A 286176-nucleotide genomic window follows, 5' to 3' on the forward strand; every position below is an offset into this window, starting at 1 on the left:
TTGTATCACTACATGGTTTTACTCAATATACCCTGGAAGAGGCAATTTTCCTTCCATGCTGTTTGTGCAGCCCAGGGTACAACACATTCCTGATCTATGACTAGGTTTCCAAACTGCATAGTAAAATGAATAATAATGATAGTAAAAGTTGTACAACTTTTTTTTTTTTTTTTTTTTAATACAGCAACCTCTATTACTTTAGTGCTGGATTTTCCAGTTATTGTACATGGAGGGGAGGGGGGAATGTCTTTTTGTCAAAACCACCACGCCAAATCAAAACAAAAGCAAAACCCCACCAAATTCAAGGTTTGAAAGAAAATTTTTAGAGCAATCCTGGGTGCAACTAAAGAAAATTTTTAGAGCAATCCTGGGTGCAACTAAAGAAAATTTTTACAGCAATCCTGGGTGCAGAAAGAGTCGAGCTAGATAGAATTAAACATCTCAGCTGGAGCATGGACAGGGCACCAGACAGCTTGCTAAAAATAGATTAATCCCAATTACAGCCACACTTCTGCTTTTTCAAGGTTTCCTGTTTCCCGTGGGGACGCAGAGGCTGCGAATGGAGAGGGGGATCGGTGCCCACCGCGGGGCTGGGGGGCACACGCCGCCCGTTATTGCGTCACCCCGGGAACACGTCGTCCTCCGCCGAGTGACGGCAGCTCCCGCCTCGCCGGCCTTCAGCTGCCCGTCCGCACCCGGCCCTGCAAATCTGCTCTCCCCGGGTCGCAAAACCAGACTGAACCGCTGGAAAAGGGGGTTTCGGGTAACGTGTGTTTTGCTGGTTAAAGATTGTAACGTCACCACCCTCCCGCTGGCTCCCGCGCCGCCGGCAGCCCCGGGGGAGCTCGGTGCTGTGCCAGAGCTGCCCGGAGTGCTGCGTAGGAACGACCATAAATCCCTTTTTTGCTTTTATTTCCTCCTGGACAGCATTCACACAGAGAGATGACTTGCTATCTCGTAAGCAGGATTACGGAATGGTTACTATGAAATGAACAGATTCAAGCCTCTGCTTTCCAAACTACGGTAGTTTATTTCTCCCATAAAACCTATGAAACTATGGGAAACCATGATATTCCCATCCTTAAAGGATGTATATTAATTACCAATTTAAATATTTAGCCGAAAAATGTATCCCTTCAGCCATAATAACTTAGTTTTGATTTCTCAGAAACCAGGAGTTAACGCTATGGGTTTTTTATTTTTGTTTCTGCAGCCGTAATCAGGGGGTAAGCACGAGGCTCCCTCTGCTTGAGATGGATCTCGGTCTGAGACCCAAACCAGCCAACAGCCTTCTGATGGGTAACCAAAGGAAAAATTCATCAAACACTCCTTCGGTGGCTTGGATTTACGCAACTGAGGAACAACTCTCCTGTAAGTACAGGGGGAACAGCGAGAATTTCATTTAACGTGTCTGACTGAGCCTGTGGAGATGTTTTAGCAAAAAAAACCCAAGTCCTGAGGAACATTAGGGCACAACCATCACAGAGGGGAGGATGTGAAACGCCGGCAGCATCGTGTCCAGGGCTGTGGGCCTGGCAGGTAGCGCTGTGTCGCGGGGAGGTTTTGGACGCGCTGGGTGACACGGTGCCGGCTCGCGGAGGAAAGGAGAGTCCAGAAAACTCCAGAAAATACCTTGTTAGCTTCGAGAAGGACTGTCACTTCAACAATAAATAGTATTTCTACTCACAGCTCATCAGAAAAGATGTCACTGTGGTTTTGAGATTCATTTGCCCTCTGCGCTGAAACGCAGATCCAGGATTCGGGGTTTGCTGTTTGTGTTTTTAATTAAATGAAAAAGATGCACTGCAGAACAGCTGGTACCTCTGGGCTGATGGGCGCTCACCTGGGCTGACAGAAATTCTCCTGCGCATCCCTGCTTTGATCTCCGCAGATGACAGACTTGCAGCTCCAGTCTCCTGTATCCCAGCTCAGCTTGTAGCAGGGTTTTGGCTGTCCCACAGTCCCGGTTGTCAGTCCCGCTGTCACCTCAACTCCCCACAGTTACACCCCGGGTACAGGACAATCTCCCATTAAGTTTCACCAACTTTATTATGACAAAGCAGTATTTTCTGTTTGGGAAATGAATAAAAATTTTGTTTAGATATTTTTAAACAGCTTTCTTCGCATTCCTGTGCCCCCAGCGGACTGTGTCTGGGAGCAGACCCCCTCCCTCTACCCACTGCAGGGGATGCACCTACAGCAGGGAGATGCTGCTGGTGTGTGCAGAGCCTTGGCCGTTGTCCTGGTTTCGGCTGGGATAGAGTTAATTTTCTTCCCAGTAGCTGGTACAGTGCTGTGCTTCGGATGCAGTGTGAGAATAACATTGATAACACACTGATGTTTTAGTTGTTGCTAAGTAGCGCTTCTCCTAAGTTAAGGATTTTTCAGTTCCCCGTGCTCTGCCAGCGAGCAGGTGCACAGAAAGCTGGGAGGCAGCGTGGCCGGGAGACCTGACCCCAACTAGCCAAAGGGCTATTCCATGCCATGGGACATCATGCCCAGTATAGAAACTGGGGGGGAGGTTTGGCCAGGAGGGGCTGATCACTGCTCAGGCATCGGTCAGCGGGTGACGAGCAATTGCATTGTGCGTCACTTCTCTTTTCTGGGGTTTTAGTTCTCTTTTTTTTTTTTAATTATAACCCGTTTTGTTACAATTATTCATATCATTTCTTATTGTTATTATTATATTTTATATTCTTTATTAAACTGTTCTTATCACAACCCGTGAGTTTTACTTTTTTCCAGTTCTCCTCCTCGTCTGCGAGCGGGGGGAGCAGCCCGGGGGGTGCTTAGCTGCTGCCTGGGGCCATCCCCCCCCCCAGCCATGACACAGACACACCTCTGGACACGAGGGCCCAGCTCGCTGAACGCCTGTGCCTGCCAGCCCCTGCCTGGAGTGGCAGCTTTTGTAAGCACAGCGAGAGATTGGGAAATCTGCTGTGATTCAGAGGAATCGCTTCAGTCCCCACTCCCACCCGCAGCACCCACGAGTGCCCGGGAGCTGCCAGACACCCAGAGCGAGCTCCACGCCCGCCTGCAGCTCCTCGCTCAGCTTCGGCTGCCAAGACACTCCCAGAGTATTTAAAACTCGACGCCACCAATTATTTGTTCTTATCTGAAAAAAATTCCTGAAATTCTCTTTATTTTTATTACGGAAAATTATCGTATTCGGAGCGGTTGCATCAGCTCAGCTGAATAAAGCGACGCCGTCACGAACCGTGGAGCTTTGCTGGTCCTGCTGGGTTTGGGGCTGGCAGGTACTGGTGGAGGTTTAGCTCTGCCTCTTGTCTCAGCCTTGAAACTGGGACTGTAAATTATTTTGGCCCGGGATAAACTGCCTTTGCTTGCACAGCCCTGAGCCACACTGGCCTCTGGGTCTCAGCTGAGCCTTCTAGATGCTTCTAAAAATAAGTAATTACAAGCTATTATCTTTTTAAAAGGCTTGTAAAAAAAAAAAAATGGAGCAAGAAGAAACTCCTTTCCCATCTGTTTTCTCCTCAAACTGCCAAGATATATATATATTTTTTAAAAATTGTATCTTTTTGGTCAGTTCTGTTCTGCAGCCTTTCATAAAACAAGGGCACACAACAGTTTAAAAGTTAGGACAGGTATTTTAGCAATAGCAATAATCATTTGAAAAACCACTAGGAAGTCCTAAAATCCAAGCTGCCATTAACAAAATAAGAATTAATCTCAAAAAATATTTTTATGCACAAGTTGATTATTCTTCCCAGCCTGGAATTATTTTGCAAACAAATCTCAATTAGAGGGTGAACTTTTCTGTATTTTTTTTTTTTTCCCAAGAAAAAATAGATATTGTCATTTTTCAAGATATTTGGGTTTTTTTTCTTACTTGGCCAATTATCATTAGTCACATTAGTCCCACTGTACTTTTTTTTTTTTCTCTTTCCCAAATGGGAGACCTTTGTTTTGAGTGATTTCTTTGTATAATTCGTAAAGTAGAAAACAAAACATTCGACATTACAAAACAAAACAGATGAAAATACTTTCAGCTTTGCTCATGTTCCTGCCAACTATTTTCCTTTTTTTTTTTTAAAAAAAAAAAAAAAAAAACCAAACCACACAAAACAGCTCCTTCTCAGCCTGTACATGACTGTATCGTTTTACTCCTTTAAAGGGGAAAGGAGAGCTGAGGATTAGCTCTCGGCCTGCCCAAAGGGCCAGCACCTCAGCAATGGCAAGGACTGGTTTTAAGCCTCTAAACCAGCCTTTGATACTATTCCTCCCCCTAAAAAACAAGACAATAAGAACACATCGTGATGAAGGCACAAGCTTTTAAGACATCTTTAAATATATATTTTGAACAGCACACTAAGGATCAGCCACCTTAGTGGCAAATTAATAGCCGAGCACAATTTATTTGCTGATTGACTGCACCGGACACAAGTCTCTGCTCTTTAGACCCGTTCCCACGCTGTGGCTGTTCGTTCCTTAGGGCCGGAGTGTCAGGATGAGGGCTGCAGCACTTCAAACCCCGAGTGCTCCTTCCAGCAGGCCCTTTACCTCCTCTCCGTCGATACCTGTGCACGTGCAGCATCTCTCTTTGGGAGACAGTAACGGCAGAAAGTTTTTCTTTTAGTGCCGCCGTCCAGCGCTGTGGGTTCCTCTGACAGAGAGACAGCAGCAGCCCGGAGGGATTCCAGGGAGCTTCCAAAACTACCTGCGAGTAACAGCCCTGCTCGGAGTAGAAACTTTTTATTTTCTTATTTTTTTGTCTTCGTTTTTCACTCCAGGCTTCATTTGTCCCTTTGTCTGCCTGGAAGGTTTTCACTAAATCCTGAAGACAATCCTGTTCTGGGGACACTCAGAACTGCTGGAAGTGTTGCCTTGCTGCCTGGGCCATCAGAGCCTGTACGGTCCAGTGAAGCCTTCAGATTGCACCCACAGCTGAGAGGTGAGGTGTGTGTCTGACTCTGAGAATCCCTCTTAAATATTCAGAGCCTGAAAGCTCAGAAAAATCAGAGCTTACATAAGGCCTTAAAATCTGGGGCACACCAATAAGTAATAAATAACAGGTCACAGGGCGGAGAGAGGCTCCTCTGCCAGAGTCTTGCAGGAGGCTGCTTCACCCCGAGCCCAGCCCTGTCCCTGTCACACACAATGATTGGAAAATTTGGGAAGTTTTGGGCAGTTTAACTACAATCTCGGGGCTGTATGAGGGCTGCTGCTCCGGCTTTCACTGTCTCAGGTGTGAGCAAAGTGACTGTGGGGTGTTGTGCTCCACGCCACGCTGGCCCCAGTTAACCCGTAGCCCTATTTTCCACCTGTAACCATGGCAACACGAGTTATCTTGCAGAGGTGCCTGTCACCCCCTGGTAGTAACACCTTGCTTGTCACAACTGAACCTACAGTCCCACCGCTGGGATGGTCCCTGCGCACATCCCGGTTGCTTGAAACTGCAAAAAAACCCCAAAGCGAGGTGGTGGTTGCAGCATCGCCGTTTCCAATGCAGTTCTGGTGGAGGCCGAGGGGGAGATGGGGAGAAGGCAGAGGAAGAGCAGGAATGTCTGAGCGGTTCCAGTACAGTCCTGGCTGTCAGCTCCTTGGCAACAGGAGGATGGTGTCAGGGCGGATGGACACGAACACCCGGGCTCCTACCACAGCTCCAGGAGAGAGGAGCATCCGCGCTAACACGGCTCAGCTAATCCTGCTATGGAGCACTTGAGAGAATAAAGGAACAGCTGGAAACAGCCTCCCCCCCAAGGGCGTTACACCGCAGCATGAGGTCCTTTGCTGTCCGTGTTTGTAAAGTATTTTTCATACAACAGTGTTTAGTTTAGTTGTATTCAAGAGAAAGAAAGTTGCCTATGCTGACCCTCTGCCTCCATGGGAATTTTCTCCTATGGAGAGGGACGAGGGCTGGTACCATGAAAGGAGAGAACAGATGCCTCGGCCATTGAGGAAATCTTGCAGGATTTCATGGCTGCCACTCTTCAGGAGGTACTGTGGCTCCACAAGTTGATCGTAGCAACAAAATTGTTAAGAAATTAGAAAAAGAAAGAAGAAAGAGGAATAGGCCTTCAAATTTTCTGAAACCATTAGAAAAGGTTTTGCAAGACTTCGGACTTCGGTTCTGCCCAGCGTCAACACCAAACCCGCCCCTCTGGGGATGAAATCTGGGTTATATAAACCCATTCCTGCCTCGAAGCAGGGAGGTTAAAAAGATGCTCAAGACAAGAGCTGCTTTGGGAGGACGATTCACCGCCTGCACCAGACTTTGAGTACAGGTGAAAACTGAAACACTCGGTGCTCAGATACACATAAACGCACAGGCCAGGATGCTGGGAGTTTCTTGAGCATTCAACGTGCTTGCAAACGTTCAGGAAAATGAGTACATAGTCAGCTGCCAATGTTCGGAGATGATACAAAATCAGTGAGGCACATCCATGGTAAAACAGCGAGGAGTAAAGGGAGGATCTCATGCTGTGCAGTGGCTGGGGAAAAAAAAAAAATAAAATCTGATTAAATTCAGAATCTGTACGTTCAAAGTGATAGGTTAAAAAACCAAGCCAACGAACCCTAACTGAACATCCTCTCGTGATGGATGTGGTGTTACTCAGGTTCACAGAGAGCAGGATGTGGGCAGGATCGTCGCTACCTGCCGTGCCTGAATGCTCCTTCCCTGGGTGCTCCCTCCCAGGCACGGCGAAAGGCAGGCTCCTGGCGTGATGGATTTGTTCAGTCCCAGCAGGGCAGGACTAATTTTTATATTTGCATCATTCCAGTTACGTGACGAACTGTACTGAGCAGGCAGCGTGACGGTCCACGGTCACAGAGCACTGTGGGAGGGTAGGATGCCAGGTAAAACACACCAGAGAGAAGTTTTATACTGTACCGAAACACGGTGCCTCATTTCACAGCCTGGTATAGCCAGTACTGACAAGTGCACCGTTAAAACGTGTTTAAAGGGTGCAAAGTCTACGTTATTCCTTCTATCAGTGCTTTATGAAGACAGCCAGCTGGCTGGTGAGCTGTGGAAGGGCCACCACGTGAAAGAGGACCCATGTAAGAAAGTTCTGTAACAGAAAGGCCAAATCAGTTTAATGACAGATGTTTCTTTCCTGAAAGACTCATGTAATTCCTAAAGCACAAAGGACAAAAGCTTCCTTCTGTACATCCATTTCAGAGAGACCATGAGATGAGGAAACCCATCACGCCTGGGTAACTGGCACTGGCCACTCGGAGTGGCCCAGGGTTGATGCATCAGTGAGCTTCAGTGCTGGAGATGGTCACTCGATGACTGGGGAGAGCAGCAGTGATGGGAGCCACTAAAGCCAACACGCAGATGCCGTCTGACTTCGGGCCATCACAAAGAAAGAAGAGGGACAGAAGTCATGTTATCAAGACCACAAAAGTTTGTTTGAGAAGGACCTACTGCCTTCTACCAGTCTGCGAAAAACCCACCTGGCTTTCCATCTCCATGGTAACTCCTTCCTCCAAAGCACCTTTAACACAATTAATTTCCTGTTCCTCTTAACTTCTCTGATGGTTTTAGAACAGACCAGTTAAGGCTAAAGTGCTGGTAACACACCTACAGCAGGACCGTAGACGAGGAGCCACGTCTTTGCCTTTGACAGCAAGGGATGAGTAGAGCTTCTGTCCCCCCCCAGGTTTCTGTCCCCTCCCAGGGGTGTGTTACCATCACTAAACTGAGTACGTGCGGGATGACCACTGACTTCAGCAAGAGAGGCTCCACACTGCGCCAGCATCTCCTTGCAGGAGTTGGTGCACGAGTTACACAAATCACTTCTAGTAGAGGTCCCAGTTCAGGCTGGATCCCTGTGTCTCGGCTCAGAAGGGGGATGTGATTCCAGGCACTGCTGGTCTTTGCTGCTCTTCCATCAACACACCCTTGTGCCCCCGGTCTTCCCTGGTCATCTGCGAGGACAAGCCAGGGTGACACCTCAGAAGGGCCGGCCAGGGCCGTGCCGGCTTATAAAACCCTGCTCCAGTCTGACAGAGCGATACTAAGAGAGGGAAGAACCCCGAGTACAGACGCTCGGACGGACCGTGAACACAGCTGCAGGGTACTTGGTTAGCAACTGCTAACGTGGGTAAGAAGTGTTTTGTCAAACGGACAGCTTGTGAGAACGTGTCTGAGCGGAAGAAACTTCAGCCTGCTGGATATTAAAGTTCCAACATTCAACCCTTGTTTATGTGACGCCTGGGTCACTGCTGCCGAACACGGGAGCTTGCAGCATCGCACCAAAAAAAGGCCCCACGAAACACAGACCCTTCCCAGAGGACACCGAGCCTCCCGCAGCAGCAGCCTGCAGGGTGCTGCCGCTTCCCGGGGGGGCTTTCTGCTCGTCTCTGTCTCTCCCAGGCCACCCCCAACCCCGATCCACCCCCTCGGCCGGCACCAACCGTCTCATGAAACAATCCATGCCCTCCCACCCATCGGCTGGGCTCTGCGCAGGCCGGGGGGTGGCCCCGGGGACCCCCACGCAGAGAAGATGCTCAGGGAGGGGGATCCTGGTACCTTCTCAGCTGCTTTGGGGCTTAACCCCGCAACACAGCTCCTCATCTTGCTGCTTGTTAAAACCTCCACGGGGGCGGACGGGGGGGCGAAAAGCGGGAGCGTTGGCGCTGGCTCCTGGCTGAGTGTGTTAAATGAAGGCCAGCCTCAGCAGCTTTCCCAGATCTGTCCTTTCGCACTGTCCTCTTACCCCAAACACAGTCCATTCGCAGGCCACCAGCCGGATTTGGTGGATTTAAACAACGATGCAAACTGTGGGTTGGTTTGTTTTGTTTTTTGTTTTTTTCTTTTCAGAATAAGGAATGAAACTGGTAACGAAGACAAGAGGTCTGCAGTCACTACAGAAAACAGTCTCCTATCCTTGCCGCTTTCGCTTGGCTAATTACAAATAACAACACAGCAATCTCCAAGTGAGAAAATTTAAATGCAAAATATAAAAAATAGCTTTATGGAGCTTCCCTAGTGCAGAGTATCTTTAAAAAGCCTTCTAGAAAGCCTTTTATCACATTACTAAGCACACCTTTATTTATTATTTTTTAAGAAAAGAGCATAAAAGAACTTAATCCAAACTAAATATTTAACCAAATGGCAATTAACTAACAATGATGAATAGTAAACAGTCCTAGTCCCACGCTAAACCGGGACATTAAAGCCCATTTATCTAAGCTAAAGCTGCTCAAGGGGAAAAGCAAGTTTATTGAGTAAACTTTGTCTCAGCCGCCTCGCTATTAAACCAGTCTACAAACAGAAACTACATCATATATTGAGGGAGGAAAAAAAAAAAAAAAAGGAGCGAGAACATAACAATCCACCAGACGGAAGTTACAATGCTATATGGAGCAATTATCCCTAAATATAAAAGCAGAGGAAACACGAAGCTGTAAAGCAACAACTTCCAAGCCCCGTGGCCTTGTGTTAAAATCGAAATAAGTGAGACACCCCTTAAATCCCGCCCGACGTTCCCATTTGGCCTGGGACAGACGTTCCCAGTCTCCCAGTTGGAAGGTCTGAGCCTGGGCAGCCTTGCCCAAGGTTTTACCCGTGTGAACCCGTTTGCTGAAGTGTAACCCAATTAGCTGCTGCTTATCATCATTTTAATTATTATTACTATTATATAGAACGTATAGAAAATGATAATATTATATATCTTAAATATATAGATAGATGTGATATAATAATAACGGTAATTATGATAATGGTAATAATGATGATGGTGATAATAATTAATAATATTTTTTTCCCCAATCATGCTCATCACCCTGGGGGGGCAGCCCATCCCGGGGAGGGGGGGGTGCCGTGCCAAAGCCCTCAGCCGCCCCCCCCGCGTGTCCCCCCCCCCCCCGCACAGGGTGCCCGTGGCGGGGGGTGACCCCAGCGCTGCCCTGCTGCGGGGGGGGGGACACACAAAAGGGGGCCCGGCGGGCAGGAGCTGGCAGCACCCCAAGGTGAGGACACCCCCACCCCCCCGCGGAGAGGGCAGGGGAGGGGGGTGCGGGCAGGGCCGTGAGCGGGGGATGCGCGGGGGATGCGCGGGGGATGCGCGGAGCATCCCCGCGGGTCCCGGCCCGGGGGGGGGGGGGGGGGGGCAGCGGCTGCCGGAGCCGCCATCGACCAGGACGGAGCGGGGGAGGAGGCGGGGCCCCCCCCGCGACCCCCGGACCCCCCCTCGGGCCCCCCCCGGCCCCCCCCATCCGCGCAGCGCCGCGGAGCCGAGGTGACCCCGCGGTGACTACAACTCCCAGGAGGCAGCGTGTGTCCTCGGAGATGGGGGGGGCCGGGGGGGGGCCGGGGCTCCAGCTCCCCCGAGATGCCTTTTCCCGGCACGTCGCGGCTTTTCCCTCTTCCCTCCCATCGGATCTGGGTTGTCCCGACCCAGGGAATGGCAGAGAAATCTGTTCAAATCCTGCACGGGAGAGACAAACCGATCTCGGGATTTTCTTCCCCAAAAAAAAAAAAAAAAAAAAAAAAAAAAGGCAGCAGCGGGAGGAGAAACGAATTTATAAGGAATTTGTAAAGGTTGTCGTTAAAGCGCTACGCGTCCCCTCCAGGTCAGCAGCCCCTCCGCGTGTCACTGCGCATCTCCGTGGCCGCCTTCCCGCACCCGCGGTCACGAGTGGGTGTCAGCCCCTGTCCCCTCGGGGAGCGGGGGGGTACCCCCTCCCCATGTAACGGGTGCGAAACTCGCCCCAGCACAGACGAAGTGATTTCCTGACAGGTGCGTAGGAAAATTGCGCTAGTCGAGCGTTCTCTCAATTCTGCCATCCTCGGAACTGCATCATTCCCCCGGGTGATTCCAAACACGGCTCCTACGCCCTGGGCAGGGGTTCGTCTCGGCGGAGCACCCACGGCAGGGTGGGTCACGCCGGCGTGTGGCCTCGGCGTGGGGGGGCCACGGGGTGCAGGCCCACAGCTCCGCTCCCGGGGCACCCACAGATCCCGGCGGGCAGGAGCCCTGGACGTGCAGGTATGAACTGGGGGGACACGGGGGGTCTCGGGGTGGGGTGGGGGGGCTGAGGTTTGCTCAGCTACACGGAGAGGGGGGCTGCAGAGACCCCCCCGCTGCAGCAGGCACCGCTTCGCAGAGACCAGCATCTCCTCCCGCAGCCCAGTGGAAATTCCCCAGTGCCGCCAGCGCTGGGGCCTCCAGAGACCAGTCAAACCTCCCCTGGGCCCAGCCAGGAGTTGGGGTGCTGGAGTCGGGGTGCTGCCATCTCGGTGCAGCGTTCCGGCTGCAGGCAGCTGCCCCCTCCCACCGCCCCGGCATCCAGGGAAGGATAACGGGGAGCAGAGAGGCCGGTGGGAGCCGAGCTGAGGCTACACTTGCCCCCTCGCCACCCCCTGCCCTCGCCTCGCCGCCTGCGTCATCCCTCGCGTGTTTTTCCAGGCTCCCCTGCCCTGGTTTGAATGGGCCCTGCCTGCCCGGCCTCGTAATCTGCCACTAAGTGGGACTGCTGATGAACGCTGTGATAAATTTAGAAAGAAATCTTTGTGTGGGTCAGAGGAAAAACACGGCGGCCTGGGGAATCCGAGCTGCAGCGAAGCGGCGCAGCGCGGTTTGATTTCCCTCAGCTCTCCGCCGGCGCAGCGGGGCTTAACGCTGAGTTTCTGACTGGTAAAAGCAAGAGGGATCCAGAGGGTTTATAGGTCTTTGCTCTGCTGGAGTTTATAAGCCAAGGATGCCTTCATATAAAAATAATCAGTTGTAACAAATATTAGTGAAAAAGGAGTGGGGAGGATCGCAGCCTGCGAGCGGCTGAGCTGCCCCAGCTCGGAGCACGACCTGACATTTCAGCCAGAGCCTCTTAAAGAGCAAGTTTACCTTCCCCCAGGACTTGTTTATCTGCAGAAGTAGGGAAGGCAGTTTTACTTAATTCTGCTTTCAGGCTCATCACGCTCCCGCCTGCCACCCCACAGCAACATTGCTCCTTCGCAACTGCTTCTGTTAATCTGTTTAAATTGTTTTTAAACAACAGAAAAAAAAAAAAAAAAAAAGAATAGTATTAGTGGTGCAAAAATCCTCCGTGAAATCATGAACCCAGCACCACTTTCTTGACTAAAAGTCTGAATGCCGTTCAAAACTGTTTTATCATTTCCTCGTAAATTATATTGTACCAGCGCAAGAAAAGGAAAATAATTTTCTGAATGTATTTCCTTTAATAAGCCATTAAGACCTTGTACTACTAATTAAACTATTAATTAGGTGTCTTATCGTTCCTAAACACGTTAGCATGTTGCCAAAGCAGCAATAAGCCTCTGGGGCAGGCAGAAGATAAGAGAAGAAGGAAGATGCAAACACAAAGATTTAAAAAATGAAGAAAAAAACCTCACAAGAACCAGAAATAGCAAATAAATAACCAAGGGTCAGTAATGTATTGTTTAATTTATAGGAATAAAAAAAAGATGTAACTTGAAAATAAATTTCCTAGGCAGATGCCCTTGGGACATTTTCTATGTCTTGTGTCAGACAGAAAGCAGTATTGACTGTTTTCAGACCTTTTTTTCCTACAGTTCGAGTGAGAAACTGGAACTAGTCTCCTTCTCCCCCAATAAAATAACTTTCCTTGAGAAAACTAACCAAAAAAACTGTTCAAAATTGTTTGGTTTTCTTCTCCAGAAGAACACAAAGAATTTTTGATAGGAAAAATCTTAACCCAATGCAATTCCCCCACCTGACTCCACAGCCGTCCCCTCCGAACCAACCCTCTTCCCCAGAAACAGCATCCCGGGCTTACCTGTTCTTGTCTCACCTGGTTTTTTAAGGTTAAAAAAGAAAAACTTGAAGCCTCACAGCTCTTAGCATGCTTTCTTTGCACACGGGGAAGATGCCTCCTCGTGCCCTTGTGGGTCCTTAAGAAATGAGGAGAAGAACCTGCAAACAGGGGAACAGCTCCGTGCATCAGCCCAAAGGTGCTTCTCGCGCAGCGTGTTGTGCTTGAGACCCGAGCCCTGGCTCACGCTAATCTCTTGTTCATCTCTGGCTCCATCTCAGGGTTTCCAACAGGAGCATATTAAAATGTTTTTAGAGCTCAATTCTTCAGTGTTTGCCTTTGACGGTTTATCTCAGGGGATAAATAATCTCATTTACGTCTGATACTACAAATCAAAACACCAGCAAATTAAATGGATCTGAAGGCTAAGATTAAAGATGTAGAATTAAAACACCTGTGAAGTGCCTGTAAGGCAAATAGCTGTAAATACAATATTTTCTGGGGGATGGAAAAGCCCTACACGGGTGCTGTTCCCTTTACCTTGAAAGCAAAGGCAGGAATATCCCATTGGTGCAGAGAGATTATCTACACGGGCATAGTGGGACGCCCATTTCCATGGTTGGGAAAGGAGAGAAAAAGCGATGAGCTGGAACATCATCCTTTACCAACGCTGGGAAATGCCATCACGGCCACCTAATCGTCACCGAGCTTCTGGCTGACTCAAAACTGGTACAACACTGGAATGCACTGGGCTGGCGGGAGGAAGCCGAGGGCACGGGCAGGGCCCAGCCTGCGGCCGCAGGGACGTGCCCTGGCTCCGCCGGTGCCGCTTCGGCAGCTTCTTCCCCATCAGCCACCTGAAGTGTCACACAGGATGTTTCCAGAGCCTGCCTGCGTGTCTGCGTTCCCTGCGCTTGGATGGAAAAACCTGCGTGGCCTCGCAGCAGATGGTGCAGCAAATATTGTAGAACTCCCACACGAGTTTTGCAGGATCAGGCGTCGAACAAGCAGATGGGAAGTGGATTGATGGGAAATTCATTTTAGAAATTTCATTTTAGATGTTCCCTGTTCCTAGAACACGAGCTTCAAAGCCCACTGTATGTATTACTTCTCCCATAATTTTACAATGTGAATATTTTAGCCTCTGGTTGGTGTTACCAGCACCCGGGGCGCAGCAGGGGACTGCGGTGGAGCCGGACTCTTCTTCAGGTGCTGCCTCTGAGCGGGGACCGTTCCCCGAGTACCAGCTGCCCTCCAGAGCAAAAGCAATAACTGTTTTAGCAGAGCACAGCCAGCAGATAGCAGCATTGTTATATATAATATACCCCAGACTATTTCTGCTGCTGTTTCAAAGTCATGCAGAAACCTTGGTGCTGTAAATCTGAGGCCGTGACCCCTCTCCATTTCCGTGCAGCGGCCGGTGGCACCAAGCTCCCGCGTAGCTGGGCCACAGCTGGGGCTGCAGAGATGAACACTTATCTGCTATAATTGAAAAGAAATAGTCTTTCTGTAGCCTCTAAGCTAAATAAAATTTCATAGGGGGTAAATATTTCACAGCGCGACAAGGCACGCAAGGTATCTACCCTTAAACCAAAATGTTAGCACAATGCTCCAGTAAATCTCTCCTGGCAGATCTGGAGCTTGGAGAGCACCAGGGGGGCTCATCTTTTTCTGGGGGTCTCAAGCAAAATGCTGGGAGCTTTGGAGGGCCACAACTTAGAACTGGGTGTTTTGCTGCTTGTGCCAGACTGGTCCTGCTGCTGAGGGGTCTCAAGGCATCGGGGTCGCTTTTCCCAGCGCTAAATCAACGAAAAAGAAATTAGCAACCGGCAAACAGAGAAAGGAGCTACTTTTCTCTGACCTGGGACGTGCTGTTTTGCTGTGAGGGGCTTGTGAGAACAGGACAGGACAGGAGTTTTCTCACCTGGAAAGGCTGTGCTGATTTTATTATGAGAGGGATGGAAAATCCACCGAGGGACATAGTTAATAAAACAATTTAAACTAGTTTGCTCTGATAAATTTGATTGGTTTCAACAATGCACAGAGCAAGCCACCTTCCCAGTAGCATTTGATGGCAGTTCAGATAGGAAGATATTCCTTCATTTCTGAAAAAGTCTGTGATGTCAACCTGCAGAAGGATTCAGGGGCTGCCTGGATGGGTGTCAGAGCTCCTGCTTCTGTTTCAGGCTGGGCCACCGACGTGTCATTAATGGCTGTGTCAAATTTATATTCATCCTTGCATATGTATTTATTACCATTCTTCCCCAGAGGATGCTTTCATGCTGATTATTTTCATCAGGGCAAGCCATGCTGATATACGGGTCCCCACGAGCTAAACAGACTATATATAAACTATATATGGGCAGGGCATGAGATCACGAATCAGACAAGAGCACTTGCATCAACCTTGAACTATGTTTATGGGAAAGCAGGTCACTATTGGAAGCCGAAATGGATTTAGCCCCCCAAAAGTGGCCCAAAAGCAGTCGTGAGCAGCACGGGATGGCGAGAGGAGGAGGCTGCCTGGCCGACGATGGGGCCGGCAAGGAAGGAATGCAAGGAGTTTGATAAGGAAGGAATGATAATAATAACCTTTTCAGCTGGGCCAGAGCTGAGCCTGCCTGTGTTTACACACAGGCAAAAAACTTCCTGAGCTGGACGAGCAGCCTTTTCCGCTGGCTCGGCACCGTCCCCGCTCGGCCACCGCCGCTCTCAGCATTTCCCTCAATCTGGATGTTTTAGAGAAAGCTTTTGTTTTGCCAAAGCATTTGACTGTAACATTATTGTTTCTCCTTGGCTGTAGGACATACCCCGAGCTGTGAAAAATGCACCTGACGTTTGATTAGATCTCTTGATACAGCGAGTAGTGCTGATTAGATGAACAATTGGCAAAAAAAAAAAAAAAAAAAAAGCGCCAACCCCGGCTTCCTCTCCTAACCCGTGGCGCAAATGAAGCCTTTGGGAGAGCTTCCCTTGCACTCTGGAGCAGCTCTCTTGGGAGAGAAAGTACTTTCGTTTTCCTGCATCTGTTCCCCCTCCAGCCCGTCTTTCCAAGGTCAGATTACCCCAAACCACGACAGAACTGGCAGCTGGTTTCCAGACGTTTTCAGGACCCCCCAAGAAACACCCAGTTGTTGGGAGACAAGTGCTAAGAAGGGTCAAGCATCCCAGAGAGGAGGGGGCCAGGTCAGTGAAGATCCCCAGCCCCAAAGCTCCCGATTTCTGTGGAGCTCCGGCACCTCCACGAGAACAGGCACTAAAGGACCACCAGGCATCGCCCTGCAAGTTCTTTGAGGCAGGAGCCGTTGCTGGTTATTGCGCAGTGCACAGAGTGATGAAGCCTTCATCCTCTTCATCTTCACGCACACACACGTGTGCGTGCACACCCTCCCCGCTCTGAGGTCAGACCCCAGCCCTGCAGATCACTCCCTGAGCCTGGAGTCTCATTTATTTACCCAGGAATTAGCTGGGCCTCTTAGACATCAGCAAACCAAACAAACGGGGTTTAACCGTGTGCTGTACGTCGCTCGTCCTGCGGACGCGTTTGTTGAAAGACAAAGAAAACGTGCACAGAACAAGCCACGGCCTTTAGTCACAGAATTTCTGCTGGGAAGCAACCTCTGCGCGAGGCGTTGTCCTCTCCTCACGCTGGCACACGGCGCAGCCAGAGCCGTGCATCCCGGCGGGATAAACACGCTCTTGTTCCAAGGACACGACGGAGAAACTGATTTTTAATACTCTTTTTTTTTTTTTTTTTTTTTTTTCCAACTGGGATTATTTACAATGAGATTTGGGAGAAGCGATTCACACCAAAACAAACAAAACCTGCAATATTTTAAACTGTGGTTAAATGGCTCTTGCACCCGTGAAAACAGCCCCAGATGATGACGGATGTTGCTGTCATTCCTTTAAGCACTGTACCAAAAAAACCCCAAAAAAGCCTTCCCCTCAGGTGTTCAGCACTGACAAAAGGTTGCAGTAAATTCACCAGTGAGAGGGTACATCAGCTTCAAGGGCCATTTTTGCCCTTATTTCGGGTGTGAAGGTCGCTGCTGGTGCCAGCAGAGGTTGTGGTCTGACCAGTGTCTGTCTCGTGGTCTCGCACCACCAACACCGGCCTTGCACAACAAGAGCTTTGGCTCCCAAAACGTGAGCTGCACTTGCTCGGGACGGAGCACAAACCTGCCCCTGGGCCCTGGCTCTCACCGAGCTGCCTGTGGCTTGCCCTCAGCGATGTGGCTTGTGGCACCACTTGCCTCAGGAGCAGGATCAGTGCAGAGCTAGGTGGGACCTGCTCCTGCTGTTGGGATTTTGGTGCTGACCAAAGCCAAAAAATACTTATTTTGTTCATGCAGAGGGAGAAACACCTGTAGCAGAGCCAGGTTTCTGTCCAGCACTCATCCCACTGGGAGCCCTTTGACATCTTTTACCCCCACAGTCCTACCCTAGGCACTAGCCCCAACGTGTCGGGAGGAGGGGGGGGCACTGCTAACCCCAGGCCCCTGCAAAGCCATCTCCAACCACATCAAACATTTTCCATCTCAGGTGATTGATTGCTGGCTCTGCCTTGTCAAACGCCATGTCCAGTCCCTGACGTGAAGAGACTGGGGAAGATTTTTACTCTAAAACGACTACCTGTGTACTAGTAGGACTGAAAAAGAAACAAGTTTGAGGTCTGTTCACATTTCAATCTGTGTGGAAAAATTTTACACAGAGCTTCAGCAAATTCTGCTGGAGTAAGGAAATACTAAAGACCTAAAGCACAAGAAGGAGGATTAAATGCCTGGTGATCTTAAAAGAGGAAGAGATCCTGCACTTAAACATTAAGGTGAGATAAAAAACAACTCTTTTAACCAAAATTATCTGAAACCTGAGAGGTTTTTGTCACTGAAATCCCAATTTAACTATTTCAATCAGCCTAACACACTGCCACCAGTAATTCTGGCTGTTTGGAGTCTGGCTCAGGGCTTCTGTAGCTTCAGTCTGCCTCTGCTTAAAAGCTGTTCAGGGCTAAGGGCACTTGCGGTTCTCATTATGTTCTTCTAACAACAAAAGCAGAGAACAGCTGCGAAAAAGTGTCTTGTGTGGTCAGTGGGAGAAGCAGGAGGAGGCAGAGAAGCAGGTCTTTGTCAGATCTGGTGCTTAATGTGCTTTAGGCTGATTTTTGAAGTTCATCACAAAAATAATAATAATAATAAAAAAAAAGGTCTGCAATTCCCTTAGCTGTCCATAGAAAACTCTTGCCCTCCCTCGTCTCTCTGCTCCCCGTAGTTCACGCTAAGGAAGCCCTTCTCTGCTGGTTCACATCTCGGTGTCGGCGGGGCTGTGCTGCCTGGCTGAGTGGCTGGTTTTGGAGGATGCTTGGCCAGTCCCGTTCTCCTGAGTCCCACCGTTGAGGTTTGGCTTCTCCTGCAGCTCAGGTTGCTCTTGGGGGGGCATCATCAACATCGTGTTTCTCTGGCTGCCATTTTCCGTGTAATATGGATCTTCAGCCTAAACAGGTACATAAATAACAAAGGCAGAGTTAGGGCAGGGAAAGGGCTGACAGCAGCCGGCTTTGATCGCAGGCAGAGGCTTGGCTGCCGGCGCTTCCTGGGCAGCAGGCACAAACAACTGCAGGCATGGGAACCTGCTCTCGCTGACGAGAAGGGGGACAGGCCCTGAACCATGCCGTGGCAAGACGAAGCAAGAAAACCATCCAGGAACTGTTTTGGTTTTGTTGTTTGGTTTGTTTTTTGGTTTTGTTTTTTTTTTTTTTCCTCCTGGACCTGAAAAGAGAAGCCGTCAGGTTTTGTTGTTTTCTTATAATCACGTTTTGGAGTTGACCCAGCCTTGGGTTTGCAAAGCTACCCCATGACAGACCACCTCTGCTTTCCACTTTGGCCAAGAAGAAGCACCACTGAACGAAAGCTCTGGAGACTGCCTCTTTTTCTGTCCCTGTCCTTCTTTCTTTCAGCCTGTAAATATCTATACAGCTCGCAGCAAGGTGCCAGCAGAAGTGCAGGACTGCACTCCAGCAAGAGCAAAGACACGCTGCGGGGCTTGTCAGGGCCATTGCTGGGGGACCCAGAGCAATATCAGAGCTGCCTCTGTCCCCCCTCATAACTCCCCAACGTGTGGCAGGTCTGACAGCAAGGCAACGGGTGCTGAGGGTCCTGGGCCACAAGTGGCAATTGCCAGCTGGTAGCAGGTAGCCCCGCTCCTCGTTGGCTCAGCAGCACCCAGCACACCCAGCAGGCTGCCGGGCGTCCCGCCCGCCCCAGGTCTCCCTCAGCCCCTTTGCTGACACCGTGACCGTGGCAGCGAGGTGGGGGTGCTGGATACGTCTCACCCAGAAACTGGACTGACACCACCACACATTTACATGGGCAGGTCCCAGCCGCATTTTTCCATTGCCCTTTCCCTTGCTGCCAGCAGCCAGGAGATGGTATCTGGAGGCAGCAGGCTCGAGAGCCCAAGCTGCGATGTCCCTGCCTCTGACACATGCACTTGCCTTCCCAGTGGCACGTTTCGAGAGGATCCTTTTGGCAAGGAAATAACCTAATGGCTTCCTGGGACACAACTGTTCACTTGCCCACGAGTGCTGATGGGGGAAAAGCGTGGCCTGTCCTCACTTTACAGAGGGCTCATGTCCCTGAAAGTCACTGGCAGGGAAGAGTCCTCAATGTTCAGCCTGCCTGGAAAGGGGAAAATGGAAATAGGAAATTTTCTTTCTTGATATATTTTATTACCATCACTTGATAAGTGAGGGGAGAAATCGCCTTTATTACAGCAACGGTACAAGACAGACATATAACTCAAACGCAGCAAATGGAAAGTTAAAGTGTGTCATTTTAATGACAAATTCATAAGGTTTTGGTGTCTCTGGAGGGATCTTGCTGGATGAGTTCTTACTGCTGAGCAAAAGTAAGTATTAGACCTAGAAGTACAAGTGACAAGGGGGCGGATTTCCCACACGAGCGATCAGCTAAGGGTTAATTTTAGAAGGCGAGAGAGGTTTCCCTTCGCCCTGTACGATGTGACCTCCCTGCTCCTGCCCTTCGCCTTGCTCAGGCTGGCCCAGTCCCGGGTCTCAACGCCTCGTGGGCCAGCTGCGCTGTGCCATCGACCTGGGGACACGGTCGGGCTGAGGGTACGGAGCACAGGGCACGGAGCAGCCCCCTCCTCTCCCGCCCTGGGCACCCCCCGGCTCCTCTCTACCTGCTCTTCTGCCATCGATAAGCACTAACCAGCCTCTCTCCCGCCGGGCTCCAGCTCCGCCGCTTCATCAGGAAGTAGCCAGCCAAGCCCAGGAACGCCAGCATGAGTCCAGATGTGACCAAGGCGATCAGGGTCTTCTGAGAAAAGTCCTGGTGGCTCCTCACGCTCCCCCGTTTAACGGATTTTATTCCAAACTGGAAAAAAACACCAAAGAGAGCCGGGAGTCTGACAAACAGGAAACATGTGCATCTGCTGAACAGGCACCAGGCTTAAAACAATGCTGCTCTTCATCTCCTTGTTAAACTGCACGTAAACAAAGCTGGGCTTTGCTACCCAAGCTCCTGAGCTTTGCGCTTGCCCTGGGAGCTCTCACGTCCTCATGGTCTCAGTCCCATCCTAGGTAGGATTCTGTGGCACAGAGAAATGTTCTCCCTTGGAGCAGAGAGCTCAGACCGTGAGATTTAGAGCGTGCACCTGCATGGCTGGAAGGTCTCTGTGTGCTGCTGCTGCAGCCCTGGGTACGGGCACCTACAAGCTGGTGGCAGCCTTGCTGGAGTCTTGAGAGGAGAAATTAATTAAAGTCAGCGTGGTACTTTGAAGAAGCAGAGTGCCAATTACATCCTAAGAGTTATGGTTGGGATCTAGGCCTTTTTAAAGAAAATACTACAGAATTTTACAGTGACTATTCCAAGCATTTCTGCCTTCCATGGTTGTTAGTTCTCTTACTGGGCACCGCCGCCTCGCTGCACGACTGGCGGTTGGCTCCAACCATCTCATGTGCCAACACCCAACAGGCACCTCCGAGATGGAGGCAGGTCCAGTCTGCCCCAGCCCCAACTGACTGTCTAAAATCTCCTTTCTCCAGCCGCTCAGGCCATCCATTATTCCAGCTGAATTTTCTTAAGGAATTTACCTTTTCCCAGTGAGACTCCTGGAGCATGTCTGCAGCAGGATCTGCAGGGTTTAAAACAGGAGAGGCACGTTACATAGACGGTCACACTGCAGCTAATGTCAGCATGAAAGAGCCTGGCCACTGCTGAAGGAGGAGGAGCTGCGAGCCCCCTCGCTGCTCTGGAAGCAATGCCATGGATCTAGCAAGACCCCAGCAGAAAGAGCAGGAGTTGCAGAGAGAAGTCTCCTCACAGGCTGTAACTGAGGCTTTGTGTCCCACAGACAGTCCTCTCTCCCATAGCCCACATCAAGGTCATTATCAATGACAGCCAAAGGAATTAGCTCAACTGACCTCTCTCACCGACGAGGATGAGGAGCATACAGTCGCGGTCCACCTCAGACTTGGCCAGTTTAATCTGGCAGGGGGAGGGAACACGGTGGGTGCTGTTTTCACATATCGCGCTCCATAAGTCTGATCCCTTCATCTCTAAAAAATGTTTCTGCAAAATTAAAAAAAAAAAAAACAAAAAACAACAAAACCAGGTATTGAATCAACCAAACCAAGTAATTCTCTGTCTCAGCTATACCGATGATGCTGCTGGTAGCGTTGTGCGTTCACCCTTTGTGTGCTGGTGGCTTATCTGTGCTGTGCAAAGTGAGCAGAAGCAACAAGAAGTGACAAAAAGCTCTGGGCTGGTGTCAGACCTCCACCTCCCACTTCACCACTGCTTCGAGCCCCACTACCAGCACCTAGAAAATGGAGAGGCTTATTTCCTAATGAGAATAAATTAAATGAAGAAGTTATTAACAACTCTTGCAAATGGCATTTAAACGAAGCTAAATTTAGGATCTGACTTGTATGGCAAGTCTCTCTAACTTTTGGACTGAAACAGCTGCCTGAAGAACCCTATTGTTTCAGAGTCCCAGGCAGGGGCTGGGAAAGGAGGGAAATAACAAAGAAGCATTGAGCCTTCCTGTTTAGGAAATGTCTTCAATGTTTTTGCTAGGTTGCTGATCAAAGGCTAGGTAAAAAAATACAAATTTCTCACATTTTAGAGCTGAAGCAACTCTTGGGTGGAAGAGGAAGAGGAGTGAGGAGCTGCAGCCTTTCCCTTCGGCGGGCCAATTTCTGTATCAGACAGGATAGGCTTTCTCCTCAGGTCTATTTTCAGCCACGATCAGACTTGAAGACAGAACCCACAGTTGCTAAAAGACGTTGTCAGCTTCCCTAACATCCTCCCAGCTGGGGACATCATCTGAGCTGTGGCTGTGCCCACCCGCTCGAGACAGAGACCAGCTCGAGCTGAATCCCCCATCCTGCCCCTACCCTCTGCTTGCTCCCTGGGAGGTGCCCACCAATGTGGGGCTGTGAAAGAGGAGAAAACCCTCTTGTCCTGCAGCGCTGTGCAGAGCTGGGCAGCTCAGTCCCTTCCTCTCTTTGCCCTAGAATTGCCTCAGTATTGTGCTCGGATCGCCACATACTCTTAGCATACAAAAATGCAGAAACTTATCCATGGGAGAATAACAAACAAATCATTTTCAGCTGTTTCTATAGAGCTTGGCTTGGGGTGAGAAAGGCCAAGATGGAACAAGAGACCCAAGTGTGTATTTTCCTTTCTCTGCTGTGGAAAGAACTCATCGGAGTGTCAGAGTTTCCCTTTGCAATTAGCAGCGCTGGGTGCCAGCTTATTGCTCATTTGCTTTGGGAAAGGCCAGCAGGAAAGAGAGACACGGCACGGTCCCTCCTATCTGCTCTCCTCGCAGACGCTCTTATCTGGTTCCCAGGTTCAGCAGCTGCTGAGCCTGAGCTGGATTTTCCCTCTCGATGATTGCCGAGGTGAAGGGTCTGCTGTGGGGCGAGAGCTCCCAGAAAAGCACGGCTGGAAGCGGGGCAGTTTGACTCGTTTCACATGGAGGGAGGGTTAAGAGTTTGTGCAACGAGCCATGACCCCGTAGGATGTTCTGTGTGGTGTAGATGTGTCCGTTCATGCATATGCAGGTATGTAATGCACGCTTAATGTGCATAAGCCCCGTGCCCGGGCAGTGCCGTTGCCCACTAGCTGGCATCTGGGATCAAGATGCCTCACTCCCGCAGGAGCTTCCAGGTGAAGTTCTTGCTAAAGGGCAGCCCCCGTAACGAGGAGCAAGTCTAAGTGCCATTTAATCACCGATTTGCAGAGAAAAGCCAAGTAAGAATTCCCTCATCCTAAGCGGCTGGCTGACCAGCAGAAGTAAAATGAATCGCTGTCCTTTTATACCCAGGGCACTGCCAAGCCTGCTGTCCCACAGGATCCAGCACCATCTGCCCTCTGTTGCAGGTCGTGCCTGCAGTGTGAAAGGATTCTTTCCTCCCACCCACAGCAGTGTCTCAGCCAGACCCTCTTGGGCTTCTATAAATTCTTCATTTTTGGGGCACAAGGCCAAGGGCAGTTACAGAGAGCCTGGGATTCCCTCAGGAGTCGGTGCAGGTGGGGACACTGATCAACCACCCGTGCTCCTTCAGATGCCCTGATTTCTTTCCTAGGGCAGTTGGCAAGACAAAAAAAGTCATTCGCATTCCCAACAGGGAAGAGGAAGAAGAAGAACAAAGGCAATTTCCCGTTAAACATGGTGGGAGATCCTTTAGAAGCTAATCTGACCCCAGAGCTTAATCATGAAAATGGAGGTTTTATGCAACCAGGAGGTTGCATTTCCCCTGGGACTGCTGTGATCATCCCTCTGGGATCCTCCTGGGACCGCCGTGATCATCCCTTGGGATTCTCCTGCCACTGCTATGATCAACCCCATCTCCATCTGTTTGCACAGCTCAGATGCTCTGCCCTAGGGATAACGGGGTGTGCTCCCCGCCCCAAACCAGCCCCCCAGGTATGGTGGGTGACCCCATCCCTGCAAGCCTGAGAGCACTGCAGGAACCTGCCCTGGGCTCTTTTCTTGCAGCACCCCCCTCCTCCTGCACGTCCCCCCATTGGAGACGTGTGGCCACCCAGGGCTGCAACTCACGCAAGTGTAGGACTCGTTGAGCTGCAAGCAGATGGCTCCGGTGTCACTCACTTCTTTGACATTGTGGCATGTGATGTTCTGGAAAGGAAAAAACAGGGTGGTGGTATCAGTGAACTGTCGGGGCGTTGAGAGACAGGCCCAGCCTCCCGGTGGTCCCACAGCCCACGGTGCCCAGCTGCATCCTCACCTTCGGGCTGTCCGTGACTCTCTGCAGTGGCGTGGTGGCAGCTGCGATGGGAGAATGCCCCGAGGTGGCAGGAGAGCTCGTCAGAGCTGGCGTGGACCCCAGGGTTTCTGCCATCGTGCTGGGTTGTGTTGCCGGGCTCTCGGTTTTGGGGACTCCTTGGCTCGTCTGATTTGGTTCCGAGGGGGTGCCCAGTGGCTGCGTGGGGGCTTGGCTGGGATGCAGACTCATCTGCTCACTGCTGAACCCCTGGGAGGTGGGGTCGGTTGCCAGGGACCCGGCTGCATCTTCGGTTTTGAAGAAATGTAGTGAAAAGGATACATGAGAAAGCTTATGTCCCCTAAAATCAGTGCGTGGCATTGCAGTGACTGAAGTACAATATTGATTTGTCATAGCCAGCCGTACCAGAACGTGTTAGTGGCTCTATGAGAAACGCCCATTAGACTTGCTTCAGTTACCTAATTGTTACATGCGCTTCATAATCTGTTTACAATGGGCTAATTTCCTGGGCATACGCCGCACCGCAGCAAGGATGCCATTGCCCGACCTCCCTTGCATCACCCTCATCTCCCCCTTGACCCAGCGCCTTCAAAAAGATGTATTGATTTCAAACAGCATAAGAGAAAGTCACCGTACATCTGTGCAAGGGTCCCTGATTCAAAGCCTTTCAGAGCCTCGGCCTCTCACTGGAAAGACTGGCAGATCTCTTAGGGCTGCCATTTGCTGAGCAAAGAATAGGTATGTTGAGATAAAAGATTAATGAGCATTTTGTCCCTTCATCTCTTGGCTGTTTTGAAAAGGATGGGTCTAAGCTGCCCGTCCTGAAGAGAACAGCGTTAGTTTTCCCTCGGTGGAGTTTTTTTGACAGGATTAAAGCTTTTGACCATGCTATCAGGCTCTTTTTTGAGAGCACAACCATGCACCAACTGTGCAGTTTCTCAGGGCGAGCCTAATAAAACTGATTATTAATGAAAATGCTACCAGGAATCACCGGGGGATCGAGGGGAGCAATTACCAGTCATCTCTGGTGTCAGCTTGGTGGTGCTGGGGGTTCCGGGGGTTCCGAGGGCTCCCGTGCTGCTGGTGTCGTTTGTTCCCGTAGCCATGGCTTTCATTGTGGGGGTGTCTGTTGGGCTCCCAGAAGTGTTGCCTGGGGGCAGAGGAAGGTGTTAGGGGCTACTGTCCCCCCATCCCAGCCCTGAGGCCCTGCCTGCCCCTGAGGGTCTCTGTGGGCAGGGCAGGGAAGCGTCATCTGCTTTCACAAATTCACTTTCTTGCCCCAAAATGGCAGGCTGCCTTAGAGCTCACAGGGGAGAAGCTCAGAGATGAACCATTTCGGCTGGGCAAGCATCACTTTTTGGTGCAGGCCCTGCAGAAGCTCCGGGGCTCCTGGAGCAGCGCCGGAGGACGTCAGGCTCCTTTCTGCCCTCACCCTGCCCCATCCTTGGCCTTACCGAGAGATGCACAAAGCTCTGCACAAAGCTGGATTTCATAGTAGTTTGGGTTTATAATCCTTGGAGGAAAGACTCAGGCCTTGGAAGAGATCACTTGTGGGCCTCAGGAAAAATAAGTTGGATTTGCAGTTGCAGGCACAATTTCAAAGTAAATAGAAACATCCCCACTGGCTTGGGATCAGCTCTGACTCATGAGCAAAAACATCTTTGGAGGTAAAACTGAATGTTTGGAGAATGGTTCGCTGTTCTAACTTAAAGTTTATATATTGCTTCCTGGTATGTTATAAAGATGACACTTCCAGCTTTTCCTTCTGAAATGAACTATATGAGTCAGTGAAAATGCATTTCTTCCCATTTCTTAACCTTTTCTATTCTTGAGATGTATTTTCACTTTTAACAGCTTCGGTCTCTATTCCAGGGCTGTTGCTGTTTAAGATTCTTATTGATACTAAAGAGAAAAATCTTACAAAATACGTTCTTTCATTTGTATTTTTGCCCGGGGGAGCCTGAGCTCCAAGAAAAGTTACTTCATCCTTCCAAACAACCTGTGGAGAAGGAGCAGCACGGACAGGTCCTGATCAGCCGCCCGGCGCTGGCACCAGGGCAGCGCCCGCTGCCAGTCAAACGTGGGTTTATGTATGTGCACAGTAGTATTGTGCACTTCAGCATTGCCCTGGCAGGAATTTCTCTGTGTTGGAATAGTGCTTTGCTGGATCAGGTCCAGAGAACCTGGATGGTTTATGAAAAGCAAAGCCCGAGAGCACTGACGTTTATTTTGGCGGTGGGTGGCAGCAGGCAGAGCTGCTCGGCTGTTCCTGCAGCCGGTGGGTGGTTGTGTCGGAGGGTGCTGAGGGGGGAGTGCACCCCAGCCCGGCCCTGTGGGGCTGACAGTGCTGGTCATCCCATCCCATCCCATCCCAATGCATCCCATCCCATCCCATCCCATCCCAATGCATCCCATCGCATCGCATCGCATCCCATCCCATCCCATCCCATCCCATCCCAATGCATCCCATCGCATCCCATCCCATCCCATCCCATCCCATCCCATCCCATCCCATCCCAATGCATCCCATCGCATCCCATCCCATCCCATCCCATCCCATCCCATCCCAATGCATCCCATCACATCGCATCGCATCCCATCCCATCCCATCCCAATGCATCCCATTGCATCGCATCCCATCCCATCCCTTCCCAACCTATCCCATCCCATCCCATCCCATCCCATCCCATCCCAATGCATCCCATTGCATCGCATCCCATCCCATCCCTTCCCAACCTATCCCATCCCATCCCTGCTGGGCTGCAGCTGCTCTGGGCGCGGGAGCACCGGGGGAGGTGGGGGCTCTGCCGAGGGCTCAGCGCAGGTGTCTGGAGCTGGGATTTAAGTTCTGGCACGGCTTTTATTTAAGGGAGAAATTTCTTCTCTCCAAGACAGTTCAGTTCCAACTGGTTAAATCACCGCGTTTTTCTGATGAATTTTAACAAATCAAAAGCAGGAGGCATGACTGCATGCCCAGAATAAGGAGTAGCGCAAAGTTAAATCCACACTTTGCATACAGCTTTGTGTTTGCATGAACACTAGCAGGAAACTTCACATCACTAGAACAATGTAGAGCCTGGACTTGACCTCCCCAAGTGAAACAGCCACCCAAGCACCTTTGAACTATTCCAGATGTCTGTAAAGCACCAGCGGTGTTACTAATCAAAGTCTTTTCACCACCGAATATCATAAATTGAAATCTGGATTATTGCTCAGTGTAATTTGTGAGAAGACCTGTCACATAGTATTTCTTTTTCTTCCCTTTATCGTAGCATTTTCAGGCACTTCTGTAGAACACATGGTTTTTTGAAACCTTAGGACTCATGAGATAAATAATGATCCAGATGTGGGCTGGATAATCCACATGGTGTTCAGCTAAAGTGGGTCATTTATTGCACCATACGTTTTTACTAGCTTTGCTAAACTTTGTCACTTTGTTAGTATTAAGGGTTTGAGAGTTTAAGCCAAGCTATTTATTAACCTCACAGAAATCTTCACCTAGTAGTGCTGGCACATGCAGGAGCAAAATCATGGAGATATGTGAAAGAAAACCGTACGTCACAGTGCCTATTGTATTTACCTATTGACCTTTTAAAAAGGAAATGCCTTGGATTTTTAAAGATATTTTAATAATGGGGTTTAGGAAGTATCAAATCAAGTACAAAACCACAACGATATAAATGTTGAAGTAGTTGACTTGGTCCAACAGTCATCCAGCACTAAACCAGGATCATAGGAGGCAAAACTAAGCGCTAAACCGGGACCATAGAAGGCAAAACTCCGAAGTGGCAAAGGCTCAGGAAACCAGCGGAAAGTTTCCATAATTTGTGCCCTACTCTGCACCCGCAGGAAGTTAGAGACGGGGGGTTCTGCCCTGTGCACCCCCCGCAAGGTGGAAGGAGCAGCCTGTGGGCGACTCCCGGCCAGGGACTGCACCTCCCGTGCCGGTACGCAAATCCCTTGGTAAATATTTCGGTAAACCTTTTGCTAACTGGGTGCCTGCTTCAGTGCTCCGACACAGACACCCCGTGCCCGGGCAGTCTGTGTTTAACAAAACCAGTGGGTGCTCTAGGAGCTGCCAAGGGCTGCGGCTGAGCTTTGGCAAAGGGCCGCAGGTGAGCGGGTACCGGCGGCTGCGGGAGAGGAGGGTGAGGAGGGTGAGGAGGGTGAGGAGCCATGGGACAGTGGGCTCTGGAGCTGCAGCCAGCCCAAGCTTCCCGCAGCAGCTCCTCTGAGGCTCCAGCCCGAATTACTCATCCCTTTCCACTTTTACTGCTCTCAGCCATGTGGCAGGAGTTCAAGCGGGTGGAGCCCTCTTCCCTCTGGAAATATCTGATAAAAATCCCTTCCCTCCCCCTTTTTCCTTCTCCCAGACAGGATATGGGTGTGGGGCCGCAGTCACGCAGGGCGCGCAGGGCAGGGGGCTGCGGGGAGCCCCCCGAGACAAACCCCAGCTGCTGGACCAAGGGTTTCCTTGGGCTTGGGGCCTCTTCGGCAGCTGGGTGCTGCTCGGGGGCTCGACACCTTCCCGGGGACTGAGGTTGCTGCTGGCTGGAGCAGTTAGGATGTGCAGCCCTCTGAAGGGCCTTAAACTCAAGTGGCTGTGAGTTTTAAAGCTCCTTTTTCCTTCCCTGAATTTTAGAACTTTTCTAGGTCTTGCAAAGGAAATGAAGGAAAGGAAGAGTGCTTTAAAATGACAAGAAAAGAGTTTGGGTTTTTTTTTAAATAATTTGGCAGAGGTGAATAAAAAAGATATAAAAACGAAAGATAAAAGATCTTTTAAAAAACAATTGTATTAGGTACAAATAGAATATATACTCGTGTTCCGAGACGAGCACAGGACAGCGCTCCACCTGGCTTATCAACACCCAATTTTGCCATCACGAAGCACTCGCAGCATCGTGGGCAGAGGGTCCTGGAGCAGCCCCAGAGCATCAGCCCGTGCTGCGCACCACTGACGGATATAAACTTCTCCCACCCCCGTTGCAACTCATGGGTTGCCCAGAGGATCAGGCAAAGCCCAGAACTGAGCGTTTCACCCGCGACTCGCTCCCCCTGAGCTTGGACAAGGCAGCTCTGGGGTCAGACTGCAGCTACCTGGTACCCAGCCTCCATCCTCCACACGCCGCCTCCACGCGTTGCATTTGCACCTGCACAAGGCCCAGAGTGACATGGGGTTGTTTTATGGGTTTTTTTTGTTTGTTTTTTTGGTTGGTTTTGTTTTTTTTTTTTTCCCCCTGTAAAACATGTGGCTTTAGGTGAGGGTGTCCTCGGGGCAGGTGGAAGCCGGTCGTCCCACCCTTGGCTGAGCACAACCCCCCAGAACTGGGATTTCCATTGAGAGCTGCGCAGCTGAACCCTTGGCTTAATTCACTCGGACTCCCCAAAGAAGCGATGAGCACGCAGAGCCCCGGGGGTGAGCTCCCTGGTCCTTCTCTGCTCTGCACAGCAGCTACGTTGGGCAGAAATAAACCTCCACTACTTTCCAGCCAGTGCTAGTAAAGCCCTGTAATATCCTGCAGAAACGAGGAGCATTGGCTCTGCTGCCAAAAGGAGTGACATTTTGCAGCATTAGACCCCTCATTGCTGGGTGGTTTTGTCTTTACAAAGGCATAGCTTTTTATCACTTCTTGTATTTATCACACACTTTGTACTACAAGGAACTCAAGCTTCGCATTTCAGGTAAACACTTTTGTCTTACACCCTCGCTCACTGCTCGCTTCAGCCCAACCAGACAGTCCGGAATTTTATTTCTTTCAAATAAAATTGGTTTGTTTGGGTTTGTTTTTTTTTTCCTTCCTGTAAAATTAACATAGACTGGAGGGTCAGGCACAACCGCTCAGGTGAGCAATATACCTTGGCAGCAAAGGGAACATGAAAGGAGCCCCGTGAAACAGAAGAACAAAATACAGCAAATTCTTTCAATAGATCTAGTCGCTCACATTCATGTGAGTAAGGAGAAATTACTTTTGAGGAGACGCTCACAGGCTCCTGGCTCCCGTCCCAGCACACTATGCAGCACTCAGAGTGCTGCTTCACTTTTTTTTTTTTTTTTTTTTAAGTCTCTTTTTATTACTTTAGGGTTGTTGGGTTTGGGACAAAAATGATAATATTTCCCTAAAACATAACCGTTTAAAAAACACTACCTAGATAAAATCTCTATATTATTATTCACTTTTTCATAGGATGAATATTTGAAGCGCTGGAATAGGAGATTTTAATCTTTATGCAGAGTCATTTGATTTTTCAGAAAATGTTTAGTTCCTGCCACAAAACAAAAGTGAGGCTAATTTACACCAACGCAGGCTGAGAAACACCTTGAACTGTGGCTGCACTCTACAGCTTTGCACGCTGCATTTGCATCCCCTTGTAATATTACAGGGAGCTCTTATAGCCCGAGTCCTCTCCTTTTCAAACCAGCAGCGTTTTCTGTTTGCAGCCCATCGCTGGGAATGTGTTGGCCACGGTGCCTGATGCTGTTCTGCAAAATGTCACTGCGGGGTTCGCTGTGTGACGCTGCAACCGTCCCCGCTAACCACTCCTGAAAACGCTTTCCCCCGAGCTGCTCTTTCAGAAGTTACAAAGAAGTTGCCCCATGCACTAGTCTCACGCTGTTGTTACTCGGTGCTTGTAACCCTGCGCTTTGCTGCAGGCAATACTCACCAGACAACTCCACAACACAGAACGCAATCCAGAAAAGCTGCCTCCACTTCATTATTTTTAAACTTCCCCAGAACAGCATTCCTGCTCGCAGCTCCCGCTAAAGCTGGATGTAGTTGTGACAGCTCTTGGGTTTTCAGTCCTGCAGCAGCTCTGAGCTCATGTAGCTTGGTTTTAGTTCAAGCCTTTGAGATCACTCGGTTGTGGGGTGGGTTTCTCTTCAGGGGTTGTGCTTATGGTTCAAGGCTGCGAGGTGGAGTTTCTCCGATTTGATTCCACTGTTTTATATAGTTCATGGCAACCTCACTATCACTTAGGTAATTTTCTCCTCCCCACTTTCCTGACAGCGCTTCAAAACAAACAAAAGAGCAGCCCTCTCCCCAGCAAAGGATCCCAAAGCCTCGCTGGGCTTAACTCTTTCCTGAGAGCTGCTTGCTTTCCCCTTAAAGTGAAGGCTCTAGCTGGAAGGAAGGATTAGAGTCGAGCCTGCTGCTAAACTTCCCTCAAAGGAAAGTAAACACAATGTGATAAGAGCAGAGAAGTGGAGAAACCCCAGGTCCAGCCACCGCCGGTGAGTCCCGTGCACGGTCCCAGGGCTGTGCTGTTGGAAAGGGGGGAACTGAAAACTGAGTTCAGAATTGGAAATTTTCACAGCAAATTAAGCAAGGAACTCGAGGATGTGAAATCATCACTGACCTGAAGAGAAGTAACTCCATTAGCTTCACTAAATTGACTTTGGTCAAACAGAGAGCACAAATGAAATGGTCTAGAGAATGTCTGGGGGAGGAAAAAACCCACGGGCAAAAACTTCTGCATAAAACCTGGAGCAGAAGAGGGACTCGAGACTAATAAATAACTTCCTGGAGCTCGTTTCCATTAATAACGCATTATAGAAACATTAAAAACAGTATAGAAATACTCGCTTCAGTTTTATTACCAGGCTGAACTTTACCAAGTGGAAATGGTTGGCCCTGGCTCTCCAGTTCTCCAGTGGCTGCCCCACAGGGAACTGGGATCAGCTCTGGAACCAGCAGGACGAGGGGTGCTCTGCAGCAGGCAGCAAATGGGGCTCAGCCAATGCATCCTACCATGACCTTAAAAAAATATGAGTATCTCCAAAGGTATGGATTAAAAAAAAAATTATTTTTCATTTTTGATTTTTTTTTTTAAATTAAAAATATTTCAGCGTTTCCATTTCTTGATTTTTATGTCTGGGGACACCAAAGACAACAGAAATGTCTTAGCGATAATTCTGGCCTTTGGGGATAAAAATAAAAGATACGATCGCTAACAAAATCTAAACTCTAGTTAAGTCTGAATTCTCCCTTTTCTTTCACAGCTAAATGATGTGGTCACCAAAGGAGTCATCGCTAACAGGAAATCAAAAATGAGGTGGCCAGAAAAATAGCTATGGAAGGAAGGCCAATGAAGCACTTTGCCAATGTAGTATCTTTTTGTGGATGCCCCCGTTACAATTCTACAGTCACGTGGCTATAGTCAGCAAAAGACAGGAAAAAAGATAGTGTTATGTACAAAGAAATCCCTAAATAGAATTTCCAGTATACACATTTACTGGTATGACAAAATTCCAGTAGCTTTTGTTTTTAGCATAGGACAGGAGTTGGACAAGATGATGTTTAAAGGTCCCTTCCAACCCAAACCCTTCTGTGATTTTCCTGTTATAGGATAGGAAAATGTCTCTTGGAAGGAAACATCTGTAGCTAAGAAATGTGCTCTAACATCTATATAAAGATTTCTGTTAGGTTCGGTGATCTATTACTGAACGACAGAGCTATACAGCTCTAATAAAGACCAGAATATCCCCGTAAAATATGGGCTACAACGCAGTATAAAACCTGAGCGTGGACAGAGCCCGGCTGTCTCCAGCAGCTCCCAACCAAGCAGTTTCTCTTTTTTCCTCTCTCAAACACACACACACGCTGTGGGAAACGCGTGACTCAGTACATGACACAGGTTTGCATGCCTATCAGTTTAGAAAATATATTCAAAAGATGAAATGAGAAAAGTAGAGTGAGACAAAGGTCCTATTTAAATAACAGATTTTTTTTTTTTTCTTCTATTAAAGTGAGAATCTGGGTTGAATAACACAACTAAAAATAAAAAGTTGAGATTTCAAAGTATCAGCCACTAGAAGACAGAGAACCATCTGGCGAGGACCAACACGCCATCATGCTGAGCAGCATCATGAAAAGCTGCTGAGCTGCCTCTGGTGGGACAGGGCTCGGCACCACTCTTGTACACTGAAGGCAAAAAGTCTGAGAAATGCTTGGAAATTTTATTTTGGTACTAAAAGTAAGTGAACCGTAGGGAAAGAATAAAACAAACCAGCTCATGCCGAGCCCCTTGTTTATACAGGAGCTGCAGGGGAGCTCTGGGCCGTGAGCTGGTGCAGCCCCACGGTGGGTCCCCGCCGGTGGCCGGTCCCCCTGTGCCCCCCCAGCCTTCACACGGTCTCTCCCCTCCGCCCTGCCGAGCTTCCTGCCATTCTCCTCCGGCGCGGCTACGGGCTCCTGAATGAAAGAAACCAACGGAATCATCCGGGGTTGGCTGATGGTTTTGTTTCACCTTTCAAAAACAGAGTAATAATAGCAAGCTGGACTAAAAATAGATGATGAGCGGGTCTGCCAGACAGCGAGCATGGGAAGCTCGTGGGTTTGGCTTCCAGTGGAAGTTGGGCTGCGTTTAAATGACATGCCCCGTGGCAAAGATGTAGGTTTTCATTAATACTCGTGCCCACTGTGTGCACTCTCGGAGTATGTCAGACCATGCCTTAGGACTCACTTTAGGATAGTGACTCAGCTAAGCACGGCACAACAGGTAAACCTGACATATCCTCAGATGAAGAACCAAAAAAACCTAAATCAGTTACTTACTAAGATTGTTCTTTAACTGAAAGCACTGTCTACACGGGATTTTAGACGAGAGACTTGGAGATGCTTCCACCCACCCAACCACTCTGCTTTTTGAGCCGCAGCCGATCGTCCGGCGTAGGCAGCGCCGTGCTCCCTGCTGGGGACACGGGGCAGCAGGGTGGTGGCAGTGGGACCCTGCACAGCACCGCCAGCACAGCACCGCCAACAGCTGGGCTTGGGCAAGGCTGATCCAGCCTAACCAGGATCAGGTCGGGCTTTGCTGTCTGATGTCTGTTCACAATCATGTTTCAGAGGTGCTGTGAAGAGGGGAAGCTCTTTGACTCCGTGTGTGTGTGTGTGTGTGTGTGTACACACCTCCAAGCATATTCCAAATATTCAGAATATCCAGCTGTAACCAGGCTTTTCAGTTATTTCCGTCTGTTTATTCAATGAGTGGAAGATAACGCCTTTTCTCATTGATAGGACTTTCCATTTAAACCTCTGTTTAAAGTGACCTGAGCACCTTGTAAATGAATACTGCAGAATTATTTCCTCCTTTCAGACCCCGAACAAATTTTTACAGCTAAAAATTTAAAGACTAAAATAGGAAACATGCACTTGAATTATCTCGAAGCCGTCAGGATCAGCTGTATACGGTTAACAACGGCTGAGACAATTTCAACTAAACATTTACAGGATCAAGTGTCCAAATTTCAAACAGCACAGTGATGAAGGCTTGTTCACATAGATTGGGAATTTGTCCAAGTATTTAAGGGTGATTTAATTTAATTGTGAACGATGCAATAGACATATGGCTAGGAAGTTATATGCCAGGAAACATGTTTTCTATAAGTATTTTAGCAGGCAGATGGCATACAATAGTTTTGGTGTAGTCATTTCCTCACCTCTTAAAAGTTGCTATTTTGGACAGATGAAATAATTAGATTCCCACCATCCTCCCAAGACACCAGCACTGCTGACCCAGAGGATGTGCAACATTAGAGGACTGTTTCTGTACAAAATCCCATCAAAATCAAAATTTACACTCACCTATCTATTGCCATTCAAGTTTCAAAGCATTTTAATAACTTTCCCACTTGAGTTGAAAGCGACTGTCAATGCCTTACAGCACTCCCACCGCCACGGGCCAGCCCAGAGGCACGCGGAAGCGTTTGGAGCAACGCCACACCACAACTAAACCCCAAAAAGTTTTGCATCTCAATCTTCAGCCTTAGCAACCAAACCACGCTGCTTCCCAGGCAGACCAACGCTTTCTGGAAATCACAACCGATCTCGCACACCCACCACGCTCTCTGGCCTCCGAAGAACTGCCGCGGGAGGTCCGGCTTTCTGGAGCGGTACGAGCATCCCTACACCTCTACGGGGTGGGACGGCCAGAGCAGAGTGTGAAGCTGCAAATAAAATGGTATTTGAGGGAAGCTTGGGTTATTTCTCCTAGTAAAGCTTCTAAGATGTTGTTGGGATGTTGTTGGGATGACATCTCCTTTGTGTTAACAGGAGGCACGGGACCAAATCTTGAGCGGGGCTGAGCAAGGGGAACTCCTGTCCACCACTAACACAGTGCTCTCTGCTCTGAGCAGACGGCTCCTGAGGAATGAACTGATTGTGATTCATCTAAGCAAGGGCAAAGAGCTCAAAAGCTTCCCTAATATTATCATCCTCATTGAGATTTCCGTAAGAACTTGTCATCTATTTGTTTTATTGTGTCTGGTTTTGCACATTATTACATTTATGCTGTAACTCTCGGGGCAGGAAATGCTTCCTTTATGAGTGTCTCAGAAACGACATCCTGAGGCTCCTCTCGAGGCATCCTTTGTGCGAAGGCTGTTCTGGAGAGATTACCGCCTCGATTTCTACGTCAGGGCTTCTCCAAAGTCATCTGCTCCTGCCAGCTCTGGAAGAGCCGCTCACCCCTGAAGAAACACCCTGCGTGGGCCGTGGGCGCGCTGCCCTCCGTCACAGGAGGATGCTGGACGAGACCTCTCTCGCCCCTTCACCTCACCTTTACCTACAACTTTCAGTGAAGGTTCCCCCTCTCCTCCCTTCTTTGTAGTCTCACAGGAAAACCTGCTTCAGCAAGAAGTACGCAACTTGCCTGGGCTCTTAAATTTACCTCCAGACTGAGTGCACAGAGCCTTTAATACGCATCACGTATGAAAGAACGCTGCCTTCCTACAGCACTATTTATCTGGGTGTTTGTTTTCTTTTTCTAAGTCTTATTATATACAATTCTCAGAATTAAAGACCAAATATATATATATATATATCTATTTTAACTTGGGCAAAGTCTTGCCTCTTCATAATCCTTGCAACTGCATTTAACAGGCACCTTGCTATTTATTACCCCCTTGCACAGCTACTGCTTTTTCATTTAACACTCAGCAGTCATTCCTCAGAGAGAGACAGCTGAAAAAAAACCCAGGAATATCACACTTTTGATCTGTAGATCATATATTTTATTTTAAAAAGCTTTTGGAAATCTTAAAAAAAAAAAAAAAAGATACATGGTTGTTGCCACTGTAAGACACTATTTGTTATATTAAAACAAATTGCTTAGTATGATTATTCCACTAAAATCAATATCTTCAAATAATAAAGCTAATATGAAGCATACACATGACTACATTCAACCCAACCATATGGTGGATAGATTGCTGAACAGTTTTATGTCTTAAACTTTTACTTCAAGATTGTTGGTTCAAATCTAATCAAGGCTATGCTCATTTACTTCCTTCTGTCTGTTCAGCGCTTTGTAGGATATTACTAGGTCTTTAATCTAGTTTTAAGGGGCAGGCTACAATGTAAATCAAGTCACTTAAGCATTTTTCCATGAAACTGTTCCCCAGATGCATATTTTCCGCAGCAATACCAGAGGTTGAACGAGTCAGGAGGATTTGCCTTGAAAAACAAGGCAAGAATCAGCAAGACCAGAAGCCTACGAAAAGCAGTAGCTTTTCTAAGTTGCAAGAACGAGCCTAAAGAAAGAAACTGTAGTGCAGGGTGGGCAAAGAGCCCGAAGATGCTCAGCCAGAGCTGCTGGTGTGACCTGGAAACAGTTTGCAGCCCATTGAACACCACCGGTAGGAAACGACTCCAACTGCCCCAGCACAAGTGCTAAATAAAACCCTCTGATGTCTTTGAAAGTAATTCCTCCTGGCTTCGTGACGGGAAGAACAAGCTCCATGGAGGTATCTCACCACCGGCCGGGCAGAGCCGGCAGTGGCAGAGCTCTGCAGCACCAGCACCTGGGGAGAGGCAATGCAAACAAAGCCACAACAGCAATGAAACGTAGCTGAAAACGCTGTCCAAGGGTCCTTTGGTCAGTGTGAGAGGATCAGCTCTCACTAAAGTCACGCTGACGCCTCAGAAAGAGCAACCAACCTCTGTAGGACGCGGCTGTGTCACTTCTGTCTGCGCTGGGCACAGTCGAGCACACAGAAGTGTGATTTGGGGTGACTGGGGTGTTGAAGTGATGTAATATCCTCAAGATCTGGTTGTTGGGTTTTTTTTTGTTTTGCTGGAGATTTGCACATTTGTTTGAAGGTACAAAGAATGACGAGTAGCTGCAGCAATATAAGAAAACGAGCAGAAGTCATATTTCTGTTGCTATCCATCACTACTTTCGGACTGCATCGGAGTCTCATTAACCTGCCTGATTTCATTGACTGCTTTTCATTGCTGCACCGTCCAAAGTACTTAACTGTAATAAACAGCAGCACCACAAAACACCAATAAAAATCATTAAAGCATAAGTCTCGTAATTTAGCACAAAGATTAGCTTCTCCATCCAGATCTGCAGACTGCTGATTGCAATTTATTTCTCCCATTTCTGGATGTCATATGAACATGCAAGCGGGATTCATTGCGCGGGCTTTCCATCCATCACCAGGACTGCAGCAAGTCCATCTTGTTGTCACACCGAGCGAGCAGCACCTGAGATATACGAGATGCTTAATTTAACTTTAATTCCAAATAAATGCTATTTGCAATATTGCTCATTTTAAATGTGAGGAAATTAGAGAATCATAGAAGTGTTTAGGTTGGAAAAAACCTTTAAGATCATTGAGTCCAACTTGATGCCAAGTCCACCACTAAACCGTATCCCCAGGTGCCACATCTTCACATCTTTTAAATACCTCCAGGGGTGGTGACTCAGCCACTTCCCTGGGCAGCCTGTTCCAGGGCTTGACAACCCTTTCAGTGAGGACATTTTTTCCTATTGGCTGCTTTTATATTTTAATTTGTTGCATTTGCAAATATACTTCAAATACAGCCACCTAATGGTTTGCCTCGTTTATTCCACGTTTATACGGTGTGTGCTGTGTAAGTGGTTGCTGGAAGCATGACCAGCTCCTGCCGAGCATCACCTCTGCTCAGCTGAGCGCGGGCACCAGCCCCTCCGCACGGTGCCCCTCGACGGCACCACTCCCCCCGCAGACCCAGGGCTGAACAAAAAAGCATCCCTAAAGCTGAGCAGCTGCGGGTGGTAGTAGCTGCTCTCAGTAGGTGCAAGAGGTCATTGGTGATGCCACACTGACCAAGATTAGGGGGAAAAAAAAAAGAAAAAAAGGAAAAGGAAAGGGAAAAGGAGAAGGAAAAGGAAAAGGAAAAGGAAAAGGAAAAGGAAAAGGAAAAGGAGAAGGAGAAGGAAAGAAGAAAAAGGAGAAGAAAAAGAAGAAAAAGAAGAAAAAGGAAAAGAAAAAGGAAAATAAAAATAAAAATAAAAAAGAAAAATAAAAAGAGAAAAAGAGAAGAAAAAGAAAAAGAAAAAGAAAAAGAAAAAGAAAAAGAAAAAGAAAAAGAAAAAGAAAAAGAGAAAAAGAAAAAGAAGAAAAAAAAGAAAAAGAAAAAGAAAAAGAAAAAGAAAAAGAAAAAGAAAAAGAAAAAGAAAAAGAAAAAGAAAAAGAAAAAGAAAAAGAAAAAGAAAAAGAAAAAGAAAAAGAAAAAGAAAAAGAAAAAGAGAAAAAGAAAAAGAAGAAAAAAAGAAAAAATTACCCTGCCTTTATTTGCAGGGAGAACACCCCCTCCAGCTGTAATTTATGTAAAGTAAGTGCAGCCTAAAAACTATAGTGGTATTTCTGAGAGAGAAACCAAAACTGTAATTAGGAAATAAAGGCATGGCTTTTACTCTGTGTAAATACCAGGTTCGTGCCAGGTGTTACTGAAGCATCAGATGAGATGTAAAACTCATCAGTGGCAGCGGTGAAAGGCATCTTTAAAAGCACCAGGGGAAGAGCACTGAAAGGGCGCTCATCTCCACCCTGGCAATTGCTGATAATAAAGTGCTGCTGTTTTCTACCGGGGAAATGAGGTCCCAGAGGTACGAGGCTTTCCATTTTTCAAAGGAGGGCTTGTTCAAATGCATAGACAGGAGCATCCCCAGTCATTACCATCGCCCGCTGCTACTGACCCACCGCACTGGAAACTGTAATGGCTCGCATTCAAATATCCTTTTGTTTTGATTGTAAAGTCGTGTCCTTGGTCTTCGAGCGATAAATAAAATGAAATAGAAATCTAAGAGCCACTTCTTTGGTTGTCTCCTGAAGAGAAGGATACAACAGCAAAACTATTTCAACTGCAGCGCTAGATGACCTGAAAAAAAAAATGACAGGGCTCTGCTAACAGTTACGAGCACACAGCTAAATTCAGACACCACTTATTTATTGATGTGTTTGTACAATAGGAGTGGCTGGGAAGGCTGCAGACTCCCAGGTACCTTCTGATGGCACATAATAAGCACAGACAACACAGACCTACAGTGAATAATAGAACAAAAAGCTTCCAGTATCACCGAAAATCAAAGCGCATATGCAATCAGCCGCTATCCAGTTAAACCTCCTGGGAAGGGGAGCGGGGGGCATCTCATGAGCCTGGCTCTTGCCATGGAGGAGGCGGGCATTACAGGGCAGTTGCGTTAAAATATAAACATCCAACAGTATTAGTGTTAAAAATTATAGTGCTCTTTTACCACACAAATTACAGTGTATCTCATAGAATGCTGTTGATGAGGTACAAGTAAATAAGTAGCATAAAAAAAGACATCCAAGTTGTCGACGCAATCCCAAAGCTGTATTCTCAGCGCTATGGTGATCTAGGGGGGGCGAAAAAAATAAATCTATTCATGAGATAATAAAAGATGCATTAGAAATGACCAAGATGAATAAACTTACAGTAACAGAGAGCTAACGGCTCTGGTTTTTCCCGGCACTGCGGGAAGGTCCTCAGGCACAGCCCCGCCGTCCGCCCCGCGCTCAGGACGGCACCTCCACGGCCCCAGCGGGGTCCCCACGTGCCCGGGCGCAGCGGGGATGGTCCCAACCCCACCAGGCCTCTCCGTCCTGTCCCCAGCCAGGGATGCAGCTGGACTAGCCATGGGGCTGTGGTTAAATCCTCCCATTTGTCATTTGGAAACACAAGTGATTTCACACAGAAGGAATCCAAAGCTGATTAAAAAAAACCACCAAAAAACCCACAAAACCTTGTTATTTCCAGGCCCTCCACGGGCCCCAGGTCTCTACCTGCCCGTGCTGCTCTCTCCATTCCCGTGTCCAGCCCGTGCTCCAGCAGGTCCCACACACGGGCTGTCCTGCTCCCCAACATCCCCGAGACACAGCCAGCCTTCCACCGCTCCCCTTTGCCCATCATTAATAAACACTCTGGTTTCTCCAATTACATTTTTATTTCAGATATTTTTCTCCTTGGCTCCATCAAACACATTTTCCTCCTGCGGTACCACACCAGAATTATTGCTGTGAGTGTCCTGCCACGAGGCACAACAGCCTCCGTGGGCTGTTCCGTGAAGAGCAGAACTCTGATATGGGAATGTTTCTGTTTCATGCTTTTCGAAAATCTTTTCTGCAAGGATCTCAAGCAATTTTGATGAACAAAGAGCACCTTAATTTCATACAGAGTCCAGGGATCTGTTATGTGGGAATCAGGGGAGGCCCCGGGGGTGCTGCGGAGCAGAGCTGGGGGAGATGTTGCAGTGGGGATTGAGGGGAGCAGGACAGAGTGTGCACAAGAGCAAACAGCAATTTCATGAGGAGGTCAGCACTGCGCAGCCTCTGCTGTAACAGGACTTGTGTTTTCCCCCGACATCCCACACGGAAGGAGGATTGCAATGGGCATGGCTCTTAGTGTGCTCGACATGACTGTGGCTGGGGGAGTCAGAGGACTGAGGGAAAGCACTCTAAGTGTGGGGTGAGGAATATTACAAATCGACTGTTTTTTCCACCTCCAAGAACTTTTCCTCTGAACCTCTGGGACGCGGCCCCTCTCGGCAGCATTTGTAATCTTAGGGAGAGCATCAGTGATAAGAAGTGACGCCGCATCATTTAGCTAAAGCGCTCCGGTGACACAGGGCACACGATCGATACGTGGAGGCCGAGGCTCCATTATTTATAAGAAGTGCTTTGGAGAGCACTTTGGAACCCAAAGCCCTGTCCTGGGACCTCTGCTAGATGGTTTCAGATTAATTGTTGCAGGTTTGTTGGTTTGTTTTTATGGAAGAAAGAAGATTTGTTTGCTTTTTTTTTTTCCCCGTGGAGCTTTACCATCATCTTTTCTCATTAGGACGGTGACAGGAGGTCAATGGAGTCCCCTGTCTGCATGAGATTCCTCCATAATTCGGAAGGGAAACTTTCAGAGCTGCAGTGGTCCGGGTGCCATCCCCAGCGTGATGCTCTGTGCTTCAGAGCAACCTACGGAACACGCAAGCACCTCCCTGCTACCAGCTGCTTCGTTAAACACAAAAGCTTTGTAATTGCTACCAAGGCATCAGAGACAAACGGTGGCTCTGCTGTCCTCCAGGCTCAGTGGCCTCCCAGCCATGCTTCTGGGGGCATTTTATTACCACGCACAGGAACAAAGCAGAGAGAAACCCTCCGCAGCCCGAGCTGCTTCGTCGAGGTTAGTCAGTCCTTCCTGCCCAGACGACAGGTCGAGAGCTGCCTCCCCTCCCTCTGCCCATCCTCCTTGTCACCATTCTCTCTGGTTTTTGGTTTTCTTAATTATTTTGGAATCTAGAGAATAATCTGTCATCAAATCCTGCAGAACAAATTGAACGTCAGGTTTTTCAAACCATTCTAATAAAGCAGATGGTATCACAAGCCTGTAAATCTCCTCCCAACTTCAATGCATCTAAACGCTGACAGATTATCCATTAATGGGCAGATTAATCCTGAGCAGCAATAACAGTGGGAAGGAAAATACATGCTTTTGTCTCCATAACAGGGAAAATGAACACGCTAATATGTACAACTCACAGGAGAGGTGCAGTTACATCCGTCACGAGCACACGGGGCGGCTGGCAGAGCCCGGCGGCGCTGGAAGACGCGGCAGCCGCTGAGCGCAGGGCGACGGCCGCTCCTCCCAGCTGCCCAGTGCCTCGCTGGCACCAGTTAAAGAATAATAACTTATAATGGAAGGGACAGGCCTGACTGTCCTGATGTTGGAGGCTCCTTCCCAAACGGGCCAATTTATTGTCAGCATTTCCGATAATTTCCCTTCCCTCTCCTGCCGGGCTGGGCTGGGGTTCGCCCTTCCTGCAGACCCTAACACGAGAGATTTTGCTGGTGGCCCTTTTGGCCAACGCCTCTTTGTCAGTCTCAGCAGTAGCAAGTGCCACTTCACTGGCCATTGTACAGCCAAGCAAAGGATTTTTGGTCTTCTGCGTTGCAAGCGGCAGCCCCCCAGCGCAGCATCCCCTTCTCACTGCCATCCCCTCCTCTCCCCGCCACCGATTTGCTTGGCAGGTGTGAAATATTAATTGCCTCACATGGGAGCTTGGCTCACTGTCTGTCGCATTTGACTGAAATATCATTCTCTGCTGCAAATATAATTACTGGGGGTCTGGATTTTAAAAATAGCCTCTCGCCTGTCTGTTAATTAGGAGCCATGCTTTGCTACACAACGAGATATTTTGGTTAATTATAAAAGAGAAAAGGACAAATTTGTCACGTCTTTTGTTTTCGTTCCACCGTGTCTCCCGGTGACAGCAGTGCCGAGCCGTGATGGACTGCTCAGCCGACAGCACCAGATGCTCCCTCCCAAAACGGGGAGGGGGTCAGCGCTGGCTGGGATCTCAGCGCTGAGGGGGGGGGTGTGTGGTGTGTGTGTGTTCCCACCTCCCATCACCACGGACAAGTTTAAACAAAGGAAGGAAAATTCCAGTCAAAAGCTAGATCTTCACTCCACTGCTCCCCAATCAAAGGTTTAAGGACTCCCTGCTTCGAATCACTGATATATTCTTGGGAAACCTGCCAGAAGTGCTGGCTTGAGGCTTTCTGGGCTGCAGGTCCAGCACACAGTAGACCCTCTCCTGCCCGTCCTCCGCTTGGGCTGGCAGCACGGCAGAGGTGGCACCAGTACAGCCTTCCCCCACCATTGCCAAGTTAAGATGACCTCTCTGAGGCTTGCTGAATGCTCACACCAATATCCATACGCATTTCTGGTTTGTTTCTTAAAATAGAAGAACAAAGCCATTTCATAGGTGCCAGTACAAAGAGAGGAGAGCGATGACAAGTTTGGAAATGGCAGATGAAAGTGCTAACAAACCTCCCCTTGGCCTCACGTGCTAATTAATAATGTGTTAATAAACCTCCAGAAGAATAAAGATCAATAGAGCTGTTGCATTCCCAGGCCCTGCTTGCAACCTGCCAGGCAGCAGCAGCAGATGCAGCTCAGGAGAGGGACGGGCCAGCCGATTGCTCGTGGAGCTCCTGGTTACGGAAAGCAGCATCCCGCCGGGTTCCTGCCGCCCCGGGTGCCCGGCTGCCACCAGCGGAGATGTGTACATGTGGTAAAGGCTTCCCTGTGCTGCTCTGGACCATCACCCCGATGGCCAGCCTCAGAGGAAGGCACCAGGTCACCCAGGTGAAGGGTTCGGTTCAACGGCCGAGAACCTCTGCAGAGGAGAAGGGACCTTCAGCAGCCGGGGGTGAGGGACCCTCAGCCAGCTCTTGTCCGTGGGCTCAGGCACCAGCAGTTAAGAAACTGAAAGGAGAGAGGAGAAAAGCAACAGAGGCGGTGACAGTTTATTTCGTGATGTGGTGCTTGAATCGCAGGTGCACGCGTGAGGGGAGGCACCTCCTCAGCGCGGTGCCACGGGTTCCCTCTTCCTTTCACAAATGCAATTTTTAGTCCGGTGTTTATAAAAGATCAGCAGCAATACTCTCACTAAGATGCACTGATAGAATGTTTCATAATTATTTATGCAATTATCCAGCATTTCAAAGAACCCATGATAACAGCTTAAATTGATGTATTAAACAGGCATAATAATTATTCCAACAATATTGAACGCTGTTCTGTCAAATAATCATTTCATATACACAAAGAAATCTTTCGGAAATAGCGCCATAATTCAAGATGCTACTAGATTAATGGTACAAAAATTCCATATCCTTTTCCTGAAGACAGACAGAACTTTGTATATGGAAAATTAAATATGTAAGTACAGAGCATATATGGAAGGATCATACATCAAAACCAGCAAGAAACAATAGAAGAGGGGGAGGGAAAAAAAAAAAGGTAATTCTTTGGCCTAGAATAACCGTGCAAGGATTACACTGCTTCGGAAACTTCTCCAGGAAGCGAAGTATTCAGGAATAGAAAATATCTCTAAACCAACAGCATGGATGGTGGCTCAAATTCCATCCCAAGCCAGGCCCATATTGCCCTCTCAGTCCTAGTCTTCCCTCAGTAGGAGCTACTGGGGTTGATAATAATAATAACAATAATAATAATAATATTAACAACAACAATAATAATAATTCAGAAACATTCCAGTACAGCATAAGAAACCACCAAATGAACTGCAGCAAATCTGCGCTTCCGTTCTTCTCCTGACACGTCGGTAACGCTTAGAGGAGCTGCACAAATTTTATAACCTTGGGATGAAGATTAAAAAAATAAAGCCCAGTTAAAAATCCTTCTAAATTATTGAAACTGTAACTCATTATCATGGAAGAAGTGGGCCTTTATTTTCAGTAAGTGACACGGGAGCAGAAAAACGGCGGGATAATGACGCTGAGGCAGAACAATTAGTTCGTTGTGATAAAGAAGCATGAAGTTTATCACTTGGATTACTACCCGGACTTTTTTGTGCCCCCAGTTTAGAGACCAGTAAATGGGGAGGGGTGCTGATGCTCCATCTCTGTGGCTGAACCCTGCTCCCTGCTGGGCTGGGTGCTTGGTGCTCTATCACGTTGCTGCATCCTCAGCCCTGCATCCCGTGCCCTCCCTGCCTGGAGCGCTGGATTTGCAGCAGCCTCTATTCCTCATTTCACAATACGGAGCTTTGACACAAAAATTTTGAGCTTGGACAAAAGGCAAGCTCAGGATTTACCAGGGTCCCACCCTTGGACATGTCCAAGCTGAGGGTGCGGTGCTGCTGACAGTGATCAGAACCAGCTGCTAACTGTGTAAGAAAGAGCAGAGATGGGAGTTTGTCGTTTCTTGGTTCTAGGAAAACAGAAAACAACAAAAAAAAAAAACCGCAGAAGACAGGCTCCTTCTCCCCAGCCCTCTGGGGAGCACAACTTTTGGCAGGACCCTACCGTACCGTCCCTCACCCGAGGAGCTGCAGGCCCTGAGCAGGGAGCTGGCTCCCCCCGCCCGCTGCCCCGCTGGTGACACCAGCAGTTCTGCTCTCCTTTGGGTACGTTTGCGTGACACTTTGCCCATAAAACATGTCAGTGTGATGCACTGCGTAAGAGTGACATAACTTTTATCAAGGGGAAATTTAAGGCTTAAGTGCCTTTAAAATGCTGGCATCACTCACCATAGGTGCTAGCTCTTTTCGAATATTACAGCCATTATATGTAATTCTTTTTCCTCTTGGAGAAATATTAGCATGTTCTTTTCTCCACGTCAATCACTTTTTTTTCTTTTTTTTTTTTTTTTTGACCTTAGCATCATCAGCCGTCTTTAAGAGGGTCACATTTATTCTGATGTCTGTGCCTGCTAACAACACAACGGAGCCAGACCGGGAATAGGATTCCTGCACATCTATACGGTTCCCTTTGGGGATTTCAAGCTGTTCCACGCTGGATTCGGAGGCTCCCGCCACTCACTAGAGAGCTGAACGGTGCCTGAGCTCAGGCGTGCGCAGACCGGCCCACGGAGAAGCCTCTTACCAAACCCTCCCTTATCCCATCCCACTCGTTTCCCAAGTCTCGCGTCTGCCGCGGCAGCAGGGCCCGGCAGAGCCGTCGGCTGCAGCCCCGTGCTCCCGAGGGGCTCGTTGTTCACCTCCCTCCAACATTTGCACCGGGGACTGACCCTCGGGGCGATCGCAGGGTGCTGGGGGTGCAGCGCGTCGGGGCTGAGCCAAAGGCTCGGGGGCACTCGGGGGGTAAGGGCCACGCCGCAGGCCCTCCGAACCAGGCACTGAGTTTGTAAGTTCTTTTTGCCCTTCTTTTTCAACCGAGGCAACAGCCTTAAAGCCGAGCAGCAGAAGAGCCCAGAGCGATGTCCCACAGCTCCCAGTTTGGTGCTACAGACGGGACAAGCCAGTCCGTTTCCCATCCGCTGGCTCTCCACACAGATGGGAATTTTTGTTGTTGTTGTTGTTTGCTGTTTGCCCTGCTGCAGGGCAGCGTGCGGGATCATACAGGTCTTGCTAAGACAGGATGTCTCAGACAATTAGCCAGGCCAGAGCCCTTGTTCCTGAGTTCATCTCTGACATCACCTTAGCGGGAGAGGAAGGGTTGCATTGCACTGTCTGTGTGAGCAGGTCAGAAACCTGTTCGAGGCATAAACTGCGAAAACCCGAACCCGACGAGTTACAGAAAATTGCTTCGCAAAGAAAGGCTCGATTTCCCTCCCCACCTAGTGCCAATCCTGTGCATCCTGCTGTTGCTTCATGTCCCCCCGACTCCGCTGAAGCCTGGCCAGCCCTTCGCTGCTGCCCCATCTCGGAAGTGATCTGCAGCGCCATAGGAACTGCTCTGGGAGCTGTGCTTCCAGGGAAAAAAAAATAAAAAATAAAAAAAAAATATTTAAGAAAAGCCGCTAGATGGCAGACAGACTGCCGGGAGCTGGAGCATCCCCAAATCCCCCACACCCTCACATTGAGCATCACGCCCCCCCCCCCCGGCACCCTCTCATGGTGCATCCCCCCCCCCCCCGGCAGCCCCCCATGTCTCCTGCTCTGCCTTCCTCCTGCTTTTCCTCCACCCTTTTCCCCGCATTTACAATCTCCTGGGTGCCACGGCCAGTGCCCCCCACCTCCTCCTGAGGGGACAGGGGACACGGGCTGGGGACCCCCACGGGGCTGTGCCCAGCAGCGAGCAAGCTCCTCTGTCATCAACTGCGTGCATAAATTATCCCTGTAATTACACCATATGCACAAATTGTACCATATTAATCACTATAGAATGCTAATTACTCTGCCCCGGCCCTGGGGGGGGAGCCCCCCACCAAGTACCCCAGAGGGTTCGCTGCGGAATCAGCCGGAGCTGTTGCACCCCCGTGTCTGCCTGGAGATGTGCTGGGTTCTGAGGCAGCGATTAACCCAGCTGCAGGGTGCTGCCAGCTGAGAAATCCCTGTCCTGTCCCTGACTGGGAGGCGTCGGGGAGAGCCATTTGTTTTAACAAGTCTCTTTTGTGGGTGCGTGCGCACGTTTGGTGGCTGTTGCTGTGGTTTTGGGGTTGTAATTGTGATAACAGATGCTGGAGGAGAGAAGTTTCAGCCCTGGACCTCTTGTCCTGCTCATTACTGCCTCTGTGAGCTGCCACTTGCACCCCAAAGATGCTGCTTAATGAGCCTCGCTCAGCAGCAAGAATCAATTAATACTCAAGCACCTTGGTTCAGTCTTGGTAAACGCAAAGCCATCGAGTTAAAGCAAAACTAAGTGGAAAGCAAACTGCCACGTAATCCTCCACCACAGGGAAGCTACCACAAACCTGGGCTCTGCCATCGGGCAAAACGTGTGCAATCGGCTCGGCCCCGTCCTCCCCCCAGTATCCCACACCCTGCTCCCCATCCCAGCCATCTGCAATGCTTCGGGTGGGTTATTTGTGAACCATGCAGCGCCAAGGAAATGAAAAGCCCTACTGTATGTAAATGGGGACCTGTGCAAATGTGCTCAGGAGCTTTGAGGAAGGAGCAGCTGTGATTTGCCAAACCAACCAGAAAATGAAAAAAGATTGTTTTACAGACACACAGAGGGCATGTGCGCCTGTGCCCCCAGGGTGTGCAGGGGTGGCCCCAGCTTCAGGCAGAGCTGTGGGTCCCCCCGGCCGCTCGCAGGGTGGGAGCAGAGCTTGGCTGTGCTGCGGCGAGGGTGCTGGAGGCCGGGAAGGGTTTGCAGCCCCTTGGCTCTCAAATCCTGCTGCCAAACCCTGCTCCCATCCCCAGAGCGCTGGAAGGCAACCGAGGGGGACGCGACTGGTTGCTTTGAGCTGCGGGGTAGGTCAGAAGGCAGTTGGAAGTCTCCTTCTCTTCTAGGTCAGACAGCTCAGGGATCCAGCTGCATGTTTAACCCCCGTTTGAAGTGACGGGGACACCCTCGTTCCCAGGGCTCTGCAGAGATGAGAAAGGTCAACCCCCTTCAGAACCCCACGCCTGAGGTGCGTAGGAGATGCTTTTGCTCAAGACTCATCATCCTCCACCTGAACTGAGCTCACTGAAGGTAACAAGGCTGCAGAGAAGTGACTTGTGTCTGTGTGACCACCGCCAGGAGCCACATGGGGGAAGGAGACGGCAGCGAGACGCCCGCGAGCGGTGCTGGGGTGCGGGGTTCCTGTAAGACACATCCTCAGAGGCTCTCCAGGGATGTCCTTGCATTCTTCACCTGCCAGGCCTGAATATATTTCATGCTGCGGGTTGTAAGAATTCACTCTTACACTCTAATTTAATGAGGTGTCTTAAATGTGGATTTAATCACAGCATTAAGGTAACGGTCACTGCATTCAAACTGGTGAGTGCAAACCTCTTTCCTGAGCAGACAGCTCTGCTGCATCCTTATTAATCCAAAAATCATATCCATATTAATCACTCCACAGATTATTACTCAGCCCATAACCATTACCAACCTGCTAATCCTCCAGCCCGTGAGCTGGGGTATTGCCCTCCCCACTGGCCGGCTCCTCGTTGCTCCTCTGCATATGGAGAAAAATATTTCTGCCTTGTTTCAGAGGCGCATCCTTGGGAGCGAGCTCCCCACTTAACAGCTCCATATCAAAAGGCAGTGAATTTCTTAGCGTGTGTGTGTAAATGAGGCGTTTGTTTGAGACGTACAGTGCTGAGAGCCTTTCCTACAGCCTCGCCGTGTGGGTACGCACCGAGCCCTGCGGCTCCGGCAGGAGGAACCCTGCTCTCGTGTGCCAGATGGGAATTACAGCATCTCCAGAGGGTGATTTAGCTCACCTGGGGGGAGTCATCTTCTAGCAGCACTGATCTCTTTTATACCTCCGCAGCAGCAGAGGTGAAAGCCACCGTTAGCGTGCGAGGAGCTGCTGGCCAGGGCCATTATTTTCCTGCCAGCCTTGCTGCCAGCAGAGCTTATCATCCTTCTGGAAGCATCGGGCCAGCCTCCTGCTTCTACCTACATAAGGAAAAAGGCCAGGCCCCGCACAGAACAATACTTTGAGTTCTCTCCCAAAGTGGATTTGAGTTTTTCTGGTGCTTGATCTATTTGTTTGGTGTATTTGTTCTGTGTGACTAGCCTTGAGCCACTTCCCTCCCAGGCAGGGTGCTGGCACTCTGACCTGTGCTTGTCAAAGGCTAAAATGCTATTTGAGCACATATAAAATATGCATGAGGTCTGTGACCTAGTCTATAAACTCCTGTACAGCCTGAGGCAATGCCTTTGTGGCGAGCTCAGAGAGATTGTGGGTTCCTGCTGCAAAAATCAAATGAACGTCAAAAGAATGCTTAAAAACTCATGCAAGAGCATCTCTCCCCTCGAGATCATCCCAACACTTCCCTTTGTGAAAGCTGAACATGGAAAAAAAAAAAAAAAAAAAGAACTTTTAAGCATTTATATCTTCTCCTCAAAGCTCAGCCTAATTGAGTGCTAACAAAAGAGAAAATGCTTCCTCCTCTCCGGGCAGTGGCAGCGGCTGGAGCAGAATGACAATGGCAGCCAGCTCGGTGCATCCCTGCCCGCATCCCTGCCCGCTGTCCTGCCTGCTGCCCTGCCCGCATCCCTGCCTGCATCCCTGCCCGCTGTCCTGTCCATAGCCCTGTCTGCATTGCTGCCTGCTGCCCTGTCTGCATCCCTGCCCTCATCCCTGCCCGCATCCCTGCCCGCGTCCCTGCCCGTGTCCCTGCCGCTCCCAGGCCACCCACCGCCGCCTTCGCACGAAGGGTGCGTATGTCCAGAGCCAGCCCCAGCACCCAGCGGGGACTCGGCTAATGAAGGTTTTAGTCCTCGGTCCTTCTGCGGCGCCTTTCATCTGGGGCTCTCGATATATAATTACCTCTCCCACCACCTGCAGAAGGGCTGGGAAGAGGCTCCGTGATGCTGTTCAGAGGGGACGGAGGCAGGCGGGCAGGTTGCTCCCACGGCAAGGCAGCAGCAAAGCTGGGGGTGAACCACAGGGGAGAATAATTCTCTCCACTGCAGGAGTAAATGGAGGATATTTATTGCTTTGGAACAGCAGGAGGCTGTGGCATCTGCAGCTTTTGTGACTATGGAGATCCAGCTACTGGGCTCTCTGCTGTAGCCAGTAGCTGGCTGTCAGTGGCCCTCCGAAGGTGGCCGGGAGGCGGGGGGGAGCTGGAGGGGCTCTGCAGCCCCAGAGCACCCCCCTTGCCCACCCCGAGGGGCTGGAGGTGCTGGGACCCAGCTCTGCACCCCCGGGGACGGAGGGGGGTGCCTGACCATCACAAGGAGCACAGCAAATCCCCACAGCTCTTGGCGAGGGCTGAGCAAAGCCACGCAAAAGATCGTGTTCAAATGATGATGATCGTGGGTTTGCTTTAAAGGAGTGAGAAAGCAGAAACCCCGTGTCGTGTGTTCCGCAGTGCCGAGAGCCTCCTGCCCCCTTCCCAGCCTGCTTCAGACCCGAGGTGCTGTGAGAGAAGCTTGAAGCACCGAGGAAGGACACAGGCACAGCCCCATGTGGCCCCTGTTACGGAGCTCCAAAATCTGCCTCCAAGTAAGTCGGGATGAACGGGATCTGTTTCTAAACCCCCAAACGTTAATCCTGGTGCTCAGGCCATAGACAAGCCCACTTCCAGGAGCAGTAAGGGCGAAATGGCAGTCATAAAACTCCAGTAATCAAATGTGAAAAGAACAGCCCAATTCATTAATACCCACACAGGCTGAGACATTCTTAATTATCAAATATTACCATGGAGTTAATTTTTACCTGAGTTGTTTAAGCCTGGCCATCCTCCTTCCCTTTTCTTAGACATTTTGCCATAGGGCAGCACTGAACATTTGTAATTAGATTCCTTCACTGGAGTTAATTATGAAGCGATAATAAAGCCTGAGTGGTTTCCATTTTCATAGTATTATTTTGGACTGAAAACAAATCCTTTGTTTTGGCATCAATATTTGTAATTTTAAGTGTAACATGAACCCTGGGGCACACTCGTGATACAAATAGATATAGACACATTCATGTTGTATTATGCTGTACATCTATTTTATATGGTGTTGTAAAACTTTCACATTATTTTATTTTTACTTGCCCGCACAAAAATATCTATACATTGGAGCAGAGACAAGATTTCTCTTCTGGAAGATCTCGAAATTAATTAACTACTTTTCATCCCGTTGATGTCAGATGCCCCCAATAGCAACGTTGACACTTTGCAGGTTCCAGATTGACCCAGCACCCGGGGAAATGTACCACCACAGCAGGGACAGTGGGGGGTCCTGGTGTCCCATGGAACAATTCCGGGTTAGGGAGGAGGGGTCTTGACGTGGTTATTAGTGATCTGCTTCGTTTTAAGCAATGAAGAGTCCACTCAACACTAAGCTAAACTACAAATGAGTTAGCCACTTCAATATAACACGACCATGCACGCTTATTGGAATGAAAAGCAAGAGATTTTTGTGGTTATTATTGCCAGTTTAAGATAACTGTCCAGTTACATGCAATTATATGTCTCCCTCTAGCTAAGCATTCGCAGAAGAGAAAATATGCTGGAATTTAAACAAGCCAAAATTAATGCCACGACTGTAGTTGATAATTGGAAGTGTCACCTCCATTAGCTCACCCTGGTAACCAGGCTTGAAAAACCAGCACTGGGATGTCCAAAACCCTCTCCGCTCTTTACAAGAGTGGTGGTCATTAAGCAACAGGGCAATCAATCCCATATATTGAGAAGCTGAAACAAAAGCTGGCTGAGGGGATGCAGAGGGTGAGCACAGACAAAATGGGGGATGGAGAGTAAACTCAAAGCTGTTTTCCTGCTGTTTCAGAGGAAAAAAACTGCTCCAGTTGGCCCGCAGAGCTGTGGTACCCCGGCTTGATGCTGTAACAGCAGCCTTGTAGAGGGATGTTTGCAGGGACCCAAACAAGGTCCAAACCTGCTGCTTCAGTGAAGCCTCTCAAAGCATGTTTGTGGCTCTTCACTCTTCTGTACTGGACGGGGGAGATGATAGAGGGATCTGAGCCATCTGCATTTTATATAACCTTTATTAAGCATCACTTGACCTTGTCAGTGCTGATAAAGCCCTGTGAAGTGCATGCCAGATAAAGAGTAATTTTTCCTTGAGTATACTTACTATATTAAATATATTAACCAGGTGCAGATGAATACAAATGACCCCCTGGTCAATGCTGTTGATTGACGTTGAAATTTCTTTCGCCTTTGCTGAGCTGAAGGAGTCGATAACCTCTCAAAGGTCACACATGGAGTGGAAACGCTCCCTGGCAGCAGCCATCCTGCCCCCAGGGTCTCTGCTACGACGCAGTGGCCAGGGGCAAGTCAGCACAGCGATCAGCATCTCCAGAGCTCCCCGGTAAAATAGCATCCCCCTCTCCTCCAGCCTTTAGGAAAGCTTGGGGAACCTCAGTTCAGTTCAGATTTTATTCTTGCTATACATTTAGACTAACCCAAGGTGGAAAACAATCACCTCCTCTTTTATTCCCTAACTTCACAAATCAGTTGAAAATTCACTCACTATTGGGTTGACACACCCGGGTTCAGCACTGGAACCGTTACGGGACCAACAGCATCAGAGCTAAGGGAGCCACTGGGATCAGTCTGCCGAGGTCAAAATCTACTGGTTTAAAGTGGGAGATAGCAGGATGTGGCCCAACTGCCTTCCTAAGGTTCATATCAAACTTTGCTCTCAATTTGAGGGAAATAAGATAAAACGACCTGCCTGGGGAGCCGAGGGCCGCACTGACATGATGTATTTGCGTTGGCTTCCAGCAGGAGCCGCTTCCCATCACCCCATCAGCCCTACGCCAAAACGAGCGGACTCGGTGTCAAACACCTGTATAAAAACTGCATCTTGGGGCATCACTGAACTCCCTGCTGCGATCCAGTGTGCCATGCCTTCCCCTTCTGGGTTAGATTTATCCTTTTTAGTACCTAATTTAGAAAGAAAAAACCCTAAGATCCTTCAGAAAAGGCAGTCAGACCTCTTGTTTCAGATCCCCATGTTTCTTTTTTAATGCTTCCTTAAGGGTCTCCATTTTTCTGTCACTTATCATCATCCAGAGTAATTTTGGGCTGTTAAGAGAAAGTTCATTGCTGTAATTGCAACCATATTGGTCATTAAAGTTGACAGACAGCTGCTGAACAAGTCACTTGCTGATTCCTACTACTCAGCAGATGCCTCTCAGCGTTTGCTAAAATGTTAGCTTGAATTTATGAAATGGAAGCAAACGCATTTTACCTTAAGGACTGATAATTTCAAGGAGGGGAAAACACGAAGAACTCATCCAGGCCTTTTATTTGTCAACAGCATTTGCCTGCTCCTTCCCTGACTGGAGTGGAAGTGCTGGGTATTTCCCGCGGTCCGTAGGGCTGCCTGCGAGGACGCGTGTTCCTCGGAGACACCTCAGCCCTCCGACCCCTTTTTGTGAGGTGATGAACTACCACGTCTCACGGGACCATTCCTGAGCTCGAGGCCAGTGAGCAACGATGCTGAAACTGTGCTGATGGCTCTTGAAGAGCAGAGAGTTCGGCAAGGGCGGCCACAGCCTCACCTGCCCTGCTTTTTACTTACTTTCAGTAAGTAAATATTTCTCACAAATACACAGCAAATGCCACACAGCACACGTCAGAAAACAACGACCCACTCAGGAGGGCTTTTTTAACCAGTAAACTTTATTTATATATAACAACAGTACAAAGTGAGTCCTTGGCTTGCAAAATAGGAGTGTTTCATATTTACAGTAGGTACACAATAATATATTAGAATAATAACAAAACCCCCTTTTTCCTTGGAACATTTTTAAATACTTAAACTTTCTTACATTTTTTTTTTCCACAACACTTGTAAAAACAACAAAAAAACAGACAATCATCTTAAAAAAAATATAATACAGAACTCCAGTGTGTCAAGTATAATGGGGAGGGGAGGAGCCAGAGAACGATACGGTGGAATGGGTACGGACACCAACCAATTCATTATTCCTGCCAATACACAAGTCCCCTAAAACTGGCATGTGTTTATTTTAAGGAGAGGGGCAGAAGAAATCAGCATCTGTTCCACGGGGGATATCTCTACTTTCTGTGACATTTCTGGGGACTCCAGAAGCTTTAGTACCTGTACATTCCCTTCCCCTTGCTGCTTCCCACCGCTCCTCATAAGAGCCCCCAAGGTGCCATTAACACAGAAACACTCATCAATGAGAAGGAAATTTTACTGCAGTATCTTCTGAAGCTACGAAATAACTTGGCAAAATCAGCTCATCAGCAAATTAACTTTCCGACGGCTCCTCTTCCTGCTGCCCAGTTCATGAGATGGAAACATCTGATGGAGAAGCTGTTGCATAAACTTCCAAGCTTATTTGAAATAGAGGTATTCAAAATCTCAAAGGAAAGGCCATACAGGAGATCTCGTATTTGATTTGGCAGCCTCAGGAGGCCCAGAGTTTGGGATATTGTCCGTGCAATTGGATGGACCCTGCGGGTCTTTTGAGCGTGTTCTTATGCGCTGCAGGAACGTCTATTTTTTCGGTATTATATTCCACTTTTACAAAGAAAGAAGGAGAGGAATGGGTAACATGGGGGAAAATGGGGATCTCAAAGAACGAGCACACACACACCGCCGTGCTCACAGCCCGGCCAAAACACCCTCAGCTGCCTTCGAGCTGCTCCCGGTGCAGCCGCAGCTGCGGCGTCGGGGCGGACGAGGAGCCGCTTTCCCAGCCAGGGAGCAGTCGGTCTGTGCTGCCCCGCTGCCCTCGCCCCCCACCTCCTGCCACGGCCCCCAGCACCCAGTGAAGCACCCGGGCTGCCGGGTGTGTGCCAAGACCCAGCGTTTTCTGCCAGGAGCCAGGAAGGTGGAGGCACCACCCGCAGCCCTGCCTTGCCCACAACAGGCTGGGGCTTTCTCCTGGTGAACAGAAGCTCTGCACAAAGCCTTCCAGGCAGCGAAAATCCCTTCGAAGACTCCCCTCCTCTACCCCTTCAAAACTAATCTGACCAGCCTACGTTTAAATTGCACATTCAGGGTTGCTCAGCATAAAGGATCCTGAATGGCACCTTCCTCCCAGCGCACACCGGCACCTTTGACTCTGATATTTCCACACCGAACGTCTAATTAAAAAAAAATACATCCTGTCCACGTGGATTTGGGTGGCCTCATAGCTGTCACCAGTGCTTTGCCTTCAGTCCCCGGCCCCTGGCCTGGGGCGGAGGCGGGGAGGAGGCCGGGGCGATGGGGGTGTTTGCACTGAAGACACATTCACTACGGACGGGGCTGCCCCCCCAGCCCTACCCAGTACACAACTATATACAACAGGTCCCTGCGTTATCGGCTTGCGGTTTATCGTACAAATGCAATTCTGAAACAGGATGGCTGAAGCATTTTAATGCATCTTTGATGTCAGTTTTTTATCCTTCTCGGAATATTTTTTCTTCTCTCCAGGGCACAGTCACTCGTGAGCTTTCCCGGATGTCCCAGCTTATTCAAGTCAGTCTATTTTAGATTCATTTCGTTTGGCGAGCCGAGTCCCCGGCCAGGTGAGCTCTGACAGCACTGTGACTGGATGGAGAAGAGCCAGTGAGAGGCAAGAACGCAGCTGGGCTGCTGTCAGGAACAGGCTGGAGGCACAGGCTTGGACAGGAGCATCGCAGGGACCGTGCTGGGAGCTGCTCTGCCCTTTACCCACCTGCTGCCCTGCGGACGGGGCGAGGGCAGCGGGCAGCTCGGTGCTCCTCATCCTCGCTGGCTGCTTGGGACTTCTGGAAATGACCCCCTGTGTAGGTGGCGCCCACCGGAGGAGGGAAGGGCTCTGACCCTTTCCACACAGACTTAAACGACTCTCGCCGAGGCGCTCGGAGTCAACAGCGCTCAGGAACGCCACCCCAGAGCTTTAAGCCCTCTTGCTTTGTGTCCTCCACGTGCCCACCCAAATTGTTTCCTACATTATGACATTTTTGGTGAAGTCCAGTTGAAGGTAGGAGAGTATGTGGGGATGGGCCATTAGGATTTTTAAGACAGTGTGTTGAAGGCACTGCTGTGATGAAGGTCTCTGTTGCCACCACCTCGAGCGGCTGCACTCGCCATCCCCCCTGTGCCACAGCACCGTGACCCCGTGAGAAGGCACCTTATCCTTCGGGGACAAACCTCCCCGACGCTGCCTGGGACGCTGCCCACCAGCACGGAGGCCGTGGCAGTGGTTTTGCTTCTCAGCGCTGGTTCCCGTGGTTGGGTCTTCACGCAGCAGCAGACTGGTCCATGCTGGATCCCACTGGGGCTCCAGCACTTTGGCCGTGCTGATCTCTCCTGCTTCCCTCTAAACATAAACGTGTCCTTAATGGCAAAGCGCGGACCACTTGACGTCCACATCCTCTGTACTTTGGTGGGCTGCAGCGTTGTGGTGCTCCACAGCGGGGCTCATGCAGAGACAAGCTTGCCTATAAGTTAGACTCTTGTATATGGGTTTTTAATAAAGGCTTTCAAGGTGGAGAAGCGTTTGATTAGCACCTTGCTCCCCCTTGGAGTGGGTGCTTTGATAGCTCATGAGCAGAAGATTAAATGGAATTATTTAAGCAGTGACACCAGGCAGAGAGATTCCGGAAAAATGACGTCTCCCACTTTGATGTCGAAATACCTGAAACGAAGTGAACTGGAGAATCCAAACACCAACCGGCCTTGTAGGAGGAAGGGGGCAATGAGAGGGATGTGAAATCATTTCATCTAAGGCAAAGTCACTGCCCCCTCCTGACCAAACCTCGAGTCCAGTTTGCTGCAAGTGCGAAGAAAACGCCATGTGAGATCTGAGGCTTCCTCTTCCCAAAGGAGTAACTGAAAAGTCGGATTCAAACAAGGCAATAGATTACAAGCACTTTGCTCCAAGGGGATATGTTGCTTCATTCTGTATAATTGCCTGTAAAGATCCATAATTCATGTCGACCCCCACGAGCAGACCCTTGGCAGGTTATTTCAGCACGGTGCCGTTCCCTACACCATCCTGCTGACGCCTTTTCAGATGAGGGAAGCAGAGATGTTTCTGCTGCTTCCCTCGGAAGTCAGTCAAAAGTGTAATAGCTCACTGGTTTGCAGACTGCTCCTGCTGCCTTCCCTTTCCTCCTCTGCTCAACTTGCTTCCACAGCACAGAAAACAAACTCAGTTGCCCACTTCTCTCCTTAGTGCTCTGGGGTATTCATGGAATACAGACCCTGCGTTTAGCCAGCTTGGACATGCTGGTTTCTTTTAATCCTTGCTCACAAACCAATCCCTCTGGGCTCTGCAATTATTTCTCTTTTTCCCCTCACCTTTACCTTCCAGGATAATCCCAATTTACGGGCCCTTTCGCAGGCTCCTGACAGCAGTGGGGGAAGAGGCTGCTAAGGGGCAAACCAGCCAAGCGGGGCCGGGCCCGTCGCACCGCACACAGAGCATCCCGAGCAGGGTGACCTCCCGTGTGCGCCCTCTCCCGCCGCCTGCCCGTGGGGGAACAGGCAACCAAAACCCACGTGGGAAAGCGACTGCTCAGCGGCATCGCCGCTGGGTCCCTGCAGAACCCTCCCTCAGCACAGCCCGACAAACCCGGGGACGGCTGAGAAAATACCGAGGAGGGGGAATGACAACGGGTTTGCTTATAGGGTGCTCCTGGCCCGACAGTGGAGAGCAGGAGGAGGAAAACAGGCTTAAAAACAGCTGCGCAAAAGCCTCTTAAATAGATGTGAAGAAGAGGGGACGAGGAGGCCCTGACTCGGGCTGTGGGACAAGCACACGTTCACCAACACCCAGGTGATGAAAAGCCAGGTCTTTGCTTTGGGCAGTACTCGCGTTTTGTGAATCCCGCACAGATAACGGTTCAAACATTTAGACACGTTTGGAAACTGGAAAGCATGCGGAGAGCTTTCTTTGGGTTTCAGAGTACCGTAAGAATTTGGCGAATGCTCTGAATATGAATAGCCAAAACAACGACCACAACTAGACTACAGAACTGGAGATCACTCACACCAGCTGCGTGCCGGATCACTGTGAGCAGCAGTGACAGAAACCAGGAAAAAATAAGCCCCGGAGGATTTCAAACCCTGACACTCTGCGATCCCCTGTAACACCAGCAGCAAAGAGCAGGGCGGGCCGGCGGCTGCTGCCATGACGGCTCCTTCACCACGGCCGAGGCGCCGGGCTCCACCCGCCAGACTTTAACAGGACAACCCAGACATCTGCACATTTTCTGTCTTTGACATTAGATTCACTGTGCGGGAGAGGGATCCCCGGGAAGGGAACTCTCCCGATAATGGGCACTACGAATCCTGCTCTGCTTCTCAGTCCCTCTGTTCCTGCCAGCTCCCTCGTGTCTCAGTAAATCCAAGTCCTCCGGTTACAAAGCTCAGGCTGTTGTAAATGTCAAGAACTTATTGCACAAGGTTGATCATTATCGTTAGTATTTTCTTCCAGAGTATTAACAGGGCCCAGAGAAACTCACAGAAGTGGATTACCAAAAGAAAGTGGACTTGGCATGGCTTTTACTGAACGGTAATTCAAATAATAAGTTTCCTGAGTATTTCTCTCCATGCTTCTCCCCTGGTGCTGGCTCCCCTCAGGACGGCATCTCGAGACCAAAAGCCGGCAGCTCTCCCAGCGCACGGGGAGCCCTGGGGACCCTCCCGGGCTCTTCTGGGCAGGAACGGTGGAGGACGGGGATGGATGTGAAAATGGATTTTCCTTCAACACACCCTGGCTGCAAATTAAGGCCCCAGTCCAGCACGGCACTGCCCGGGCAGGGCTGAGCAGAGCCTGGGAGCTGTTTTGCTGCCACTGCCAAGCTCATGCAGTCAATACTTGTATTTCCATTAGACCTAATCACCCTGTCCTCCCCACTGCGGCCTGCACAAATATCAATATTTATTACAGAGAGAAATATTTACAGTGTTCCTTCCCCTCCTGGCGCTCTACAAAGGGACACACATAAGCTTTGGTGTCTTTGAAAGAAATAACACTCACAAACATTTGCCCATCACTGGCCACAAGAACACACGTCGCCGGGGCCAACGAGGAACTGAATATGACAACGAGACGCTGAGACAGAGACAAGACAGCAGCGCTAGCTGGCCTGCGGAGTGCTGGTTGAGGTTTTCCCTTGCCTAGAGCAAAGATTTCCTTCCCCTCCCCAGTGGAAATACGAGTCCTGCGCCTGACCCCGGGCGACACCGCGAACGCTGGCAGAGAAACTCAAAGGGAGCCTGTGCTGATCAACTCTGCAAGTCAAACAGAAAAGCAATAAATATCTCATCTCGCTACGTCGAGTCTTTTCAAGTATCGCTCACTGTAAACATTGGGGGTTTGTTGGTTTTTACTGCAAGGAATCAGAGGCAGCTGCCAGAAACCGCCACCAAAACGCAACCGAGGAGGCTCCATCCCGGCTCTGCCCGGCGGGGGGGGGCGGCTGCTGCTGCTCAGCGGCACCCGCAGGACCCAGCCAGGCGGAACGGGGGGGAAAGGGGAAAGCGTTTAAAATCAGATCTCTCCTCGTTCGACAGTAAATGGGATTTAAAAAAAATATATATATATATATTGACATTATATAAATACATAGATAAAGCTGGATTTCAAGACAGGTTGGACGATCTGATGGTTTTGCAATTCAGGTAAAGTTCCGTCTAGTGCCTACAAGTTACTCAGCCACTGAACTATTTTCTGGCTAAACTGCTATTTTACTTGTGTAAAAAGGTGTGGTGCAAACTTGTGCTCATAATTTTTGTAAGATCCCAAAAAGAGGAAAATTTCCATTTTCCAGACCTTCCAATTGGTGTAAGAGTCCATTCGCAGAACCCCTGAGCCACGTCCTCGGGAGTGTCTCAAGGACAGGATTCAGAGCTGGATCTTGTCGCCAGGATTATCTCTGTGGCCTCTGTGGTTTTTGCTCTATTTCTCTTTTTTTTTTTTATTATTCCTTTTTCTTTTTTTTTTTTTTTTTTTTAAAAAAAATCTTTAAATAAAGTTTTATTTTCTAATATACATCAAACAATTTTCATGCAAAGCAGCAGTCATGGAGACATCCAGACTTTCCAGGTTCCTTCTTTCCATGTATACTTGAAGAAGTGATCCGTCTTGATTTGACTTTGAGATGCTTTGTTTTTTTTTTCTCTTCCTGCCTTTTCAAACCGGATCCTGTATGATTTTGAACAGTCAGTCCTTGGGCCAGTCTCTGCTCCCTCCAGAAGAGCCTTGGTATTTATGTGTGTCCAGCGCCTTTCTTGCTTGTTCTCCCTCTTAATTCCCGAGAGTCTGGGCAACCCTCTGCCCTTTGCCGTCTGTGAGCACCGCAACCTTTCTTCAGCTCTCAATAGACATGGCACCAATAAGTTGCTCTACTTTGTATGCCAGACGCTGCCTACGTGCCTGTTCATCCTGCTCCAAAGCCCCAATGAGCTGGTGCAGAAAAAAATAAAAAGGGAGAGAGAAGGAAAAAAAAAAAAAAAAAAAGAGAAAGAAGTCAGTGTGCGAGAGGGGGTGGTAGAGGTGGGTGGGCAGCAAGATGTGAGCAACTTGGCATGTGGATGTGTGAAGCTTAAATAACGGATGGCGAACAACGCGACGAGCGCTTCGCCGTGCCGCAGCCGCGCTCACCGATTTGTTGGACGGCTCGGTGCACGGTACCCACACACCACAACCGTTCCCGCTCCTATACCTTGGGCTCCACGTGTCTTGTCTCGTTTAGCACAAAAGTGATGAGGTTTTTAAACCCTAATCAGAAAATAGCTGTGGCATTGTATCGCAAACGCATACATGGAATTCAACGACAAAACCCTTCTTTTTAACGGACATAATTGCAAAACAGGTTCTTCTTACACTGAAATGAAGGGGTGGAACAGATGGCGAGAACTTGGTCTCAAGTGATGCATTCATTAAAGGAGCTCTCGCTGCCAGGGATTCTTTGCAAACAGGAGTCTGCGTCACTGCACCACGGGATTTGCACCACGCTGTTCCCAAAAGACAGGGATGTTTCTGGGGAGCTTCACTGGGTCATGACGATTTCCCACTGCATTTAAGAGTGGGCTGCACTGGGCGTATGCCAAGGCTGAGGAATCCAGTTGCTCCCACAACATTTTATCTCCCAATCCTCCTGGGAAATGTCCTACAGGCATGGCCAGGACCTGAACCTCTTTGTGCGCCAAGACAACAGCAGCGGTGCCGGCTACGGTCGTGCTGCATCAAGGACAGGGTTGGAGGAAGGAGCTCTGGGGTGGCATCGCCTCCGCGCCCGCCCCGGGGGACACCCACCTCTTCGCTGTACTTGCTGACATAGGAGTAGATCTCGTTGAGCGCGCTCAGCATGTTGAACTCGGCGGAGTGCAGGCGCGACTGCTCGGCGAGGTAGGCGTTCATGTCCTGGTCGCTGATGGCAGGGAGCTTGGCGATGTCCGCGTAATACCTGCGGGAAGGAAAGGCCAAGGGAGGCCGTGAGGAACACGTGGGCTCAGAACGCCCCTCTTCTTGTGACCTAAACCGAGCTCTGCAGGGAAAAGGACATCATTTTGCTTTGTGGTTACATCTAGCGAAACAGGATCCTGGTTTGTAACAAGCTGAAAAGAAGAGCAGCGATGCTCGGCGCTGCGCTGCCAGAGCCACCCTCCTGCATCAGCGGCCGCCGAGAGCAAAGCTGCTCAGCACAGGGGGGCCGGGCAGCACTGGGGCACCCAGGCCAGCCCTGCACCCACACTGCGGCTGCCCGCGCGCTGCCGCTCACCTCTCCACCCAGCTCTTGTAGCTGGGGATGTCCTTGGCATACAGCAGCTTGTTGGAGGGGGAATCCTTGCCCAGGCGATGCTCCGAGGTGGAGCAGGAATCCATGAAGGTCTGAGCCACAACAGAGAGGCAGGCGTCCGTGATGCTGCCTTTGTGGATATCAAACACAAACTGGGGGTTTTTGATTACATTAACCCAGAATCGGAGAGGGAGGCTGCAGGGAAATCAAGAAATAAAAATTAGATGTTAAGACAAAAGTTAGGAAAGGACATTTGCTGCGGTTTGTGTTCCCAAGCAGAATACAAATGTTGGGAAGTGGCAATAATCTGATTAGGAGCTGGGCCAGGTCTGTCAAACACCAGTTAGCCCAGTGCTGCCCCGATTGCTTGTCATGGGTCCTGCTGCACCCTGGGAGCTGCTCCGGGGTCTGCTCCTGCACGGGGAGGTGGAGGAGGCGAGAGCCCCGTGGGCCACAGGTGCTGAGGGAGGGCTGGCTGTGCCGGGGCAGATGTGAGCGGCGTTCGGTGGCACTGGGTGAGCGGCCCCTTGCCGGGCGAGGAGCCCCTTCCACCAGATTTGCCCCTTCCACCAGGTTTGCCCCTTCCACCTGGTTTACCCCTTCCACCGGGTTTGCTCCTTCCCCGGGTTTGCCCCTTCCACCAGGTTTGCCCCTTCCACCGGGTTTGCCCCTTCCCCCGGATTTGCCCCTTCCACCGGGTTTGCCCCTTCCCCCAGATTTGCCCCTTCCACCGGGTTTGCCCCTTCCCCTGGATTTGCCCCTTCCCCTGGATTTGCCCCTTCCCCCGGATTTGCCCCTTCCACCGGCTCTGTCCGGCGGGCGGCTGCAGCACAGGGCTCTCGTCCCGCCGCTCGGCAGTCCAGCACCTGCCAGCGGTGCAGCAGGCATCAGAGGCTTTGTCCCCAAATCCCGAGGCCTTTGCAATCAAAGGGGAATTATTATTCCTTTTTTCTTTGGCTGTATAGCAGGATCAAAAAAACAGCTGCTGCTTTCTACTACCTTTCAAGTCCCGGCTCTCTCCATCCAGCGAGCTGCACCAAAGGCTTCAGCCTTAACTCTTGCCTCACTGCAGGCAGGCAGCTCGGCCGCATGCCCACACGCCAGCTCCCCTGATCCCCAGCTTACCCCAGCTCTCTCTCCCAAGCCCCCCTTTGCTTTGACCTGCTCCAGGGGCATAAGCCTTCTCCCATCTCCCCATAAAAATTCCCTTTCTGGGAATGCTGCAGCTGACCGAAGTGCTCAGCAGAGCTTATTCCAAGACCAAATTTTCGCCCTTCTCCTGAGGTCCCGAGGGCAGAAGGAAGGACCAGGGCTCACGTGGTCTAATGGCTCTGGCAGACCAAACTCTGCCAGTTGACACTTTCTTTTTTATTGCTTTAAGAAGTCTCATCTTTTTTTTTTTTTTTTTTTTTTTGTGATTCAAGAGTTTTTATCCTAATAACTCCTTCCTCTAAGGCTTTAAATAAATTGTTTTTAGCTTCCCACAGCCTTAGCAGGGAACTCAAGCTTTTGCAGCCGTGATGATTAGAGGCCTTTTAAACCATGAGGGACTTGGGGGGAAAATACAAAAATCTTCAGGGAGCAACGATTTGTTGTGCTTTTTTTTTCTTCCTCGCAGAGGTAAATTTCTAACCCACAGAGCATTTAATCCTAAAATAACAGCAGAGGCAGAGATGTGAGAGCTCCAATTGTTTGGAGAAGGCTGGACCGAGCCGCAGTCCATGTCGGCCGCACATGGGGCTGGCTCCTTCTCCCCTCGCCACCTCCTCCCGCTGCTCCAGCTGCTGCCCGGAGCGATGGGGAAGGTGCAGGCGCTCACCGAGCTCTCCCCTGCCAGCCCACGACACAGCGGTCGTGCAGGCAGGGCGGTGCGGGCAGGGCGGTGCGGGCAGGGTGGTGCGGGCAGGGCGCCCTGCTTCTCACTACCACAGCGGCTCTGCAAAGCCAGCGATTTCCAAAGTCCAGGTGTGTGGATGTCCAGCCCAAGGCCAGCGCCCAGCTCCTGCCGGTGGAGGGCTCGGGGAGCGCTGGGCTCATGGTTTAACACCGCGCCGGCGTTTCGGCTCGTGTGTGCACGGGGGCGGCACGAGCCAGGATCAGACCCACTGCCTGTCTGCACGGGGCAGCAGCGGTGAGAACGGTCAGTGTGAGGTTAGTGGTTGGACTAGATGATCTTCAAGGTCTTTTCCAACCTCAATGATTCTGTGACAAGCATTAGCACGGCCTCGTGGCACATCTCATGCTTTGGAGCTATGGGACGCGGTTATTCCCAGCCTTCCCACAGCTCTTCCCCATCTCTGCTCTTCCCCAGGACACAGACAATTGCTCAACACTCAGGGCTGCCTCCCCTTCCACCCTCCTCCTCCACCCTTACCAATTGCTCTTCCACGTGTGCCTGACGTCGGTGTCGTGGATGCCGTGTTTGTCCGCCTGCTCATCCAGGAAATCGAACATGTACTTGATGGCGAGCGGGAGCGCGCTGCCGCGGTGCACGGTGCTGAACAGCGTCTCAAACAGGTCGTCCACAAATTTCTGCAGCGTACCCTAATGGGAGCAGCGACCAAGAAGGTGAAGGGGGGGACGGGTGCCCGCTCGGCCACGCGGTGGTGGCAGATGTCAGATGGTGTCACCAGCTCGGCGCAGCCCCGCAAAGTGCCGCCACGGACCCCCCCAAGAGCGAGCAAGGTCGGGGCTTTCCGAACACCGACTGCGCTGCCGGAGGACCCCGGGGGAACGCTCCAGCTTGCAGCTACTCACGGCTGCACTTATTCTTTATTTCTAACCTGAAACAATTTCTTTTGCTTTCAAAAGCAAATCTGCGTTATCTACAGAGATGAACACACAGTGAAAGGCAGAAAAACTCTCTCTCGCCAAGGAAACTGGTTAAATATTTACAGGCACTGCTGCGTCTCCCCAACTCTTTGTGTTTTAGTACCATGCAGAAGAATGAAGTATTGCAGCAATCACCCTGCAGTGTGAGGAAATTTGGGCTGTGTTTCTATCACTGCTCCAGGAGCCACCAACCCTCAGGGCCCAGGAAGGCCCCATGGGGACAGTCCCCCCACCCCAGGAGCCGGGCATCATTAGGGGCTGCACAACCCCCCTGGCAAGTGTTGAGAGGGACCTTCCTATGCGTTTCCCAAGCGAACTCAGCACACGGCAGTTACCTTTGTAGCTAACAGCCTGGTCAGGTAGATCTCAGACACCATCTTACTGCCCCGGTCTCCTTCCTTCTGGTCGCCGTGGTCGTGGTTTTTGACCAAGTGCCAGACCTTGACCCCGCTCTCCAGGTCGGGGGTGATCATGGGGGCCCGGGAGCGCAGGCTGTCGGGGCTGCCGGTGTAGCGGAAGGTGGAGTCTGATGGACGGGAAGAGAAGTCAGTCACGCTCAAAGCAAACCCCTTTTTCATTTCACCGTCTCTTCTCGGTGATCCCACCATGCTCATTAATAACAAAATCATCTGCACTGGCTTTTTTATGGCGTAATGAAATGTAGTACCACCCAGGCACCAACAAAATTTGGGGTTTACCAAAGGTACGTGTTGGTCTTTGCTGAACAGAGTCCCTCAGACTCGAGCCTTTCTCTTTTCACACTCAGACATGGGACTTTTCTCATTCCATTCACATCCTTCACTCAGTAACACAGGTCCACACAGGATTCCTCCATGAGTTACAGCTCACACACATTAACCCTGGGCACCAGTTCCTGCAGCACCGGAGTCCTGATGCCAGCATTTTGTAAATAATAACAAGCTGCCCAGCACAACCAGCACAAAGGGCAGAAGAAACTGCTGTTCTTCTCCTTGAGGCTTTCATTAGAGCAACAAGGGCTCATGCTGAGCACTGACTGCAGAGCCCGAGGCCAGTCCTGCATCCCGGCCTCCCCGCTGTCCCTGCCTCTGCCTCCTCCCGGCAGGGAAAGGGAGCTCAAAGGGAAGCAGACAAAGGCTTTTCACTTAATTGCTCAGAAATCATGGAGGGATGTGAGATCTATTTAACTTCCCAAAGAATGTGCCTCCCTGGATCCCATCCACGGTGTCTTCAAGCCGAGACACGGGGCTGAGTAGCACAACCAATGCGTTGTTGGGTTTTTTCTTCTCACTAAATTTCTTTGTTCTCTGGGAACCTCGTGCATTTTCTCAAGTTTAGCCTCCAGTTCGCAGCTCACCCTCCTCATCGAGAGTAAGGGGATCAATCACAAATCAGCCAAGGGAAATATGCAAGTCATTACCAAACTAGCTAGATTTTCATCTCTGATTAAGGCTTAGATAAATGAGTACTCCAACTGATGTAATTAAGGAGACAGACAGGGGGACAGCTAGGGAAGCATCTAGTAATTCTATTTTTAAACACAGCTCTGTACTGATATATAACGGGGGAAGTAAATAAGTATCTCATTGAAATTCTGTCTGCACAATTAGAAATATTAATCTTAACATGAGCAATGATGATAGTTCACACTGGGAGTTTGCAAAAGCTTTTCCATCTGCCATAGATCAACGAGCACTGAGGACTCAGGTTCTGTGACCCAGTCTTGTTTTTTCCATCCCCTGAAGAACGAGAAGTGCTGGGCACGGGGATGGACTGCACCTCGCAGGGAGAAATGCCTTTTCTCTTGGCTTTTGCCTAAAGACTCTCCTGCGGGTGGCTCCTCAGAACTCTTGCTTGAGAAAAAAAAAAAACCCACATTATTTTGGGAGCTATAAACAAGAGAAGGAGATGGGTTTGTCAGGAGTCCTCTTGTTTGTAAAACACTCTGTAAAATGCAAGATAATGAACGATCAGCATATTAAGAGATTTTGCCACTGCTGCCTTTTATGGAAGTGTATTATTACTATTATTGTGGATTTAGTGCTATAAATACACACCTGGCACCTTGCAGACTCATTCACTCAGGCTGCAGTGTCTTCAGGGACCCTCCATGAAGTGCCGAGCCCCATTATTATGCAAATACCAAATTCCCAGGTGTGTGCAGCCCAGCATGCCAAGTTAAGATTGCTGTTACCCATTTTTGACCCATTAGCTAAGAATTCGGGATCCTCCACTTCAAGAAAGAGGTGAAGGGAGCAGGCTTTTCTCACACGCAGCCCCGCGGACGTGCAAGGGACACAAAGCTGCAGCGGGAGCCCCACGGCTGCTCCGCAGCACCCACCCCCTCTGAGCCAAAACCCTCTCCCTGGGCTTTTCCAAGACCCACATTTCCAAGGGCTGCTCACATGCTTGGCATTTCCTTTTCCTTCCTCTCAGCTTCTCGGGTCTTTTTGCTGTTCTGCTCATAGATGGAAAAGCCTTTGCAAAAACCCATTAGCCAAGGGCATTTTTCTGTCCAGGACACGAACGTACTTTCGTTTTGGCCGACGTGGTGTGGCTCTTTGGGGGAAGCTGCTGCTTTTCCCCCACCTAATTCCCTTAAGGTGTTGCTTTCCTGCAACAAAGGCAGCTTCAACCCCAGCCCCATCCGATAGTTCCCCTGTAAAGGTGTGAGCTGCACGACATGCTGGTGCTGGGCAGCAGGAGCAATGCCCAGTCACCACCTGTGAGCCACTGTGCCGGCACTTAACTGCTTCTTACCGTATCTACTGATAGAGGTCCGGGATATACTGGCAGAGGCAGGAATATTGTAGGAGGAGGTTTGTTTGGGAACGAGAGCCACGACTGAGCGGTCTGATACCTGGGGAGGCAAAGGGGGAGAAGAAATGATGACCGAGATCCGCTGTCGGCACCGCGATCGCCGGCTGCTCACGCTGCAGACGCAGGTACCAGGGTCCCCAGGCTGGGCAGGGGGCTGCCGCCACGGGACGGGGGTACCGAGGGCACCGGGACCAGTCCTGCCAGCCTGTCCCCGCGGGGACGCGCCCCCGGCCCGTCCGAGCTCTGTGTGGGTCAGCAGCAGCTCTACAGCAAGGCACTGAAGGAAAGGAGTGATAAATCAAAAGACGTGCTGAAGATGTTTTTGGTCATCCTGATTTAAGATTACGTTTTATCCAATAAAAATGAGAATCTCAAGAATTGTTGTGATCCAATTAAAGTAACAATGCAGAGGGAATAAAGCGGCTGTAATAACGTTATGGACCATAAAACATTCCTATTAAACCATTTTTTATTTTAGCAATTTTTACGAACTTTAAAAGTTTGATTTACAGCTGAGCAAGTCATAAAGCCATCTTTCAGGGTATTAAATTGTCAGTCCCTCTACTGCACCAGAGAAGGAATTAAATGCTGGGAAGTCAAACTATAAATGAACATTAGTGCTAACAAGATTTTGTTACAGCAGATTTTAGTAGCCATGTTTAATTTTATCCTCCCTATAAATCTAGTAGTTGCTGGAAGTTTTTTAACTTATTTCCCTTAATTAAGAATCTGCAGGTTTCCAGGGAACAGGCCTGAGTGTCTTTTAATTGTGAACTCGTGGCCCGTCGTGCAGCACGGCACGGGAGCAGAGCGCGGAACCGCCGCGTCTCACCGGCTGATGGACCCGCCGGGGCCCAGCCAACACGTTAGAGGAGCTGGACAAAAGAAATTGCTTTTGGGGCAAAGTCCTCCATTATTTGCCAGGAGCCCTGCGAGGGACTCGGCACCATCCCTACGCATGGGTAAGCCCCAGGGTAGCAGTTGGATTTTGTCCCCCCTGCCAAGCATCTCCTCGCACGATCAGCAGAAGGGGTGTTAGTGCAACGTCTGCCGCTGCGAGGTGACCCGAGCACAGGGCTCTGCGCTGCCTTCAAGGCTTTGGGTTCCATTCAGATGAAAGGTTTCATGTAAATGTGAGTTATTATTATTGCCAATAATAGCGGACATAATAGTCACTTGTGTTTCACAGTACAAAAGTGAGATATTTCTAAGCAAAACACTTCAACCACCTCTGTTATTTCCTCTCTGCTCCTGCTTCACTTCATCCAATTTATTAAGTCAATGGAAAAAACGATCAGCGGTGATATTAATTTTTTGGGCTGTTTCTCAGCTGCCACTTCAGTGTCACTGGGGAGAAACCCGAGTGTGCCGGCAGCCCAGGGTGCTCCCTGCCCGCCATGCCGGGATCTGTTGCCACCGAGGCTGTGGTTAACTGGGAGAGAGGCATTAAAAATTCCACACGCACACACAGAGCACTCTCACTCTCTAAATTTTGGGTCGAATGGCTCTTGTCAGCTAAAAAATACCAGCGTGCAAATTAGCATCAGATGTAACACACATTCGTTTCCCATCTTGCTCTGCTGTTGCCACACTCCCATAAAACCCCAGAGACGCCTGCGAAGCTGGCTGGCTGTTTTACAACTTTATAAATATTCTGATTCTTCTACAAGCTGGAAACAGGCTGCACAAAACACCTTAAAGAAAAATAAAACCTGGAGCGGGGAGAGCAGCAGCAGAGAAGCCCAGACAATAATACTGCATTTGCGTGGGGTGGTGAGGATGCGGTGAGGATGCCAGCTCCACATCCACGCCACCCTCAGCTCCTAAGTCTCATTTTCCACACAAATCTTCCCTCTCTGCTTCTAATTTTTCATTTAAAATAGTTTTCTTGTCTCTCGGTCCTTCCAGACTCACAGTGGCTGTCAGGTATTCATGCTCTGCTGCCTCGGAGTTAACCCTGCATGAGCCACTGTAAGTCATTTGATATTAAATTCAGTGTTTCATTTTTCTTGAGTAAAGCCATGCAGGGTGAGACTTTCCCATGGAGCTTAATAGGCATGAAACCAAAAGGATACCACACAAATGTAATACAATTCCTTTCAATACGGTTTAAAAGCTCCAGAGAATTTAACAAAGAATTACAACTATTTAACCTATACTTCTATTTTTATAAATGAAGAAATAAGCAGCAGGAATACAGTTCTCTATATAATTCTATGAAGTGGTTCAAAAATATTACAGGAAGATTAATATTTCTTTTTAAATCCAATCTGGCTTCTGCATGCGAAGGCTTCCCATGAAAAATACATTTTATCGGCTGATGCAGATATACGTTGTATTTTTATCATCCCAAACATGTAGAAAACAAATGTAATAGCGTCAAAATCCAGCAGCCAAGCGTGGAGCTGAGAAACTCTTGGAATTAAATCACTGTCCTCTGCAGAGCCTCCCCACCCTGGCCCGGAGCATGGCGAGGAGGAGGAGGCTGGTTTGGTCCCTGGCAGGAGTCGGAACTCGGGGGCTGCCGGAACGGGGCTGCGGAGCAAACGGACCCCAGAAAGCAGGAGGGGGGCAAGGCCGCGGGGAGTGGGTGGGTTCTGGGCTTTGCCTCAGCGCTTGCTCCCAGGGACCAGCATCGCTCCAAAAGATCACAAAACACCCGGCGTTATCGGGGGGGAAACATGGGCTGCACATCCCCAGCCACTGCCTGCAAACCCAGAGATCACTTTTGCCTTCAGACCAGAATAAAGACAAGGCAGCTCTGAATAAAAGACGGAGATAGCTTGACAGAGCCGGCTTTTTTTTTTTTTTTCCAGAAATATAGAAATCATCTGCACTAGTCCTCTAGAAGCTGGAGGAATCTAGATTTCATTTTTATGGCTTGAACCACATCTGGTTTATATGTAACACTCCTGTTAAAATGGTGAGGCAGCAGTGCTTGAAACTCAAATGATTTTATACCCTTTTCTAAGCTGTGCCTTTGCCCACATATTTGTTTTACTGTGTAGTCCTGGAGCATCTGTATTTTTGATACCTAATAAAAACATTTATTACTCAAACAGAAAAAAAACCCCACCAAAACTGGTAGGAATAAAAAAAAAAAAATACTGCTGTTTGTTTTTGGCAAAAGGCCTGCCTTGACATGATTTCTGTTGCGGTGCAGAGAACTTGGCTTCTTTTTGTGGCTGAAACAGCTCTGTCGGGCTGCGCAGAGCTCAGGCCAGAGCCGGGGGAGGCACGTGCAGTTGCTACCTGTTCGGATGTTCGGCAGCAAACTTCTACTTTGTTCCACAGCAAAAGTGACATTCAAATGGCAGGAATAGCCGCAACATCTGGAGCGCTGCGAGGATTTTGTTTATTTTAAGGGTAAACCTGTGGCTCAGATTTTCCCACAGGCACTAAAATGAAAGTCCTCCCTCCCCTCACACCCAACACGCATCAGACAAACACGCCTTTCACCTGTGACTTCCTTAAGATGACTTTTAAAGATCAAGGCATAATAAAGCCTCGCTGCTTCCCTGCGTGTTGGTTAATCCCTCGCAACTGTCAGGTAAAACAGATTTTTGAAACAATGGAATTCATCTGCACAACTCCTATGACATTTTATGGTAATCTCTGCTTAAATCCTTCGGGCTGCTTGGAAAAGCTGACCCTTGAGGTGTTTTTTTTACATGCACTTCGCATATTGATGCCATTCTCTCTGCCTCGCTCCTTGATTATATGTCTCCCGTCAGTACTGGCTCACATTCAACTTACACAGCGTGAGTCACACTGATGGACTGGAGATGGTGTATAAACAGGGAAAGATGCCAGATTAAATACTAAACACTTCTGTGTAGGTAGTGATGGGCAGTAGTAGGTTACAGGTCCCAATTAATGCAGTTATCCTCTGCTGCAGACAGGCTTTGAGTAAAAGCCTTTGATTCTCTTTAACCAAACCTTCCTTAGCTCTGTCTCCACCTCTCTTTCCCTGTTTCACACACCGTAAGAAGCCCTTTCCAACAGACACACGCCTGGCCAGGGCAGCCTGGGCTGGGCTGGGCCACGCATGCTGCAAAAGCTAAAGATGCCAACAATTTCTTAGGTCACCTCACCCACCCTGGCTGATGCACAACAGAGCATCTTCACTGCTTGGCTTCTTTGTTTTATATGATTTCGGTGGCAAAACTCCTATTACTTGGCTTGGAAGACCAGGCCTGGGACTTAGGGGGTTTGATGTCACTGTCAAGAAGAAGCTTTTGACATTCACCTTCTCCTGACCTGGCCTCACCCTGCCCTGCCCCGCAGCACTCCCTCGCTGTCTCAGCTCCCCCCACAAAGACCCCAGCCCCACGGGCCCTCCATCCCCAGGCCCTGCAGCTCCAGCAGCAGCAGCAGCTCAGCCCTCGCCACTGCTCCCTCTATCTCACTAGCACGGCTGGTGGGTTTAATTTAGCCAATTTTCAACTCTGCTAGTTTCTTTAAGATCCATGTCAAGGTTGCTTTCCCATCTAATGTGTAAGCACATTGAACCCTTCTGGTTTATCATACAAATGTGACCCCTCTGTCTGTCTTGGTAGACGACATACTTGGGAATTAAATTTCTGCTTTTCTTTTCTTCCCTACGAGCAGCTTTCCGGGAGCTGTCTGCTGGGGCTGTTTTCTTACCTGATAATGCATCAAGGTGTTCAAGCGCTTCCAATCTCCTTCGATCTTGGTGGTGATATCTTCATCTTGCAGGACCACACGAGCTATCCGGCCCTGCCGCCACTCTGCGGGAGAGGCAAAAACCAGGCAGACACGATGGTCAGAGAGGGAAAAGGCACTAACAGGCTCTATCCACTTCTGGCCCAAGTAACTACTGGACAGAGGAGCCTCCCAGAAAGGGGCACCCAGAGGCAGCTAAATTCTCAGCAGAGTGAAGGAGGCTTCAGGAATCATCTACTCTGTGGTCAACAGACAATTAGCTGATCCCACAGAGCTCAAAACCCATTCAGCCAGAGCAGTGCCCGTGCTTTCTGGGGGCACAAACATGTGTGGTGTTGTGCAGCCTGAGCTCTAGTTTTCCAGCTCTGCAAAACCCACCAAGAATCACTGATCAACCTCTCTGATCTTGCCCCTCCTGTGAGGCAGGGAAGCTCCTACCCAGGTCCATGTCAACAGCTCTTGGTCTTTGAGAATAGGGGACGTTTTTGTATACTGCATCGAGGATCTTCTCCTTGACTTGAGTGATGGTATCACAGTTCAGCACCTTCACAGGGATCTCTGGACTGTTCTCATTATCCGGGTTCACACAGTTTAGGATCTGGAAGGGAAGGAGAACCGCATCATGCTCTGAAGGGCTTTAGTTAAGCATCCAGGAGAACTGTAACCAGACGTACAACCCCACTGCATCCCTAATGGCATCACTGCTGCTGCAGCTAGTGTACCTTTATAACGATTACTAAGATAGGAGCCCTGGATTTTCATTTGCTAGAGGGAGGGCAACGCTCAAGGCGCAGGGAGATAAAACACTCCCCTCAAGCCCTGCCTTTCAAAACCTTAGCTCTTTGTACCTGCGAATCAGGGACACAGTTGACTTGGGGACAGGCCTAGTAGCAAGAGGCTTTATTGCACTGGCAACGCTAATGCTTCGTGGTGTGTCCTAATCACTGGCCTAAAGGTCAGAACAGCTCGTGCCCAAGTAGGGAGGACAGAAGCGATTCAGTGGCAGCTTCTCCAACGATCACTCTCACTCACCAGAGTCTTGTACTCAATTTGCTGCCGGATCAGCTTGTCCTCGCTGAGGGAGTAACGGGCTTCTCCTGTGATGGCATCAATCGGACCTTTCTCCATCTGTTGCTTGATGGCACAGTAGAGCATGAAGAGCGGCTCTCCAGCACATTCCTACACAACAAGACAGAGAGCAAACCTAACAGAGAGGTGAAGGTGCATCTCCTCCAGGGCCACCGGCCTGCACACGGGTTTTGCACAGGATCCTTTCCAGCAGAGCCACAGTCTCAATCTTTTGCACATGTGCAATCCAGGCTCGGCCCCCAGCAGCTCCTGGACAGGACAGCCAAAACCACGAGCTCCATGGCTCAACGGGTATGTTGTCTTTGGCTTGGTAAATCTCTACTGAATCTGTATGGCTGTAAAAAACAGAATTTGAGACCTTGATCTCATTGTTCACTCCCATGGAGCAAATTCTGTGGGGTTTCCAAAACCACAAATAAAGTTAAAAAATATGGAAGCCCAGGCACGGAGATGTAAGTGAGAATTTCTCCGAAGTAGTAAAGAGGTGCAACAGAAACTCCATTACATGAGAATTACGCCAGGCGATCTGAGCGTTGAACCAAACTGAACACAAAGGCTTGACTCAGCCCCTGTAACAGCAGCCCCAGGTTTAGGCAACTGCCTCGCTACTACACCTCGTGACTTGAAGTCTGATGGAAGACTTTCAAGCCCAGATTCACCCCGGGGATGGCCAGTGGGTGAGACAGCAAAGCAGCAGCAGGTTCCTTACCTTGAGGAACTTGTGGAGGAGGAAGGCAAACCAGTTAGTCAGCATCTTCTCAGCCACCGACTCGGTCCTAGGGAAGCCAGAAGGACAAGCATGTGGCACACAAAACCAAACAGCACATCAGAGGCCCCAGATCTTTTCCCCCGGTAGCACCACTGGGCTGCACCCTGGCACAGCCCCCGTGGTGCTCTGAGCCGGGGCAGGCAGCAGGATGTGGCCAGTGCTGTCCCCCCCTCCCGCCACACCGAGCTGCCAGCAGCTTGCCCAGCTGACAGCCCATCACAGCCCTGATGGGGCTGGTGACAGGGAGCCTGGTGACACTCGGCTCCTTGCACGTGGTGCAAATTACAGCCTGGCTCAGTAAATCACTGGGATTTGCAGCAGTTCCTGGCAATCAGGGACAGCAGAGTGACAATGACAGGGAAATTGCAGCTTTCTCCCCAGTCCCACCCAGTGTCCTCTCCCCACATTGTGCCCAAGATTATCTTTAATTTAAATACAATGGTTCCTAATGATAGTTTTTAATGCTGGCTCTGCAGGACGGGGAGACTTTCCTTAAAGCACCACAACCCCTTTTCCTGGGGCAGGGATGGGATGGCCGTGCTGGTGGCAGGGTGTCTCACAGTCCACATCTGAGCCCCAACCACGCAGCCCGGCGGTGGCAGGCAGCAGGCAGGCAGCAGGCAGACAGCAGGCAGGGCTGCCAGCCTGCCCACGAGGCCGGGCAGGGGAGAGCTGCTCTGCCACAGCCGAGCCAGCTGCCAGAGTCCCCCTGGGCAGCCTGGCTCTCTGCACAACCAGCCTTCCCCTCACGCCACATGCCACACCAGGATCTGCTCCAAATTTCAGCAAGCAAAGAGGGGTAGATCCGAGACCTTGCCCTCTGCAGCACCCTCGTCTCCGAGCACCATGCCCCCCTCTGCCTTCACCGTCAGCCTGCAGCAAGGCAGCAGCCTTGCCGGGCCTGGGCACCTCTTGGCACCTTCATCCCCTTGGCTGGCAGCTCTGCTCCCAGCGCCAATCCTGCCAACTGCCTCTTCGACCACCAACCTGCTGCAGAGGTGCCCAGCGGGCACAACAATGCACCGAGCCTCCACCTCTGCCCCTACCCTGACCTGGAGCGAGTCGCTGTCCTGCTCCGCACTCATTTTCTCTGTTCTTCCCCATCTGTTCTCCTGCCTTGAATTAGGGACTGCCTCGTGGTATGTATTTACACAGCATCCCACATGTTTGAAACTCCGGCATCTAATGAAAAACACACACTATAGAAGGAGCAGGGTTTGATCCCAAAGTCGAGCAGACGGGAGCCACAGATTTCAGCACACAAAAACTGACACCAGTCAGCAAACGGACCTGGGGTCACATTACCCATCATCTTTAGGATCGCAACATCTGCCAGGAATTTGTGAAAATGTCTGCAGATCCCCAAAGAATTTAAGCCTGAATTGATTAGCAGCCTAAAAATTCATCCTACAAATTGACAGACACATTGTTCTCCTGTTTAAAATATTTCAGTCACCCAATTAAGGAGAAGAAGCACTAGCACACTGCCACACCAGCGAGCCATGGAAAATGGAGAGTCAGTGATACAAACTCAAGAATAGGTGAAAAACTCAGGAAATGATACATTCAGGAGGAAATGATACATTCAGGACATTGGGGTGAATATTAATTTAAGAAACTACTTTGTTAATAGAATATTAAATGAAGAACTGGCAAGCGTCCCGATTAGCCCTACCAGTGAGGCAATGTCCTGTCCCTGTTGGCTGCTCATGGCCTGACACCGGCACCGTAAAAACAACTGAAATATGGAGTGACAGAGAAGTTGGGGCATAGTGTGTGGGAGAAGGGTATTGGATAGTCCCGTACCTAGCTGCCCTCTTTTATTTCTTTATCGGAAGTACAAGATCAGCGGAATGGACTGGCAAAAAGAAACACCTTGGAGTATCTCTGTCAAATCCCATTTCTCCTTACCTTCAAGCGCTGACGCTCACTCTCATCTCAGCACAGACTGATGCTGTGAGATATCTGCAGTGCCATCAGTCCTGGGGACGGCCAACCATTGAGTTAATCATCACCGTCCTACACTGCTGAGGAAAGGGGCTGCTTATAACCTTCATCGCTGCTGGGTGCAGCAGGAGCCCTGTAGGCTCCCTGCAAACAATTCTGCTGTATGTACTGCCCCTGGCCTCTGCCTCTGAAATGGGCTGGGTGCTGGCTAAGCCATCCCTTAACCTCTGCCTGCCACCACGGGGCCTGCCCTCCCTTTGTCCCTGCTACACGGGGAGGGCTCTGCTGAGCCACAGCAATAGGTGGTGGGGGCTTTGCGCTGCCCTCGGCAGGCGTCGCCGGGCTGGTGTCTGAAACGCTGTTAAGAGAGCTGCCTCTAAAAATAAAAAATAAGCTCCTGAAGATTAATGTGGCAGGAGAGAATCCCTAGACTTGGAGAAAACCCTTCTCACGTTGACCACATCACAAGGGCAAAGCACGATCTAGCGATGACTTTCCAGAGGAGTCTGACGCCAGCAACCAGCACCTTGGCTGCTCCTCCAACTTTCTGAGGCACCGGGAATAAAACAAAACTAAACAAAAAGAGCTGAGAGAACCCAAAAAATAAATATGTATTTTATTAATTTTCTCCGCTATATCTAGGTCTCCAAACTGCTGTGTGCTGCGCTCTGTGCCAGGAACCAGAACAGCTATTTGATTTAATGTCAACTTTCTTGCTGTCTCCCGCGAGGGGCAGTCATGGAAGAAAGAGAGAGGGGAAAATGAGGAAGAAAGAGAGAAAGAACTGAGTGCCAATTATCAACTGCTGCCACCAGAGAGCTCAAAGAAGGAAAAAAAAAAGTATCTCACTTTGTGGCTGATCACTCCTTATTAAGTCAGAGCAAGACATTCCAGCCGGGGCTGTTTTGTGCACCAGCATCACCCGGGAGCGTGCGGGCACAGGGCTGGGACAAGGCTCCAGCCCTGGGTTTAACGGGGCCTGTAGTGACAGGCCAAGGGGCAATGCTTTTAAACTAAAAGAGGGTAGATTCAGACTAGATATAAAGGAGAAATCTTTCACAGCGAGGGTGGTGAAACACTGGACCAGGCTGCCCAGAGAGGTGGTAGATGCCCCAACCCTGGAAACATTCCAGGTCAGGGTTCCCATGAGATGGCTAAATCCTGGTGCAGGACGGCCAGCCTCCGCGCTGCTGGTGCTGCCCAGGGCCCCGTCTCCTGGCTGGGTGCTGTGGGAGGAGGGGGCACAGCTCTGCTCACCAGCCGTGTATTTTTTGGAGCACCACGAAAAGTCATTATTGATGGCTGAGGCAGAAGACGCCTTCCCAGCGACTCCTCAAACCACGGGGGAAATTAAGATGGCTTCCTTTTCTGAGATGAGTTATTGCCTCTGCAAACACAGCCAGATTTAAAGCAATTTCCTGTCAAGTATATTCATTATGGCTGGAGGAATCCCTGAAATTTTCCTAGAGCTGTGAAATCCTCCCCTCGCCTTCATCCGCTCGCTCCAGCGAGACCCAGCAGAGCCCCGGCCCAGCCGCGGGGGCAGCTGCCAGCCAAGGCCGGGCCCTGCAGCGCGGCCGGGACCTGAAGGGACACGGGATGAGATGGAGAACAGAGGTGGCTTTTTACTTGTGGCTGCTGATCTGGCCTACATTAATACACGCTTTTCCCCCTTTTTTCTTTCTGCCATTTCCCAGCACAATCTTGGGTGAGTCGCTTCATCTGTTCTTGAGCTCCTTCCTCCAGGTTGTGAAACACAAACGCTGCCGCTCCCTCCAGGCAGACACGGATGCGGTGAGGATAAAGCCCAGAAGTACCTGTGAGGTGGCTCAGGCACAGGAGGGTGAAGGTCCCAGGGGCACCCGGGCTGCCATCAGGAGGGGACCAAGCCCTGCTGGGCAGCCTGACAGCTCCGGGGGCAATTCACAGCATTGCCCATCCAAGAGGTACTTTTTCTTCACTAGGTCTTTTAGTTCTCTACTCATCACAGTAATACCACAGCTCGTGGGAAACGAGGACTCTAAATACTGTACAGACATGTAAGAAATCGGGCTCCTGCCCTTAAGAACCTGAAGTCCAGGAGGATGACAGAAAGAGCTGCATCTCTGCTCCTCCAGACCCTGCCGTGCCCGAGCTGGTGCCTCCTCTTCTCTGCCTGCATGCACAGGGCACTGCGTGCTACCAGCAACAGGCAGGTGATGGAGAGTTCAGCTTTTTTTGCCATTCCTGTCTCTGCCATGATGCTGCCCTGAGGCGGCCCCGCACAGGGCTGGCAGTGGGGGCTAAACCCCTTTGCTGAACCCCTGGGGCATCTCTGCACACACAGGTGGTCGGGCAGGTGGGTGCAGGCAGGGCAGGGCAGGGGCAGAGGTGACAGTGCTGCATCACCACCCACTCTCACCCAGGGGATGGGGTGCTGCTGGGGCAAGGGAGGAGGGTCTGAGTGAGAGACACGCAGCAGAGGTAACAGCTCTCTCGGATCCAATTTAAGACCCTGTTCAGCCCTCTGTGAAATCACAGAGCAGAGTTACAGGCCAGGACATGGGTGGGTTGTCTGAAGTCCCCCACGCAGAGCAGCATTTCCCTTCCAACACCAGCACCCTGGTCCTGCAGAGCCTCCGGGTGCCACCAGCAGCGTGGCCGCGTCAGCCTGGGGGCGGCGCTGACCTGCCCGCAGCCCTGTCCCGCCCCGTCCCGCCCCGTCCCCCAGCGTTACCTGCGCAGGAGCAGCTTGGGGTGGTTCTTGTTTTCCAGGTTCTTCTCGATGAGGTCGGAGAGCAGATGCTTCAGCACGTCGGTGGCGTACTCCAGGCGGCCCTGCAGGCCCGTCATGATGAGCGAGGCCACGTTGCCGCGATCGCGCATGGAGAAGCTGCGCTGCAGCTCCAGCGTGCGGATGAAGGTCAGCAGGAAGACTTTGTTGTTTATCAGCTGAGCAAAGAGCTTCAAGGCCTTCTCCACGCTCTGCTGCCCGTTCCCTTGGACCTGCGGTGGAGGAGAGCCCATCAGCCAGGGCACGGGAGGACGAGGGACCGGAGGGCAGCCCTGCACCACCGCGGGGTCACTCTGCCATCACTAGTGCTGGGGTCAGTGGGTGAACTCTGGGTGCACGAGCCAGCAGCCCGTCTCTCAGGGTCTCAGCATCCCTGAACACGGTCCCTGGCCAGCGCTGAACAAGCATCACCCTTCCTGTCCTCCCCCAGCACATCAGCACGGCTCGTCTCAATCGCTGCTCCGGGCTGCACTCTCTGCATGCCATAAAGCTGCTGCTTTGAGGCTAACAGCCCTATAAATGACATACAAATTTGCTTGTTCTGCACAAAAAGTGACACTCTTGTAAGTAAATTAAATACTAATTTAGACTATTGCTTTATTATGGGACAAGTGTAAAAAATTAATTGAGGCTTTCAGCCAGTTGCAGATTCAAGTAATTCATTACAAGTGAAAATGATGAACTACATTAAGCAACTCTTTACCAAACATCTTGGAGACTTATGTATTGGTTTTACTGACGTTACATAATTAAGCAACTGTGTAATTGGCAACACATTTATCACTTCTGCAATTCTGTTTTTCATGAGTAAAACAAATAAAAAAGCATTCATATTTGTTTGCTAGAGCATCAGCTTATTTGGCAATTTAAACAGCGAACATAATGCATGGGCCTGGAGAACCCAGGGCACGGGAAGGGGCTGGGGGAGGCTGGTTCAAAGCCTGTGTGAGTTTTAACCAACACCACGGCAGCTGCTCGGTGTCGGTGGCCCACTAGAAAGGGATCTGATCTGATGCATCAATGCTAAGTAGCGCTTGTCTGGAAAAGCAACACAAGTAGCCAAGGCTTCTTTCTCTGACATCTCTGGCTGAAGATTTGGGCCACCTCCCGGTCTGGGTGAAGGCAACAGGGCTTTCAGGATTTACTGGAGCAATGCCAGCCTCCGAGAGGGGAGCCCGGTGCCTTCTGGGCATCCCGGAGAGAGGATGGCAGCCCCACGCTTGATGTTTCTTGAACATCATCAGTGTCCAAGACAATGTTTCTTGGAGCACCATCATTTTTTTTTTGGCACTCTCACAGGTGAGCAGGACCCACCTGCAAGGTGTCACTGCGAGGTGACGAAGGACCTTTGTACGTTTCCAATTTTTCTACGTGCTCAGTGAAAATCTTATGTATATATTTACAGACACTGGTGGCAAAACCAGGGTGAGGGAAGAGCTTGCTGGCAGGCGAGCGGGAGGCTGGCCATGCCTCGGCACGGCGCTTGCCCTCCTGTGGACACGCCACGGAACAGCAGCAGCAGCAGGATCCACGCAGGATGCTCCCAGGAGCACGGGAGCCTTCCCCTGCACCATGAGGTGATTAAGAAGGACTTTAAAATGTCACCGATAACTTATCTGGCATGCTTTGCTGCTGGCCTGTAGCGATATAACAACCTGTAAAATAAAACTGAAGCAACACCAGGGAGAAGAAATCAAAAGGAATCAAGCAACGTGTGACGGAGATAAAACACCAGATCTTAGTTAAAATGAACTTGGGGCTTATCCTGCTAACCCCAGTGCCTCTAATAAGATTCAGTGTGGAAGGCACAGAGGTGCTTCAGGGTTTCACGTGGGCTTCCCCGAGGGCTCAGGGAACCTTCGAAGGGCCGGAGCACAGCCTGTTCCTTACCTCCAGCTCCCGCAAGACAGGATGGTCCTCGATGCCGGGGAAAAGGACCCTCATGGCGTACGTCCGATAGTCGAGGTACGGGATCCCCGAGCGATCCAGGTCGCTGGTTAATTCATTGATGTCCGTCTGCAGCTCTGCAAAAGCTGTTTAGGGAGGACAGAACGAGACAAACACACATGAGCTGCGGGGCAGAGGCTTTGGGGAGGGCTGGCTCCTGGCTCTCCTGGGGCTCGCCCAGCTCAGGAAACCGATTTGGAGGGGACTTCCCTGTGTAGCTCAGCCAGACCCTCACCTTGGAGACTCTCTCGGCAGCTGAGAGCAGGAGAGCGCACACTGCACAGAGCAGATGCCAAGAACAAAAGATGCTCATTAATTTGTATGCAGTTCACACCTGTGTATATACCCCTAAAGCACCTTTAAAGGCTGCGGCTAGAAACAAGGATCTATTTTCATAACTTGGTACCTCCCATATTTTCCTTTCTTCTTCATCTTCTCCTCCTCTATCAACAGTTGCTAAAATAATCAAATCTGATGTAGATCAAACCCAATCAGAAACTGCCGGCTGCAGAGGCCAGGAAGGAATTTATTCTCCCTCTCATAACATGACAGCACCGTGTTACACAGCCGTACGCGTGTCCTTGTGTTCATTCTCCAAAGTATGAAACGCTGGCTCAGTAAGGTCTCTGCACCCCAGCTACGCTGTGCCCAAGCCAAAGCTGTGGTCTCTCTTGACGATATTTCATTTTCTGTCCTGTACTTTCAAGGCTCCCCTTTTAAAATCAGCTGAACAAATCCAATGCAACTCTCCATACACAAAGGTCACACTATGAAATTTGCAGCTTTCTATTTATCTTTCTTTGATTCACTAAAGCTCCCTTCCAGCTGGAAGATACAGGAGACCACAGCAGCACCCCTCCCCAGAGCGCTTTTTGCCTCAGCCCTCCGGCTACAGAAGGGGCTGCCCACCTCCACCTTCGCTCCCTGGGGACAGGCCAGGCTCAGCCGCCTCCTTGCAAGGGACTAGACTTGTCTGTGCTGAAGGGGCAGGTTTAGCAGGTCCAAATCACACACAGGATTGTCCAGAAGCAAATGCTTGAGGAGCAAATGCTTCCTCTCCCTCCGACCCACTCTTCCTGCCCTGTGCTCACACCTTACAGACTGCAGGAGGGACTGGACCAGCTCTCCAGGCCTCCTGCCTTCCGTCTGGGATACACACTGTTCCTGGGGGCTCCGAACCTCCGCTCCCTGTCTCTGTGCCTTCTTAAAAGCCCTTTACTAAAAGGCCATTAGACAAGGGGGCATATTGTGCTGGGCACCCCGGGGCTCACCCCGTCCTCCCAGTACGATCCAGGCATGTCGCTTAAGCAGGATCAAGCTCTAATCCTATTCTCTGCACATTAGGCAGCAGAGCCGTGTCTGCTGCTGACACACGCTTGTCGCTGCCCTCCCTCCCGCGGCGGGGCAGGCAGGCAAACCCATGGGGACAGGCACCCCCCTCCTTGCTGCAAAAACTGGGTGACTGGGGTGGCTCTGGTGAGGAAAGCTGGGGACCAGAGAAGGGGCCGCCGCACCCAGCGAGCACCCGGTCCCGGCAGTACTGACCCTCCTTGCACTCCAAGGCCACGCGGGACTCCAGGTTGTCCATCTGCATCTGCAGCCTCTTGAGGGTCAGGTCGTTCTCTCGGGACTTGCGCTTGTAGGCGATGAGGACGATGATGACGATGATGAGGAGCAGGCTGCCTCCGGCCGCGATGCTGACGATGGCCGGCAGGGTCAGGAGGCTGTCTGAGAGGATGCTCACCGAACCAGGGGAGAAGATGAGACCACCAACACGCACCTACAAAGCACAACGGAGGTAACCAGCAGCTCCGGGTAAGGGTGTCAGCCTGTCCCCAAGTCCCACCCCTCCCGGCCGGGGCACCCACTGCACAGGCTGTACAGGCCCTAAGGCAGCACCCAACCCACTGTTTCAGCCACGACTACAGCAGCTCTGACTGCCTTCAGACACAGAGGGTGCAGCTCATGTGAACACAGCGAGGCTTCAAGTCATGATAAATGTGCCAGCCCTTCGCTATCTGGGCTTTGTTCTTATTATCTGATGGCTCCATTTGACTTTCATTTTATAAGCTTTCAACTCCCTTTTGTAAGCCATGGACGTTAGCAAACCAGTGATAATTTCACTGACAAGAAACCAGAGTGACTGGGAAGAGAGAACAGAGAAGGGAGGAGAAAGCCCCATGTGAAAGCCGCAGAGCAAACAAGCTGGAGGTGAATGTTGGGACAGGCTTTTCTTGGATGTGCCCTGGCCACAGATGCAAGCAGCTCTCCGCCAGGTTGTGCTTCTGTGAATCACACTGAGATAATCGGAATATGTTTTGGATCCGCAACTTAAAGGGAAATAAATCACAATTACAATCTCATTTGGGCTCTACTCAAGTACTTGGGCAGCTGCGGGCTTGGTCTGTGAGTGGATCAGAGGAAGCAGCAACGCCCAAAACCAAAGCAGAGGAAGACACTGACTGTTATCCTGGATGAGGCTGTTGATCCCACCAGTCCTGTGTTTGGATGTCCCTTGCTGCTTCTGCTTCGGGAAAAGGCAAAACCTTTCCATCCCCTTAGCAGATCAGGTCTGATACAAGGACTGATAAAATCCCTACAGCGGGGAGAACACAGCCCACTAAAATGGTCTCACCTGCTGAAGGACGAGCAAGCAGCACCAGAGAAAGGATGGTACCTGGCGCTGAAGGCACTGCCAGAAAGATTTGTTCTTTCTAGAAGGTTCTGATAGTAGGCAGCGAGTCTCAGGGAGGGAATAAGAAGTTTCTTCATGCTAATCCACATCAATATTTTCAGCTTCCCATTAGACAGCCATAAAGATCTGAAATCCTACTGATCCTTGGACAAGAATTTGCACTCAATACCCGAGTGAGTCAGGGTGCTGGAGGAGGAGAAAGGATGGGAAGGAGGGAGGGAAGTGCTGCTGACAGGGGTGTTTGGTCCCTCACCATCACTTTGTGCTGTCCGGTGAGGTTCGGTGGCTCGCACAGCAGCTGGGTCTCAGAGACGGTGACGGCGCAGGGTGTTTCTCCGATCAGCACGGTGTAGTTGAGCTTTGCCCCTCCAGGAGCGGGTGGGCACAGGTTTCTGCCCTAGGGACAAGGGGAGAGAAGACTGTACAAAGGTGCAGCACATTTCTCCAGTTTTCACCTCATTCTCAGCTTGTGCAAGGGACAGGACTCTGTCTAGTGTACCCCATTCTCCAAAGTGGGTATAAAACTCCTTGCTCTGGGATTTTTTTTTTTGCCTCGTCCCTTGGGGTGAGTAAGGGTCTCCTTACCTTCAGGATGATGGGTGACCCCGGCTTCTGCTCCAGCACCCCAGTCGGGCTCAGGAGTTCAAACGTCGGGTTGGGGTAGTATATGAACTTGGTGTCGTTGTAGACCAGCAGAGACTGCACGTTGTTAAAGATAAACCCAAACTCGTCCGGCCGTTCGACGGCGTCCAGGCCGGGCCGGTACTCGGCGGTGAGGGGGGGCGCGAGGCAGGCCAGTGCCGTGGCGTTCACCACCTTGCAGACCTGTGGGGAAGGCCAAGACTTTTAAAGACAGCAGGGAGAAACTTGCCCCCACCTGGATTCCTTAAATACTCCCTGAAAGGTCCAGCAGACTCAAGCTTAGGCGGCAATATTTAATCCAGGCTCAATGCGTTGCAGCTGTAGTTTGGGGGGAATTTGCTGCCCCTGCGGCCAGTGCAAAGGCACCGAGGCAGAGAAGGAGAGTGAACTTCGAAATGAGCAGCGTTTTAAAGGAGCTAGCGGCTTGCATAGTGGATCACTGACCCCTTTTTCTTTATTTTTTCTTTTCTTTCCAGTCGCATCCCCTTTGGCAATGCTAGCTTTGAAACAGGCCCATAGCAAATACCTGGTCTCTGCTACAAAGTGGTGATTAAAGGCAATTTCTGAATGCCAGCGAGGGAGAGGAACGACCATCTGACACCCGTGGGCTAGAGGGAACACGAAGGTCATCTCCTGCCGGGCTGAGGACACCCCCAGCTCCTCCAGCCCTGGAAGCAGGGAGCTGGCTGATTTACGAGACTCTTGCCTTATAAAGCAGCAACAGCCCAACTGTTTGGCCTCCCTCCATAAGTGGAAGATTTAATTTCAGTCAATTTTGTGTCTTCAGAATTATTTTGGTAGCACTATAACTGCAACTGCTAACAACAAAATTAGATGTCTCTTTAAAAAGAGCTCAGATGAAAAAGGTCTTCAGAGAAGAAGGGAGAAAGGGAATAGGAAAAGACTGCCAAGCGATTTGCCCTTTCCAAGATAATACAGATTCAGTCAGAAAGATCACTGCATGGAAACAATATATTTCACTTTTACTTGGTCAAAATAATTTCTGTGGGTCCTGGAGGTACAATTCTTATTTGTAGCATACAAGAACATTGCTTAGTTCCTGTTTGCTGAGATTTCATTTTGGTTTCTCACTTTTGGACTGAAAAAAATACAGATAGGGAAAGGAGGTGGCATTCCAGATCAACCCCAAACTCTGCTACCAACTCCTTGCTTTGGGAACATCAGGGTGACAGGAGGGAGGAAGGTAAGGATGCATAAAAATAACACTCAGCTTCACCAAAATACCCAGAGCTCCAGGCCCAGCATCCTTCACACAGTGAGGAGGGTGCAGGGAAGAAGCACCCAGCCTTACCACGGTGATCAAGCTGTGAAAGTGGCCTGAAAGCTTCTTGTTCACGAGCGGTTCCTCTCTCTCCTTCCCTCCCTGGGCTGGTACAAGCTTGCAAGGCCCAGAGCTGTGGCAGTAGGAGGTTTATTTATAGAGAGGCAGCTAGGGAGAGACTAGTTAAACATAGCAGTCTCGTAGCTGGCAGGTCTCAGCGCCTAGCTCGGGGCTTTTACAGAAAGAGCAGGACTAAAATGGAAGTGTGGAGCAGCTGGGAATGATGGGGAGAGCTCCACTTGGACTTCCCATCATGATGTGCCCGTGGAGCTGAGCTAGGTACTGGAAATGGAAGGATGCTGGGGAGAGAGAGCTCTCGGGGCTCAGGGGCTCTGATAAGAGGGGGAATTTCAGGAGTGAAACAAGTTTATCTGACCCAAGACAGAATTTGAGGTGATGGAGGTGACCTCCTCCATTTCTAGCTTTGAAAACTTGGCAGTTACTGTGCGGCTGAGGAAGTAATTTCCCATTTCTGTGTGTCAGAATTCCTGTTTCCTGGGTGCCCAGTTTGGGTAAGTCCAGGGAAATATCCCCCGAGCAGCTTCTGCCACCCAACGAGCACCATCACCAGGAACCGCAGGCGTGTGTCGGGGTGGGGGGGACCCGCCACGCTGCGCAGGGGGACGCTCCCAGGCACAGCCCGGCCGCACTGCACTGACAGCACCTACTCACGTTGACGAACTCCTTGCCGTTGTACTTGACACGGATCCTCGGCTTCTGGATCACGTCCAGGTTGGAGCCGGTGACAGTCAGAGGCGTGTGTCCGCTGCGGAGAACCAGGAGACACCTGATTAATGCGTCTGGCAGGAGGGGCCCGGGCTGCGCAGAGAGGCCGTGCTTGACAGTAAGAACGCTTGTTGATCTCAGAAAGATGTTTTCTGCAGGCACTTCAGGCACCACTGTGGATTAATACCCGCTCCCTGAGTCGCTGGGGAGTGGTGTCTCAAGTTAGCCAGATTTTCTGCTCTCAGCTGCACCCTCTCCTACCTAACAGCACTGCAAGGCGGCAGGATGAGAAATGGGACCAAAGAAATCAACTGAGCTGAGACTAAATACATAAGACAATAAATTAGTCACAGTGTTTAATGATTTACATAGCGATGTTTTTAAGGAACACGATAAATGGTATGTGCAGTGAAGGAACTGACGGGTACTTGCATCTGGACTGCAGACGCAGCAAGTTGTCACACAGAGCAGGGGAGGGATGATGAGTGGTGCCAGCAGGGCCAGGGAGGACACAGCCCCCGGGCTAGAGCACCCCCTTCTCCCCCAGACAGCACCCCTGAGCAAGGTCTTTGACTCTTGGCTTCTTCTTTCATGCGTTAACTGGAGCAGCACAGCCCAGATCAGCCCGAGCCTCCAGCACCTCTGCAGCAGAGCCCAGCTGTTCCCTTCTGACACCTCTGGCAGCAGCCCTGACCATCAAACCCGTCTCATCCAGAACCAGACGTGAGCGTGGACCTGGACCCAAAGCGAACATCTCGCAGAGCCTGCTGCGAGACACTTCTTCCAAGGGCAATTTTAAAAAATAATTGGAATTTGAAATGAACAGTTGTATTACAGCGCTTGTGAGCACAACCCTTAAAGTAACACCAGGGGACAAGCACGGGACAGGGCTTTTAGTGACAACGTCACAGTGATGTGACAGCGCCAGTCGCCCTGTTCCTAGAAGTGAATCTGGGATAAACGTACATTTTGATTAACATCAGCTTTTTCTTTTCTTGGTGGTTGCTGGTTTTGTTTTATTCCAGGACTACAAGAAGGAGCCTTTAATGAGCAATTGTGCACTTCTTCAACAGATGGGAGTGATCTTGGGGCTTTATTCACGCTCCCAGAATCTCCGGGCAGACTGCTACTGCTGTAATTGCCTTGGTAATCACAACTACTTTAGTAACTCTGGACCTGATTTTCGGAAAACACAAACGCCGCAGGCGCCCAGCCCTGACAAATCCAGGATGCTGGGTGGGACATGCATTCCCAAAAAGCCCCTCTTTTGGCCTCACTGAGCGTAGGCTGTGAGAGAAGCCCCAGACGAGGCGAGCTGGCTCCTCTCGTGCTGCCGAGGACCCGGTGTCAGAGCCCTGCGTTACCTGGCGATGCTCCACTCGGGTTCAATGTGCTGCACCTTCGGGTCGTCGATGTACTCGAACAGCAAAGTCCGCTCCAGCTGAGCCCGGTCGACGCTGACGGAGACGTGAACAGCCCCCAGGCCGTGGGCTGACGGGGCCGACACACAGACGATCTCGTTCATGGACCGCCTGTGCAAGAGAGAAGCCGGGGAAGAGTTACTGGGCAGTCACAGCGCGGGGGCAGAAAACCTCCCTTTGTCCTGGCGCTGGTGTGCAGCTGCAGCGGGGCAGCTGGCTAAAAGGCTGAGCCATCGCTGATCCCCAGACCCTGACACCTGCGAAGGGGATGAGCTCCCGAGATGGGCAGGAGGGCTTCACTGCCACGGGAGGGAGGGAACGGAGCTCCGAGCGGGAGGGGACTCTGCCTGCCCACCAGGAGCGAGGCGCAGGCTCCCTGAAATTACTCTTTGTGCCAAACTGCAGCCTCCCGCATCCCTCTGTGAACCCGCTGCCTTCTGTTGGGCGTGTGAAAACAGATGGCTGCCTTTTAAATGGGATGCATAAGCTCACTCAAAAGCCAAATTCTTCCCCTCCCCACACCACGGCACACACGGGCCCTTGTGAGGAGCATAATGGAGCCCACGAAGCCCCCGCCTGGGAAGGGCGATGCCACTGTCACCGCTGCCTTCCAGCTTTGTCTCCCCGTCAGAGCAGGGGTGACCTCGGCCTCGGCGCTCGCTGGCTGGACACAACAGACCATCTGCTTCCATGGGAGCCCCGGAGAAGGTCAAGGTGGCGCAGCAGCGAGGCGCTGCCAGAGCACAAAGGCATTGGTGGGTGGACGAATGGAGAAGGGATATGAGAAGCGAGTGGTGCTGCTCCTGCTGCTGGGACAGAGCTGCGAGGAACCTCACAGCTCTGTGGTGAGCCTGGGTGCTGCTCTGAGGAACCTCACAGCTCTGTGGTGAGCCTGGGCGCTGCTCTGAGGAACCTCACAGCTCTGTGGCGAGCCTGGGTGCTGCTCTGAGGAACCTCACAGCTCTGTGGTGAGCCTGGGTGCTGCTCTGAAGAACCTCACAGCTCTGTGGTGAGCCTGGGTGCTGCTCTGAAGAACCTCACAGCTCTGTGGTGAGCCTGGGTGCTGCTCTGAGGAACCTCACAGCTCTGTGGTGAGCCTGGGCGCTGCTCTGAGGAACCTCACAGCTCTGTGGTGAGCCTGGGTGCTGCTCTGAGGAACCTCACAGCTTTGTGGTGAGCCTGGGCGCTGCTCTGAGGAACCTCACAGCTCTGTGGTGAGCCTGGGTGCTGCTCTGAGGAACCTCACAGCTCTGTGGTGAGCCTGGGCGCTGCTCTGAGGAACCTCACAGCTCTGTGGTGAGCCTGGGTGCTGATCTGAAGAACCTCACAGCTCTGTGGTGAGCCTGGGCGCTGCTCTGAGGAACCTCACAGCTCTGTGGTGAGCCTGGGCGCTGCTCTGAGGAACCTCACAGCTCTGTGGTGAGCCTGGGTGCTGCTCTGAAGAACCTCACAGCTCTGTGGTGAGCCTGGGCGCTGCTCTGAGGAACCTCACAGCTCTGTAGTGAGCCTGGGTGATGCTCTGAGGAACCTCACAGCTCTGTGGCGAGCCTGGGCGCTGCTCCGATAAGTGCTGGACTGATGTCACTGGAAGGCCAGTGTCCCTCCACGGCCACCCATGGGCTATCCCGCCTGCCCAAACCTGCCCCCAGCTCACCAACAAGGCCACGCTGTTTCCGTGGCTCATTTAGTCTTGGCTTCTCCCAGGAGAGCAGGCAGGCAAGTCTTCAGCACCTCGCTGCCAGTTTGGCATTAAATCAAAGATTGGCCCTCTTGAACGTCTGGTCTTTGCCGTCCTCCCCCTCCTGAGAAACCCGTGGAGGTGCCTGTACAGCTGAGGCTGGAGGGCAGCCGTGCCCCTGCTCTGCTCCCAGCACAGCCCCTTCCTCTCCTGGGCAGGGGGGTGCTGTGTGCTCCCCTTACCAGGGCCCTCACACGCTCCCCACCCTCCCGAAGGCGTGCGGGCACACCCCGGCACCGGGCATTTCAGGGGGGGATTGAACAGCAGGTACCACCACGTTCCCAGCTCACACCCTGGCATGCCTGGCCCCCACCGCCCAGGGAACAGAAACAACCTCTGAAAATATCGGAGACAAACTGGACATGACTGTTTCTATCGATGCAATTACTTGTCTAGCCCCTCCCACACTCCTCCTCCCTCCCTCTCTCCCTCATCTTATTCTCACTCTCCACCTAGGTTTAATTTAACCACGAAGGCATCCTTGTGCAGGGAGCGCGTTTCTCCACCCTCCCTGCTGATTCTCAGTGTTCCCGTGCATGCCCGTGCAGCTGGAGAGCTGCTGCCTGCTCTGCCCTGCCAGACTCCACCGCGCCTGCTTAGCTCTGGCGTGAGATCCAGAGTGACGCATCACCGCTGGCAGAGCTGCTCGCAGCTCCCTGTGATCAGTTAATTAGCTTTCTGTGCTATTATTATGTCGTCATGGTGAATCTACCCACTCCTCCGATCAGAGAGGGGAGAATAGAGGAAGCTGTAATTAGAGTGAATCTCATTAGAAACTGCTTCATCTAATCAGGCTCCCCCACACCCTCGAGTACAATCGAAGTTCGTTGCCTCAAAACAGTCCAAGCAAAACAAAGTGCACAGCGTGACCCCGCATGAAGGATGGTGCCATTCATACACTGCCACTTGCTTTGTTTAAGTTTCTGCTTGCCTGCTGTAATTAGAACATACAGAGAATTCAAAACTCGTCCGGGTTTGGCAGGTCAGGATCTGCAGGTTGCCTGAATATAATCATATACTTAAGGGATTATAATTCCAGGGCTGGTTCTGCTCTCAGGCCAGCTCGCAGGCTGCTTCTGGTGGTGGCAACGCCGTTACCCGCCTGCATCTGAGGAAGCAATCTGGCATCTTCGCTTCGGAAACAGGAAGAAATCTTGATGGATCGGTTACAGTGCTCAGCACCTGGAGAACTGATCTGCACTTGAAGACCTCGGCACGTCCAGACCTCCTGAAGCCCCGTTCTAGGATGGATGTAGAACCAGCACTGCTAATATCAACATGCTCCCACATCTGATCGCCCTCAGCTCCCGTGTCGGAGAACCTCTCAGTCTTCCAGCTGAAAAATTCACCTCCAGGGGTCTTTACTTTCCCTGACACCTCCTCGGGTCCTCCTGGGAAGCCCGAGTGAAGATCCGAGGGGCAGAATCCCTTTGCACATCACAGCCCTTTGCTTGGCTCCCACACAGGCTGCGCCCACACTATGAAACGCATCCTGCCAGCCGCTGCGGGGCACAGATGTGTACGGGATGCACACAGATGTATACTGCATGTATCTTTTTTTAACTAAGCCCCAAGAAAACCCATTAAACCCTGCAAATGTCAACTCTTGTGTTTACACTGCTGGGTAAAAAGCAAATTTGCCAGAGAAATCCCAGAGGAGACTGATGGCTGCGCAAGTTGCTCAGCAGCAGGCGCGTGCAGATCCCCGCTTCGCTCTGCACGCAGAAGCCCACCCCTCGCTCACAACCCCTTCTGGGAGGTTGAGGTACCTGCAGCACCAGCTGCCATAAACGTAATGCAAAGCTGCTGATCTGTGAAGGGAGAAACTAGACGTTTCTTATAAACGTTACATTTTCTTCAGGTCAACAAAGCTGGGGGCAAGTACTGATGACTACTATAAACATTTTACAATCGCAGGGATGTTTGCTGGAGATTTTTGGACCAGTTAACATCGTAACAGCATTAAAATGAAATAATGGGCAGCACTTAGAGCGATGCAGTCCCACCCCTTGCCAAGCAAGGCTCAGACATAATAGAAGATGGTTTCACGTAATAAAAGAGGGAATGGGAGCCTTCAGGGGTTGCCAGATGAATTTTGCCGTGGCTGCAGGTTCAGCTACAGAAGATACGTGTGGTGCAGCCCTGGTAACAGGACGTGCGTGGCCGGAGCCCGTGCTGGCCCGGCTCAGCCCCTTACCCGTAGAATTCGCAGGTCTGGTTCCCCAGGAGCACGGACACGCGGCTGCCGGCTCCCAGGTAGTGCCCGGAGATGGTCACCATGGTCCCTCCCGACTCCGGCCCGCGGCTGGGATTCAGAAAACTCACCGCTGGGGTCTGGAGAAAGAAAAGGACAAAGTCAGAGCTCCTGCCTGCTGTGAGGGGAGCTGTCAGCACCTTCCCCCAAGGATCTTCAGGCTTTGGCTGGGTGGGGATATCCTTTTTAAAAGGGAAAAGAAAAAGAAGGTTGTGTCCTGGGCATCTGACAAATCGCCTGCTACAGTTTCAAACCCACTTCTGGAAGAGAGGTGCACCTCAACAAAACAACTGCACGTTTAAGCCTCAGCAAAATTGTATATTTACCGTCAACTTTGTTCAGAAACAAAGGTAAGCTGTCTGCACTGCAATTTCATAAAGATATCCCAAGCCAAGCAAATTGCCACAATGGAAATTTGAACCCAAATGTTTAAAGTTTGCCAACGTGGCAAAGCATCAAAAAACCCCACCAGGGCTGGATAATGGGAAATACTGCACGACCTCAGCAAAAGGCAGCACCAGCTTAATAGGAACCACCAGCGACAGTATTGAGGGGGCAGAGCCTGCTTCCCATTGCTGATGGAAAGATGTCCTTGGTGGGCAAACACAGATCCCACCCGACATTTTATCGGCGATATTATTGCAGCAATGCCACGTCTTTATCCTGCCTTGCACCGGGGTAGATATTTATTCCCCTTAATAGAATTTGCAGAAAGCAGGTACCTTTTTATTTGTTTTCAATCAGTGGATATTACCAAATTGTTTTACTAATGCTTTCACATTACCCTCTTTATGACTCTCATCTGCAAAGGCTGGCAGCCTCCCAGCTCCACTCCCCTGGTACCACCTGCTTGGCAGCTCCATGTGTTTGTCCTGTTTTTTTCTACTGTTTTCACAATGCAACCTGTGTTTTCTGGGTGTCACAGCATTTGCCAAAGCAGCTTAAGACCAAAAGCCTGTTTGACCCCTGAGTCCTGAACAGACCAGAGAAAAACACACAATCCACCCTGTTGTGGGTAATTATGGAGTAATACTACGGGAGGGAAAGACTCGTCCTTCAACTGCTCATGGTCTGCTCACAGCTCTTATCCCAGCTGGGGTCAGGAGTTGGACTCGATGATCCTCGCAGGTCCTTTCCAACTCAGGATATTCTATGATTACCCCAGCTAATGACAATACCAGACAATCGGAATGGCAATAGCAACGGTTACACTGAGTAGGCTCGGGAGCATTTCATACAACCAAGATGAGTGATTCCAGAATGCAAAAAAACCTCCAAGGGATGCTCAGCGTATGATCGCCCATCAAAAACCTCCTTTAGTCTCCAGCCCAACCCTGGCAACCGCTCCCAAGGTGAGTTAGGAACAAGCTGCAACACTGTGAACGCTCCAGACAGCGAGAGCTCCCTCCTCCTCCAGCTCCATCCCTGGGGCCACTTTGCTCGTGGGAGCCTGGGGACAGAAAGCAGCAGTTATTTAACACGTCCCCGAGGCCCAGCAGCTCCCATACACACACCAGTGACAGAGCTGCAGGCAGGCTGGAAAGCACAGCCCTCCTCTGCATTCAAAAGCAACTGCAAGCATCTCCTGGTTACAAGCATCTTGCTGTTTCTGGTGTGAGCATCACCTTGTCTAAGCACTGCAATCCTTGGAAATTCAAAGCATTGCCAAAAATAGAAACTCAGGCTGTAACCCCACGCAGTCATTCTTGTAAACAAGGGAAAGACAGGAAAGCTGAGGGCTCCTACAGACCTGCAAAAACTCCCAAGGCTGGGGTGAGGCCAGCATTGGATGAAAACCTGAGAGCTGAGTAAGAATTTTCCATCTTCAACTCATGATTTTGTGATAATTATGACAGATTTACAGATCCAAAGTAGCTCCAAGGTTCCACCTCCCCAGATAAAACGGGTGTAATTAAGGTGACAGCATCGCTCCTGCACAGTGTCAGGGACCAGATGAGCTCACCAAGGCATGAACCCTCTCAGGGTCAGAACAGAGCTCTGCTTTAAGGTACCAATCAATTTTACTACTGACTTTAATGGCAAAAACCGGCTGTAATGGAATTTGTGGCGGCGCTAAAGAGAAAAATAGAGGCCACCTAACAAAAGGAAATGATGTGCTAGAAGTTTTAGATGCCTGCGAAAAAGAAACGATATAATCAGGGTAAGTGCTAGGAATCAGAAGCAACAATGCAAAGGATGATAACGGTGGGCAAATGCTCACCAGGTTGCTGCAAGGTACGACTCCAAGATTCATCTCCACAGTTGCCTTCCACTGGCTCCTGGTTATTATTTCACACAAAGCAAGAGAGAGCATCCTCCTCGTGTCACGTGGGAACCTGCCCTTCAATAACAGCAAAGCTGGGGACTGCACTGGCAGTGCCCTGGGATGCTCAGAGGCATTTCTGGCATATTTGAGGAAAATACGGTGATATTTTGCACCCCTGCTGTGTTGCTGGAATGAATGAAACCCCAGGAGAGGGCGTCATACCATGGGTAGGGTAGCAGGGGCTAGCCTGATTTATCTCTCAATTAGTTTACAAATTGTGGACAATTGGGAAGGGCTGGCATTTCCCTGCATACAGATTCCACTAAGCACAAAATCAATGTTGCTGGATGAAGTGCCCTGTTTAAGGAAAACTGGAGATATGAGAAACCTCAGCTGTGACTTCTAAGTTTATGAATCAAAAGGCTGCTAATTAACCAACAGAAAGAAAGGACCCACTCAACCAACAGAAGCCCACCAACCCAAAGAGCAGCTCTCCGTTACGCTGAACCATCATCCTGGGAGGGAAAATAAAAATTAAAAAAAATCCCAGAATTAACTTTCTATCCCAAAGGGCATCACGATAAAAAAATTAAATCTATAGACACAGAAACTAACTCAGGTATATTGAGGTTTCACAGGCTGTTGATTAAAACTAAGTTTCCAGCAGGAGATCAGTACCCGTGTGGCAGTAGGACAGACTCTGGCGCTTGCTCTCCTGTTGTGTGATTCTGTGTTCTTGCAAAAAGGGCTACTGGTGCCTGTACGTGCAGACACATATGTACAGAAACATCTTCAAATCCAGCAAGAAACAGCGCCCTAGATTCAGCCCCATTAACTAAGCACCAAAGTAACAACGTCCATTGCAAACAAAGGAAACTTCTGAGTGCTAACGCCAGCTCCTTGGCAACGCGTCACGCACAGAACGTCCTCAGGTACGGAACAAAGTTACGCTTTGTGTAACGCTCCTGCTGGGATCACAACAATGCACTCTGCAAGGAGTAACCGAGCCTAGCAATTTGGAGCGTTATCACTATTTTGGAGGTGCAGAGCTGAAACCGAGCGCTGTGGGAATCCTTGGGTTTAGGTTCCCACATAAATCCATAACATAAACATAAATTTATTCTGTCGAGCAGTGCAAGCTCTAGATCCTGAAAACTGGGCTCGTTGACTGGGCTACCAAGCAATTGTGCAATGCCGTGGGGAAAGCATCAGGAAAAAAAAATGGCAATTTTGGGATTGTGTTCCGGTGTTGAACCTCATCCCTTCGATACACGCAGCCGCAGAGCCCGGCTGTTCCCAGGGAGGACGTGTGCTGCCCCCTCCTCCCCTCGGCAGGACACTCACCACGAACATGTACTGCTGCGTGGACTTGGCCGTGAACTCGGGCTTGCACTCTCCGATGCACAGGAGCACTGGGCCGGAGCTGATCCCTGGAAGCGCCTGCCCCATTTCACAGACGATCCTGGAAGCAGAAATGACCCAGTGAGGCTTTGGCAGGAGGTGCAAACGGTGCCCTGTGCAGCTTTTTTCCTTCTCTTTTTTTTCACCCCTCTTTAACTTTGATATCTGCCTCTTTAGAAGTAGTTAATTACTGAGTCTATTTTTACCTCATGTAGTAATTTAAGGAAAAAAAAATCAAAATTAGACATAATTATTACAAGCTGTAAACTCCAGAGCAAAGCAGAGCACTAATGGCAATATATTAGCCAGTAGCAAAGTGAGTGCGAAGTCCTTAGAGTAACAGATGAGTTCATTAAGGGAACAGCTCACACTGCAGTCTCCCAGTTAATCAAAACTGGAAAGCCTGCTGTGACGGATGCACTCAACCCCTTAACCGAACTAGGGGTGGTTTGCTACGGGCTCCAAAGGAGGGAGAGGCCTGCGCCATAGCCGGGCCAAGAACTCCTTTAGTTTCAATCCACTCTCCGCAAACCCACAAAGGAGCGGAGTGACCCAGTGAGCGTCGGTGCATGAGCCTGGATCACTGACCGTGGGATTAACGTGGTTTTTCCAAGCCTCGTTTATCAAGGAACAAAGAAATTCGTGGGTACGAGGAGTCTCATGCAAACCTTTCTCACCGCATGTGATCTGACTAGGAGCCAACCACTTTATTCCATAAATATGAGACCTAAGGGCTCATATGAGACTAATAAGGGCTAATACGAGAGCCCGAGCTCTCCCTGGGGGCAGCCCGGCTGCACGGCGATGTCCCCTCGGGCTGGGAAACCTCCCAAGGCTGATCCCTGAGGCACAGAGACCTGTCACCCGCGGCAGGTCCTTGGTAAGCGACCGATGTCACGCACCACCCTGCAGTATGGTAACCTTGGTTTGAGACTTGGTAACCTTGCCTTTGTCTTGGTAACTTTGATTTTGGTAACCTTGATTTCACTTGGTCACTTTGATTTGTGCCTCGACAGTTCTGAATCACTGCTCAGATGATTGTGCCGTGCAGTAACGGTGAACCTCGCCACTGAACTCTGTTACGTCGTGCTTTTACAACATCATTTTAAAGCCACTTTTGCCATCACCTTTAAGAGCAATCCTTCCAGCGACCTAAACCCCCCACCCACGACACCTGCCCGGGGATGACAGCGACAGCCATGGGGAGCAGCGGCCCACACAGAACACGCCGATGCTGGTAAAAGGAGCTCGTGGCACCAGAAGACATCGATGTCGTGCTCCTCACGTGGCCCAGCTCAGCCCTGTGGGCACGTCCCGAGGAAGGGAAAGCCGTAAAAGCAGGAGAACTGCTGGGGTTAACCACAGCGGGCCAGGCTGGAAGATGGGGAAACCCTCATTCTGCACCCTGTAATCCAAACATCCCAGGGCACTGGGAATGCATAACGCCTACTGGAGATGAGACCAGCGAAGTGCCAGGAGGCCTGAGGGAGGTTTGCAAAGGGCTCTCCAGCTGCACCTAAAGGGGATGGATGCTGCTCGCTCTCACGGCAACACTGGAAAGACAAATTCAAGAGCATCCTGTGAGGCACAAGGAACCTCAGGACAGGAGTAACCTGCCTCAGGGCTGGGGATGCAGCAACATGAGTGATGAGACACTTGTTGGTGTCTGTCCCTGAGAGCGAGAGCAGAGAAGAGCCAGAGCATCCCTCCCTCCCCGGGGAGGCTGACGGGGCTCTTGCAGAGCAGCAGGGAAACGCTCACTCTTCTGCCGATCGCGTGCAAATGCATAAAAGGCTCCAATTTGAGAAGGCAGCGTTTCAGCTGCCTTCAGCAGCATTAAATAAAATAAAGACAAAAGGGAAAAAGAACCTGCCGACAGCACGCGCAGGTGATGCCAGGAGGCCCTAATGAAATACATACATGCTGGTAAAGAGCTGTAACGTGAAAGTCCTTATTGCTGCACATCAAACCGGGTTGCTCAGAGAGAGACACTGCCTTTGGAGAACAGGAGCCGAAGCATCTCAGCTGTGTGCCTTAATCTGCCACGTGCTCCTCTCCCTGCCTTTCAGCCAGACATTGCCCATGCTCCTCTCTCCTCTATTATTTCATTACTTCTGCAGATGGGCAGTGGGGCGAGCAGGCAGGGTCTCTGCGCTGCTGGGCTGGGGGTTAGGGTGGGGGACTGGCACGTGGGAGCAGTGATCTCTGCTCCTGCCAGCCCGCAGGCAAACAAAGCAAGGTGAAGTGATCCCTGACCCCTCATGGGCAGAAGAGGAGTGGAGGTTTTATCCCACAAGAAGCAAGGATACACCAAGCACTATATATGGGAAGAAACACCAAAGACTCAACTATTTTGCCCGTAAAGGATCAGCTGCCGTACAATACCAGGCGTGATGGGGCACAGGATGGGGCACGGGGCGACCTGCTACACCTGATCCGGATTCCTGATAAAAGCCAAATTCCCAGCAGGTACCTTGTTACAAAATGATGCATTCGGCAGAGCTGTAGGGTGCTGATTGCTGGGCTAAGTGGCCCTTTCACCAACATTAACCTAATTGCTGGCTGATAGATTGCGTGGCTGGAGCATATGGTGAGTCATTACAGTCTTGGAATTCAGTCTGCCCACAGAACCCTTAAGAGGGTCCTTTTATCTGTATTCATCTTTAAAAGGCAGCTCTCATGCTAACGCTTGCTGTTATCTGCCCAGGGTAAATGTTTTAATGATGTTAACAAACTTTGAAAGCTCAAGAGCCGTAATTAGAGTCATGATTATAAAATCAGGGTTTCATATCATCAAAGGAGGATAATTTTATAATCTTCCATCCTTTATTTGAAAAATAAACTAAAACAAAATACTGCTCAGCAGAGCAGCCCAAACCACTAGCAGTGACAGTGCTGTTGGTGCAGCGCTCGGAGCCGTTCCCGCAGTAACACCCGCGATGCTCTGCAGGCCCACAGCGCCCTTCATCCCGCACGGTGCACCGAGATACCGCACCATCCTCCTCCTCGCTGGTCGGAAGGGGACATTAATGTCATGTCCATCTTACAGATGGGGAAACAAAGACAAGGAGCGAGCAAAAACCAAACCAACGCCAACGTGTGTCAGTGACAGGTCCCTCCGCTCTGCCCGGGATCCACCAAGTGCATTCCACCGCCTGTTGAGCTGCTCCTCAGGCTGGGGCAGACCCTGCTGCCGGGATCACTCGCGGGGCCCAGGCTCCCCCACCCTGACCACAAGCAGCCAGGACCCTGCTCCTCAGCAGGAGAGATTGGACAACCCAAGGGGAGACATCACGCACTGCTCCTCTCCTGCCCTCCTCAAATGACCCCAACACACCCCTCAGCACCTCGGCTACACCAGAACAGCCCCCCCCTCCAGACCGCAACAGGAGCATGTGTCACTTCAGGAGGTTTATTTGCCCGTCCTCTGTAACATGCCTATTTTCTAATTTTTGGTTGACATTTTTCTTAGTGAAATAAATGAATTGACTCCAGCAGAGGCCCATTCGGATTAAGCGGCTGTCACCGCCTCACCGGCCTAACAAATGGCTGCGTGCAGGCGGCGGCGCCGGCTGAATTTCAAGTGCGATGGGGAGCAGAGGGGGCAGAGAGGCTCAGCGTCAACAGCAAGGTGCTCATCAGAAAAGTTGCTTAGCAAAGCAGGAACCTCGGTGTGGAAGGAAACAAAACACTTAATGAAAGCTTAAAGGGCTGCTTAACCCCCGCAGAGAGCACCCAGGCACCTCATCCCTGTGTGGGAACGGCATGCCCTGGTCCAGGCACCATCCACCTCCAGAGCCCCCCCCTGCAGGGTGGAGAGATGCTGCAGGGGTCTGGATGAGTTCCTGGCCTCCTGCACCTTTGCTGGGGGCCAGGGAAGAGGCTCCGTGCAGGGTGCCCAGCCCCGGGGACCCGTGGCGGGGCCGGCTCAGCTCCGCGAGGCCACTCACTGTTCTGCGACGACGTAGTGCTCGGGCAGGGGCGTGCACTGCACCCCGGCAACCTGCACCCCGTGGGCGATCTCGGAGAAATCCAGGCCCAGGTTCACGCCACGGATGGTCACCCTCGTCCCTCCTTCTGGGGGGCCTGACACTGTCAGGATCTAGAAGGAAACAAAGCAAGGGAAGTTGAGCTGGTGTCCCCACAACACCCGCGCTGCTTCAGCCCCACACCTGGCTTAGAAACAGCCTTTTTATTTGCAGGATGCGCAGAGGGGCTGAGTGCTGCCACCTCCACCTGCTCCTGCTGCCAAGCCACGTCAGTGCCACCTTCTCATGACTCCTCTGGATGTCTTGGAGGAGCCCAAGGATACTGAAATCCATCTGTGCTGCGCTCCAGGAGAGGACATCGAGGTCCCTGAGCTGGCCGAGGGGTGTAGGCACTGCCATCGCCCAGAAAGCCTTGCAGGATAAGTCTGGCTCCTTTTTTATATATACAGAAGATGGTAAGTCACCTTCCAGAAGTAGCCTGCTGCTTTGGAGAACTTTAACTTCTGCCTTGGCTGTTCTCTGAACGTTAATGTCACATTTTATTAGCAAGTTGGCACCTCAAATGACTTAGAAATGTTAAAGGGTGAGGTGTGTGCTTTAAAGCTGCCTGTTTATAGCCTGCCTCAGCCATAATCATTCTGCTTCTATAGACTTTCATTAAGGACAATATCCTCTTCAATTAGGAGTATAAATTACAATAATGCATAGTCACAAAATTTGGACCCAAGACTCTCAAATAGTTGTCCTGAATCTACCACCAGCCTGTTGTCGCTCTTGGGTGAGTTACTAATCTTCCCCATGCTACAGCTGTTATCGATAAATAAACATAATCCATAATAATGCAATTTAATTAATTTAATAGATAAATCTTGTTTACGCTTGTTTGTTCCACCCTTGTCTTTGGCAAGACTCGAGCTCTTCAAACCCTTTTCCTTGGCGTTTCCAGATGGATGGCTGCTTTTCTTTCACCTTCTTAAGGGCTCGTGGCTCCCTGGACGTGAGCGGGTTAGGAAGGTGGCAAAACCCCAGCCCCATCACGAGAGCACGGCCTGGCCACCTGAGTGCACCCTAATGCAGCTCTTGTGGGACCCCCTGCACTCTCCAGCGCCACGGGGCACGTCTACCCCGTCCCCCCCCCCAGTGCGAACTGCGAGCGCCGTCAGGACACCCCCGTTCCCCATCGCTGCTGCGGCTCCCAGCTCCCCTCAGCACCTCCCTGCCTTTCAAATCCCAGCTGAAGGCATCGTCCTTCTCCCTCACACACACCCACCATTCTTTGTTTCTTGCTCTCCACCTCTCTAAGCTGCTGCTCTCAAATTTGGCCACACGTGCTGGGCTTCACCCGCTCCAGCAGAGCCAGGACCTGCCCCGTACACCAAACCTCCACCTCCTTCCTCTGCCTGTGCTTTGATTTCCACCTCCCTCTCTCCTGCACCTCACCACTGAGGTTTCTAATTTGCTCCCCAGACGCTGCCTGTTGTGCTGCGGGTTTCTGTAACTCACACCGCGTGGCATGTCTTGTATCATTTAGCTCCGTGAAGCACTATGTGCCCGTAAAAGACACTCCAAAACCAAGTAACATTTTGCATTACACCAGGTCCTGAAGGCCTGCACGGGTAATGTTTACATCGCTAGTTGGGAATCACCAGTTCACATACTTGACAGTTACAACTGTCCTTTGCAGCTCTAGATTATGTTAAAACGCGTTTGCCGGAGCACTTACACGCCGGGCTTGTTGTCTCATTGCTGTTCAGAAAAAGTCACAGTTTGCCATTTCCTGATCTCACCACAACCAGCGGAGCCAACCGGCCTCACCAAACAAAGCAGAGCTGATTCTGTATTTTGAAAATGTCCTGACCTGGAAAATCCCCAATATGGAGCTCCACTCGACCTAGATTTTAGTGGCCGCTAATTGAACAGTTTTGAAGTAACTGTGCCATAAAGCAGCCCCAGGGTTAGAACAGATGCATTCAATTAATTACAGCTGGAGAGATTCAGTCAAAATTGCAGAGAGAAGATAAGTCTTAAAGGTCCCGTTGCATCGAGCGCCCACGACCCCTCCGAGCAGCATCCCTGGGTCACCTCGTCGTGTTGCGGATGCTCGGCCAGGGCAGCAAACCCAGCCCGGGGCAGCTGCTGCCGGCGTGGGCTGCCCGAACCCCGCAGCGTGGCTGTGCTGGGGAGCTGCTCAGCCTGCCGGGCTGGCGGCAATGACAGGCCAGGTTTCTTCTTAATCAGACGGGATTAGGAAGAAATATTCCCCGGTTTCAAGAAATACACTGTAGTAGATTCGCTCAGAGGTCTGTGGAGGATCAAAAGAACCTGCAAAGGGCAGCTAAGGAAAAACAAGGGAATTACCAGGAATGGCCCATTCATTGTTTAGGGGTCTGCACCTCTGCTGGAAGTTTTTCGGGTTGTTTGCAAAACTGAAGCAGTTTGAAAGACACTGAGATCTAGAGCGGGGTGTGGGAGGCAGGACCTTTGGTTCTGCTATCTCCTGAATTACTCTGAGCAGGTCAGCTCTCCCCTCTGCATCAGCCTCGCCTTGCTTGAAACAAATCGGCAATCCACTGCCTCTGACAAGTGTGTTCCTGCTGCTCAGGGAAAGGATTCATGCGAGTGTGAAGCGCTGTATTACTCACAGAAAGGAGCCAAATACAGAGATGAGGTGGGCGGTGGTAGGAGCTGGGTTACCCCCACGCTCTGTCCTTACATCACCTAAGGGATGCAGATGCACCACTGCATTCCTGTTGCTGCTGCTTCTTACTTGAAACCAAGGGAGGGATCCCCGAGGTTGGGATGTGAGGGATCCCACGGGATCCCCGAGGTTGGGATGTGAGGGATCCCACGGGATCCCCGACATGCTGCTCGCACACCTCCCTCCCCAGCCCGCAGGAGATGCTGCCGTGACGGTGCAGCTAATTGCTCTCAGCCTCGCGTCCCTGGCTGCACGGTTCAGCGTTTCTGACATGAAGCAATATTTAGCCTCCAGAAGAAGTGTCTGTGCACGAGAGAGGGAGACTGAGGGCTGGCTGCGAGTGGGCCGGGGCTTTCCTCCCGGAGCTGGAGGCAAGCTGGGAGCTGAAGCCCATTCGTTCTGCACAATAACCACTTGGCAGCTGTTAGGGCACGGAGAGAGCACCCGGCTTGCAGAATAAATGGCATAACCCCTGCCTCCTCCCAAAATGTCATCCACCTTCAGTCTCTTTGTCTTTTTTCATCCTGCTCTAAGCGAGCTGGATCCCAGCTGATGAGCCCAGCAGGGAACCAGCACATAAGCATTGTCATCCCGGCATGATCCCTCCTTGTCTCTGCCTTAGCTGATAGCACATTCAGAACCTAATTGTTATCTCAGCAGAGCAACTCCATTATTCAGCCTGACACTGCCCCCCCTTCAGCTGTTTGTTGCACTGATGTTATATTAATGAGGCCTGCAAATAAATGAATAGGAGATCAGAGTGCCGCTTGTTCGCGAGGAAACTGATTTTTATTTATTTATTGCTAAGACCACAGACCGTGTAGAAGTTTTATGCTGTGAAAGGGACACTGTTGGTGACAGCTGGGCCTCTCACTCCGAAAAAGAAAAGGGCTGTGTATATCCTACTGCTCATTTACTTTTATGACTATTAAAACACGATCTCTTCTGAGTAGCTATGCATCCCCCAAAGGCACTGGCGCCTGGGAGCCAGGCCCTTGACCTCCTGCTTGACAGAAAAAGTGAACCCAGCCAAATGATGCAAAAGAAGTGGAAAACAGCCCATGTTAAAGGCTCTTTTAGTCCGAGTGATCCAGGCTGCAGTGCAAGCCCTGCTATGAGAGCAGCCGCCGCTCCCCAGTCGAGTGTCAGTGCGGGCACAGGGAGCTGGGGAGCAGACACAGCCCCCACTTCAAACTGCCCAGAGCAGGTCGGTCCCGGCAGGGCAGGGGCCTCTTCCCAGGCGTGAGAGCTCAGCTCTGCAGCACCAGGCCCTGCAGCGAAACCCGAAACGCTCAAAAAACCCGGACGCCAGTAAAAAGGACCCAACAGCAGCAAAGGCCGTGAAGGTCTCATGGTCTCCAAGACAACCTCACACACTTTTCTGCAGGGGAAGGGGGATGACAGGAGTGATCCTGTGCTGTGGAGAGGCTTGGGTTCAGGAGTATCGACCCTGTGGGGTCTCTGCTGAGGCTTTGCCATTTTCTATAGACCTGACGGCTCAAGAACTGAGCAGGATTCTGTACAAGTTTTTTAGCCCTATACGGTGCCCATTAGCGGATCTCGAAGCACACAAAAAAGGCCACTAGTTCCCTCTGCTTTCCCCCTTCTTTTTCTAAGCTGTAAACTTGACTTTAATGAAAAAAAAAAAAAGAAAAAGAAAAAGTTGTGAATTCATAAGGAGAAGGGTGGCAGGTGGAGTTCAAGGAAAACCAGCAAACACTGCGAGAGCGGTGATAAATTCACAACAGCTCACAGTGCTGCCAGAGTCAGCAGAGGCCGCAGGACAATACCTCCCCCAGAAACCTGCATTTTCTGTCGCTGCCCTTCACTGTGGAATAAGCTGATCTGCCGGCGAAAGCCCAGACATTTCCTCCTCAATTCTCTCATCTCCGAATCCACTCAGGGCCATCTCCTGACATCCCCTGGCGAGGCACCCTGTGCTTTCTCCTTTGAAGGCTGAGACACAGAGCTACTTATGGAGACAAGAAACCTGTAACGGCAAAGCTCTGCTCTTTTCTCCTTGGACGGAGACCAGAAGTCTTGCTTTCAAGTTGGACAGTGATAAAACTCTCGGTGGCAGCGCCATGCCCGCAGCCAGCCGCGAGAGCCAGCCTGGCAGTGCTCAGATGCGAGTTGCTTGGTGGCTGGAGCAGAGTGTTGCTCTTTGCTTAGCTCAGAGAGGGGTGAGTAAATAAATCTAGGACTCCGTCAATGTTACAAATATCTGAACGGTTCATGGTGAAGAAAATCTCAAGCGGAGGCTGTTTTGCTTCTTGCATCTTGTAGCATAACCCTGTGTAGGCAGAACAGCACTTGGATAAGAAAATTTTGGTTTCTGACTACTAGCAGGACAAGGTGAATATCCAGACAAGCCTTTAAGGCTCATTTTATTTCTCTGTAAAGATACCTCTGACCTGCCAAACAAACCAACCGCCCAAGGAAAGGACAGACTCTCAACAGTTCTTAACGCTTCCACGTCTCTGCACCGTCAGCACCGCCGCCCCCTCTGCTCCTCCGCAGCCTCACAAGCCCCACTCGGCAGTTTCCAAAACACTGCACAAGAGAAATACCTGCCCATCGAAGGTGTGACGTGGCTGGGGAGAAGGTCTACGCAAGAAATACCAAAGGCCTGGTAACGCTCCTGTGTCTCCTCAGCAACGTCCTCCTCCAGTCAGCCCCAGCCCGGACACGGCACCACCAGCCTCTGCGGTTTCCTCCCTTCCTCCATAAAAAGGAGGCTGGTGCCTTCCTCCCAGGGGGTCTCAGCATGAGCCAGTTTAGCTAAGCTGGCGTAGAAACCAATCTGAGTTAAGAGGAAACTTCCACCTGTACTGGGGTTCCTCTTCAGCCAGCAGAAGTCCATGTGCAGAGAAGCCCTGCATGAGCATCAGTGCAACTTTGGCCCAACACTGTTTTACCCCCACGGCCTCCGCCTTCTGCAATGGGGACTCATGCTCAGGGCCAGGGAGGCTTTTTGGGGGGAGTTAAGTGAGAAACCAAAATCTTTCATTCCCACCTGATACAAGTGTCACTCCTAATAGCAACGTTAACAGACCGAGTGCTATTTTACCGGTAAAAATGCTCCTGGGAGCCATTTTGCCTCCCTCAGCGGTCTGAACAGAAACATCGGAAGCATCAACTATAGACTAATTAGCTCCCTGGTTTAATTAGCATTCTTGCAACAGCCCATAGCGGTCACCCCGATGCTGGTAGTGCCACTGGTGAGTGCCAGCTGCGTGGCGGGGCAGCGGGGTGCCCACCCTGGGCACGTGGCAGGGCAGCGGGGTGCCCACCCCAGCAGGTGCCCGCGTCCATCGCACAGGAAGCAGCAGAGCGTTTTTTTCTCCGTTCTTCAGCGCCAGGTGGACGAGGGTGGGTTTTTCAGCGGGGAGGGAGACAGCCACAGATCCGCTTCGGGAGCGAGGAGAAGGGGCCGGAGGGAGGCGCGGGCTCTTACCTCGGTGATGCGAGGGTTGGAGCACTTGACGTTGCGGCTGGACCAGTCGAGCCAGGGCTGGGCGGAGGCGGCGCCGCAGTGCGGGCGCAGCGTGCACTTGGCCTCGCCGCTGCACCACCCGCACTCGAACTTGGGGTCGGCTTTGAGGCACAGCCCGCAGCTCTCGCGCTGGGCCGCGCACTTGTAGAGGTGCACTGCGGGGAAGAGGGGACGGGCGCTCAGGACAAGGTCAAGAATTGGCATTTTCATCCCGGCTACAGCTGTTTGTGGACTCAGGAGCAAAGGCACAGGCTGAGTTTTGATTTAACGAGCCGCGGAGGGGACTCACACGTGTGGTTTCCAAATCCAAGGCTGCGTCAGTGGCGCTTGGTGAGCAGCGGGACCAGCGGAGCAGCGACCTGCTCTCATCCAAGGCAGGAGCCCCCGGGACCACGACGCCCCCACCTGCAGCCGCAGCTGAGGCTGCTCTGCCCCAGCAGCCACCCTCCAGCCCCCATCACCGCCCGCCTTCCCGCAGCTTGAAGGCCAACTCCAGCCCGCGTTACCTTTCAGATCCTCCGGGTTGTCGATAACAAAGTTCCCGTTCCAAACCACAGCAAAGTCCACTGCCAAGTTGCTGATGTCCATCCCATCATAGAGGTACTGGGGAGAAGATCGAGAATGAAATGCTTGGGAGGATCTGTCAGAGACACTAACAGGGCAAGAGGGTTTTTAAAAAGAAACTGTGATCATTCCTTAAAAACACGTGCTGATGTCTGAACCACCACACTTCTACACTTCAGGGTCCTGCTTTGACTTCCTCCTCCTTACCAGGAACAGATAATTAAATCAGATCTAGTCCTTGTGAGAGGTAATAGATTAATTATTCCACTCTCAGTGGTTTCTCTTGCCACTCAGTCTCTAGCTTATCAATACAGCCCCTCCAGTTAACCAGACTGGAAGGACTGCTGCCTCCAGGCTATCTTCTCATCCAGTCACCATGCACCCTAGTGGGACTGGGAGGTTGAAAATCACGCTGCACAGCTTTGGCCACAGCTGAGAAAAAAAAGAGAGGTTCCTTTCCCAGTTTCTGCCTCAGCCTCATCTAGGATAGCACTGGCTTGAATTATTCACCTTCTCATGGACATCCTGGGGGCCGTGGCTGAGTGAATCTGGATGCTTTAGGTGAACTCCCAGTGTATTCTGAAATTCCCATTATCACAATTAGCACCACTGAGGCCTGATGCTTTCTTTAAGTCAACCAAGAGCTGCTAAAATGACTTAAAAAGGTGAGCGAGCCTTGCCATCCTCTTTGGGATGAGGGAACGATGGTTAAACCCAAGCAGGCTGCTTTGACTGTCCCCATGCAGTAGCTGTACAGTCTTAATTTACACTTGCTTGTACTGATTGACCTTGCCTGGGTTTTACTAAGTTGGTGTGAAACTAGATATTCTGTACAAGTGAGAGCTGCAAGTACAGAATTGCCCTTACATTCTCTACTTACCACTTCATATTAGCCTAACAGGAATAAAAGTGCTCCTCTAATGTTTATAAATCGCTTTGGATAGGGAAAGCACTATATAGTATTAATACATTTATTACCTACCATGCTGCAAGGCCCAAAGACAGCCAGTGATATATAAATATCCAGCAAAATTTTTAAAAATTCAAAACTTCATTAACAATTTAAGAACTTCTGCAACTGAATATTAAAGTAGACCCTGTTCTGCTGCCTAAAACAACCTGAATGTGCCCTGTCTGCCTGTGGACCTCCCCGAATGCAGGAGGGGAAGGGGAGGGGAAGGACCCCGCTCTTCCCTGCCCACCCTCGGGCTGACGCGTGCCGTGTCTGACCCGAGCGTGGGCTGCAGCTCGAGAGGTGGCCTGCATTTGCCGTATGTGTTTTGGCATCCCCGAGTACCTGCCGCAGGGAGTTTGAGCGTTCTGGGGTAAAATCCTGCCAGGCAGGCCTAAGCCCCATCCTACGGAGGAGAGCTATCCTCTTTGCCTGCTTCTCCAGCAGCATCGTTCAGATAATTTCCCTCTCCCCGCAGCGCTGAGCAGTTTTCCTTTCCCCCTCCCTCCCTGCCCCACGCTGTTTTCCAGCCCTACTGTATTCATCCAGCTGCCATGACCCGGAATTCGACGGCTCCCGATAAGGGGTCTGTGATTTGCCTTATCTCCCCTGTGCGAATTAGCCTGCCTCAACACCTTCGCTGCATTCCTCCTCCTCCTCCTCCTCCTCCTCCCTTTCCCCTTGCTGACCCCCCACAGTCAGACAGGGAACGGCCAGATAAAGGATCTCCTCCTGGCTGGCACCATAATGAAACACCTCGTACACCCAAGGCAGGTTCCCACCTGGAATTCAGGATTAGTTTAACTCCCGGATTTTTCACTCTCCCCGTGGCTGAGCCCATGCCCTTCCGTTCAGAGCTGACACCCATTTTGGGCAGCTTTTTGCCCTGTCTTCCCCCGTGCCTCACCGAGCTGTTCTGGCACTGGACGCTGGAGCTGTTGAAGCGCAGGGCAGGCACGCGGTGGATCACGCCCTGGATGCTGAGGACACACTCGTACCCGCGCTGGCCCGACTGGGGCTGGGGCAGGTTTCTCGCCTTCAGCGTGATGGGTTTCACTTCTCCCACTGGGATCAGGATCTCCTCTGTGGGGAAGAGCTGGGGACAGTCCTGGGGAGCAATAAAAGAGAAGGGGAGGTTACAGCAGGTCTGGCCAGGTCTCAGCCCGCCTGCTCCGGCGGCAGGGCTGGTGTCCCCGCACACCCTCAGTGCCCAGGACCAGCCTGAGTCCACCCATGCGGCTGCAGGGTAAGCACAGAAATAAAGAACCCCCCATCACAGTGCCCCTGCTCTGGGACTGGCACTGCCTTTCTCCCTGCAGTCGCAGAAGGAACACCGCTATTCGGGGAACAAATCGAGGGCATCCTCCCTGCTCTGAGCTCGCCGTGGGTTTTATCTGCAGAGACACAAGCTCTCGCCCTGCTCTCCCGCAGCAGCGGCGGCGCGTTATCAGCTGCTCCAGGAGGGCGACGGGCTGCTCCCAGCCACACGCTGCACTCCCCAGGCTTCCTCCTAATCCCATTTCGCTTCTTACACCCCTGGGCTGTGTGCCGCTTCGGACCGAGACTGATCAGCATGGGAAGTGCTTCCCTCTCGCTACCAGGTACGGTTCCGCGCCGCTTTATCGGAGTAAAATCACGCCAGTGTGCCGTTCATTTCCTAGGCGATGCTAATTTCTGCTCTATCTGCTCTCGCTTCCTACCCTGCTCCGACACCTCCGGCCTTTCTGAGAAGCCCGCCCAGCTCGCTGCGGTGCTCCCGCCCTGCTGCTCGCACATTTTTTCCTGAGCTGGGGGCTGCTGGGGTGGGCAAGGCAGCGGGACCTGAACTGCCCCTTCTATCTCTAAAGCAATGCTCTTCCCTGCTCTGTGCTTCTGGGGAGCGGAGGACGCCCAAGGATGAGAGGATTTGGTTGCAGTCAGTATCCAGAGGAGCAGGGATGGGTATTTCACAGATGGGATTAAGCACCCTAATCCTGATCCTCCCTGGGCCTTCTGAAATTCTGTCTAGTCTGCAAAACTGGCCTTTTCTCTTAGGAACTGTAGCAAAGGGTTTGGCATGTGCAATCCGCTTGGAGCCTCCTTCAGCAAATAGCATTTGCAAAGGTCTTACGGCTTTCAAAATGTGGCCATCCTTGGATCTGAGGAGCCAATACTGAGGAGGGATCTCTCACAGAGAAAATTTAGACAAAATCTAATTAATTTGTGTACAACCATATCTCAGGATGTATCAGTGGGGTGGATGTTGGGCCGTGACTGGGAGCGCTGCATGTCCCTTCATGCAATGAAAACAGCAAAATTATCAACAAGCGATGGCACCTGCAGATCTCCTGCCACTGGGTGTTCACTGGAGAGACCCTCAGATGAGGAGGAGACCCAGCCCAGAAGACGCCAAACAAGCCCTGATGCCCCTGGGATCTGAGGTGCTAGGTCTCTGCCTTCTTCACAGCATCCTTAAGCCACCAGCTCTCCGGACCCAGCCCCTTCAGGCGCCCTGAGCCTTTCTCCACTGGCCTGGAAGCAGCAAGCCCAGCCTGCACACGCACCCTGCCAGCCCCACGCGGGAGGAAGATGATGGCCCAGACCAGCTCAGTGAGTCAAACTAACGGGCAGCAGCAGCTCTGCGGCAGATCAAAGTCTGTCCACACCTCTGGGATGCAATCGAGTGCTACTCCAGGAATGCACCTTTCTGAGTTAAATGCAAATTCAGAAGTATATTACAGCCAGAGCCTTACAGGCCTATCAATCACCCTGCCAGGCCAGAGCAAATGCATTTCGGGAGACAAGCAGAAAAAGAGAGGGATGCTGAGCTGTGGGAGCGGGGAGAGGCTGCTCGGTGGGAGTCCGGAGGAGGAGAAGGGAGGGAGCGGGGGCTGAGACAAAACAGCACAAAGAAATTTCTCTTCAGGCCTCTCCTGATTAGGAACCGAAGCCTCTTGCATGAAAGAGGAGATTAAACAGGTCCAGCTCCCACAACACCAGGCATGAGGCTGGCTGACAACAGCCAGAGCTGCAAAACCCTCCTGCAGTAGGAGGCCAGTGTGATGGGAGCGTTGCCATCCACTGTGGGAATGCAAGGCACTCCTTCCTGAACCCCAAAGGCTTCCAAAACTGACCTAAGGGCATTAAAGAAAGGTGACATTAAATAAAAAAAATGGTATTTCATCCTTGACGGTCATTTTATAAACAAGTTAAGGCTCAGGAGTTCTCAGCTAGAGGCAATGAAAAAAATGTGTAAAGATAGTTTTCTGATCTTTTGAGTGTACAAAATACCATAAAACTGGAAGCAGTCTATTAAATTTTCCATTGAAAACCACGTGAAAATATTTCAAACATCTGTGTGACTGCAATAAAGGAGCAAAGAAAAGAGCAAAAAGCTGCTGCCTCCAAAACTCTATATTCTGAAAGCTAAGCACAGCAATTAAAACATTAAGTACAGAGGAGTGTGATTTGTTTCCACTTCTGCCACTGTCTGGCCAAAATAATGCAATTGTAAATTAGTAGCGGGTTTTAATATTGCAGTAGCTTGAGACTTTGCTACGCAAGATGCTTGCACACAAAATAAAAGGGCACTTTCCCTGCAAACGTCGTTCCGGGGATGAGCAGATCTCCCATTCCCCACGAGCACAAACCAGGCACCTCAATGATACTCTGAGATGAAGTGCAAAAAAAGATCTATCAGTGCCTGGTAATTGTGTGACATTCCTCCCGTAAGTTCTCAACATCCTAAACGTTATCTCTTCATAACACACTGGGAGATAGAGTTTTTCCTCAATTTATGTACCGGGAACTGCAACACGCAGAGACAAAGGCTCTGACCGTCAGAAGTCTTTACATTCTGTTTAGCTCTAATTTGCTTTGATCTAATGGAACTAGGTGCCTAAGCACCTGTAAGTATCTGACAATAAATGATTAATCCTAAGCTAAAGAAGAAGTTTTAGAAAAAAATGGACAGACGTCTCCCTTCCCTCTGCCAAATCCCAAAGTGGCATCCCATGCCCCCTGCCTGGTGGTTAGGTAACTCCGCCAGGACCGTGCAGGCAGGACAGGATCCCTGTTCCTCACTACTGACCCGGTGCAGACCGAGCCCCGCTCCCTCTCCAGCTCACAGCCAGACCGCTGGGATGTTGTTTTGTTACTGGCTTAGGCAAGTTGTAAATGAGAAACAGATGCTACCTCAGTTTGGAGAAGCCAGTAGCTTAAACTGCTGCCTCATAAACCTTTTTAGTGGCACTTTTCCTTATATATTTTTTATTTTATTTCTAACAGGGACTTTCACGGATTAACAGCCAAGAGTGATTTTAAACTCCGACAGCCAGAAAGCAGGCTGTGCTGGGAAGGAAAGAAAAGCCCCTTCTGAGTGGAGCAGGTTTACAGGCTGGAAGGGAATGCCACCGTGAAGCTCAGCTCCGGGTTCCCCCAGACCTTGCTATCACGGATCCAAGCCTCAGCTCAGCCTTTTACACCACCACCACCAAACTCCTAAGACTCACGGCACTTTCCACCCACCTACCAGCTCTTCCGAGTCTGCACCCTCCTTCCTTCCTCCTCGTTACGCACCACACACCTCTACCACCTTCTACTCCAGAACTGGCTGCACTTAAGGTTTTGCATTTAACCTCAAAGTCATATCGAGGACCAACAGGGGACAAATGGCTCCACTCCAGAGAGGTCCCCAGCTCTGTGCAAAGCCTGTGTTTGGGAGGAAAGGCATTCTGGAGCCGCAGAATCTTTTACCACGTTATGATTGAAAACAAAAAACCTCCAGTCACATCACCAGTGGGAGAACCTCAGTGCACAGTCCTGAAAATAATGAATATGTTATGGACCATTATCCTTCCTGGCCACTGCTATTCGTGAGACGACTGTTAAAGAAATGCTTCTTCCTTGAGAGACATGGGAGAGGACTTACATTTTCAAATCTGCTCTCTGGTGCTGAAAATGCTGGTAGCAAAAATTGTTCTGCCGTCATTAGAGATGAGTAGGACATAATAGATTTTTCTTCCTTTGGTTTCAGCAGGAGAAAAATGTCACATTGGGATTCTGGTGAAAAAAAAAGGCACTGCAGCCCGTGAGTGCAGCCGCTCGGGGAAACACGGAGGAAGGCAGCCCCTCTGCGCTGGCTGACAGCTCCAGTGATCACACTAATAAGGGGATATCCATTTTGGGATGGAGTGATACGCAGGGAGACGTTACACTCCCAGGAGCCCAGGGCCCTGGCGCGGAGCCACGCTGCTGCCGGCAGCGGCTGCTGCATCGAGCGGAGGAGCGAGCGAAGGCGCGGATGCTGCGGGGGCTCGCGGACGCTGCGGGGCTGGCTCGGACGCCGCACGTCTTCAGAGCCACTGCTGGAGGCCCTGTCCTCCCTCTTTGTGCCATTTCCCATCCGGGCTCGTTGTTCAGCTTTCAGGTCTTTTTTTTTATTTTAAATTGCTGCGGCAGCGATGGATCCCCACGTCCCTGCACACACGGGCCTTCCCCTGGAGCTCGCGGGTCCCACGCCGGGGAGCAGCAGTGGCCCCTCGCTCCCACGCGGCACACGCAGAGCTGAAGGGGGTGATGCCATATGGAAGCAGCCTGGCAGGTCGGTTTGTCCATTCCCCACCGCTGCTGCCCGCTCTAAAAGCCAGCGCTAACAGAAATGATTTTGTTAGGGGTATATCGGCAGCTTTCGCCTCCGCCAAGGCTTGTGCACTTTGGAGGAATTTTGGGGCGAGCTGGGAAGCGGTTGGCAGCACCAGCCCTGCTGCTGGGCCGGGAGCCGTGTGACTGGGGCAAAAGGCCCCTCGCCCTGGGGGACCGTCCCGGGGCTGCAGGGCTCAGGTCTGGGTGCTCGACTCTGCGCTTCCCCGCGCTAGTGCCAGGAAGAGCTGAGCCTCCAGAAAATGCAGAATAAAAGGGAGACCGCAGCCAGCGGAATATAAAATTTGTTCCATAATCAGTTTACTTTGTTTTTTAATTCATGAGAAGTAAATCCTGCAGTGAATTAGAAAGGCCATTATTGCCTCCTCTCGCTAAACAAACACATGCTGAATCCTCTTATTATCCTTCTTGACTTCAGTACACCAGAATAAACACAAATCAGAAGATCTGCTGGAGAAAGACAAGACTCTGACGCATGAGTGGCACAGACTCTCGGGGAATGTTCTCTGTATGAAGTATCTTCGCACACAATTTACAAAGGCATTTTATGCTTCTCCAACACTTTTTAGCCTCAAAGATTCCAAGGTCTATAAATACCTTAAAGATCCACGATACGCATCTCTCTCTGGAGTAGAACAGAGCACCCATGGTTATTATTTGTGTTTAACAGAGCAGTTTTAGTAGGTCAAATCTTCTCGCTCTTATTTGGAAAAAAAAAAAAAAAATTGCCTAGAAATGGCAGGCGTTTCTTTTGACTGTGGGATTTAGTCCAAATGGAAGAAAATATAATGTTTTCATACTTTTCATCTTAAAAAAAAAACCCAACAAACCTCCACAAATATTATCTCGCTACACATATTTTAAAGTTCTAAACATAAATGAATCTGGCACATGAATGTAAACCCCTGGCTCACAGTTGTGTTTCCAATGATATAAATTACAGTCCCCGTCACTCACGGAAACACATTATTCTTCATTTATGCTACTGGAAAGGAGAGCAGACCTCGCTCCTTAGAAACCAAACATGAAAAGAAAGGCAACTGAAGCGAGACTTTTCTCACTGGTGAATTCCTACCCAGTGCCCTTTTGTCCCGAGCTCTGGGCTGTACGCTCGTGCCGTAACCTGGCCTTCGCCATTAATTTGTGAAGCACTGTGATACTTACAGCCGTGCAAAACACCCCGAAGGCTGGTGTGGAATGGCTGGGGAGCCTATTTCTCACCCATAAACAACCCCTTGTGTACCAGGGGAGAGGACAGGAGCAATTCCCTCCAACACGGCCAGGTTCCAGGTGGGAACATCTCCCCCCGGCTCCCAGCAGCACTCCTGTCCCCGGCAGCCCTGCAGAGCACTTCCCTGCATGGCTCTGACCCCTCCAAACACCACACTCTGTAGGTTACACACACCATAAATCTGCTGATGAAAAAAGTGTGGCCAATAAACTCAAACCAATCTTCTCAACTGAGATGAGTTAATCTTGCTGCAGCTGGGCTCCTGCTTACTATTGGTATTTTTCCGACAAACACATCTCTCCAGGAGTTAGATGTGACCCAGCAAAGTCATTTGCTGACTCTGGTGAACTTAGATGTGGCTCTGAGTTATGTCCTACACATCAGAGTTCCCATGCAGGTATTCAACAGTGGGGACTGTAAGGACAGTTACGAGGTAGCTTTAATTTTATTTCCTTCAAGGTGCATCAAGCAGCTCTCAGCATCCAAGGGCAGAGCCAGGGGCAAAGGTGTTCCTCTAAAAGCAATGAAAATTTAAAGGAGTCAGACCAGAGCCAAAACGCGGCTCTGCACTGAAATCCTGGAATCTGAAATGCTCTGTCACCTTGATTCAGCATCTCACATGTGGAAATGGCATTATCTGCACACAGTGGACATCAAAGAGGGATGGGATCCCACATTCTGGGAAACTAATAGGATTTATTTGGCTCTAGCTCTCCACTGGGATGGGGTGTAAGAATACATTTATGTATCTACATTCCTTTTCATCTGCATGTTTTATACATCGAGGGAGAGACACCTTACAGCCTCACACACACACAAACCCAACCACCTCAGACACATTAAAATGATATCATAGGCCTGATCTGAAGCTTTGTAAAGTCAGACAATCAATGCTACTAAACACCCACGAGGCTTCTTCTGGGAGAAGCTCTGCTTTGTGTGTGCAAGCCAGCCCCAGGCCTTTGCCTTCCCACTGCTCTCTGGTTGGCAATATCTAAGCAGGCACCTTCTGCGGACAAATGACACCTCAGGCTATGAAAAGGCTGACAAAATAGAGCTACTTATCTGATGACCAACTCCTACAGAACTGGCCACCTGGAAACAGAGGCCTCAGAAGAGCTGGGTTTACCCCATGTCAGAAACCTCCCACCAGACGACGATACCAAGAAGAGCCAGCTCAGACCTGGAAGGCAGCTCTGCTGTAAAGGCAGTGAAGGGTTCTGTATTTACCTACCGACTGCAAACCAAACACGCCTCGCACACAGGCAACAGATTTTCATTTTTGCAAATGTAACAGCGTGATGCAAACCAGAGATCCGGCAGTCGAGGGGAGGCATCTCTTCCCACGCACCACAAATGCCCGTGGTTATCACTCACCCATGGCTTCACAGGCCACTCGGTATCCCGTGACAAAGCACCGACCCATCTCCGGAGGCTGTGCTCTGCATCACCCGCGCCTACTGCCCAGCTCTGCCCTTGGGTTTTAGTGAACAAGTCCTGTTGATGGGGCAGGTGGAGACACAGAAAAAGCTTGCTCTCTCGATTGTAATTTCATGGAAGCAGGGCAAAAAGGCAGCATTTTATCTTGGTCAGTACGGCCAGAAGACTGCAAGGAGCAAGCGTACAGCTCCTGAAGAAGGGCTTTCTTTCCCCCATCACCTTGTGAAGTAGCTGAGGCTTTGAGCTCTTTTCCCTTCTCAAGACAGACGACTCCTAGGAGCATCAAAGGGAGTTCGTTACACATCGAATCCCAGTGGGACACAAATTCTGATGGGCCAGGAGTAAAAGGGAATATTCAAGATATTTTCTCTTAAATTAAATATAAAGGCACGAGTAAAATTTCCAGCCCCGTGTGAACACGTGTGCAAAACTTACATGAGGAGAGGCCTGTGGGACTGAAAGTAGGGCAGCACGCGCCGGCGCAGGCACCGCCATGGCGATCGTGGCAGCACCGCTCCGGCCCCAGACACCCCCCCACCCTCTGCTGGGAAGGGAGCGATGGTGGTGCTGAGCACAAACAGTCCGCTAATACATCAGGCCGTGACACAATGAGAACATTGTGGTCTGAAGTGTTTTCAGAGAGGAAACTCTTTATGAGGCTTTTATTTCATGTTGTGTTAGCCGGAGTGAAATGTCTGCAATAAAGGCATTAGCACTGCACTGTGCACGCAAGTGGCAATTCTTTTGCCTTCAATAAGCAAACAAATTTGGTTTTGGTGGCTGTTTCTGCCTCTGTGTTCAGAGGTCTGGAGAAGTCATGACGAAGACTGGAGCATTTGTGTCGTTATCGTCAGCGCTTATCAAAAGTAATTGCCAGGAAGGTGTGAGATATCACATAACATCCCCTGGTAAGAAACAACCTCTACACGACGAAGACAACAGAGGAAGTTCTTTGGAGACGCAACAGTCCTGTGATCCCAGCAGGAACTGGCAGAGATACCAACTCCTCCACTCGCTCCTTCTGTGTGATCTCAAGCAAGTCCTGTGCGTTTCCAGGAGAAAAATGGAGATAATGGGATTGTCCTACTTTACCAGAGACTTGTCAAACACTTCTGAGATCATGGGGTTGAAGACCTATAAAACTGAGACTACAATTGTAAAGCCTGGGAATGCAGCGATGCTTTGAGTGTGAAAGAGAAAAGCCCCACATCGCTCCAGAGAGGGAAAAGCAAAGGGTTTTGCTTTCTCTTGCTATGTGGCAAGGAAGTTTCTTGACTTTGAACTGGACTGAGAAAGCTTTTGGTTTGTCCCCAAGGTGGGTGTTTCTCCTCGGGCACCCGTTCTGGGTGCTCCCAGTCACGCTGCCCGTCTCTTGGCTTTGCAGATCCCCGCACGTGCAGTTCATTAACGTTTCCTGCCTTGGATCTATGTGCCTCCTGGCAGCACTTTAACCACAAAGACCCATGAGTTGAGTTTCAAGTTTACTACTGGTTTAGCAGCAGCCTGGCAGCTTCAACCACTTGTTTCTAATGGCCACGGACTGATATTTTCTGCTTTATCTCAATTACTCACTGATAAAGGTTTGTCTTGATGTTGGCTAACCTTACTCTCCTTTCTTCTAACATCTGTGTATGTCCCCGCTGATGTCTTTCCCACTTCCCAAGACACTCAGGATTTTCAAAGCACCTTTTAAACCTTTTTTTCTTCCTTGCAGCTTTAGGACCTGCATTTCAGGTGCTACAAAGCCACGTGCAGGGGCCGTAAGGGTGAAGACCAGGATGGCCCCAGTTGGTGGTAACCTCTGATCAGGAATTTGTGCTAACCAATTCCTTTCCTCCGTGGATCCCTCTGCCTTGGGACATAGAGAAGCTCTGGCAGAGCTGTTAATGGGCTGTGCCTCCTGCCTCCTTCCAACCGTTAAAAGCGTTTTTGGACTCGAGCCCCACACCTTTTATTAACTGCTAAGAGAGCCGACTCCTGATCCACAGTGCTGGAACCCGCATCAATTCTCTTTTCCAAAGTCTGGGGCTGTTCACATCTGAAACTCCCTTCTTAATCAGTTTAGTCCTGCCATAAATTTCAGACCTGCCAACACAACCCACCGAATGAGTCCCACCAAGAGCTCTGCATCTGACTCCTCGCTTGCCACCGCGCAAACCCCTGCACGCCTCGTGTAAAGCAGAGTTGCTGAAATGTGCTGGTCTTTGAGGAGTCTTTGAGGAGTCTTTTTCCCTGAAGGAAAGCACCAGAGCAATTACAGTTATTACTGAACCCGAGAGTCCCCACATATCAGAGGTGGGAGCAGCTTTGACGTTCAGGTTGAGACACATCGTTTTTGCTAAACTGACACTTTCTTGCTACACTCCTTTAAAGTTGCATCTATGCTTTTTGATGCCAGCCAAGAGGGGAGCCCCAACCCATGGGAAGTTGAAAAGCCTCACTTAAACATTGGTTACGCTAATTGTGCCATAGAAAAGCAAAGAATAAAGAGCTCAGGAGTAGTGAAACCCCCGTCTGGTACCTCAGAGACGTTGATCCGTCCCTCCTGAAAGGAGCATGTGGTGGGGTCGTGGGTGCAAAGGTTCCGGTACTTGCACCAGTGGCAGCGGAACGCGCTGTTCACACAAGACAGGCACCTGGGGGGAGGGAAAGGAGAAGTTATGGAGGAGGTTATCCCCGTGGTAGGTCTATATGGTAACAGACAGGCCTAGCCAGAAGTCCAGGCTCAGGGTACTTCATGGGAAAATAATCTCTTTGGAGAGATGTTTTGATACAACAGAAGTAACAAACAGGTTTGGGAAAACACGCACTCAAAAGACTTTAAGCAACCTCACAATTCATTCATTGATAAAATACAGGCTGGGACTTAGCACGCACTATTGCATTGGCATAAAATAAAGCAGAATATTACAGAGACACTAGACTTGGTTTTTAGTTTCTAGAAAGTGGAAAATAAGGCAAGCCTGGCAAAAATTGGATCAGCTGCTTTACAAGTCAAGAATGCTTCAAGTCAACGGTAACACTTCTGCTTGGCCTTGAAGTGCAGAGTCCAGCAAGTGCTTTTGATTCATGTTGGAAGAAATTAAGTGTTGATGAAATGTTTATGAAAGAACGCAGACCCTTTTCAGACACGGGGTGGCCCAGCTGCCAGCGAACTGGCTGGGTGGTTTTTACCCCACACTAACTGGCTGCCAGTTAGACACACAGTCCATGACAGCTGCTAATATCTGCAGTAACCACCTCCTCCATCTCCGAGGCCAACCCTCTGTGCCATGAGGCAGCGTTCTGGTGACCGTCTGCTGGATTAAATATAAACTATGCCCATGGGATTCAGCTCCATGTCATAACCTGCAGCTCCAGAGACCCCAGTGCTGCCCGGAACAGACAGTTCCCGGGGCAGGGGTGTGCTGGAGCCAGCCCAGGGTCAGCGCAGACACATGAGCATCACCAAGGAAGCAGGAGCATGGCCTTAGGCAGGAAACTCTGAAAAATGAGGGAAGCAGGTCTCCGGGCAGAGGCTCTCACCAGCTGGGCGGAGGCATCAGGGCAGTGCCCCTCCCGGGCTGCTGCCACGAGAATGCATGCTTTAATAACTCAATTGTATTTTCCTTCTGATGCATTTGTAGTGACCTTAATAGCTAAGGAAGCTTATTCTAATCATGCACATGCAAATCTGGGGAAGAGCATCAAGTGCTACAAGCTTATTTAATTACTCATTTGTTTGACCCATTTCTGTCTCCGTTTCGGTCCGTAGCACTTCTCCCAGTGCCCTCACCTGGCCTGGCCCTGGCCTCTGGCTTTCCCATCTGGTGCCGACGGAGCTCTCTGCTTCCCCCAGCATGGCTGGGGGTGAGGGGGGGGACCTCTCTGATCTCCCAGGCCAACGGCTGGTTTTGGCACCTCTCACTGTACTGTGGGTTTCTGGCTGCTGCTTTCAGCTCTGCTCAGCCCCGGCTGAGAGGGGCGAGGAGCTCCTGGCAGGTTCCTGACCTCTCAGACTTACACCAGGTCACCACCTTTGGTCTTTCATCCTGATCCAGCTTTCTTAAGGACCACTGGCTCTTGCTTCAGAAAGTGCATCTCTCCACCTCATTTGTTCCTTATTAAAAGGAACACAGAAGCCACCACTGTGTTCCCCGACGCACCTGCAGCTCCCTGGGGACGCAGGAATTCATGCACCTGAGCGATGAACCATCTCAGCCTGCAGGTTCACAACCACCAGATCCAGCACAGGAGGTTTCACAGAACCAGTCGGCAAAAGCAGCACGTTCCTGCCCAGCCTCAGACCCCTCCTGCCCCTCTCAGCCTAATGCCACCTCCCGAGGGGTACGTGTGTCACACCCCACAACCACTTGTGCTGCTGCACAGCCACGAGGGCACGGCTGCTCCCCTGCTCTCTCCAGATACCCTCACAGCAGCAATGAAGAGGCTCAGAACCAACAGGTCTCTCTTCTCCGCTGGCTGAGACCTGTATTCCTTCGTCTTTTTTGCACGGTGAGATTCACTCCTGCCAGCCTGGCTCGTGCCCTCTTGAACTCACTCGATAACGAGTCTGGTGTGTTGTAAGTGCTGCAGAATTTACCACTGCATTAGCACTTTATCTCCAGACACAAGCTGGTAGAAAGGCATGGTCAGGTGAAGCCAACGGACAGGCCAGGAAAGATGCATTGCCTCTCCCGATTCAAACCTCAGCTCCTGGGTGAGAACTGGGCTCCCCGTGATGCCATCCCTCGTGCAAATTCAAAACCACAAGAGTGCACAGGGACTGCTGGGGGAGAAGCTGGCGCTGTAGGACCTGACTGAGGGACAAGGCTGTGGGGACCGAGCCAGCACAGGGCCAGTACGACAGGAGGCCGGGATCACTGGGGTAACCGGTATGGGCATGGCGAGAGGCAGAATGGGGGGCCTGAAGGATCCACAGGGCTCCGCTCACCCCGGTACCTCTGCTCTGTGCTATGGCTCAAAACAAAATTAAAAAGAAAAGGAACGCATGCCTAGAAAAACCACAGGCCAGCCAAGCCTGTCAGCGCACACAACCCTCCTCCAAGTGCAGCAGGGGAGGCCCAGTAGCCTGAGGCTTCAAACCCAGCGCAGAAAGACCGGGAGTGCCGCTGTGCTGGCAGCTCCCGACTCCCACCCGCCAGCTCGAGCAGCAAATCAAGCTCCTGGAGCAAAGCTGGCAGCTGACCCCTGCCACAGGAGATGCTGCCCAGCCCCATGGGTCAGGCCGGCCATTCACTAGCCAAACACCTGGCAGGTCCTACCCACATTTCATTTTGGTGCTTTGAAGCTTGCCTTGATTCCAGAGAGAAATCTATAAACACTTCAGGGCTGTAAATGTCTTTTTAAGGCCAGCCAGCTGCGTGCTGCCTTCCAGCAGCACACGTGCCCATGGGGGCCATGTTTCCACGAAGCTCAGCAGCACCAAGGCCCCCAGCAGCACCGAGCCCCCCAGTCCTCCACGGAGCAGCCCACGGTGACTGCCGCATGCCTGGGCTGCCGTATTGGGCTCTCAGGGCTGCTCTGCCCCAGCCCCAGGGACCCTGGAGGTGTCCAGCTCAGTCCGTCTCCTCCGGCAGCCCTGTCCTCCTCCGTCACCCCGCGGAGCATCTTGCAGCAGCCAGCACCCTGCTCTCCTGGGCAGTGCAGCGTGGAAGTGCTCTGTCTCCTCCGGCTGCCCACAGCCCCCTCCCCGCTGCCCACCTCCCCGGACCCTCTGCTCTGCCTTCACCCGCTGCCTGTGAAGACACATCCAAGTTCACAGTTGCGGGATCGCGCAGCTTGGGGGCACCAGCAGGTTAAGGTTTTTTTTCCGGCTCCTTCCGCCTGCGTCTCACAAGGCAGAGAAAGCCACACACACACCCAGAGAAGTTCAGAGAAGACGGGGACCGGTGGGCTCCCCTTCCACCCCCCGTGTCTGCTGGCTGACCCAAGCAGCGTGACACCCTCCCGGCCGGTCCCAGAGCCCAGCATCCACCTCCCAGCCCTTTCTCTTTCCCACTCGGGGACGGGGAGGGAGCACTCACAGCTGGTGGGCACTGCAGTTGTAGAACTTGAACTCCGTGCTGACAAACGTCCTCCCTGTCTCCCGCGACTTCAGCTGCAGCACCACGCCGAACCAGTCTGGGGATGCAAACCAGAGCCCGTCAGTCCCGGCAGCAGTAACGAAGGAAGCGACAGCAGACGCGGGGGCACCGCTCCCCGCCTGCCAGCGCGCTGAGCCATCTGCTGCTGGGGTACAAGCTGGAAGTCAGGTTGCTTTCATCTCCCTGCTCCCCCCGCCGACAGGACCCCCACCTGCGGTGGGTCTGCAGCAGCTCCCCAAGCTGGGGGCTGAGCATCGCCCCGGCCGGACCCTGCGCTCGAGCACCCCAGGGTGCCGGGCTGGCTGTCTCCAGCAGTGCCTCCAAACTCCATCACGCTTGATGGCAAAATGCATTGGAGACACAGGGTCTAAGCGCTGCCTTGGGTCACAGCTGAAACCATTTTGGCATCCCATCCCATTCTCTAAAGGATTCTGTCTCCCGTATAAAAACATTAATTCAGTCTACTCTGAGAAGCAGCCCAGGACTAGAATAGGAGACAATACTGGAAACAAGGGCATCAGTGAAGCTCTTTAGGAGCCTCAGCACTGAGTTAATTAAGAGCAGATTGCTCTTCCGGAGCTGCTGTGTGTGAGTCTACGCTAGCCCCGCTACCACGGCGGCTCTCGGCCCGCAGCGTTCACCAAGTCTCAGGCTCCATCTAATGCCTTAGAAATACAAAGATATCAGCAGGGAAGCACAGTTGACACCTGGAAGGATGCCAAGGAGAAAATGAGTTTTAAGCAAGTACCATGTTGGCTACAGGAAGGAAAAATATGACAGCAGTGACATTAATGAAGAAACAACACAAAGTTCAGGACTGAAAAATAGAAACTGCATCCACCTACTCATGGGTGCTGAGCCAGGCCAAGGGGAAGGCTCCTGCGCTCCAGACCCACTTGGTGTGGCAAGGCTGTGAGCCCCTGCCCCGCTCACGAGTCACCCCACGGGGGACAGACGGCTCCCGCCCTGTCCTGGGGAGCCGCCTGGCAGCGCAGGGAGGGTGTAAGGACAGGGCAAGCACGTGGTGCTGCCTGCTCCCAGCCCATCTTTCTCTGTGTGGGATTCACTTCTTAAGGACGGAGCACATTTAGCTCCCTGGGTTCAAAGATCTTTGACGGGAGCGTGACTTTCTCCAGCAGCAGCCCCAGAGGGTCTGGCAGGTACTTCCAAACCTACGCCGTATCGCTGTCCAGAAGTCAGTCACTTACCCTGATCCACAGGTATGGCGGGAACATCTTTCGCTGCTGGTGAAACACAGACAACGCGGCTGCCCGAAACCTGCCCTTCCACCTCGGTCAGGTTGCCGAAGAGGCAGGTGACCCCGGCCGCCAGGTCCGGAGCATCGCTCACCAGCAGGCTGAGCTGCCGCCGCGAGGAGAGGCAGAGGGGAAACAAAACACAGCCAGCAACCTGTTAGCAGGCAGAGCTGCCCGAGCCGCCTTTGTATTTTCAGTACCCACTGTTTTCCCATTCAGTGCTGACCCCCTTAAATAACCCGTCCGCCCGCAGGAGGTGGCCAGCTGCCCTTTCATGGGGAGCAGAGGAGAAAGAAGCAAGCCAAGGACGCAGGTTTTTCACCGACACAAAACCGCCTTGCTGAGCCTTTGGGTACTGCGGTTCAGGGGAGGAGGCAATGGCAGCTTTTTGTCCCCCCGGTTGCTCTACAGAAGCACTGCCACCCTCCGTGCCCCCGTCAGGAGCCCGTGGCAGCAGCAGCGGCGTGTTCACACACACAGGAGCGGCAGCGACTGCCCCAACAACCCTCCCCGGCTCCAACCCCCGCGACCGCTGCTGCCTGCGCGGGACAGACAGCCCAGCCCCAGGCACGCCAACGGGCAGCTCCCCACGCACCCCATCACGCATGGGGACTGTCCCCGTGGCAAACCCCTGCCTGAAGGGGTGTGTGGGCTCCCAACAGCCCCCACCGAGTTGGGAGGGGGCAGCCGGTCCCGGCGGGGAGCGGGAAGGGGCTGCGGCAAGGCCAGCTGCCGCGGGGTGCTGGGGGGCTCGGAGAGCAACAGCTGGGATGCCTCAGAGAGCCAGGCCTGAGCACAGCTCACAGATGAGGTTTTTGGGAAACAAAGCCTTTCCTTTCAACAGCTAATGAAACCAGACCGAGAGAAATGTGAGCTGAGGCCCAAGGGGAAGGGGAATTTGTTTCTGCCATCCCCGGCTCGGATGACCCCTTTCCTCCCCGGTCCCTCTGCGAGCCTGACTTCATGAGAAAACATTTGTGCCGACTGGAAGGGAGAAAGGCTGGAGAACGGAGTGTACGCTGTGAACCCAAAAAGTGGTGGAAGTGCCTGTCCTTGCCAGGTGTCCCCCTCCCCGCAGCACCTACCGGGAGGCTGTGCTCGGAGACGGAGAGGCTGCTGGGCTGCACGCTGACCCTCATGCACTGCCCGATGCTGCCTGCGAAGCGGTGCGGCTCCTCGGCTCGCTCGCAGCTGTCCCTCGGCGAGCACCTGCAGCACAGAGCACACGTCAGAGCCCACAAAGCACGCGGGGAAGATGCCGAACAGCACGAGGTGCTCCAGCTGAACAAGGAGGGCAGAGCCTCGGCGGGGGACGGGGGAGTAATCAGCAGGATTTGGGAGATGCTCTGCACCGGGACCAGGTATCGGGCACAGACTTCAGGTTAGGACCAAAGAGAACTGAAAAATACACTGTGATCAGAGGAAAGACACACCACAACTATCTCACAAGCAGTTCCCAGTCCCACCTGCACTGGGACGTGACCCAGAACTACTAAGTCCCATGTGCCAGCGGGCACTGTGGGTGCGGGGCGAGCCAGGCGCTCTGCTGCTGCTCAGCCGGGGCCCCCACAAGCCATAAATTCATCATCTGCACAGAAACAAAACCGTAAAGCAGTAACAGGCAGTAACAAGGTGATGCCTCCATTCTAATTAAAATAAAACCACATAGTTCATTAATCGCCTCCTCCTGGAGCGTGGCAGGGCCAGGAACGGGCCCTTCCAGCAGCTGCCGGCGGCGCTTTGGCTGGTTTTCACACCTCGAGCTCCCAGCTCTCTCCCAGTCCCGCCAGCAGGAATGGCAGCCCCTGGGCAGCCCAAGAGCCTCGGGCTGCTCCTGCGTGCCGCGGGCTCCAGGACGGCTCCTTATCCCTGGTTTTCTATTGCAGGTGTCCTTGGAGTGGAGTGAAATTGCTTCCAGCAGGTAGAGGAGCACCCACTGAGAGACCAAGGAAGAATTATTGGTGTTTCAAACCAGGCATCAGAGACTGCAGCACAGCACTGGCATCCCTCGGTGATTTTCTATTTTATGTCATTGAGGGAAAATCCTTTTCTTCCAACCTCCCTCCCTGGGTGCAGATGACACCCTGGCCTTTTGGTATTAATGGTCTTAATATGCTATCAGCAAACTTTATCACTTTTCACTCACTGCTGATCTTGGACTCTATTTCCATCGGTGGCGCAAAGGTCAGAGGATCGAGATGCTGTCACCAGCCCCTCATGCCACCAGCCAGTTCCCCTCTGACAGTTACCTGAGTGTATATGTTACCTGAATTAACAAGGTGCTGCTGTCAAACTGCTTGTTTTCCTCGTTCCCTGCGGAGCGGCTCAGGCGGTCCCAGACGCACACACACACATCAGCAGAAACACCTCCTGCCCACGCAGAGGCTGAGTTTTGCCACGCACATCGAGCTCTGGGCAGCTGACAAGTGCCGGGCACAACCAGGGCCTCCCACTCTGAAACAGTGGACCCCCATCCTCCCCATGGGGCCGTTTGCTTTTGATTAAGAAAAGTAGAGTTTGCACTTTCCCTTTCCAAATCACCCGTGTGATCCTTGGCAAACGCTGGTGCTGTTCTCCTCACCCTCGCGCTTTTTTTACCTTTTTTTTTTTTTTTTTTGAGTATAATGGAGCTAAATATGAATGCTGCCAAAGGAAGAATTATTGAGGTTTAAGTGAATCTGTAAGATAGCTTTAAAGTGAGCTCTTGACTGGAGCCTTTATCTCATTGACTCGCTGGAATGGCTCTTTTTTATCATACTATTTATGGCAACAGCCCTAACAGAGATAAATAGGTCTGTAGACAATAACACACTTGTGGAGAGCAGCATATGGAAGTCTTGCAGGTTTCAAATCCCACTGGGCTGAAGAGACTCTTCAACACTCTCCTTGAGGCCTCTGCTTGCTCCCACAGAGCAGAGGAGGAGGAGCACAGGATCCTGTTCTCCCGTGCAGAGGATCAAGCAGATCCCCGGGGCAGGGACGGGCTGTCCCACCATCACGCTGCTGCTCCGGGGTCCCCCGGCTGAGCCAAGGAGCTCCACAGGACCAGCACCTTCCCCTTCCTGCTGGTTTTCAGCACCTTCTCAAACGTCCTGTGCCCAAGGTTCCTCAAAGCCCGGAGCAAGGCATGAGCTGCCCGAGCCAAGCTCCTCTTTCGGGGCAGGAGCTGCCGGGCTGCGGCGGCTGCCTCCGGGTTCAGGTTCATCGGCCGAGCTGCCCCGGTCAGCCCGTGCCACAGCGTGACTGAGTCCTGCTCCCAGAGCTCAGCGACCTCACCTCACAGGCAGCTCCCTCATGAGCATCTCTGCTATCACCACCCTTAAATTCGAGGTATGCACAGGTGTACGCAAGCGCCCCACTGTGCCGCAGAGCCTTAAGCCCCCACTCAGGCCTTGAAGAGAGATAAGAAGAGGAAAGCTTTATGTAATATTGGATAATGAAAGCTTATCCCAGGACAACTCATATCCTTTCACTTTTCCTTTATTATTCCTCTCTGGCTGGCGGCGCGGAAGGCAGGAGACTCTGCCTGATGCCACCTGGAAGAGGGCAGTGCTCCGTCCATCTATCTCACATCTGTACCTGATCAGACATCCAACACATTTAAAATTCTGTTTTATTTTCTGGCTCCCTGATAGCTCAGTACCTGCATGTCCACACCCTCAGCTAAGCCCCTGGCAACTGCCAATGTGGATGGCAGGTGCCCGTTGCAGCCTGCCCTGCTCCTCCGCAGGCCCAGCTCCTGCACAGCGACTCCCCGAGCTGCCTGGGGGTGTTGATACCCCCAGGACACAGACCCTGAACCGGGGCAGGAAACCCCCACAACAAGCAGAGGGGGAAAACCACTGGATTTCAATCCCCAACTGAGAGTCAGCGCTGGTGTGCACCATGCCCGCGCCGCGCCGGTGGCCAGCTGCTCTCCTGCTCTTTCAAGGACAAACCCAGCTCCTCTTCCACCCCTCACCCTTCTCACCAGCCCCCAGAAACTGCAGCCTGAGCATCACCGCCTGACCCGAAACCCTTCCACTGAGCAAAGGAGCAGCTGGTCCATCTGGCAGGAGGGACACGTAAGCATTACAGGAGAGAGATGACAAATTAAACACAAGCGCTCCAGCACTTGGGGCCTCCAAACAAATATGACAGAGGCTTCAGGAAGAGCAAGATAAACTCAATTATTTACAGCTTAAGACAAAAGCTAAAAAAAAAATGATTGTTGCTCCAAGCAGACCAGGAATGTGCAGACACTTGAAGGGAGGGTTGAGAAATACCATCAGGGAAGAAACCCTTGTCGGGAATAGGTTAATGCTGAAATGTCACGGCCAAAAGGGCAGAGGAAATGACACTTTTCTCTCCTCTTGACATTGAGGGTTTTCTCTCTGCAAAATGAAGATAACAACCTTTACCTGCTTCCCAGGTGGTTTATGAAGATTCAGTTCATTAGCATCAGGAAAGCACTCGGTGATCCTTGCCGAGGAGCTGCTGTAGGAGCCTGAGGAGCAGCACCAACCCCCCCCAGGTACATAATGCAGCCACACGGCCGCTGTCCCCAGGGCAGGGGACGCTCTCGCACCCCTGTAGCCGGCTCCTGGGAGCACCGGCAGACCTGCAGCTCTGGCCAGAGGCTGAGGAGAGCGTGTCCCCTTTCCTCACTTCATCCCTTTCCTCACTTCCCCGTCCCCTCACTATCAAAAGGCTGCGGTGGCTTTTGTCCCAGCCACTGTCCCGAGGGAAGAGCCGAGGGGATGGGAATCACCAGGGATGCAAAGCGCTTCCTTCTGACAAAGCTGCCCTGACAGCAAAGGCTTTAGGGCACAAATGCACATACAGTGGCTTAGCCGTAGGGCCGGACAAGCTCGCCTGAAAGGAAAAAAGCTAAAAACAAACAAAAAAAACATGCCAAGGGTGCCTGTGTCCCACCTTGCCATGCTGCTGACGGGGGCTGCTGCCCCCAGCCCCTGCCTGCGTGGAGCTGCGGGACGCTCCGGGCCAGCGGCTGCATCGGTTCTCCTGCCCCTCCCCACGTGTGGCAACACTCTGCAAACCAAGAGAGCCGGGGGGAGCCGGTCTGCACCCCAAAGCCCCCAGGTCTCGAATCCAGGCCGGATTTGCGGAGGAGCCTGCTGTTCCCTGCTCCCCCTCCAGCACCTGCTCCTCAGGCAAGTGGCCAAGCGCTGCTGTGCGGGTCCCTGAACTCTGCCTCCGCCCCGATTTCCAGGCATTTATCGGGGCTGCTCTGCAAGCTGGCACGCAGCCGGAGGGATTTCTATTCCTCCGCTCCAACCTCCTCGAGGCTTTCCCCTCCTCCCCCGATCTGCCTCTGCCCGGTGGTCCCCCTTCCGCCTTAGGAAGTGATCGTTATTATGGCAGGGGAGAGAAAGGAAGGACACAGACACCTCCTGAATGCAGAGAGCGTTTCCTGGAGCTCCCCTGAAAAAAAACCAAACCCTTTGTGCCTGCTGATGCGCGTGAGGGGCTGCCAGCTCTGAGCCCTGCGCTGCCGGCTCTGCCCCATTGGGGATGGCTGTTGCACAGACCCTCTGACCTTTCCCTGCAGAATTTAAATATCTCTTCCTGATACATTTAATAAGGCTTGGTGCTCTGCTCTGTTCCAGCGCTGTAAGCTCTCTGAAAGCAACATCCCACTCATATAACCAAGCCTACTATTGCCTTTAAAAATTCCCCGTTAATTGGGAGGGATTGCATCTTGGGCGAGCAGGAGCGGGCAAAACACGAGGCCTTTGTTCCCACCAGTTTAAATTCTGCTTTCCCATCGTGTCCAAGGCACCATCTCCGTGCGGTGTGCGACCCACGCAGGAATTTGTTTTCCTTTACCTCCTTCCCAGGAGCTCAGGGATTTTCAACAACAGGGAACATCCAGGAGAGGGAAGAACGGATTTAAGGAACCTCAACCCGATTTGCTTTTTACAAAGATTGTGTGGGAGGCGCTTGATGGCTCTGAAAGCTGCTTTTATCATCATCACCAGCACCTCAAGTGACATGGCCAAGGCTGGACTTACATGTGGTGGAGCGTGCACCAGCCGCAGTGGGGGTCTCCCGAGCTCAGGCACTCCCCGCAGGTCGTGTACTGCTCGCAGGACTCCACGGGCACCCGGGACACCTGCAAAGACAAAAAAACACATGGGCTCAGTGCTCCCCGTGCAGTGGACGGGGAGCTCCAGGTCCTGATTCGCCAGTTTGAGTCAAGTAACACAACAGAGATTCATAAAGTTAAATGAATTTGTTCCAACATCCGTGCAGAAGTCAGCCAAGAATAGGAAATATCGGGGAGCGAGTCATGAAGTCACTGAGTCCCTCGGGCACAGCCAGGCCATGAATCACGGGCACAGCAGAGCCCCAGCCCGGAGCCCAGCCAGCCTCCACCGCCGGCGCCGGCTCGCCAGAAACACTCCGACCTCCCTGCCCAGAGATGCTCCCGCTGCAGAATCCGCGTCCTCTCCTCCTGATTTACAGTTTGCTATCTTACACGTGCCACGGGGAAAGCTGCTCCAGGGAGGGGAGCCGGCAGGGAATAAAATTCATTGGGATTTTGCAGGGTGGCAGCTCATTTAGCCTACGTGGGTATTTCACTACTCGCTCCTCCTTGGTCACCCCGAGCCCCTCCAGCACCAGCATGGACTTGGCCACCCAGGCGTGACCCCCCCAGGGCTGCCTGTCCCTTGCAGACACCAGAGCAGAGGGAAAGGGAAGAGCGTGAGGGAGCACCGACCCAGATGGCTCCTGCAAACCCCCTCCTGCCCTTGTTGCACACGTGAAAGGTCCCTGCGTGACGCTGAGGCGTAGCACAGTCCTGACCCATTTATCAGCACTGAAAACCCCGAAGGCTCCAAAATGGCACCAAGCTTTAACCATGGGTCCTTGCTTGGCTCCAGTGAAAAAATCCCACTTTAACCTTTCCAAGCCGTCCCTTGCCACCTCCAGCAGGTACGTTTGCATCTCCTGCCCGGATGCTGCAACGTGGTGGCTCCAGCACTGGCCCTGCTGGTGCTGGTCCTTCTTCAACGTATTTACATTTCTATTATCAAATACCGTAAATAATTATTGCTGTCCCCGGCTCAGCCCTCCTGCAGCGCTGGCCGCTCCCCTCAGGCCTCGGGAGCGATGCCTGCAACTGGCTGAAAATTAAAACAACTGTCGGCATTGCACTCGCTCCGTCGGTCAAAACAGCGCCCGGCTCCCAGCAGCTGGGGCGCGCGGGGTGAAAGGAGCAGTGTCTCGCCAAACAACGGCCACTTTCAGGCCAAGTGCTGTTGACACAGTGAGAACCCAGTTCCTCTCTAAACACGACACCAATAGGGCTGCTATTCTTCTTGTTTCCTCAGTCCTACTTAACAGCTTTTTCTAAAACAAAAATTGCGTGTGGATGTGCGGGGCTGGGTGGTTTGTTTTTTTTTCAGCGAGATGAAGTCCATGGGACTCACAGGGCTCATGGGCTGCGCTAAGAGCAAAGCGGCCCTGGAGCTGGAACCGAGGGGTGCAAGAGGCAGAGCCAGGTATGCCGGGCAGGCATTTAGCCTGGGAGGCCTGTGAAGAGCTTCAGAAACAGAGAAGAGAAATGGAGGGTGATAAAGCAGCACAGAAGGGTAAAAGAAAGGGCTTGGGTTTGATCCCGGGGTGCCCTCTCAGGGTCTCGTCTGCGCCTCGGGTGGCTGCACGTGACTCACTTTTACCTGCTTTGCTTCCTCCTGCTCAGCACCTCAAAGCACGTTACAGCGGCCGCGGTGGTGCGGGAGCAACCCCCCAGCCTGGCAGCAGGCACAGCCCCCTGGGGGCAGCCCACGCCCTCCCCATCCCACCCCACCGCCAGCAACAGTCTGAAATTTCCCAGCGCAGACGCTGCGCTGCTCCTGGATGGGAACCCAAGAGCAAACGCAGGTTTTTCGAACCCAATGAGCAGCTCACGGAGCTGCGGTGGCTCTCGGCAGCCCCCGTGGGAGCCACCAGCCGCCGCAGGATGCGGCGAGGGAGGTCACTGCCGTCCCCTCAAACCCACCCAGCACCCTGAGCTGTGTTAGTGGGACGGCTCTCAGCCACCCCAGGGGTCAGGACAGCCCCGAAATCATGGGGCATTGCTGATCCCCTGCCTCTCCCCCACAACGTGAGGCTTGACAGGATCTGTCCCGGTGATTTATATGCAGCTCAGGGCTTGTTTCATGTTTGTGAGGAGCTGGATGCTCTCGCAGCGCTCTATAAATAACGGAGGATTTGAATTATACGAATAACAGTTCATTACAGATGATTTTATGTTAGGCATTTGGGCTCTTTTTCTGCTCAGAAGCTGTGGCTTCTGCACATGATAATTCTTTAAAAATTACACAGAAATTTTGAACAATGCCTAGAGTTGCACGTCTCTAGCCCAAATGGGGCCATTTGATCCTCTCTTTGTAACGCCTGCACATGCAGGGCAGAGAACCGTTCGCCTCTCTGCAGCATTTGATGACCAGAGCAGAGCTGGCACTGGCACCCAGAGCCCCAAAGGTGCCTCTAGGTCAGGATTTCTGTAGCCCCAACTGCCCAGATACACCCTGTGGTCACAGGTTTCTGGTCCCTGGCTGGAGGAAGGTCTGAGACTTTGGGGAAGAATAAACCATCTGCTTTGCTCCAGTACTTCTGCCTGTGACTTTGAAATTCATCCTTCATAAAAATTAATGCCAGAAAACCCACATTGCTCCAATACCCAAGTAAATGTTCAAGTGAAGAAGTTAAAAAAGATTATGAACAGAAGGCATTTAGATATTTGCATGCATGAAAACCATCGGGAGGTTTTGCGGTACTTGCCCAGCTCTCACAGTACCAACGCACACTCGACCAACCTTACCATCCACGATCCAAATCTCGAAAATATTCCAACCCTTTAAAGAATATGTTTCATTTTCATGGAAAAACAAAGAGAAATATAATTAAGAACAGGATATATCCATATGTTTTCCCATACCTATCATGAACACAGAGACTGAAAGCTCTATTTCCTTCAGAGACAGTACAGAAGTAAAGCTCAGATGTCCTTACTCTTCCTGATGGCATGCTAGAAACACTCTCTTGGCTTTAGGTATTTTTAAACTGTTCTCCGCCAGCCTAATTACCATTATGAGACCAAAGCATTTGTGCGTGTGAAATGCTGTGCTGGGGAGAGAAGAGAAGGAACACCAATGCCTGCTGGTGGGAGGAAAACCATCGCGGATTGTGGGGGGAAGGACAGAAGACTCACAAGTCCATGAATGTCCCCCCATGCCCCCTTCAGCCATGGATTGCCATTGAGAAGAAAAAAAGAGAGGGTGGAGGCCAAGAAGCAGCTGAATAGGAAGGAAATAGTAAAAAAAATGAGTCAGAAAAAGGAAAACCAGAAGGGAAGATAATAAGAAGACAGCAGAGGGACTGCTGAGACTCTCTGGTACGGCAGCGGCTGCGGCCAGCGCTGTCGCCTTCCTGGTGACAGGAGTGGATCCTGCTCGGCCTGGGAGGAGGCATCCAGCGAGCCCCCCCAGTCCCTGCCCGCACACCCACCCGCTGCCCGCGCCGGCAGCTCAGCTCTGCGGCAAAGCGGGGACGAGGCTTCGGAGGATCAGTCTCGGCAGATTTTTACAGCCACAGGTGGCTCGAGCGAGGAACGGAATGTTTCCATCGGTAACCAGATACAGCAGAGCCAAGGAAGGCTGGAGGGGTTGGCTGCCCGCAGGCGCGGGGCGGCTGGTGGCCTGGCGCCTGCCCACGGCAAGGCAGCGAGCAGGCGAGGAGAGATCCTTAGGGAGAGATCCTGCCTGGGAGCTGTGCAGGGCCCGCGGCTTCCCAACAGCAGCGAGTGCAGGCAGCGGGTACCCAGTAACCCCAAACCGTGGCCACCGCTGGGTCCCCCCCGGCTCCGACGGCCGCGGGCGCTCGTGGCATCCCCATCCCGGCACCCGGCTGCCAGCGGGCACCAGCACCTCGCAGCTATGCAGACCCAACGTCACTCCCATCTGTCACAGCCTGCTCTATTTGCTCTCTCATCCTCGCCAGCCCCTGGGGCAGTTCTGTTCGCAGCAGAATGGTTTATTTGGAAAGGGCTTTGGGTTTCAGTATTTAGTTTTTAAATGCAAATACTTGGCTTTGTTTACTTTAGAGAAGATAGGTCAGAGGAACGCTCCTGGCACTCAGAGCAAACATCTGAGAAGGTCTATCACCACTTCAGGAGTGTATTCCCCAGCCCAGACTAAGCCCCAAGCCTGTTGCCTGGACGGATGAACTTATCGGCAGAGCCGGAGCGTGAGGTCCTGCAGCACCCAGGGAGCAGAGGCCTGGCTCCAGCCCCATCCCACAGCTCGAGCTTTCCAAACCAGCTGCCAACTTTGGACACCCTGAGATTCTTGCAACAGCTACATGAGGCGAGAGGTCCCGAAGCCAAGCAGAGACATGCAGGAATTGTCCAAATGCAGCCTCAAATCCCGCACGGCCTCGCCTGCAGGAGGGACTGCAGCTCCCCAAGGAGCCCGGACACCCGCGAGGCCGCAGCTCTGCTGGAGTGGGGTAAGGAGAGGGGAGAGGGGACGGGGGCTCCACACCCGCGTGGCCACTGCCCATGTAAAGCGATGAAGCAGTTCAGCAGAGCTGAGGAGCATCTGCGTGAAGGTCACCAGCCAAGAAACCAACGCTCCTGGGGAAGAGCCCTCCTCCTGCCAGCCCGACTGCTGCCTCTCTTCCTTCTGTCCATGCCCAAACTCTGCTGCTGAGTCTTTCAGTTCCCTATTTATCAACCTGCTCCTCAATAATTAAATGAGAGTCTCATTACTGCCTTCCTTTACTGCCTGACCCATAACATCAGCAAAAAAAAATTTAAAAAAATCAACACAGACTCTCCAAAACACATGAACTCAAACTCTGCCAACCCCTCGAGAAAATAAAATAAGTGTGAGAATCCAGTTCCAAATAAATAAATACATAAAATAAACAAACAAAGCAAAGTTTCCATAGCTTATGGCTGCTTCCAGCACAGGCCTCTGACCTCCCCGGCTGGAGACAGCTCCCGGGGCGTCCCGCCGCCACGGCACACTGCCTGCAGACCCCTCCGGGTGCTGGAGTTCAAACAAAAAAAATCTATTTTTAATGACTTTGGGGAGTGTAGTAGAGATGCCAACTAGTTCAATGTAATTAAAGCTATCTATCACTCAGTGAGCAGGAGCCCAAAGTTGATGAACTTTCCAATGAGATTTTATTCTTCCCTTCATTCATGAAAAAACACTTTGTGCTGCTGCAGGAGACATGAAAAAGTGTGGGAAGGAGCAAGAAGGACTCATCAGTTCCAGCCGTTAACATGTCAGGGTGACAGAGCTGGGGAAAATAAAGTCAAACTTTCTCAGAGGCTTGTAAAAAAGTTTGACGGGCTTTTCTTCCCGCTGTTTCTCTTCCCTGTATCTTCACTCAGAACCGTTCGGATCTGGAGTCCCCCTGTGATGCCGTTTCTGGTGAGGACAAGCACTTGCTGCTTTGCTGAGCAACTCCTGTGGGTCCAACCTGCCCCAGGTGGGATGGAAAGTCCGACCTGGAGGTGACTTTTTCTCACTCGAGCAGAGCTGGGGGAGATCTTGGACACGCTACGACTGATGCCAGCAGCGAGCACGGAAGACCCAGCAGTGAGGGGGATGCGGCCAGCGCATCGCATGGGGCAGCAGCCAGGACTCGAGAAGGGGGCAAAGGGGGAGCGTTTTAACTGGGAAGTGTTGAGGAGCATCCCCCAAGCGCTGCCGAGCCCCCGCAGGCAGGAATCCCCGCTCCAGCGGGGCCTGAGCCGTGGGTCCCTGCGGTGGGTGAAGGTTCGCACCGGGTGAGGAACGGGCGAGGGGGAGTTCTGACAGGTACGGCAGCTCCCGGAGGGCCTGGCTTTCCTCTCCCACTCCGCTCAGCAGAGAAAGGATTATCAGAGCTACCGAAGGGCTGTCAGAACCAAATCAACACCTGTAACTTTTGGCAGAAAAAGCAGCGAGTGGGAGAGGACACAGAGACAATGTTTCCATGACTACAAAGGGATTATTTAATTACAGCGCTGCAGATGCACGTGGAGAAAAGTCCCTTAAACTCTGATCCAAGCCACCTTTTCAATGAGTTTGGCTTTACTGCTATAAGAACCACATTAGCATCTTAGGAGGACAAGCTGTGTTTGAGCACAGGAGACCAGATCCATTTCTTAGCAAGTAAGGAGACCTTCTTCTCCAAGCATACCCGTGTCCTTGGCTCCCAGCTACCCTCCGTGCGCAGCGCTGGGCTCCTGAGGGAGGGGGTGAAAGGAAGGGCAGCCTTCTCTGGGAAGCAAGAAAGAGTGAAAATATAGAAAATACCCCAAAGTAAGTCTTGATCAAGCTGTAAAATTGTCCTCAAGCCAGAGTTTCCTCCATCCAACCCAGCAGCAGCCAGCAGGACTCCGGCTCGGGGCAGACTCGTGTTCTGGCACACCGGCTCCTGCAGACAAATGCTTTCCTGCGGTTTACCACACCTCGAGTTCATCATTGCACCAGTCTGAAACATCTGAGCGAGATTTGTTGGAATAACGAAGTGCCAGGCAGAGATCCCATCCCCACTCCCAGGAGCAGCACAGTGTCATGTAAACCTGGAGGAGGAGAAATGGGTTTTCATCTCGAACACGGGCCACGGAATGCTCGGTCTGTTCAACCTGGCAGCTCCTTCTCTGCCCTCGGCAGGAGACGATGCTGCTCTCGCCTCAGAGGGGACTCGTGCAGGAGGTGGCCCAGGGGCAGGGTGCGACACGCCCAGGTTGGGTGTCCCAGCCCCTCGCCTTCCCTTGGATCCCGGCTGTGTCTCCGCAGGGGTGGGCGCAGCGATTGGGATCCCGCGCTGCTCTTCACCCCGTGCTCGGAGGTGGCACGTGTGCAGCCACTGCTCCAGAGCGGCTTGGCAGCCTCAGCCCTCCCTCCTGCTTCGCACAGGCCATCTGCATCTGGGAAGCAAAGGGCCAGGGACACACGGCCGCCTCCATCAGCTGTGCGTGTCCACCGCGACCCGACCGGCGGGAAAACCTTGCGCAGGTACAAGATCAGGAAGCAATTCCTTCATCTCCAGCGTAGAAATAAAAACACTGGCTGAAGTGTTTTTACACAGGCTTCTGGAAGCAGAAAATGCAGCAGAATTTACGGATTGAAGAATTAGGTCACACCTGACCACAGAGGTGCAGCCACATGCTCCCTCCTGCCCAGCTCTCCCGCGGTTCCTGCCCCGCACGGTGCCAGCTCGGGGAGCCCGCTGCCCCCAGCTGAGCAGCACGGGATCCTCAGCAGAGGATATGTCTCATTTGGGACGCTAAGCTGCTCTCTTCTTCCGCAGAACTGATCCACAGAAACTCCACTTGACAGGAAAAGGGGGTAATGTGATAAATGTTTACACACACTAATAATGAGGAATGAGATGCTAAAGGTCACCACCATGAAAACCAGGTTCTGCTGCAACACATCCATGCGTTTCCTCCCCTGGAAAACCACCACGCCTCAGGGGAGCCGCGGTTTTGTTCTTGTCTGAAAAAAAAAAGTTCAAGTGAGTTTTTGGAAATCAGCCTGTTTCCAGGCGTGCTGCTGGTGCTGCCCCTGCGCAGCTCCGTGTGCCGCTGGTGCTGGCACCGGCCGGGGTCCCTGGGAGGTCCCTCCGGGCTCGTCCTGGATGTCAGGGCGAGGAGGTGACGTGCCCGGAGCTGCCACGTGGCACATGTGAGCATCCCAGCCAGGGGACATCACTGCCGCCACCCCAAGTGGCTTCTTGAAGCGTTGGCACCGTTTTCTGATGCACGGCACGCCGCTCCGTGAGACCACCCTGCCACGGCCACCCAGCCAATGAGCAGCAGTGATTAGTCCAGGCCTCAGGGGAACTAATTAATCAGGATAAAAGGGGAGCAGCTTTCCAAATTTCTGGGCTCAGGTGGGGATCAATCCAACACAGTAAACTTTTATCTCGCATCAGTTCACGGCCTCTGAGTTCAGTGCTTTGCTTTGCTGCCATGTAACTCACAGCACACTCCCTGCAGTCATTTAAAAGTTTTAACAGAAGCTCAGAAAATTAATTAAGGTGAATAATTATAAAGTGCGTGCTTCTTTCCCTCTCTGTTTTGCAAGAAAAGGGCAAAAATAGAATTCGGAATAATTCTGGAGTTATAACCAATGTAATTAGGTGTTCAACGAACACTTACAATTGGGCTGTGCTTATTAAAATTACTGTTTTAGTCAGAACGTTGCCAGAGAGTCATTAACAGCACAATGGTTCGATTCCCTGGGACTCTAATTAGACTTGGCCGCCTCGCAGCGCGGGGGATGCCCGGCTCCGCTGCCCTCCCGGCACTACAGGTGATGCCCGGCAGCACCGCGGGGACCCTGCCAAGGCCTCCCGGGCACTTCCCGGTACTTCAGAGCCCCTGGGCGCGGGGACCTGGCTGGGAGTAGAGCTGGGGCAGGGGACGGAGCCCCAGCATCAGGCGGTGGCATGAAACGCCCCGGTCACAGCTCTGAGTCGGTGTTTACTTTTGTCCCCAGTGCTCAGGCTGGATGGTGCAGGCAGGGACACCTCAGGCTCTGCTGTTCCCTCCGCAGGGAGAGGATCTCAGCTCACTTTACAGAAATCCCTTTATTTCTTCTGGGCGATGCTCTGCAGGGCTTTACGCAGACAAAGGCCAGGGTTTTGTTAACTCTATCCCCTAGACCACGCAAACTTGGCCAGAAGACAGCCGTGCCGTCTGTAAGACTGATGCTGGTAGGGTCCGGAGAGGCCCAACTGTGAATATTTTCAACATGAGCTACAGCAGGACAAACCGCCTCTCCTGCTGCCTGCAGCGAAGAGCCGTGCCCCAGCCCCATCTCCTGCGGGGTGTTTGCTCCCCGGGCAGCAGCACCGGGACAAGACCATGCCGGTGGGTACCGGCCGCACCGACGCAGCTTCGAATGGAAGATTGTGCCGCTAAGGATCTGCCCCAGCACGGATGTCCTGTGGGTTAACATTTCCACATCCAACCCTGCAGCCCTCAGCAGCACCTCCCCGGCCCCGGGGTAAAGGAGCACCCCAACGGGATAACGACTGGAAGTGGAGGGAACGTCTGGAAACAAACACGCCCGGCATTTATAAACAACGGCCCCACTCCGAGCAGCTTCTTACACGGGTTTGGAAATGATGGAGGCTTCAAGGGAGGTGTCAATGCACTCCCTGTGTCAGAGAAGGGAGCTCCATGCTCTGAAACGCAGACATCCAGATCTGTTATGAAAGACCTAAATCTCAGTGGTGTGTATCACAGGAAAGCTCAGTGCCTGCTGCTTGCAATTGCCTTCAGCCGTCTGTTTTTCCTCTCTCCCCATAAAAACCACATGCTAGACAGCAGAGGCCCCTTCCCCCAAGCTGCTAGCCTAGAACTCATGAATTCAGTTAAGTTGTTAAAAAGGATTGTGGCAGGCTAAGATAAAACAGAGGAGTTTAAAATGACAAACAGACTCCTAAATGGGATTAGAGTCTTAATGAAAACAGTAATGAATGAATGAGGCAAGCAAATATTACCCATTAATATTAGACAGATAGATTAGATCCCTAGGCGCTGCATTTAAAAACGACATGAAATTACTTCAATTACTCTGCATTGATAAATAACAAGGGCATATTTACTGTTAAAACACATTTTCTCCACCCTCCCCCATGACTGCTTTGGCTTCTGCTTCCCCAGAGGGAGAGCAGACCACTGAGAGGCTGAAAAAACGCACCAGGCTGGAAGGTTCCACCGCTCCCCTCCCTCCCGCAGGAGACCCGGGCTAACCAGCATCCACCGCACGCGTGTTCCAGGGCACCTGCTGCAGAGGACGAGTCCCATTAGTCTCAATTACTACCATCAACGGCCGCTATTTCAGCCCTTGCATTTCTGTTCAAGAGCCAAAGCAAATCACTGCCGATTCACTTAAAACCTGATGCTCGCAGCATCCTTCCGTCTCAGAAATTCACTCTACCTTCCCTTGCGGGTGGATACAGCTGCTCAGCATCCTCCTTTCCACATGGGGAAAGTGAGATTAACCTGATCAGAGGCCTCTTCTAATGAAGAGATCATAGATGGATAATTCCTGGGTGCTTGGTGGCATTTACATGCTAATGATGAAAGGCACTCTGGTAAAGGTAACGTCAGCAAGAGTCCCTTGTCCTTGCATCCCAGCCTCCAGCCCAACCATCTGTTCTCTGGGTTCAGGAAAGCCCTGGAGAACAGGCTGCTGCTAGGAAAGCTGCAAAACATCCTCTCCAGCTCTGCCTCCCTGGCTTGTGAGCCTTTGTGCCTGGATGGGGTCTTCTCTCTGTGCCCAGGGACGCTCTGATGCTGTGCCCAGAGCTGGATGCCCAGCCCGGCTGAGGGGAGCACGACCGTAACCACACCGGTGTTGCCGTGACGAATCACTGATGCTTTGCTGTGACGGGATCTTAAATATCTTTGCAAAACACCTCATTCAGCCTTACAACATCTCAATAAACAAGAAGAACACAGAATAGCTCATTTCAGAGCTACAAGAGGAGCGGCCTGCAGAAGGAGCACAGAGCGACTGGCCAGCCGCGGCAGCAAGCCGGAGAACCCCAGCCCCAAGCCCAGGTCCTTGCTGCAGGGACCAGACACATCATCTGCTGCTTTCACAGGGAGAGGAGTGGAATAACCCCCCGATTCCCTCAGCTGGGATGCGATTGCATCCCTCGGGGAAAGGCTACGCAGCGGTTGCACGGGGTCCTGGTTACCCCAGCTGAAATACTGCTGAGCCTGGGGATTCAGTAAGTGTGGGAATGGGGGGCAGGAGGGCCGAGGGGGTTGTGTGTACCATGCAGATATAAATTAACTCTCCAGGAAGGCAACAAAACCCAGTCTCTGTGCTTTCCCACCGCGAAACAAGGGGTAAAGCAGGAAAGTGAAGAGGGAGGAATGCGCAGAGCTCTTCCCACAGCTCAGGGGATGGATGACCTTTCCAATACTATACCTGTATAAATCTTATTTAATGAAATAAAAAAAAAAAAAAAAAGGAGAATAAATGAAGGTTAAATCATTCCCTGCAGCAGATTTACATTGAAAACAAAGTCTGTTCAGACAGCGGTTGGTTTACACAACAGGCCTTTAACATTCCTTTCCTAACTACTAGGGTGACTCCTGACCAGCTAACCACAAGATGAGTGATAGGAGCCCTCGAAGCCAAAGGCAACTTGCCAAGACGGAGGCAAAAGAAACAGCGCTCGTCTGGGGTTTACTTTAAACACACAATTAGGGGTTTCGGTGGGTCACAAGTCACAACATGGTGGTTTTCACCCATCAAACCTTCCCCACAACATTTCCATCCGTTGGGACATGACTTCATTTTCAGTGCCACCATCAAGTCAGCACTTTAAACACCCACTTCCCCTCCCTTTGCACGCCGCAGAGCAAACACCGCTGCCTGCGGCTTGGAAGCGCCCCTGGGAAACTGGGAAAACGTACCAAGGGCCTCCCATTATCTGAAATAAAAGCTGGAACAGTTTTTGTAGCCAGAGAAGGTTGGGCAAAGAGTTTAGCTTTCATCTTTACCTGCTTTTCCTTGGGCTGCTGTTTTGCTGCATGGGAGAAGCGGAATCAAAGAGCAGCTCTGGGGCTATGGCACTGCTTTGACGAGAGGCAGAGGTGATAGAAGCTCAGAGCTTAGACATAAACTTCAGAATTGCTGCATTAATGCTCCCAGTGCTGCAATGCTAAGTCACTTTTCCCTAGAAGCCATATCAGCTCTGGCTGTAAACAGTTACTTTGACATCAGCTTCTCACTGTCCGGATACAGCACTCAAAACAGTGGCATTTTGGGCAAATAATGCCATGAAACTATTTCTGCTCCATCAGAGCCTGAGGAACTTCTGCATATATTTCCATAAATACCACTGGCGTCAGTACAGCACTAGACCCAACAGACTGCGAGGGGGATCCTGCAGACTGCTGCTGAGTTTACCTAAAGATCGACTCTAGGAAAAGCTACGGGGTTGAAAGGACTTTGATTCAAACCACAAAATAACCAGCTTGCATGAAAATTGGTAGCCCTCGGTTTCTAGCAAGGCTGGAGACGAGGGGGAAGGTCCTCCCAGCTATGGAAACGTGCAACTCGTTGCCCCAGGAGGCTGAAAGTAGATGGCACTGAACAGACTTGCAGGAGATTGGTTCATTAAGGCCAACTTGGGAATGCCAAAAATCTGTCAGGATGCACCAGGAGAGGGACCAGAGGGTTTATAACCTGCGTTTTGTCTCCCGCCCCCCGCAGGGTATGGGGCACCGGGAACCACCACAGTGCTTCTTACCGCCGTATGAGAGAGATGAGGCTGCCAACACTTCTGGACAAAATTTAGTCCCCAGTGTTGTGTTTTTCAGCTGCAAACCTCCCATGGGAGGCAAATCCCACCTGTGTGGGGGGCAGCGGAGGTGGAAGGGGATCTTCCCTCCCCTCAGCTGCCTTCCTGCTGGAAGCCTGCACCGGAGCAGCTGCTCCAAGGGCATTTCTCTGCAGGGTAGCTGGCAAGGGACAGGGTTAATAGGCCCACTCCATGCGTGACCTCTCTTCCCTCTCTCTGAGAGCTTCTAATTACGGAGCTAAAGAAAGAGGGACAGCCGGCAGCGTCGGCCAGACCCCACCACTCACGCCTGCGCCTGCTGATCTGATTGATCGCAGCCTGCAGGCGAGGGGAAGAGCTTCACCCCTGGGTAGAGGCTGAGGTCTCCAGGAAAGGCAGCTTCTCCCATCCCACCCACACACGGAGCGAGCTAATCAAGGCCAAAGCCACCCTGGAAAAAACAGGAGCATCAGCAGGTCCCTTCTTCCAAAAAGGAGAGCAGCTTGGGGGGGGCATGAATAAATAATGCTGCTAATGAAAAGATGCCTGCGCAGCCCTGGCGCGGTGGGGGAAGCAGACCGATGACTCTATTTCTGATGCACCGGCAGCCTGACAATTGGCAAATGAACCTCTGCAGTTATGTGTTTCCCCTCTTTATTCTTTTCTCATAAAACTGGCAGGAACAGGGGTAGGAGAGAGATGCTGGCGGCAGCTGTGTTCAGTATGAAAAATGAGCAGCATATGTATGGGAGGCAGCTGGAGCCCAGCGCTCGCTGCAGAGCGAGGGACCCCACGGCTCCCTCCCGCTCCCCTGCCACACTGGTTATCTCCCTCTCCCCAGTGGGGCCCCGTGTTTAACCCTTCCCTCGCTCCGCTGCTCAACGGACCAGGAGGGTGGAAATCAGCCGAACCCACAGGGCCCCGCGGCCGCACCTGACGGTCACCAACACCCGGTGCCCCGGACGACAGCGCGTTCCCCACGTTTCTGGCGTGCCCGGGAGCTTTAAGAGAAGTTGTAGCCCTGCTGGAATGGGCAACATGTGTATGTACAGAACAACAGAGCACAGCTGCTCCCAGAAACGGATGAAACATCATCCTCAGTTTACAGACGAGGGACCGGTGCAGTGGAATGGGGCACAGCGCGAGGGCTGCAGCCCGGCCTCAGCAGCACCCCGTGTCCCGCCCTGGGCTGCCTCAGTGAACTACTGCTGCTCTGCCTCGAGGTCTCAACACAGCACTTCCTCGGGGCACACTGACACGGGCTGCAGTGATGTGCCCAGAAGTGCTTGGGGCACGCTTTGTCGGGGCCAGTGCCTTGATGCCAGCCCTCTCCTTCCCGCCACGGAGGCAGAGCAGGAGCTCCCTCTGCCACACGGCCTCTCCCCACCCCTGCCCTGCCAGCGTCCCCCCTCAAGTGCCTGGCCACTTGCCACCCCTGGCACGCATGGGGACACAGAGGACACATTTTGTTTACCCTCCTTGCTCAGGAGAAAGCCCAGGGCTGCACGGGAGGACGTGTCTCGCCACCCACCTTGAAAAGGATCCCACGTGGCCAACTGGCCGTGGCACAGCAGGGTGGGCAACCCCGCATCTGCCCGCTCCGAACAGACTCGCAGGCTGTGCTCCGCCGACAATGCCGGCTTTGTTCCCGGCCCTGGCACGTCCGAGGGTGTCAATGACACTGAAAAGCTTTGACTGGCCCTTTCTGTTTGTTTTCTTGGCACACACAAGTATCATTTAAATAGCCCAACCTCGGCTCTGCCCTGCACCTCGCGAGTGACTGACATTATTATTCAACAGCAGCTTTGCCCAGAGAATGGGCCGAGCAGAAAACGACATCTTCCAGCCCTTCCAGCTCCTACAATGCCCGCTTACCTCTCTGCCTGATTTCCTGGGAGAGCATCACACATCCCAGGCTGGGGAGCAGGAGCCTGGCTGGGCGGGCTGCGGGGCTCATCCCTCGGACACCCACGTCCCGTGGGACGTTGCTCTCCCAAGGGGACAGTGAGCTTGGGGCAGTGTCAGGGGAGACCCAGCACAGCCATCCCAGACCCTGCTCAGCTCTTCTCCGTAGCCAAGCATGAAGGTCTGCACACTGCAAGGCAGGCACACAACCCTTGATTCCCCATTTTGTGAACCATTTCAGGGTTCTTCAAATTGTTCAAATACTGCAGGAACCTAGGAGAAAAGTCACAGGCATGACTGGTTTGTGTAATTTTATAGTCTTGAAAATCCAAAGCATTTGAATGTCCTAAGTAGCTTTAAAGGTCACAGAGTTGTATCATTACTGTTTTCACAGCCTGACCATGGTCTTACTACTCGTCTGCTCCAGGAACACTGCTGTAGTCTCCACGGCTTTTAGTAAGTATTTTTCTCTAACTACATTACACTGTCCTTGCCAGTCAATTTTCTGCTACTCCATCACTTCCCCATTTGTATATCATTACATATGCCTGTCAAAAATAATTTAGGAACCTGACCACCAGTGTGAGAAATGAACCCTCCTAAGTATATCCCAAAGTCTTTAATTCTGAACGAAAACGAGCTTTAAGCCCTTTCCCCAAAAGAAAACCACTGTCCCATGGCGGTTGCAGCACACCAGCCCCGTTATCATGCACAGGCACGCCGGCGAGGGGGGTGATTACCAAAAAGAACATCTCAGGTGTCGGCAAAAGCTCCAGGGGCCACATCAAAATGGAGGAAAACAAAGAGCTGCCGAAACACGCGGTTTGCTCTGCGATCCTAAGGTGTCACGTTTGGTCCCACCACGAGCCAGGTGTGGCCAGCACGGCAGGCACCCACTGCACACCCTCTGCCCAGACCCCCACGGGACCAGGACGGGCTGGAGTTTAAGATATTGTTTGCAATGAAGCCTCAAGACAATTGACTTTTCCCGTAGGGACGCGCACAGACAAAGCAGCAGCTGCCCTCCTGGGCAGACCCTGCCCACGGTCACCTGGGGGTCTCGCTGTATGATAAGGCACCAGACTCGCCCTCTCAGAGCCGGAGAGGAGCCCTGAAGTAATCGTTTAGACTCAAAGAACAAATTTAGACAAACAGGAACATCATCACTCCTCTGGGTTGATTCCCAGGCTGTGAAAGGCCACGGGAGTCTCTGCCTCGCTGGGCGGCTGGGACGGAGGCGATGGGCTGCCGGCAGCGTGGAGGGAGCTCGTGAGGGCAGGGAAAGGGCAGAAGGCTCGAGGGACGCACCTCTGCCCACATACACACCTGGCAAAGGACAGGGGCATGACAGCACGGGTCGGGTGAGCCCGCAGAGGAAACCTCACGAGGCAAGGAGGAGGAAATGGGGTGAGGGCACAGAGTGAGGTTCAGGTCAACCCCATCTCTGGAAAAAGTCAAACTGTTGGGTTTGGGTCCTGCAGAAAAGCCTCACGCGGCACCAGGCACAGCCTCCAGCTCCTGGAATCCATCAGCTCTCGTGGCAGAGACCGAGCCTGGAGCATCAGCCCTGTGCGTGCCACAGGGCCGCTCAGCCTCGGAGCAAGCAGTCCTGCACGGGCCCTCGCTCTGTCCCTCTCTGAACACACGCAGACACTTCTGGCCGTGCAGCACGCGCTGTTCATTAGCTGTTTCATCCCAGGCCAGCACTAACGCTAGAGCTCTTCCAGATGATGAAACTGCTGTGTCCTCACCGCAAAGGACACCCAGAAAGTGGGAGTGATGTCTCCTTTTGCAACAAGTTACACGAAAATTTGTCATTACTGTAATATATTCACAGCTGGATAGCACTCATCTTTTCCTCCTGGAACAGAAGGGATCACCAAGGGCCTTAAAGCCCATCACAAACACTAACAGACAGTCGGCATCGCTGCAGCCTCCATTCTTTGGAGGCTTTTCCAGTGTCACTGAGTCTCTCCCCTTCACCCCAAAGACTCCCTGGTTGTTGGAGAAACCTCCCGACAGCGGGACAGAGACAGGCTGGTGCTTCCTACCTGCACCCAGCACCCAGAGCGCCCGCGACTGCTCCGCGCTGGCCAGGAGCCGCGTGTCCCCGCACTGGCCAGACTGAGCCGTCTCACCTCACAGGGAGGAGGCTCCTGGAGGTAACACGGGCAGCTGCCGGCTCCCTGGCGCTGGCAGCTTCCGATGCCCAAAAATCCTGTGGGAGAGACTCGCCCTCTGCCGCGCACCGGGAGCTGAAGAGGTGAGACGTCAGCGCTGTCGGCGCTGCAGCACAGAGCGACTCCAGACATTTTGTATGAAAACCCAGAGCCGTTCCCATTAGTAGCTGCAACAAGGAGACATCCACGGTGGTTTTCACTGACGGCTATGGTTGCTCTGATTTCTTCAAGCATCCTTGGAAGCCATGGGACAAATTTGCTGCGGGTTTAATACTCTAATTCATCTCAGTAGATTTATGCTGAGACTAAATTTGGCCCTGCATATTTTACTTCCAAGACGAGTAATCAGTAGTGGAAATAATTTGTTGTTGGCTGCTCTGATGTTGTCATCTTTTGTGCATGTCGAAATGACAAAGACATCAGGCCCTCAAAGTCCGATTGAAGAATAATTGGAAATCCAAAATGGCACTAAATGTTATTTTCTAAATAAAACGCATTCAATTACAGAACATGAGGCAGTAAAGCATTAAAAAAGATTAGTTAGAGTGGAAAAAAAAGAAAGTATTCAAACCTTCAGAGACTTCATTATACGCACAGGATACCCTCTATTCTTTGGGACAGGCAGGAGATAAAACGAATGCAAAACAATGCAAATATTTCCAGCAGCCCGGGCTGTCCCAGAAGGGCCTGGATGCTTCTGCACTACTGGATTTGGATTTCCAGCTTAACTGTTGCGTGCAGTCCCTACTGAGGGCTATATGTTATATTTTTCCTCACTTCCACGACAGGAAGGCACAGCGGATTTTGCTTCCACCAGCACCTTTTGTTACCCAAGCAAATTTCCCAGGTTGCTTTCAAACACAAAAAGTTGGCTTCATGAAAGCAAGCACACATTTACCCAGTGCTGATAGCCCGAAACACTCCACCAACTCGTCTGGCAGTCCCTGTGCCTGTCCGCAGCGACGAGTCCTCCAGCAATTCCCTCCATGCTGCCCAAACGCCCGAGGTGCTGTGCTCTGCCCAGGGACGTCCCCATCGCTGGGCACCGTCCCCCAGCCCCGCGGGCTTGGCCAGAGCTTGGCAAAAAAGCCAACAGATGCTTGAGTACAGGAAACCCTGAGCAAGATCTAGACCAGTCAGACACGGAGGGGAAAAAAAGCTCCCCTGTGTCTGTGTGCATTAGGCAAGGCGGGTGAGAAAAAACCAGATGAAACAAGAAAGAAGCAGAGAACAGAGCAATAAACATTCCTGCTTCAGTATCTGCAGCGAGATGCCGCAATGGGGAGAGAAGGCACGGTACAAGGACGGGCTGGAGCACGAGGGATTGGAGATCTCTGCAGGGACACGGGCGGCAGCGGGCCCTCGATGTCGGGGTCTCCAAACCACCCCCGTAACCTGCAGAGGAGGGACAGGTCCAGGCACACGGCCCGGAGCGGGAAGCCTGAGTCTGCGTTACGAGGCGTCTGCCACATCTTTATCTTAATCAGACCAATAATAGAGCAGATGTGCTCAAAACTTCAGCAAACACCATCATGGCCGTCAAGCAAAGGAGGACAAAGACAATCGTATTTCACACAGTAGGAGCTGGTAAACCCAAGCTTAGAGCAACAGAGTCACAGCCAAACAAACATGACCCCAAGTGGGATCTATGGCTCTGGCAGGCACATTCTCAGCCTACACAAACAGGGAAAGATGAGATGCATTTATCTCAGATACTTCATTTCAACAGCTTTCCTTAACAGCTCTGGCCCCTTGAATTAATACATATTGCCAAGCAAGCTGCAGAGCGGGCTCGCAGTGGGGGAGGTATAATTATTTACATGTCTAATCGCCATTTCCATAGAAGGATTAAAGACCAGGTGAGATTTCTTTGCACGCTAGGGTTTTTTTCGGTATTTTTTTTCTTTTTTTTAAGGGAGGATAATTGTCACTCGCAATCATTCAGGTGCAGATGCAACAAATTGCTGACCTGCGGCTGATCTCAAACAACGCCGACGGTATCTCGACTCCACCAATAAATACACACTCGCAATGGGGGAGAGGGAAGAACAGCCTACACATAACTGAAGATGGATTTATTCCAGCCTTTGCTATAAGGCTGAAGGCTGGGAAGCCAAATCCCTCTCTCCCAGGGTTTCATTAGCTGGGAATGGCTTTCTAACGAGATTTACACAATCTAGCCTGGAGCCTACACATTTTGCTCTGCACCCAAAGACAATAACAACAGGGAGCTAAGGAGATGCCTTCTCTTTCTCTGGTCACCCATAATTCAAGACTGTTACACCGCTGCCATCAACGTGATTACACAGAGCGCAAAAATAAAATAAAAACCTGCCCTTCTGTAGTATTAAGTCTCCAATTTCAACTGACCCAAGACAGGAAAATTTATAGTTATGGGGACCACATTCAGTCCATTAGGAAAGGATAGGAAATTGCCAGCTGGGATCTAAATGGCACTCTCACCTCTCCTTCCCCTGGCCAGGAGCCCAGCTGGGGTGAGCAGCACCGCTCCCGTGCAGTGCTGCCGGCCCCTGGCCCTGCAGACATCACTGGAGGGAACCGGGGGCTATTTCAGGGGTGTCTCTCTCTCTGCGTGTGGGGTGGTGGCAGGTGGAACTGCGGTCCCAAGCCCCGCTGCACCCCATGAGGACAGCGAGAGCCCTCAGCCAGCCACCCCCTTATGCGCTTGGATGGATCAAGGTCCTTCGCTGGATGCGATGCAGTTTTTCTGGAATGGAGCATCCTCTGCTGCAGCAAACCCACGCCTATGCAAAGCCTAAACCCAGACCCCCCCGAGACCAGGCTGCTGCCTTACAGGGATGCTTTTCCCACAAGTTCAATGCTTCCACCAGCATCCTGCTTGGATGAGATGACTGGGACTAAGCTGGGTCCCAGGCCACCAGCCTGGACCACGCGCACTGAAAGCAAAGACCTAAAATGGAAAAATCCATCCTGCCTTTGACTAACAACTGGAGTTTGCACACTCCACAGTCACAGGAATGCTGTTCCTGGCACAGTTTCTCCACTAACGCTATTCTAGTGTGGTCAGCTCTTTTTGGATGGAAGGATTTTAAGCCAATTCTTTTAGTGGGCAGGACTGTCGGCTCACTCATACAAAGGCCCAGCCACAGAAGGAGGAGTTATTTTTCAACACTCATCCTCCCCAAATAAAAAAAAAAATTTTAAAAAATCATCTTGTTCTTATGGAGATATTAATAGCATCCAAGACACTGACAGTTGCCTGCCTGTGAGTCACTTCTTAAAGGGATGGGAAGAAGCCTGCAACAACTGTGGCTTGTTAGGAGGCAATGAAAATATCATTCATGAGCCTGGGTGCTAAATACCATCCGATTACGGCAGATTAGATGGGAGATGCTCATGTGTGTAGCACGTGCCCGGTGAGCTGAGTCTACCTGGGGCTGACTCCGTCACGCAGCCTTTGCCCAGACAACCACCAAGAGAAGCAGCTGGCAGACGGCATCAAATTTCTTAAATTCTACCTTAAATGTTAAATACCAAAGTTGACTTTGGCCATTTGGGTTTTTAATTTCTATCACGGTAGCGCTCTGGAGTCCCCAGTGCTGACCAGGATCGTTCAGGGTGTCCCTAATGGAGCAAAAGGCATGTCCCTGCCTCCGACTGTCTCCTGGGTCACTGTGAGCCCAGGCTGGGGCAGCCCGGAGCCCCCCGGCGCTTCCACCCCCTCACTGCTGAGACCCCCAGTGCTCAGGTCTTGTTTCTGGGCCTCTGTACTACTCAAATCTTCTCATTTCTCCACTGCTGGTACAGGATTCCAAATGCGTCTTTTAATTCAATTATTTGAAAGCATCTCTGATGTCTTGACAACCTAATTTGGTCTCCTCCAGGTCTTTCAATCCCACGTGCAGGAGAGCAGCAGGCACCATCCCGCCCACGTGACGCGCTCGCAGTGCAAGCCGCTCCAGCTCTCTGAGCACTCAACTCAATTTCTATTTGAAAGGAAACACGAATACTAATTAAACAGCCATAAGGGCACAGAGCAGATAAATATGTGTTGCAAGAGAAACTGGAGAGACACACTCTGAAGTGGAGCCAGGGAGGGGAGGAGGCAATGTGTCATTGTTTTTGGTGGCACAACTTCAGAATAGCGCTCATCACTTAAAATACTCCCATAACCAACCAAAGCTCGTGTCAGCCGAGTGTGCTGGGCTTCCTTTACCGCCTTAAAGCCTTCCTCCTCCTCCAGTGCCACATCCATGGCTGCCCTGACTTCAGTAATACACATTGGAAACATTATTTTGCTCCATCTGAAGGCTGGGTAAAGCAGTATTTACATGCCAGCTTCCAGCACGCTCCGAAACGCTCGTGCCAACTCCTCTGCAACTGAGCAGCTCGCTGGGCTACAGTCAGCAGACTGGAAGGATAACTAACGATCAACTGAAGCATAATCTTTTCCTGCCACTTCTTAGATTAAAAAAAAAACCAAACCCAACACCTCCAATTTTTGTCTAACAAAGAAAGCTGAGCAGACGTGGTGGGAAGGCTGGATTAGAGAGAGTGGCCCTGCATCTGTTCAGCCCTTTGCAAACAGAGCAGAAACCAACTGGCTGAGCCCCTACTCAGGTTAGTGTTAAGCACAAAATACTCTGCCCTGCACGAAGAAGAAAGCAGAAATCGGTGATGCTGTTCTGTATGTACCTGGGAAGGACAGAGCTACAGACATGCTCTATATAACGTAGGCACTGCAAGACACAAACGGCAAAATCCCACCTGAGCTTCAGTTTTTGCCATCAAAACCAGCAGCTTGGCCCTGCCAGAGTTCAAGGAGGTTTGGAGGAAAAAAAGAAAAAGTTCCCTGTCTGGGAAGAAGAAAAACCCACAATCTATTAAAATTCACAGGTGTAGCTTGGCAGCAGCAACGCACACGAAATCTCGTTTGAAACTTGAGGGCTGCCACGACGGATCAACCTATTGCTCAGTCAAGCCTGGCAACACGCCGCCGGCTACGGCCACTTCCAGCTGCTTTGCTGGGACAGGAACACGCTCCCCAAGCTCCCGAGGACCCAGCCAGCTGTGTGGCACCACAGGATCGCCTTCGAGAAGCATCCCCCTTCGTGACAAGGCACTTGGGGATTTACTGACAAAGGTTAAACGCTTTAAAAGTGATTTTGTGCACTGAAATCGCCTGTTTATGGAGATTTATTTATTTTAAAGGTACATTGCTGAGAGTCCTTACGACTAACTGCAGCTGGGAAGGTGATGCTCACACTGATGAAGACTTTGTAAACTATTTGTCACTGCAAACCGTGACCAGTGCCTTCTCTTCCTACATCCACCACACCGTGGCTAGAGCACCGAACTGAACAGTGATGAAATGAAGGCTGATCCTTTGTTAGGGGACTAAGGATTTGGAAGGTTTCAGCTCAATCTCTTCCTCTGCCACAGATTTCCTGTGTGACTTAGGATAGGTCACATAGCATCTCTATGCTTGAATTCCTCATCTAAAAAGTGAGATGGCTGCTCCATCTCATAGGGCTTTGGGGAGGATCAATCTGTTAGCAGAGATAGCAAAATGTTCACAGGCTGGTGGTGGTTGCTGCAAAGAAGCCAGTGAAAATTAGGCAGCTGTGATAACCAGGTAAAAGCGCAGAGGAAAAAGGAAGAGGGTAAACAACAATCTCCCCGGACAAGGAGCACTCTCGAAGCTTAATTACAACAGAAATTGTTTTATACACCTGCACAGAAACTTTCAGGACCCCACTGTTATTTCTGCTCGCGCAGCACGCTCCAGCTCTGAGGACACTGTGCTCCTCTCCGGACGGCCCCCAAAAAACTTGGCAGGGGAAAATCCCAAGCCCTGGGCAGGGCGGGGGCTGGCACGCAGCCCCCCTGCCCCGCGGCGCAGAGGGGAGGCCAGAGTGTTTAGTCTGCCGGGCACATTCCTGCGCGCTGCTAAAATAAATAGGAGATTATTAACGGAGCTCCTTCTCCTCGCCAGCATCAGCCAGAAACGCCGGAGTTATCGAGCGGCTCCCGAGGACGGGGCAGGGACGGGGCTGGAGGGACCCTGGGGGCTGGAGGGGCTTCTTGCTCAGAGAGCTCTGGCCAGGAGCTTTGCTGGGTTTGCTGCTCAGGATTTTCTTTTGGGATGCTGACCTTGCCAGCTCTCCAGAAAGGTCCCAGGCTGCCCAAAGAAACCCCTGCGCCTTCTCCCATGCCCACGAACTGGCACGCTCCAGAAAAAGTCAACATTTTTGCCACAGCAAAGTTCTAGCAGCAGAAATATTTTGCCAGGGAAGGAGAAGGGAAAACAAGAGCAAACCCCACAAACAGTTGTTCTTCCGCTTTGCAACCAGCCTTAACTTTTATATTTAGTCCCAGCTTGCAACACCATCACAGCCAGTTCCCCTGGGGCACATCCAGCATTTTCAACCTATCTGGAATCCGCAGGAACTTTTTCCTGAGTGTTTCTGAACTTTTCAAATGCTTTGGTGGGGATTTGGTTTTAAAGCTGAATACTTGTTTGCATTAGAGCTGTGCCAGTCAGACTGGCCTAAGGGTCCTGTTGACTGTGTTCAGAGGTTTGGGCTGGTACTTAGACTGCTTTTTAGTGCTGCTCATTTCAAAATTCTTACAGGAATCTGTGTTTGTAGGTGTTATTTCCCTCAACTGATCTGAAATGAAACAAAAATACACCGAAAGTCAAAACCCAGCCTGTCTGATTTTGCAGAACTTCTCAGAATCTTAAGGGGAAAAATAGAAAATGGCAAAGCGTGCTTGGAGGTTAAGACTCAGGGTAGATCTGAACTCTCTTAAGTCCTTCTGCCCCTCTGAGCCACAGAATTCAGTCTGGTGCTGACAGTGCGGTTCCAGGGAGAGGCAGGAGCCAGGCCTGGAGAGCGGCTGCTGGAGGGGGGCTCAGCTGCCCCCCATCCCACTCCCAGCCACCACAAACGCTGCCAACTTGTCCAGAGCCTCCCAGGCTTCGGGGTGCAGATGCAAAGCCTGGGCCCAAGGGCTGGGCTGCATGAGATGACTTGTCATCCCTCCTCGCAGAGTCCTCAGCTCTGAGCTCACAGGGAAAAGATTCAGCAGGGCAAGTGCCTGCACATCGTCAGCGCTTAACTTCCTCCAAACTTCATAATAATAAAGTGATTCTCTATACCATATCCCTTTTTCCATTTCACCCTTCACTGGATCATTTTATGCATCTATTCCCATTGCTAATTCAAACTAATTAAAATATAAAATAGAATAATTTGTGCAATTTCAGAACTCCCCTCACCATATTGTGAGTTATGTTTCTTTTCTGTTCGCGCCCGGTGTGAACAATTCTCCTCCTCACCAGCTGAATAGCCGCCAAACTCATTTGCCGAGAAGACAAACTATTAGGGGGGAAGAAAAAAAAAGTTTTCAAAGCTCTAGCTAGTAGAGAGAACGAGGAATCTGAGGTTTGCTTTTAAATTTCATAGCTGAGCACCAAGTGTGAATTTCAGATCTCTCTTTCAAGTAATTTTCTCTTGGGAATCCAGCTCTCCCTCTCTCATTGCTCCTATTAAGGAGACTGTGTCCGTCTGTCCGTCCAAACGCACAAATCCCACAGCAAACCCACAGCTCTGCAGCATTCCCGGGTTGCTCAGGCTCAGCCATGAACGTGAGCATCATCCACAGACGCCTCCGCTTGCTTTCGAGATGGAGTAGGGGTGGCGGCATCAAATCTGGAGGGACATGAGACCTTCCCGCAGCTACTGAGGACGTCGACTGTCCCCTCACAAACAACCGAGGCTCTGGTGTGCTGAGAAGGAGAACGGGGGTGCGTGTACGTGCATGTAAGGGAAATTCTGGAAATATTTCAGGACTGTGGTTGCTTGCCTGAAAATTAAACAATAGGTCTGTGGAAAAGGAATTGGAAAGGGAAGCAAATGCCGAAGCAAACACATGGGAACCCTGTGGCTGTGACTGGCAGGGTAAAAAATAGACTAATACAAAGAATAAACAAAGTAAAACAAACAAACCCTGAAACCAAACCTGGCAAGCACTTGAAAGAAACAACCATATGAGCAATGTCTAAAATATAACTTACATAGAAAAAACAAACCCACTGACCCTAATTTTTACATTGAGGCATTTTTTACCACTTCTTCCAGGAAAGTTTATTTGTCGAGTATTCATTACCTCGAAGACTCGACTCCACACCCTTGAATGCTTGAACGTTTTGTGTCTGTACATAAACTTCTCCAGGCTCTGGGGCTGGAGGAACGTACTGGAACCAGCCCGGACCCGGACCCGGCAGCCGCAGCGTGGCCAGAGCACTGCACGTGGGACAAACGGGCTGGAAAAGGAGACAGAACCCTGAACCACGCGCCCAGCTGCCGTGTTCTGGTCACAGAATCACAGAATTGTCTAGGTTGGAAAAGACCTTGAAGATCATCCAGTCCAACCATCAACGCAACATTAAGAGTTCCCAACTGATGTTAATTAACACATCCTTCTTGTCAGGTAGATATTGTTGATCTCAGACAAGTTTTTAGCAGAATTTATTAATTATTCCCAATTCGCTACAGGGAGAAATGTGGAAAAAACCTGTGTCAAGTCATGAATTTTAGGGGTGTGTAGCATGAGCAGGTGTTTGAGGAAGAAGAGCTGGTGAAACCTCCCCATGGAGTACGGCCCTTCCTCGGGGACAGCAGCTCGGCTGCAGCAAGGACCGGGGTGCTCGGGGGGATTCTCTCCCCATCCTGTGCTCACTCTTTGCTCCTCCTCCCCTGCTCCCTCTTTGCCCCAGCTTGTGGCTCTTTCACACCTTCCTGGCAGCGGTGGGGGAGGAACACAAGTTGGGCAAGTGTGTTTCTGCACCCCCACGCGCTGGAGCAGCAGCAGGTCCCAGCCAGGTTGGTGACACCGAGGGCTGCAGTGAGTCCCCCCCAGCCCCAAGCAAGCCATGCACGGGGCCGGGGAGCCCCACAGCACCCACAGTTACCTGCCACGGGTGGAAGAGTTCAGGGGAGGCATTTGGACACCTCCAGTGGGATTCAGCTGAGCCATTCTCCCCGTCCCAGTGGTTCAAACTTTGCTAAGATTATGTCCAGCTAACTGGCTGTTCAACTAGCAGATAATGTAGTTAAAAATTTAATCAGTTCATTTTTTCCCTCTTGATGACTCCAGACCCTTTTATCCACATCTCTTGCATTTTTTATTGTGTTTTCTCAGTTCTTTTCAGGACACCATCAGTATTTACAGCCTCGCTACTCCAGAATTGATGGACTTCCTTGTTTTTCTCAGCCCTCACTCCAATTCCAACCTCTTCTAAATCATCCGGGCAGCCTCCGCCTGCCTCCCTCTCAATCAGCATCCAGAAAGTTCAGCCCAAAGCAAAGCAGTTTTCACAGGACTTAAACATCTCGGGGTTACAGGACAGGGAGCCGCCCAACAAATTATCCTCAGAGACTCCTGCAGATCTGCAGCTCCTGACACCGGAGCATTTGCAAAGCAAATATTTCACAGCTAACAGAGCAGATTAAAAGACAGTTTCTTTACCTAAAGCCACAATGACGTATATGGAGGAGGGAGAGAGGAACTGCACTCGGTGGGAAAGCAACAGGTCAGAGCGAGCTGCGGCAGCGCTGCCCGCACCCTCGGCCGAGCCACCCTCCCAGCCAGGTCAGTACTGGTCATACTGGACAGTGCCCCAACGCTGCTGCACGCACGGTGATGATGTCCAGAGCGCTGCTCCTCGCTGGTTAAGAGACAAGGCTGGGACAAAGGGCCTGCAGGCACATAAACCGTCCCCTTCCACCTCTTCCATTCAAATAACCTTCAGGCTCCCCAGCTCAGGGACCAACACTCCCCCGCTCAGCACCCGGGGCCCATCACTTACAGCAGCAGCAGCTCTGCCCTCCCCGCCGCCGTGCCCTTCTCACCGTGTGAGGGGAATCTTTAGGGAGCGGCATTAATCATCGCTGCCTCCCACCAAGCGCCGGGCGGGAGCGCAGCTCGTAACGCTCTGCATAAGGGTCTCTGAACTACATCACCCGGGTGTAAAAATGTCACATCAGCCACGAGAAATAGCTCAGGTGCTCTAGCGAGTGCTCACTTAAAGCCAACAAAACATCAGCCTTGCACCCTCTAAACCCTCCTTGCCTCCCGCTACAGCGAGGTTACCCTGGGATGGGCACGGGGGGCCCAGCACCGCGCACGCGGAGCATTTGGTACTCGCGAGAGGAGCGAAGGATTCCTCAGCACATGTCAGGCTACAGAGGTCCGTGGCCCTCTGAGCTCTGCCGTGCTAATTGATGTTATCTGCATTTCACTGGGTGATTATGTGTTATTATTTCTACCACGGGACTGGTGAGGTTCCCAGCCACAGAGCAGAATGCTGCTCTGTTACATGCTGTAGAAAACCTGAATGAAATCATCCCCCTGTGGCAGAATTAACCACCAAAGGAACTACGGATGAGCTGAGAGCAGCAGCCTTTCTGAGGCAATGAAATGTGCAGGGATTTTGGAGGATGCTCATGGATGATGAATTTTGCATTTGCAACGTCCCAGCCAGGTATCTCATTAGGAAGGTGCTGCCTCACCCACCAGGGAGCAAACCCACATCGCGTGACCTCGGCACTTCATCAAACTATTTTACAGGATTAGCAGAAACGAGTGATACAGCATTACCTGAAAAAAAAAAAAAAAAAAAGCATTGGGAAATAAAGGAAGAAAAATACATCTTAGTACAGTGTGTCTGCAGGTTGGGAAGAGGCGATGAGAGGAGGGGGAGTGCCTGCCCCAGGGTCTGGCTCCTCTGCACCCACCAGCACCCTGCGCCCATTGCTGCCTCCCGCATCCCCACCTGCGGCTGAGCGGAGCCTGGGCAAGCCGGACTTACAGCCCCGAATTCAGGCAGGGAAGAGACCTGCTGGGCCACGTTCCCCTTCGCTAGCGCTGGGATATTCCTTCCAACAAGCCCTGCAAGTATTTTGCTCAAGCTGTTTTAAATTTCATGTTTATAGCCCTTGATTAGGTGGTAAAATCTTTTGGAGACGGCAATCCCTGCCCTGGTGCCTGCCATGCGTTTGATTGAGCCTCCGCTCACTCCCAGATTAAAAATAACAAAATTTGTTCTTCTATCAAGAGCTGCAAAAATCTTTGGCCCCAATTCCGCTGATGCTTATATAAATCTCCGTGCTGAAGTATGCCCACCAGTTCTCACAGGGTTAGCTCGCGATTGCTGAAGGTGGACGTGGGAGCAAAGTCAACCTGCCGCCTGTGAATCCAGTGCTGCGGGAGCAGACACAGCGAAGGAAAAGGGGGTGCAGCCTTGGAGGCATAAAATCGCTCTTGTCCTACAGGGCTTATTTAATTGAAATGCACTGAGCTTTCCCACATTCAGAAAGCTCCCGTCTCCCTGACACACAATTAATGCTTCAGGACTGAATTATAAAGCCACTTCTCGACATATCCAGCACTTTTCCTGTAAGCCTCGGTCATTCCCTCTGAAAGCAAGAAATGGGAGAAGCTTTTCTGCACGTGCAAGGGTTGTTGGTGTGGGCTCCATGACAGACTCACCATTAAAATGGGAAGATTTTTAATCTGGGGGGTCTTGGTGGCCCCACAGCATTTGTCACTGGTTTTGCCCTGCATTGCCATTAACCCCTCACCTGCTCCTTGATCCCTGGGGCCCTCACATCTCACCATCTCAGCAGAGGCCAGCCAAGCAGCCGACGAGCCCCTCACGACAGCAACGCTACCGATTCCATGTCAGTATTTTGTTATTTTATTTTGTAGGTTTGGGTTTGGTTTTTTTTTTTTTTCCCTGATAGAAACCGTTAATTGAATTTGTCTGCCCGTGAAGAACAAGAGGCAGCTCACGCTGGGCACCAGCTGAGCTCAGTGCAAGTCCTCTCGCCACAGCCGTGCCCAGCGTGCCACCGATGGCTGCTCCAGCTCAATCCCACGCTGCCAGGGCCCGGCAGCCCCACACCCAGCCCCGGCCTGGCACCCCCGGAGCTCCCACAACGCGACACGGCTCCAGCTCCGCAGCTTTCAGTGCCACCCCAGTCCCGCTCAGCCTGCGGGCAGAAACAGGGTTTGCTTGCTAGAGCAATGCTGAGAAATTAATTTCTCAGGGTCAGGGTCAGGATCGTTCCTCTTTTGCCATAAGAACTATTTGAAACCAGGTGCAGGGGAAAGAGAGCTTGTAAAAGCTCCTAATAAGCACTCTTAAATCATGTGGTTAAAGACCTCAGAGTAAGTAGCTGGAAGCAAAGTTTCTTTATCCTTCTCTCCCCCGGACTGGGCTGTGCAACTGTTGCTTCTGTGCTTTGTGGGAGTGCAATCAAATGTCAAATATTCTGCTTTGGAAGAAGTTGGCAATGAAACACGAACGGCTCATGGAGAGCTCCAAAGGACTGCGGATAAATTGGAGCGAGGCACAGACGGGGCTGGGACAGGAGCCAGGGGGAGCGGGGAAGGACTGTGCCTACAACCACAACTCCAGATTTTAGGATGAAGCGACTACATTCCCTAATGCATTTCAGCATAAAGCTGATCCTAGCTGCTGCTAGCACAGAAGGAAGATGGGCTTCATACCAAAATTCTGCATCTACTCTTCGTTGGGCAGCATCCACACATCTCAGTTTGTTCAGCATAAACACACGGTCCGACACGGGGGGAGCGTCGCGTCGCGTCGCTGGTCTGTCCCTGCCACCACACCCGCGGGAGCCCAAGACCTGCTACCGATCAGTACTGGGGAGCTCACGTTTCTCACCCAAATTCCACAAAACAACCGCATTTTTTCAAAGATGTGTTTTGACATAGGCACGTATCCTATTTTTCTCAGCAGATATTTAAAATCACAGGCTCTGGACAATCCTCCCCCACTATGTTAACATGCAGCAGATCAATGTTAACAACAGCTGCTCTCTGTGTTATTTTACTGTGGCAGAATTTCATTTTTTTCCAGATTTCAAGACTTCAGAAGACATTTTTACTGTATATTCTCAGTACTTCTGAGGGCGCTTCCCACCATTTACAGCCTCAGCCCTCTGAAGCTGGTGGACCTTTCTCCTTCCTTTTGGAACTGACCCCTTTTCAATCCTCAGACTCCTTTATATAGCACTCAGGAAAAATATATATTCTCCTCTCCACTTTGCTGAACTATCACATCGCCAGGATTAGGGCAATGGGGTCACAGGAGCCGACAAAATCCATATGTAACAGCATGTGAGGACTTTTGGACCCAAAGCACGCATCAAGGCAAAACACAAGGGCAAAAGGCAAATCCTACAGTGCGTCCTGCAAGGGATGAGGGACGGTGTCCCCCCACTCCTGGAGCCTCCCCCAAAGCACGTGCTTTGCCAGAGCCGTGGATGGAAATGGAATTAATGTTCCAGGAATATTCTATTATTTGCTAATTCTCTTCACATCTTTTTGTTTCCCAATTAAGCAAATTAGCACTTTGATGAATATTAAGACGCTCTCGCCTCATGAACGATGAGTTGGAGGCATTCCCACCGGATTCTCCTCCTAAGGAAAACGGTTCCTCAACTGAGATACACGTTGGATCGTTTCCTCCCTGGCATAAGCACAAAGGAGCACATGGCTCCTGGAGAAAATGACCACAACCTCAACATTTTAATAAAATAATTTGATTTCAAAGTTTGCACAGATCCTCACTATTACCATCTAATTCAAGTCCAAGCTGGAATGGGGATCCTAAATCTGTAGCTGTTCATGGCAGTTTCTGTCCCTGAGTTGCGATAACAAATATATAAATGCCTTCTTTAACCGCAGGGATTCATTCAGTTCAGTCTTTTAGCAGGGAGAAGACTTTGCACTCTTCAAAAGTATTTATTCCCTGGCTTTAAATAACTTTATAACCGAGATAAGTATTTGCCAATTTTTTTTGGTTTGCTACAGGTTAGCAAAACAGTTTTGCTGGCTTTGGGAGGAGCTGTGAGCTCCCTAGTGCAAGGTGAGCGGCTACGATAGCTGCTCGCTCTCTACCTCCATCAGCAGATCTTTGAGCACTTCACACCGATACCTCTCTGTAGCATCTCTCAGAGCAGGTGGGAGGGAGGACAGATACTTGTTTACCAGCAGACAGGGAAAGCTGTTAGTGACCAGAGGGTTAACTCAACACAGAACAAATTTATTAGCATCCAGACATCTTCAGATGCATCCCTTCTCCTGTCTCCACCACCCACGAGGCATTGGCTCTATTAATCTGAATTATACAGTCATGAGTAATAGCCAATAAAATGCTCATCAGAGTCAGTGAACCCAGAAGTCTGGCTTAATGGTGGGGACTTTGTGTGTTTTCTTGTCTCAGGGAAGAACAGAAGGTCCCAGATTATTTACATTGTACTGGCTCCCCTAAGCAACAGACTCCTGTGGACCATCCGGCTGTCAATCCCTTCCACAACCATTTTGGTTGTGTGGTTTTAGTCCGGGGCCGCCACCAGGGCGGCAGCAGAACTGGCCCGGCAGCGCACGCACAGCGCAGACGTGGTGTTAACGTTGCTGGCAGAGAGCACGTACCCACACCACGTCTGGTCCCGCCTCTGTGCGCCGGCAGCACTCGCTCCCAACCGCTTAAAACACCGCGGTAAATAAATAAATAGGTAAAGCCAGCATAAAGGATGCTCAAAGCTTTGCAAAACCACAGCCTGCCAGCCTCGCTGCAGGGACCGCGGCCGTAACTCTCGTGGCTCAGGATCTCATTAGCCAGGCAGGGATGGTTCACAGCCCCAAACCACATTTCCCCCGCGGCAGCTCAACTCAGTTCCCAACGCCTGCAGACAAAAGTGGGCACAACCCTCTGCCCCGTGCGCTGATGACAGTCTCTGGTCAGAGGCAGATAAAACTGAGCTTCTGCTGGTGCCCCACCAACCCGTCCTGGTCCCAGCACCACGGGGCTCAACACACAACCTCGGCTCCGTGTGCTCCAACAACACGCTCCTTACGGGAGGAAGCTGCAAGCAGGGAGCTCCGGGAGCAGACGCCTTACCTGTCGCTCTGACATGACGTACAGATACTTCTGATCGATGGAGAAGGCCATGTCTCGAAGGACTGGGCTCCCGTCCTTGAAAACTGTCACCATTTCATACTGAATTCCACCATGGGGAGGACCATCTGCTCGGATCTGGAAGAAGCACAAACAGATTACAGGTGACTTCATAGCAGTCAAATTCCAATTTTTTGGGGGGGAGCAGGGGTGGCAGGGAGGGGAGGAGGATGAAGTAAGAAAAGGAATCTAATTCAAAATCTCAGCTTGCAACCTGGAGACAGAGAAAAGAGCTAAGGAAGCAACGGGCAGGAGTTAAAGCAAAGGCTCCTTCTCCACTGAAGTTGAGGCAATTTCCCCAATCCATGAGAAAGTTTTGCACTCGCAAGGGGAGCACGCAGGCTGCCGGTGTGCTGTGACTGACAGCAGGTGTTCAAGAGTAACGAAGATTGTAAACTTTGTAGATTCTCTCTAAAAGAAGCCTGAAAGAAGACGCCAAGGCTCCCCAGGCAGCACAACAAGGCCGAGACACAGCAGAGATTTTTTTCTTCTCCAGACACATAACTTCTTTATGATGTCTTAGACAGTCTCCATCACCTCTTGCTGCCACAGAAGCCTCCTACAATACCATCCCTGCCTCAAAATTTGGAGATGGTGCTGCCATCCCATTAGTTCCAATTTTGCAGGATTCTGCAAGGTGAAACCCGTCCAGCCCATAACTCTGAGTGAGCAGGGAACTAACACAGTGGCCACGTGGTCTGTTCAGTGTGACGGGCTCCCAGTATCCACCCACCCCACCAGAAGACAACTCCCTGCTCCTGCAAGAAAACCTGCCCAAGCTGTGACAAATCCCATCCCTGCCAGGAGTGGCTGCTGTTGAGGACACGCCAGCCCTCCCAAAAGTTAATAATTTATGGCCTTGGGGGCTGTGCAAGGGGAAGGGAGGAGGATAAACAAACAATTTACATTGTCTTTCCTACCCGGATTTGCATATTTGGATAGCCATTTGATTGCAACACGGTGTCTACATCGCTGCAAACACTGGCAGGCATCAGGCAGGGAGACAGGAGCAGTCAGGCGAGCCAAGGGCTCGGTGGGGCCACTGCCGGCCCCGCGGCTCGCACGGCAGCGGCGCTGCCAGACGGGGCCGGGGCTGAGCCGTGCTGCCCCGTGAGCAGAGGGACGCCCGGGGGGACTGCCCATCCCTGGAAGAGCCTCGTGTCGCCGAGATGCCATCTGCCGCAGCCTCATGCCGAGCTGTTTTGTCGCATCCCGTTTTGCTGCTCGATTACTCCCCGCCTGGCTGCGGAACGGAGGAAGAGGCACGAAGAGCCAGCTTTGGACAAGTGTAAGCCTTCAGAAGAGGCAGGATGGGGCCGCAGAGAGGGACATCTCTTTTTTCTAGTTCACGTCCCCAAGAGGTAAAGAGAGCAGGTTGTTAAGCATCTTAAGATTTATCTGAGAAATGTGCCACCCCGGCTGGAAACACAAGGGTATCTTCGCACTCATCAAGGAGAGATGCTCCCCTGCACCCTCCTCCAAATAAATCCTCTTCTTGGAAAGAGCCTTGATGCCTCTTGCTACATAAAGATATGTTGGGTACACAAAGACATTTATTTTCTCGATTTCTCTCGTTTCTCCTTCTGAGTTTTAATGATACAAAAGAACATCAGGTGTAAAGAATCCGAGTGGTCTGGTTTAACACCCATAGCCAGGTACAGAAGCCTCTGGCAGGATTAAGCAGGCAGCCCAAGCCTGGGTCAAAAGCCCTGAACTTTCTGAAAAGAAAACTCCCCCAAAAAAGGCAGGAGGTCAAATCCCGCTTTAGTTGCCCTGTGTGAATTAGGATGCTTCACTGCCTTTATGAAATGCTGAGAACTAGAGGCAGGTTGAGGCCAGTACGAGACCAGTGGCGTTGCAAACCCGAGCGATCGGCGCTGCCTCCGGAGCCACTGCCCGTGCCCGCAGCACTGCCATCTCCCACACCAGCCTGTGCCGCGCACAGAGGGACCAGGCTGCAAAATCCCCCGAGGAATAAACAACAGAGCCAGTGGGCTGTCAGGGACACACAGCCGCCTCCACGAAAACACCTGATTAATGGCCAAAAGGGAATGGAAACGCCGGACATGAAGGATCAGCGGCCTTTGTGAAAAACAACTGTTTTCCAGAGTTCCCTCGGGGCACTGGCAGCTCGTTAAATTGAGCTTCTTTCTAGTAATGAGGTCAGACAGGGCTAATAAAGAGAGATACCACTGGACAAGCCTCGTGCAGGCCAATTCCAACTGGGATTTGTGGCTCTGGGCTGGAGACAGCACCATGTGCATGATGGCTCCTCCAGCCTGGAGAAGTGCGTGGAGCCGTGCCTGGCAGGGGTGTCCTGGGACGCAGCCGGAGCCCTGCACGGGGTGCTGGGTGCTGCCTGCACCCTCCTGCCCGCCCCTGCCCCAGGCAGCCTGGGGTCTCTCACCACGGTGAGATGGCTCCACGTTACTCACAGAGCACAGGAGCAGGGGAGAGCAGAGCCTGCTGCGGTGTGTGTTACACCCCCCCGGTACCCCACTGCCCTGCGCCCGAGATGCACCCACTGACACCAGGATGCTCCACTGCATCTCTTCCTGAGGGTTTGGTTTCCACGACGACAAATCATGATGCCAGAGAAGAACGATGATTCCTGTGAATGGGGAAGAAGAAAGGAATCATCTCTGCTTCTTGTTGATGTTTGAAGACAGAAATCATTCCTCTAACTTAGGGGTGCCCTTCCAGCACCAAACAAGCCCTGAGCCATCACTAGAAGAGGGGTGTGGTACCAGCCCTGCAAGTCCGGCTTCACCCCAGAGCTCCAGGCACAGCAGTGCCCGGGCTGGGCTGCTGGGGGTCCTGGCTCCTTGTGTCCCCCTAATTCTATGGGTTTGCTTCTCCCACGACACGATGATGGGGCACGGGAAGGGTTTAGGAGAAAGACAGGCAGGGAAGGGGTGCAGGTCAGAATGGGTGGGAAAGCAGTGAAACGGGGAGAAGCGCATCGGGGCGGTGGAAAGCAGGTGTCCAGGATCAGAGACGTGTTCGGGCACCTGAGAGGCAGCGGAGCTTGGACGTGAATTGAAGTCGTTTGGGAGAGACACAGCGCTTTCCTCAATCGCTCTTGATGGATGTTTACAAACATGGCTTGAAAAGTGCCTCACGACATAATCCGCAAATCCAAATACCATCCCTGGCTCAGAGGACGCCGGGTCAGCGAAACACCCCACGTGACGGAGCAGAACGCTGCTCGGTTCGGGGAACTGCAGCCCTTCCAAGCCACTGCGCAGATTTACGTGTCTAAAACCCCCACAATACAGACTGCAGGCGTAAGCTCTGCATTATCTGAAGAGATTAGCAAAATACCATATTGTGTCACGTATATGTTGCAGTGTAGCACCTGCCTATGAACCACTCAAGGATCTAATATGACATGAAGCTCCAACATACCTGTTGTACTAAAGTTTCTCTTAAATATTTTGCCCAGCCTATGCCACAGCTCAGATACGTCTGGATTCCCTTCCAGTTCTTCCCAGCAGACTCCCATTAGAAGACACTGAATCTTTGTGTAGGAACTTTCCATGATTAAATTACCTGTCTGTTTACATTAGGAGTGTTTCACTGAGGATGACTCACGATGAAATGCCTGGTGCCAGAAAAAACAGCTGAATAAGTCCATGCACGAAGGGACCGATTCCCCACCCCAGATCCTAGAGGCAGGATCAATCCTTAACTCCTCAGGAACTGCAGCTTCTCCCCAGGTCCGCTGGCACCCGAGGGGAGATGGGACCCAAAGCATCTCGCTGCTGGCTGCCCCCCTTTGCATGGAACGGCCTGGAGACGGGATGGGCTCCTGCAATGATGCTCTTGGTCAGGAGGCACAAGGCATTTGGCTGAACGTGCTCATCTTTGTACGCAGCGGTGACAAAGTGAAAAGCCCAGTCAACCCTGGAGCCTTAGGACTGCTCCTTTCACGCTAAGGCTTTCTAGCCCTTGAGGGGGAATGCTATCAAATAACACGGCATTTGTGTCAAATGGACATTTCGGGTAGAACTGTATCAGCTCTGGGAATGTGCACTGGAGCGTTACTGCATCTACTGCCTGAAATAGAAACCAAAGACAACAAGGAGCAGCCTTCACCGCCAAGGTGCATCTTTGCAGAATTGCTGCTGCTTTGCCATTTCCATCTGCGCACCTCAGTTCTTAGGCATTTTCCATTAAAGCTTCCCATAAAGCTCTAGGATGGATTTCTTGCCTCAGTACTGCAAATTTAGCAGAAAGACTGTTACTGGCAGCAGGTTTCTGAATCAGGCTGGAGTGCAGTATAGTTTAAACAGCTTTTTCCCTACCTCTTTCTTATCTGTGGTTCTGTAGGATCTTTCCTACCTAGACCTGGTACTCAAAACTTTCTACAAGCAAGAGACTCGGCAAAGCAAAAGCTCCCCAAAGACAGGACAAGATAAATAAAAAACAGACCAGATTTTCTGTGTGTGCCTCTGCCAAATAGTCTTTGCAGGAAGGATTTACTTTTGCTAATCCAATTTAATTAAACTAGGCTATTCTACATTCACACCAGACGAAAAAGGAGGTGAGAAGCACGTGATGACCTGCCACGTCTGCTGTCCCCCACACAAACACCCTTTCTCACTTTACAGGGTTACCCATGCTGGCATCTGCCTCCAACAGCCAGAGAGAAAAAAGCACAGAATTTTTTAAGAGGGGACAATCTACAATAATGGAAAATTTTCATACAAGAAGTTTCCAAGAGCCCTTTTAGACCCTGTATGAAATCCTTCTGGGAGTTAAGTACCCCTTAGACTCCCTCAGAGCATCTCTAACATCAGCAAGCTGGTTTGCTGAGGCTGGTCCCCAGCAGATCTGGGATCCGGATCTGCTCCTGCGGATGCGCGGGGCCCTGCCAGGACCGCTGGCTCCATCCTCCCCGCGCCTCCATCTGCGGGAGCAGAAACCCAGCCCTGAAGAAGTGGCTGTCCCTGCACGCTCCTTCTGCAGGCAGGAACACCGTGAGTGATTTAGCTCACTGCTCTCCGCGTGGGAAGTCTCCCCCTTGAAATTAAAGTGAAATAGTAATCCCATTAAGCATCTTTCCTTTAAATCATAGATATGTCTGAGACTAAGTTAATGACAACCCTTACATGCGCATTCAATTCAAATCAGCATATCCAATTAACTTCATTACCTGGAGGCTCCCTCATATCCCAGTCTCTTTCTCTCCTGTCACATTTTCTTTATGCATTTTTCCCAAATTAGGATAGAATACATCTGCCATGGTGGGCATCACCTTTATTTTACCCCAGAGACAGCACGGGGAAGCCTTGATTGATGGGTTCACTCCAGAAAGTCACGATGCTGTCAGGCCGAGTGGCTTGGAGCAAAGTGGCTCCTCAAGACCAAATCATCAGGTCTCCAAGGGAGGAGAAAATCCATCCTTTCCAGAATTACACTGTCTGACTAAACATTAAATACACTCACTAATCCCCACTGGGGTTGCCCTTACAAAACTCTACAGAATCAGCTGGGAAGAAAAAATCAGTTTTGTAAAGAGCTCGTCGCAGTGAGCCTGAGAGCACACGGGCGTCGGAGCCGCATTGCAACCCAGAGGGTTTTCCTCAAGTGCTGCCTCCCGGTGCCAGACCATTCCTTAAACTTCCGCAGACGTAGGTTCTTTCTTTCATCAAGTGCCAGAGAGGGGCCTAGAGCAGGGCGGCCTTGGCCATCAGAGCAAGGGGCAGCAGATCCTGCGGGGAAGGGAACAAACCAGCGGGACCAGCGACAAGCAGCCCAGTGGCATCACATCAGCATCTCCCCTCCTGCTGCCCCGGGACGCTGCTTGGAGATTCAACTCCAAGAGGCAACACCGAGCAGTGGGTAAGTCACTGGCACTTTGGTAGAGGCTCCCGAACCCTCCCCTCCTCCCCAGCGAGGGCCGCACGGGTGACGCTGCTCTGCAAAGTCCTGGTGTTCACATTTATTCTTCCTTTCGAACTTCAAAGAGACATGAAAGCCCCATCCAGGCAAACCCAGCCTCACATCCCAACTTCTCCCTCCCACTGCCGGGCACAACCCGGACAAAGCAGCACAGCAAAGCCAAGACTGCCTTCTCTGCTCATATTTTTCTGAGGCCTAACCCCTTTTTCTGGAGACATTTTCCTCCTCCATTCCCTCCCCAATCTTAGGGCAAGCTCCAGGTGCAAGGAGACAGACCTCCTCTGTCCCTGCTTCGCTCGGATCTCACCTTCCCTCATAGATTAAATTGCTGGTACCCTCTGCTCAGACGATCCCTCATATCCAGGATCTGCTTGGGAAGCCGAGTCCCTGAGTTTACACCTTCAGAAGGGGACAGGGGAAGAGGGACGCGGGTGCCGTGACACAGGTGAGGGGGGCAGGAGGCAACGCGGGGTCGGCAGCTCTACAGCCAGGCAGCGCACGGGGAGGCAGGGCGGGTTCGAGCCTGAGTTTATTCTGCTTAAGCTTTATGACCCGAATTATTTATAGAGCTGAGGTTTCTGTGAATTCAATACTCATGTCAAAAATGTCTCTGTGTATGTGTCTTTCACACCCACATGTGTTTCCCATCTCTTCTGCTTGGGAAACGTTAGCTAAGTGTTCAAAGTCACAACCTGGTAATCTGCAGCTCCCCAGAGGAACCACGAGGCAGAGGAACCGCTGGGCTAATTGGGGAAGAGCACAGAGAAACCCCGCAGGGTCCCCGGCAGCTCTGCAGGGAGGGGGGGGCTTGTCGCCTGCAGCACTGGCACCCACATATGTGTTAAGCCCAAAAATGCCAACCCAGCAAACAAACAAACCCAAATTAACTCTCGCTTCCCGCCTCTCCAGCGCTCAGGGTGCAGAACTGTTCCTATGAGCCAGGCCTAAGAGCCCTGGGGACGAGAAGGCTGCGAGCCTGCCCGGAATCACCACACGCAGCTGAAACAGAGAGAGACCCGAACGCTTCCAATCCCACCATTTCGAAGAGTTTGAACCCATCTACAGGGAAGGCAAAATAGGTTTTAAAAAACAAAACAAAGAAGAGACCACCCTTCCTTCTGTGCTAAAGCTCAAGCCACAGGCAACGGGCTATCGTCCCAAACCTCTTGGCTGTTTCGGCAACCCCACGTGTCCCCTGGCCAACGGCAACCAGCTGCCACTGCGACGTCCAAGGCGCCGCTTTGGGAGCACGCGTGGATCTGCCGCAGGGAGAGGAGCTCCCGCGACCACGGTCCTTCTCCTTCACGGGTGGAAAGAAGAGCTTGGGAGAGGAATCCCTCACTGCCTCCCCGCTGGCTTCTGGAGGTGGAAGAAGCCAATTGCTGGGTTGCAGCTGCAGCTCAGACATCCTAACAGGTAACAGTACAAAACCTGAGGAGAAGATTGCCCCTGAAGCTCTTCTCTCTCCCTCCTAAACCTTTATTTTTTTCTTCCATCCTTCTGCTCCCTCCACGCTTCTAGAGAGCTGATCCTCCAAGATAAAACAGGGAAGACGGTACAGAGGCACCATGCAGAGACTAATCAGCAGCCCCCATGTCTTTAATTTATTACTGCATGAGAGGCTCGTTTAGAACAAAGCTGCCAGTTCGGAAGATCATTCCTTTAAAAGACTTTTTATTTGAAAAGCTGTCAGCTCACACCTTGTCACAGCCCTACTTGCAGCAGCAGAACTTTAATAACGTGCCACCTCATGCAAATGAGCTGCTAATTAATTAAGTAGTATTCTTCTGGGGATGGATTCATTAGAATCAAATTTGGGTAGGCTGCCTGGCTAGGTCGTATTGCTTTGGACAGTCCTTTAAATCAGCAGCACTGCCTCGTCCTCGTGTCCCGACGGGCGGGTGGGTTCCCACCAGGAGGGAAGCTCATCCCATCCCCGCATGCCCCAGGGTACCAACACAAAGCCACACCACAGCCCGGCCACTTCCAGGGCACAGACCAGACCTACCTTAGCTAAGAACACAGTGAGATGAAAAAAATGATTGAATGAAGTGCCCAAAAGATTGTCTTCTATTCGGGAAAGCCAGTGTAGAAGAGGGCCCAATTCAAAAGCAGGACGTAGAGACTATTAACACGGCGGGCTCCAGGGATCAGGCTGCCAGGCAGGGAACACTGCGGAGGAGCAGTGCTCTTTTTTGGGAGCACTTGCTGCAAAGAGACAACTGCTGGGGGTTCAGGGCTCTCAGCCTTGCACCTTCCACCAGCATCAAAGTACAACCCATTAAAAGTGGGAAACACTCGAGAGCGTCCTGCGGATTTACTCCCCAGAAGGAGGACAGCTCGGGGCATGTCTGCAGCACGCTACAAAACCCATTCACTTCTAATTTGATCCCTAATAAAGAGCCACGATGTGCAATGACTTCCTTTTCCTTTTGTTCAGCAATAAGCACCCTTCTCCCTTTACATTCCCGTATTATTTTTAAAGAGACGGCTCAGTGCTTCTCTGGGAAATGGGAATCATTAAGTTAGCAGCACTTTGCTGCTTGCAGGCTTTACATTTTGGCACTGAGCAAGGAAATCATCAAAGAAACTAAGTAGTGGCCTCCAAGAGAAAGGAATGAGGTAGGTGTTGCTGGATCACAAGGCACCGCACGCTAACCTTTCTGCAGTGTGCTCCTCCAGCCGCTGCCATTCTCTCCTTGACTTACCCCTGCTTCTCCCGCTTTGTGCAGCTCTTATCCAGCTCCTTCCCTTACAGCTGGGAAGTAAATGAAAGTACAGGCGAACAAAGAGGAGGACAGCTCCAGGAACAGGCAGAGGTTTCTTTTTTCCTAAAGCATGCTCTCGTACACGGCAACAGCAGCCTTTAGCAGGGATGCACAGCTGGGTTGTGCAGAGCAGGATGACCTGATCCCACCCTCAGCACTCCGGGGTCAGCCCAGCCCCAGCCCAGCCTGGTCATACCCTGATTTTTGTCCTCTTTGCCCTGAGCCCATAGCTGGGCTCAGTGTTAGCAGGAGCCTGAAGGGACTCGTGAGCAAGGACAGAAGAGAGACACGCCTCGCCTCGTCATCTGCTGCCCGCAGGACATGGTTAGTGATGGAGGGAGCTGCGAGTAGCATGTTGAGGCGTGAGCAACAACCATAGTGAAGGAAAACAGGACAGAGAGCTAAGCCTAAGTCTTCCGTGACCAACAGAAAACACGAGAGGAGGCACAGAGCTGGTATTATTTAGGGCGACAGAGGTACTGGGTGTCTGCTCAGAATTGCTTGTCACGTACCATTTGCAGCTCTTCACCAAAGTGCCCAAAATAGCACCGTATCTGTGTTATCTATCCACACCTCACCTGTGCCCTTCCAGCTGAATAATCCTCCACAGCTCAGTGTCAAGCTCTCTCCCTACGATCATCCTCCTACAGCAGTACATTTCACAGCTGAAGGGATTGGTCTTGCTTAGTTTGGTTTGTTGACCTTGAGTGGCCATGTAAAATGGAATAAAAAGCCACTTAGACAAGATTGTCTAATGTGGAGCTTGCTCTAAACGAGCAGCAGCGAGTTGTGATTCTCCCCAAGGAGGAAAAAACTAAACAGCTGTCAAAAATTGTCACATGAAAACCTTGTTTCTCCCAAGTCACGGCTTCCAGCTGATCAGGTGGGAACCAGAAAGTTCCTCAGGAAATATTATTCTCTTTCCTTTTCAAAAACATCGTGTAAGTAATACGTTTCAAACGACTTAGACTTCACGCCCAACACCTCCTGGGAACGCCGCAACACAAGCTGAACTGCGAGGCCAAAACCCAGAAGGAAATAAAAGAATCTAAATTTTGTTATCTTTTGGTTTTACAAACTAGTGGAGAAATCCTGCCGGGTAGTTCTGCGATGCTTTACGTCAGACAGGAGCGATCAGGTGAACAAGGAGGCCGTGCATATTTTTGGTTTCACTTGCGCATGCGGAACCAGTCATGTGTTACTGATCAGATCTAACCTTGCTCGGGCAGAGGATGCGAGAAAATTACAGCGCACGCAGCTTTAGCTGAAATCCCAGGAAACGAGGCTCTCCCACATGGCCGGCTGCTCTGGCCCAGGCCCCGGCCAGCCGTGGGGGAGGCCACATGCCGCTGGGCTGCACCCGCTGCAGACGCCCAGGGGTGCAGATAGCAAATGGGTATTTTCTAGGTAAGAAACAGGCCAGAGCACAAAGGAGCCAAAAGCTCTCGCCAGCCGGTGGCTGACCACGCTATTTGTGTGGAGGCTGAGCTAGATTAAAGCAACAGCCTTGCAAACGAGGTCACTTAAGGACGGGCAGAGCCCCAGCCAAGCTGGCACTGCCCCACGGCTCCCGGAGGGCGGCCGCGCCGGCAGAGCTCCCGGCTCTCGCCCCTGCCCCGAACACGCGGCAGGTGGCTCCTCGGCGCCGAGCTCGGGGGACACGGGCTCTGCGCTGGCGTCCGGCTCCTCACCGGGCAGGCGGGAGCTGGACCAAGCGTGGTCGCATCAGGGAAGGTGAGATGCAGGAGGAATCTGGCGCCCTGCTCAAGGACGTTCCCTTATACAGGGCCCTGGATCGGAAGCGTTAAAGCCACCTGTTAGGATTCAGACAAGTATAAATCCATGGGAGCTGAATCTCTCCTCATGCTTCCCTGTCTGCTCATTCATGCTCAGATCTCCCGGTCCCCAGCAGGCGGAGGCTTGAGGAAGCTCACGTTCCTGGCGTGTGTGGCACATGCCGAGGAACATCGCTTCTGCCTCTGTGAGCTGCCTCCCAAATGCTATTCTGGAGCAGATCAAGGATTTTTTTTTTAAAAGTAAAATAATTTCTTCCATCTCTGCACTGTAACTCACTAAGCCTTCGGCACATGCCCTTTCCAGCATCTCAGAATTAATCGGCAGATAAGCAGATGAACAGGCTGGGAAGAATCTGTATACTCAACACCTGTAACGCTGCTGAACGCTGCCTCGAACACGGCAGGGAGATTGCTGGCCTCAACACACACGTCTGTCCCCATCCGGCCCTCTCTCAGGAGCGCTGGTGCAGCTCCAGGACACACACTGCAGCCCTGGGACAGCGCAGAACACCCTGCTGTGCGCCGGGCTAGGGGGGAAGAGAAGGAGGATGCTGAGGGATGGATCAACTCTGGTCCTCAAATGTCCAAATTCAGAGTTAAAGTTCCAATTCAGCTGGGGAAGAAGAACCTGAAGGAGCTCGGTGCTGTGCCTATCACCTCTGAAGCAGTCAGGGGGGTGCTGCATTCGCTATGCAGGAATTGCATTTCACACTGGAAATGCTCTGCAGCTCCAGACCTGGCTGCGAACACGCCGTGACGCCGCCCTGCCGAGCCGCAGCGAGCTGCAGCCCCCGGAGCAAAGCCCCAGCCGGGCCTGGCAGCACCGCCAGGGACAGGCAGGCAAGCAGCTCTGGGCTTCCCTCTTCACCTCAGTCACGGTGAAAAAAAAATCACAGAAGAGGCGGGTGGATGTGCCCAGGGCTGCCTGATGCACACAGTGTCCCTGTGGTCACTCGAGCTGATGCCACAGCTCTTCCTTGGAGGCCACAGATGCCGTGGGTGTATGAACACAAAAGCAGCTACAGCACCACGGTAACAACACAGGGTTACCCAGGCAAAGCACACCAGCAATGTTAGACACCCCAAACTGGGACGAAGGAGGGAAAGAGGGGCCATGGCTAAAGGGCTGGAACTGAAGAAGATCGTGTTGGTGCGTACGAGCAGCACGCGGCTCCGCAGAGCCACCCTTAGTCCAGCAGGACCCAACCGGCCCCTGCCTGGTTTCATGCTGAAAGGTTTTGCTCGGTCGTTTCCTCTGTGTGTGATGAGTTGGGGCAGATCTGCCCTAGAGCAGAGAAACACCACCCTGGAAGGACGGAGGCGGCTCTTCCCCCAGGCCCCAGCTTTTGTTTACACAGCAGCCAGCACGGCTAATCCCTTATCGTGCCCATGGCCCAAAACCAACACACGAGATAGGTTCAGGCTGGGGTCCATGGGTGGGAGAGGCAAAGCTACACCACATTACTGCTTTCGCTTCCATAATTGACCTGTAGATAAACACATGGCTTCCGCCTTAATCCCCTGCAGCCTCATGAACATCAGCCGTGCTAAATTTTTCATGTAATTAAGAGAAAAACCCTAATCCAGTGTAATTAGCTCCCTGATTGCCAACGTCAGGCAGAAAAGCACTGTTTGAACAGCAATTCAGGTCTAGCTGGTTAGGCAAATACTGTGTGTGTGGTTCAGTAATTTAACACTGAAACAACTCCCCCTCTGCTGTCCTTACAGGCTTGCTTTCCCAAACAGTACTAAGTGGTTTCATGACTGCAACAGGCCTGATATCCCTGAAACTGCTGTTCCACCAAGCTCCAGTTACGTCCCCGAGGGCTGGTCATGAAACACGCCAAGCAGTTCCCTGAGAACCACACACTAGTTGCTGATTTTGGAGTGGTGCCCCCAGCCCATCTGCATCCTTCAGTGATTGCCACCAAGTTATTAAGGCTACACCACCCCTAACTGCCTAAACTCAGGATCTGACAGTCACAACTGAGACCCCGCTGGAGAAACGGTTTCCTTGTGAGTGATGCTCAGCACCACAACCACAGCCTGCCAGAGCTGGAGGGGACAGCGATGCTTACAAGGAGTTTAACGGTGTGGGTCAAAAATCATCCCAGCTACTGAGCATTTACAGGTTTACACTGCTGTTTTTCTTTTCCATTCATACCCACAGTAAAATTTTAAGAGTAAAATGTTAGAAATTTGGGAAGCAGATGGGAGAGGAATAGAGAACGTGGATGTACGTGCCAACAGGGAGGCAGGGAAACCGAGAAAGCACAGCTAGAAGATACCTTCGCTTAACCACTTAATCCACCCCCCAGCAAAAAAGAAAGGATCTGAACTACTTAAGCCACTGTCAAATATTTGTTGTCTTTTTAAAACTCGCCTGTGATTGAAATTACAGACTACTCCAGTTCTCAACTAGTCACATCTTTCATCTTCAAACTTCGCATCAGACAGTCTCCTTGAAATCCAGCGTTTGAAAGCAATATTATTCTAGGAGGTTTTTGTTGGGGTCTCTCTAAGGAGGATTTTAATCATCCTAGGCTATGTTACAAAGACTTTGTGGTTTCAGTTGGTTGTTTTTGGAAAAAGGCACTAGTCTCTGTCTGGCTAGTTTTAACGTTGCTGTGGAGGCCAACTTTCTGTGCTTGGGAGACTGCAAAACAACCAGCCGGCCTTCTATAAGAAGAAAGCTGAAAACCATTTCACAGCTTCAGCTTTTGCAGGCTGAATTCTTACAGAATACTTGTTTATATGCTGTGGCAGGCGAGAGCCAACCATATATGTTTTTGCAGCTATAGCTCTTAATTCTGACAGAGGCCACAGGCTGATGAAAGGCGGGGGCTGAGCCTGGCTTTGCCCATGTTTGGGCTCCAGGCTCTGGTCTCCCCAGCACTGCCCCTCTCTCCCCTCCTCATCACACGGATGGTCTGTAAACAAACGAGCAGCGAGCAGAGCAAGCTGCTCCTTTGTATGAAAGCCAGGGAGATTTCTTTATACAAAAAATGAGCGAAAATTTATCAACTCAAAGCTCCTTTTAAAGAGAAGCCCCTAAGGAGAGCAAGCCCAGATGCTCGCTTGCATTGCGCTGGTAAGCCAATTCCTCTCTCTCCCTCCCTTCAAACACACATTATTTTCCACGGAAGGCACTGTAGATGAACTATCGACTGTGAGCAGAGCCTCCTGGTTGGATGGCAGCACATCAGTATGGATTTAAGCGAGCAGCAATGATATGGCAGAGTTTGGTGCTTTGCCATCGTTCCCTTTACACAGGAACAGCACTTGAAGCCAAGCAAACCACCTTCTGCTTAAATACCTCCCAGAGGACCCCCAGGCAGCGGGCCCCCGTCTCGCAGGTGCCCAGTGACCAAAGGCAATGCTAGAGGTTGCACGTCTCCCTCCTCCCCGCTCTGGCTCAGGAGGTGGGAACCTGCAGGCACATCCCGAGCTTCATTTCCACCCCCCCAGACCGGCGACGCGCTCACCCCGTCCCTTTCTGACCACGTTTTCTGTGCCGGGTCAAACACACGGCTGGGGGGGCTGTGGCTGATGCCTTCCAGATGGGCTATCCCCTCTGCACGCTGGGGTTGTCAGTGGTTGCAGCAATGCGGGTGTATTTCATTTTTTTGTCTCATAGTAATTATTCCAGCTTATAATCAGCTTTGGGGAAATTCTTCCTGCCAAAATCCCCCGCACCGAACGCCAGCGACACATGAGTCTGTGTTGACTGGTTCTGGTCTTTTTCCCTTAGATCCAACGCAAATTCTTCTCTCCATCACCCATCTTAAAGGTCTGTGGAGAGCTGCTAGCTGATGGGAAGAGCTGTACACAGCTCACTGAGGGCTGGCTGGTTTTTTTTGCTCACTCTCCCCATTGCACATCCAGCAACGTGCAACTGGGAACGCAGACCCAGGTCAGCCTGGGACTGCGGCTCTAACTGGGGATCTGCAACAGCCACCCCAGCACCTTCTGCTGCCAGCTCACAGGAGACAAAGCTCCATCCCAGTGAGCCGGGTATTTTCTCAGCCACCACTTTGCCAGAGGATGGTGGAAGTGTCTCCAGACAGACCCAGGAGTCTTGGGAGCCTTTGCATTCGTGTTAATGAGCACTGGCAGGGGATTTGCAGCCAGGGGGTGGTGACGGGGGCAGACAGAGGTGTTGGAAGGAGAGGAAAATGCTCAACTTCACCTGTAGACACCTTTTAAGTGACCTGAAGGACAACACTGGGTCGTGAGGTTACCAGCTTCCACCCCTCCGGCCCCAAGAAGCTGAAGTTTCTAACAAGGTAAGTTACTCGAATTGCTGTCACTAAAAAGAGACCAGGCATCAAACGTTTCTAAAGCTTCTAGAGTAAGAGCTATAAACTGAGCCAAAAACCCCAAGAGACAGAACAGATATGGAAAGCTACCTTCCAGGAGAGATTTTCCCAGTGACTGAGTGCTGGCAACTGCAGCAGCTTCTTTGCAACTATCGCATCGTGCTGCTGCTTATTATCAGAGGAGCTGAGCTACTTCTTGCCTTTCTCTTCCTACTGCACCGGAATGAACACAGTCCCCATATCCATACATCTGCATACTGTAATCTGCTAATGATTTCAGGCCTCATATTTTGTCAGTGTGATGATTTATTAGTTATGCCATGGTTTGCACTCAGCTGCAAAGAAATCTTTCAGCTGACCTAAAACCACGCGACTCGAATTTTGCTGGTGGAGGAGTCCATGGCCTGGCAATTCCAGCACACCAGGTATTCCCCTGCCTGTCCCCACCGTTTGTATTTCTATAGGAGCAGAGCAGGAAGCCTGGCTGGGAGCCGGGTCCTGTTCTCTACATCTGGAGTCCTGAGATTTGTGACTTAACCAAACGGCTGAGCCAACCTGCAAAGAGTCTGCTCCTGAGAGGTTTTATGCCTTGAAAATTTATTCTAAAGCAGCTTCAGAAACTCTAGTTTTCATTATTAATATGATTTCTTTCATCAGAGTCCACTTATCTTTCTGCTTTCTATTTCTGTCTCTACCCTTTTATTGTTTCCCCGAGCGATTCTAGAGGAATGCTACCGAAACCCAGACCGCAGGCGACCGCAGCATCTACTCACTCTCTTCTCACCAGCGTGAATTTATTTCCATCAAAGCTTCCTTCCTGAATCAAGATTTTTTTCCCTTTTAATTCCATCTGTATTTAATCCCAGACAAACACAAACAACAATCTCAGCTCCCTAAGGCCATCACTTTCTAAATCAGTTACAGCCAACTCCAATTAGCAGGCAAGCAACATGAGCAGCTTCGTACGCTCCTGTATCTTTGGGAACGAGCCAGCCCAGAAGGTCCCTTTCCCCAGACTGTCCCCTTTTTCCTCCTGAAGAACTTGCACCGTCATTAGTTGCAGGCTCTGCAAGATAAAACACGCTCGCCTTTGCTTTTACCCTCATGGAGGAGCTGGCAGAAGGATGCTCCGTGGCCTCGTTAACGGTTTTGTGGTGCTGTGCTCCCACACCTGGAGGCTACCTGCATGCTTTGATTTATCAGAGGATCCCAAAGCCTCCACAAGTGCTAAAGGGATATTTTCTTGGTCAGTTCAGTCTCCCTCTTAACCTGCACTTGAAACAGCTTCTTCAGAGCCTCTCTAAGCCAGGCTGCCGGAGGAGCAGCAGTTCCCCGTGGCAGTGCCAGCTCCTGCCAGGCAGCGCAGCTCTCCCTTCCCAGGCCATGGGAGCATCTCTCAGACAGACACTGGAGAAGAACCCACCAGCTCTCCGTGGAGCTCATCACGGCCGACAGCAGCTCATGGGGTTATCTGCCTTCACTCGATCGTGAATTCACTGCCTTCAAACTGCTTTTAACTCATTTTGCCGAGAAATGTCTGATCTCACAGGCTGGTTGGATTTTGCCAGGCTCAGCCGGACTCCGGCTGCGGGTGGGCACTTGCTCTCTAGAGCTCAGGCTTGGTGGGGCCCCCCCACTCCACCGTGGCTCTGCTGGGGCTCCCCCCTCAGGGGGTGCTGGGGGCAGTGGAGGAGCTGGGCCCTTGTCTGAAGGGACACGGGCACCAAGTGCGCCAGCAGGCAGGGGCAGACTCGGCGCTCAACTCAGCAGACAGCTCTCCCTCCATTAGTGAGCTATTTCGGGCAATGATTTCAAATAAAAATCTGTATTTTATTAATTATGCGTCTGCTTTGCTGCTGAACTCTTTAATGTGTTTCCCAGCTGTATCAATCTACAGCCATGGAGGAAGCCATTAAACCAAAACGCCTCGAGCGTGTCGTGTTGCTGCTGGGACGCATCCGCCACCGGGGTTAGCCCGGGGGTGCGAGGCCCCGGCCAAAGCCGCCATCTCCCCTCCCCTGCCAGAGCACCCCGCATCTCACCGAGCGAGAGCCAAGCAAGGGCCACGCTGGGGCTGGAGTGGAGGACGTGCCCTGACAAACCCGTCAGGATTGTAAATGATTGCAGAGCAAAAGTCCATCTGGTGACGCTGCCGGGTTTCTCCATCTTTCACACCGGCTGGCAAGAATCGCAAGGAGCCAGTTCCAGCGCTGTTGGGCTTCAGCTCAGCGTGCTGCCAGCAGCTGTCAGCGAGAGAAGATGAGGATGGGAGTGAAAACCATTTGCATTGCTCCAAACTCTTCCTCCAGCCTCATTTGCTACCCTCAGTGTCCGGGCTAGCTCTGCACTGACAAGCCCCTTGTATTCCTCCGCTCATCTCCTGTTGCACGTACACACCACCTCAGCTGCTGGGAAAAGGATTTCCCCGACACATGCCTTTCCCATCACGTCAGGATATTAGAAAGAGCAGCGTCTGCAGGCAGGCAGATTTATTCACCTGTCCTAACTGGCAAAACTGATTGGGTTTGACGGACATGCAGGGATGTGTGGATGCATTAATGACCAGTTTAGCATGGAAACCAGCAGAGCAATGCACCTCACAGATGTTATTAGGAGAAGTTTATTTCAAGCAAATTTTATGGCTGTGGAGAATGGATTAGATCAGCAATCCTCAGGAAAAAATCACTTCAGGATCCTTCCCTAACAAATACATTAAAAAGTGTAAAATAAAATAAAATATTTTCCCCCCGCCCCCCAAAATGCAACACAAGATAATTTTACAAACCGAATTCTTTGCTGCCGAGATCACTTCATCTCTTGGGTGGAAACTAAAGTGGTCACCAGGACTCGGAAGCAGAAGGGGCTGAAATGCACCAAGCCCCGCACGCCCCGTCCGTGGGGATCCTCTGCTGGCGAATTGGCCGTTCAGGCGACCCGCCTTCCCCCACCGAGCGAGCCTTTTAAGTTCCATTATCTTAGAGTGTCCTTGAGACAGAGCAGCATTAATAGGCTCTACTGTCTGAAAACTGCTCTTGCTTAGATACCCGCAAAGCTGAGCAAGAGAGGCACGAGGCTAAAAAATGCTCCCTCTCAAGCAAAACAGACTTGCACTTGGATTGCACAGAAATTAAAGCAACAAAAGGTCTCTGAAGCCAATTGCAATATAACTGAGAAACAGGCTCGTCACTTTGTACATCCATCTGGCAAGGACATACTTTCCATTTCAGCAAGTGCAAGAATGGGTGGACAGCAAAGGGAAACGTGAAAACAGCAAAGAAACCAGAAGAATGAAAACCTGCGGGACAACACTGCTACCCTGTTATGAATACTGTACGTCTATTCAGATGAAAATCCATACGGCTGCTACTGTTGCATGCACTTTTCTTACACAGCATGAAATTAAAATTCCTCTTCAGTATCGTATTGCCAGCACTACAGAGCAACTTTAGAGTAAGCTAGCAGACAATTTATCCTTTGGCTTCCTCAGACAGGCTTGTGCTGGGATTGAAAGCCAGTGGGGTGAGGGAGACTAGTCTATAGCCCATGGTAAAAAATTCTGCTTCCAAAACAAATCCCAGAGAAATATTGCTGGCCTAGAGTCTGACTGTTGGTGCTAATTTCACAGTGCAGTTTCACATGCATAATTCCCCCCAGGCCCCCCTGCCACTTTCCTTCTTATCTTCCCAGAACAAACTCAACATGCAGGCTAATTTCAAGGAGTGTTTCACCCAGAGTCCAGCCAAATGTCAGTGGATCTGCTGGAAATGCAAATTGAGACAATCATGCAAAAGAGGAGGGCTTATAGATTGTGCATAAGGGGACCAGAAGGCAAATAAAAGCTGACAGAAAGAGGTAGCAAGGAACAAATCTCCTGTCTCAAGTTGTTGATCATTTGCACATGTGCTCAGCCAGCCAAGATGGATTTCCAAAACCATCCAAGTCCCATTGATTTTCACCGCTAAATTCTATAGGTGTCTCTAAAAAACATCTCAAAGCTTCTAAAAATCAGCATCCTGCATTCACTCGCACCACTCACATCCACTTCGTGGGGCTGTCAATGACAAGACACGAAGAAGCAGAGATCCGGTGCTGAACTGGGGAGACCTAGAGGGTTTTTGTGGTTTCCCAATTGCAAAGAGCCACTTGAGTTGTCAAAAGCGATTGCGGCTTTCACAGAAAGCGTTTGATTTTGTGCTTTTGAGAAAGTTGGGATAACTGTGGCTCCCTGAGATCATCTGGGGACAAACTGAGGAAAAGATACTGGAGACGGGAACTTGAGTAGCTCAAACCCAGCCACAAAACTTTTCGGATGCAAGCAAATTCGTAAGAAGACTTGCTCGTTATCTATGCAAAGAAACAGCAAGCAAGAGGAGAGAATCTATACTATGCGCCGTAACATGATATAGAATTAATCCCCCTAGGTTACAAAATTCCTCATAAATCGCAAATGGGACGATATCTACTGTATTATATTTTATCACACTTTCTGTCAAAATACCCCCTGCAGGGAGCCTTTTCGAAGATGCTATCACAAGCAAAGCCTTATTTGGGGAGGAAGATCTGAACTAACCAGCAGCAAACTACCAACATGTTCCTTGTGAGACTGCTAGCTAGAAAAACCCTTCGAGCGGTGTTGGTGGCGTCGAACACAGTGCAGCTCTCTCTTGAATAACGTTGTCTTCTGGTTTTGCTCAGGCCCGTATGGAGCATATATGCTATTTAGTTTTACTAACAGCAATACTAATACAAGCTGGCTGCTATGCTTCAACACGCCCCGGAGTCCCCGAGGGGCTGCAAAACACTTTACAAAAGCATCCGAGAGGGAAAGCTTTGCCACGTCTCCGGCGATGCGGGGCAGCGGGTGTTACCCGCCCCGGCTTGCACACACCGAGTGTCCCGGCTCCGCGGCGCCGAGCGAAGCGGGGATGGGGGGACCGAGCTCCTCCGGGGCGCCCCGGGATGCAGGAGTTGGGCTCCTCCACCGCCGGCCCCTCAGCGGTGCCAGCTGAGCGCTTCCGCTTCACTAGGCCCCCCGCTTCCGCAAGGTGCTCCGGCGTTTTTGGCAGCCGCTGAACTGGAAAGAAAAGGGTTTGATTATCTCCTCCACCACCTCAGTGGCGACCCAGACCAGTGACCCTTTTTCTGTCACTCTACATTTGCTCTGGATGTTTTACACAGGGAAGGGGCAAAGCCTTCACCATCGACCCAGGCTGCACCCACAGGCTCCGTCTCCCGCACGTGGCAGGGGCGGCAGATGCTTTGTGGTTTCGGCCACATCTCTGGCCCGGGGGGGTCGTGCTCCGTGTGCCCACGTTAGATATGGGAGGCAACGCCGAGGGGGCAGCACCGGGGCTGGTGCAGCGGGACCTGCTGACAGCCCAGATCCACCACGGGCTTGGCACTTCTCATCCAGAAAAATCTCCTTTACTTCCACTGCCTGCTTAAAAGCCAGCCCGGTAATACAGCCTCCATTTTGCTTTCACTATCCAAAACACTGCCATCCTCAAAAAAAAAAAAAAAAAAAATCTTTTAAGTGCATTCTGAGTTTTTAAGTTACATAGCAACAGTGAAAACCAGCCAGCTGAGACAGGAGACATCCCACAGCTGGGTGGGAAGAGGAGAGGAGCAAGAACACGTCCTCCTTCTGCAGCAAGCACCCGAAATCTTTAATGCCTACACAAGACTACCTCCAGCTTCACTGCAGACAACAACCTGCAGCTTTTGTCTATGGACTTGTCCTGACCCACTGGCAGCAGCTCTGTTAGTTTAACACAAATGTCCCTGAGTTAGGGACATCGATCAAGGCACCCGCCTATCAATCAGCCAGCACTAACCTACTCTGACAAGACACTTGGGATGATGCTTCCCATACACCACAAGAAGCCTTAATTATTTAAGTCCCTACGACTTTTTCAATTACTTCTTTGGCCAGGAGGCCACACGCCCTGTTTCGTAGAGGGAGACTGATTACATGGGGGAGAAGCAGGGACAAAGGGAGGTGAAAGGTGTCATTAGCCCAAAGCACAATGCACCTCTTATTGGAAAAATAAAACCAGCTTGACTGATTGGAGGGGTGGAGAGAGCCCTGTCTCATCACATGTGTTGCTCCAGGATGCTGGGCACAAAGGGCAGCGGTGGCTGGCAGCCACCCGGCACGTCCCTCGCAGCAAAACGCCTCCCTGCCCGCACATCGGGCGAAGGCATGGGCGAGCAGGTCAGAAAAAACTTCCCAGGGCATCCCATGTGCCTCGGCCCAGCTTTGCCCATGCCCAGCCAGGGGCTCCAGCCATTTCCAACAGCGCGTTTAAGCCGAAGTCTTTCCCACAGATGTTCACATTGCTTCGAGGTAAACCAAACTGCACTGGGTTCATATTACTCAAACATCAAAACCTGGCCTGAAACGACTCACTGCTGTTATCCGACATCGACCCTGACTCACAGCTGCGCCTGCAGCTTTAGGGTAAAGCTCTCTGCAGCATCCATAAGGCATCCAAATCCCCCAAAGTTCCTCGGTCCTGCCTGATGTGAGCAGAGGTTTGCCAGCCCTTCCACGCAGCGATGCACTCACCTCTCGCTGAGCCTAGCGTGACCAGATTGTGTGAAAAATGAAAAATAGCCATCTGGATTCCCGCAGTGAAGACAGCCAGGAAAGTTTCTGGAGAAGGCACCGTTCTGTGGGAAGCTGCAGAAACGTCCCTGCCGGTGCCAGAGGAATGCGGGGGGTTGCGCGGCGCGGTGGATTGCGCTACAAAGCCTTTGCCCATGAAGCCACTGGCTCCAGTCCCGTCCAGACTGGAAGATGCTGCTGCTCTGACAGTGGTTTGGCAGTCGGTGTGATCTCGGGATGGGTTCATGTTTAAGCCCTTCCTGATGTTTCAGCCACGAGACAAGGACAGAGGTGTTGTCAGCGATGGGAAGGGGACGTCTGGGCCATGACAACCTTCCCCCTGCAACAGGAGAGAAGTTGGGGGCTACAATTTTCTAACCCAGCTCCAGCAATCTTCGTTGCATTGCCCTCAGGCACGTCACCGTGTCCTCCTTTTCCCGTTGTAAAATGGACATAAAGTTTATCCTCATTTCCATCCTGGTATCTGCTTTTTGGGGCTGTGTACAGGGAACAGCCAGCACAGTAGCGGCGGAGGGATTTGCTCTGTGTTACCGCAGTATAAATAAATAATGCACAGGTCCCTGCTGACATCTGAGCAAAAAGCTTGAGTAGAAGGCGGCAAAAGGAGGCGTGAAAGAGGAGCTTCCACGGGTGCTCTTTATGCTCTAATAAAACTGCGGTTCCTCGTACTGAATGCATTTTATAACTAAGTAGCACTGGTCAGGCTCTGATCTTCCTTCCAAGAAGTTGTAGAGCAGTTGGGAGATGCAGGGAGAAACCTGCACTTTTAAAGCCAGGAAGGCCAATAAAAGCAAACCAAACAGGGAACGTAACGGAGCCCGGGAGCAGTGCAGCTCCCAGATTATTACCCAGATGCTGTTCCAGCAGGTCATCTAAGCTCCGCTTGCTTTTCCCAGCCTAGAGAGCTGCAGCGTTATTGTCTCTCTATCCCATTGTTGATGCTGCTGAGAACCCGCTCTGGGGGCTCAGGACATGGGTGGCTGGAAGCAGAGTCCTGTGGGTCAGGCACGGGGGCACAGACCTGGCTGCAGCCCGTCCCGTCCTGGCTGCGAAGGGACAGAGCTCAGGCTCAGCAGGGCTCAGGCTCAGCAGGGCTCAGCCCCCGCGTTTCGCTCCAGCCCATTTCCCCGCTGCTGCCCGTCCCCGCAGCGAGCCAGAACGTCGCCGCGTTTCAGCCATCAGCTGGGGCAGCAGCAGCGAGGGCAGAGCTCCCAGCAGAGAGAGATGAGCTGGGGGGCGGATGGGGCAGCCCCCTGCGAGCTCTGGGCAGGGGGACAGGGACGGGCAAGGGGCTGGGCAGGACGCTGCTGTGTGAAGCTGTTGTCACGGGCTCCCCACGGGCGCGGGGACAGGGACCCACCTGCTGTCTCACACACTGCTGACAAAGAGAGGATCCAACGCCTCTTTAATAAATTCATCAAAGTATTTTTAAATTAACTCCAGCACACTTTGTATCGCCTGTGCTCCCACTCCCAGGAGTGGCTGTAACAGACCTGGGTTTTGGTATATAATTAAATATCAACACATGTATCCTGTGCTCAGCACAGTTTCTGTATTTGCTTGTGTTAATTGGGATGTGAGGTAAAGCGTCTCACAGCAGAATCCTACGTGCTTCCAGACTTATTTTCCTTAAAGATTTAGACAGTCAAATCCCATCTGTCCATGCTCCACCTTCCTCTCCAATTCCTTTCCCCCAAAAAAGATGCCGCCTGGCATTTCATTTCACCGCCCCCTGCTCAAATTAACTCCCCTTTGATGGAGCACTACCATCTCTACCGTCCCCGTATCACAAACGCCCTTCCTCGGGTGCATCTTTTCTGCAGGAGCCCACCCCCACACCTCTCCCCCCGCCTGCTCCGAGCCATCTCCCTGCCCGCCCGTGAGCGCCCAGGGAACCACGCTCGCCTATATACGTGCACATACACGCGTACTTGGTATGATAGGTGCAATTTTGAGCAATTTCCCTGCCAGTCTCTCTGCAATCTCATGTAATCTGCCCCCCCCAAAGGGGATCAGAGATCCCCCGGTGCCTTTGCCTGGCCATAAAGAATGCAAATCACATCCCCTGATGGTTTTGAATAATGCAGATGAGAGCAGCCAGCAAAATCCAGGAAGGTGCAGTGTCTGCTCGCTGCTTGTTAGCTCACGTTCGTGGTTACTCCGGCTCCGTGTTAGATCAGAGATGCACAAAGAGCTTCAGCAGCGGCTGGGCAAGGGAAATAATTTGTTTAGACCATCCAAACTGCCAGCTTCCTGCAGGTCCCATATTTAAAGCTGCTGGGGACCTGTCAAACGGTGCCCTGTGGGGTTTTGTATTCGAGTGGTCTCAGCAGTGCCGCGGATGACGGCTCCTTGTGCTTATCTGTGCTAGCACAGGAAAACAACCCTCAGCAGAGCGGGTTCAGGGGTTCATCCCCTGCAGGGGCTGGCACTGAGGCTCACGGGCACTAAGGTGGCAATTTGGGGCGAGGGCTCCCCGGGCTGCATCTCACCCGGAGGATGAGCCCCTACTCCCACCGGCACAGCCCAGAGCACGTCGGGCCAACTCGCATCTTCCACATCCCATCTATCTGCATGTGCCTGAGCCTGAGCTCACGGAACTGTTGCTGGGGGTGGAGGCACGGGAAGGTAAAACCCCGGGCTGCTTTTCTCCTGGCGCTACCAAACACCAGCTAGAATTCAGCACAGCAAGTCCATGCATTAAAAATATCTCCTCCTCGTAACACAAACCGCAGCTATTTAACAGTCCAGTTGGCAATTTCACAAAAGCATTGTAGCTCAAACGCTTCTCAGTCCTTGATTTAAGGTGGAGTTGAAATTCAGGGCTATTGCAGATGCACCCGAATGGTCCTAACGCTCCGGGTTCTCACCCTCAGACCTGCCAGGTGGGACGTGGAGCCAAAGGAGCCACTGAACTCATTTCAAACCTTGTCTCTAACGAGCAGCACTAAGTCTCTAGCACTGAGCAACACCACTGGGACGAGCAAGCAATGGAAAGGCAAATGCAGGGAGGTGAAGAAAATAAGGAGGGAGCAATCACTGATATATTTTATTTTATTATTACAAATGGGACCTGAATTGGTAGAAAGTTCCCAGAGGGCATACAGAAGTTCTGCAAAACCATTTTTCCTTTTGGAAATCACACTCAGGCTGACAAACCACTCCAGATTGAACAGATTTTTGCTCATTCTGGGATTTTCCTGTAATCCAAGCCACAATTCCCTGATAAACTGTTACTGCATTTGTGAATTGATGTGTCCCAGGTGCTTCGGTTGCCAAAAAGAACCTACCAAGTGGTTCCTCCTGAGGCTGGTAGCTAACTCCCAGCACTGTCAATCTCCCTTTCATGGACAAAGCCAGTAGAAACGGCAGAGCCAGGTGAGAACACAACAGCCCTGGGGTAACTCTCCCATACCAGAGCAAATATGCAACATTTATCTGGCTGGGCCCATGGGAAACGCGTGTGCCGGCGCAGCCGTGAGCACACACATCCCCGCAGGCCGGAGGAGCTGATGGGGAGAAGGCTGATTTGAGAGAGCAGGACTCAAACAAGCACAGGAGCTGCAAATCTGAGCTATTTCTCCTAATCAAACTAGAAGCTCTTTCCTAAAAGTTACTACTTCGATTTGGAAAACGATTCCTTTAAAGTGGATGCATTCAACCTCAGTCCAGCTCCCAGCAGCGCTCAGATTAAAAAGCCCCTGCCTGTTTGAAAACATGTTCCCAAGAGGCATTTCATCAGCTCCCAGCCCTCAGACTAGAGCAGTGCGGGGCAGCCCCTGCGGGCACAGACCCTCAGCCTGGACCCTGGACTACTGCCGGCCACAACTGAGGGACGAAGTGGCACAGAGGTGACATTGCACTGAGCTCGGGCCATCACACACGGTGTTCATGGGCACACGTGAAAAACACAACTGGAAGAGTGTCCTGGCAGTGACATGCAAATGGCATGGAGGAACCCTCTGGGCAGTGACATGCAGACCTACCTGTAGGAGACAAAGTGCAAGGAGCCAAGGGGTAGACCGATATTTAATCAAACTCAGCGGAAGAGCTTATTTCTCAGGACTGACGGGAAATAAGATCTTGTGGCTTAAGAGGAGTACCAGTCAGCAGGTCCCTCTCCCCGAGGCCCTGCATACAGTTGTCTGCTCGCCTGAGCCCTGCTCGGAGCGGCAGCGTGTCACCGTCCCGCGTGTCCCACGCCAGCAGGTGAATTGTCCCCAGTACTACAGGGCTGCCAGAGGCCGAGCCAAACCACCTCTTCAACATCAAGCACATCCCCTTATCTGCTCTCCCTACCCACTGCTCCCTGCAGTGAAGGCTTTTTCAGTACCTCTTTTCTTTGCTGAAAGGAACAAAACAGCCTTTACTTTCTACATGAACCTCACGAAGACACGAAACTAACTTTAAACAAATGCTGACATGTCTTGGAACAATTATTGCCCATCTAGGGGGAGAGGGAGGGTTGGCAAGAGATTATTTTTAGAGATTAGGTCTAGAGTGACTGACAAACTGATATGCAACAGCGTTTTGTTTTTAATCTGAAACAGGTTTGGGATAGAATTTAAAAAAAAAAAAAAAAAAATATGCAGCCACCCACCGACAAGAGCTCCTCGGAGGCAGGAAAGCTGCAGCCAGCAATACTAATGCGTTTCTCACTTACCAGCCACCCTCTCCCTCAAAGACACTCTCAAACACATTCCTGTTTCCAGCGTCAGCGTGGGAACGTGCCTCCCTCCCCCGGGCAGGGCACAGACCTGCTCACGGGGCATCAGCCACGGGCACCCCCAGGTCACGGGCTCGAGTGTGGCAGCGAGGTCTGGCAGCTCAGCCCCCTCCGGCGAGGGGTGGCCGGGAGCACCGAGGGGAAGGGTGCAGGGCCCAGGGAGCCCAAACAGCAGCAATTCTGCCCAAAATCCAGTGCCGAGCTGTGATGTGCCGTGCCTACCCCCGGCACCAAGCACAGAAACAACCGACACAGCCCCGCGCTGAGGCTGTGCGCTGCGCCTCGCACCCGTCGCCCGGGCTGGGGCCAAGGACAGACCTTTGGCCACGCAGACACCAGGCAGGAGGAAGCCGTGGCCCAGGCCGGGCTCCTGCACGGCTCCAGCCCGCCTGCTGCTCCAGCTCGGCCCCCCCAGCCCTGGTTTCCCATTCAGGCTTCCCTATTTTTAGACGCACACGGAGAGATCCCGGCCAATGCCGGCGGTGACGGGATTACAGCCCAGCGGCTCCGCGGGCCGCTCTCAAAGGGGTGACGTTACCCTGTGCTGGGGGCTGCGTCGCACGTGGGCAACTCTAGCACCTGCCTGACCTGTGCTCCAGCCATTCCAGAGGGGGACGGTCTTATGCAGAGCCCAGACCGCTGGAAGAACAGAAATAAAATTATATATTGCCAGGCAGTGCCGGCAGGAGGACAACTTCTGAACTGGTCTGCTCCATCAAAGTCAAACTGGTTTCAATTATTATTAGGGTTGACAAATATTTTTTTTCCCTCCCCTCCTGGCTGCCAGGGATGGGCAGCGGCAGCGGGAGGTGTGGGGGGAGCCCAGCGTGGCTGCACCCTGCGGCAGCCAGTCTGCTGTGGGAGAACCACAACCCCACGATTTCACGAGCTCCAACACTAGCCAGAGACTGAATTACACCAATAAAAACACTAACAGATGAACAGGCATACACCAGCTGCATGAGAAGCTTGGGGTGAAGGCGGGGGGAATTAAATTAATCCCTTCATTATCAACCTGACCCCTGGAAAAATCTGAAGGAATGGCTGTGAAGGTTCACAGCGGAGCACTAAAGCCAGAAGATCAGCTAACACAGCATCTGCCAGCCCAGACGGGCTCTGCTCTAATCTCCACCGCTCCAGCTGGGACCGCGGTCGCTCAAGGCTGCCGAGAGCCTGGCGAGTCCGTGCCGTGCCACGCTGGCTCGGAAGGGAAAAACCAGAGGGGAACGGGGAAAAACACTCAGAAAGGTAGAGCTAACACAGCCCTGCAGCCCCGTTTTCTACAGGAGGACTTTAGAAATTATTTTTGTTACATCCGAGGTACAAAATAGCCCAAAGCCGCCCAGCAGCAGGGCACGCTGCAGGACGAGTGCCTTTCCCGTGGTCCTGGGGTGGCTTTTGCTTGACCATTTCCTACCCCTTTAGGAAGAAACTCAGCAGTTTTTGTTTTGCTGCCCCTGGTACCTGCATTATTAACAAAGAACTGGACTGGTAGCTACCAACGCATTATGCTATACTACTAAGTTCATGCTGTTAAGCCTATGCACAGATTTAAACATTAGGTGAGCTTTGGATAAGCAGAGACAGGAGGCAGATGTGTCCCATGGGGACATGGGGATGAGCCACTTGGGGATTTTAGGGAGGAAAGATCAGCCATCAAACGTAACTCCAGAGGAAACCCTAAAACCTGCTCATGTTACCGTACGTAAGCCACCCTTGTTGCTGTTTTCACAGCTAACTCCCATAGACAGCTCTGCAAACGCCCCCCAAAACTGATTCCCCCCCCGCTACAGAGCTGCAGACTGAGGCAGGGGAAGATCCGACCTGTGCCCACGCTCTGAACCCACCCAAACCTTCACCCTGAACCTGCCAAGTCCTGGGTCTGACACGTGGCTGCGCCCGCCCCGTCCCGCGGCTCCTCCAAGCTGAAGATGGCTCAGTACTAAGAGCAGCTGCCTTAGTTTATCCATCAACAAATTTTTAATAAAAGATCTCGAGGGGTTTAAAAAAAAAAACCAAACCACCAAACCCAAAACCACTCCAAAAAAACCCTGAACAGCCACAGCACCCACACAGAAGGCTGCCGGTGCTTTCCTGCGCCGAGAGAAGCGCGTGGAGCAGAGGAGGCTGCAGCAGCGACGGGTGCGACAGGCACCATCTCTGGCCGGGGCAGGGAACAGGCAGCGCTCCAAAGGCAGATGCCACATGGCAGAATAAAACCAAGCGCACAGTGTGGAGGGATTTCTGCTCCTGCAACCCGATCCCCTCTGCTTCGCTCCCTGCCAAGCGCCCTCCCAGCCCCGCTGCCGCTGCCGGCAGATACTTAGGTACAGTTCGGGGGAGGTGGATGGAAGAAAAAAGGTAAAAAACCCACCCTTCTCCTTCACAGAATTAATAGTTCAAATAAATTTTATATTGAAGAAGAATAACTGGGGAGCTAAAGGCAGAGAGCATCAGCCCCTGGCTCATCTCTGCACCCCCCGAGCAGCACGGTCCCCAGCGTGGTGGAAGAGGCACCACACCTTGGGGGGGGATTAACGCAGCGGGCTGCCGCACGCTATTCCCATTCCCAGCGCAGGAAGGCAGCTGAAAGCAGATTTATCTGCTGGGTAATAAAGGCAAAAGATTCTCAAAAGGGACAAGTTTCAAGCCAAATTGCTAGGCTCCTCCACTTCTCTCTTAATCCCTCTCAAAAGTACCAGTATTATACGGGGGGGGGGGGGGGGGGAATGGGGAGGATCTTCACCCAAAAAGCAAAAGAGCAGAAGCCAAGCGCTGCAGAGGTGTCTCGGAGGCACAAAGAGGAGATTAAGGCTGAAAGGCTACAGCGCTGAGCCAGGCAAGGAGTCTGCTGGAAAGGATGGGAAGAGCACATGGGAAATATTTTGGATGCCTGACAAGGAGACGAAGAGACCATCTGGGTGAGGGGAGGGAGGGCAGGGTGCCAAGGACAGCCATGGGAAGGATCAGCCCAGGCAGGAGAAGGCAGGTCTTCCCATCTGCGTGTGCAGGACCCGCTCCCACCCTCCTCTTCCTCTCCTAAAGAAAGCAAAGCAACAGGTTGGAGCTCAGGGAGAGAGGACAGGCATGTCAGGTTGGTACGGAGGACCTGGCTGGTTGCACAGCCATTCCTCCACCCATGGGAGCCTCTGCTGGGAGGTGCAGGTTTGCCTCCTTTGGCATGTTTCTGTGAACCCAGGACGATCCAGGGCGGGTTAAAGCACATCACACCCTGCGTGCGTTGGAGAGCACCACGGTGGCCAACACGGCCTGTGAGCAGCCACGTACCTCAGTCTTTGCTCTGGCCACCGAGGTAGCGCTGGGTCCTACCTGCTTGAGAGATGAGATCGCGGCTCCTTTTGACAGTCCCTAAAACTGCCACCTGAGCTGCCTTCCAGCTTGCTCTAAAGGCACCGTTCAGGATGTGCCCGCTATTAAAGGAGCGTAACGTGAGAAAAGTGGCATTATTCTAATATGGTTTTACTCTTCCTTTACTCTTTTATCCTGGAAGCATAAGCACAGCACAGAGAGCATCTGTTCTGTGCTGATACACCGTGACCTCCAACATCACCTCACCACCTGCAAGCTCTGCCTCCTCGTCCCTCGCAAGGGGACAGCAAGGCTTTACCTCTTGTGAAGCAATTTAGGATGATAGGAAAAGCTGCACAAGCCTGGACTATGGTTAACAGGTATTGTTTGATGACAGGGTCCAGCTGGTCTTTCACTCACCTCGTCAAGGCCATCAGAGATAGCGGTGACAGCAGGTTTTGGGGTTATGGATGTCTGCCCATGTTGGGAACTGGACCAGGACCCAGTGACTCATTTTTCACAGGGCACTGAGCAGCCACTAAACGTTAACGACTTTTGGCAACTACTGACCTGGGTCAGATTCAAACCAATGACCCAAAAGGGAGAGGTTTTGCTTTCCCCATCAGCAGCCCCTGGGATCCATCCTCCACTGTGCTGCTTCTGAAAAAAGGAGCTTAGAAAGGAAAAGCCAAAGAGGTCCTCGGCTCTGGCGCAGGGTAACCCTATCAACATGCACTGCAGATAGAGGCGGCTTTTTCCCCGGGAGGAATCAAAGCCTCATTGATACGTGAATTATGAATGAAACCTTAAGCTTTTAAACTTTTAACCTGTGCATTTCTAAGAAAGTCTTAATTTAGCCAGTGGAAGGTACTGGATTTTCTGGGCTTTTAAAAAACACCCTTGTTTAAGATGAATATTTCACTTACTGAGCCATTCCCAGGGGAAAAAGGAAATTCCTGATCCACACTGACCAAAGACATGGACTGAAATCTGTGTTACAATGAGACTCGTGGATGAGGCTGACTTACAGTGACACAGTCCCCCCGTCCAATTCCAGCTCCGATTTCTCCCCCAGCAGCACCCGGGGCTTCTGCTTCTCACTCGACCTCTCACCCCCGTTTCCAATTTCAAGACACACCGTGAAAGATTTCAGTGATGAGCAAACCAGCAAACACCTTCCACTGCCCAGTGCCAGGGTGGCTGCAGCACCCTGGAGCCTGGATGCCCCCCCACATCTCCCAAAAACAGGAGCCACCCCACCACTCTGCAATGTGCCTTCAAGCATGTTTTAGGCTGAGCCTTACAGGGTCCCGCTCAGGGCAGCAGCTAAGACAAGCTCAGGGATGGGTTTTATCCAGCTCTTGTTTGTGAATTTATCCCCAGCATCGAAAGCCAGGGCCAAGAGAAAGCTCTGGGGAAGGCAACAAAGCAATAACAGTGATTCAGTGCGACAGAGGTCAGGCCACCTCACACCAAAGAAAATCAGGGTGGGTCAGTTCAGTGGAAGTAACACTCATTAGAAGAATAAACTATATAATGAAGAGGGTGGGGGGTGCTTTGCTCGGGTCTGGTGAGGCGCCGTTAGACCTTATACCATTGATTCCAATCCTTTCCAGCTTCCACTCTGCTGGAATTCACCCAAAAAATCGCCTTGCTGACCAGTGCTGAATGAGATTTTGTTTATTTTCCAGACAACTGCGGGCACATTGCTTCCATCAGCAGCAGAGCTGGCACAGATCTGAGCTGCAAGCAAAGCCAGGAACAAAATGAGCCAGAGACTCAAGTCTTCTGCTGCCCTATAACGGAGCCCTCTCCAGGAGGAGGGTGCAGCGAAGCGCCTGGGTAGAAAGGCTGCACAAACCCCAACCCCAGCCCAGAAAGGACAGGGAGGATATAGGTGGCACAGGGAGCACGAGGCAGGAGAAATCACCCCCAAAGAGACCAGCTGCATGCAGCATCGTGTCCCTCCATCACTACGTATCAGCTGAGTGTTATCTGGACACAGGTAAATAGGTGCATTTTTATTCGAAGCCTTTCACATCTCAGAGCTTTGCTTGCCCACAGCTTCCCCTAAATTTTAGGCGTTCAGGTCTTCAAAAATACCAGATACCTTCTGGTTGCCCAACACCTGCTGGTTATGTGACTATTTCAGCACCCCAAATGAAAGGCAGCTTTGAAAACCCAGGCCAAATGACAATATTTTGCAACTGAATTAGCCGTTAGACCTCACAGGCCTGGTGGGTCCGTGGACCAGGACTTTAACAAATGATCAAATTCTGCTGATGTGCTTCAAGAAGTTACAATCCCCGGCTGCGAGCCCAGAGGCATTAACAGAAGGGATATATATCTGTTTCAGCAACTCAGGACAAAGCCTGTTACATCAATTTAAATCACTGGTGGAGTTTTGAAGCAAAGCAGACAACGAGGTGACACTGTCTTAAATCACCACACGAGGGTCCTCCAGAGCGGGGAGGTCCAAGCCCCGAAGGACTCGTTACAGACGGGGATGGAGCAGCACTGAGCACAGAAACACTGGTAAGGCGGGTCTGAGAGAAGGGGACACGGTGGGCAAGCCTTGGGTCCATCCCCAGGAGAAGGCTTGGCCATCACGTCTCCTTCAGGGTGGCAGAAGACGTCGCTGCTCAGGAGGAGGAACCGGGCAGGATCGGGGCAGGAAAGGCAGAAGGGAAGCAATGCCACCCTGAGGTCTGCAAGGATTAGACTTGGCCACATCATGAGCCAGCAAAGCTCCTCATTTTCAGAGGAGGGAAGAAAAAAAAAAAGCTAAAAAAAAAAAATAATCAATGAGCCACAAATTATATAAAAAAGAGATGAAAGTTAAGAGTGAAACTAAACAAAGCCCCAGGTGGCCTCTGCCTGGGGCGCTTCTGCTAATTTTAGTCTCTCTGTTCTTTCCCTGAGCCGTTTGGTTCAACGTAGGGTTTTAGAGCATTTACTCAACTGCAGCTGCCTAAAATGTTCCACCCTGGGATGGTCCAACCTGGGCATCGGCGTGGAAGGGGAAGGCAGTGAAGAGCCGATGAGAAAGCCCTGCCACAGCCTGGGTCCCTGAGCTGCTCTGCGCTGGCCGAAGGGCCAGTTGCCAGCCAGGCCACTGCGTGCCCAGGCCGGCACATCCAGCGGCCGGGCGATGCTCCCGCAGCCCGTCAGCGTCTCTCCCAGCTCCCCCTCCGTTCCCTGCCCAAAACACGGCGGCTCTGCTGGGTGCTGGCGGGGGGCAGGGGGGGGGGGATGGCCGGGGAGAGCCACTTCGCAGCCACATTTATTCCACAGAGAGAAAAGGCAGCAGCCTCACAGAAGCATCCTATACAACAGAATGTATTTAAATACCTAATGAAGGAATAAATCTGCGAGAGGGAGACATTTACTGCATACTTATTCACACAGAGCCTTTGTGCAGGCGGGGGCGGCGGGGGGGGCGGCGGGGCTGCGCACTGCACCTGCGCTCCTGGCCGACAGCCGCTTTGCCGGGGTAATGAATATGGCAGGATCCTATTAAATGAGGCTCTACCTGTCAGGGAGGATATTGAGCGCTCCCAGCCTCCACATCCATTCCGGGGGACTTGTCTCTGCTACGACAAGATGCAGCACCTTATCGACAGGGGCCTTCCCAGGGGTCTCGGAGAGCAAACAACGCGCTGGGGGGGACAGAGACGGATTGGGCCACTTTGCAGCACCAGTTTACCCTGCACAAGACAGCAGGGCTTGCTCTTTGGGTTTGTGTTTTTTTTTTTTTTTTAATCCCCGTCCACCCCCAGGCAATATGCCAGCGGGTAGAAGGCCCGAACTGGCAGCTCATCCCACGGCGCGGGCAGGGCTGAAGGCCAAGGGCTGCGCTGAAGCGGGGCCCCAGCAGCCCAAGGGATGTGGGTGAAGGTCCTGGGAGGACACTGAAGTCCTGCTTGTGCCCCCGGGCCTTGGAGATGTGCTGCCTTCAGCCCTGGGCCCTCTGCCATTTTACTGCAGGTGAAAAAGCCCATTTTGCTTTTGTTCTGAAGGGTGAGAACCACCCGCTGCTGTCAGAGGGGGAAGGAGCAGCCCAGGGCCAAGCAGGAGCGCGCTCGGACGGGATGCCTGTCCCAAACGCACCCTGTTTGTCTGGGTTTGGACGCAGAAATGCCACAGCCCACGAGGCTCCAGCGCTTGTGCCGAGAAGACACGGAGCAGGAGCTGCCACCAGCATGGCGCTGGGGCCCCCCCGCCTCGCGCTGTCAAAACCATCACCCCACAGCAGCAGCACCCCACCCGGGGAAAGCGCAGGGCGGTGGTGGGGAAACACAAGAGCTCTGCTGCTCGCTTGCATTTCACATTTCAGGAAACTAAATGCACCGGCAAGCGTTCAAGGCGGCCGCTGTGTGATGGAGCAGCCTCCATCCCAGCAGCCCCCCAGCACCCTTGTGCCTCCAGCCATCACTCGGCTTCCGGTTTTACCTCCCCCACCTCCCAAATACAGCCAAACTCATCTCAGACTCATCTCGCCTTTTGCTTGCCCTTCTGCCTGCCCTCCCTCCCCCATGATACAAAAGGTCAGTTTTGAAATTCAGGGGTCAGGAGGAAGAAATGTAGCGGGGTCAGGGGTGAGAGAAGCTGAGAGGGGAGGAATTTCACCTCTCCGAACATTTGCTTCCATGAATCAGCAGCCACAGAGCTCCTGCCGGGCACAGGGGTGCTGGGCTCGACTGGGACAACGCAGCGGGGGCTCGTGGGGACAGGAGGGTGGCCCCCACCCCACAGCCCCGGGCAGAGCGGCACAACAGCCCCCGCTCTCCTGTGGGCTTCTCTCCTTTTTGGGGTTATCCCAAGATTATCAAGATGCCAGCAAAACCACACGAAAATGCCAAACCCCCGCAGCAAAGCTACAGCAGAAACAGAGCGAGAGGAAATTAAAAGATGTGCTTAACACATCTGGAGTTTACATTTTCCATCTGCAGAGCTGAGCGAGGCACCCAGAGAAAGCAAAGGTCCTTCAGGTCCCTCCCCAGGTGCCAGCGAAGGGGAGGGAGTTTGGCTCCTGCTGCCTCCTTGCAAGCAGGGTCTGGGGTGAATAAAAACATCATCGCAACACTGCTTATGCCCTAAACACTAACTTCTGGGTTTTTAATTTAATCCACGTTATCACGTATCTGCCAGACATCTCCATTAGCTCAAACTGCTTCTCCTGCTGCCTAAAGCTCTACAACCAGAGCCAGTCACTTTGGGAAAGCCTGAGATGATTCCTCCCTGCTCGGGGATTTCACGCTGGCTTCTTTCTGCTGAAAAGGTACAAACGGCAACCACGCAGAGGAGGGAACGAACGCGCTGAGCATCCCAACCAACTTACAAGATGGCTTAGAGAGAGCAAGGGATGAACACGGCGCTGGCGGATCCCTCTCTGGAGCATGGGAAGGCAGCGGCTGCCTCACTTGGAGAGGAGCCATCCCATGTGTGTGTCCCTGGGCCAGCGCCGATGCAGTTGCACCCAGGAGAGGGGGCAGCCCCATTTCGAGGGAAGGTAGAGATCTCCGGCTGAGGAAGCGCAGCTGCAATTGGGGAATATGCTGCGAGAGCAAAAAAATGCTGTTTTCATGTAAATGTCCCTAATAATAAAAGAGCAAATGAAGAAAGCAACACATACAAACAAGAAATAGTACATTTGTGCTAGAGAAGCAGAAATGGTTCTAAAAAGAGAGCTTTATCAACATTTTCCAGAAGGCATCGGCTGTTCTTTAATGCTCCTCAAGGAATAACACATTGATCCTGCCGAACCTGGGCTGCCTGGTGCCTCTGATCACAGGTTCCTTAACAATCCCAGTCTCGATGCAGCACGCTTGAAAAACATTAAGCTTGCTTGTTTTCTCAGGCAAATACTGAGCCACTATTCCCACACCCCATAACTGGCATTTTGTGCTGTTTGCCCTGTATCTGCACACAGTCTCTGCAGCCATCGCTGCGGCATTTCCATGGCAATCCCGACTCTGAAGCTGCTGGTATCAGCCTAACCCCAGTCAAACCCCGCCAGTGGCAACAGGGTTTCCTCTGAGTGAGGAGCCGATCGCTCTCGCAGCTACCAATATCGAACACTTTGCTGGTTTTAGTTAGTGGGTCCCTTCTCTCCGACTGCGCTGTAATCATTTAAGCCTCACAGCTTTTCTAAAGGTCAGTGCTTCACTCTAACAGGGAGGGGTAAATCCAGTCCAAACTGCTGAAAATAAGTCCAAAGTTAAGTCTTTGGAGTTGATAGCTGCTAAGCCCCCAGTCGTGCTCCTAAAGAGCTTCCTGGAGTGAGAAAAGGCACTCGGGCCCCTCAGGCCCTTCCCCACACAGCAGCATCCACTCAGTGAGTTTAACAAGCAGCAGGGACACGGGAAACGACGTCTGTTGTCCCTTGATTAAATGTCCTCCTAGTTCAGTGGGAAAAGCGCTGGGAACACGGGGTCAGGCTCTCGCAGCAGCTGGGCTGAAGCACGCCGAGGGAACCTCCACTTTAGCTTTTAATTAATAAGTGCAAGCTGCAGGACACATCTCCAGCAAACCCCAGAAACGCCGTAAGAAACTCTTCACCAGCTCCTGGGAGGAACGGCACGACGAGCCCGGCGGCACCGTGACTGCGTCACCCTCAGCCCCACGCCTGCACCCTCCATCAAAGCTGCCACCTTGTAAAAACCAAGGGCAAACATGAGCTGTGCCTTATGCAACGGGGGACGTGTTTTGTTCCGAAATACAGGACATTTAAACGTATTTATGAGTTGATTACTAACAGTGAAGCTCAGTATTGTTTTCTTTGCACTTTGGATTACAAACTAATTTTCAGACAAACTCTCTGGAAAGTTAGAAAGTGATGTTATCCCCTTTCTTGGCGGGAAAATCACAGACAGAAACCAGCCTGCCCCCCGTCTTTCAAACTTTTCAGTCTCTCTTCCACTATACCTGTCCCTCAACCTGTACCTTCCAGATTATTCCGATGATTTATTTCTCAATAACAAGACCAAGTTCCAAGCATAAAAAGTTCAGCACAATGAAAGTATGACCAAAACCCAGAGGGGGTCAGACTGGCGTCCTTCGGCCTCAAAGTGCTGCGGAATGATTTAGCCCAAATATACTCAAGCGGCACATTTGGTCTGAGAGTCAAAAGGAAGGAGAAGGTGGGAGGAGGGGACTCTGGTTTTATTCCAACTCTGCCATTCACTGATTTAAGCGTGTAAGACCAGGCTAGGCCCTTCACTTCTGCGTGCTCACTTGCATTCACGGTAACAAAGTCTCTCAGAGCGGGAAGCTTTAAGAGCATCGGGCAAAAAGCATCAAAGAAACTCGGATCTGAAAGCAGGCAAAAGGATGCTCTGTTTTTCCACTAATAAGCGACTGGCTGCAGGATGACTCGCAAAAGCAAACATCGCATTAGTCAGCCAAATGTTAACTCGGAGCTGCGAGGTTGCAGGCTGCGAACACTCCCAGCCGCTCGGGAAGGTAAGTGCTCCCAGCTGGAGGCACAGCGATGTTTATTTGAAAGACCTTGTTTTAACCCGGTGTCTCTCCCTCACCCTTTTTTTCTTTACTTTGAGCAGCTCAAGGGACCAACTCTTCCCACTAACGGGGATCTCAGGATTGGCATCGTCTCCCAGCAGCACATGCAAATCACTCTCTAAGTTAGTGGCAATGACCAACTTAACAGGCCCCACTGCTTTTAATGAGCTGATGAGGGGGAGGAAGAGGCCGAGGCAAGACGAACAATTACCACCTACAGTCACAGCAGCGCTTTGTGCTGCCTGACTCCGAGATTTAGAGGATGCTCAGGCTGGTTTGCGTAAGGCCTGCAGGCAGGTTGATGAGATTAAAGCCCAGCACACAATAAATAATTTAGCAGCTTACCACCAAAAAAAAAATTTAAAAAAAATCCCACACCGTATAATAGCTAGGCTGTATGATGTGTACATTCATTTTAAACGCACATCACTTTCATCTGCGTGTATCTATTTGATGCAAAACCATGTAACCGAGTGAGGAGGAACAACCGGGAGAAGGTGGCAGGGCCTGGCTGAGGCGCAGGCGGGGGATGACGGGACAGATGCTGCCGAAGCCACGGATTAATTATTCCAGGCCTGCCCGTGCTGCTGCTGCCTTCTCGGAGGCACCGTAAACCCTCGCTGAGGCCGGGACTCCTCCGCCGTCCCGCCCTGGTCCCACAGGCTGCCCAGTACGGACGGGCGGTGCCTGGTGGCAGCTGCCCTGGGCTGACCGGGAGCGTGACGCGGACCCCACGGGGCCGGTGGCTTTGGGTCACGCACGGGGCAGCCCCGGCCCCGCCGGCCATCGGTCCCTCTCGGTGGGACGGCGTGGCCGCAGCTGGAGGCTGGCAGAGGCCCTGGAGCACGGGGCTGGGAAAAGGTTTTAAATTTTACAGACAGGGCAACCTGCCCGTAAGGGCGAACTGCCCGACAGCTGGGAGTCACTGCCACGTCCCCCCCGTCCCAGCCAGAGCTTTCTGCCACCAGACCACAGATCCCTTTCAGCATCCTCAGGGCTCACCGAGCCCCAGGGAGGATACAGCCGTGTACAGGGGTGTAAATCACAAAGTGCAAATTCAAGTTATAAGGCAGCAAACTGCAAGCTTGAGTAACATACTCAGTGTCAGCTCAATAAAACCAGTGGCTGCGTGAGAAGGCGAACACAAACACCCTTACCCTCACAGTACCACCGCATTTCTCTCCCCCAGCCACCAGAAGTGGTTCTCTCCCTGCCTGATTGCCATCATCCCAGATTTGTCCGAGACACACCTAATGAATGACCATAATCTTCCACCCTACAGTTAAGGTGACAGCAGGGAAAAAAACAAAACAAAACAAAACAAAACCAAACCACCACCAAAACCTAAATGCATGAGATGACCGAATGCACCAGACCCTCGGACCGTATGCGTGCGGGGGGCAGCTGGGAGAAGAGCCGTTGCTGGCGATAAGCAGCAGTCACGTTTAGACTGAGTGTTTTGTTGGTCTTTTTGTCCAAGACGCAGCCAGGAAAGCCTACGGCCCTACCACACACCCCGGGAGGGTTCTCCTGCACAAAATTCTCCTGGGCTCTGCGTTCCCCAGCCCCTGACTGCCAGCAGGGGTTTATCTCCCTCCTTTATTGCTCAGGCTGGGCTGCCTGCAAAGAGCTCCCTGAAGGCCTGAGAAATGGAGGCATCTGCCTGCCCATGCATCTCGGCAGAAATGAAAAGAGGGTAATAAAAGGCAAGGGGAGGTGGGGAGACTATGCATCATAACAGGCGTAATGGACTAATGCTAATATAGAGACTGGCCGCATCCAATCCACGCCTGTCTGGCACAACCATAAATATCGGGCAGACGCTCAAGTGATGGATTTGCCTTTGCAAACCAGGCAGTATTTTACAGCCCCACTAATGCTGTCGTTGCCCTGGCCGGCAGCAAAAAGCAACCGTAACAACAATGGGTAGTAAACTTGATTGTGGGATTGAGGAAATATTAAAGGCAGCATCAGTCAGACGCACAAGGGAAAGCCTAACAGCACGTCCCACGGCAAACCACGGCGGTGCTGTTTTTGCACGGCATTTCACTCCCTGACCGTCCCCAAATCCCAACCTTTTTGCAGCAGCAGCAGCTCGAGGGCCGTGCCAGCACGCGGGACTCTTCCTGCAGATTCCCCCGTCTCTCCCAGCATGTTTGTGTCTTCCACATTTGTTTTTTTGCCTCAAGGAAGCATTTATAGAAGCAACATAGCATGGTCTTCTCACAGTATTTCTTGCCACCCAGGGATTTAAGATCTTGCAAATGGACCAAAACCCATGTTATTTTGACCTCTGAGGATTTTAAAAGCCTGCAGAAAAATATATATATAGTAAAGAAAGCATGAACTTCTTGACTCATAAATAGAAAGGCAGGAGTCTAACGCTGTCCTAACCCCCCCCCAAAACCAACAACATCCAGAACACAGCAACTTCTTCAGATTTACACTCAAGAGGAAAGCAAATGACAGTCACAAAAACTAACATGAATTCACAAAGTAGTTTGGTATTTCCTGATATTTTTCACTCAGATTACTTCAAGAAGAAATGCATTATTGAACTAGATTAAAATGTAGCTCCACTTCTAGCATGAAACGGAGGAGGAATAACTTCTGCCTCACTTCATGCTCATAAAGGAGATAATACCTCTTCTAATAAAAGGTGTGGGGATTTAATTATCTCCTAAATATATTAAAGAAAAAAAAAAGTGCACAAGGGGGAAAAAACAGTCTTTTTGGTAACTATTTCCCAATAGTTACTTCGGTAACTCATCCCAGAGTACATGAGCTGATGCACCTCAAAACTCCCGACACCCTCACAAGTGCCCCTCGGAGCTTCATCCCCACCTGCATAAAAGTGTTGGACAGGCAGTGCCAGGACCAAACCCCCAGAGATGAACCAACACAGAGAGCTCAAGAGAAACCCCCTTCAGCACACGGAGCCCCTTTGGGGTGCTGGCTGCTGCCGGTGGAGCTGGTGAGATCTCTGGTGAGCACTGAGGAGAAAGACTTGGGGGTACCGGTACTTGAAAAGCTGGACATGACCCAGCACCGTGCGCTGGCAGCCCAGAAAGTCAACAGTGTGCTGGGCTGCACCCAGAGCAGGGTGGGCACAGGGTGAGGGGGGGATTCTCCCCCTCTGCTCTGCTCTGGGAGACCCCCCTGCAGGGCTGGGTCCAGCTCTGGGGCACCAACGGCAGAAGGACACGGACCTGCTCGAGCGGGGCCAGAGGAGGCCACGGAGATGCTGGGGGGCTGGAGCCCCCCTGTGAGGACAGGCTGGGAGAGTTGGGGGGTTCAGCTGGAGGAGAGAAGGCTCCGGGGAGACCTTAGAGTGGCCCCCCAGGGCTGAAAGGGGCTGCAGGAAAGCGGGGAGGGACTCGTCATCAGGGAGGAGGGATCGGATGAGGGTTAACAGTTTTAAACTGAAAGAGGGGAGATTTAACCTAGATACATTTTTTACAATGAGGGTGGCAAAACACTGGAACAGATGCCCCATCCCTGGAAACATTCAAGGCGAGGTGGGATAAGGCTCTGAGCAACCAGATCTAGATGCAGACATCCCTGCTCACTGCAGGGGGGGGTGGACTGGGTGACCTTTAAAGGTCCCTTTCCACCCAAACCACTGCACGATCCCATGATCTCGGAGGCAGGCTGTTTATCATGCGTAAGGCTGCCCAGCTACTTGCAGCCTTTACTAGCTCCACTTCATTTAGAAACGAATAAAATGGTAATTGTTGCACTCGAAAATTTCAAGCTGATTTTTCAAGGTGCCTGAACCTGGGTAAGAACCAGAGTCATTGCCATCTCATGAGCCAAGAAACAGATTAAAGCAGACTCTGAGCCCACCTGGCTCGATTTCACATACATAGCATTTCCCGAACACCTGCCCCTTAGCTCTCCAGCAGCTATAAAAATACATCCCAACTTCTCTTTTTTTATCATTTTACTTGCTCTGCCAGGCAACAGATAACAGAACTAGAAGTAATGTTGGGAGAAGAGGAGGCCAATTTCATGCCTTTAAAAGGTGGCAGGGCCATTCCCGAACTGCTCAAAACCAGAGTCTAGAGGGTCTTGGCAGCTCTGCCCCTTCTCCAGCACTGAAACATGCACATCGGTGCTCTCCTTTGGCCTCGATCACTTTTCATACTCCCTTGCACAAATTCCAATTAATAATAAGACTCCCAACTTCTGGCTGCTAAAAATAACAAATGCAAGGGACCATCAGGCATTTTGGGGACACATTTCTTACACAGCTGGAAGCAAAGGGGAATTATTGTCTGAGGCTGGAAAATCCTTGGTGAGGGAAAAAAGAATCCCAGGTTCTCCGACCGCACCAGAGCAAATCACCAGCAATACAGTACCAAATAAACACCCCCTTATTTCACATCCTAGGGCAAGAAACAGAGACTTGTTTCTCAGACATTTCAATTAAATAACCTCTTCAGTCAAGCAAGGATCATCTGCCATCTTACACCTCTGCTGGGACGCAGAGCTCTGCGCTCCGGGGGTGATCACGACGTCAGCAAAGCCCCTGACCTTACAGCCGGTGGCTAAAACCAGGCATCTCCTTCAGAAACGTCTGAGAACGGATGGGTTTTATCTGCTCAATATCGGCCTGATGTCCTCTTGGCTCCTCTACACACTGATGCAACTTTTTCCTAAAGTGCTACGGAATGTGTGCGGGGGCGATAATTAAGGATAAATTAAAAGGATGAGATAACCATCCGTAGAATGAAGTCAGATAAGGACAGGTTCGGACGTATATTTCATTGTGAAAGACCTACTTTATTCCCACTAATGGAACAAATTAAATCAGCCAAGCTGAATAAAACTATCACATACCGAGACGTAACAACGCACTTAAAGTTCGCCTCTCCCCCGACGGCACAATCCCATCGGGTGTCACCGTCCCTCGCTTTCAGCACAGGCGAAGCTCTGTAAGGACACACGCTACACACCCTGCGTCCAGGCCTTCAACACGTAAACAGGAACGCGCTTCCAATCATAAAAACTAGTTCCAGCACTACGTATTTTTCTGTAGTACTTCTCCTCCAGACAGAGCCCAAGCAGCTCCTCACAGGTGACCTTGGACACCAGAATTGATTCCAGCCACGAGCAGCGCAGCTGCCGCTGGGACAGGGCGTTACGGGAGTTGGGAACAACTCTGAGCCCCTTTATCCAGGAGGATCAGGTCAGAATGGAGATGCGCACGCTATCTTTCCGGGCATCTGAAATGACCAAACCCAGGTTCTTGCCTGCAGCACCGAAGTTTACACAGAAGACACGACGCAGAGCACTTTGTTTCCTCTGCAGAAGCAACCCCTGGGCGCAGAGCCCAGCCCTGGCAGCCAACACGCCAGCACCGACGAACATGCCCCACACCTCGGAGCATCTTCGGGCACAGATCAAAGATTTATCACCACTGGAGTCACTCAGTGCGGGGGGAAAACCAGGAACAACATCACTGTTACTGTTTTTCCCCGGGGGCCTCACATGTGCCATGCTGGGGTGTTCCCAGCTCACGGGGACATAGGCGAGGGACGGAGAGGGATGGAGAGGGACAGCGAGGCTGCTGGCTCCCGCTGCAGGACCTGCGTTCCTCCTACAGCAGGCACACAGAGCGTGATGGTAAAATAATACATAGACGGTGCACTGTCAGACATAGAAGAGACATTTATTTATTCTTGATCACAAACAATGTCCTCCATTGACAAGCTGAATGAAGGGCACTTCACTGATTTATTAGATCTAATAAGAAACAGACCTCTTGGGATGAAATACAAGATTGATTTTTAGTGGTGAGCCATGCTGCTATCCCAGCCACTGTGCTCAGCCTGATGAGATGAAACCAGGCATGCACAGGGACAGAGGGAGCTGAAACAGCACTGGGTAGGGGAAATAAATGGAGAGATTTGCACGAGGAAGGAGAGATGAAATGGAAACAAAGCTTGAAGTAGCAGCCCTTCAAACCGAGGGTTACTCTTCTCTTCCTGCAATCCTTCTTTTTCCCACTAAGCCTAAGAGAAGAGCAGCAAACTACTAGGAAGTTTAAGGGCAACTCTAGTACGGTTCTTGGGAAACCTCCGAGTCAGACCCTTCCCATGCATCTTGCCTTTCAGAGGAACCCCTCTAAATATAGCAAGTATAATCTTCACATCAGTCTCAGCATCTACCAGGCAAAACACATTAGCTGAGTTCCGTGGATGCCGTTTTCCATCAGGAAAAAGACAACTAGCACAGCAGTGCTTAGCTTGAGGCCCTATTAATAGCAGTCCTAATTATATGGCTGCAAATTTAATTCATAGCAATGATTAGTGTCAAAATCAAAGGCATCACACATCAATATTGATGGAATTGTATGAAGCCCATAAACAGAACAAGCAAGCCGACACATCTCCCCCCAGCAGTTAGTTGCTGTTAACTGTTGCATTAATGTCTCTTTTAATTTTGCTCTGTGAAAATTGTTTTATTGCAGGAACCCAACATTCGGAATGATTACGTCTCTAAAATGATCCCCTTCCCCCTTGCTCCCTCAGCCACGAAGCTGAGATGCTTTGGAAGCAGAGATGGACCATCGACCCGCAGGGAGATCTGCATCCCCTACCTGTGCTTCACCTGAAAGGTCACGGCATCACCGTGAAGCAAATCACCACGTTTGCTTTTCATCCACTTAGAGAAAACTGCTGAGGAACAGTCGTTCTCAAAAGCAGAGGGCTGGCGGGGAGCAGGTGGGGCATCGCGGGGTGCAGCCGTTCGGCAGAGGACGTGCCCCGAGCACACCGCGAGTCCCTGCCCCACGTGCAGGTGGGTTGTGGGGACGTGTGAGAAAATCCCTCCTCCGGCACCAGGTTTTAATGGCGAATAGACGCATCGATTCACCCGTCTCCCTTCAGCAGTTACCGAGGACTGACGGAGCGCAGACCTGCTGACCCAGCCGGGGCAGCCACGGCAGGGACGGGCACACCCTCCGCCCTGCACTCAAACCCTGACCCCAGCAAGTGCTCTGGTTCCCTGCAGGAAAGGTGCCAAGTTCGTTGTCAACTGACTTATCTGATATTACAGACTTATTTGCCAGCAGCTCTGGTATCACCCCTGCTCCGTGCAGCACGGCCACGCCGAAGTCACAGCCGGGCTGTGCGGACTCTGCGAGTCACCTGCCCGGGCTGCCCACATCAGCCGGAGCCGCGGGGCTCTGAAACCCCACAGTGAGTGGGGAGCTCGGCCCGGGAAAGCTGCCAGCCTTGCCACACGGCTCTGCACTGCTCCCGGGCAGAGAGAACACTGCTCTCCTTCCAGTGCTGGATGCTGGAAGGAGCAGAAAGGGACCTCAAACGTACCCAGGAACAGAGAAGGGGGTAGAGCTTCGGCAACACGGGGCTGTGCAGGCAGGGATGTCTGCGCAGGCAGGGGCTTGGGGACCCGCAGCAAACAGCTCCTTTGGAGGAGAGAGGCTGAAGCAGCAGCCACCACTTTCCTAGAGAAAGCTGCACGAGGCACTTAGGTGAAGAGCTAATGGCAAAAAGGACATCGGGGAGGTAACGCAACATCTTCCGTAACGAATTCTCACTGGGGAAGCGCAGCCAAATTTGAAAGATTTCAGAGCTGGCTCCCTGACTTCTTCCCTCCAGCTACACAAAAGTATCTTCTTTGAAACCCCAGACTGAGCCACCAGCTTGTTTCCAAAGTAAATCAACGGCTGTGGGAGAGGGAGTAGGTGTGACGTGGCTTTCAGACATTAATTGTGGAGGTAGATATGCAAGGTGGTGAGCTGGAGGAGATAAGGCGTCTATCTATAAATCTCTGGCACTTACAGAGGTGCGTACATTTTTACCATCCTCATTTCACATATGGGGAAGAAGAGATACGGAAACGTTTACAGTCCTGAGCATCCTGAGCGCTCGCTGACTTCGAGACACGTCTGCGCTTGGAACACGCACAAAAACCGGAGACAACCTGTTAATTTCCCACCCGGTCCGCAACGCCTCCTCTGCAGCGGGACTCCCGAGAGCCCCACAATTCAATGCAAAGCTGCTTCCTACGCTTCACGTGGCCTCTCTTAGGCCACGTAAAAGATAATCCCACATGTCAAAGGCGGAAAGATTTACTAAAGGTGCGGACAGGACTGAGCGATAGAGAACAGCCTCAGCCCCGGGCTGCTCCAGCTAAGGGTGATGAGCGGCTCGGGTCTCGGCTGAGACACCTCCCAGCCACCTTAAACAAGGGAGCGTGGCCGATGCCACGGAGGGCTGACTGGAGGGAACGCCTGGAATGAATTGGAGAGATGAGCCAGTTTTCTTAGTGCCTGCTCACAGCTCAAAGAAGAGGCGAAGGAATCCCGCAGCCCTCCCTCCGGGCAGTGAAGTGGATGGGCACGAACAGATTGACTCTGTGTCCAAAGAGTAGGTGTTGGGTGTAGAACTGCAAGGAATTAAACCGTGCTGGAGAGGTTGCTGCTTCTGCCATCTTACATAATTCATGGCATGGGACAGTAAACACCTCATGTGCAGGCACAAGCTGTTTGCTTTAACCGACTCTAAATGTGGCACCTCCCCAGCCCACCCTGAGCAGCGAGTCCGGGGCTGCAGGGCTGGCCTGGAGCTCCACACCCCCCCACATCCCCCCGCTCCCTGGGCTGAGCACCTCTGTCACCCGGGCAGGGAGGAGAGGGGCTCTGCTTAGGAGCCCACTCCCCCCCCAACCTTCAAAATCGCCCCACTGACACTCGAGAGGCACCAGGGAGGCACCTAATTTACTACTCCTCAGCACTTGTAAAGTGCTAAATGAATATTAACGAACTGATGTAATTAAAATGATGCAGACATTCAAGTGTAGTGTCTGCCTGTCCTTGTATCTTCCTGGATAGATGAGGAAGAAATTCCCTGCTGCTTAAGGACACAAAAAAAAATTAACAGCCTGCTGTTGATTACATTGGTTAACTCTTTCCCTGGTAGGACGATGCAGGGTCTGCATTTAGCGGCTTCACCTAATGCGATCATTTACATTTGAGATTAATTTGAAGGATCTCAGCTTTCCAGAGCAGCATCTCCAAGGCTGGTTTTGCTGGAGCTGGTTCAGACTTCTGCACTCACTGATGAACTGGCTTCCAGTTGCAGACCAACAAGGCGTGTGGGGGGGTGGCCCCTCCGCTTCCACACCCCAAAGCCATTGCCACACTCATTTTAAATGTGGAACTCTCAAGAGTGAGGACCACACCACAGATGTATGGCCGGGCCTGAGCAGCCTTTGCACCCCACTTACTGAAGAGCAGTTCAGAGGACTCAAGGCTGGTGGTGGTGGGGGGGACGGACGGACGACAGGAAAGATTCAAATTCCAGCTGGACTTCAAAATCCTAAAACTCACCCCAGTTCCCCCCCACCTCCTGTGCTGGGGAGGAAACCAGCAGGAGCATCTCTTTGCCCTGGGCAACTAGCCCCATCGTTTGTGATGCAGAGGGTGAGGAATGTTATCTTCCAGGACTGATCAATCACCCAACAGTCAGAGGGATGAGCTGGAGGTAAGAGGCAGAGAGGAGCAGTAGGACTTTGCCCTGAGGCTTAGTTTCCAAAAGCAGCCAAGTTAACCCATTCCTACCTCTCCATGACCAAACATCCTTCCACCATCAGCAGTTGTGCCGTCATCAAAAGCTTTCTAACTCACAGAAGACCTACGTAAGTTGCAGAAGGATTGCTGGGAAACAACTGAAAACTATTGCACGGTTTTCCATCAGTGCGTCAAAAAGGAGGAAGAATCTGAGACCTTGGATTGCTGAGGTTCACTCGTACTCAGAAGTTGCAAGCCAGCTCCTCACTCTTCTCTAATCGGACTGGCTCAGTAGTGCCTTGATCATTTCTGCATCAGCCCCACAAACACACACACACATCCCCCATCGTTCACTGAAGGATAAAATGCCAAAGACCCAGACAAGCACCAGGGTAAGGCCGTGCTGTACGGGGTGCTGAGCCGTGTTACCCTGCTGCTGAGGGAAGTCTCTGCCTGGAAGCCCGGGAGGTGCCCTCGGCCCATGCGAGGGGATGCTGGCACGGAACCGCCGCAGAGCAACGGGAACGGCGCGGCCTCCTCCGGGCTCTTCTCCAGGACCATCCTGCAGCAGTTTCTGCTGCACTTTCCCAAGGCTCAGTACTTGTTTACTTCAGAAGGAACCACAGCAACGCCACTCTGTACTAACAGCTGATGGATAAACTTGGCCTCACCATGCCAAAATCTGGTTTTTGCTCCTGACTGGCTCCCAGTTTCATGCTGGGAAACATCTGTAAGACACAGCAGCAGCTACACGCCATCAGAGTCTCCCAAGAGAGATGAAAAATGGATCCTGGCTCTCTGAAGCCATGGAAATAAGCTTACCTTCTTCAGCTTGCCAGTCTTGGTCCCCACGAACACCACGCTGTAGCCGTTGTAGACGTAGGAAGCAACAGAAGTCATCCGGTCCCGGCTGGAGGTGAAGAGCGTCACCCCGTCCACCGGTGTCGAGCCTCCCAGGGGCTGGTTGATGTCAAGCCCGCAGAAATTGTCATCGATGGGGACTGGCTGGAAAGACGAGGTTTGGGGCAGCCGTGAGTGAGACACAAAGCATGGGGCAGCCCCACACCCTCGGGCTCAGGAAGCGGGAGCTGGTGGGGTGGGAGCCACCAACACGCCACCCCCTGCGCCCAAGGACCCTCCAGGCCGTACAAGCCCCGCGGCTGGCAGCTGGCAGCGGTGCTGGCACTGCCGTGCGTGGCGTGGGACGGGCTCGGGTCAGCCACGAGAGAGGAGAGGACCCCTTGGGAGCAGCCGCCCCCCTCTGGCACAAGCAGCCCAGCTCCAGGGCAGAGATAAACCTCCCCCACGGGAACTGGGGGCTGGTGGAAAGCGCCAGACTGTGTGGAAAGGTGGGTGATCACCCAGGGAACAGGCTCTGGTAACACAAACCACCCGAGTGCTAAGCAGGAAGATGCATTCCCGCTCCTTCCACCGCCCACAAGCCACCTCGCTGTGCCTCAGTTTCCCTCCTACAACACAGGGAACACAGATGCTGCCTTCTTCCTACAACACCACGTGCCACGAGTAAAGGAAAATCGTCCTGCCAACAGCTAAGTATTATCACGCCCTATCAGCTGAGGTTGCTTGAGTGAGCTCCTACGTGGCACAGGTGGGGTGGTGACATGGGTGGTGACATGGGTGGCCAGCCACTGTCATGCTGACTGCAATCCACTTATTTTCCACAAGGGACATTAACTACCAAATGCTCAGGCACATCTAGTTGCAACTGCAATGGGATGACTCGCCCCAGTGCAAGCCAGCACGCAAGCTTCTTCTCGCCTTCCTTTTTTTTCATTTCATTTAACCCACGTTTATCTCTTCCCAGCAGCCAAACTTAATATGCTTGGCAAAAGAAGGCCCCAGGGATTCTCAAGTCAGCCCAGGAACAATCTGCATGTGAATCAAGATTAAAGAAATCAGCTGAATAAAAAATACAAGAGATGCAACTGTCATTTGTATTTATCTTGTTAGTTCATTGATACCACCCTCCTGCTCGGGGAAGGGCGAGAGCCTTCCTTCGGCTTCCAGAGCCCCAGGTTGGGAACAGCAAACGCTTCCAGCAAGCTGCACGTCTTTACTCATCCCCTGTGATGTGACCCCGTCCTTTCCCTGTCACCACCAACTGTCTGATAAGAACATGGATTAAAGGGGAGGAGGACCGCTGCGTCCGGTCTGTGTTTAGGGAAACTGAGGCACAGAAAACCGATTCTATTCTGCAAGGTCGTGTTCCACAGGGCCGGGCATTGATACCAGTTCTTGAGGACTCCCGCAGCCAACAGCCAGAGCGTTCTTACCGCTTTAGTGCACTGGACGTCCTTCCCCAGCAGCCAGTTGAGCTCCAGGTTGCCTTCCCCCTGGTAGCAGGACTGCAGGCGGTCCTTGATCTGAGCATTGACGGTGCGAATGGGGAAGACACAGAGCGCAGAGTCGTCGGGTGGCTGATGGTACTGCTTCTGTCCCTTGGAGAAAATGGCAAAGAGGACATCCTCCTGGGCGGTGATGTTGAGGGACTTGGCCAGCACGTCTCCCGGCTTGGCGAGGTACGCTGCTTGCAGGAGGCGGTACTCCGTGTCCCCCTTGACGCAGCCAAAGGGCAGAGAGACGTAGGAGTGGAACTTGGGGTCGTCTTTGCAGAGACGGACGATGCGAGACGTGTAAAAGAGATCGCTGGCGGAGTTGATGGAGACGCCCTCGGGGGTCTCTGGCTGGACAGTCAAAAAATAGACAAAGTTGCCACTGGCAAAACCATAGATGTAGAAGATGTCGAAGTGCGAAACAAGGGCCAAGGTATCTGAGGGGATTTTGATGAGGGACGAGACAAAGTCACTGTGGAGCTCATAATCCAACATTGCTGATGACTCTGGGTCCCGGGGAAGTTTGCGGCTGGAGAGGGTGGGGAAATAATCCTGCTTCCCATCCACTGCCGTGCCAATGAAGAGCTTCCCATCTTCACCTTCCGAGCGCACGATCACGCCGTACATTGTGCCCGTTTTATTGACACTGGACAGGTAGTGCTCCTTTTTGTGCGAGGGCTCTACCAAGATGAAGAGGTCATCCAGGCGCAGCAGCTTGCAGACCCCCTGGTAGAGGCTGCCACAAGCCAGCAGCCGGTTCTCAGAGTAGTCAATGATCAGCAGCTTGTTGACATTGTTGGTGAGGGTGAGGATTTCGCTGCATGGCTGGACGATGAGGGGGGGGTAGCAGGATTTATTGTCCTCCTCGGGACCAGTTTTATGAGCCACCAAAATGGTCAGGTTACCTGAAAGCTTGTAAACCCTGTTGATAGCTCCAACGTAGACTGCTCCGGTGCCTTGGTGGACAGTCAGGTGGTTGAACGTCCAGTCCCGGTTCTCAGAGTGGAAAGTGCTGAACAAGGCGTTGCTGGACACATTTCGGGAGAGCGATGCCAGGAAGAGACAGAGCAAAGCCACCGACCAGCCATCGGAGTCCGGTACCCGAGGCCAGTTCTTCCTCTGATCCATCCTGGGAAAGGCAAACTTCGTGTTCCCCGCGTGTGTCCTGTGCCCCAGCAACGTCCCTCACATGGTTCTGGGGAAAGGAAAGAAACACACAGAGCAAAGGATTAGATCCAGTGCACCCTGCAGATAAAATTCAAAGGAGGCTTTCTAATTACACAGTCCTTGAGATAAAGTGAGGACGTCTCTAAGCCCAACAAGAATTAAGCAGGTCTCCTAACTTATTGGTAAACAGTTCAGGCCTGATGTTTTGCCACTTGGTTCAGCCTCTGCGTGTTAATTTGTTATGTGGTTTAGCTGTTTATAACGTACTCTGCTCAGCCTTGGGAGGGGATAATCAGCTTCAGCCCAAGACAAAGCCTGCAGCTCACACACCCAACCATCAATCTGCAATCTTGGCTAAAAGGATGTCTCCTGCAGGGTATGTTGTTGGAAGCAACAGAGGAAATAAGAGGTGTTTTCTACCTTTAAATCCTCTATGATTTAATTTGGAAACCTGAGGAACAAGTCTCATGCAGGCAAGTTCACTGAGCATATACACACCGGCACTGCCAGCATCTCCCCTCACCCCTCCCCAGAGCCAGAGGTGCCCCTGCGGGAGCTTGTCAGGGCAGAAACTGCTCCCCACCTTCACAAGGTACTTTACTGACGAAAAGCAGCTGCTGGTGGGAGGCACAAGTGGCTACATCAGCAACCAGACACTGCCAGCAGCACCCTGTGCAGGGCAGAAATCACCAATCTGGGAGCCTTGGACAAATTTGCTGCTCTAACAAAGCTTGTAGGTGATGATTAAAACCTTCACAAAGCAACAGCTTGGACACTGGGTCCCAGAAGACTCGATGCCAACCAAACTGTTGACGTGCCCTTCCCAATAGCTCTGTGGGTAACAGGCAGAAGTAGAGTCTCCTTTGACTGACAAGGCAAGGTTAAACTCGAGCTGGAGACCTCTGGCCAAAATCTACAGGGGAATGAGGCATCAAAGGCAGGTTTGGTTGTTGTCTGGTTGCTGTTCCTTTTGTTTTCATGGGTGCTCCTACAGCACCTAGACCTCGCTCGGGCCCAAGGGATGGCTGGAGCCCCGCTGACCCCAGGACCATCCTCCCCGCTGACAGAGGCTGAATTAGGAATCACCAGGCTGGAATTTCCTTAGGAAGCAGGCGCTGGCCTCGGAGAGGCTCCGGCTGCGTGAGGCATGTTTACCCCAGAGCTCCCCATCCGCCCTTCCGGGCAGCGTGCGCTGACACAGCGGCTGTTGAAGAGGATCCTCGTAACCTGCTCCACCTCATCACCACTCACCTCTGATAAGGTGGCGGACTCCCCTAACAAAAACATGAACATTTAAGATAATCCAAATGCATGCATTTCCATGTTTGTCTCATCTAAGGGGGGTCTGGCTCCCATAGGAGGTATCGGCTGGGTTCCCACCTCAGCCCCCCTCGGGTTCGGCTGGGAGCGATGCCGGCCAAGCACCCCCCATGGCAGCAAGGGCCCGGCTCAGCAGAGCTGCTTGAGGAGCCGTGGGGACGGAAGAACCACACTCTGGGGCAGACACTGTGTAAGGGCCCTGAGTGCATCGGGGCTCTGCACTTCCCTCGTCACCACAGACACGCCCGGAGGTCACGGGATTGTGCCTCATCCTTGTCATCATCTCCAGACCTGGCCACGACTTGTGCTCCTGGCTTGATCTCAGCCTTGTTCATCACCTCAGATGCCTGGACCCAGAAAACCATCACAAGTTCTCCTTTATCCCAGATTATGCATTTCTTACACGCTCCAGGCTGGATGACCAAAGGAACCATTTTAACCTGCCCTGGGGGAGGGATGTTCTCCACCACCTCGCAGCACCGCAGGGTCACGCCAGCCCTGGGAAGAGGCCGAGGCTCCATCCCACCTGCCCTCTCTGCATGGAAGTCCCATCACCTCCCACCACGGCCACACAAGCCCCAAGCCCACACACCAGGGAGGAATCTGCAGATCTGACTCTGCTCCCCCGGCCTGCGTGCAAAGGCAGGAGGCTGCTCCCACGCTCAGCTGTCCTCACCTGCGGGCAGCCACCGGTTTGATTGATGCTGATCTCAGTTTTGGTATTTAAAATAATTCATGCTGCTGAAAACCTACACTGAGCTCATAAGCAAGTGTCACCGAATGGCCGCTCTTTAGGCTTGTTAACGCCGGGAGCCAGAGACGGGTGTTTCTGAAAGGTGACAAAGGAGCTCTGTCCCTGGGCTGCACATCTCGGTGTCACTGACAAGACAGGAGAAAAAGCAGTAATGGGTTTCTCATTCTGCTCAGGGATACATTTCCCCGGTTGCTTGCTTCTTATTTCCAGTCTCTTAATTTCCACCTTTGGCTGAAGCAGTTTCTCTCCCAGTGAGGAGTCCGCAGACGCTGCTGCATCCTTATTATTGTTTGGATGATTGTGGCAGAAAGAAGCTGCGGACCCGAACCTGCCACAGCAGCACCGGGGTGACCTCCCTGGCTCTTCTCATTACATTTCTGAGCGAACATCCCAGAATTATTCTGACTCCAGAATCTTTCAGGAAAACACAAATCAAAGGGTTCGGGAGGGCTCTCCATGCTGCCCACGTGTAAAGTGCTGCTGGAGACCTGCAGTGGGCACCGACAACCTGGTCGTGGGCACTGGGATCCCACAGCAGCTTTGCCCTTGGGTAACAGGCAGCAGAGCCCTGGCCACCAAGAAATCTGTGCTTGTCACTGGCAGGGAGGTGCCAGCTGGCAGCGTGGTGTCTTCCTCTAAAGGCCCAGGGAACGCCGCTCCATGGAGGAGCTCAAGAGCCCAGGAAAATGATCACGAGAGCTGCAGGTACGGGAGTCCTGTGGGGCAGCCGAGCCAGTGGCAGAGCACCCCCAGATCAACGCTCAGAGTCACCGCAGAGCACCCCCAGATCAACGCTCAGGTTCACCGCAGAGCACCCCCAGATCAACGCTCAGGTCACCGCAGAGCACCCCCAGATCAACGCTCAGGGTCACCGCAGAGCAACCCCCAGATCAACGCTCAGAGTCACCGCAGAGCACCCCCAGATCAACACTCAGGGTCACCACAGAGCAACCCCCAGATCAACGCTCAGAGTCACCGCAGAGCAACCCCCAGATCAACGCTCAGGTCACTGCAGAGCACCCCCAGATCAACACTCAGGGTCACCGCAGAGCAACCCCCAGATCAACGCTCAGAGTCACCGCAGAGCACCCCCAGATCAACGCTCAGGTCACCGCAGAGCACCCCCAGATCAACGCTCAGGTTCACCGCAGAGCACCCCCAGATCAACGCTCACGGTCACCGCAGAGCACCCCCAGATCAACGCTCAGGGTCACCGCAGAGCACCCCCAGATCAACGCTCAGGTCACCGCAGAGCACCCCCAGATCAACACTCAGGGTCACCGCAGAGCAACCCCCAGATCAACGCTCAGGTCACTGCAGAGCACCCCCAGATCAACGCTCAGGGTCACCGCAGAGCAACCCCCAGATCAACGCTCAGAGTCACCGCAGAGCACCTCCAGATCAACGCTCAGGTCACCGCAGAGCACCCCCAGATCAACACGTGAGGAACCTCAAGCACCTCAGCACCCCAGGCAAGTGCTCGGACACAGCAACCCGACTCGCCCTGCCTCGGGGAGGGCACAGAGGTGGCGGCTGCAGCACGGAGGGGACAGAGGAAGCTCTGCCCTGGGCTGCACAGAAGGGCTTTCCTCCAAGGCCAAAGCATCCCTCACTAAAAGGAGCCTAAAAATAAAGCCTACCTCGGTTTCTCATTCCCTGAGAAGAAGAGATGCTCCAGGGGCAGAGGGCTCTGGTTCAAGGGAAGCCCAGAAAGAGATTCTGCCGAGAATGGAGAGATGCCGCTGCAAAGCTCGGCACAACCCTGCTCCCGCTCAGCAGCTTTCCGATTTTTAAAGAGGCGTTCCATTGCAAAGTGAGAAAGGAACAGCGCGAGCTAGAAATTAAGAAATTTAAATAATTTTATATACATGTAATACATGTATGGGACAACAGAAGCTCTCACTTAGACCACAGCAGTTTTATATCTTTTCCAGGAAAATTTTCCTTCAGAGAGAGCACAAAAGGCAGAGTTGGTCTGGAGCTGCGGGGCGGCAGAGCTGTCAGCTCCAGCCCAACTTCTACGCAGCGTCTCAGTGTGAAGGTTTTGCAGAGTATTTGTGAACAGTCACTGCCAAAGGCAAGAGACATCATCCAGGAAGGAGAATCTGCGTTTTCAAACATTATTTGAAGACGACAGAGCGTGGCTGTGAACTGGCATCCTACCCAAACGAGCCAGGGGACGACGATCCATCCCCACGTCACCCTCCCCCGGGACCTGCTCCTGCCAGCTCCCCGCTACCCCCCGGCCTAGGGGGGGGCAACATGTGGGTGCAGGACACAGATCAAGCAGCGTTCAGTGATACAGAGATTAAACATCAACGGAAAGCGGCCGCATGCCCCGCGGAAGCGTTTGGGGATGGCAGAGTACAGCTGGGGAGTTAAACACCAGGAGAGTGGGCAATTTTAACTCTGATCCTTAATACTATTTGACCATTAATTCTTCCTCTTTTTTTTTTTTTTTTTTTTTTGGAAGCGAGTCTAAAATATGGCCTTAAAAGCAATCTGAAGCTATTAGTAACGCAAGGTGAAAGAGAGAGTAAATTCAGGGACACAATATAAACCCAAGCAGCTGAAAGGCCTCAATTAGGCTGAAAGGAGTTATCTGGTATTTAAATAATTATTAGATTGAAGGAATAATCACAGGTCTGAGCCGATTTTTTTCCCCCCACTGTCATCCTAATGGAGACTATAATATTATTATTCAAATGCCCATGATTCTCATTGAGGGGGGAAGAAAAAAAAAGGGCTCATTTAATCTCCATGCGACAGGGCTTCAGGAGGCCCGATTAGTCATTTCTCTTATTTCAGCTGTCACTCACTCACGGGCACCACGGTTTGTCATTAGTGGTATTTTATGCACACGCACACACGCCAAAAAAAAAAAAAAAAAGGGGCGAAAAAGGAAAATTAAAGCAAAAAAAAAGAGAATCTTCAGTGGAAAATGACGGATCAAAGGAACAATTTTGATGTCACTAGGGCGGCAGCTGCGTTTGCTTCGCGGTGACGGGATCTTTTCTTTTCGGGCAGGGTTGCTCTCGTGAGCAGGGGTTTATACCCAGCCCCAGAGCTCTGCCCTCAGCGGGTCCCGCGCTCCTGGGACACCCCATCCCCTGCGAGGGGGGGGCAGCTCCTGCAGCCCCAGCCCCCCCGACACAGCACCCCAGCACCCTCCCGGCCCCAGCGCTCGGCATCCCAGTGCCACGGGCTCTGCCCGGGCTGTCACTGCGTCGCCCCCTGCTCGGAGGGTCCCCAACCACCCCACAAAGGAGCAGAGCGGGTGAGAAAACCCTCTGTGGGTTTTTCTCCTAAAGGCCACGTGGGTTTGGGGAGCTGCCTCACAGAATGAAGCCTCCTGAGAATGCACTGAGCTTGCGGGGAGGGGGACCACGGGCCCGTGATTGCTTTCTCTGCTGGAGGTGGATTCTGCCCTTTCTGCTTTTTTATAGTCAAATAAGATTCATTGCTGCGAGGCCGGGAGCGGGGAGACCGGCTGGCTCGTGCTGCTGACCTCCCCTGCAGGTCACCGGGCTGTCAGAAATCCCCCAGAATTATCGAAAGGGTCACCAAAAGGGCAGGTGACACTATATAAACTAAAATACAAGAACAAACCATTTGGAACAGCCTCACCCTTGCACCAACTTGACCCTTTCTCTTTGCATTGGCTCCATATCGTATCTGCCAACTGAAATGAGGGAAAAAAGCTGAGAGTTTGGCCATTTCTCCATAGCAAGGAAGAACACACGTGCCAGGTCTGCATCCCTCCTGCAACCCATCGAGAATTTTTCTGTGAAACCTTTCCAACCATTAAAGCTGCCACAGTGATTTATCCCTTTGAAGAAATGATATTCAGGACACATTTGTCAGCTATGGAGGAAGACCTTACAATAATTAATACGGTTTTGTTTCATTTTAATTAGACAAAAGCTCTGAGCCAAAATGTCTGATCTAAGCATCTCTGAGCTCTGGGATGTTTCCAGCTCAGATCAGAGGTCCAGGTCTCAGTCCTGCCTCCTCGGCCAAGCCACCGCAGCCAGATGAGCCCTGTGGTGCTAAACCTCCCCTTCCCCAGCAGAAACCTGCCCACCCACTCGCACAAGTCCCTTCCCGCCTCCCAGCACCTTCGCCCCTTTCTCCAGCAAGAGGATCCTCAGCACACTGGAGCCCCGAGGGGAGGGTTCCCCAGCTGGCCCGGGGCAGGGCTGTGGGTGCCAGTCGCCCACCGCAGCGGCGGCGCCGAGGGAGCCCGGGGTGCAGCAACGGTGAGTTCAACCACCGCCTCTGGAGTTTGACACCAGCTGAAGTTACCAGCAGCTGGATGTGAAGAAACTACAGTTTCGTAACACAAAGCAATGAGGAGGGCTCCTAGCACCTTTCCTTCCTACTTTTATTTATTTTTTTTTTAAGAATACTTTGAGTCTAACAACAAGAAGAGCAAGTTGCAAATGACCAGCACGGTGCCCGGCGAGAGGTCCAAGGTTTCTGTAGAGCTCACTGAACCACAGGGAGGATGAAGACCGCACCGTTCCTAAAGCTGCAACACTGAACCCTTCGGGTTTCAAGGCTGGAAACCACCTTTTTGCTTCACCCTTCTGGCCCGTGGCCGTGCCCGTCCCCGGCTCGGCAGGGCTGTGCTGGGAGCCGCGTCCTCCCTTCCCCGCAGCTGCTTATTCACGGGGATGGTATTTCACAGGCTTGTCAGCTTTCTGAGAAAGAGTTAAGAGGGAAAAATACAGCATTGTGATTATTGCTTCCTCCAGTCCTGGGACAAGGAAGAGGAGGGGAAGAATGAAACCCAGCCATGAAAAGGCATTTCCCTGATAACAAACACGATTGCATGAATTATGCACAAAATTTGTTCGTATTGTCCGGACTTCAGATATTGTTTATACAACGCATACCGGATAGGCCACCTCTCCCCCCCATCTCCCTCTTGAGCACACACATCTCAACAGGTCTGGAGTAAAAGGAAACAGAAAATCCCCTGGAGAGATCTGCTGTAAGCCCCATCTTTGCAACTGCATTTTGGAGAGCGCGGCGCAGCACCCTGACCTACCCGACGCCGCTCTTGGCTTTGTCCCAGACTTTCTGAATAGACCTGGACAAGTCATGTTACTCAGCCTCAGTTGTTCCATCTGTGAAATGGGGATAATGCTTTCATACATGAGGCACTCGGCTATTCAATCGATGAAAAACTCAAAAGGGAGTTACCGGGCGTGAACTGTTGTAGTCAAGTCTGTGTCGGGGCCGGGTTTAGCACTTCCTGGTGCGCCTCCGTTCATACTCTTTGAGCAGAGGTTGTACAAAGCAGGGCTGCTCTTCCCTGACAGTGGAGACAAGCAAACACAGGCATGGCTCCCTCCGACACCCAAGGATGCTGAAACATCCCTGTGACAGAGCAAGGAGGCATTTCCTGAACACTGACAAAATCATCACCGTCTCCAGGGGAGCACTGGCTCCTCTGGCAAATCTAAAGCAGGAGGGCAGCCATGGCTCACGCCCCGCTGTGCACTGCAGCTGGAGACATTTAACCCACCAACCCTCAAAGACATCCAGAAAAATTCATAATCAATCTAGGACACCTAGGTGGCAGAAATTAGACACCTTTTTCTCTCCCTGTGAGGATACTTGACACCTGCTATCTGAGAAACCACAGCTGGCAGCTATTGAGATTCAAGTACGCTGCTGCGAAATAGCTTATAAATTACCTTGCCCCAAGAGAGGTGCTGAGACCAGAGGACTTTATTCACTGTGCAGTCCCTGAGGACAGACCCAAGGCTGGTGACAACACCGCGCACTGGAGCGCAGAACGGATCCTTATTTTCCTGGTTGCCTTGAAGTACGACAAAAAGGGAAAATTTAACACTCGAGTTTCATAGCTGGTTTATTCAAGTTTCGGGAAGTCTCAGTTTCATCCAAACCCGTGTAAGCAGGCCACTGGCTTTGGGTAACATGAAATCACAAAAGCCTGTGGCCAGAAAGTTGTGATTCTCTAAACCAGTCTCCTGGTGCAAGGACCAGCTACAATCATCATTCAAGAAATGTTTTTCTAAACTGTCCTGGAGGACCTTCAGAAACAGAGTCCGACCTCACCAAGCAATCTAGGCCAGTGTGTTCCCTAGAAAGAGCTTTTTCTAGTTTCCTACCCAAGTCCTGATGGACCGAGGTTTATCCACTCCTCTTCGCTGGTGCACCTGAACATTATTTGATTATTCACGGACTTCATTCCCAACAAAATAGAACTTAATGGATGGTGACCTTAGGTGCAAGCAGATTAAACGATTAAATGATTTGCCCAAGGCTAGTCAAAAGGTCCCAGTGGCAAAGCTAGGAGTTTTATCTCCTGAGCCTCAGCCCAGCACTCTCTCCCCAGGTGACATCCAGCTGCAGTTTATTACAAGAGAATATTACAGTGCAGCATGAGGGAAGATCACAGAGCGGCCACCGAACTGGAGGAGAAAAATAAGCAGCAGCTTCTCCTGGCCTCAGTCCAAGTGCACCACAGGCAAGTGAAGAACCCCAGCTTCAAATTAAATGGGTCCCCAGCCACTCCATTAAACAGAAATCCTGAAACAGAAATCCTTTGGCTGTGCCAGCCCTGTACAGCGAGTGGTGTTCGTTATCCCCAACACTCCCTACGGCAGCCAGATGTATTTACACAGTAGCCACAGTGCTGTTACCTAAGTAAACCAGGAAATTGTACATTTGTTAACGTTAGGTTCTGAGATGCTGAATCCCCAACTGTGCAGCTATAGATTTCACTCAGCCAGCAGCACTGAAATTATTAAGAGCGCACCAGCGCCTGTGTGCACATTCAGGCAGGTTTCCCCATTCCAGAGGTGTTTACTGGTTACGGTGCTCCATGCCACTCCACAACGGGATTATTTTTCCAGATTATGAGTAATAACCACCACGTCCAGCCTCCACAGCCGCAGGCTGTCCATCCCTGCGCCTTCCCCCATGGCACCGGCAGGGCAGGGGGCTGCGGCACCAAAGGGGGGCAGGAGGGGAGAGGTTCACCCCTGGCTGTGACCAGCACCAGCAGCTCCCGGCTTCGCTCCAGATTTCAGCTGCCAGTCACCATGCTGGCATTCCCACTGCAGGGGGGGAAGAAATTCTCATCCAGGTACCACCGTGAGAGCACGAGGATTCGGAAAGGCAGAACACAACTGCAAAAGCCCTTAAATTAACAACAAAACTGAAGCAGGCAGGTTGATGCAGGAGAGAGCCACACAGCACTGAAGAACCCTTCAGGGACCATTAACCAGCCCTCGTCAGGCCTGTCTTAGTGGAAGTATGTGCTATGAACTGCAATCAACGCCAGCTCCATCAGCGACGCGAAGGAAGCGTCTCTCCCTCTCGAAGCCTCTTCACACAGGGTCGCTTGTCCTTTTATCTGCATCGCTGGGGCGCTCGACGTTGTTTCTGAAAGCATTTCAAGGTGCCTGAACCCTGGGAAATGTAAAGCCCCTTCATTCCCTGCCCAGCCTGCTTCACCGAGCAGGAAAAGCACCGGCCACGGCAGAGCTCGCGGACAGCGGCCGGTTGCTGGCAGGATCCCAGCGTGTCCTGTGCATCAGCACCCAGGGGCTCCCAGTGCCCGGGGGGGCTCCCGGTGGCAGCAGCCAGGTGCCCCCAGCCTTGCGTTCTGAGGTCCAGCCAAGGACCCCAAAGCCTGGAGCCGTGTCACCTCCATCCCACCATCAGCTGAAGATCATCTCCTCTCCTACAGCATTCGGACCTCAACGTCTACTGGAGAAAGTGGCTGCTTCCCACTCATCTGCTCCATGCTCCTCTGCCCCGCTTTTCAATTTCAGAGCTCTGGCAGATCACTGATTAATTCAAGCCTGTTTAATAACCCTTCTGTTTAGATGAAACAAGCTGTCTTGTTTTCTTTATTTTTAACACTAACTCTTGTTTCTTTGCTAAGGATCTTTCTGTCATTTAAAAACTTCTCTCTCTCCAACCAAGCTGATAATAGGATGGAGAAAGCATTTGCTCGTGTCCACATCTGACATCAGCCAGAAGTTAAGGAACAAGGCTAAAGAGGGACTTGACACCTTGATGGGCAAGAGGTCCCAGAAGCCTGAGCTTGTCTTGCAAAATCATTAGCTGTACAAATCCCTGCACGGCTCAGACCAGAGCGCAGACACTGGGGACGGCGGGGCCAGCTCTGCACAACGTGGCCGAGAGGAAAGGAGACCCCTGAGCCGGAGCTCCCCAACTCCTCACACGGCTCGTCTGCAAGGCGGGGGCTGCTCCCACCACCACAGACCAGCCTCACCGTGGCAGCAGCAGCCCTCTCCCTTCCACCTGCCCTGCCGGGTGCTCCGCCAGCCTCATGAGGGTTCTGAGGCATCGGCCGCTGCCCAGGAGAGCTCCCCACCCGCTGACACCCCCAAGTGCCGTGCACACAGAGTAACAGACACGCAGGGACCCGACTCCCGATGGGAATGAGTTGGAGCCTCTCAGCTGTCTCCTGTCTCTGAATTTCAAAGCTGCACTTGTCTGTAGAGCAACTGAGTCATTTCCTTCCTATATCCAGCCTATCGGACTGGATCCAGCAGTGCCCGGAAAACAATAAATCCTTCAAGGACTTGTAAGGCCATATTTCACAGGAATGCAGCAAGCCTGCCTGCCTGGAGAGCTCCTCACACACCCTCCGCTTCAACACCCCCCTGCGGAACCGTCCCCAGGCCCCACTCCCGGCACTGCAGAAGCCCAAGGCTGGGCCAGCGCTCGCCACGCGCACAGGTGTGATGACCCAGGGGTGAGGGTCACAAACCGATAATGCAGTTTCCTTGGCTTCATAAAACACACGGAGGATCTGGGAAGGAGAGAAGCTACAGCTGAATTCGTGGCGGGACTTCACCGACACTTTGTCAAACCGAAGGGAGGCTGCAGCCGCCGAGGAGTCTGCTCCACAGAATACAGCAACGCCGGAGGGCCCGGGCAGGCTGTAAGGATGCTTTCAGCTGGCTCGGATTGAAAAGTGTCTCCTTTACAGCCACATAATGGTCTTCCAGATCCACAGAACATTTCTATCGAGCTCAAAGACAAAACTCAATGATTGGAGCTATCCACGGCCTGGAAGTTGAAGAACTTCCACTCAAACAACAGGGTTGAAACGCCTGGTCAAAAACAAACTCCCCAACTTGAGTTTCCATGCAGCTCTGAGGAAAACTGGTGCATTTTCCAGGATCACTTCAGTGCTGCTCCCGTTGTGTTTTTAGATGCCAGAAGCAAAGCCCAACTGACTTACATTAAGATTCATAACATTGTTAACCAAACGATCTCACATACATGAGAAAAACTAAACAACAAGGAAATTAATACTAAATCCTCTTCAGTAACAAGATGGCTAAAGCAGATAATCTGGCAAAGTGTCATGTTTATCATGGAAATTTGCAGAAAACGTAACAGGAATTGTCAGGGATGAAGAAATGAGTCAATATTTTGCTTTTTCTCATGTCAAAATTTGCACTGTTTGTGGGAAAAACACTTCTTTTTTTAAATCCTGGGAGGAGAAGGAAATCAGGCCAAAATTGTTCGGTTTTCAATAGGTCTTCACAGCTCACAAAAGGCCAGTGTGAGAGCAGGTGCTGGCAAGGAAGGTGAGCTGCCCAAAGCCCTGTGCCTGCAGGACTCACACCCAGGGAGACCGTATCTTTACTTAAATTAGATTTCATATCAGGAAGAGGATTGACATACAGCTCATTTTGTCCAAGTCTGCAAGGAAGTGAATGGTTAAAAAAAACCCCACCATGTTGCTGAACTCACACTCAGAAATTAAAAAACTCCACCTGCAAAGTCAGTGCAAACCCACCCAACCTGTCACTCCTGAGGTTAAACCTCCCCCTGACCCAGTACCCTGGGCAGGGATTATTTTTTTAAACAAGTTATACAACATCCTTGGAAGTCCTTAAAAGAGCCCCTGTTTGTTTTTTTTTTTCTTTCTGAGAACTTGTTCTAGCACTTCTCAGCTCAGCCCGAGACAAGTTGTGGCCACCTCCAAGTCAGAAAATTTATTTGGTGGAACCAACGGAACAGATTTGCCCGTCACACAACTTATGCCTTGAAAAGCCAAGTTATGCAAGCACTTGTACCAGCACCTTATTATATCCCAGTGGACAAGCAAAGGGGCTCCTGCCTCTTTCTTCCACTGAACTCCGGAGTGCTTGCCCACGCTCCTTGGTTGCTATGAGATTTTAAAGACAGTCTAAAACCTGTTACAACCAAATGGGCTTTTAACACAATTCCTGCTCCGTAAAGCTCCTCATCTGCCAGTGGAGCCAAACACACCCCGGTCCACAGATCAGAGAAGGGCTCATCACCGCCGCTGCAATTAACTCCTTGCAAACTGCAGAGGGAACTTTCTAACAACTAGGAGAGAAATAGCCGGCAGAGAACCTTTTGCTGTCGCATCATCTCTCAGCCAAATAGATTACTTACTGTGGATGTTTTTCATCCAGCCCTTCCGGCTTCTGTAACACAGCGGATGATGCCTCTGTGAGGTTAAATTGATTTGGAAATACAGAGGGGCAGACATCAAAGGTCAGAACTTTTAGAAGGTTTCGGGCAAACGCAGAAGCATTTCTCATTCCCAGGTGGACTCTGAGAAGCTCTTACTCTCAGTTTGCTTTCTCCAGATTCTGAGAAGAGCTTTTCCCCCGCCCCGTAAGTCCACCAGCAGCATCTCTGGGCAGTCCTCAACAAACCAACTCAGAAAAACCCTGAAGAAACCCCAGCCCACACCTAGCAGTCTGACCGTGGCAAGCGGACACGCCTTTCTGGCTCCCTACATCCCTCAGAGCCAATGGCTGAAGGCAGGAGGGCGTTTAGGCATCTTTGTTCTTACTTGTGCCCTACCCTCAGCACCAAGACTCAATAAAGTAAAAACAGCAGAAGCGTTCGGGGCCTGCGGTAGCACAGGTACCCTCTGTGTCCGCGGACGCTGACAAACCAGCGCTCCCCTGGGCGTGTGCACTGGGATAAAGCAGGTGCCTGCTACATCGGCCCCTCCTCACCAAAACCCAGGATAACCGAGGTGCTTCGAAAACAGAGTCACACCCGGCTGTCCCCTGAATCACACAGAACAACCAGCACCAGCCCGGGGGTTGCTGCTGGGACCCCAGTGTGCTCTACAGCCCAGGCAGAGCTGCACCACCCCAACCACGCTTGGCCCCTCTCGACACCAGGAGGGCAGGAGCTCCCATGTTTTACCTTCAGTGCAGATTTAAACCCCGTGAGATGGCAAAGCTTCAGCGTAAGAATGATTTAGGCAGTTAGGAAACCTACAGGCATGTTCCCTTTTCCTCCCCACCCCACCTCTCACACTTCCATTAAAAATGAAAAGGAAATTCACAGGCTTTTTTTTTTTTTAAAAAAAAAAACATTACAGGCTGTGACATAAACCAGCAAAGGCAGGAAATATCATAAGGACAGTGCTCCATCCTCTGCTCCTGTCACTGAGACTTTTTGGGGACTTGGCAAATGAATGAGTAAAGGAGACAGCCTGCGTGTTTTATGGAGTTGAACTGTAACATCCCTGTTAAGCAGCCAACTTACCATTTCTCTGCTCTGACATCAATAAATCTACCCAGCCACCGGGCACAACGCTCTTCACATGGACTGGCTACACGTGAAACCCTCGTGTCTGGCTACCTGGGCAAGCGACCAGCCCGCTGGGGTCTGCGGCACTCGCTGCCGCTTCTGCGATATTCTTAAAGAAGTGGGAAACGGCCCGTTCCAGTAACATGACTTGGGAGGTTTTAGCGCTGCTACTGACACACGCACGTTCCTCACAGCACCCGCTTTTCCAACACCCAATTCCCAAAACCTCAGCTTTCCGCTCCTGGAGGGGAAAACAGCCACTTTAAGCTATAAAGAAAATCTTGACAAGGTAAACTCTGAAAGCCCAGCAATCGGGAAGCAAATAAGAAGAATTCAAAGCCTTGTTTTAAGCATTATAATTAATCTCAAAACCTCGAAGCTCAAACTCACTTTTTGGAAGCTCGTTCCCAGGTTAACAAACCAGAGCGGTGTCACACATGAACACCGAGGAAACCCCCCTCCACGCCCCCAGCTTTCTGCCCTTCTCTCACTGGATGCTCCGTTTCCTCCACAGCTCCAGCGCCCCACGCCGCACACGAGGCATCGCTCCAGGCTCTCTCTTACCGATGACATGAAACCGGAGGAGAAACTACACATCAATCTCTCCGGAAGACGTTTGTTCTCAGGCTCACTGAGCCTGGAAATAACACGAGGAACTTACTCCACGCTGAGTCAGGGTCTGAGAGCAGCTCCTGGACCAGCCGTGGTGGATCCGCTTCCTTCCCGGCGCACGTCACGGGCGGCAGAGCCCAGCGCTGCCCCAGAGGTTTCCTGTTTTCCCCCGTGCTGCGCCGCTTCCCGAGACACGGTACAGGGAAACGGGGCTCCGGAGCCTGACACCGAGCTGCTGCTGGAATTAAAGCTGCTGTTTTTCAAATACTGTTAAGAGCCAGCCAGGAGCTGAAAGCAAAATAAGCTGTTTCCTTCAACCTTCCCTGACAGCCGCAGGGAACAGCCTCTCCGAGGACTCTCACTCCCCCGTCCAACCATCCCTCTGCTGGGAAAATGGAGTCAGATTTGCCTGTGCACCCCCAGGGCTCCCCCGACACATCCCAGCACGCCCGTGGCTGAGCCCCGTGCCCGAGTCGAGGCCACTGCAGGAGGGAGCCAGTGGTCCAGCCCTCGGGGAGCCCTCCCAGCCCCCCCAAGTCACTGCAGAGAGGCAGAGGCCGGGTCCACGCTCAACTCCTCCTGCCTGCGCCCACTCCTCTGAACAGCCTCCTGCTCACATGGATTTTTGCTGGTGCAGTCATCCCCATGGAGGCTTTTGGTAGAGCAGCACCACCCTAAAACTGCACCTCCCCTTGCTCCCACCAACATCACCAGCCACAGCCAGGCCGCAAGCGCAGCTACGGTGGCACCGGCACGCACCGGGAGATCCCCCACCGCTCCCCACCGACACGAGCAAAGCCTGGTCTAACATCCACTCACCACGCTCGGGAGGAGGCTCAGCCTTGGCGGCAGCCAGGAAGGAGAGTGTCCTTCCCGTCCAGCTCCCAGCCACCGGGGCTCAGGCTCCAGCGCCGAGCCCCCGCCGCGCTCCGAGCGCAGCGCTGAGCTCCCCGGGTCAGCCGGCGGCTCCGTTAATGAGCCCTGGGGAAGGAGCAGCGGCAGCGGGAGGAGGCGAGGTGAGAGGTCAGTGTAATATTTACTCAGACGTCACCTTTCACTTTTATGAAGCGGGGAAGTGGTGCCGGAGCAGGAAAAGGGCTGCGATCCTGGGATGTTCCTGCCAGGGAAGCTGCTGTCACACCAAGCACAACACTCGCGGGTCCTCAGACCCCACAAACCGCACGGGGCTGGGGAGGGGCTCTGCGCTCTTCCCACCACTGCTGCCATCTGCCCCACCAGAGGGAAGGGCTGGGCTAGGCAGGACTTGTGAAGAGCAGAGCCTCTCCGGGTGCCCTGTGCTCCAGCAGGTCCCCAGCCGGCCCGGAGCCCATCGCCCGACGGGGCTGTCCCTCCGCACCGCGACTCTAAGGAACCCCCAGGAGACAAAGGCACAGGGAGCCAAGGTAGAAATCCATCCGTTGGATAACAAATTTCCCCAGTGGACCTGTTTCTTGGAAAAACCGTCTCCTCTGCCAAGCGGTGAGATGGTTCTGAGCACGCAGGGAGCGCCAGCAGCAGCCCCAGACAGCGGGCAGGGCTGGTCCCAGGGCAGGACGGAACAGCACTTGCTGCTGCCCTGGCACAGCCGGGCCCTGGCTCACGGGGCTCTCCCAGGCTCCCTATCGCTCGGCCTGTGGAGACGATCTGGACTTTTTTTTATAATGTGACTCTGATGCCTTTTATCTCCTCCTCTGAGCGTCATTTTAGCCCAGGCAAAGCAGGATTAAATTTTCATAATATGATACATTTATCTCGCTTTTCATTCCCCCCCCCCCCCGCCCCCCCCATCACCACCTCCCAGTTCGATTTCACCCAAACAGAAGCTGCGATTACGGTGAGAAACATGAGATGGGCTCTACCTGATAATGGAGGGGAGGGCACCTCTTTCCCAGCACCCTGTCCCTGGCAGCCCCCTGCCACGCAGCAGCCAGCCTCAGGCTGATGGCATCACTCGGGCCCCCCAGAATGCACAGACAGATCATAATTCAGGCTCAAAACCCAGCAGAGCACGCGCGGCAGGTGAGGTACGTCACTGCTGCACTCGTGCCTTTGGGAAATTTGTGCTTTCTTGGTGAAGTCCTGCTAAAGCAGCCTCGCCCCACCCGAGCAGCCCCCGGCGCTTGGGCTCAGGCCACAGTGGGCAGAGGAGCCACAAGCCACGCTGGGGAGCCACGCTGTCCTGGACAAGGAGCAGGGAGAGGCAGCCACAGCCAACCGGCCTCTGAAATTCTGAAAAGCACCAACATCCTCCTGCCCCGCAAACCGCAAGCGCCGGGTCGGACCCGCAGCCCCGTGACCTGTCCTGTCCCTCCGAGGGCCGGGGCCCACGCACCAGCCAGAGGCTGCAGCTCTGCCAGCTGCTGGGTTTATGTTCATATTTCAGTTGGGCTCTGCCAGCCTGATCCTGAGGATCCCCTCTAGTGGGATGAGTTGGAATTTCAAGCCCACATCCCACTCCCATCTCCTCCCCAGCTCTCTCCGCGCCAGCGGCGGACGGTGGGCTGCGGCGGGGAGCCACGAATCGCTCGCCCCGCTTTGCCAGGACCATTGGGGTGAAGTCAAAACCAGGCTGGACAGGCAGATGTCGTGGAGACGGCGCAGGCAGAGAGGGCTGGAGGAGGGAGGAAGAAGACAGCAGACATCAAGGATGAATCCCCTTCACGGCAGCAAGGCGGGGACGTCTTCGTCAGGGAAACATCTGCCCGTGAGGATAAGGTGCCACCCCGACCATGTGCTTCACCCGCAAGCCGGAGCGTGTCGTGGCCACCCCGAGAGGGTTGGCACAGCGGCACGTGGGGACCCGGCCTGAGGCATCCGCTCACAGCCCATCTCCCTCCCTGGCACTAAACCACCCAGTAAATACATATATTTTCACTGCAGATAAAGAATCTGAACACAAGCCCCGGGTGGCCGCCTCTGCCGCCCAGGGACAGCACGCTGCCCTCAATTCTGCTTTTGTTCCCCCTTTGCTTTTCATCCCCGAGGCTCCCTCTGCACTACTTTTGCAGACAAAGAGCTCGTGGCCTCCTCAGACCAAACCACCCTCAAGTCTCGCCGAGCCGAGCCGTGCCCTCGCCCTTCACCCTGGGAGGAAGGCGGGCACCCCGTCGGCAGAGCGCACGGGATGCTCCGGGTGATAACGACGCACCCGATCCGGGCAGCGGCCTCGGTGGCTCAGCCCCAGGAAGAACTCGGAGCACCTTTTCCCCCTTGGTTCCCCCTTGCCCTTCCCTTTGCTGTTGTGGCGGTGGCCTCCTAGCCAAGCTGGTTAAGAGATTAACACTCTAAAAACCACATTTACTCTAATTAGCCATGAAATCTTTGTAACTAAGTGAAAAAATGTTTCCCTTGAGGGATTTTTGTCCATTCATCACTGTTTGAATTGCCAGAGAGAGAGAGGAGGGGGTTGGGGGGGGGGGAGAGAAAAGAGGGGGGAAGAGAGAAAAAACTCTCAGATCTAATGAATTAATAGCAGAATGCCCTGGGGGAGCAGTGGGCTCCTCCAAAACACGGGCACCTCAAAGGGGGCTTTTCACAGGCTCGCCAAGGGGACGCTTCTGAATTATTTCGAGTTAACAGACTGTAACACAATGCTGCGCTCCCTGGACGAGCTGGGCAGCTTGGCCGGGCGCTGCGGCCCTCCCGCCCCTTCCGCGGGGACGGACAGACGGACGCTGTGCCCGGCCGGGTGCGGGCAGCGGGACAGGGCTCTGCTGCACCCCCCAGCCACTATTCCACTGGGAAAAACATTTCAGAGTTAGGTGGGGGGGGGGGGGGGCAGAGAATCTTGCCACAACTTAGGCCTATAAATATTTCATATTGCTGGAATAAGAACGATTATATTCCTGCCAGCACTTTTCTTGTGTATTTTAAATGTGTCACCGCCTTCTACTTTCTCCCCCGTTTGTGTTTCTTGTAACAGGCCCATGAAATAAAGATTAGCTGAATAATCAAGAGTGTTTAGAAATGTGAAGGGGCCTGTCTCAGGAGCACTGCACGCTCAGGTTCATCTTTTTTCTTTCTTTTTAAGGATGCCAAACACAGATGGGGGAGCACAGTTTTCACACGCTGTAAGAGACGGGCTGGAGCGAGCGCGGCGCCCGAGCGTGCAGGGACGAGGCGAGCAGAGAGCACTCGCTTCGCCGTCAAAAATGACAGCCTCAACGCCATGCGGAAAGAGGGGGGCACTCTCCCCCATTACATATTTATTGTTCAAACTGCAGAGGGGCCAATTAAAACAGCTTGATCACTGCCGTGTTCCAGCAGACGGGCGGATGCTCAGAGAAGCGGGATGAGAGGCAGGTGTCCGCTTCCCTGCCGCGGTACAGCGCCGTCCGCTCCGCCGAGAGTCCCTGGAACCACCTCGGCTGAACAAAGGTGCTTCCGAGACGCAGCCCAGCTCCCTCAGAGAGCGTCACGCCGACACCAGCCCACAGGCACTGCTTTCCTCCTTAAGCCTCCTCGCCACACACCCCACGCAATTGCTCCGTATCGGCTTCTGCCGCCTTTCCTAGCCCAGTTCTTCATAGCAGCTGCCTACGGCACGAGACAGCCCGCACCTCCGGCTGCCCCGGCTGTTGGGCAATTATTCCGAGATGTGCTCGAGACTCCCACATTTAGCTGCAACAGGAGTTCCCAAAGTAAGTTCTGGAAAGCCTCGTGGCGGTAGTTAAATTGGCGAGCTCGAGAAGGTACCACAAATCACATGTTTCTCTCAGACACCACAGGGTCTGCGCAGCAAACGGCTCCAAATGTCATTTCCATTTAGCTGCTTTGCAAGCCAATTTGTCACATACTAATGCAATTTGCTGAAGAGAGTTAAAGAGCACAGGGCAGTAGCAGTCACCTCTTCTCCAGGCTCCTGCTGCCAGCCTGGATCTGCATTTTCTCTTCTGCATCCCCCCCCCCCCCCCCGAAGTCCCCTCCTGCCGAGAGGCAGGGGAAGCTCAGGGTTAACGCGAAGAGCAAGACCCAGCCCGGTAAGAGCACCGGGAAAAAGCCTTTCCATCGTTTTGGTGGATTGTATGCAGATCTTATGCAGCATCTGTTACCTGTTTCCACCACACAAACTTATTATAAGCTGGGGGGGGGAAACTCCACGATTAATTACATCAAACAACACTATAAAGACAATGAAGAGTAAATTGGGTTACTTTATGTTTTTGCAATGAGCACCGTGGAGATGGTTGGAAGAGTTGAGAAAGACGACTGGTTTGCTAGACAAGCCATTTCACAACAGCAGTTGTACATCCCCATTACTCGTTGCTTGCACCGAGTTTCTTAAATCAAAGCTATTTTGCCTGGTTCCCTGCACCACCCCCAAATATCACATTGAAGCTTTGAGGGTCCTCAAAGTGACAACAAATGGCAAAAGGACAGCAATAAAGACCCAAAAAATAGCACATTTTAAAGGATCTAGCACCTCTGCGTTAAAGGAAAAAGGCTAAACATCTGTTCTGAAGATGGCACAGATTTCTTCTGAGGCATCTGCCTTTCAGCTGTAAAGTAGGTCATTTGATTTAACTTTTAGACACCGTATCAATGAAGCCAGCCGGAGAAGGAGAGACAAGACCATTTCCCCAAGTCAGCTGAGATCTATTAAACACATCCAAGCCACCAGTGAAGCATCAAGTGCTCAGCACATAACAGGGAAACCCTGTCAGCAGTAGCTTTTTGCATCATGGTATTCCGCTAACTTCACATTCTTTCACCTCCAAGCCAGTATCTTGAACTGTAGGTCACAGACACAGGGTTTGGTGGTGGTTTTTTTTTTTTTTCCCCTCTACCACTTACTATTCACCTCACTTAATATTAACCTATTGACTTTCTGATACCCCTTAGAACACAGATTAATTGAACATCATTCACTTCACCTCCAGGAACGTGGAAGTATTGGCCATGGCTTGAATGGAGACAAAGCCTGTAACGCCTGACGGTGCCAGGTTAAACGGAGGTCACGGCAAGCCAGGACCGGGGCAGGAGGCCAGCGTGGCCAGCACTTGCCCAGAGCAGCCTCTGCCCTGGCCAGCACGCACCAGCCACAAGCCACTGGGCTGGAGGGGAGCTGGACCATGAGCCAGGAGTTTGCATTTCCCTGAAGGGAACACAAGTGCATTTCCCTTCCCTCCCCTCTCTGCCGAAAATAAAGGGTCTTGCAAGGATTTAGGAAAGTTTTAATGGGGATTTTTTTTTTTTTTTTTTTTCCCCCCAAGATTCAGGGGGGCTTTTGTAAAAGTCCCTCCTTGCCAACAGTAACTTTTTATGGAAACGAGTTTATTCTGGTGCATCGACTGCTCCAGACCGTGACTGAGCGGTAGCAAACGAACACGGAATTCACGAGAAAATACACGACTGCTAAAGGTGAACGTGCACCTAAAACGGACCGGGGGGGTGGGGGGGATATAACCGGGCACGGGGGGCTTTGGGAGGGCGATTTCTTCACGCCCCTCTGCGAGCACCCCCGGGGCAGCATCCCCCGGGGGCAGCCCCCCCCCCCCGGAACCATCCTTTCTCGGGGGGCTGCCTCCCCGCCCCCCCCCGAACCGGTCCCCTCCCGGGCAAAGCCGCTGCCCTTGGCGCAGCCCCCCCCGGTCCCGCCGAGCATCTCCCCGCCGGCTGCAGCCCTCGGTGCCACCCGCGTCAGGCAGCCACGGGGGGCACGGGCGGAATATGGGGGGCACGGGCGGGGGATACGGGGGACACCCACACGACACAAACGCAAACCTCCCCCCCCTGCACCTTCCCGGCCGCCCCCCGCCAGGAGCGCGGCAGCGGGGATGCCCGAGGGAGCCCCAACCCCAGGGAGACACCCCCCCCCCCCCCGGGAGAAGGGGTTTGGGGGAGGTAGAACCCCCCGCCCCCCCCCCGGCACTCACCAGCCCTCGCAGCTCCGGTGCCTCCCGCCTTCCTCGGGGTGCCGGCTCCCCGGCTCACGGCGGGGGAATCCACCCGGCCCCCGCCACCGTGGAAATCCAGGGCCGGGCGCCCGCTCCTCCTCCTCCTCCTCCTCCTCCTCCTCCTCCTCCTCCTCCTCCTCCTTCTCCCCCGCCTCCCCGCAGCCTCCCCCGGCTCGGCTCGGCTCGGCTCGGCTCAGCCCCGCCGGCCTCTCATCGCTCCGCAGCCGCTGCCCGGCGCTCGGCCCGCCGCGGCTCCCCCCGCCGCCCCCCCGCCCCGCGCCGCCCCCCCGCCCCGCCGTTAACCCTTCCCGGCCGGGCCGCGGGGCTCAGCCCGCCCCCCGCCCCAACCCCCCCCAGAGCGGGCAGCACCGGGGCCGCCTCACGGCGAGAGGCTGAGCGCCCCCCACCCCCACCCCCCCCCCGGGTCCCCAAGCGGCGACGGAGCCAAAGGCTCCCTCAGTGACCCCCGTTTGTTTGGGTACAGCCCCCCCGCAGCTCGGGCTGCTTGTCTCCATCTCCAGCTCTGACCCCCTAAACACCCCTCGCCCCCCAGTTCTGGTGGGGGGAGCGACGCTCGAGGTCTCTGTTCCTCAGTTTCCCCATCTGCGAAATGGAGCCGATGACTCGGTTTCACCGGCAGAGCAAAAGGCGTGCCACCGAGCCCCCAACGCCCCCCAGCCCTCGCACCCCGCCGGGCCAAAGCCACGGGGGACACAGCCAGCCCTGCCCCCCGCCGTGGGGAGGGGGGGGATCCCCCCTTAGGGTGAAGCAGCTCAGCCCCCTCCACTCCGGCCTCGCGCAAGCGTTGGAAAAATCCCTGGGAGCCGGAGGGTGAACAGCGAGGAGCAGCCTCCCCCACCCCAGGGCAGGCGGCTATCGCCTGCCTCGGCCTAGGCCGGCTTGGGAACGTCGGAGAACGGGGGCAGAGGCAGCCCCCCCCCGGCAGCGCGGCCACGCTGCTCCGAAAACTCAGAATCATCGTGGTCCAGCTAAACCTGGTCCAGCTAGGCCTGGTCCAGCTAGGCCTGGCATGGGAGCAATTTTGAGGAGGGAATCCATGATGGATTGCTGGTTTCCATTTCTTGTCACCAGGAATTTTTTAACAATTTATTTATTGCCTATTGGAATATTTGTGACGGAAAAATTAGAGCTGCTGTCCCAGGCCCCTTCCACACCAAATCTCAGCGACTGAACCGACCCAAGGCCCCTCTGGAGAGCAGCACCCGGGGCTGTTCCCCGCCACCCCTCTCACCTCCGCTGCCCCCCCGGCCCCTGCACCCTCCCCGGCTCATCTCCTGGGGGCCCCTTGGGGCAAGTCAGAGGACGCTGTGAGAGCGCTTCTGGGGGGGGAAAAGAGACACAACTGCTGTGAGTTTTGCTGTTTGCCCCGTGTGCGGGCTGCGGGAGCCTCTCAGGGTGGGGGGTCCGGCAGTAAATGCTTTTGCACCCCACTGTGCGGCTCCGGGCCCCACGCTCCCCCCTCCTGGGAGGGCTGTAAACAGCACCCACCCCCCCTGCCCGCTCAAGGAGGAAGGGACAGGACAGCCAGGGTGTTCCTCCCCATCCTCACATCTACCACCCTCCAGGAAAGGATCTGCCCCGCTCCAGCAGCACCTTTCTGACCACGGGTGGGGCAGGGGCACCCCCCGACACAGCACCCAGCCCCGCTCCCACGGGAAGGGGCCGCTGGGCCTCACCGGGAGCTCCAGGACCAGGCTCTCGGCCTGGTTGCAGCTGTTCAGCTCAGGAGAGGAAACAGGAGACACTCAGTGGATGGCAGCATTGGCTCCTTAGCCGGCTTTTCCTCTCCTCTGTCCCCAGCACATTTCCCGTGTCAGGCGCTCGCAGGGAACGGCACCAACTCCCCCAGGGGAGACGCGTCCCGCTAACGCCATTCCTCCTCCCGCAGGTCACCGGGCGGCTCAGAGGGCCTCAACAGCCCTTTCTCTCCTCTTTGCAGGACTGTCTGCATCCTGTCTTTCCTTTATTATTTATTGATGGTTGATTATGTTCCTGCATGGAGAGTCCTTCCCCAGCTAATTACAGGATTGCTCAGCTGGGGACCAGCCCCGAGCCCGCAGAGCAGCTCACGCACGGGGCATGTGAGCAAAGGGCTGGTCCAGTGTGTGGGGAGCGGAACAGAACGGGTGGAGATTCACCTGGGTTTGCTCAGGCGACGGATGTGCTGCTGGGCGAATGAGTTGTCTGTGTGCTTGAAATGGGAGCAAGCTCTGTGCTGGAGAATCCTGTCTGTGGAGATCTGCGTTCTCCTTTTCCTGAAAAGGGTGATGGGCACGAGTCTTGGGATCAAAGTCTGGAGCCGTAACAGAAGACAGGACCTGCCTCTAATGCAGTCAAATACACCTGGTGACAGATGGGTGGAGATGCACGTCCACTAAGTGCACAGCCCTGTGCCCACAGAACTCCACATGACCCCTGCACACGTGTGTATTTACACACACGGTACCACCACAGAGACACAGACCGAAGAGCCAGGGGCACAAATACCAGCTCACGCCTGACGCTCCCTGTCACCATACACACCTGGGCACTGGCATGGGGTTGGGGGGGGACAGAAAGGGCCCTCGGGCTGCCCCGGGGTACCACAGCAGGGGACCCACCTGGGTGCCATGTCCTCAGCAGCCGCGTCACTGACACGGGGCTTTGCCAAAGAAACCCTCGGCAGCGCCGGCATGGAGCCCGTCCCCCAGACAGCTCTGAGCTGCGCCCTGGAGCTCAACCACCACCAGCCAAGCAGGGAAGGTTGGCTGTAAAGCCATCTTTAAAGCCGTGGCTATAAAGCCATCTTTGGCTACAAGCCATCTCTAAACTCTTGCCACTCAACTCCTTGTCCCCTTTTCCTCCAGCACAGGGAGCGACGCCGAGCGCTCCTCTGCTGCGGGGCAGGATCCGGCCCGCGGATGACAAAGCAGGCTTTAAGCAGCTGGTGAAGCAAAGCACCACTGAGAGATCAGTCTCCGTTTCTAGCCTGTGTATTCACAATTTCTCTCTGTCCTCATCTTTGATAAACTCCCTTGCTTCAGAGCGCGGGGGTCATGAATCTGTCTGAGCCGGGTGAAGTGACGAGCCTTTCAATCCTTCCAGCACCCGGCTCTTTATATTCCCTAAAAGTCCTGGAGAATGATTTGATCCATCGCCTCTGGCGCTTCTCTCCGTGCCCGCAGATACACCAGGACCCGACGTCAGTATTTGCTCCGCACTTGCCATCCCCAGGGTAATAAAATAGATTCTGCTCTCCCCTAATTTCTAAAGCAGGTTTTTTTGGTTTTGGTTTTTTTTTTTTTTTCCTTCCCTGTGCCCATTTAGGACAAGCTGCTGAGTTCAGGCAAGCATAGTCCAGGCCTCTGATGCCCATCCAGGGCCAGAGCAGCCGCTGCGAGGGGACGAGAGCTCCATCTATAGGCACCTTCTATAGGCGCAGCTGCCGGCGGCTGACAGCTCCTAGTTACTCGCATCATACCTATCCATGCAATATTCAGCAGAGCTAATAATTATTCAGCACTAATCACTACAATAGAAGAACCATAGGCAGTTATTTAGAAATGATTGTTTCCACTCAGTTATTACCTATGACAGTGAATGGAAATATCAAATAGTCAAACCCACACGTATATGGGAAGCTGAGTGAAAGATCAATGGGAATTTAACCAGCACTTTACGCTATTCTTTCTCTTTAGAAGAACCTTGTCAAGTAATTTTTTTTTTTTTTTCCTCTCTACTGTTCATAATACCTTCTTGGAAAATGAAAAGGATTTTTCTTTTTCTAACATATCTCATCCCTTCCCCTCCTCAGATTTTCTCATAAATGTGAGCTCTGGTTCCTGTCTCTGTATCCCCTGGCTTGAACTGAGCTGAAATTAACTCAGAAAGGGTTTTTTTTATTTCTAAAACAAACTCTGTTTTCATTTAAGTGCAAGGGCAGGAGAACAGAAAGTCTCTGAATCCTGAGTCACAGAGTGTCTTGTTGCTGTCAAAAACACAATTGCCGACAACGTCTGTGCTGAGGTTGTGTCAGAAATTCAAGGTGCAGACAATATGCCATTTTCAATCGTCTTCCTACAGCTAAGAATTGCCTCAGCTGAAATATGGGGAAGAGCACAAAAGTAACCCTGCAAAGACACCAGTAATATTTAGCAATTTAGACAAAAAAAAAAAAAAAAGACCAAAAACAAAACCAACACGAAATCATTGGTCATCTTGGCCCATACCCAGAAGGCAACCGGGATGGCTTTTTCCTGGCCACTCCTTTGGCTGCAAAGTGTGGCCACCCAAGGCCCACACACCACGCAGCTCCTACTTCTTGTTTTAAATAAGAATCTGCTGCATCCTCGTGTTGCACGTTCCTGGGGCTGCACGTTTCCCTTCAAACGCACTGCCAGGAGCGGGGAGAGGTTTTCCATCTCAGCCATGTGCTAAGCGAAACAGTCCAAAAAAAGGTCGTCTGAAGAGCTGTCAGCCCTTCGTGGCACTCTGGGCTGACCCTGACAGAATTGTTTTCAGAAGCATCCTCCTCCAAGCGATTTGCGAGCCCATCGCCATCACCCAGAGCCGGACAGAGGCACCCGGAGAGGCACCGGGACTGGGGGGTGCCCCGGAATGGGGCGCAGGGTCCTTGGGCAGAGATGAGCCGCGAGTCTGGGCACCCATCCACCGATTTGGGAACCGTCACCCGTCCCAGCTCCCACCCACGACCCAGTGGCGCCGCCTGGGCCCCCGGCGTGGCCCCTCCAGCCGCCGAAGCGACGCTCAAGGCCGGGAGCTGCTCTGCACCCCCAGCCCCCTCGTGACTGAGCGGGACGAGCGATTACAGCCCATCGAGTCAATTATCGACCCTCTAACGAAGGAGTCTCTGCACAGCCTTTGACACGAAACACGAGAGCAGCGCGACTCCAGCCTGTCACGTCGAGAATTTACAGCTTAATGATTTCCTAAGGGCCAAATCCTGCTCTGACACGAGCGCGCCTGCGTCACCATCGATCGGAGGCGCGTGCTCAGCGGGGAGGGGACGTTTCCCTGCTCGGGGGGTTAATTCTGAGCTGCACACGGGGACCAACTGCACCTGGTCCATCCCCAACTTGCTCCAACTTCACCGGTGGAAGCAGATGCAGCAAGAGAGACCGTGGGTTTCCCCGTCATTGGTTTGTCCACATTATTAATTATTTACTAATGACTCAGTTACAAACAAACCCACTGTGCTCGGAGTGGCCTTCATTTGATTTCCCATGTCTGTTTGTTCTAGTAACAGGGGAAAAAGTCTTAATCGCTCTGAACTCCAGACGCGCACAAGCCAAGGCCCATCACCAGCGTTATTCCAAGACGTTTGTGATCAACATGGTGCCGTTTCCCATCGCCTCCATCCCAGGCTGTTGTTGGTGAGCCCTTGGGACAACTTTTGACATTCCTAGCACTCACAACTAGAAGATCTGTAGAAATCCTCATAAACTGCAGCAGGGCCCATTGCGACACGAAGGTCGAGTGTTGAAGAGATGGGTATCCAAAGGGGAGAGCTTCTACACCAAACTGTAACGGTAGTTTTCCAAAGTCTCTGCTCTGAATATCCACGCCTGAATTTCCTGAGGACTGCTGAAGTTTGTCGGCAGGGTTCACTGAAGGGATTCTTGGGGGAGAAGCATCTCAACAACTTAGTTACTTGCACTGTGAAGCCTGAAAGGTGGTCGCTGTGATTAACAAGCTGGTTTAGCAATAAATCTCCCCAGCACGCTCACTGCAGCATGTTCATTGGAAATCTTTAGTTCCTTCATCATAAAGAAATGAGTATTTCAGGCTCCCTGTCCTAATGAACATAAAATACGGAGCATATTGTCAAACACACTGTGGCTCTGCCTTTCATTCTACAATATCCTTTTTAATTTTTCTGCAGGCAATGTGTATTACTGACAATGAAAAACTGAATTAAATGCAAAACTAAATTATTTTAAACCTTAATTTCATCTTCTTTTTCCTCTTGTCTGAGGAGACTGAGGTTTTTTCCCGGCGTAATGGGTGGGAGGGAGGTGGAGCTGGAAATCCTTTGATTTGTGGGTCTGTGAGCGGTAATCTGCTGCTGCAAATTCTGCAAAGCATTTTGTAAGTAACAGAAACGTAGAGCCTGAAGTCTGCTTATCATTTCATACCCTTTTCCGTATTTCTTAGGATTTTTTTCAGGAAAGAAAGGAGAGGGAGATGTTCGTACTCAAAAGCAAACTCAGAAGTTTATAGAAACTCCTTTCTCTTCAGAGCTCAGCTGAAGTCAGAGAAAAGCAGAAGAGGTACAGGTTGATTTTAAATATTCTCATCAATCTGGATGCAATCACGAATAATCCAGACAGCCAAAGGCTTTTTAGAAAACAAAAAGGTGACTTCCATAGCATCAACCTTTTGATTTACCTCCCAATTTGGCAGGACACTTTCCCACCTACTCTGCTCCTCCAGACCCTCCTTGCAGCTCTCGGCACACGCGTGTGGCCACGCATGGGCAGGGCTGTGTGAGGGGAACACGGCTCCACACCCCCAGGGAGATGTTCTGCTGGAGACCAGCCTGGCCGGGCACCTGCCCCGTCTCATCTCCTCTGCAGAGAACTCTGCCTCAAGTCAGAAAAGATGTATCATACTGAGTGATTTATTTCATGTGTGTAAGTGATTATTGCAGAAAGGTCTTCGGCTTAATTGATGTATTGGATCATGTATGATAAGTGTATCCAGGGAGTTTTCACATCACAGGCAGATGTATAGAGAGGGACCTCCTCTGGTTCCTTTCTTTGCCTCAATACCCAGCAAGGGGCCCAGGAATATTGGGGGATTAATGTCACAACAGAGGGAAAAAGTCTGCCATTCAATCTATTTAAACATTTTATTTCACCAGTGCACCAATTAAACATTCACTGTCTGAAGAGACCACGGATTAAAGCAATAGCAATGCTGAAAAAAAAAATAATAATCTCTTTGGAGATCTGTCTATGGACGGATCTTTTCTCTCAAATGATCAAGGCAAATATATGAAATTGGAAAAAAAAAAAAAAAAAAAAAAAAAAGACCTCTTAGAAGTAAACTTTAGGGCTATGTGAATAATTTCTCCCCTCCTTGTCTGTGCTCCCTTTCATGAGCTTCTTTCACTTTCACTGGCACCTTCCCCCTCGCAGCCCATTTGCATCGCCTCAATGGAAGGGAGCTGGCAGTGACGGCAGCTCCGCAGACGGCCGCCCACTGCCCTCCGCGGGGTCCGAAAGAAGCATTTCGGATGCTGAGCCCAAGCGTTCAGGCCTGGGAGATGTGGACGACACTGCGCTCTGCTCCAGCCTGGGCAGTCCTAGCTCAGACTGGGGCCAGCCCTCCGACCACAACCCCGGGCAGCCCACAAACACTGGGCTTCCTCCAGCGAGAGCCCCCAGAGCTCTCCCAGGTGATCTCTGCTGAGCTGGTGGTGTCTCAGCGAGCCAGTCTAGTCTAACAAGTTTCCTCCTCACTAAAGAAGGACCAAAGGCACCATTTTTATCTCCCAGAAGGTGACTCAAGGTGGTGGTGACTGCACTTCCCCAGTGCCAGCCTGGCAGGCAACGTATCTTTGCTGATTGGGATCTCTGATGAAGTACTGGGGGATTAAAATAAAAAAAAAAAAGAATAAAAGGCTTGTCCAAACCCCTGCGTTACTCTTACTCCGTGACTGACACCAGAAACAATACCATGTGGCTGGCAAGCTGTGCACCTGCTGGGCATCTATTTAAGCAAAGCAACTCACGATTGCAAAATGATAGGAATGGACTAGATAAAAAAAAGAAGAGACCAAGTGTATTATTTTTTTCCCAATTCCATGGCTGTGCCAAGACCTACTTCCAGCTCCTCTCTCTGTATTTGGATAAGTGGAAGGTTTCAAAGAGAAAGTTTTCCTTGGCATATATGTATTGGCAGCGGAACTGGACCAGTTAAATATACCCAGCCCAGACAAAAGGAAAAGACTGTTTCTAATTACAAATGTTCATATTTTTCTATTCCATGATTTCTGATGTTGCCTGGGCCAGAGGGAGAGTGGAAGAGGGGCAGGGGGAAACCAAACACGCCGATGTGCCAATAGCTGATCGACATCTCGGAATTCCTCGGCACCGCTGGTGCCGCCCCATCCTGGGGCTCCCTCCCCCTCCCATGGCATTTTCGGGGCTGGGATCGTGTCAAGTCAGTCCCAGTGATTCCAAACCCAAGCCTTCGGGCCCGTTTCTGTGGGCTGGACGAGCAGAGCCCTCCACTTGTGTTTGGCCCCCCAGTGCCGGCCCGGACACCCTCGCGCCCCCGCAGGCGGCACCGGCAGGTTTCCCACAAGGGTACGACCGTTCCCTCTCCCGTCTGTCAGGACGCAGCAGGGAAGGGAAGACCTTTGCAGAATGCTTTAGCCTACAAGGATTTCAAACTCAATTTCAGTAAAAAGAGACTTGAGCAGACTACCCATATTTTATCATTTATTTCTTCTGTGGCATTGGACGCCAGATGTGGGGGATACTGGGTCCCCATTCAGCAGTTGTGGCACGTGCCATGAACAAACACGAATTTACTCGCTGTTAAAGAGGCTTTAGAAGAATCACCCCAACATGCTGCAGTGAGCGTTTCATGGCAGAATCCCAACTGGGTCTATATTCTGCACCGATAAGCTCTGGGCTCTTATTTCATGACAAGGTATTTCTTAGTGAAAAGCAGAAGAGAATACAACACTGCCCGTTGCAGACAATAAAGAAACATAAGTCGTTAACAAATCTAAACAAAAATAATAAAACAGAGGCAGAAAAACTGAACGCACTTAACGCTGAAGAACAAAAGAAACAGGAACCATTTGTTACCTAATAAAGGAACTGGGAAAGAAAGTCTTTGATGGTAAGGGAGGACAATTTGCTCTCATGGGCCAGTGAACATCCAAATATATACAAGCTGTTCACAGCAGACTGATTGCAGCAAGGCCATAATGCTATAGTACATGCGCTTAAAAAAAAAAAAAGGGGGGAAAAAACCACTACCAGAGAGGCACTTCAGAAATAGATCATGGTCTATTCATTAAAACAGATTATTTTAGTGAAATCTATTTTCCCCCCCTCTCTTTATTACCATGTTTTCTTTAATGTTAATTTTGCATCTGTTTAAAGTTGAATTCCTTGATCTGCAACATCTTCAGCTTTAATTTTTTTCTCTTCTTCTCTTACCAGTGAAATGAATTCAAATCATTTGCATTTATTGCAGAGAACATACAGCCTCATCTGTAGCCTTTAGTCTGACTGAATTGCTTTTCTGCTTCACCAGGCACACAGTGTAAGCTGGAGCATGCCCCCTCACCACTCTGCTACAGTCAGAAATAATCTAGTTGGCACTTTCATGTTTCTGTAATATTTATCATATTGATCATATATAAATAAGCAAAATTATATTATTGGAAGCAATGATCTGATGAACCTACGTACCAAATCAATCACTTGGCAGAAAAAAAAAAAAAAAAAAAAAAAAGCATCAGCTTTCTCTCAGCCATTTCCAAAGTTAATTTTCCTTACAAATAGGCTTCTCATCCACCTAAGCACCCTAGAGAGAGAACGTGGCCTTACACCTAGCTCCAGAGGAGGTCTAGTGGATTATATATGGACGCTACACCAAATCTAACTTCTTTGGAAGCACATACTTCTATTTCTTTAATTAACTTTAAAATCTTCTTTTAAAAACATTGTGCTTGTTTCATGGATTTACCTTAAAGAGACCCAAAATACTCAGAGGGAATCACGACACGTGAAAACAGAGCTGGCTTCAGACTATTTGTTTAAATAAATTTGTAAAAACTATTTGCGCAGACTGTAAAACATTATCATCTTTTGTGCTACAGGAACGATATTCTTCCTGCAATCCTATATGGCAAAGGGATAACTGCTGGAGCCAGAGGAAGGAAGTTGGAGACCCAGAGTCAGACAATATGAAAATGGACCTCAGCAGGTAAAATAATACATCATTAAAGCACTAAACTGGCTCGAAGCGGTTCTTTGCAGCTCTAAAGCCCCAAGTGCTCCATTTCTCCACCAAATCCCAGCTCCACAGTCTCTTCCTGGGAGAAACTGGTTCTGGAGGAGACAACCTGAGAATCGCTCGGAGAGATTTAACGGATGGCCGGGGAACGCCGACGGGGCGGCGGATCCCCAAAGAGAAACGCGCGCCTGTGCGTAAGCGTTCTGCATCTCCAGCAGATGCTCCAGCGCCCTGGGAAATAGAGACGGACCCGAGCACGTGCCCGAGTGCGCTGCAGTGAGGGTGAAAATGGAGAGGCCGAGGCACACCGAGGTGGGTGAGGGTTTCCAGAGCATCGCCGCTAGCGGGGACCCACCGGCCGGCGCCGAAGGGGCAGCGCACGGGCCGAGGTTGATCCTTTCCCAATTCTTCTCGCAGCTTTATCAGCAGCAGCAGATGCTGCTGCAGTCAGATGGAAACAACACAAGGAACTTTCCACATGGCGTCTAGTCAAAGAGAAAAAAGTGGATCTGCTAGAGGCTGGCTGGGGATAGAGGGGAATCTCACTGCGGGAAGCAGATGCAGCTATTTTCAGGTCCAGCTTTCCCTGCTGCCGAGCCACAAACAGCACAGTCCCAAAGCACTTTGGGTGCACTACGAGGTCCAGGTTGTACCTCTCTAGCCAAAAGCTCTCGTATCTGTTTCGTTTGCAGAACAGCAAAAGATTGAGGCGGGGAAGTGACAGCAGGAGGGGATGCAGACAGGGGAAAAAATCTGAAAGTCTTGGCAATAATCTCATTGCATATTCTGTGCTTGTAATCTGTCTAATGCCAGGGGATTCACATTTCCTATGACTTCCAAGTTGACATGTTTAGAAGTAGCATTCATAATAGCTCAAGCAGCAATATCTTGGTCTTAATCCTTTCCTATCTGTCCTTTTAAACCTGGAGCATCAGCCAGTGAACCATGCCAGGCCCTGTGCAGCATCACTGAGACCCAAAACCTCTCCCCTGAAGTCAAACTCCCACTAAGGACCTTGGTTCTCTTCTCACACAGCCAGCTGCGAAGGAGAAGAATTCCACGTGAAATCAGCATGATCGGTGAGAGACTCAAACTTATTGATTCTAGTATCAGCTGTACAGAAGAGCTGTAATTAAACACCGCGTAGGCTGTGTACTGGTTGTCTGCCCTTGGGTTTATTCCATGAATAAACTGCAGACAGACAGACTGCTCCCCCAGTTGTGACTGCAGTCTTGTGGAGTTTGAATATATTAATCAAGCTTACCTCTCTTTGCAAGCAAGCCAATCAAGCTGGCTTTTCAAAGTATAACTGCTATAAACCCTGCATAAAAAGGGAAAAAATACAGCTGGGACATACACATAGGCTTTTTAACAGCTGTTTGTAAATATGTCTAATAATTCATCCTGTCAACATGCTCACTTTTCCATTACAAGGAAATATTCATAAATGGTATTCCCAGTGCTGATGGATCCATTTCCTTAATGAAAAACACAGAGTTTACTTTACAAAGTTTAATTGCTCGGAGAACGGGTGTCAGGTTTCTTTATTCGACCTGCGGTACTGAAATCCTTCCAGCTCACATGTACAACAAGTAAAGTTGTTAACGGAGCTTTTGCAGCAGTGGCTTAGTAGCTAAGCCACCTTTAAGCAATAATCCCAGCAAATATAGATGGAGATGCCGGAATCTCCTGCTTTCTAGGAGAATAGATGTTAAGTAATATGAAATTCAGTCCTACTAATTGACTGAGCAGGGGATTTCTATAGGGAACGCCTGTAGCTTCGAAATCCCGTCATTGATTATATTTCTTAGATATGAATGTCTGCAGCAGGACTGCGCAGCAAGAAAAACTGAGCTGGGAAAGGAACAAACGGGATGAGAAGTCGTCGTGGCCACGCAGGGGTGGGAAACAGCATTGTAGGGCGTTACGTGGGCTGTATCGGTCACATCAGTAACGCAAACACCAAATTTCCAGTGTTTGTCAGCTTCCACCTTTTATCCATTAAACTCGTGACAAAAGGAAGGCTGAAATTACTGAAATTACTGGAGTGTCTCGGCAGCCTTGACTCAGAACCCTGCATTTTCCCACCAGCAAGGTGCCTGAATCTCATCAGGGATCTCAGACCACGTAAAACCATCCCCGAGCGGGGCAAAGCACGGAACGGAAGGTGAGGTTTTGCAAATGAATCACCACGCACAGGACCCGCAGGCTGCAAAGCCCCTCTCTGTCGGCATTTCTGGCTAAGATGGCTCTCGGTGTGTGCGTCTTCCCCAAGATGGAAATGGTAAACTATTGCGCGCACACACACACACACACACACACACACTACTAATGATCTAATGTGACCCCAGACAAATGGAGAGACATTTAAATCAACGCCTGAAACAAACTGCTGAGCCAACAGTGGTGGTGTGATTTTAGAGACATTCAAAAATGTTACTAAAAGCTAAACAAACTCATTTGAGCATGATCTCTCTCCTTCTGTATGCTAATACAGAAAACGGAAAGCAGCCTAGAAAATACGGTGTATTTCTGACAGCAGACGGGAAGGTTTGCTGGGTGCCAATACTTGAACACGATCAATCATTTCTAGGAGTACGCTCAGCATGTAAGGAAATCTCTCCGTGTGCCACAGCAGCTTTACGTTACTAAAGTTCCTCTGGTTATGTAAAATTAAGCTAAAGACTTACTACTTAGTCTGTGAGCTGTAGGAGGGGAGTACGGGTACAACAGATTCCTCATTAAAATGAAATATTATGCATTAAATCAAATCCCGACCACAGCATTTCCTGGTCCTGTTCATGACCTGTTAGCTGGACTCCTGATTAGTTTTTAGATCACGTAGAGGTTTTGCTCTATAAAGTTCCAACTACAATCAGAAGAAAATATTTTTTTTCCTTCTGAATTTTTGTGAAGTCTTGTTGCTTTATGGTATTTCACACCTAAGAGGACTATTATCAGAATAGGTCCAAAAACGTGTCAGCACCTTGAAGGACAAAGAACAATATAGAAACAAAAGTTGGTTCTTTCCGGCAAACCGCATGTTCCTCGTTTCCCACCTCGGGGTGGGCTCGGGAAGGGACAAAAGCCAAACGGCACATCCATGCTCCCGTGTCCTCTGCGTCGGGCAGGGCCCGTCTCCCTGCCCCAGGATCAGCACAGCCTGTCGGCAGCGAGCCCCGCAGACCCTGCAGCACAGTGACAACCATGAAGTGCCTAAGTAGCCTTAGATTAGTTACAGCATTTAATCAATCTGCGTAACGCTCGCAGAGCTCTGAAAAGCCTCAGTGAAGCTCTTGGGCACACGAGTAGTTTTAACACACTTTGAGGCTAAACAAAGGGTCAGTGACCGAGGCTGCCTGACAAGCAAGTGGGATGCAACAGTGGAGAAGCATCTGCTCAGGCCCTGGGGGAGAAGGAAAGTGTCCCACAGCACACCAGTTTGTCCCACAGCACAGGGAGACCTACACTGTAAGGACAGGGGGATGCTCTTGTTCTAGCAAATAAATATCCACGTGCTGGAACTGTGGTGCCGGGACACGTTCCCCGCACACGGCGGAGCAGCAGCTCCCTCCAAGCCCCTCACAGACCCCACGAGGGGTGAGTGGCGCCGATGAGGTCCGGCCGCAGCGTCCCCCTGCTCAGCACCGTCTGTGCTGTCTTTACACGGGAGGAGGGAGGTGGTGGAGGGGCATCCCCGCAGCACCATCCCCGCAGCACAGCCCGCGCACTCACTGCTGAAGAGGTTGGCAGCGGGGGGAGAAGGGCTCGAAGCCTCTGCAGGAAAAAAAAAAAGGCCAGAAGACCAGGTGTTAACCAGCACGGCAGCTGTACCAGGGAATGGCGATCTGTTTGTTTTTACTTCTGTCTGACTCCAGCAAAGCAGAAGCTTATCATACGTGAAAGAGCCAGGATTCGAACAAGATCTCAGACAATAAAAAGGGCAAGGCAGAGGAGCCTGCAGGAGGAAGACTGATGTGGTTTTATTCCCAGATGCCCAAATGGAGGCAACTCCCTGCTGCTTCAGATGTTAAGGTCAGAGGAGGACAGATAACCACATCCCCCTTTAAACCTCAGTCAGGCGTGTGACTCTCGGGTAGTCCCTCTCTGAGGGGGACAGACTATTTTTCTATCAGCCCTCATAGAAGTACATAGCAGAAGGAAGGCTTCATTCTTTCGAAAAATGAAGCTGCGAAGGCTGGCTCTGCTCAGGTTTCCAAAATAGGGGAGTGGGATCTTCCCAGGACCTGGCGTGCAGCCCACCTCAGCAAAGCTGGCTGTGAAGCAAGGTGCCGCTCGCAGCGCTGCCGTCCCGCAGCCCAGACGCTCCGGCTACAGCCTGAAATAAAGGATCCAGCTCACAGATTTTTGAAAAAGAAGTGCTGTTTAACACAACCAGCACAGGAGGCAACCTTGGCTGAAAGAACCGAGCAATCCTCCACCACCGACTGCAGCGACAGATGCCGGTTGCTCTGCCTCCTTGCAATGGTTTGTACAGACCGGTGTGGGAGCTCCTGCCCACCAGCGCCCGCGTCCACACAATCCCGGGGCTGGAGGGGGGATGTTTTTTGGAGAGGCCATCTCCGAGAGCCACCCGCAGCCAGCTGAAGGGTTTGTATGCTTGTTTGACAAGAAAAAAACACCCAGTTTCCATCTCCTCCTGCTCCTACTCTTCTGTCCCATTCCTCTATGCTAAAGTGACACCAACCTGCAGAAATAAAGCACATTTGGTGATTTACAGAGCAATAGGGGGCAAAAAAAAAAAAAAAAAAGCCCACAAGGACTCTCCAGTTTGGGCTCCCAGATCATCATACAACACAACCATGAAGACAAACACATGTTAATGCTTGACTGGGCGAGAGCATCTGACAAGATGGATTTTTAAGCCAAAAAGTCTATCTGTTCAGATAGATCCTGCCGGCTCTGTGTGATGCCCAGAGCCCCTCCTCAAACATGCTCTCCCCAGCAAGCGGGAGGTCACCCAGCCCCGCAGCACCCACGTCCCCGAGGACTCTCCATCAGCCGCTGGAGCACAGAGTCACGATCCAGTTACACGTGAAAAGGGGCTTTCAGGTCCGATCCGATCTCCAGGCTCATTCTGATGCGAAAGACAAAGGGCTGGAGTAACAGAGACGGGTCATTTCTGCCTTCGTTAGATGGGCACCTAAAGCCTCATTAGGTTTACACGGGGAGTTAGTAAAACCCTCCGAGTGTCTGAATACTTTTGGTGATCTGTCCCCAAATACCAGACTCTGCTGTAGGCAAATGCTGCAATTTCCCAAGGAACCTTTTCATCCATTTTTTATATGGCTCCTTTTCTTCAAAGGCAGACTGGGGCTGGATGTGAGAAGGGAAACTAATATTTCACTTTCATTCTGTTGCATTTTAATACTGTAGTTTGGCACCTGGTTGAAAGCTGCCCCAGTTTGCCAGGGAAGACATCAGGAGTCAGTGGGTAACTGAGATCAGAGTCATTAGTGCAGAAAAGGACAGAATCTGGTTAACTATATTAAAGGCTATTCATTTTTTCTTCCTTTTTATTTTAAAATCAAGACTGTTGTTTGATCCTTTCCATACCATCAAATAGTTGTCCCATTTGAACAAGGCAGGTGGTTAATTAAGAGCTATTTTGTTTTACTAAATAATGCTCTTCAGGGAAGAAAGAACAAACTGAGCACTGAAACGTTTAGAATGGTGATCCCTAACATTTACATAATTTAGCTGAATTTCCTTGGGACTTCAGCAGGGCTGACAGATGACTAGTCTCCACCAGGAACGTGTTCCTCTATGGTAAAGCACGGATAACGCTGGTAGAGGGTTTTATCTCTTTGGCTCTGGCTCTGTATAAATTACTGTTCAGTCTGAGCAACTCTTGCCTTGGTGGCATCACATCATACCAGGAGAGACGCGGCGAGCACGCTCCCCAGGCAGAGGATTGCTGCCCCGGTGCCTGGCCGTGCAGCTCGGCCAGCTGCCGCCCCCCAGCCCCGCTCAGCGCCCGCCCACCGCGGGGCTCAGCTTCTGCACCCCCTGCCAGCGCCCTGGCGGCCCAAACCACACGCACGACGGCCTCGGAGCAGAACTAACAGCGAGATGCTCCCTGGCTGTGGGAAACCCAGCTCTGCCGACCTGGGCGGAGTGGGAGAGTTTATGGCAATTGAGGATCTGTCCCTGCAGGAGCGAACCCGAGAGCAGGCAAACGTCCTCGCTCCAGAGGTCCCAGGGCCAGGGATGGCTGCAAGAGGGGGCTTGATGCAAGGGGTTAAAGAGTTTACAGCGTGCTCCTAGGAGTCTTCCAGCTTTAATACAGGTTTTCCACTTCCCATCTTGGAAAGCTGGGGGTCCCCATCAAGACAGTGTTTAATTGAAACACAGCCTCACCAGGAAGAGTTCAATCCCAAGAGGACACAGAAGCTAATTACAGTTTTGGTCAATCTGCAATTTTTTCCCCCCCCCAATATCATTTTATTAATATCATGCAGACTTGCAGTTGTGGGTAGCGTGTCAATCTTGGAGGATATCTTCTAGCAGATAAGGTATTTCAACATCAAGAAAATTGACTTTGTTTCTGGCTTGTGTAACAGTTTAGATTAATGTCCTATCTCTTCAGTTCAGGAACCTCAATTTAAACCATTTCCTGTTAAACTTGATCAAGAAAGAATCCAGTCTGGTCCTGGTACAGAAATTAGTCTGTACAGTCTACGTTGTTAAAAATTAATTTTACCTGATGGCTCCTCGAAGCTAAATGAAACACAGCCAGGAGTTGCATAGACCACTCCTCCTTATCTCTCCCTTCCTCTGCTCTCACATTACTTTTCTCATCTTCATCACTTCACATTTCTGTTTATTTATTTTTAAATGGTTTGGTTCTAATTAAACCCATAAACAGGTACAAATAAACACTAGAAAATGAAAGATTAGAGTCTGTTATCTACTAAGTATAGTCTGTATGAGATATTTTAGATAAATGAACAGAGCATGGCCTATCTCCAGAGCTCATCATACTGTCATTAATTTAGCAACAGGGTTACACCCCGAGTGGGTTTTTACATTGGGCTTTTCTTCATGGCTCAAATTTGTCACCTCCTTCCTCCCTCACAAAGAGCCTCATTGACTTCAACTCTGAGCAAAATAAATCTTACTTGACCCAAGTGTTGTTTTCACCTTTGTGCAGGATTTATCTCTCCTGCTTTTCTGATCAGCATCACCACCACAGGCTGGGAATCCACATTCTTGTTTTTTATTGCTGCCTCCATTGCTGACATCTGACTTATGATGGGCCGAGAGTGACTTCTCCATTCTCATCCTCAGCATCTTCTCTTGTAAAATGAATTCTAATTAATAAATGTCAGTACGTCAGCTTGAGTTCCTCAGATGGAAGGCAGTAAAGATCTACAAGGTGTCATTAATTTAGAATTAGTTTCAGAGACATCATTTCTTTAACTTTATAACTGTCTATCTCTTCACCGATCCATCTCGACGCGATTTTACATCATGATCATTTACCAAAATATCCTAGAGGCTGTTATATTTTAAGCATTTTCCATTTTTCTTTGTGGTTGCTCTGATTTAGGATGTGGACTCTCGGGAAAGACAGATTAGCCAAGAAGCAAATGGACTCGCTGTCAGGCGAGAGGTTGTCGTCTTTAACCCTGCAAGGGCCACAGCAAGATACAGTCCTGTGCAGCCAGACTGCATACAGTGATTGTTGTTTTTATCAAAATAGTGATCTATAATTCATCTTAAAATGCTCTCCCTGTCTCTCCCCTTACGCATTCCTCCAAGAACACTACAGTATCTATATTTAATTGGGGAACTGGAGAAGTGCTCACCTTCAAAGTGAGTAACTTTAAAGAATGAAGGACAAGAAAATTGAAGCACGCACAGTTCTTGCACTTACTTCCCAGACTTACCTAAACTGAAGCAACAGGATGGGATATCATCACACTACTGCAAATAAAACAAAACCACAACAGAAGTTGCTAATGTTAAGCAGGTAAAACAGTGGCAGTAAGAGCCTGTTGTGGCTATTCCCTTTCATGTTACAACAACTGTCTCAGGGCCTACGCTGCTGCTAGTTTCCCTGCTTTTGAATATGACTGCCTGTCTTCATTTGTTTCTAATAAGAGGTTTAGGAAAATAAAAATATTTCACAGAAAGCTTAGTATCTGGAGAAGCTGCTCATGCATTCTCACGTCTTAAAAAAAAATGCTGATTTATTGATTGCAGACCACCAGATCTTTTTTTGCAGAAAACCACCCAGCTCTGTCCAACATTCTCCCTCTGCCCCCACCTAATCAGAAACGCATTTTGTTGAGTTAATGCTGAGATTCAGATTTTTTTTTTTTTTTTTAAAGTGACATCCCCTCCCTCTATTTCCTAGACAAAAACATTTGTCAGAATCGGCAAATTTCTGCAGAACATTTAAATTAAGTCTCATCCCCCACACCACTGACCCCTCTCCACAAGGCGCTGCTCAAGCCAGCTCTGGGAAGGGGAAGGATGTTTTCAAAACTCTGCACAAGCAAACAAGTCTGCAAAAGCAGGTCCATTGGAGAAGCCAGGGGATCTGGAGAAGGCAGAAAGCTGTCCTCTCCTGGGCTTTTGGCATTTGGAAGGGTAAAACCACAACGCACAACCCTTCAGAGAGCACCCTGACCTACAGGCGTGACCCCAGGTGTTCCCGCAGCCATCTCACATGGAGTATTTGGGGACACATGGGCCTTCTCATCGCTCCCCTGTCACTGCCACCCTCCCACCCTGGTCCCGGAGCACTGGCCGGCCGGGCCATCCCCAGCCAGCGCAGGGCACGAGCGGGACCCAGGGCACGGCGGCTCTGCCGGGAGCTGATCTCACAGGAGAGCTCAGCAAAACCCAGCAGGCCTGGGATGTTTTGTTTGTTTTTGGTTTTGCACATTTGTTTCTCCTTGGCAAAGCAGTTTGAGACAGCTGCAGGCCATGGAACATCTCGTACGGGGCCGCGCTCCATCCTGCCGCGGGGAGGACGACCTTCGGGGAGCCACGCGGCACGAGCCTCCGAGCTCTTCCCTTAAACGAGAGAAAAATTGATGCTCTCATGTCTCTTCAGTTGAGAGCTCTCCTCAGGGGGTTTCATCTCCGCTTCTCCAGGAAGAAAATCAGAAGAGTGGGAGGGGTGGTGGGGATACACGTGCTCCTGCCAATATGCAGAGGTTACAAAAATCTTTACAAGAGGAAATACCCAAAGCACTTGTGCTCACTCGGTGTAGCGGGGACAGCAACACCTCCTCCACCCTGCCTCTCCTTTTTATCTTTTTTTCTTCTTATTTTTCTATCTCGCATTCCCCTCTATCCTTCTCTCCCTACCACCATCTCCCTCCTACAGTCGGAGTCCTCACAAACACAAATTTTTCACTCCTTGCCAATTTTGGAGATTAAGTTTCCCAGCCAACTCCCAGCGAGAGAGGGAAATGGGAAACGCACCCAACAGGGATGTGACAATGTTAATAGGAAGACAAGTCACTCACGCGGTCTGCCGCCAGCGCGCTGCCACGCTGCCCTTTCGTGCCTGACCCCATCTCATCTTCAGAATTTAAAACAACTTAAGACCATGTAGCATAAATGTATGCCTAATCTCATTACACTAATAATTCATAGGTCTTGATCTGCAAGAGTTTTGCAGATAAACGGGAAGAGTTTTATAAAAGTGCCCATCATCTTTAAGAAGTCGCATTTGGAACGTGTTTGCCAGATCATCCTTCCAGCAACAACGGCTCTTAACCCGTGCCACAGGGTTTCAGCCTTTCAAATGTCACACTTTAAAACCCCTTGAACTACAGCAGCAATCAGCACCTGGGTCTGCGTGTTGGCAGGAGCCGCACGCAGCTGTGCGGGGCGAGACCCAGAGCTTCCTCGGGATGCTCCGAGGAGTTGTGTTCACACTTTGTAGTACATTTTATTCCCCAGTTCTCTATTCTGTACCTCTTTGGTTTTAGGAAACAGATTATTGCCACATCAAAATTACCTATATAGGGAAAACAGTCATCTTTATTGTATGTTTCTTGTGATTTCTGTGCTGAAAGCCAGGCAAAAATTCTCCAGAGTGCAGTGAAACTCTGGGTCTGGGATGAGGCACTTGGGACTCTTGGTTTGGTACCTGGCTAATTGCTGCTGGTCAGAGGTTTTTCTGTCACTGCAATTATAAAAAAAAACACCTTAAGCCATTCAGGAAATGCGAGCATATAAATTTAAAAGGTTGAAACAAAACTGAAGGACACTCAGCATGCACCAGAAATACCTAGAGAGACTTTTCAGAAAAGCTAATGTTTCCACTGGGCCTTTTCCTCTTTTGCAATGCCCAGCTCAGGCCCATTTATCCTAAGCAGGCGTGGATTTGCTGTGGTTGCACGCCAAACACCTTCACAAGACACAAGCGCTCTATTTAATTGAGGATTTTGAAACTTTCCTTGCTGCCCATGCGTGTTCGTGCTGCAATTACCGCCCGGTCAGGGAGGACAGTCACGGGGGGCTGCAACAGGCTCGGGGTTTGCTTCTGCAGAGCAAGCCTGGCCCAGGAGAGCTGCTGCACGGTTTGCTCAGCACATTAGTCAGTTATTTGTTGGCTTTACAAAAGCGGGAGCTAAATCCTGTTCTAACATTAGGACGCACAGGTAGTACAACCGGTGTCATGTAACTGCTGCACAGATAAGGTGAAATCTCTGCGATTATCCTCAGCTGGGACCAGTCCCCAACTGCAGAGTTACGGGATCCACGGTAATTTACGTTGCCTGGAGATCTGGGAGTTTTGTCTGACTCAGAACCAGATAAATATTGAACAAAACAGCTCAGGAACTGTCCCAGTAGGTGGGAATTATATTACAACCAAGCTCATAAAAATGTAGATATTGGTAATGGGAAAGCTGCTAGATTTTTTTTTTATTTTTTTTTTTTTTTTTTCCATTATAGCCTTCCAGTCCTGCCCTGGACAGTTTTCAATCTCCTCTGGCCAGCAAGACGTGTACATCTGCACATGTATGGCCACTTCCCACACAAGCCATACAAATCCCAACTTGTGGAGACACACAAATAACAAAAGCACTCAATCTACCCAAAGAAACAATTAAAATCTAATGTTAGCCTACATTAAAACCGGGTGAGGCTCCGAAACGAAGGAGAAAATGCTTTGCATTAGTTTCTCTGCATGTCATCCTGTTCCTAGCAGGGTTTTAATAATAAGCACACTTATTTGAATAGTTTGCCAATCACACTCATCAATCCTAAAACACAGGCTCCTGCCAGAAGAATTTACAACCCTTTTAATACGATCTGACACTGGAACACAGACTCACGTGAGGAGAATCAGGTGGCGGTGCCCCGGGCAGAGGCACTGGATGCCACCGGCAGCCTCGGGGACACGCTGGGCCCCTTCCCACAGGAGCCAGAGATGCTCATGAGGAACAGCGATGGTTACACTGACTGTTACCTTCCAGGGGGCACCAGAGAAATGGAAAAAATTGTTTGTAAAGAAGCCAAACCAAACGCAGAGGGGTTTTTGTTGTTGAGAGCTTGCCTATTTGCTTGGTGAAGACTTCAGAGGCAGGAGAACATTTTCAGGCTCTTTATTACACACAAAATACTTCTCAGAAACGGATAAAAAAAAATACCTTTGCTCTTAAACTTTAGTTCCTTCTTAAATGATACCAGTATAGCACAGAAATATAGGAGAATGGCTGCAGATTTAAAAGGAAAAAAAGTGATTGTGTATAGACCTGGAAGCAGCCCCTGGCTCCAGTGACAGCACAAGCATTATATCACCCCATCACACAGCGCCAGAATTACTTGTCCCCGTTGGCTTTTTTCCCCTCTTAATCCTTTTCTGCAGCTTTACTGTGTTCTTTACTTCTTTTTATTATTTCCGGGGGCTTAAGTCAAGTTTTCAGTCAGGCTTTAAAGGGCCTTATACCTTTTGTGCCCATAATTTCTGGACACCAACAAATGCCAGAATAAAGTTACCCGGACTCTGGAGGAGCCATTTGGAGGGGTCATTAGATGTTCACAGCTGCAGCTGATCTTAATCATGTTTCCAACAGTTGCAAGGAAAAAAAAAAATTAGTCCCCAGATGGTTTGTTTGTACTGAACTTCTACACCAAATTGGGATATTCTCACCTAAAGATATTGGCTTTAGAGAAGGGTCTCACCTCAGACCTGATGAAGTCTGTAAGATCGTTTTAAGGAGCTTTCAGTCTCCACCATGCAAGCAGCTGTTCGTGGCTCAGAAAGGTGCCTGGCTGCACGGCTGGGCCAGATGCTATTAAATAACCCCGGGTTTAAATCACTAAAGAAGATGCAGTAGGGTCTTCCCTCACCCCGCACTGCAGCAAATGCTTATTTTCCAATCCATGAGGTGCAGTGGCTCATGCAGGAGTGGGCACAACCGGCAGCCCCTTCCTCAGCAGCTGGCAGGGGTTAGACAGAGACAATGCCAACAAGCAGTGATACAGGACAAGGCACCTGTGTCAATAAACACACTTAGTTATTCCCCAGGTGTTGCTTATTTTTAAATTATGCATGAAGATGCTCCATACAATGCCAGGAGGTACCCAAGAGCCTGTTTTGCAGCATGGCTGGTGGCCAGGTCTCTCAAGGACAGCGCTACCCCCTCTTGTGTTTCTGCTCAGGAGTGGGAATAGACAGTTGTTCTCCCTCTGATAACTTATGAGCTCAGGGAAATTTGGTTTTCATGTGTAATAACATTGGCAGTGGTGTGCAATTTGTATTTAAGTTGGCTGCATGCACACTGACTGGGACTTAAATGTTGTTCACAGAGCTAAAATAACACAGTTATCTGTCATTTCAACCCTTTCTAAAGGAAAGAATCCATGAGAAAATAATTTTAAATATAATATCACCAACAGATCTTCTGATTCTTATTTGGTCCCCTTGATAGGGTTTAGAGCAACTCAGAAATTGTTAATAACAGGCAATCCCTATTTTAGGGCTTGTGGAGAAGCACAAAAACCAGCTGCAGTGGCGGGAGAATGAAGGAGTTGCTGCCGCCTTTGTGCTGCTGGATAATCTGGGACTGAGCTGAGCCGAAGCTGTAACACAGAACCTGTGCCCCGGACAGAGCGTGGCCACCCGAGAGCATCTCGGACAAGGTCCCTTTGCAGAATCAGGAAGCGTAACGCCGCGTCCAGCCCCACACCGAACAGAAGCAAAGGGACCAACGGGTCCCAGAGCACCGTATTCCTCAGAACAATCATGTGCTGTGGTGAAGGGCTGGAGAACAAGTTCGAGACACCGACGACTGTTCAAGACGATGTTCCTGGGAGACACCACAACCCCTGCTGCTGCTGGCGGACATCACCTTGTCCTTCAGCCCACGCCACGGCCAGCTGCCCTCACCCAAAGGCAAACGGAACAGGGCAGAGGTGCTCCATCAAAGCACGCGCACCACCGAGAGGGTTCCCTTGACAAGAACCAGAGCCTGGCTGCCCGCGGTGCTGCTCGCCGGAGCTCTCTGCCCAGCCCTGCCCTCCGAAGCCATCTCCATTTCATCTGCGAGCTGATGGCACGACGGAGCAGAAACGCCAATCAACTGTACAGCCATCAGCACGAGAACATCCCCAATCTGCATTAGCCAGCTGGGCGGCTTTCCAGAGCATCATCTACAACACATGAATTATTACCCAAACATTACTGCTGTCAGCACATTCCTCTCTATACAACTTCCTATTATTATTTTTTTGGCGGACAACCCTGGAATTTTAAACAGCGCAATCTTGCTAAAGTAATGCAACTGCCTGCTGCCTCCAGGATGAACTTTTCATAAAAATCAACAATAATCCTTCTACTGAGAACAGCAACAACACCCCCCACCCCCCCAAACAATCCTTTTATTTTTTCTTTGTTTGTTTTAGTTTTCGTGTCTTTAGCGGCTCTGACTTACATTCTAATTTGCAATAACAGCCTTTTATTTGTCTTGCAGAGGAAAAAGAGACTTAAGGGATCCTTAAGCTTCAGTAACGGAGTATGAAGCAGCTTATAAATCAGGCCACAGACGGCAGGGTCAGCGGCGCTGCCGCCTGCATCTCAGCTCATTAAGAAAAATGCGCGCTGAGTACCATTTGCTTTGAAAGCGTTTGGGCTGCTGTGATTCATTCAGAGAACGCAAGAGTCCAAGAAGCACTAGAAATAAGTCTTAAAACCCCGGAAAATAGGGTTGGTAAATTAGTTACTTAGTCATTACTACTCCTTTCCACGACAACCGCAAAAAAAACTAATGGTTGGAGAGAAAAGCAAAGCGCGCGACGCTGCGAGCGCGGCAGCTGGACGGGCCCGGCGCAGCGCGGGGACAGATGCAAATACCCCAACATCCCGCCCTGGGCTTCAGAGTGAAGTTCAGCACTTGAGTGGATATAACCCAAACTAAACAGAGCTCGAGAGCTTGTCAGTACAACACCCAGATCTCCAGGCATCCCCAATCCCCTCTGAAGGATCATTCCTCACTTCCCAGGTCTTGTTTACCTGACAGGAAAAATGATGGAAGAATCCTGAAAGGAGTATTTACATAGAGATGAAGGTAGAAATCTTGCCATAATTACATGAATCAAAGCTTTCATTTAGCTTCAGTAAGCAAATTACCTTGATAACTCTTCTGGTTATGAAAAAGATATATGTATTTCTTCCAGGTCCTGAGCAGCATATGTGCTATTACATAATTAATAGATTGCACATTTTTTTTTTTTTTTTAATCAATCGTGGTTGAATTTACAATGCAAACTTTTTGCCTAACAAAAAATGCAACTGATTATCCAAAACTATTTATTCAAGATTAAAAAACATGTAGCATATGAATATTTTAATAAATATTAAATATTTATGTCTCCTTTCCGAATCTTCCATAACTGGGCTTTTAATTAATTTGTCATAAAAAATTTATAGAGCCAGGTAGACTTTTAAATATAATTATTATATCTGTGAAGCTTCAGGTATTCACTTTTCTTGTGCCAGCATGGAGCAGGATGAGCTCCAGCAACACCAGGAAGGCTGCACCAGCACAAACAGATTCTGCTGCAGGCTAGGACTGCACAAAAACATGTTCCCAGCTTTTCACAGCGGTTCATGAATCGCAGGGATACGCTGGATTAATTAGTATGAGCATTCCCCTACAGCATGGACACGCCAGCCCAAAGCAGGAGGCCGAGTTCCCTGGGAGATGCTTGGGCAGAGACGGAGGCTGAATGCCAGGGGGGGACACGGGTCAGGGCAGCCCAAGGCAGGGACACACCCCCCCAACCAGGGAGTGCTTTCGAGCCTCCCTCCCGCCATGTACCCTTCTCCCACCTCATGGAAAACGGGAGCTCAAGGGAGAGGCGCAGGCTCTGGGATGCATTCCCAAATTAATTTCTGAAGGAGCGAGGAGCTCGCTCTGGCCACGCTGTCAGGGTCCCCAGCCCGCCTGGCTCCCGGCGAGGGACCCGAACACCCAGTGCTGGTGCCCCCGGGGTGCCCCAGACAGAAAGGAGGGAAACGCCTGTGCCAGGGAGGGGGCTGCTCATCATGGGAGTGGGCAGAGCGATCTGTTCCTTCGTAGAGATGTCTCTCCCCTGTTCCAGCCCCAGACTGTGTCTGCGGGGACAGCGATGCCACGACTGGGGCAGGTGACAAGCCCAGGCTGTCTACGGCTGCTCCATCACACCATGAGCTGGCCCAGGAAAACTCTTCCCGCTGGCTGCCCAGGGGAAGCCGGGCACATCCACCCTGCCCAGCTCCCCGATCCCTGTGCCAGCACCCCCCCCGGCACCCCAAACTCAGACACCAGCTGTGCATCGATGGCCTTTCCTTTTCGCAGCCCGCGGCAGGCGCAGCTCAGCCAGAGGGAAGTCGGGCAGAGCCCAGCTCCGTGCCCAGGGAGCCAACGCCACATCGGAGCTCGGCTTGGCAGCGCCCTGTGCTGACACAGCCTTCCGCTGCTTGCCACAAACACGTCTACATTTCTCCAGCAAGCTGCTGCAAAGAAAACAGAAGTCACCTTTCCTCAAATCACAGCAAAGGAGCACACCCTGCTCACTCTGTACTTATTTGACCTGCTGGCAGCCACAGAATTGAAGGAGAAAGATGGAGTCAAGAACTGAAATACTGAAGCCCATTATTTTCAGGAAATTGTGCTAGTGGAAGCCCTTGCAGCTTTTGTAATCACCTCCCTGTGCCACCGAGCAAACTCAGTTCAGCAGCAAAAAGGGGGTCACAGCCACACAAGCAGACCCTGTGCTTTTTGGGGGGGGATGCTGAGTAGCAGAGAGCAGCAGTTTGCCATCCTAAAAGAGGGAGGGACTGGGGCTTTTAGTAAACTATGAGGAGGAGACCTGCAGTCAGGTTTTCAGCATCTTCTATTAATTTTAGCTGATGTTCATGTGACATTTTGGACAAAGACAGCGTTCTTCATTTCCTTGCATTTTAAAATTCCTCTCATCTGTCACAGAAGTGATGTCACGTAGCATCTGAGTGCCAGTGATGGATCTCCAGAAAAATCCCAGAGACCCTAAATGAATATGTTGGTCCCAGTAAGAGACTTTTGGTCAGCCCACAGGGCTAACTACCACATAACTGAGATTTTTTTGCCAGATGAACACTGAGATAAATCCCTGATTGTATTGCCCAGCACACAGCTTGGCCACCTGGCAATACCACTGCCCTCAGAGGTGAGAAACAGATGCACAAAGCCCAGATCCAGCTACATGACTTCCCAGGAGCTCCACTGGTTTCCTCCCACAGGATTGCAGCTAAACATTACATCAGCCTTCCACAAGCTGGAGAAAACAGGACTTGGGATTTTTGGCTAATTGCAGAGCCACCAGGAGGTTTTTGCATGAGCAATCCAATTCTGCGTCCGTCTGCACTGATTTGCCTGCGTGGAAGCCTTCCTCCCCTTACACCAGTATTCCTTGGCCCATGGGGGTTAGGATGTTCAATCCAGAACATACAGACACAGCCGGGCGCGTTGCCCTCACCTCTCCAGCTCAGCTCCATGGCCAGGCTGCAAGGGGCAGCACAGAAATAACAAAGGAAGCCAAAGCTGAACCCCTCCGAGTTACACGGAAGGGCTGGGAACGGTTGAAGGAATAGCACTGCTCTTTTTCCCCTTCTCCAGCTTGCCCAGCAGCATATCACCCTCAGTTAATTGTTCCTGGCTTAATCACCTCTTCCCAGAATAAAAGAAAGTTCACCTTGCCCAGCAACTATCAGCAGCTTCAGGGAGGGAAATGTTTTTGCCTTACGTACCGTGTACACGCTGCTGCTGCTCCGTGGAGGGTCTGCATTCGGGGGGGGGGGCTGGCTGAGGCTCCCAGCACGTTTTGTGAGGACTGTCAGGGCAAACCCCTCCTGCCCAGAGCGCCCAGCATGCCTGCACCCCTGGGTGCTGCAGGCCAGCCCTCCCTCACCCCCGCTGATGGCTGCGGCCCCCCCCGGCTGCTGTCAGCACACGGTACAGGCAGTCGAAACAGTTCGAATGCGTCTTCTTGAATGTGGCCAACACTGATTTTATGATATACTTAACACCCCATCCAATAGCTATTAGTTTTACTGTCAGGCACACAATGTACGCAATCCATCTTTCTTCTCAGGCGCACCATGTGTCCCCTCTCAAATGACATGATGCTATAGCAGTCTTTATTGGTTACCGTGGGGGTTTTAGGGACTAACATTACAGCTCTTATCTTTTTTGTTTGTCATTAACAGCGCATTTTATTTAATCAGGATCAGGCCACGGTTCCTGTTCCGACACTGCAGAGAATGGCTTTGATTTCCTCTTTGGCAAGCAGGGCCCCGCAGCGCGGAGCTCCCGCCGCAGCACTGCCCCGTGAGAATGGAGAACGGCCCTTCACCGTCTGCTTAGAGGGAACAACGCAGGGAACAGCCAAACCCTCCAAAACCCCACAGACAGCCTGGAACGTCCCAACTCCTTTTGTCACCGTCAGCCCTCCGCGCCCCACAGCCATGGAGGAGCCCGCCACCACCTCGGCTTTACCCTGCGCTGGGCTTTGGGAGTCCTGCAAACCCAAACGGCTCTTGGGGTCCCTGCAGGGAGGTAAAACTGCTCCAGTGCAGATGAGAGCTACGGCCTCCCGTCCTCTGGCATGGTGGAACGAGTAAAAACCACCTGTAGCGACAGCAAGTACGCTCCAATTCCAGGATTAGCTGCCTCGCTTTGTGTCACAACTCCCAGAGGGAAGAGGTGCCGGGAAAGCAGAGTCTAGCAAACCCACACAAAGCTCCTCCTACCCCAGGCCTAAAGGAAATCATTTGCAGCAGGACTCATGCTGGTTCTGTTTACATGCAAAAGCATTCAAAGTTGTACAAATGTCCATCAAAGCTCAGTCGCAGACTCCATTAAACACTAGGGCTGTCAGCCAGAACACGGCCACATCAAAACCCCCATGAATTATTTCAGAAGCATTAACAGAACAGTTGCCTCGGAAAAGTGTTGGGGCTCTCTGAAAACAATCTTAAGAGGCATGAAATCTTACCCTTGCAAAAATAACAGTTAACGCTTGGGCTATCGGTCTCTCAAGCCTATCTTCACCAACATGAAGAGAGTTAAGAATTTACATCGTAGCGGGAAGTGTTTATTATCCTCATTTATTTTGTTGTCCCATCCGAGTTTGTGTCCAACACTCCACCCCTGCCCACACAGGACAGATGGGAAAGGCTGCAGGCACCAGCAGACCTGTCCACGCTGTGGCACAGTCTCTGGTTTGTGGGGACGCACTCTGTACCACCCGCAAACCGCGCTGCTTCAAAAATCTTTTTACACAGAGGATGGCAGAGCAAGCTTTGTATGGACAAAGTACTTGGATAGAATATTAAACTAAATAATAGCAATTAATTAGGCTTGTGTAAAGCTATTAACCTTCAAATCCCTATAGAAATAATAAGTAATGCTCAAATCCTCTGGGATGCACATGATATTACCCCATTCCACGGCAGAGGAAGCCGAGATCCAGAGCAGTGAAGCGGTTTTTGCCCAGGGCAATGCTGGAGCAGGCTGTAATCATTTCCAGTCCCGCAGACCAGGCTGCTGCTGCCAGACCACACTTGGGTGGGTGGATACGAGCAATACCTACAGACACCCCTGTACTGAGCACCCTATTTTAAACTGGTTGGTTTTGTTTCGTTTTTTTTTTACAACCTGACCCTTTGTTTGCAGACAAGCACCTGCATCATATGAAGGTGAAGTTTTCCAGGTGATCCCCGTCATATTTTCATTCCCTAGAGCCCCTGCAATCCTGTGCAGCTGATCACAGCCATCCTCTCCCCACCTCCTCCTCAGTTAGCACTGCACCCATATGGAAAAAGAGAGAGATCTTAATCTCCTCCTAAGCACTCTTCCCAAATGCCTTTCTCAACTTCTACAGGGAACATACAATAAAAAAAGCTGAGCATCAGCTTAAACTCAGAAGTCTCTCCGGGCGTTACATCCACAGCACCAATCAATCTTGTAGGTTTTTTGCATAGTATCTCTACAGTTCAGCCCTCCCTGAAGCACACAGCTAACCTCCAGGTTTTCATCATCTTGTGGCCTAATTATTGCAACAGCATCATTTTCACCTTTCTTTGGCACACCGGTCGTTTTTTGCTTGCCTCACCCCTTTCCATGCACCTCTCTGCCAGCTCATCCCACCCAAACGCATCAAACACAGGTTGCCTCAGTTTTCGGAGCCCTTCACAGCTTGTCCTCCCTTTCTCACCTTGTGATCAGCTTGGCCCAGGGTGCCAGACTATCACACATTGATTATGTTAAAAGCTGCCTATAAATACCCACAAAGCCACTTCAGTGCTCTGCTTCAAATCTCATCTCAAACCTCACTTGCTGCAATGTGTGAAAAAGGCTTGAAAACAGTTAGATTGCCCGTGTCCCGAAACCATTAATTTTAATGTTGGCTCCTAGTGCCATTATTTCCTAGACTAGTTCTGCACTTATCTTCTCACGGATTATAAGCATACTTACAATTAAATTATGCCCTTGCCCATTCTCTAGTTTGGATTTTGTGCAGCACTTACGAACACAACAGTACTCCAGCCTGCGACTGGGTTCCCTACACGCTATTACATTAAATGGGAAATTAATAACAACACTCCCAAAAGCTTACAGTTTCCTGGGGTGGGATTGTCCCTCCAATAACACTAATGAATCCTGGGGTGGGCCCTCATGCGGCTGTTTACATGGAAATTACAGCTCCCAGCCGCCTCCCTCCCATTACGGGGCAGGAGGAGCTCTTTGCTGAGGCACCTTTTGTGGTGGCTCAATTCCCACCAGAAACAATGGTTCTTTCGTCAACAAGTCTGTTCAAACCTCCCCCCAAAACCCTATAATTAGTTGGCGTGATGGCTTCCAGGCAAAAAAAAAAAAAAAAAAAAAAAAGGAGAGATACAAAATGCAGCTCAGGGCATCTTAACAAGGGGAAGACTCAGCTCTGAAAATCCTCACTCTTCAGGGGTGCAAGATATCCTGCTTTACTGTAATGAAAGTCCTCTTGTCCAACGTCCTCCAACAATCTGCCTTTAATGGGGTTACTATTGCAGAGGTAAAGCATTTTATATGGAACCAGGTTTACATTATCCTGCTATTCGGAGATCTAGCTTGCAATGCTGTTCAAATCCTTTAATCCATAAATAGGATTCTAGCCAGAGCTGGGCTGCCTTCCAAAACTGTAATCTCCAGTATATGAATTATTACAAAAAGATTAGGGTGTTTCAAGTAATAACATTTCAAATAAATCAGCTTTCATGGAGGAACAACAAACTAATATCGGAAATAACAATATAAAGACATTTATATAGCCACTTGCTGGAATAACTTCACTAACCAGAGGGATTCTTTTCTCATTTGCATCGTTTTCTTTGAGAAACACACCTTTGCCTTTGTCCCCTCACTACCGGGCTCTGGGGCAGAGCCAACAAGGTGCTCCCGTCTCCTAGAGCAGCCCCTCCGAGCTGCCAGCCTCAGAGAGGTGTGCTGGTGTCACTGCACATGATGCTGCTCTCTCCAAGCCCTCAGCTTTACATAATGCTGCGATGAGGATGGTCAGATAATCCCAAAGACCAGAAACATTCCCCTAACTCCATTTTTAATCATGATGAGCTGTGAGTTTAATTATTATTCCTTGTGCATTTGCAAAAGCCTTCCCCCTTCCACGTACACAACACGCACACGCAGGGAGAGCTAAATATCCCTTCTTATTTCCTGCTTCTTGTGGCAATCCTGTTATATGACAAATTTACTGTGCTTTTCTTCCCTGAAAAATGTATCGGCACAGTAAGGAACCACGTCTGCAGAGTTCAAACCAGTGAGACGGAGAGACATGGAGAGGCAGAGTCTGGGCAGGTGAGATGGCGGAAGAGTTGAGGTGGAAACAAGCAGAGAAAAGCTCAGTGTGCCTTGAGCTCCCGGGGGACGGGGCAGGGGCTTGGGGGTGGGCAGCGAGGGGCGAGGGTCCTTTGCTCTGGAGGCAGAGGCTCGGGCTGGGCAAGCGAGGGGCCGGGTGCTCAGCACCATCGCCCGCCACAACGCTCCGTGTTGCTTAGTGACAGATCCGATGTCCGAGGTGCCCCTGGATTTACGGCCCTCCTCCCCACCTTCCAGGGGCTGTGAATAAATGACGCATCTCAGTTCCCTATTTATCCATTTGTGAAGCTTAACAGGCAGTTGTAGAGAAGAGTATTGAACCTTTTACGGGGTAGGGCGGGCTGGGTCCTGATTTACCCGTATCAATACAGACTGGGATACAGACTGCAAATTTGGTTTAGCTTTTTAACGAAAACAGAAATCCAAAGCACACAGCAAAACTGTGCATCCAAAAAAATAAACTAAACCTGGTGCCAGCTGGGAGCCCTTGGTTTGAATTCAGACCTCATTATAATATCAAAAGGGTAAGAAAGCTCCTGCCAGATGTGGTCCCAGGCTGGTGCTTGGGCTTGTTCCCCGCTGCAGCATCAGGCCCCGAGGCTGCCGTGCCCAGTAAGGACCTGCTGGCCCCAGTGAAGATCTGCAGCACGGGCTCCGCTCTAACACACTCGTCTGCCTGTTGAAGGCAATGGGCCCTGTTTTAGGAGGTGGGGTTAGATAGTGTCCATAAACGTTCTCAAGGTCTGGGACCAGGAGCTGCAGGGGGTCCATAACATGGGCCGTGTTCCTGCTGTGGGGATTGCTGCCTGTCGTGGTGTGTCCTGGCACCGCCAACCATAGTGATAAACACCCACAAAATTCCCTTGCCATCCCATTTTCATCCATTGTTCTTGTTGTCAAACTAACCCCCCCCCAAGACCTTCAACATCCAATCACACCTAAAGCCCCTAAAATTAGATCTTTTATTAAAGATACTGTACTATCAGAAACAGCTCGCAGACATTTTATCCTTAAAAAAAAGTTTGATGGTCCCATCGCTTTTGGTGAGCTTCATCAGATATTCAGCTGTGATTTACACACGACATTTTGCTCTCATATGATAAATTACAGCAGGAGACAGAGGAGAGCGAATAGCAAGTGAATCGGTGCATCTGATTTTCAAAGGACAAGAAAAATTAGAACCAGAATTAATTTTTCTTAAATGCTGTAGATTCAGGGAAAACATTAAATCATGCATGCGATTTTCAAAGCAGCACTACTATAAGGTTAGAGTGCTAAATTCTTCTAGCACAGACTTCTTTTTTTTTTTTTTTTTTCCTCCCCCAAGTGGCGACATCAAAATCAAAACTGTTATTTTTGTAAGTATCTCGGTTATTCCAGATTGAGCCATTTTCAGTACAAGCCTAAAAAGCCTCACAGAACACCACAACGCCTTTTCTCTTTTTTACTTCCTAATGGACAGTAACGCAAACAATCCATAAGCACATGAAATACAGCTCCTTTTTGCCAGCCTATAATTTTTTCTGCAGCGCATTAAGGTGGAGAGCAACACCTTGGTTAGAGACTGTCAGCACGTCCACTACACAACCAGCATTATTTTTCCCCTGAAATTCATCTTTCGATGGTTTCAAATTGAGCTGAAACTTTGACATGCAGACTGTCAGTTGAGGGAAGAATTATTATTATTGCCAGAAAATGAAATAAATCAGGTCAAACTTTATGACCAGCTTCCCCACCCACTGTGCGTAAAACTCCCAGTTCCTTCCCTCCCCCTGTTCAGCTGCTTCTGAGCACCTTCAGCTCCAGACAGAGCAGGGGTGCTGTCTGGGGGCACCGAGCCCCACGCAGAGCTGCAGGACCGGAGCCTGCCGGGAGGCTCAGGGCACCCCAGGTCTCTGCCCCACACAATGCCACAGGAGCATTTCCCAGAGAACAGGGTCATCCAAGCTAAGGAACTCAATCAAAACCCACCCAAACCTCAGAAATAAGGAAGCGTAAGTCCATGTTGTTGCCCCCAGCAAGGACTAGTGACCAGCCACCTCCCTCCCGTCTCCTCCAGCAAGAGCCAGAGCAATTAACTCCTGTGAGCACCTCACAACTTCCCAGGTTAAACAGAAGACCAAATGTTTGATTTAATCAACTCTAGGCTACACACAGCAATGATTTCTTGCGCTTTTGTATCTCATACAGTGGAGTCCTGTACCCACATCATGATTCACAGCATAATTCTTCTCATACATGTTCTAGCTGAAGAAGATGTGCTGCTATAAGCTGCTCTTGAGCAAGCCTCAAGGAAACCACCATTACTTCTCCCAAAACCACCATCTCACCAAGGAACTGAGGAAGACCCTCTGAACAAAGCTCCAGCAGGTCGCACGGCTTTTAAAGCGAAGCCCACGCCAAGGCCTGGGCACCTGCAGGGTTGGGTGATTATTTCCAGTCGGGCTCAGCCCCAGACACCGCTGGGGAGCTCTCCTTAACTCCACTTTGTTAACTCTTCCCTCGCAAGGCTTAGGGTGCTGGGGGGGTGCTCAGGCCAGTAATGTCGTGGCAATGGAATCTGTTATTTCATGGCCAAGGTGCAGCGTGGTGCTCGGAGCATCCTGCCCCTGCTCCCCCCTCCCCAGAGTCCTTGGTGAATATGCATAAAGTTGTTTTAATGGATTCACCAGCATTTTTAATGCCTACTGTTATGCACTGATTGAACTAAATTAATAAACCCACCTTGCTCAGTTTCTCCTCACTACTGCAGCCTGTTTCCACCTGACTTAGAACTGCTCAAGGAGTCAACGAGGCTTTTATGCATATATTACACTCAGATATGGCATTCAGCAAAAATAATAACAACACCTGACAAAGTTTATTGTATTAAATGGAAGGTTGAGAATTCTTTTAACCTACGGTACACGCAGGAGCTAGCTGCACAGAAACAACAGAAAATGGCACAGATCACTGTGAAATGATTTGCTATTCATTTAGCTGTCAGGTGTACTTTTGAACAGAAGTTCTAGTGTAATTCAGCTTTAATAAAGAGATGCTTAAAATACGCTTTGTACTATGTAACCGTCTCCTTGCATTAAACCTAAAAACTCAGTCAATAATCCAGAAAAATTCAACCCAACAGCAGGCTGTTTCCCTATTACTGAACGTTTTTGTCCAATAACCCAGACAACTAGATTAACTGGAAAGTATGTGCGATGTAATAATTCTCGACTATGAATATTGCATTGCTGGCATCCATTAGTATTTTAGACAGGCTGTAATTAGGCACGATGGAACCATGTGGATTTTGGAGGTTAGGCTCATATCCAAAAATCCCCGGGTGAAATTTTCACCTAGTTCCAGAACGGCGGTGTTGAATGACAAAGGGAACCACACAAGGCCTGTTTCCCCCCCAGGTGAGCCCTGTCCTTCTCCGAGCACCCAGACAGCCCGTTTCGCTGGGAGAACTCCCTCAAAAGCCTCGGCAGATGGTGTGTCCTGGGGAGGAGAGCTGGAGGTGAAAGACATGTCTGTGGGTGAACCTGCAAAATAATTAAGGGACGGGCTACAACCTAAAAATCACCCGTGGAATTGCTGCCAGAAAATTATGAAATCCCTGCCGGGGATCAATGCCCAATCTGGTCCTCAGTCCAAGACGGGCAAGGAAAACTTTTTTTTTTTTCTTTATTAAACTTTCAAACACGCTTCCAGGAAAATTAGGGGGTTTTGAAACATTTTTTTTCCATACACTAAGACTGTGGTTTGAGCTGAGTGCCTGGAGCTGGGAAGGTCTGGAGGAGCAGCCGGTGTCTGCTCGGGCCGTGGAGCCTTCACTCCATCATTAACGCCTGGGCTCCGGAAGGAGCGGGTCTGATCATCCAACCACCAGTAAAACCAGGAACATGCCCACGACTCCCAACGCTTTGTACCTACGTGGTTGTTTTGAAACCGCTTCCAGCTTTTCGCTGCTGGGATTAAGATCTTGATTGCTTCTGAATCTTTTTTCCTCCTCTCCCTCTCTTGCTCTCTCTCTGATCTAATCTCTCGCTGGATGTTGGTACCGCAGCTGAGCACTAACCACAGGCACTGAGATTTATGTAGCCGTACCCGCAGAAGACATCAAGGTGAGATCAGCTGTTCTGTGAATTTTTCATGGCAAACTTTAGCTTTGCTCAATCTGGCAGGGCTTTTTTCTTCTCCTAACAACTGGGGATGCAGCACAGTCTAGAGAGAGATGAATGTACTTCGTGATGATTTGGCTTTCCACCTTTTTGATGGGGACAATATTCCAAGGACACAGCTTTCAAAATATTGTCCTGCTTGCCACCAAGGTTTCTGACTGATGTGTCGTATATTACCCAGCGCTGCAAAACCTAAGTGAAGTGGATGAGTTAAAGTTGTGATTATAGAATTTCTTGTGACCCTAAATTGGTACTGAAAATGTCTACCTTTGTATTATCTAAACTCTCTTTTTATATTCTTTCGCTTTTGTTGTGCAGATCAATCAATAAGACACATCATAACTCTGCTATCCCCCTCTTGGGCAGATTCTTCCCGTTTTCAGTTAACACCAGAGCAAGGCGAAGCGCCAGCGAGAGCGTGATATACAGCTCTGCTCTCAATTCCATCCCCAGCAGCCGCTTGACACGGCGTGGCTCGGCTCTGAGGACTGAAAGCACAAGCCCAAACTTGATGTGTTAATATTACACAATAACCTCGTAGAAGGATAGGGTGTACTTAAGAAATGCACTCTGAATGCCATTGAGGAAATCAACACCCAGTCCTCAAAATGAGCTCGAAAGGTCCGAACGGATGATAAAGCATATGAACTATTTTCTGTAGCAATAAACACAGCTCAGGGAACCCTCCTGCTTCACATCGCTTCTGGCTGGAGCGGTGGGAAAAAAAATCACCCGCTAACTTTGATGTCAAGTTTGCAAAAAGCTGTGTTCGTGTTTATCCTCTCAGTGGCTCAGTGACACGCTGTTAACACCGTCATTTTCTGTGTGGGGCCGGGTGTACCTGCAGCGCAAAGATCTGTGTATAACCAGCGCGAGCCCAGCAGAGAGGTGCGGCGCGGGGAGGGGACGCGCCCAGCACGGCCCAGCCCATGCACCTTCTCAGGAGTGGGAAGCAGAGGCTGATGGATGACGAGTCAGTAATGCACTCACGGGCTCACTTTTGCTCTGCCTTACCCTGGTGTAAATCTGGAAGAAACGCTCTTGACTTCAGTGGAATTGATCTTGCTCTGAAATCTCTTCCAAATGTTGATACCGGTAAGGTATTGTTGTTTACCGTGCAAAATCACCGAACTCCCTTCTCTGGATATTTCTTCCCGCAGTCACTCTGAATTAGTTCCCTTTCTCTCTTAGGAGCTCTCACCAGGAGATGGGCCGGTGCCGGGCGGGGGGTCGCGGCACGGAGGCTGCGGGGGGCAGCAGGCAGCCGAGCCCTTCGCTGTGGTCCAGCCGCCTCCTCAGCGCGCCCTGAGACACCCCAGGCCCTCGCGGGGGTCTGGAGGGTTCTGGTCACCGGGCTCTGGCCCGAGGCTCCAGTGGAGCTCACGAGGCGGGTGCCATCAGCCTTTTCACCTGTTGTGAAACGGAGCCGATGCGTCACGCACTGGCAGACACGGGTTTGCACCGTCCTGCGGCCGAGCTGCGTCCCCAGGCTGAGGAGATTCGGTGCCCACCTGATCCGGCTTTGTGCCTTGCGTTGGCCCAGCGCGGGGGTAAAGGCCAGCGATCCCTTTTACTTTAACAGATGAGTCTGAGCGTTTCCGATGTGCTTGCAACCTTCAAACTGACTGCAGCAACCTGCTGTCATCCCCCAATCTGCTAATTGAATACTTGCCAGTTTTTTTCAGATGGTATCTTATGAACATCTGAAGTTCTTTTTGCCACTTTCGTGCATTTTTTTTTCAGTAACTTTTTTTCATTACTTAGTCATTTTAATAGAGTTCATTTTCTTTGATCCTCACAAATTTTTCTCCCAGTTCCTCTGATAATTTTTTAAAAGAAATGATGGTAACTTTGAAACGCCTTTCCCCGCGTCCACGCTGCACAGCATGGCTAAGTGAGATTCCTTCCAAACCTTTAAGAATTGTAAATGTGACCCTGCTAAAAAAATGCAGAAAGTGTCATCTCTTATAACATATAAGACAGTAAAAGACTGTAATTTATAACGCTAAGTACAAAGGGCTGTTTTTCTTTGAGCTAATTAAGTGGAAGAAGAGCATAACTAATTAACTGGAGAGATGCAGAAGGAAATAGGAGGGTGTAGCAAAGCCCGGTGACTTTGGATGCTCCTTTTCATCTGGTGGATGGATCGCTGGGGATGGAGCTCTGCCGGGGGCCGGTGCGTGGCCCTTCCCTCTCCCCTGCTCTTCCCTGCGGCCTCCTGGCCTCTTAGTTCAGTTCCCGCAGCCCGGGGAGCAGATGCTGCCCTCACCCTCCCGAGGGGAGCGGGTCTGGAACCCGCTGCATTTCACTGAGTTGGACGAGTACTCTCAGAAGGGAGATTTGTTCTTCCCAAGACAAGGTTGTACCTAATTCCTATTCACGTGTCCAAATAATTCCAGGGATTTCTTGATACTTCCAAAATCCAAGCTGCTGTTATTTTAACAGTTCAGAACAGCACACGGCTAGGCGCCAGGCTGTAGACTTTGGGGCATCATCTCCAGTGACAACACTAATTTGTGGAAACTGAGGAATCTCAAGTGGTCGGTGTCTCCCCCTCCCTCCCTCCCCTGGAAATCCATTAAAAGACACATTATGGGGAATAGGCTTCAAAAATAAGTAACTAGTGTGCACGTACCTGATAAGACCTACAAAATTAATCACAATAAATGACACTGTTTAATGGAGAAAATGGCACCTGCCATGGCTGTTACCTAGAAAGGAAGCCATTCAATTAAAAGCTAGAGAGGTATTTAGGAATTTTCTAGGCAGATATAGTTTCTTGCCGGATTCCTCAATCTGGCTAGAGCTGTTAAAATGGCAACAGGAAAATCCTTGCAGGAAAAACCTCTTGTCCTGAAGAAAGAATCATTTTCTGCATTGCTGAGAGTGTTGGATTTGCTTGGCATTATCACAGTGTGCACTGGGGTGCGGAGGCAGCCTCGCCTCAGGGCTCACCCAGGGTTTAATGCCGGTTTGGGATAATTCGGACCGACTCTGAGCCTCCAGGTGATGTGTTCCCAGGGCACTGCCGGGTCTCCAGCCACTGCCTTTCCCAGGAAAAATTCCAAATCTCATCAAACCCTCTGAACTTCTGGGCTTCTGTTTGTTTTCAGCGCGGCTTGGCCGGGCAGCCGGGTGGTTAAACCCCCTCTCCCTCCGAACTGCTCTGTCAGTGCGACGCGCCAGCGCGGCACCACGGCGCAACCGAGCGGGTTCCACTTTCCAATCTCAAGTTGGGCCCAGCTCTAATCGGAATTTCTCACCTGTGGTATACAACGAATGACTCTTTCAATAATGTTGTGCTGTGCAGCACATGCACTGGACGTCAGGTGCCATAAAAGTAAGAGAAAACAATATGCGGCACAAATATATCTCATTATTTCATGCTAGCTGCTGCAATTATTTTTTTCTGTAACGCAGGCAAAGAGTTCCATAAATTATACAGTTATCACCCATCTGATCTGCTTCTGAGTCTGCTCTGGACCCGCTTCCAGTACCAAACTGTCAGACAGCAGAGTGCTGAAATTTAATGTTAGCAGACATATCCTGAGATGCCTGGGAGCAAAGCTGAGGCAGAAGAGCTGCTTGTTTAGAGACGGCTCTTCAGTTCCTCCAAGGATGCAGCTCCATTAATATCTTTACCATGACTAGGAATGTGCTTAATTTCATTAAAATCATTACACTGCATAATTGCATTTGCTACTGAAGCAATCTTTCAAGGGAGTCACAGCCCAAGCTGCTGGGGCAGCAAGGACTCAAATCCAACCCCAGGACAGGTATTTTTTGTGATGTCCCTGTGAGATAAACCTTTGCGAAGGGATAGGATGCACAAACCTGGACTGAGAGATGGTTGGAAATTTCCGATTTTCCTAATTCTTGGTGAGAAGGAAAAACAACCCAGGATGTCCCTGGGGAGGAGGAGAGGGAGATCTTCTCCTGTGCTGAGGGTGTCTCAGTTTGGTGAGAGCGATGGCACTCCTGGCCTCTCCCATCAGCCGGGGGCTTCTCTGGCTGCTAACCAGAGGCCAGGCAGAGTTGGCAGCCGTGCTCTGATCTCATCAGCTGCCCTCCTTCGGCGAAAGCGACCTCATTTTCATCCACTCTGTCATTTTTCTTTCCATTAGTATCCAGGGCCAGAAACAATTTGTCCAGGTGCTTTGCCTTTTCCTTTTTATTCCCGCGGCAGACCGAAGTGAATCATAAAAATCACCAAAATTAGAGCAGGGAAAAGACCTTTTAGGCCACTCCAGTCTTCCCTCAGGGGTAAATGCCAACAGGATTCCCACAGTATGTTTTCTAGTGCTTTAATCAGTTTAATTTTCATCCTGTAGGTCACAGAGGAGTAGACAAGAGGAAGATCTAGGGAATTAGCACATCCTGGTTTTATCAGCAAAATTCTGTTCTGGGCTAAATCAGTGGGAAACTTAAAGTATTTTTGCTGAATGCTTGATAATTCAGAGTTCACATGGCAGGGAGATAGCAAAGAGGTGTCCTGAATCTGAAACACTTGTTTTAGTCTGATATTATGGCTACTACTAACACGGACTGATCATTACTTGTGTTTCCCGCAAGGTTCGATGTGACTGTCATCGCATGCTCCCCCTGCTGTGCTGGCAGCTGTCCCTGTCCCAGAAAAGTAATTAAAATCACTACAAGATGGACTACGGGTAAGTTTGCAAAAGATAACTGAAGGATTTAGAACCTAATTGCCTCTGTCTGTCAAAACCACGTAGTATCTGTCACTCGTGAGCAGGGGATCCATCCCCGGGCTGGGCCCGGTGCTGACATTCTTACCACTGTTGCGGTGGGAATCCCTCTGACCTCAGCGGGAGCAGGTTTGGGTCCAGGCTGCACTACACCCCCAGCAGCTCCTGTAGCTCCGGGGGTTTTCAAAGCTACCCTGGACAATCAGCCCTGAAGTCATGAATGATATGGGAGCAGGGTATCAAACCACTCTTTCCAAAGCCCAGCCTAAACTGTGTGTTCAAGGAAACGTAGCACTGGAAATGCCTAAATAAGAAAAAAGGAAAGCAAGATGGGCACAGCAGGGAAAGAAGCGCGCCACGGGGCTGGATGCAAAGTTCACGGAAGATCATGCAACTTCACCTCCTTGTTTGACTCCTAAACTTCAGGGCTGTACCTGTGCTGGTAGTGGGAACCCTGCAGCTGCAGAAGCCAGAGAAAGAGCGTTTTCCTACCCAAAAATGCTGAGAGGTGAAGGTGGCAGTGGGGAGGAGCTGGGTGCTGCGTGCCTGCTCAGTAGCAGCGCGAAGGCGGCGACGTGAGCCGGATCAGCAAGGCATAAAGCAAGGCTGAGTTTGGATTTGACAAGTATCAACACACACTAACAAGGGTTTATGAGTCCAGATGATAAACAATAATGAGAACAGCTGCATCCCAAATGAATTCTTCTTCTGAGAGAGAATATAGGAGATTTCAGCTTATTCAAGTAACATTAGCTTGGGGCAGGGTTAGATTGTTCCGCATTTTGACCTGATTTTGTAATTATCGCTCCTTCATAGAAAGATGTGTTGTTTAAATATCCTCTAATTTGCTTTCAGAGATCATAAACCCCTCTTTTATTATCTGCTGCTATGTATTACAGACACATAATGACTGACTTTTGCCTCCTTTACTCGGGAAACCGCATTTAATTTTGTGAAATAATGGAGGCATTTGTTCATCTTCAATATTATTTTCTGTGCTTCACTCCCTTTTACCTAATAAAACATCCTCCTTTGGAGGTCCACTCCGTGTGATTACTCCTAGTGCAGATACTGTATACAGCTGAGGGCACTGATGTGTTAGATATTCATCAAAAACACTGTTCAAAACTACTGCCAGAGAACCACACCGCAATGCCTCATCTCAGGTTTAATCTGTTCCGTTTAACGCACGCATAGCTATCAAGACTTTTTCCAAATTACTTGCAATTAAGGCATTTGTCATTACAGAATGAGGGTGTCTTAGGCCAGCGCCGAGTCCATGTTTAGCAGAACAGGTGATGGCCAGGAGCTCTCTCTGGGGCACCTCTGCTGACGGAAGGGAAAAACCTTTCCCCAGCCCAGTAGAAAGAGCTCCAGCACCTAAACTCAGGGCTGACTCCAGGTTCTGCACGGTTCCAGCAGAAACCCTCGAGCTTCTGGTCCGTTATACGCCGCCACAGTTATTCCCAGAAACAAGGACTTCACTGCATCACTCCGAGCAGATTTTCGCTTTAGCATTATGCATGCGCAGCACTTTTTCCTGGATATTTGCAAAGCTTTTAAAAATATGAAATAGTTACTGCTTGCGCTTCCTCAAATGTATCAATTATTTTTAATTTCTTAAAACTGCTACAGTAGCATACAAATAGAGTAGAAATGAGAAGCTTTTATTTTTTTTTTTTTCAAGAGTAGGGTTTAAGCATCCCCAGACATATTCAGATGGGAGGGAGAACTGCAACAGTAGCTTGTTCCCTACATATTTTCATCTGGTTTTAAAGCAGTTTCTGTTTATATATTCTATTATATGGCTAATTATTCATTCTCTCCCAGGCATTTTGAGATGCATTGTATATTTTATTATTATTTGTATTTTAGCATGACTGTTTAACCATTCTGCAGAGACATGGCAAGAGCCAGATTTGCAGCCTTAGCGAGCGTTGGGCAGCAGTGGCTTTGGAATTAGAGCTGCTCCCAAGTGAATGTTCACGTGCAAACTTTTACTTTTTGGAAAAGCAAGTTAATGGGAGGGAGCTTAGTCCCAGGGGAAAGAGGGTTAAGGTCCCTTAAATATAATGGGCTCATAAACACAGGCACTGTGGAGCACCTGCAGTCACGCCGGACCGTGCCCTGCTCGTGTGGCTGCACGCAGAGGTGATAGCCCAGGGCCATCACTCGCCCAAACTGGGTCTGGGAGCCTCAGGGCTGGGGCAGGAGCCCGGGGAGACACCCCTGCCCCGTGGCTAGTGGCTGGCGGGGCAGAAGGAGAGTGGGAAACCCATTCCCAGCCTTCTTGCCATGGATTGACGACGGGATCACAGCACCCGCTTCATCTGCCTCCAGTCCTAATTTTTATTTATTTTGATGGCATCACACAACAAAGCAGGAGATAGCGTCAGTCAAAAGACTATCACGTTACTGCCCATTATCTTCATTTCATTCGCTGACTGTCCCTTTCAGGAATTTATGCACTAGCAACGACACACAGCACTCTTGTCTAAATGGCAAATGAGACAGAATCTCTGCGTACGGGACCTAATTCCTCTGCACATGGGAGGCAGGTCTCTACCTGTCTGCGATCTCCATTATGGGTGGCAAAGACCTGCAAACACAAACTCTGAGCAGCACAGGCAGGCAGAGGGGAGAGGAAGCCCTCTGGGTGCTTTTAAGAAAGATAATTCCTTACGTGCATAGAAGAGAAACAATTCCCAACCCTTCGGCTAAGTGACCCAGCAATACAGCTCAGCACAGAGATAATATGCGGTGTTCAAACGCAAGGATGGCATTTCCCATAACTGCACAGAAATATGGGACACTTTCCCTCATTTTACTGTATGTAATTGATACGAGGCCAGGAGCTTCTGGCAGATTAAATTTTACAACCCATGACACACCAAGGCCTTGACTCAAAAATTACTTGCACTCGACTCTAATTATTCACGTTCTACCAGTTCAGATGTTAGGGATATATGCCATTTATTCTGAAGGAAAATGATTTGCAAGCCCACAGCAGAAAGGAACAGAAAAGCAGGGGCTTAAGCACCACGGAGCTGCACAGCCAGCACTGCAGGAAGGTGCGAGGGAGTGAGAAAAGAGCAAATGAGCAAGTACCTGGAGTGGGGGACTGATGAAGGCATTGCATTGCTAAAGGCGTACCAAGGGGGCTGCGTCCCGTGTTGTCATCTCTGCTCTTGGAGGGGGAACAGGGGAAAAGTTTCAGCACACAAAAGCAATTACTGACGGACGGAGAATAAAATACATTAATAATGAAGAGGCTTCTTGGTGCTTGCAGAGCCTTGCTCAGGGGTGAACAGAGAGGTCTGAGCAAAGATCAGTCATGCCAGGACGACTGTAAGAGCAAAGATTTCCCAGACAAGCACTCACTGAAATTCTGAACAAAGGCACTGACTCGCCGGAACACAGCTTTCTGTACAAAACCATCCAGAAAGCAACCAAGCTCCTCTATGAGCGGTTTTGCCGTGTTTTCCCTGATCAAGGGGAAGGTTGACTCCCCAAGAGTCCTGTCAGACTGTTTTAAACCACCCTACAGGCCGTATTGGAAATAATTCCCAGCATGGCTCAGCTGGCTGGGTTCCTCGTGTAAAAACACAGGATGGATGAAGCTGGCTTTTTTCTAAATGAAATTAAAAACAAGAAACTATAATTATGCTAGGAGAACATTCATTTGCTTGTTAAGTGAAATTTGAAGGGGAAACTTTAATGATGTTAGGAAGAAAATCAGATTCTCTTGTTAAACTAAATTCCAAGAGAGCTCTGTGCACATGCTGGACAGCACATTAAGCATCAAAGACTCATCAGTGATTCACAGAGGACTTTTTTCTCAGTGACATGAATTATGTTCGTGGGAAAAGATATGAAGATATCTTAGATGAAGATGAGGAGCGAGTATTTTTTTTATTCCTGTCCTTGGGAAACAGACGGTGTATAAATAAACCTTAAGCTTAAAGGCCATTTGAAAAAAAAAAAAAAAAAAACAAAACAAACCCACAACTTTATTTTTCATGACGTTAACACAGAAAAAAATAGGTTCTAATCCCTCAAATTCAACTTGGCATTGCAAATCGGTTGATCTGTTTTCAACTAAGCTAAGGGAAAATGAATACATGGTGCAAGTTTCTTTTGCCTTTTCCTCACTAACTCCTCTACCTGTTTGCTACAGGACGGAGCACGTGCCCCCTTGGCCGGGGGGGCCCACGCTGGGCAGCTGCCCCCGGGCTCTGTAATCGCTTCTTGACTTACAGGCGCTAATCACCTATTCGTAAGAGTTCAGCTAAAATCAACACCGGGGGAATAATAATATTATTGTTACTAATAATCCTCTTTCTGAGGAAGGATCTTGAACTGTTAATTAGGCATGACATTAATAAATTAAGCCTGACTTCACACCAGCATTGAAGTATTTACTCCACACTATATCACAAACAGGGACACTGAGGCAAGGAGAGCTAATCTGCTTTCATTTACACACTCCCAATTCCAGAATAATTCCTTTGCAGTTATTAATCTGCTTTGGAAGAGCACACAGCAAGCATACATCAGATTTTGAAACTGTTAACCTGATTTTGAAGGTAAGTGAACACAAGCAAAATACATTTCCATGGGATCTGGCACATAAGGAAGGCACAGAGCAGCGTGTGGATGCTGGGATTCAAGTCTTGCCTTCCCGGCTATTCCCGGGCAATTCTCTCTGACTCCCAGTACCTTGTTTTCACCTCCCACCCTTGTCCCTCAGCTGCGGATGCTCCTGAGCTGCTCTGCTCCCTGCCCATCCCTCAGCAAAGCAGAGCTTCGATCTCAGAGGTGGATACTAACAACTACTATAATACAAATAATAACTCTAGGATGCTAATGAAGGATACAATTAAATGCAGTCAAGCATTTATTCCCGGAACCGCGCTCATAAATCCCATCATCCAGCTCAGATGAGTGGAGGACTGACCAGCCAGGCTCCGCAGCCAAGCTCGGCAAACTAACACCAAATATCCACATTTATTTCATTAACTGATGTTTAGAGGACAGTATAGTAGAAACATGACAAGCGAGTGTCAAATACAAAGGTATTTAGCGTTATCATATATCAGAGGTGCCTCGTACCATTAATTGTGGATACTGCGGTTGTGCTGCTATCAATCAATCACCAAATGTGCCCCTCTCCCTCGCTCTGACATCCATCACCAGAGGTTTCCAACGATATATCCATCACCTCGCATTCCTCAGGAATGTCCATCATGCTGCTATCTGAGGACTGAACCATATGGGAGGAGGCGCAGCGTGAACTCCTGAGTGGGCAGATAAACCCTCTAGTATCTCTCCTCCCCTCCTCCTTTTTTTTTAGGAAGTGCAGGGTAATCTTCAGAGGGTGATTTCTCTCTAACAGTCTTATTCCTCCTTTCCCTGGCCACCATCCCTCCTCCCACCCATGAGTTATTAGATGACATAACATTCACTTTGGCGAAATATATTATTCAAACTGAGTGGCTTAAAATTGAAATGCTTACATGGTCATGAACCCAGGCTGCAGTTAAAAATAAATCCCTTTATCTGAGCTGCATTCTCAGGCCTGCATTTTCCATGAAAAGTCCTTTAAAATACTCCGGACTCTGAGCCTGAACAAGATCAAATGTGACTTTTCAAAAATAGGATGCCTGGTCCTCTCTGCTTTCCTCCTTGGGTCGACAATGGGAGATAAATTTGCTCCGCAGGAACCTTTTGTGGGCCGTGCTGCTGAGGCAATTTGCAGTTTGCTGTGGAAAAGGCATCTTACGCTACATTTATCACCCCCTGCCGCTGGCTACAATTCAACCCACTTGGAGCCACTGAGCAGAGGTGCCGAGCAGAGCTCCTGCGTTATTATTCTACATAATAATGGGTGTTCAGGGAAGCAGGAGACAAATATAGAGTATATTCCAGAAAGGCTCAGCTGGGGAACGGAGGTAAAAGGGCCAGGGGGTGGGCTGCAAGGAGGGAAGGCAGAGGGAGGAAGGTTAGTGAAAAACTGAATAAACTTGTTCACCAAGCGAGGCCCTTCTCTTGCAGCGTTAGAGGAATGCTGCTGCCTCACCTGGTGACGCTGGATGTCATTGTCCTACAACGGCACACGAGCACCCTCAGCCACGGCCGTGGTCTATGGGCAGAGGCGTGACCCCGCTCTTCCAGGGGACCCTCGACACCCCCGGGGCAATTCCGACCCCGCGCAGGGGAGGAGAGGTGGTACAGCTCGTCCAGATGCCACCGTGATGGGCTTAAAATAAGGACTTGAGCAGGAGATAACAGAATGGCTTGTCACACCAGAGGTCAAGGCACTGAGAAGTTAATTAAGCAGCCGACAGGCGTACTGTCAGTAAGGAATCCAAAGTTTCTGTGTTTTAATCATTGAAATTCAGCCCTTTTCTACCATATACCTACAGATCTATTTCCTCTACCATAAAACTAGGAGCCATCTAACACATCCTATACAGACAGCAGGAAAAGCTACGTAACGTGTTGTGAGCAGATAGAGATGATCAGAGGACAGTTCTGTACTTTTATATAGTTATTTTTTAAGGTTCAAAATCAAAAGAGAGGTAACTTTTTACTAAATGGAGCTTATAGGCTGATACACATTTATCTTGCCGTCTTATATACACTTGGAACCCAGAGTTTTGTTGAAAATCTTTGGTGAGTATTTTGGGTAGCAAATGTCTGGCGAGGAGACACTCCGAGCATGTCAACTGTAGGAATTCTTCTCATATGCCTAAAAAAAATGACATTCCTCTCATGTTTCAGAATTTCGCATCTGTGAGGATTTTATTTTTTGAATACAAGAATGAAATACGACCTCCTGTCTGAAGATGTAGGGTTTGATCCTTCAATTGCTTCATCTTTGGTCCTTGTCAGCGTCCCTCCCCGACACTTGTCGTTACCGTTCCTCTGCACAGGCCCCCCCTTCCCCCACTGTTAGCTTTTACAGTCATGCCGATTCTAAATTTTCTTCTCCAGAGTAAGTTGGTTAATCAGATCTTTGAAAGAAAACTTTCAGCTGGATATTTGTATTCAGCCCCTTGACAGAAATGCAGATTTAAGGAGGCAGCCATATGTAAGCATGAAGGGAGCAGATGTTGTACAATCAAGGGTAATTTAAAAGAGAGCGGGAAGGTGACGGAAGGACAAAATGAATCCAAAATCAAGAATTTTTTTGTTGTTGCTACAAACACAAAAATGATGTTCTACTCTGCACCTTCGAGTCCCATGCTGAAAACATTCATTGTCCTCTGGGTCACTGCCACCAAATGCCACCTCTCTCTTTGCAGATGTAATTTCAGAGCTGTGGTACTGTTTCTCGCACTGAACGGGGAATTCATCCTACACATCTTTCCTTTCATCTTCCAGCCCCTTTGGAAGATGGAGAGTTCCCTGCTTTTGAGCCGTGAAGACTCCTGGCGCATACAATGCAAAGGGATCACATCACCACGTCTAGCAGTGGAAGCAAACAGGAGTCAATCACACTGTAATTTATCATCCAGTCAATCTCACCCCCATATTTGTTTTCTCCTCCCTCTAAAAAGTATGAGCACAATCAGTCATGTCCTCCATAAGCCAGTCTTGGGGGATGCTGGTGTGCTCCACGGCTCGCTGCAGGGCCCGGGACCGCTGCTCTCCTGCAGATGCCACCGTCAGTGGGGTTAAGCCATGAACGCTCCCGCAGCCGTGCTGGGGCACGGCGAGAGGCAGAAACTCCCTGAGAATTGCTGTGCCTCGGCCAGAAAAAAGCAGAGATAGGACAAGCTCCTGTGAAATCCAGAAAGGAGGAAGTCAGCAGGTCAGAACGAGGTGAGGGGCAGAGCTCCAGATCCAAAGTCAAGGCAGCAGCAAGGACTTTGCCCCTTCACTTTACTTTTAGGGCTTTTCACAACCATGGGGATCCAATTTGGCCTTCCTACCACAAGAAGGGATTGAAAAAGAAAACTAAAAGGAGGGTTTTTTTGCAATTCAAGGCAATACTAATCAATTGTGACAGGACCTAGAGAATATTTTCACGGTGCCAATTACTTAAAGGGCAAAGATGCCATAGTAGCATTAAAGTAATAGCACAGACAGCTCTCTAGGACATTGTGGAACAATGTACTAAATGTTGTTCAACTTGTTCAATGAAATAAAGTATTGGATCATTAACCTTACCAATGTCAATGTGTTGTCACTATCAAATTCAACTAAATGAGTGTCCAAGGTAATAGTGAGGAGCGCACTTCCCACCGAGGAATGCGTTAATACATTACTGGCTGCTAATAAAGAGAAACTGTAATGCAGCGTGAGGAACTTGGAGAAGAGCTAGAAATGTGATTAAAGAGAGAGGGTCAGCCTGGATGGGACAGACAGAAACCTACAGGTACGGGTGGGTGTGCACAAGCAGATTTATGCACTCACACGTGGATGTTTACAACCCATGAAATGACTAAATAGAAAATTTATGAAAACAAACTCCAAAGCTGTAAATCTGCATTACAGGAGCAAATGTTTGCAAACTTCCTTTGGAACGGGATTTCATGGCTGTATATAAATATCTCCGACAAGTTGCCCGTGGAACTTCTCAGTAAGAGTCATTTTTTTTTAATCTCTCCGTCGGCAGCGCTGGTGAGGGAGCTGGTTTGTTGTGTTTCGCCAGAGAAGAACAGCTCCGTCGTTCCTGGGAGCCTGGTTGTGGTGTAGAGACCTCAGAGCCGGTACATCACAGTGCAAAAAAAAATCAATTCAGGCATCACTGCAGCTCAATAACCTCTTGCAGTGACATGTGTGAAGAGAAAAAGAACATCACTGAGTGAAATGAATATTGTTCTAAAGGAAAAGGTTGGCACTAAGAAAAAAAATGATCAAAATACTTGGCCAGTGTAACATTTCGGTATGAACTGAATTTCAGTTCACTATGAACATTTCAGTATGAATTTTCAAGCAAAGGGAGCGGAGAAGGAAATTTTCCTCCTAATAGATCATGGGAGCAGGGATAACAGTGTGAGTAGCCAATGGTTACCAGAGCAGATGTCCTTCAACACTTGCAATCCTATTTGAATTTTATAATGAAATGGAAGACAGAAAATACATAGATTTAAGATATGCAGGGGTGGAAAAACCACTAGGATACCAGACACCACTGCCATTATTTCTGGGCCCATTTGTATTTCATAATTAATAACTTAAATGGGGTAATTTAAAATTGTTAATTCTTTTCACAGAGTCTGCACGAGCTCAGGTGATGTCAGACACGCTGTCACCAAGAAGGTTAAATACTCTTGGTAGTTGCTAATTACCTAATCACCATTACTATCTCACATTAATTCTACCCTAAGAACAGATTTCATTATGACTAACCCGAGTTATTAAAGAATGAGCTGTAAAGAAAACCCCTGTTGTTTGCATTCACTCTAAGGAGAGGAAAAAAGCCCCTAATAAGAGCATTTCTCCCTGCGTTAGGGAACCGTGGGACGAGGGAGCGGATCCCTTCCGGCACGAGCAGGGCACAGCTCTGCTCCCACATCTGCTCCGTGACCCCGCGGGAGCGCCCCGGGCCCGGGCTGGGGTCGAGGCCGGGCAGGAGCAGGACAGGGCTCCCGGCTCTGTGGGCCCCAATCACAAACACGGCCCGGCTGGAGCCTCGGCCCGGCGTCACTTCTGTCTTCTAATACATATTTTATCGATTAGCTGGTGAATAGCCTCGAATCCCTGGCTAGGGTGGAAGTGGGACCGAGGGGACCTCGTTTGCCACTTGATCCTCCTGCTCCCCTCTGCACATGGAGAATTCCCAGCGTTGGGATTGCCTTTAACTATCCCCTTGACAACATCGGAGATGGCTGACAAAATCCCCGGCGTTGACTTAGCTCTGTTTTCAACATGGCCAAAACAGACACTGTCCCTGCCTTGGGTGGGCCCAGAGTAGCAGAAATGATGGTTTTTTGCTGAAAACCGTGTCCATCGGCTCCCTCCTGGGCTAATTCAGCATGTGCCTGCAACCCCTGCATGCGAGGGAGACTATTGCTCTCCAAGACAGAGCTGCTGTCTTGCCATCTACACCCACCAATCCCCAAAGAAGTCTCGTGATGGGAAACTTCTTCACGATTTTCTCATGCCAGTAAGCCCACACCTCGTAGCTCTGACCTGGGGCAGAACACAGCACCGGGCAGTGAGGTCTGGCCTGTAGGGGGGGTGAAGGTCCCCTCCTCCCACCCCACGCTGAGGATGGCCAATGTCAGATGTCTCGTGGCTACGTGACTCGGGAGTTTCATCTATTAGAGTTAGCAGGAACCCTTCCAAGACAGGTAGATTTTATGGCTGGTTTTAGTGCTGTGCCATTAATCCTTACAACTGATTCAAACTGTGCATTAGGCAATGGCAGCTACACAGTCGCAACCTTTTGAAATGCTAATCGTCAACCCAAAGTTTAGAAAGACTGTTTCAAAGCAAAGTTGCCATTATTTGTAGGCTGTGCTCTAAATGCAAGAGCTCAATTATCTAGAGTGTCAAACTTCTGACACCTTTGCCGATCCATAAAAGGAAGGGAGATTAAAGAGTTTTCTGGAGCAGAATCTCATTTTTATGCTCAAGGTTATTTACTGGATTGTACGCCGTGGCCAATCCCAAAGCCAGCTTAGTGATCAGGTTTATGGTTCCCTATAGCACCCTGATGGGGGGATTCCATCCAGTTTGTAGCAACACTTCTATTGTTTTAATGACTTTTTCTGAGCGAGGAGTCTATGTTTTTAAGACCTAGAGAAGAGGAGCACTGGTGACTCTTTCAGGCTTTCGAGTGTCTTTTCAGAGACAACAAAGGATTTCCTTTTATTGTTCTTTTGACTTTCTCTGCTATTAGCGTATGGTAGAGAGCATTAGTTTCTTAGAGGGATAGACACCGAGAGTTACGCAAAAGATGAAAGATACAGCATGAAAATGCACTTTCGGTAGGTATTTGCATTTGCAATTCAAGGCTCTTCTTGGAAGCTGTGTCTGCTGTACTCCGCAGAGCAGAGGAAGGTATCCTCATTCCTGTGTGCAATGAGCTTTCCTGGTTCTCCACTAGAAACTGGTGCTCCCCGCTCACCGACGCTGCGCATGAACAGGGACACAGCTCTGCCCCCTAAAACAACTCTCCTTACCTTCCAGTACTGTGTCTGGAAAAGTAATGGCAATTAAAAAAACCACCCACAACTTATGGGAGAAAGTGAAGTGGAAAAGGTCTATCTAAAAAAATACTACACAGTGCCTAAGCACTGCTTAAATCCCACTTGTATCAAGGGTATGATATCAAATATTAACTGACAGCATCCTCCTCCGTTAAGTAAAAACCTACTCATGAGTCACCTTACTGCTTTTGGTGCTATCAACTCTGAGATACCCAGAGGTTCAGCCTGGTGCTAAGCTGGGCTTCAGTGCTGTGCAGACTCTGCGGGGTGCTTCCTGCATCCCTGCACATTTCTGGGCTGCAGTCAAAACGACAATATTCTTATTCTGCTTTTGACTCTCACCCTAAAATTTCAGCTTTGGCTCAGCTTAATTTTACTTATTTCAAAGACGATCATAGTAAGATGTCCTAATGCAAAAGAATGTGGCAGGCTGTATTCTGGATCATTGGCAAGATGAAACACTCCATTTTTGTCACATTTCAGGATATCATGTCACACTCAATATCATCTAAAAATTCAAAAGCAATTAAAGGTCATGAGCCACATCAGTGATCACACTGCTCACGCTTTGGTTCACCTACAATTTGTATATTGTATTTTTGCTGGACGGTTTGTAGGACATAATTTTTCAGAATGGGCTCTTTCATTTTTTTGGTGTCCCTCTAGTGATGAGAGGGTTCCACTTATCACAGTGACCCCTCCGGAACATATGGCCTTCTGCTGCTCCCCTTGTAGCGATTTTATCTGGATGGCAGAGCATCTTCGCATTTCACCCTCAGAGAATCACGGATCACTGCAAAAATGGAGATTCCTTCGCCGTGACATGCCACAGATCTGGGGACTGAGGCAGAATTTGCTGCTGTCTGCAAGGGCACGGAGGAGCCAGCGGAAGCGTAACCACTGTTCATAGCTGTGGGAGTCAGGGAACAGACCCCACAGAATAAAACTGACTTCCAGGGCAATTGCTAAAGGTGGTGGACACCCCAGAAAGCACATCTGCCGCGGAGCAGCACTACACAGGCACCATTCATCTGTCCCACTGAACATACCACATACGACGTGTCCTGGTACTCCATCAATGTCAGCAGAAGCTTAATGAGTAACAGCAGAGTAGTTAAGTGTCAGGATTATTAATTAAAGGGTTAATATGCCTGGCTGAACTTTTGTCTCCATTTTTAAGAGGGATGTAGATGCCAGGATGTGATTATCTGATTAAATGGACATGCTGGGACACAGTCAGAGGATCCTCTCATCAGCTGGGCTATTCCACGTTACCACAAATTTTATCCCTTTCCCAAAGCAGTAACCAGGGACTCAGCTCCTCAGCCGAGCCCAGCACAAACCCAGACCTTTCAGATGAGACAGAAAAGTTCAAATACAAACGCAACTTTGTTGGTTCTCTTGGCTCAGTAGTTCTCCAGCTGAATAAAGATTCAGCTACATCTTTATTGGCCTTCATCATCAATAGCTCTTTTCTTAATGGTGTCTTTAGATGGTTTTATCCCACTTGAAAAAAGACTGAAGGTATCTCTCTCCATCTCTTTTCAGAATCCCTCCTCTGAAGCTCCTAAACAAGGCCAAATGTCAACATCGGCTTTCAGCTCTAACTAACTCTGTGCTGCAGCCTGTTTCCTTTGCTTCCCCCGTTCCTGACACCCTGACATCCACGCTGGAGACCCTGCGCAGGAGCTGGCTGTTCCAGAGAGCAAGTGGTGATTTCAGCCCGCTGCGAGGAAAAGCTGCGCTTCTCCATCCCAGCGAGTGTCACTCAAAGTCACCTTTGCTGCAGCCACGTGCCGCAGCGAGGAGGAAGGAAAGCCAGGCGTGAGGTAGGCCTGGAATTTAAAGCTCCTCAGGTTTCAAGAGAAATCATAATAATTTCAGGGGAAGCTTGGGAACTCCAAGTGTAACAAAACTCCTGTTTCCAAGGAAAGCTTAAAGTTCTCACCAAGCTGCGAACCTGAATAGCAGATTGTCTCCCTTTCTGTTTTAAAATGCATAAACAGAGCTGATGGGTAACGCTGAACAGCTCCAAGATTGCCAAGTAATGCTATAAACCAGTTCCATGCAAGTTAAGGACTTGAGCCTTTTGCACATACAATTTCATAAAAAAACCCCTGCTAATCCTCTTCTGAAGCCAAATCAGCAGAAGGACATCAAACGGGGATGTACAATAGGGTTTGGAGTGCCAAGTTTAACGCATCTAAAACAAATAACCTGCTTCAAAGATCCAGTCAAGTCTCTGAATGTCCCTCTGAAACCCCACGGAGATGCTCCGTGTTCAGAGGGAGGTGGCTCAAACCAAGCGGGACTCGGCAGGGGCAGAGCGTGGGGAGGCTGAGGCCGCTCCGTGGTTTGGAGTCGTTCCACGCTGGGTGCCTCTAGCAAGGAGCATTAATTTCAAATTAAAGTGTTGCCCTGGGTTAAACCACCCCCAGCCTTCAGGCACAACCCACAGAAAGAAGCTGGAGCCCCCCAGTTTTTGCCTCAGCGAGTTCAGGCTGGGCTACAGCTGCAGTCTGGGCTTACTGCTGGGTTCCAAGTACATGTAACAGCTCCTAAACGTGGGCAAATGGAAAACCACATATACTGCTGCTTTTTGCAAGTGAAATGTATTTATGATTTTTTTTTTTTTTTTTTTTTTTTTTTAAGAAACTGCGGTAGATAAACTGTGCAGTCCAAAAGAAATCTGATCAGCGCAAAGCCCCTCGCCACATTCATCTGCCCCATGTGTTACATCCCCTGGCATCTAACCTGCCTGGGAGCCGCGACGAGTTGCAGCTGCGCCTCTTGGATGCGATTATTATTTGGGATAACATGATAATGTGACCTTTGGCTGGTGAAAGCGAATCTGAAAAAAACACCAGTTTTGGGGGGGAAAATAAACGGTGTGATCACGGTCTGAGGTCTGCGTTCCAAAGCAGTGCCTCTCCACTGGCCATCGACGTGTGAAATGCAACCAGGCAGCGGAGCGGCTGCTTCTGGACAAAGCTACAAAACTTCAGTGTTACTTTTTCCATCTCTAAAGGACCCACTAGGCTATTCTACCGCTGTTGTTTCAAAGGGATTGTTTGTTTTCATTTGCAGCTTAACAAAGCTGATTGTCTGGGGATGCACAGTGAACGTTAAGGTGCTGTGGGGAAGCTCAAGAGCGCAGCTCCGGGGCTGCGGGAGGTCACTGGAAAACTTCAGGCAGCCAAACCAAGCAAGATCATGGGGGGCTGGCTCAGAAATCCCACATGTGCCTCTCCACTGGCCTTGTGGAGTTCTCTAATTCCTCACCACCTCCTCTGCAAAGCTCACTTCAACAGCCTCGCACTCTATATAGCGTTAGATGAATGCTATAACAAAAGCAATAATAAAACAGACCAGGAAAAATCAGGGGACAAAGGAGCAAAACATTTTGAAATGAAGCTAGTGGCAGAATGGAGCCTAAGGAGCTGTTCTGATGCTTTAAGATCTAATCTCTCACCTTTTTCCTTGCTGGCCTTCTAATTTTTAATTTTTTTTTCAGCGGGGCAATTTCTTAAAAATAGATTTGGC

The 286176-nt window shown here is 51.0% G+C and overlaps 2 protein-coding genes and 1 long non-coding RNA gene across 6 annotated transcripts in view; 1 reads left to right on the top strand and 2 right to left on the bottom strand.

Moving 5' to 3' along the window:
* LOC141969579 (uncharacterized) overlaps window positions 1–2707 on the top strand; it is a 3479-nt gene extending 772 nt beyond the window's left edge. For both annotated transcript variants that reach the window (XR_012635074.1, XR_012635073.1), the window contains exons 2-3: window positions 525–763; window positions 1214–2707. This is a non-coding gene — a long non-coding RNA (uncharacterized LOC141969579). The remainder of the gene's footprint in view (window positions 1–524; window positions 764–1213) is intronic.
* Window positions 2708–16476: 13769 nt separating this feature from the next.
* On the bottom strand, window positions 16477–31198 carry CD34 (CD34 molecule). Of its 3 annotated transcripts, none has more exons than XM_074925732.1 (8): window positions 30647–31198; window positions 24999–25133; window positions 23987–24270; window positions 23800–23877; window positions 21152–21299; window positions 20822–20862; window positions 19938–20102; window positions 16477–18201 (listed from the first exon to the last, which is right to left on the bottom strand). In XM_074925732.1, the coding sequence occupies exons 1-8, from the start codon at window positions 30723–30725 to the stop codon at window positions 18010–18012; spliced, it is 1122 nt and encodes a 373-aa protein (XP_074781833.1). In that variant the 5' UTR covers window positions 30726–31198; the 3' UTR covers window positions 16477–18009. The 3 variants fall into 3 exon arrangements, with proteins under 3 accessions (XP_074781833.1, XP_074781836.1, XP_074781834.1); XM_074925735.1 differs by lacking the exon at window positions 16477–18201 and adding an exon at window positions 19467–19601; XM_074925733.1 differs by lacking the exon at window positions 16477–18201 and adding an exon at window positions 19467–19604.
* A 22583-nt stretch (window positions 31199–53781) lies between these two features.
* On the bottom strand, window positions 53782–231293 carry PLXNA2 (plexin A2). Its single transcript, XM_074925739.1, has 32 exons — window positions 231188–231293; window positions 208790–210044; window positions 207318–207500; window positions 159924–160058; window positions 128546–128646; window positions 123617–123740; window positions 122484–122637; window positions 121216–121312; window positions 117711–117825; window positions 107786–107986; window positions 105869–105965; window positions 105324–105517; window positions 99130–99281; window positions 95123–95240; window positions 91456–91592; window positions 87464–87631; window positions 86046–86139; window positions 83975–84214; window positions 83643–83786; window positions 82240–82474; window positions 80638–80780; window positions 78691–78959; window positions 73968–74034; window positions 73202–73348; window positions 72608–72767; window positions 72131–72234; window positions 67424–67523; window positions 65020–65210; window positions 64227–64396; window positions 61835–62047; window positions 61369–61519; window positions 53782–60516 (listed from the first exon to the last, which is right to left on the bottom strand). The coding sequence occupies exons 2-32, from the start codon at window positions 209975–209977 to the stop codon at window positions 60421–60423; spliced, it is 5688 nt and encodes a 1895-aa protein (XP_074781840.1). The 5' UTR covers window positions 209978–210044; window positions 231188–231293; the 3' UTR covers window positions 53782–60420.
* Between the last annotated feature and the right edge of the window lie 54883 nt (window positions 231294–286176).

This window comes from Athene noctua, chromosome 23, assembly GCF_965140245.1.
Source record: "Athene noctua chromosome 23, bAthNoc1.hap1.1, whole genome shotgun sequence".
NCBI classification, from domain to species: Eukaryota; Metazoa; Chordata; class Aves; order Strigiformes; family Strigidae; genus Athene; species Athene noctua.

Excerpts from the sequence above, each read along its gene's own strand:
- CD34 (XM_074925732.1), bottom strand. The coding sequence starts at position 30,725 with ATGCTGTTCTGGGGAAGTTTAAAAATAATGAAGTGGAGGCAGCTTTTC. Across the intron at positions 23,878-23,986 it reads GAGTCACGGACAGCCCGAAG|AACATCACATGCCACAATGT; the intron begins GTGAGGATGCAG and ends TTTCCTTTCCAG. Across the intron at positions 20,103-20,821 it reads AGGAGTCTCACTGGGAAAAG|TTTGGAATAAAATCCGTTAA; the intron begins GTAAATTCCTTA and ends GTTTTTTTCCAG.
- PLXNA2 (XM_074925739.1), bottom strand. The coding sequence starts at position 209,977 with ATGGATCAGAGGAAGAACTGGCCTCGGGTACCGGACTCCGATGGCTGG. Across the intron at positions 95,241-99,129 it reads CACTACGTCGTCGCAGAACA|GATCGTCTGTGAAATGGGGC; the intron begins GTGAGTGGCCTC and ends TTCTGCTTCCAG. Across the intron at positions 67,524-72,130 it reads ACACCTTGATGCATTATCAG|GTATCAGACCGCTCAGTCGT; the intron begins GTAAGAAAACAG and ends TTGCCTCCCCAG.